At 46.8% G+C, this 224,983-nt stretch overlaps 5 protein-coding genes, 1 non-coding gene and 1 pseudogene across 20 annotated transcripts in view; 3 read left to right on the forward strand and 4 right to left on the reverse strand.

Moving 5' to 3' along the window:
- Positions 1 to 25,165: 25,165 nt before the first annotated feature.
- Positions 25,166 to 59,437, forward strand: PTPN23 (protein tyrosine phosphatase non-receptor type 23). 4 transcript variants are annotated; one of them, XM_042929163.1, is made up of 25 exons: positions 25,166 to 25,319; positions 33,881 to 33,955; positions 50,577 to 50,704; positions 50,957 to 51,033; positions 51,685 to 51,734; positions 51,892 to 52,023; positions 52,290 to 52,370; positions 52,465 to 52,596; positions 52,693 to 52,740; positions 53,095 to 53,151; positions 53,291 to 53,349; positions 53,509 to 53,588; positions 53,703 to 53,817; positions 53,911 to 53,976; positions 54,348 to 54,493; positions 54,785 to 55,105; positions 55,180 to 55,334; positions 55,420 to 55,571; positions 55,665 to 55,844; positions 55,918 to 57,727; positions 57,830 to 58,014; positions 58,101 to 58,205; positions 58,283 to 58,421; positions 58,537 to 58,650; positions 58,729 to 59,437. In XM_042929163.1, the coding sequence occupies exons 1-25, from the start codon at positions 25,236 to 25,238 to the stop codon at positions 59,206 to 59,208; spliced, it is 4,971 nt and encodes a 1,656-aa protein (XP_042785097.1). In that variant the 5' UTR covers positions 25,166 to 25,235; the 3' UTR covers positions 59,209 to 59,437. The 4 variants fall into 4 exon arrangements, with proteins under 4 accessions (XP_042785097.1, XP_042785098.1, XP_042785101.1 ...); XM_042929167.1 differs by lacking the exon at positions 25,166 to 25,319 and adding an exon at positions 25,909 to 25,915; XM_042929166.1 differs by lacking the exon at positions 25,166 to 25,319 and adding an exon at positions 33,683 to 33,698.
- Positions 59,438 to 59,771: 334 nt separating this feature from the next.
- On the reverse strand, positions 59,772 to 133,081 carry LOC122214281 (SREBF chaperone). 6 transcript variants are annotated; one of them, XM_042929169.1, is made up of 23 exons: positions 132,941 to 133,081; positions 96,306 to 96,515; positions 82,814 to 82,943; positions 73,477 to 73,634; positions 72,470 to 72,690; positions 72,185 to 72,290; positions 71,373 to 71,545; positions 70,850 to 70,976; positions 68,983 to 69,095; positions 67,902 to 67,996; positions 66,592 to 66,690; positions 66,225 to 66,443; positions 65,018 to 65,394; positions 64,349 to 64,537; positions 64,077 to 64,278; positions 63,883 to 63,998; positions 63,257 to 63,779; positions 63,076 to 63,161; positions 61,112 to 61,194; positions 60,844 to 61,001; positions 60,605 to 60,685; positions 60,216 to 60,422; positions 59,772 to 60,134 (listed from the first exon to the last, which is right to left on the reverse strand). In XM_042929169.1, the coding sequence occupies exons 2-23, from the start codon at positions 96,425 to 96,427 to the stop codon at positions 59,889 to 59,891; spliced, it is 3,831 nt and encodes a 1,276-aa protein (XP_042785103.1). In that variant the 5' UTR covers positions 96,428 to 96,515; positions 132,941 to 133,081; the 3' UTR covers positions 59,772 to 59,888. The 6 variants fall into 6 exon arrangements, with proteins under 6 accessions (XP_042785103.1, XP_042785102.1, XP_042785107.1 ...); XM_042929168.1 differs by having other exon boundaries at positions 96,306 to 96,525; XM_042929173.1 differs by lacking the exon at positions 132,941 to 133,081 and adding an exon at positions 130,745 to 131,538.
- LOC122214651 lies at positions 124,461 to 124,562 on the forward strand. Its single transcript, XR_006200032.1, has one exon. It is a non-coding gene; the product is annotated as a U6 spliceosomal RNA (small nuclear RNA).
- An 8,604-nt stretch (positions 133,082 to 141,685) lies between the features above and the next one.
- ELP6 (elongator acetyltransferase complex subunit 6) lies at positions 141,686 to 155,405 on the reverse strand. Its single transcript, XM_042927515.1, has 7 exons — positions 155,275 to 155,405; positions 153,108 to 153,186; positions 151,815 to 151,885; positions 148,851 to 148,969; positions 147,240 to 147,441; positions 144,798 to 144,944; positions 141,686 to 142,939 (listed from the first exon to the last, which is right to left on the reverse strand). The coding sequence occupies exons 1-7, from the start codon at positions 155,326 to 155,328 to the stop codon at positions 142,811 to 142,813; spliced, it is 801 nt and encodes a 266-aa protein (XP_042783449.1). The 5' UTR covers positions 155,329 to 155,405; the 3' UTR covers positions 141,686 to 142,810.
- Positions 155,406 to 176,176: 20,771 nt separating this feature from the next.
- Positions 176,177 to 176,866, forward strand: LOC122213379 (annotated as a pseudogene).
- Positions 176,867 to 200,077: 23,211 nt separating this feature from the next.
- On the reverse strand, positions 200,078 to 213,765 carry CSPG5 (chondroitin sulfate proteoglycan 5). 4 transcript variants are annotated; one of them, XM_042929174.1, is made up of 5 exons: positions 213,500 to 213,765; positions 211,784 to 212,897; positions 208,616 to 208,804; positions 206,726 to 206,801; positions 200,078 to 200,428 (listed from the first exon to the last, which is right to left on the reverse strand). In XM_042929174.1, the coding sequence occupies exons 1-5, from the start codon at positions 213,594 to 213,596 to the stop codon at positions 200,267 to 200,269; spliced, it is 1,638 nt and encodes a 545-aa protein (XP_042785108.1). In that variant the 5' UTR covers positions 213,597 to 213,765; the 3' UTR covers positions 200,078 to 200,266. The 4 variants fall into 4 exon arrangements, with proteins under 4 accessions (XP_042785108.1, XP_042785112.1, XP_042785110.1 ...); XM_042929178.1 differs by lacking the exon at positions 213,500 to 213,765 and adding an exon at positions 213,213 to 213,259; XM_042929176.1 differs by lacking the exon at positions 200,078 to 200,428 and adding an exon at positions 209,873 to 210,041 and having other exon boundaries at positions 206,725 to 206,801.
- A 5,936-nt stretch (positions 213,766 to 219,701) lies between these two features.
- The window catches only part of SMARCC1 (SWI/SNF related, matrix associated, actin dependent regulator of chromatin subfamily c member 1), a 202,983-nt gene continuing 197,701 nt past the window's right edge, over positions 219,702 to 224,983 (reverse strand). For 3 of the 4 annotated variants that reach the window (XM_042929205.1, XM_042929204.1, XM_042929203.1), the window contains exons 27-28: positions 224,099 to 224,275; positions 219,702 to 221,869 (exon numbers count right to left, since the gene is read on the reverse strand). In XM_042929205.1, the coding sequence (XP_042785139.1) occupies positions 221,772 to 221,869; positions 224,099 to 224,275 (275 nt within the window). In that variant the 3' untranslated portion in view covers positions 219,702 to 221,771. Of the gene's footprint in view, positions 221,870 to 222,139; positions 222,422 to 224,098; positions 224,276 to 224,983 lie in introns of those variants that run through there. The other variant, XM_042929206.1, reaches the window with a different exon arrangement.

Consider the following 224,983-nt stretch of genomic DNA (forward strand, 5'->3'; position numbering starts at 1 on the left):
GCAATGGCCTGTTTGCTTGCCTTACCTGGTAGATGGGGTCTTTTGTTGTGTACCCAGCACCAGGCACATAGAGGAGGAGCAACAACTGTGTTTCTTGAACTTGAGGACACTCGGGTATATCAGATTCAAAGGTTGCCTAATCATGCTTCTCTCTCTATTCTTCCTCAATCTCCCATCACTAAGTTTTTCATAGTTTTAGTGAGGCATAATCTGCATACCTTAACACTGACCCATTTTAAGCACTCAACGATTTTTATATGGAATTATCCCATTTTAGAATACTTTCATCATTTTGAAAAGTTCCCTCATGCCCACGTGCAGTTAGTCCCCCCTTCACTCTCATCCTCAGGTAACCACTATTTTGCTTTCTATATCTTATAGATTGGCCTATTCTGGACATTTTATTTAAATGGAATCCTATCATATGTGATCTTTTGTGTCTGGCTCTTTTAGAATGTTTTAGGGGTTCATCTATGCTGTAGCATGTATCAGCAGCTTGTTTCTTTTATTGTTCCTGAATAGTATTCCACCGCATGGATACACCCTATTTTTTTTTTTTTTCACTAATTGATGAGTATTTAGATTGTTTCCAGTTTGTGGCTGTTACGAATACTACTAGAATGACGTACAAGTCTTCGTGGACACACATCTTCATTCCTGTTGAGTAGATTCCTAGAAGATTGCTGTCACATGGTAAGTGAATGTTCAACTGTTTAAGAAACTGATGAGCATTTCCAAAGTAGTTGTGCATTCTACATTCATGTCAGCAGTGTATGAGGGTTCGGGTTTCTCCACAGCCTTGCCAATTTTGTAATTGTCTCTCTTTGATTATAACTGTTCTTTTTTTGTTGTTGCTGTTTTCTAATTTTTTTAATGTTTATTTATTTTTGAGAGAGAAGGCACACACGTGAGCAGGGGACGGGCAGAGAAAGCTGGAGACACAATCCCAAGCAGGCTCCAGCCTCTGAGCTGTCAGCACAAGGCCCACTGCAAGGCTCGAGTTCATGAACTGTGAGATCATGACCTGAGCCGAAGTCAGATGCTTAACCGACTGAGCTACCCAGGCGCCCCTGATTATAACTGTTCCAGTGGATGTAAAGTGGCATCTCTGTGTAATTTTAATTTGCATTTTTCGGGGCGCCTGGGTGGCTCAGTCGGTTGAGCGCCGACTTCGGCTCAGGTCACGATCTCGCGGTCCGTGAGTTCGAGCCCTGCATCGGGCCCCTGTGCTGACAGCTCAGAGCCCGGAGCCTGTTTCAGATTCTGTGTCTCCCTCCCTCTGACCCTCCCCCATTCATGCTCTGTCTCTCTCTGTCTCAAAAATAAATAAACGTTAAAAAAAAAATTAAAAAAAAAAATAATAATAATAATTTGCATTTTTCTGACCACTAAAGATTTTGAGCATATTTTCATGAGCTTGTTAGCCATATCTTTGGTGAAATATCTATTCAAATCTGGCCCTTCTAAAAAGATTTTTTTATTTTTATTTTTTAGAGAGAGCGTAAGCAGAGGAGAGAGAGAGAATCTCAAGCAGGCTCCATGCTAAGCTATGGTAAGCTAAGCATGCAAACTGAAGCTAAGCATGCTAACTGATGACCCTGGGATCATGACCCATGCCAAAATCAAGAGTCAGACATTCAACCGACTGAGCCACCCCAGTGCCCCCAAATCTGGGTAAATTGGGTCATGTGTCCTATGAATGAGTTGTAAGAATTCTTTACATATTCTAGATACCAATCTTTCACCAGATATAGGATTTGTAAGTATTTACTCCCAGTATATGGTGTGTCTTTTCATTTTGTCAGTGGTATCTTTTGAATTGTACAAGTTTTTAATTTTGATGAAGTTTGGTTTGCCAATTATTTCTTTTATGGATTATGCTTTTGGAGTCATATCCTAGGAACTTTTTGCATAATAAGCAAAGATCATGAAGAAATTCTTCTAGAGGTCTTATAATTTTAGCTCTTGTGTAGGTATATGATCCATTTTGAATTAACTTTTAAAAATTCATTTTTTGTGTGTGCATAGATATCCATTTATCTCAGTACATTTGTAAAGATTATTCCTCCACTGAATTTCTTTGGCATCTTTGTTGAAATCAGTTAACCGTAAATATAAGGGTTTATTTCTAGCTTTTCAACTCTGTGCCATTGGTCTTATGTGCTTGTCCACAAGCCAATACCACATTGATTGTATGGTATTGATTTCTCCAGCTTTAAAGTAAGTCCTAAAACTGGATAATGTAAGTCCTTAACCTTGTTCCTTTCACAATTCTCTTGACTATTTTAGGTACTTTGCATTCTCATGCCTTTTATGATCAGTTCATCAACTTCTCCAGAAGAGCCTTCTGGGGTTTTAATAGATACTGTGTTGAATTTATAGATCAATTTGGGGAGAATAGCCATCCTGACAATATAAAGTCTTCCAACCCATGAACACAGAATGTTTGTCATTTGTTTAGATATTTGATTTCTCTCAGTAATATTTTGTCATTTTCAGTGTGCAGTCTTGTACTTCTTCTGTTAAAATGCACCTAAGTATTTTTATTTTTTATGCTATTATTGATGAGATTGCTTTCTTAATTGTATTTTCAGATTTTTTTGGTACTAGTTATTTAGAAAAAAAAAATAATGGTTATTTGTTTATTTTGAGAGAGAGTGCATGTGAGCAGGGAAAGGGCAGAGCAAGGAGAGAGAGAATCCCAAGCAGGCTCTGTGCTGTCAGTGCAGAGCCTGACGTGGGGCTCTCAAACCCATGAGACCATGACCTGAGCCAAAACCAAGAGTGAAACACTTAACTGACTGAGCCACCCAGGTGCCCCTAGAAATGTTTTTTTAAGCTTGATCTTGTATCCTGTGACCTTGCTAAACTCATTTACTAGTTTTTATCTTTATTCGTTTCTTTCTTTCTTTATTTTTGAGAAAGAGAGAGAGACAGAGCATGAGCAGGGGAGAGGCAGAGACAGAGGGGAAACAGAGAATCTGAAGCAGGCTCCAGGCTCTGAGCTGTCAGCACAGATCCCAACGTGGGGCTCAAACTCACGAACCGTGAGATCATGACCTGAGCCGAAGTCAGACGCTTAATTGACTGAGCCACCCAGGTGCCCCTTAGTTTTTATCTTTAAAAAAAGACATGTATATTCTTGGGGATTTTCGTCTGTGATATATATAAGATATATACAAGATATATATATTAGATATATATCATCTGTGAATAAAGACAGTTTTACTTTTTCCTTTCCAATCTGGATGCCTTTAATTTTTTCCTCCCTTATTACACTGGCTGGAACCTCCAATACAATGTTGTGTACAAGTGGCAAAAGTAGACATCCTTGCCTTGTTCTCAGTCTTAGGGAGGAAAACGTACAGTCTTTTACCATTAAATATGTTAAGCTGTGGATTTTTCATTAGTGACCTTTTTCAAATTGAGGAAGTTTTATTCTCTTCTTAGTTTGTTGGGAGTTTTTGTCATGAATGGGTATTAGATTTCATCAGAGGTATTTCCTGCATCTATTGAGATGATCATGTGATTTTTGTCCTTTAACCTGTTATTATGGCATATAACAGTGATTTTTTAAGATGTTGATCCAACATTGCATGCCTGGGATAAATCCCACTCAGCCATGGTTTTATAATCCTTTTTATGTTGCTGGATGTGGCTTGCTAATATTTTGTTAAGTATTTTCCTATCTGTGTTCACTAGAGATGTTTTCTATAGTTTTCCTTTTTTGTGATGTCTTTGGCTGGTAATACTGCCCTCGTGGGAGGAGTGAAGTGTTTCTTACTCCTCTGTTTCTGAAAGAGTATGTGAAGGATTGGTGTTATTTTTTAAATATTTGAGGGGTGCCTGGGTGACTCAGTCGGTTAAGCGTCTGACATTAGCTCAGGTCACGATCTTGCCATTCCCGAGTTCAAGCCCTGCGTCAGGCTCTGTGCTGACAGCTCAGAGCCTGGAGCCTGTTTCAGATTCTGTGTCTCCCTCTCTCTCTGCCCCACCCCCACCCCTGCTAGCACTCTGTCTCTGTCTCTGTCTCTCTCTCTCAAAAATAATAAACATTTTTTTTAATTTAAAATATTTGAGGGGCGCCTAGGTGGGTCAGTCAGTTAAGCATCTCACTCTTGGTTTTGGCTCAGGTCATGGTCTCATGGTTTGTGAGTTCGAGCTCCGTGTTTTCTTCACTTGCCTGGTGACCCCCTGAGGGTAGGTATCTGCTTCTCTTAGGGAGTTGGATCCTTATGGTTCAGGAAATTCTTGCCCCTTCAGCAGGGATTGAGATTACCCTCTCTCCCTTCTCTGGTGATGCTCCCATCTCTTTGTCTCAAAGATCATCTCTGTTCTCCACACTTGTACTGCCCACCTCCCCCTTTTCCTTACTTCCAAGTGTAAGAGGCCTCAGAGCTCTGTCCTGGGCTCTGACTTCATCCCATACATTCTCCCCCTAGCTGATCTTGCCCTTTCTCTTGTGTGAAGAAGGCATCTGGAGTCCATCTCTAGACGGGCACAGATTCTCATAGTCACTTGGATGTGTCCCAATGTGACCATGTCCAAGTGGAGCCTCAACTCGTCATCCCCTAGTTTTCTCCACCCTAGGAGTGTATCATTTCTCATCTTCCCAGTTGCTCACTCAGGAACCTAGTGGTGGGTTTCGGATTGGGGAAGGGATGAGAGTCATTTGTCTTTTTCTTCTCCATCAGCTAAGCCATGGCCTAGTTCTGTTGACTCTACCTCCAGTCCAGTTCTGTCCGCTGCCTCCACGCGAGTCCACACCATCAGCACATCCCTTGGAACCTGGATCACTATAATGGTTTCTTAACTGGTCTCCCTGCTTCCACCCTTGTGCTTCCTGCAGTCTATAGGCAGCAGAGCAGCCAGAGTGAAATTGTAAAGCTGTAAATCAGATCTTGTCACTACGCTGCTCAGACCTCTCCAGAGACTCCCCAGGGCCTCAGGCCCTGCTCTGTTGGGATGGTTTAGGGAGCAGTTCAGACACAGCTCTTGTAACAGATAAGATGTGTGGCCCCTGGAGATGGAGGGCATAGGACACTTGGCTCCTCCACCCCAAGCAGAGCTCTCCTTGGTTCTTTATTTTTTTATTATTATTTTTTTTAACGTTTATTTATTTTTGAGACAGAGAGAGACAGGGAGACACAGAATCTGAAACAGGCTCCAGGCTCTGAGCGGTCAGCACAGAGCCTGACGCGGGGCTCGAACTCACGGACCGCGAGATCATGACCTGAGCCAAAATCGGCCGCTTAACCGACTGAGCCACCCAGGCGCCCCTCTCCTTGGTTCTTTGTAGAGTATTTGTCCAACAGGTCTCGTTGGATCCTCCCAAAGAGACAGCAGGGATATCCCCATCTTATAGATGAGCAAACTAAAGGTGAGAGGGGGAGGAGACCTCCCCAAGGTCACTCAACAATAAGTGGTAAACAGAAAATCAACAGGTAGATAACAAATTGTGATACATCTATACTTGGCAATAAAAGGAATGAACTATTGATACAACATGAATGAATCTCAGAATAATAGTGCTCGGTGAAAAGAGCCAGGCATGAAAACAATGTACGCTGTATGATTCGATCTTAGTCCATTCACGTTGCTATAACAGAATACCGTAGACCGGGTAGCTTATTTATTAAACAGAAATTTATTTCTCATGGTTGTGGAGGCTGGGAAGTCCACAATCAAGGGACCAGCAGACTCAGTGTCTAGTGAGGTCCTGCTTCCTGGTTCACAGACAGCTAACTTTTTGTTGTGTGCGGCCTCACAAAGTGGGAGTGAGGGTGGGGGAGAGGGGGCCGGGAGCTCACTGCCACCTCTTTTATAAAGGCACAAATTCCATTCATGGGGACTCCACCCTCATGACCTAACTACCTGCCAAAGGCTCCACCTCCAAATACCATCACTTTAGGGATGAGGATTTCAACATACAAATTTTGAGGGGACTCAATCATCCAATCTATAGGAGCTTCCATTTATATAAAACTCTGGAAATTGGAAGCTAATCTGTAGTGACATCAAGAAAGAAGTGGTTGCCTGAAACAGCAGGGTTGGGGAAGAGGCAGGGATTATAAAGGTGTGTGAGGAAACTTTGTGGGGTGGTGGATGTGTGTACTGTTCTGATTGGTGGTGATGGTTTCACTGGTGTATACTATGTCAAATGTATCTAATGTATCTAAAGTGCATACTTTGAATACATACATGCAAGTTATTGTATGTCAAGTAGAGCTCAATAAAGCTCTTTTTTTTTTTTTTTTTTTTTAAAGCAGCAGAACACTGACTGCAGAGAACCTCACTGCAGCTTCTGAGTCCCCAAGGGCAGCTGTGTCCTCTGGGGCTCCCAGGACTGTACGGGGTCCTGTGGGCTCTCAGGACATTGTAGTCTCCATCACACGGGGACAACCCCAGCTCAGCAGCTCCCAAGGGGTGCCTGGTATGTCCTCTGTGTAGGTAGACTTTGGGGTCCTGCTTTTGCCATTTGACACAAACAATTTCCTCGACATTCCAGCAGTCCTCAAGATTATCACTGTTCAATTTCTTTATGCATACACTCACCTTATACGGACTCCTTCCCCTTTCACATAAAGAAGAAGGGTGCCTCGCTCCAGGGCACCCCCCCCACTTTTGTCCTTTTCTGCTCGACTTCTCCTCACTCTCCTACCGCTTGTATCGGTAGCCCCCAACAAAGACCCCTGCTAACACTCATGTATTTTCTTCTCTGTTGTTCTCTATATTCCTACAAACCATCTGTGTGCATCTGTCCACATGTGCGAGGTTTTGTCTGTTTTACAGAAAATGGATTCTACTGTACATAGTTGTTGAGCCTTCTTTTCCTCGCACCTTCTGCCGAAGCTCTGATCTACCCCACGTATTTGTCCCACCGCTCATTCGGCCATTCTGCCAGCCATTCCTGGTTGCCTCTATGTTTCCACATTTTGGCCACTTGGTTTTCTTGAAAGATGTTTTATTTTTTACACCCGTGTCTCTAATTCAGCTGGAATTATTAATAGATGTTACATATTTTTTTCCTCCAAGTGGCAAACCAATAAGGCCTGCCTCATTTTTTTTTTTTTATTTTTTTTTTTAACGTTTATTTATTTTTGAGACAGAGAGAGACAGAACATGAACAGGGGAGGGTCAGAGAGAGGGAGACACAGAATCTGAAACAGGCTCCAGGCTCTGAGCAGTCAGCACAGAGCCCGATGCGGGGCTCGAACTCACGGACCGCGAAATCATGACCTGAGCCGAAGTCGGCCACTTAACCGACTGAGCCACCCAGGCGCCCCAGGCCTGCCTCATTTGAAAACTACCTTTTCCCACTGAACTGCACTGCTGTCCTCATCATCCACATATGAGAGTCACCCTCTCATTGATATACAGCAACCTGTTTCCAGGTTCCTCCGTGCCCTTTACCCCCCTTCCCAGACCCAACTCACTGTTCTTTTTCAGTTTTCTTGGCTGTTCTTCAACATGTATTCTCACAAATGAAGTGTTTTTAAATGTTTATTTAAAAAAAAATTTTTTTTAACCTTTATTTATTTTTCAGACAGAGAGAGACAGAGCATGAACGGGGAAAGGTCAGAGAGAGGGAGACACAGAATCTGAAACAGGCTCCAGGCTCTGAGCTGTCAGCACAGAGCCTGACACGGGGCTCGAACTCACGGACTGCGAGATCACGACCTGAGCCGAAGTCGGACGCTTAACCGACTGAGCCACCCAGGCGCCCCTAAATGTTTATTTTTGACAGAGCATGAGTGAGGGAGGGGCAGAGAGAGGGAGAGACAATCTCAAGCAGGGTCCCCACTGTCAGTGCAGAGCCTGGCATCCCACGAACTGTGAGATCATGACCTGAGCCGAAATCAAGAGTTGGACGCTTAACCGACTGAGCCCCCTAGGCGCCCCTCTCACAAATGAATTTTAAGATGACTAGGAGCCCCTGGCTGGGTCTGCCAGTAAAGCATGCAACTCTTGATCTCAGGGTTGTGAGTCTGAGCCCTACATTGGGTGTGGAGATCTTAAAGTCTTTAAAAAAATAAATAAATAAAAATAAGATTATTCCCTTCAAAAACACACAAACCCTTTTAGGATCCTAATGGATTCTAATATATTAAATTTATATATTTTGAGAAAATATTTTGGTTCAGAATTCATTTTTATTTTATTTTGAGAGAGAGAGAGAGAAAGAGAGAGAGAGAGAGAGAGAGAGAGAGAGAGAGAGCAGGGGAGGGTCAAGCTGGAGAATCCCAAGCAGGGTCCATGCCCAGCATGGAGCCTGACGCAGGGCTCAATCTCACCACCATGAGATCGTGACCTGAGCCGAAACCAAGAGTCAGATGCTTAACTGACTGAGCCACCCAGACACCCCAGGATTTATTTTTAATTAATAAGTACTGAATTTTTAATTATGGAGATAAAGCAGCAAACAAACCAATCAAGTTCCCTGCCTCTTGGAGCTTAACTTAGAAGGCTTCTCTTTCCATTTTGATTGGGCTCTAATTTGGCTGAATTTAACCTGCAAAAATCTAGAGCTTCCTCTAGAAGCTCCCTAAACTGGGATTTTTCAGATCAGAAAAGATTTGACTTCATGTCTGCTAGTGTAACAGAGTGGGTAAAGGACACGGGATTTCAGATCCCAGGGAAGGCAGTACGAGAGGCCCGATTCCCAACATTACTATTGTTATTAGTTGCCAATAGTCTATAGAGAGTTGCTTCATAAAGTGATTTTTATACCATCTTTAGGTTTCGTGTGAAGTGTATTCTGAGATTAATAAAATTAACTGAAGAGCTTTTCTGTCTTTTTCCTTGATTTTGAATTAAATAACTATTATATATAGATAGATGTGATTTTGTGTATATTTTACAGAAATACAGCTCTTCCTTGACTTACCATGGGGTTATGTCCTGATTAGCCCATAAACTGAAAATACTGTAAAATGATTTAATACACCGCCTAACCCACTGAGAATCTCAGCCTAGCCTGGCCTAGCTTGAACATGCTCAGGATACTTACGGTAGCCTGCAGTTGGGCAAAATCATCTAATATCAAGCGTATTTTATAACAAAGTATTAAATATTTCGTGTAATTTGGGGCACCTGGGTGGCTCAGTCAGTTAAGGACCTGACTTTGGCTCAGGTCATGATCTCTCAGTTTGTGAGTTCAAGCCCCGTGTTGGCCTCTGTGCTGACAGCTTGGAGCCTAGACCCTGCTTCTGATTTTGTGTCTCCCTCTCTGTCTGTCTCTCTCTTTCTCTCTCGGCCCCTTCCCACTTGCACTCTGTCTCTTCTCTCTCTCAAGAATAAACATTAACATTTTTTTAAAAAAATCCATGTAATTTATTGATTGCTGTACTGAAAGTGAAAAGCAGTGTGGCAGTATGGGTGCAGGATGATTGTGAGCATATGAATTGTTCACCCTGTGATCACACGGCTCCTACCACCGCCCAGCATCAGGAGAGAGGATCGTACTGCGTGTCGCCAGCCCAGGAAAAAATCCAAATTCAAAATTTGAAGTACAGTTTGTAGTAATGCGTGTCGCTTTGCATCATTGTCCAGGAAAATCATGAGTCAGACCATCGTTAAGTCAGGGACTGTCTGTATTAACAAAGTTTAAATAACTTTGGAATGATGTCCTTTTTTAAAAAAATATTTATTTATTTTGAGAGAGCACCTGAGCGAGTAGGGGAGGAGCAGAAAGAGAAAGAGAGAGAGAGAAAATCCCAAGCAGGCTCCATGCCCAGTGTGGAGCCTGATGCAGGGCTCAGTCTCATGACCTTGAGATCACAACCTGAGCTGATAATCAAGAGTCGGGTGCTCAATCGACTGAGCCACCCATGCGTCCCTAGAATGATGTCCTTTAAAGCCTTGCTACTCCAAGTGTGGTCCATTGGACCCAGCAGCACCTGAAAGCTACTGGCAAAAGCAGATTCCCGGGGCTCACCCAGGCCTACTGGACTGGAAGCTGTGTTTTAGGACAAGTCCTTGGAGGACCCTTGTGTGCACTGAGCAGCCCCCCTCTACAGCCTAAGTAAATCTCAGCTGTGGGCCATATTGTCCTGAAATTCTCATCACCTTTCCAGGCTCTGTCTGAGAAAACTGACCTTTCCACTTTTTCCCCGTCTGGGTCAAGGTTGATAATTCATATTTAGCTAGGAAATCGTTCACTTCCTCCAGCTTTTCATTCTCTGTGGCAGGGTAGTAAACAGTCATAAAGTAATATTTATTATGTATGTATGTATGTATGTATGTATGTATGTATTTGTGTCTGTATTTATTGCAAATTCTCGAATTCCATCACTCTGGTCTCTGGGTATCTGTGGCTCTTCCCCTTTCATGTCACGTGAACTCACTTTGCCCTCTCTCCTCTTTATCAGGCTTACGAAACGCAAGCATCTTCCTTGGTATAACAGTGTCTTCAAATTCATTTTAACAGCTGCACAATATTCCATCTACTGGATATATGACATAAGTTACTTAACCATTCCCCTCTTGGGCACTCAGGCAATTCCCTATTTCCCAGTAGCATAAATAAACCTGCCTAAAGACCTCTACCCCCACCTTAGATAGTAGTTTAGCAATACATTCAGTTCTTATATGGCCACACGCCTGGATGCCACGTCCATTCTAGGAACTTACTGTCATCTCAGCGTTGTTTACCACAATTTCAGAACAAAACACATGGAAACGGCTTCTGTGTTCAGCAGCAGAAGTGATTTAAATCATATCTGCATTGGGTAGATAAAAAAATACGTTGGATCAGAAGCAACTGAATTGCTGATATGTTTACATGAGAATAAGCTGGTTATAAAATGGAGCATATACCATGAGGTCATTTTGTTTAAAAAATAAAACTCAGGGGGCACCTGGGTGGCTCAGTCGGTTGACCGCCAAACTTCGGTTCAGGTCATGATCTCACTGCTCATGAGTTCGAGCCCCGCGAAGGGCTTTGTGCTGACAGCTCAGAGCCTGGAGCCTGCTTCGGATTCTGTGTCTTCCTCTCTCTCTCTGCCCCACCCCTGCTCATGCTCTGTCTCTCAAGGATTAATAAACGTTAAAAAAATTAAAAAAAAAAAAAAAAGCTTCTCTCTCTCTCTCCCTCTGCCCCTCCTTCCCTCAAATTAAAAAAATAATAAAATCAAAATAAAAATTGAAAACATTTAAATAAATAAATAAATAAATAAATATTAAATAAATAAATAAATAAAACTCAGCACCTGGGTGGCTCAGTCAGTTAAGTGTCTGACTCTTGGTTTCAGCTTGGGTCATGATCTCGTGGTTTGTAGGTTCAAGCCCCATGTCGGGCAGTGCAGAACCTGCTTGGGATTCTGTCTCTCCCTCTCTGCCTCTCCCCTGCTTGTGCACATGCTCGCTCTCTCTGTCTCTCAGTCTCTCTCTCTCTCAAAAATAAACATTAAAAAAAATAAAAAATATAAAACTCACATGTGCGTGTGTATATCTGCACATGTATGGAGTAAAATTTGATTCCTGCAGCCATTTAAATGTTGCCCTAGAGGTCTGTTCACCCATTGTGTTCCCACCCCCAAATCCAGTGAATGCTTCCTTCTTAATCTTGCTTCTGTGGCCCTGAAGGCTTTCAGAAGCTGCCAGGCCAAGAAACTGAGCAGTTTGGAGCCTCTGAGTTATCTCAGGGGCTGTGAGAGTGTAGCAGTGTAGCAGGCCCCCGCAGGGCCTGTGGCTGGTCCTATGGGCCCCCCTCTCCTGCAGGGTATAGCATGATGGGCCAGTTTCCCCAGGCCTTGTGTGATATGCTGTTGACCATCACAGATGGGCCTGGAGCCTCCTGGGAGAAGTTCCTCAGCCCAGTGTCCAGGGCCCAAGGGGCTGGGAGGACTGGGAGTATGCCCTTTCAGGAGCAGGGGGCCAGGCAGGGAAGTGGCATGCGGGTGTGAATGAGGTGCTCGTGCATTCTGTGGGGGCTGCAAGTGTTTGAAGTAGCCTCCAGCTGAACATCGTCTCCCCACTATGGGGAGAGGGTCTGAGGGGCTTATTTATCCTGCTCAGCCCAAACCTACCTATTTCCCAACCCCACCCAAGGCTCACCCCCTGCTCACTCCCTCTCCTCCTCTCACCCACCAGTGGGTGCTATCCAGGATTTAGGTGGCAAGGGGGTTGGAGTGTGGGCTGCTGTTCAGTCAACCAATTTCCTGGACACGTTGTTTCCTCCCCAAGAGCTGTAGATGGTACCTGCAGCTTGCAAGGGAGTCCTGAGAAGACTGTATGGGAAGTGGCATTCATAATGCTAATGGCTAGTATTCTCATTCACAGAGAGGAGTCTTTGGCCTCCCTGGGACTATTCCTAAAAAGTCCATTTCCCCAAGGAGCTGTGCACCATAGCCCCTCAGATGAGAGAGTTTCTCCTGGCTATTTCTGTAGCAATGACTCGAAGAAGCAGGGTAGTGAAAGAAGGAACGAGCCTATGTCCGGTGACCAAGCATTTACTGAGCCTTCGTCATGGTGTGCCAGGCCAGACACTGCTCTTAGGGAAGGATGCCCCAGTGACCAAAGCCAGGGGGTTGCTGGTAGACAAGGAGCAAGTCGTGAGAGACAGTGAGGAGCCAGGGATGACACTCAGGTTTCTGGATGAATGAAGTTGCCATTGGTTGGATTGGGATGGGCTGGAGGAAAGGTAGGTTTGGAAGGAAGATACTGAGTGTGTCGTACCCTGTGGACATCCATGGGAAGGAGGCAGTCTGCTACACAAGTCTGGGGTTCAGGGAGAGAGAAAGGAGGGGTATAAAGGTAGCATGAAGGAACCAATGGCAGTTGAAGAAGCTGGGGCAGATTACTCTGCTTTCCTGAATCTCCAGGCCAGCCCTCGGACAGCCTCCTTCTGCCCTCAGCCCGTTTCTCTCCTCCGTCCCTGACCTGACCTCAAGGAGTCTGGGTTCCCATGATGCACAGTGGAATTGCACCCAGGGCTGCCTCACTGGTCTCCTCCCCTCAAGTCCAGCTCGTCTCTAACACTTCATTCATTCACTCATTCAATCATTTATTTCAGAAACATTTGATTGAGTCTCTCTCCTGTGGTTCTCACCAGAGTGTGGACTGACCCCCTTGGAGGAACCTGGATATGTGAAGGGACATTTAATTGTCACAGTGACTGGGCAGGGTGCAGGGGCGCTCAGGGTCCTGCGTGAAAAGAATTGCCCTCCTGGCATTCCAGGGGCGCCTTGTTAGAAACTCATTCCACAGCCACCTGCAGCTGGCTCCAGAAGGCCTAGCTGTGAGTAGACACAGTGTTATCTGGCTGGCGACACAGGTAACGCCAGCTGGTTTGAGGATCATGAATGAGGAAAGAACACTTCTGCCTGGGGAAGAGCAGAGAGGCTTCCTGGAGGAGGTGACTTTGGAGCTGTGTCTTAAAGGGTGAGTAGGATTTATAGATGGGGTGGTGCAGGAATTCCAGGCAGAGAGAAGTAGGTGTGCAAAGGCAGAGGGATATGGGGAAATACAGGAAAGGGGCATGCTTAGGGCAGCAGTGGAAAGTGGATGGGTGAGAAGAGGTCAAGGTGGGTTGCAGGGCCCCTCTTCCCTTCTCCAGCCCTAGAAATTCTGCAGGATGTTGGCCACAGTGTCATACTTGGCTTCCTGGTACGTGTAGCACAGGTGGCAGCTTGGAGCTCTCAGCTCCTGGAGTGGCTGCCCCAGAGGACCCAGCAGAATGCCTAGGGAGGCAGGTACAGGGAGCTGGAGAGGTGATGCTGGATAGTCAATCCCATCATCCTCACTGACCCCCTTTCCTGCCCTGCCTGTGACTCATCTCTCCCAAGGCAGGGGTAAAGAAACTGAGGCACTAGCAGCAAGCTAGGTGATAGGACTGGAGGAGGTCCCCAGTCAGCCCTTCCCCTGGGAACCCAAAGGGCCTGGCCAGGCCTGGGCTGTGAGACTTGTTTCTCCTCTGGCTGTTCCACTCAGTGGCCAGGAGGCCCCACCTCTGGTTCCCATTTTTCCAAACGTGGGATGCGAAGGAGGGTCAGTTTCCAAGGAGTCTTGGGTCCAGAGCTCAGGGCCAGAGCACAGGCATTGTCCTGAGAACCGGGAAGCCAGGACCACCAGTGTCTCCCCACCTCACCACCTCCCAAACCTTGGGCAGTCATCTCCTCCCCTCACCTTCTCAAGACAACTTGCCTTGAGAAGACTTTGATGAGTCTTTTCATTTCCCAGATGAGGAAACTGAGGCCCCACTGTGCTGAAGTCAATGGCCTCAGTGGTGGCCCCTCAGTGGTCTGACAGTGACCTGGCAGAAAGTCACCAGCGATGGGAACTAATCACAGGGAGGCTGGAGGAGGAAGAGGGGTGGGTGGAGGCGTGGGAAGAGTAGGGGGGGAATGGAGGGAGGTAGGGAAGTTGGAGGGGAGATGGGGGGGCGGTGGGAAGGACTGGGGGAGGAGGCAGGGGAGATGGGGAGTGGGAGCTACTGGGGGAGGAGGCGGGGAGGGGGGTAGAAGGGGGCGGGACGGGTGTAGAGGCGTGGAGGAGGCGGGGCCCATCTCTGCTCCCTCCGCGGAGGCGCCGGCAGCAGGAGGGCGAGGAGGCTGGTTGGTCCCTGCTGCGGGAGCGAGCACACGGACGGGATCCCCGTGGGAGCCCGCCTGCTGCACGACCCTCCGCGGCCCTACTCGAACCCTACTCGAACCCTCCTCGAACCAGGGATGCAGACAGAGGATGACCCCGAGCCGGGCCCACAGTGGAGGCGTGCACTAAATAAAGGACGTTCAGTAAGTGATTAAATGGGAAAAGGCCTCCATAAATTAGCATGCCCGGAGGAGGCCATATTTGTGGAAAATAGAAGTGTGTACAATAGAAAAGATACAGAGGACGATACACTAACGGTTAATGTCGGTCCCTGGGTAGTGGGGTTGCAGGAGATTTAAAATTTTATTCTGGGTCTCCACATTTTGTTCATTCCCTATAATAAAACGTCATTTTCCTAATTCTATAAAAACGATGATCTCTGGGCGGATTTTGGTCCTGATTTGTTCTCTTTTTTATATTTAGTAATTTTTTAAAGCATGCGTTGCTTCTTTAATAAGGATTGATAATCATTTATAAGAAGAAAAAGCAATAAGGGAAAAACAGGTTTTTAAAAAGTCCAACCTCACATGGCCAGGTTGAGGTGGGTGGAGGCAGACACACAGCGAGCGCCCTTGAGGTGGGAGAGTGGACAGGACTCTCTTCCACTGCCTGGGGCTGGGAAATCACCCCACCCTCCCTGAAGGCACACCTTCTCTTTTCTCCTGAAGTTGAAGTGGGTGGTGGTGTTGGGATTCCAAAGAAGCAGGAGGAAACTGGTGATCAGATTTCCCTTTTCAGATGACAGAACAAAAGCACAGTTACACGTCGGAAGGGGCTCAGCCAAGGTGTCTGCACTTCCCACCAAAACCTCTTAAAGGGGCCTCCTAAGTGGCCTCCACGGAGATCTAGTGTGTGGGGGGCTTTCAGGAACTAGCTACAGGATGCCACTGCATAGCTGCATACGACCTTGAGGGGTCACTTCCTGGCTTTGCCCCTCAATTTCCACTTCTGTGACGTAAGAATACCTGCCTTGCACATTCAGCTGCGGGAGAAGGGCGATAGGGCTGGCACCGGACACCGGAAGTCCCCCACCCCCACCCCCGTGTGAGGCTCTAGAGAGACCAGTTCAATTCTCGTCTGTCCTTTGAAAAACAGCTCTGCATATTCCTTTATGCCCAGGGCCTGAGTATAGGCTGAATCCCTAGACCCACATTTCACCCTTGGGCAAACCCCCAAATTTACCAGCTAGCCAGCTGTCAGGCCTTGAGATTACAATCTCTGTCTTACCTTACCATGGAAGAAACATTATCATAATAACAGCAATAGCTAATGTTAACCACTCTGTGCCTGTGACAGGTATTCTTTCCTGTTCTAAGGCAGATGGTACCTGCTTCCCCAGCCTGGGCCCTCAGACACTTACCGAACTAGGCGGCAGGATGGCTTCCAGAAGGCTGAAGAGGGGCTGACCTCATTGCCCCCGCTGAAGAACCAGAAAGCCTGGGTGACAGTCTCCTCATAGCTCGGTTGGTACTGGGCCACACAGGCCACTGCTGCCAAGCCTACCTCTAGCCGTAGAGTCCTCCAGACCCCCGCCATTGTCCTTCCTCTGATCCACTGCCACTTGCAATCCCTTTTAGGTGCTACCCTGGCCATTTTGCCCAAGGGCCTGCTGGTGAAACATGTAGGGCTGGTGCCTTCCTGAAAGGGGCCTCTCCTTTCCTATGCTACAGATCAGGCAACCAGTCCAAACGGGGACTGACAGTCCCCAGTTTAAAATGGAGCCCCCGATGGGGCATCTGGGTGGTTCAGTGGTTAAGCCTCTGACTCTTGGTTTTAGCTCAGGTCACGATCTCGAGGTTTGTGAGTTCAACTCTCTGAGTCTCTCAAAAATAAAGAAATAAACTTATTTTTTAAATGGAGCCTCTGAAAGATTTTTTGGGGGTGGGCTCCCTCTATTCTGGAGGCTGTCCAGGAGTTGGAGGCTGGCCAGAGTCCCAGTGGCCTGAAAGGACCCAGCAGCCAAAGGCCAGCTGACAGTGCAGGCTGTGCACAAGGGGACTGCAAAGGCCAGGGAAACCAGGGACCTGGAACAGGTCAGCTGTGGGGAAGAGGCCTAGTCACAGGAACAGGCTAATTGGAGTGACTGGCATCTGCCTAGTTTTAAGTTTTATCCTATCCAATAAGAGACACCAAGTTTAAAATATAGCCTCAGAAAGATTTCTGAAGTCTGGACTCCACAGCCTGAGGTCATTCTGGTGTTTGGAGTCCAGCCACAGATCCATGGACCTAGAGTGCCCCCTGCAGACGGAGGCCTGCTAATAACGTGCAGCCGGTGCATGCTCAGGCAGTGCACATCAGGGTAGCCAGGACAATGTGTCAGGCAAGGCTGACTCATGGGAGAGGCCTGTTGAGGGGTCCCTGGCATCATCCTAATAGCAAGCCTTCACCTACACAAATACGTATATTTGCCCTGCAGGCAAAGATGGAGGAAACTGCACGCTGGCCAGGATATCGTCCAGTAAGAGACACCTGGGAGTCTTGATTGCTGGAGAAACCAGAGACCCCATTGAGCAGCCAGTCCAAATAGGGACAGTCACTGAAAGTTGCCACTTCAGAAAGATATTTTAGGGGTGGGCTCCCTAGTTCTGGAAGCCATGTGAGTGGCTCTGTACCAATTCCAGCTCCACTTACCTAGAGGACCCTGGGTGACCTCGGTCACCTGAGGTGGCTTTCAGGGCAGTGGTGGTTTGGGGGGGCAGTGATGGCCTAGAGATGCAGCTGAGACTGGGCTCTGACCAGGACCCGATTTTGCAGATGAGGAAACTCGGGCACCGGGAAGTTAAGAACTGGACCCAGGCACAGAGCTGGTAAGTGGAGGTGCTGGGATCCCAACTACTGCGTCTTCAGCATGAGGGCTGCGGGGTGGTCCAGCCTGCTGGGAGCCGAGCTGCACAGGGTGAAGACAGGATTCCAAGCGTCTGCCCAGCAGGAGGTTTCTCCGAGACCCACAGAGCAGGTGACTCGGCCCGGGGGCCTGAGGTTGAGCCAGGGGGTGGGTGAGGTTCTGGGGGACTCTGGAGGGTGGAGCGAGCAGGAAGTGGACACTCCCCAGAAAAGTCATCCACCTTCGGGAGGCAAGATCCTATTCACGTGAGTGGTCTACGCCAGTTTTTTCTTCAGCCAGCACCACAGGCAGCTGAGACCTGCAATTCCTTCTGAATGTCCCCACAGCTTCTTCACCTCCTCGAGAAGATGTTTGGAGCAAGAAATTTTCACACGGGCCAAAGAATTATGAGAAAAGCCCAGTGAACCCTTGGCCAAGCCCCTCCCCTTCTCGGGCCTTAGCTTCCCCCTCGCTCTAATGGGGTGGCCAAGAGAGGGGCACAGATTCCAGGAACAGAGCCCCCGCCCAGTGGCCTGCACGTGTCAAATGGGGTGGAGAAAGCAGCTGTGGCCGTATTGGGCCCACGGGGACACACACTTGTTCCAGAACCAGCAATTTGGCTCTACTACCCACAGACACTGAGACCTCGGCTAGGAAGACCTTGGCATCTGAGAATCCCATGTGTTGACCCCAGCCCTGGCCCATCAGGTTTGGCACCCCTCTCCCCGCCCAGGGGGTGTCACTGCAGGCTGTCACTGCAAAGGCCAGGCTGTCACTGCAAAGGCCAGGATGTCTCAGAGTTCTGCCATGTTTAGCTGTGCTACTGCTTATTTTTGACTGATGTTTACTCATCCATCTGATTAGTATAAAATGGACTTTCATCAGGGTTCGGGTTTGCATTTCCCTGGGTACTGATGAGGCTAGACATCTTTCCATTTGTGTCGGGCTGTTCTTGTAAGTTCCCTTCCAAGTTGTGTGCCTATTTTCCTATCAGGCTGTTTGTCTTTCTTGGGAACTGGTGAGAGTTCTTTATGTACTCTATTATTATTATTATTATTTTTTAAGTAGGCTCCATGCTCAACGTGAGGATCGAACTCACAACCCCGAGATCAAGAGTCACATGTGCTCTACTGACTGAGCCAGCCAGACACTCCGAGTTTTTTACATATTCTAGATGGTAATCCTTTGTTGGTTATGTCTGACAGATACCTTCTCCCAGTTTTGTATTGTCCTTCCATTTTCTTTATGGTGTCCTGTTTTTAATTTTATATATTTACATAATTTCAGACTTACATAGAAAAGTTGCAGAAGTAGTGTAAAGAATTTCTTCATACTCTTTACCCAGATTCCCCAAACGTTAATATTTTATCATATTTGCATCCTCTTCCTCTCTTTCTATAATATTATATATATAATACATACACACACACACACACTTTTTTCTCTTCTCTCCCTGCCCCTTCCTCCCAGACACTTGAGAGTAAGGGACAGGGGCAGAATGATGCCTTTTCCCACCTAAATACTTCGGTGTATATTTTCTAAAAATAAGAGCATTCCCTTATACGTAAATATAACATTGAACAAGTCTCAAATTTAAGAAATTAACACTAGTACACTACCATTATCTAATCTACAGACCCTATTCCGATTTCAGCAGTTTTCCTAGTGATGTCCTTTGGTGCAAAAGAAAATCCCGTATCATGTGTTTCATTCCATTGTTATGTCTCTCTAGTGTCCTTCAGTTTGAAACAGCATTTCTTTGTGTTTCATAACACTGACATTTTTGAAGATTATAAACCAGCCATGTCATCAAACCCTTAATGTAGGTTTGTCTAACTTTGATTCAAGATTAAAGCAATGTATTTTTGAGGCTTTGTCCTCAATGCCTAATACCTAAAAGCACATGACGTCGATTTACCCCATTGCTGGTGATACTAAATTCCATCACTTAGTTAAAGTGGAGTCTATCAAGTTTCTTCATTTGAAAGTTACTATTTTTCCCTTTGTAATTAATAAGTATATCGTGGGGAGATACTATGGGACTATATAATTGCTGTGTTCCTTTATTTCTTAAGTTCACTAGTTTTATGTCCATTGATGATTTTGCCTGAATTATTAATATGGTTGCTGAAGAGTGGTTTTCTAATTTCTTCCTTCCTAATAAATCTAGCAGTTGGCTTTCGGCTGTTTGTCCTGTTATTTACTTATACCTGTATAAGTTCATGTATTCTTTTATTTGATGGGGTATAATCCTTTAGTATCCTTATATTTTGATTCTCAAATTGTCCCAGATTTGGTGGATGAAGCCTCTTAAGCTGGCTCCTGTGTTTTATGATGTCTTGCTCAACAGAATTTCTTAACTCAGATGAAGTTGAATTTATTGACCTTCCTTCATGGCTGGTATTTTCTATACCTTAAGAAATCTTTCCCTGTTTGACTTATAAAGATATTCTCCTATATCTACTTTTAAAAGTTAGAGGTATTTGCCTTTCTCATTTCAGTCCTTAATATCCCTAAAATTAACTACTTTTTCCCCTAAAGTTTATTTATTTTTGAGAGAGAAAGAGTGACACAGAGAGAGTGCATGCATGTGCGAGCAGGAGAGGGGCAGAGAAAGAGGGAGAGAGAGAACCCCTAGCAGGCTCCTTACTGTCAGCGCAGAGCCCAACTCGGGGCTCAATCTCACAAACCAAACAGTGAGATCATGACCTGAGCTTAAATCAAGTTTAACCAACTGGGCCACCTGGGTGCCTCTACCTGGAATTAATTTATGTTAACTTTTCAACTGTAACACGAATACAAAAAATGCTCAGTAGAGAAGTGTACAGCCTGGTTTATTTACCTCTTACAGAAGTAAGGAAACAAATTCCTGTAACCAGCACCCTGATCATTCAAGAGACAGAACATTCACAGAATCCCACGAGCTCCTCGTGTGCCCCCTACTTCCAATCATTTCTCTTCCCCCACTCCCAAAGATGACCATTCTCCTGATTTCATGCATAACTGGAAACATGACGTGAGGTAGACTCCAGGGTTTTCCAGAGAAAACAAAACCAAAAGAAGACAGATAGATAGTTAATAGACATGTAGATAGACGGACTGATCTTAAGGAATTGGCTAACGTGATTGAGGGGTTTGCCACAACCAAAGTATGTAGGTATGTTAAGGACAAAGTATGTTAAGGACACCAGTTGCTGGATTAGGGCCCACCTTAATCCAATATGATGTCATCTTAATTTGATGATGTCTGCAAAGACCTGATTTCTAACTACAGTCAGTCACAGATACCCGGGGGTTAGGATTTCAACATATCTTCATGGGGGATACAATTCACCCCTTAACAGACTCCAATTTAATTGTTTCCACGTGGGTGACTAGTTGACCTGCATCATTTTGTCAGTGGCGCCCCCCCTCCCCTTTCCTCTCTGGCCTGCGGTGCTAACTCTGGAGTCCATTAGATGGACTTGGAAGGGTTCAGGGGGCCCTGGGTGGCTCAGTTGGTTAAGCGGCCAACACTTGATTTCAGCTCAGGTCATGATCTCATGGTTAGTGGGATCAAGCCCCACATCAGGCTCTGTGCTGACAGCATGGAGCCTGCTTGGGATTCTCTCTCTTTGTCTCTCTCTCAAAATGAATAAATTTTTAAAAAATAATAAAAGATGGACATGGGAGGCTTTGGTCTGTTACTGGGTTTTCTACACTGTTCTAATGGTCTAATGTTATGTTCCTGATGAAATACCCACCCTGTTCCAATTACTCATCTTTCTAACAGGATTAGATATCTGGTAGAACAGATCTCATTTTGTTTCTCTTCTTTAAGACTGTATACTTTCTTCTTAGTCCTTTGCTTTTCCATATAAATTTGAGACACATCTTGTCAACTTACACACACACACACACACACACACACACACACACACAGAGACATTGGGAATTTGACAGGAGTTGCACAGAGTGTGAGGATAACCTCTCTTCTTCTAGGAAGACTTCTCTCCTCACCTACCCCATTAGGCTCTCTGTCCATTCCCCACCCCCGAGATTCACACTCTACCCACCCTCTACCCTGTTCTGTGGAGGCGATGTGGCCTAAACACACACCAAATCCCACCCCATTCTTCCCTGTGGTATATTCTTTCCTCAAGTCCACCCCACGTTTCCTGTGTGTGCCCGGGTCCTCTCTGTGAAGACCCTGAGGCAGCAGTTCTGCCCCCACCTCCTCTCTGTAGGGCCCAGAACAGAATCCTGGGAATCCAGAATTCTTGGTATGGGTGTTTCCTCCGAGTCACCATCCTCCTCCCCAGTCCATCAATATTGCAGCCAGTGTAACCTGTAAACCTATGTACGATCATCTCTCCTCTGTGCCAAACCCTCCCGTGGTTCCCCAGACCACCCAAGGAAGAGTCCAAGTCCACACCATGGTTTTAGGGACCGTATACCACATGCAACCCCCGACCTCACCTCCACCCTCTCTGACCCCATCTCTTGCTGTTTTCTACACGTCCTGGACTCAGCACTCTGGCCTCCTTACTGTTCTCCAGGCACGATCTTGGTTCAGGGTCTTTGCATTTTCTTCTCTTCTCTCTTTCTAGGACTGTCTTCCCCTAGCTATGTCCCTGGCTTGCTCCTTTACTTCCTCAGATCTCTGCTCAAATAGTACCTTCTGAGTGAATCTTTCTCCCCACCCCACCCCGTATAGATACAAAATTATAAATGTCCCTTCCTCATACTCCCATCCTCCTTTTTCTGCTGCTTTATATGTTTTGTCTTACCATAACTCTTCTTGCCATCAAACATACCGTATATTCTTTATTCTGTTAATGTCTGTGACCCCTCACTAGATTGTGAGCTCATTATGGCAGAGATCTTTGCTTGTTTTATTAAAAAAAATTTTTTTTAAGTTTATTTATTTTTGAGAGAGAGAGGGAGAGCAAGCGAGCTGGGGAGGGGCAGAGAGAGGGAGAGTCAGAAACCCAAGCAGGCTCTGTGCTCCCACCAACAGAGCCTGATGTGGGGCTCGAACTCACAAACCACGAAATCATGACCTGAGCCGAGATCAAGAATCAGTGGCTCAACTGACTGAGACACCCACGCGCCTCGATCTTTACCTGTTTTATTCAACAGCACCTAGAACGGTGCACAGGGCACAGGGCACAGGGGGTGTTGAGTAAATATTTGTTGAATAACTGAGCTGGGAGGGACGATACCCAGGCCCAGCCTGGACTCTACAATTCGCTTGCTGGGAGACTTGATCGATCCATTCACCAATCCAGGCCTCAATTTCCATTTCCATAAAATGGGGGGTGGATGTCTGTGTCTCTGAGGACCTTCCAGCCCTGCTGAGTGTGATGGGATTGTGTTGAGAAAGGGGTGAACTGATCTGGCTGAATGGGGTGTTTGCTGCCCCCTTGTGATGGGTTCTCCTCTTCCTCAGTCCTATGGAGTCTTAGGCTTCCCCAGACTCCCAACTCTGTCCATTCCTGTGAGGAAATATGTGCATTGGGAGGGCACTTCTTACCCCAGGCACATCCTTTCTGCTGTCTCACCTCCAATGGCCTATCCCTACCCATTGCCTTAACATTCAAGGCCCTCTCACAGAACCTCTTGGTTTTTGATACGTCTCACACCAATTGCCCTTTACATCACTGACCCTGTGTTATAGGCTGAATTGTGTCTCCCCCAAATGCATATGTTGAAGTACTAACCCCCAGGACCCAGAATGTAACCGTATTTGGAGAAAGAGGTTATTAATTTAACATGGGGTCATGAGGGTGGGCCCTAATCCAGTATGACTGGTGTCCTAAGAGATTAGGACACAGACATGCACAGAGGGAAGACCATGCGAAGACACAGGTAGAGGACATTCATCTACAAACCAGAGTGAGGCCTCAGAAGATACCAACCCTGCTAACACCTTCATCTCAGACTTGTGGCCTCCAGAATTGTGAAAAAATTAAATTCTGCTGTTAAAGCCACTCAGTCTGTGATCATATCTGTAATTGTAGTTCAACCCCAGAAGCACCACGTGGGGACAAGGTGGTCCCATTCTAAAGAGAAGGAGAGTGAGGGGCACCTGGGTGGCTCAGTCAGTTAAGCATCTGACTTCAGCTCAGGTCATGATCTCGCAGTTCATGAGTTCGAGCCCTGTGTCAGGCTCTGTGCTGGCAGCTCAGAGCCTGGACCCTGTTTCAGATTCTCTCTCTCCTCTCTCTCTCTCTCTCCCCTCCCCCACTCATGCTCTGTCTCTCTCAAAAATAAAGATAAAAAAAAAAGTTGAAAAAAAGAAAAGAGAGTGAAGCTAGGGGAAGGAAGGACAGTAGGGCCAAAGGTGCTGCTCTAGGAAACTGATTAGGTAGGGACCCATCTGCCTGGCTCCTTTGAATCCTGGAGCCTAGCCAGAGATCTCTTTTGTAGCTGCAGTTCCACCCACCTGGAATGCCTGCCTCTCTGGGTCCTCCCTGTCTTAGGAGGAGGCTTCCTACTCCCAACCTGTCCTGTCCCTTTCTGACTGTTCCAGTCCATACTGACTTCCAACTGCTTAATCCTGACCCTTTGCCGTCTCGTGTTTGGGGCCTAAACTGTCTGTCCTGTGGCCAAATTGCTTCCTGTAGCTGCCTGCTTCATAGTCCCATGTCCTATCTTGCTTCTTTCCTTGCTCAGCGATGCTATGCTATGTCTCCCACCGCCATAGCCTCCTCTGGTCCCAGCTGCTGTGTCCAGGTCTAATGATTCCCTTATGGCTGGCCACTACCACACAATCAGAGGACCCCAAGATGGGCTACTTTATGTTCCTGCATTTCATTTACTATAAATTGTGTTGGGGCAACTTTCTCCTCTTCCTCATGGTTGGGATTTTTCAGGGCATGGGCATTATCTTCAATGCCTTCACCTATGGCCAGGCGACCTCAAGATGGTCTTCCAGAAATAAGCTCTTTTAAGGTACTGGTCAATTTTTCCCTTCCCTTAAAAAAATAATTGCAAGGTCCTGCATTTTCTTTTCAAAAAATTTTATTGTAGTAGAATATACCTAACAAAGTTTGTATTTTAATCGTACAACTTGGCATTAAGTGCATTCACATTGTTTTGCAACTATTACCACCATCCATCTCTAGAACTATTTCATCATCCCATACTGAAACTCTATGCCCATTAAACACTAACTCCCTGCGCAGAGCCCCAAGTGGGGCTTGATATCACAAACTGTTCAGATCATGACTTGAGCCGAAATCAAGGGTTGGTCGCTTAACCGACTAAGCCACCCAGGCACCCATAAGATTTTAAGTTATCTCTGCGTCCTACCTGGGGATCGAACTTACAACGCAGAGATCAAGAGCGGCAGTCTCCACCATCTGAGCCAGCCAGGCTCCCCTTGCCACGTTATCTTTATAGAACGCCTGCCCCTGTCTTCTATGTCCCCGACTCTACTTGGGACTATAAGCTTATGGGCTCCAATGCACTTGCTCCGACACAGGAGCGCCAAGGCCAAGGCCAGGACCCCATGACCTGGCTAGGGAGGAGAAAACCACCCTGCCCCGGCTCCGCAGCTAAATGGAGGAAGACTATCATTCCCAGACACCCTTTCGAAGGGGGCTGGAGATTCGCCTTCCACGCCCTCCCCGCGGAGGAGTGAGCATGCGCAACGGCAGCTGTGCTTGGCGCTGAAGGCTGCGCGGAGGAGGACTGCATTTCCCAACAGGCCCTGCGTGCAATTTTCGGCCCCGCGTGACGAGTGACTTCCGGCGTGGAGGGGCGGGGCGCGAGGCTGAGGCAGCAGCTGGGGCAGCTAGGGGAGCGGCCGGGTGGCCGGCGGGCACAAGCCGCCATGGAGGCTGTGCCCCGCATGCCCATGATCTGGCTGGACCTGAAGGAGGCCGGTGACTTCCTCTTCCAGCCGGCGGTGAAGAAGGTAAGTGCACCCCCCCCCCCCCCCACCTCTCCGGCGTAGCTCCGTCTGCCAGCGCGTGACGCCCCCTGCGCGTCCATCATTTCCCTAGGCCCTGGTCGCAGGGTCGGATGAGGCCAGGAGGGGCCTCCCCTGGCTTTTCTCAGCCTGGTTCCTCACCCCCCCCCCCCCCCCCCCCCGCCCTCCGCAGACATTCCTCTCCCCTCCTCGCCCGCTCGGGGCCAGCATCCGCAGCCTTTTTAAAACCCGCTTCCCTACTTCTTCCCCGGGCCATCCACGGTTCCCACCGAGGCACCAGACTTCCTCCGTGTGACGCTCCGGACCTAGTTCTGCTCCGCCCCTCCTCCACGCCGGGACCGCCCCGCGGGGGAGCGGTGGGCGGCCCTGGCCGTCTAGTTTGAACTGTGCCCTCCGTGCGCTATCAGTCCAGGAGCGGACTGGGATGGACGCCGGTGATGGCTCAGCATGTGTGTTTCAAGATGGGAACCAGAGGAATGCCTGACCTCTCTGCGTTTGGGGTCTCTCTGACAGTGCGATTCTCTCCGGTCTGTTGAGAATAAGAACCATATACAGGAGCCCCCTTGGACCGAAAGATACAGGTCCTTGTCATTTTGGGGGAGGGTTATTGCTTTTCTTAACTGCCCGAAGGGGATAACAGTTGTAGCTCCTGAAGAAACATTTGCAGTCGTTGTGTTGAACCGTCAGTTGGACGGGGAAGGCAGGCGGGTTTGGTGGTGATGGAGGAAGAGACCTCTGTGGCGAGATCAGGTGGGGCTGGTACAGAGAGGGGCCAGGTGTGTTGAATGAGCATCGGGTGCCCTCTGAGACATCTCCCGTGGGGAGGGCCACCTAGTTGCAGTGGGTCAGAGCAGAAGAGAAAAGGAGCCAGGTTGTTGCAGGTTGGCATCCTTGTGTTTTCAGTAGAGCAGCTACCAAAGTAAGTCCCAGGTAATCTAGGCAGTGGACCACCCAGCAGGGTGCTGAAGAAGAGGGATAGAAGAAGGACAGTAGGTTTGGAAGTAGTTACCCCAGTAAACTATCTCCCTCCTCTTTACACTGCCCCTGCCTTAGTTCAGACACTCACAGTTTGTATTCCTTTGATTCTGTCATGAAATCTCTTTGGGTGTCTGTTTCCTCATTTGTGAAGACAGGAAATTAGATTAATCTAAAAGTTAAGAGTTTTGTTACCTTTTCCTCAGACTTTGGCCTTCTATCTGCTCTCTCATACAAGCACAATTAGATGACTTTTTCTAAAACAACAAAACTCCTTTGTTTTCTAGTTCAGTCCCAACCCATTTAGAGGTCAGCCTGACCAACCCCAATTCTTTCAGTATTTTTTGAGGGTCCAGTGTGTGCTTGATCTATGTATTTGTTACAGATCCTGTTCACATTCAGCCATTTGCTGTTCCCTTAACATTCTCTGTATATTTGCTCTTCTCTGCCTTTGGTTGTGGATTTTCTCCCACCCAGAAGAACTCTTGTCTTTGCCTTGTGGGATGGGAATGGGATCCTTCTTTAATGTCTGTATATTCTGTCCATCTTTCAAGGTCCAATTTAAGTTCTGTCTCTTCCAAAAGGCTTCTTGAATCCGTTCATCTGGATTAATCTTCCCCTTCTCTGAATCCCTTTTTCCATTCTTTTCCTGGTGTCAGTATGTGTGCTATGTTTTAATTCCTCTATTCAATTCTAAGTGACCTGGGAGGCATCTGCATGCTGCTCGAAGCCTAGCAGGGCCCCCTCTACATAGTTGGCATTCAGGAAAACATTTCTCAAATGATTGAATGACAGTCTAAAGGGAATTTAGACATGGTGACCATACATTTATGGAAATCCAGTGGATAAAATCCTAGCCCAGAAAATCCTAAGAGACGTTTTGTTTTTAACTTATCCTTTGATATTCTGATCACTCTTGCCTAACCAACAAGGTTTTATGTGAGTAATGACTTCGCTGGAGTAGTTGCTCATTACCATTTAGCCTGAGGTGGTATCAGATGCAGAAGAAACTTCGTTCTGCAGACATCACCTCTTTTTGTTTCCTCTTTGGGATTGGGGAAGATACCACCAGTTTATTTGATAGGTTAAGATTGGGGCTTGTATTGCGTGAACCCACTGAAAAGGAATAGCAGCCTGTGGGTAGGCTGGGCTCGAGAAGGGCCAGCTCCCTCGGGGTACCCTGGATCTCTTCCTGCAGAGAAGACTGCAGAAGCCACTGCAGCCTGGGAACTCTTCCTGACCTGGACTCCTCTCCTCAGCCCTAGAGCCCCTACTCTGCCTCTGCCACTCGTACCCTTGTCTTCTTCTACCCTTTCTCTCAGCTGTGGGAACCTTCACCGATGACTTGGAGCTGAGAGGTAGAATTTAATGTAGAATACTAGGGTAAAAATGGTTCTGTTGAGGTCAACCTGTTGAGCACTATGCTGAGCCTTGGAAATACAGATGAATAAGAGACTGTTCTTTCTTTCTTTTTTTCTTTCTTTTTTAAAGAATTCAGTTTAGTAGAGGAAACTTAAAATTAAATGGTAATATTAGTGGAAGTGTATGTGCACTATACAGAAGTACCAGCCTAAGGAGGGGCCATCAGAGAAGGCTTGGTGGGTTTTGAAAGATGAATAGGAATTTTCTAGATAGCTAAAGGGCTTGTTTCTTTGTGAGGCCTGGGCTGTTGAAAAGACCTTTCATAGTGGTTAGTATTAGTTTTCGCTCCTGATGGACATGCCTTCAATTATGGAATAATGTGAAATAAGAGCCAAGAGAACAGCAAATGGTTTTGAGCTGCAGTGCCAAGCTTTAGGTGGGGATACCTGGACCCACATAATTTTTTAGTGGGAAAATGCTGCTGTCTTTTCACTTTGTTTCCTGTGCTTTGGAGCCCAGAGTGCTGACTCATTGGCAACTGATGAAGGCTGACCTATACTTTTCATCACTGAGTGATTTTGGGGACAGGTGTTGGTGTTTGAAGTTGTTTCCTCTTCTGGTCTCAAATACCTGCCTTTAATCAACTGCATTAGAGCTTAAGTCAAGCTCACTTGGACTTAGGTGTTAACATCCATTTCTGATTCATTCATTGAACAAATAGTTACTGAGTGACTATATGTGCCAGCCCTGGGAATTCAGGGCTATATGTTATGATAAAAAGTCCTGCCTTCATGGAGCTTACCTTCTAGGGTCCACATGGTTGTCTATCCTCAAGGGCAGATGTATCATGTAGTAGCCACCCTGCCAACTCAGTGACTTCTTGGCCTCTCTCCTCCCCACCCTTACTTAGCTGGATTGGTTTCTGAATCTCCACTTTTCCACCAGGTTCCTCCAGAGAATCTGCCTACTATTCAAGGCCTGCCACCACTTGGCTTCAGCCTCCTTCTCTAATTCATTCCCCCAGGCCTCTCCTATAGGAACTTTCAGTCTCTTTTCCTTCCACATCTGGTCATTGTTCTTGCTCTGGTCCTTACTGGAATTCCTTTCTTCCTGTTCATCACTCAGGTTGAACCATACCTCCTCAGGGCCCCTTTAGCTGCCTGGCTGTTATACCACACTCCTAAATTCAGACCAGGCCTACCGCTGTTAACACTCAGTTGACCTGCACCACAGAGTGCACACTCTTATTACCTCTTCTTACTGTTGATCTTATTCACATGTAGGTAAAGCCTCCTTTTCAGGTTTGTGGAATCCTCCCCGCTGCGATTTCTCATGGGATAGTTGACTCCTTTGAAACACTTGCTACATAGAAAAGGAAATCAAATGGCCAGAGGCCTAAAAGGGGGCCCTGCCTTCTCAACAGTGAGGAGCATGGGACATTGCCAATTACCTGTGGTGATGACCTGTCTTTTCTCTTACCACAGATCTGGAGTTACCGAGCCTGTCTGCCCACTGTGTTTTACAGCAGAATGGCTCCAGGAACAGATGACGTGCACTGTCCAGTTCATTCTTCTCTGATTTTTTTTTTTTTTTTTTTTTTTTTTTTTTTGGGGACAGAGAGAGACAGAGCATGAACGGGGGAGGGGCAGAGAGAGAGGGAGACACAGAATTGGAAACAGGCTCCAGGCTCCGAGCCATTAGCCCAGAGCCTGACGCGGGGCTCGAACTCACGGACCGCGAGATCGTGACCTGGTTGAAGTCGGATGCTTAACCGACTGCGCCACCCAGGCGCCCCCCATTCTTCTCTGATTTTAATCTCCTACACCAAAAGCCTGTATCCATTTCACTTGAGATTCTTTCCTTTCCTCGGGAAGTAATAAATACTTATGTGTGGAGAATGCTTCATAAGTGTTGGATGAATGACCTAGTCTAGTTCTGGCACCTGCCACGAGATGTAACTTGAGTTGTCCTTGCTGGTGTTGTTTAGAAGAGATGTGGGAGAGATTCCTTGAGTGTAGAGACAGAGGTTAGACTAGGCGAGGATGAAACTCTGTTCTCATCCTCAGTGCTGTTGGCTTGTTATTTGGCTTTAGGTTTGCTGACACCAAGAGGCAATCCAACTCCTTTCTCTGAATAAAATTAATCTCATGTGAAATTCAGTAGCAAAGCATATATCGTATTGTATTTATTAATAACCCTATATGTGGGACTTAGTTTTGTGTGTATTTCCATGGACCAGCCCAAGGAATCCCCGATTTCCCCATATTTGAGTAAATCCTGCAAGTGGAGAAAAGAGAAATATATGTACAGTGAACGAAGGTAATGTTTACACCTGTGATGCCTTTTATTCTCTTTTCTTCTTGGATTATTGCTTTAATTAGTACCGTGAAATTCCAAGATGTTCTGTCAAATTAAGAGCAAAAGCTAAACACCGCCAGCATCTGGGGGTGGGGGTGGGGGAAGCATGCACAGAAGAATGAGAACATGCTAATTAATACAAGAGAAAGTGACACAAAAGGAATATCCCTGGGTCAGGAGTCAGGAAACCTGGCTTGGAGTTCTAGCACAGCCATTGCTGATCTCTAGTTTCCATTTTTCCAGTCTGCAAAAGAATGGCAGGACCTAGGATGAATGTTTCTCATCTGTGATGAATGTGATCTTATCTGCCTACAAAATTCTGTGCCATTTGTTGCTCAGTAAAAGAGCAGAGTAGTATGGAAATAGCCTAGACATTGGAATCAGACCGACCTTGGTTTAGGTCCCATCCCTTCCACTTAATTGCTAGGTGACCTTCAGCTGCTACAAATGATTATAAAACTAATCTGGTCCTCATTTTTCTCACCTATAAGATGGAAATAATATACCTCTTAAGCCTGTGAGAACAAGAATTAATGCATGTGAGTCCCTATGAGAGGTCTTGGCATACTGTATTGATATTTCTCTGGAAATGGCCTTTGTATGCTTATTGTTTGCACTTGTAACTCCTTCCTCTCTTCTCCACCCCCCCCCCCCCCCCCCCAGTGTCTCTGATCCTTAGACATGCTCTCAATTAACATAGACATGTCCATAGGTCTTATTGTTTCCTCAGAAAAGGATCCCCAACTTCTTCAAAGCCCGGCCGGGCTCTGGAGGTTCTCTGGGTCCTGTTGACCCTAACTACCTGTTGGTTGTGTGGGTGCATTGGGGTCCTGTCATTGCCTTCTATGGTGGCAGTGACCTGCTGCTAGGCCTTCCATCTCAGATTGTCGGGAGCTTCACATCCTGACCAGACTTTGTTCTGAGCTCTGTAGAACACAGACTGCAAGATGGTCTCTGTTTTTTACTCTAGAACCTTCAGCCAGCCTTTTTCCTCTCTTTGGTGGGGGAGTGATCTGCAGTCATAGAGGACTCCATCAGAGTTTAAAAAATAACCTGGCTGCTCTGTTGTGGCTATGAGATTCACTATGTGGCTAGAGATTCATTTTCTCTAACTCTTTCCCCAGAATTATTTATGAGAACTGTATTAAAAATAGAGGGAATGAATTGGTCTAATGTGTGATTAAGAACCTGGACTCTGAAACCCAAATGTTTGGGTTTTAGTTACTGTTCCATCAGTTATTAGTGCTGTGAGCCCGGCAGATGCCCTGACCTCTTTGCCTCAGTTTGTTCATTTCCTCATCTGTAAAGTGGTGATGATAATAGTATCTACTGCTTGGGGTTGTTACAGGGTTTGAGGAACGTTTTAGGTGCTCACCACAGAGCCTGGTCTGTGGCAGGAGCTCAGTCAGTTTTTGCTGCTGCTGATCTTAGAGGAGGAATGAGACAGGTAGAAGGTGACCTCTTAGGGACAGTTTGCTGGGGTTGGGGGCAGCCTTTCTCTCTCCTTCACCATGTGTGAACAGCAAGGACAGGTGTTTTTAGCGACGCCAGGAGAAGCCTTGTTTCTAAGACTCCAGTATTCCTCTATCCCATGGGGCCTCCGGGCTGTGTGTACTGTTACTCTAAAACCTCTTACCAAAAGGGAATTAATCAAGGAATACATGCCCATTTTAGTCAAGTTCTACCTTACAGCCCAGGCCACACTTTATATTTATGGTGTTTGGAGGGCTGGTTGAGAAGAGGTTTGGCTAGATCCAAGCGAGGATTGTAAACCAGGAGCCCACAAACGGGCTTCAGAGTGTCTGCGAACTCCTAACATTGTTTGCACATTTTTGCGTTTGTGCATAGTCGAGCATTTCTAGGAAGATTTCTTTCATGGCTTTTATCATATTGTCAAAGGACTTACAGAAGGCCCTGTTGGGCAGAATGTCCCATCTTCTGAATTTTTCGGAGTGTCTCCTTTTGGTATTTTCAATTTGTTCATCCCTCCTCTGCATTTCCTGTAAAGGCAGCCATTTGCTGAGGATCTAACACATACTAATGAGGCCCCTGCTGTTCCTGACGCACTCATTGTTTGGTGTGGATTGGAGGGGTGTCACTGGCATGACCCTGCCACAAGGCACAGTCTGGTGCAGGCATGTTTGGAATGTAGAGAGAGCAGCAGCTGAAGTTCAAGGAAGTGACATTTCATCTGAGTCTTAATAGAGAAGAGGTGACAACATGGGGACAGGTATCGAGACCTGAGAGCAATTCCATAGGACTGTTGGCTGGGTGTCCCTGGAACATGCTAGCGGACAGTCTCTGAAGGCTGTTGGGAGCAGGTTGTGAAGAGCCCTGAACTCTGTGCCTAGGAGATTAGATTTGGACTTGGAGGCTTTGGGGAGCTACTGTTGCACATTCTTTTTAGATTACAATTTTTGTCTTTAGATTGCAACTCATTTCTCATAATCTCACTATCCTAAGAAAAGCATATTTTGGTTTATTTTTTTCCCCAGGTGCATGTGTGTTTCAGAAGGCTCTGAAGTTAGGAGTGACATTGGAGTTGTGCTAGAAAGATCATTCTGGCCTCTAAGTAAGCGATAGCTTTGAAAGGGTTGCAAGAGGATAGAATGGAGAGCTCATGGACACATGGGACTTTCAGGAGGTAAAGCCAACAGAAGAGTGGTCAGGGTCAGAGGTTTTGGGCGCGTGACTGGGTGATGCTGAAACAAATTCAGCAGTAGCCTCCCTTCTGTCTGTCCCACCTCTCCCTTTCCCTGCCAGGGCAGATAGGAGCTGTTCCACAGCCTTCCAGGTTTCCATGTGACCAATTCCCTAGCCATGTGGCATAGGTCCTGGGAAGGGACCTCACAACAGGTGAGTGGGCCACAGACATCGTGCGAGTGTGCTGCTGGACAGAGAGGCCACCTCTTTTCAGTCTTTGAACCTCAGGGAACCTGTGAGGTGGGCATCAGTGCTCAGTGTTGGTGGAATGGATGCATCTGCCCCCTTCCCCCCACCCAGATTGCTAACTCAGGCAGCGGGAACTGCAATGGCAGTAGTTCAGCTGCCTTAGCCTGTTGATCTTAGGTAAACAAGGGGTCTTTTGGCCCAGGCTCTGCCTCCAGACTGATGAGTGTGCTCATTGTCCTAGAGAGTCAGCTCCTGAGGTGAAGAGTGCTGTTGTGGGCGGGCGTGCCAGTCCCCTCTCTGATGCGGGCAGTGACTTTCCCGTCTCCTGTCTGGATCATTGCCATCACACGCCTGTGGGCCTGTCCTCATGTAAATCCTTTATTCTGTGGTGCTTTTTCCTAGCGAGAAGGGCTGGCTGGTGAAGAAGCCTTTGCACTCCCACTCTTACTTGGTATCTCTTGTCTGTGTTGGTTGTTGGGTTGGGATTATGGTTGTGATCTCAGAACACAGCAGGGTCCAGTCCTTGAAGGAGGCTTGAATTTGTGGCCTGTTTTGGGATGCTCAGTAGGATCCTATTTCAGCCAGCTAAGTTCCCCCATTCCTGACCTGCCAGAGTCCTGGACTTTACAAAGAGGGCAGTAGCATGACAAAGACCAGCCGGGGTGTTCACACAGGGTCATCCAGTGTTACTTTCCATTTTGCTCAAAGGTGGAGGCTCTCATGGTCAGCTTTTAGTGCTGCCCTGTTACTGAGGTAGAGTTCCCGGTGGACCAGGAGGTAAGCTCATGCTTGTGGGTCTGGACCCAATCCTGAGCCCTGACTTGTGACTTCCAAGGACTCTGGGCAGGAGTGGGAGCCGGGGAGTGTTTTGTATTCCTGGCTTACATCTCTCTCTCTCTCTTTCTCTCTCTCTCTCTCTCTCTCTATGTGTGTGTGTGTCTCTATGTGTCTCTCTCTAGTTTGTCCTGAAGAATTATGGGGAGAACCCAGAAGCCTATAATGAGGAACTGAAGAAACTGGAGTTGCTCAGACAGGTAGGAGGATAGTATTTTTATGCACATATGAACAGGATTGGTTTGATAGGGAGGTAAAGAAACCACCTGGAACTGTGTTCTTCTTCTAATTTAGTATTTTTTCCTCTGTAAAAGCAGCAAAATTAATGATAGAAAAGTTTGAAAATGTAAAAAGTAAAAAAAATGTAAAAAGTAAAAGATAAACTTAAAAATCCTTCTCAGAAAGTTTTGCATATATATTTTATAATTTATACATATTTATATATAATTTATATACTTATATTTAAATGTGTATGTATGTTTATATACTATATATAATTATAACATAAATATATATGTTAAATTATATAAATATGTGCATGTGTGTATATATATATATATATATATATATATATATATATATATACACACATATATGATATGATTGACCTTTTAACAACATGGGTTTGAATTGTGTGGGTCCACTTATATGCATTTTTTTAATAGTACAGTACTATAAATGTATTTTCCTTATGATTTTTTTAAAGTTTATTTATTTTGAGAGAGTGCATGCTTGCGTGCAAGGGACTGGCAGAGAGTAAGGGAGAGAAGGGATCACAAGCAGTCTCCATGCTGTCAGCACAGAGCCTGGCTTGGGGTTCGAACTCCCGAACTGTGAGATCATGACCTGAGCTGAAATCAAGAGTCCAGTGCTCAACCAACTAAGTCACCCAGATGCCCCTTCCTTGTGATTTAACACTTCCTTTTCTCTAGTTTCATTGTAAGAGTACAGTGTATAATACATATAACATACAAAATGTGTGTTAATTGACTGTTATCAGTGAGGCTCTGGTCCACAGTAGGCTATTAGTAGTTAAGTTTGGAAAGTCAGAAATTATAGTGGATTTTTGACTGCATGGGAGTCAGTGCCCCTACCCAGTACCCCCCTCACTGTTGTAAGTGTCAACTGTGTGTACTATATACAACCACAGTAGGATCATACACCACCCAGACTGCTCATGTGGTCTGCTTTTTTCACTTCATGTATTGTAGATTTGTTTCTGTATTGATGAAAGTAGAACAGTAGTATTTTTAATGTCCTGTAATCATCACATTGCACTGGAATTTAATTAGTCTTGTCTCAGAGAACATTAGGTTATTTCAGTTTTTGGCATTGTGAATATAATCCCTGTCTGCATTCTTGGGCACGTATGGGATTGTTTCTGTAGGAATTAGTGGGCAGATGGGATGCACTTGTTTTCATGTGCACCCCTAACTCTGATATACATGCCTACTCCTGCTGTTACTTTTCAGTTCTGGCAGTCTGGTAGTTGAAAAGGGTATTTAATTTTAATTTTCAGTTATTTCATTAGTAGTAAGGTTTCACAGTTGTCAGTGTGTTTGTTGTATACCTTCTTTTAGGAATTGTCAATGTCCTTTGCCCATTTTTCTATTTTTTTTCATTTAAAAAATTTTTTAATGTTTATTTATTTTTGAGAGAGAGAGTGTGCGAGCAGGGGAGGGGCAGAGAGAGAGGGAGACACAGAATCCGAAGCAGGCTCCAGGCTCTGAGCTGTCAGCACAGAGCCTGACGTGGGGCTCAAACTCATGAAGTGTGAGATCATGACCTGAGCTGAAGTCGGCCACTTAACCTACTGAGCCATCCAGGTGCCCCTATTTTTCTGTTCTATATAGGCATACCTTGTTTTGTTTTTTCTTTAAGACTTTTTTTTAAAAAAGCTTATGTATTTATTTTGAGAGAGACACAGAGTGAGAATGGGGGAGGGACAGAGAGAGAGTGAGAGAGACAGAATCCCAAGCAGGCTATGCATTGACAGTGCAGAGCCGGATGCAGGGCTTGAACCCACAAACCAAGAGATCACGATCTGAGCCGAAACCAAGAATTGGAAGCCCAACCAACTGAGCCACCCAGGCGCCCCTAGGCATGCCTTGCATTGTGCTTTGCTTTATTGTGTTTTTTTTTAAGATTTTGTTTTTAAGAATCTCGATAACCCAACATGGGGGGCTAGAACCCACCACCCCAAGATCAAGAGTCCCATGCTCCACCAACTGAGTCAGCCAGGCACCCCACTGATCTGTGATCAGTGATTTTTGATGTTACTATTGTAATTGTTTTGCGTACTACAAACTCCATATGAGACTGAACTTAATCAGTAAATGCTGGGTGTGTTCTTATTGCTCTAACTGGCTGTTCCCCTGTCTTTCTTTCCTTGGGTCTCCCTGTTCCTTGGGACACAACAATGTTGATATTAGGCCAGTTAATAACCTTAAAATAACATCTAAGTTTTCAAGTGAAAGGAAGAGCCACATGTCTCTCATTTTTTTTTTTTAATTTTTTTTTTTAACTGTTATTTATTGTTGAGACAGAGAGAGACGGAGCATGAACGGGGGAGGGTCAGAGAGAGAGGGAGACACAGAATGTGAAACAGGCTCCAGGCTCCGAGCTGTCAGCACAGAGCCCGACGCGGGGCTCGAACTCACAGACCGCGAGATCGTGACCTGAGCCGAAGTCGGATGCTCAACCGACTGAGCCACCCAGGCGCCCCATCTCATTTTAAATCAAAAGCTAGAAATGATTAAGCCTAGGGAGGAAGGCATGTTGAAAGCCAAGATGGACTGAAAAGTTGAAAGGTAGGCCCCTTGCTCCAGTTAGCCAGGTAGCCAAGTGGTGAATGGAAAAGACAAGTTCTTGAAGCAAATTAAAAGTGCTCCTCCAGTGAACACGTGATTAATGACAGAACCACATCAGCCATTGCTGATGTGGAGAAAGTTTGAGTGGTCTGGATAGAAGATCAAACCAGCCACAACATTCCCTTCAGCCAAAGCCTCGTCCAGAGCAAAGTCCTTACTCTCTTCAATTCTGTGAAGGCTGAGAGAGGTGAAGAAGTAAAGTTTGAAACTAACACAGGCTGGTTCATGAGGTTTAAAGAAAGAAGCCATGTCCCTAACATAAAAATATAAGGTGAAGCAGCAAGTGCTGATGTAGCATCTGCAGCAAGTGATCCGGAAAGTTTGGTTAAGATAATTCGTGAAAGCAGCCACACTAAACAACGGATTTTCAATGGAGACAAAACTTAGCCTTCTGATGGAAGAAGATGCCATCTAGGACTTTGACAGCTAGAGAGGAGAAGTCAATGTCTGACCTCAAAGCGTCAAAGAACAGGCTGACTCTCTTGTTACAGGCTAATGCAGCAGGTGACTGTAAGTTGAAGCCAGTGCTCATTTACCATTCTGAAAATCCTAGGGCCTTTAAGAATTATGCTAAACATACTCTGCCCGTGCTGCTCAAAAAAAAAAAAAAAAAAAAAAAGATTCCTTTCAAGATATTACTGCTCATTGACAATGCACATGGTCACCCTAGAGCACTGATGGAAATGTACAAGATAAATGTATTCGTGCTAACACAACATCTGTTCTGCAGCCCATGGATCAAGGAGTAATTGTGGCTTTCAAACTTATTCTTTAAGAAATCCATTTCTTTTTTTTTTTTTTTTTTTAATTTTTTTAAGTGTTTACTTATTTTTGAAAGAGAACATGAGCAGGGGAAGGGCAGAGAGAGAGGGAGACACAGAATCTGAAGCAGGCTCCAGGCTCTGAGCTGTCCTCATAGAGCCTGATGTGGGGCTCAAACCCATGAACCTTGAGATCATGACCTGAGCTGAAGTTGGATGCTTAACCGACTGAGCTACCCAGGTGCCCCTCCTGTTTTTATTTTTTAATTTTTTAAATGTTTTTTTTTTTTTTATTTTTGAGAGAGAAAGAGACAAGCATGAGCAGGGGAGGGGTAGAGAGAGAGGGAGACACAGAATCTGAAGCAGGCTCCAGGCTCTGAGCTGTCAGCACAGAGCCCGATGTGGGGCTTGAACTCACGAACTGTGAGATCGTGACCTGAGCTGAAGTCGAACGCTTAACCGACTGAGCCACCCAGGTGCCCCAATAAAGTGCTTTTAAATTAAGGTATGAACTTTTTAAAGATCTAATGCTACTGCACACTTAATAGACTACAGTGTAGTATAAACATAACTTTTATATGCACTGGGAAACCAAAAAATTCATTTTGACCCACTCTATTGTTTTGGTCTGGATCTGAACCTGCAATATCTCTGATGTGTGCCTTTACCTTTCTTCTTACTACTTTATAAGACTTATTCACACATTAATGGTATTGCTCCTTTATCTTCTATGATACAAATTTTTTTCAGTTCATTGTTTTTGTTTATTATGTTTTTAGTGCACACTTCAGATTTTATATATAAATGTGTAAGGTCCATCCCATCCTTCCTTTTACCTGGCTTTGCTATGCACCCAGAAAAGCTTTGTCACCCATGTAAAATTGTGAGCAGTTACATATGTTCTGCTAGTACGTGTACTGGTTGATTTTTACTTAAGTCTTTATATGACATATATTTAAGTATATGATAGGTAAGGGGAAGCTTGTACTTTAACTTTTTCTCCATATGTTTTCTACTTGTTGGAAACACTCTTATACTGAATTCTTATATGTACTTTAGGTCTTTTCAGAATTTCCTGTTCTCTTCCACCATGTATCTGCCTGTGACAGGTCCACAGTATTTTAAGTATTGTATCTATTGTAGTTTTTCTATCTGCTAAGACTAATTCCTGGTGATAACTTTTCTTTTTCAAGTTTTCCAAGGCTATTCTCAAATGAGTATTTCTCAATGAACTTAGAATCTTTTTGTCAAGTTCTGCAGAATAGTGTTGGGAATTTTGTGAGCTCATACACCTTACAGGTTGATGAGATAGAATTAATATCTTTATGAGGTTGCTCTTCTCTGCATTTCTTCATATATATTACATACACACACATACACACACACACACACACACACACACATATGTGTGTGTGTGTGTGTGTGTGTGTATGTGTGTGTATCTTTTTTTTTTTTTTTCCTCCCCAGGCTTCTCAGTAAAATTTCCTTCATGTAGGTTTTTCACATATCTTGTTGAGTTTATTTCCAGATTTTTTTGGTTGTTGTTGCTATTGAGTGTCCTTCCCCATTCTATTATATATATTTTTCACCTGTTAAGAGTTGGTGTAGAGAAAAGCAACTGAGCAATTTAAGTTTAGTTATTTATATATTTGTAAGTAATCTTTACATCCAATGTGTACTCAGACTCAAGACCCTGAGATCGAGAATTGCAGTCTCCTCAGACTGAGCCAGCCAGGTGCCCCTCCATCGCAGATCCTATCCATACATTTTTCTATTTGGTTAACATTTTACCAGTCCTTGCTAGTACTAATTTCTGAATAGCTGATATAGAGAATGTTGGTAGTCTATGGGAATGCAAGCTGGTGCAGCTACTCTGGAAAACAGTATGGAGGTTCCTCAAAAACTAAAAATAGAACCACCCTGTGACCCAGCAGTTGCACTACGAGGCATTTATCCAAGGGATATAGGTGTGCTGTTTCGAAGGGACACCTTCACCCCCATGTTTATAGCAGCACTATCAACAATAGCCAAAGTATGAAAAGAGCCCAAATGTCCATCGATGGATGAGTGGATAAAGAAGATGTGGTATGTATATACAATGGAGTATTACTCGGCAATCAAGAAGAATGAAATCTTGCCATTTGCAACTACGTGGATGGAACTGGAGGGTATTATGCTGAGTGAAATTAGTCAGAGAAAGACAAAAATCATATGACTTCACTCATATGAGGACTTTAAGGGACACAACAGATGAACATAAGGGAAGGGAAACCAAAATAATATAAAAACAGGGAGGGGGACAAAACAGAAGAGACTCATAAATATGGAGAACAAACTGAGGGTTACTGGAGGGGTTGTGGGAGGGTGGATGGGCTAAGTGGGTAAGGGGCACTAAGGAATCTACTCCTGAAATCATTGTTGCACTATATGCTAACTAATTTGGATGTAAATTTAAAAAAATAAAAAATAAAAAAAATGTTGGTAGTCTAATTGAAAATACATCCAAAGTTACCAGGTCACTTGTGTACTAAAAAGTCACGAGTACTATTGGTTTATTGCAAGGATGACTGCTTAGATATGTGGCCGGTGATAGACAAGAAAATACTAACAGCTAATGATTTTTACAGCATGTATGTACATCTCTGAGACCTGAGCTCAGTCAAGCCAGTACAGACTTCAGACCTTCAGACTTCTAACAAAAATCCCAGGGGGAAACATGTCTTAACAACAGTGCATAAAATGATTAGGAAGATAATATATAAAAATATATTATTTGTAATTTGTTAGAAACCTTATTACAAGGAACTTACCTGACTTTTAAAAAATATTAAAAAATTTTTTTCATTGTGGTAAAATACAGGTAATGTAAAATTTAGCATCTTAAACATTGTTTTTTACAGCTTTATTGAGGTATCATTTGTATACCATAAGATTTACTCAATTTAAGTGTACAGTTCAATGAATTTTAGTAAATTTATGGAGTTAATGCAGCTTTCATCACAGTCTAATTTTAGAACATTTGTGATATCCCCAAAAGAAACTTCTTGCCCATTCGTGGTCATTCCCTGTCCCTATTCCCAGTCCAGACAGCCACCAGTCTGCCTCTCCTTTTCCAGAAATTTCTCAGAACTCCTTTAGCCTCAGTTTCTTTGTCCAAAAAATGGGTTTCCCGATGATCCTTACTTCATTTTATCATTGTGTGGATTAGGTGAGATAATCCAGTATCGGTCCATTGTCTGGTATTCAGTAAGCACTCAGTGAGTATTAGCTATCATTATTATTTTACCTAGCTATCTGCAATCCTTAGGGATTAAACCTGCCATGTTTTCTTAGATCTAAAATATTAAATCAGATTTACTCAACTGCCTTTTTTTTTTTAAACTGAACTTTAAACTACTTTTATTTATTTTTTAAGTTTACATCCAAGTTAGTTAGCATATGATTTCAGGAGCAGATTCTTTAATGCCTCTTACCCATTTAGCCCGTCCCCCCTCCCATCACCCCTCCAACAACCCTCTGTTTGTTCTCCATATTTAAGAGTCTTATGTTTTTGTCCTCCTTCCTGTTTTTATATTATTTTTGCTTCCCTTCCCTTATGTTCATCTGTTTTGTATCATAAAGTCCTCACATGAGTGAAGTCATATGATATTTGTCTTTCTCTAATTTCGTTTAGCATAATACTCTCTAGTCCATCCATGTAGTTGCGAATGGCAAGATTTCATTCTTTTTGATTGCCAAGTAATACTCCATTGTATATATATACACCACATCTTCTTTATCTATTGATGGACATTTGGCTCTTTCCATACTTTGGCTATTGTTGATAGTGCTGCTATAAACATGGGGGTGAATGTGTCCTTTCGAAACAGCACACCTGTATCCCTTGGATAAATACCTAGTGCAATTGCTGGGCCGTAGGGTAGTTCTATTTTTAATTTTTTGAGGAACCTCCATACTATGTTCCAGGGTGGCTGCACCAGTTTGCATTCCCATCAGCAGTGCAAAAGAGATCCTCTTTCTCTGCATCCTCGCCAACATCTGTTGTTGCCTGAGTTGTTAATGTTAGCCATTTTGATACGTGTGAGGTGGTATCTCATTGTGGTTTTGATTTGTATTTCCCTGATGATGAGTGATGTTGAGCATCTTTTCATGTGTCAGTTGGCCATCTGGATATCTTCTTTAGAGAAGTGTCTATTCATGTGTTTTGCCCATTTCTTCACTGAATTATTTGTTACTTAGATGTTGAGTTTGATAAGTTCTTTACAGATTTTGGATACTAACCCTTTAGTTCATATGTCGTTTGCAAATATCTTTTCCCATTCCGTCAGGTGCCTTTTACTTTTGCTGATTGTTTCCTTTGCTGTGCAGAAGCTTTTTATTTTGATGAGTCCCACATCTTAAGCATTTTGTGTGTGTGCATCGTAACCATTTTTAAGTGTATAGCGTTGTTAAGTACGTTTACATTGTCATGCAACCAGAACTCTTCATCTTGTAAAACTGACACCTTGCACCCATTAAACAACAAATCCCCATTCCTGCTTCCCACACCCTGGTAACTACTGTTCCACTTTCTGTCTCTGTGAATTTGACTACTTTACTACTTGACATAAGTGGACTTACATAGTATTTATCTTTTTATAACTGGCTTATTTCACTTGGCAAAATATCCTCAAGGTTCCTCTGTGTTTTAGTATGTTTCAGAATTTCCCTTTTTCAGGCTGAGTAATGTTTCATTGTATGTACATACCACATTTTGTTTATTCATTTATCCATTGATGGACACATGGGTTGCCTCCACCTTTAGCCTATTGTGAATAATGCCACCGTGGGTGTGGATGGGTTGTATGTGTAATGCTCATGTACAAATATCTGTTTGAGCCCCTGCCTTCAATTCTTTGAGTATATATCCAGAAATGGAATTGCTGGTTCATATGGTAATTCTATTTGTAATTTTTAGAGGAACCTCCATACTGTTTTCCACGGCAGCTGCACCTTTATATTTCCACCAACAGTGTACAAGGGTTCCAGTTTCTCCACATCCTTGCCAGCATGCATTATTTTCCATCTTTTTTATAGTAGTCATCTTGAGGAATGTGAGATGGTATCTCATTGTAGTTTTGATTTTGCATTTCCCTAATGATCAGTGTTGTTTAGTATCTTTTCATGTATTGTGTATCTGCTTTGGAGAAATGTCTATTCAGGTCCTTTGCCCATTTTTGAACAGAGTTTCTGTTGTTATGTCGTAGTTCTTTATATATTCTGGGTATTAACTCCTTATCAGATACATGACTTGCCAATATTTTCTCCTATTCCATGGATTGCCTTTTCACTCTGTTGATTGTGTCCTTTGATAGTCAGAAGTTTTACATTTTGATGTAGTCCTGTTTATCTGTTTTTTGTTTCCTGTGCTTTTGGAGTTCTACTCAAGAAATCATTGCCAGATCCAATGTCACAAAGATGTCCTTCCTTTGTTTCTTCTCCTTTGTTTCTTCTAAGAGTTTTATAGCTTCAGCTCTTAAATTTAGGTCTTCGATCCATTTTAGGTTTATTTTTGTAAATGGTATAAGGTAAGGGTCCAACTTCATTCTTTTGCATGTGGATTATAGTTTTCCCAGCACCGTTTGCTCAAAAGACTGTCCCCCGTTGAACGGTCTTGGCACCCTTGTCAAAAATCATGTGACCCCATGTATTAGTTTACTATGGCTGGCATAATAAAGTACCACAGACTGTGGCTTAAATAACAAATTTAGTTTCTCACAGTTCTGGATGCTGGAAGTCTGAGATCAAGGTGTTGATAGGGCTGATTTCTTCTGAGGCCTCTCTCTTGAGCTTGTGGATGGCCATTTTCTCGCTGTATCTTCACATAGTTGTCCTTCTGTGCATGTCTGTGTCCTAATCTCTTCCTATAAGGACAACAGTCCTATTGGACTAGTGCCCATTTGTATAATTTCAGTTTACTTTACCTCTTTTAAGGCTTTATCTCTAAATACAGTCACATTCTGAGATAATGAGGGGGGTAGGACTTCAACATATCAATTGGGGGCAGTACAGTTCAGCTCATAACATCATATATGCAAGGGTTTATTTCTGGGTTCTTTCCTCTCTTTCATTGGTGTATATGTCTCTTTATGCCAGTATCACATTGTTTCAATTATTGTAGCTTTGTAATAAGTTTTGAAATTAGCAGTTGTGAGGGGCACCCCCGGGGTGACTCTCAGTTGGTTGATTGTCTGACTTTGGCTCAGGTTGTGATGTCATGGTTTATGAGTTCAAGCCCCGCATCGGGCTCTCTGCTGTCAGCCTGGAAGCCCACTTCAGATCTTCTGTCCCCCTTTCTCTTTGCCCCTCCCCCACTGGCACGCCCACACACACGTGCGCTCTCACACAAAAATAAAACATTTACAAAAATGTTTTTTTTAATTAATTGTGAAATCTTTAGCTTTGTTCTTCTTTTTCAAGATTGTCTTGGCTCTTTGGAGTCCCTTGAGATTCCATATGAATTTTAGAATGGATTTTTCTCTTTCTGCAAAAAATGCCATTGGGATTCGGATAAGGATTTCACGGAATCCCTAAGGATCAAAAATCCAAAAAAGTAGATCATTTTGGGGGAGGTTTGCCACCTTAGTATTAAATTTTTTTAATACATGAATATGGATATCTACCCATTTATTTATGTCTTTAATTTTAAAGTTTCTGGCAAAATTTTGTAGTCTTTTGCGTTCTTGGTTAAGTTTACTTCTGTGTAATTCTTTTTGATGCTATCGTAAATGGAATTTTTTTTAAATTTCATTTTCTAATTGTCCATTGTGGTTATATACAAACAAATGAATTTTGTGTACTGATTTTTTTATTCTGCAATTTTGCTGAATTTATTTCTAACAGGCTTTTTATGAACTCTTTAGGGCTTTCTATATATAAAATCATGTCTGTATACAGAGATAATTTTTGCTTCCTCCTTTTTAATTTAGATGCCTCTTATTTCTTTTTCTTGCCTGATTGCTCTGGCAATCCAGTATGAAATAGAAGTTGTACAAGTGGGAAGCCTGTCTTATTCCTAGTCATAGAGGAAGAGCTTTCAGGCTTTTACCTGTTTGATACGATGTTAGTTAAGAGTTTTTCACATATGGCCTTTATTATGTTGAAATAGAGGAACTTAACTGACTTTTAAAGAAGGTGACACTGTTCTTAGCAAATTTGTCCAAAAGGTGAAATATCTCACTACTCTGTTTCAAAGAAGTTAAAAACCACTTTTCCTATTTGAATAACAAAAAGTTGAAATAAAAATTTTACTTACAATTTCAAAGTGTAGGAGATTGTATCTTTCTCCCAAAGCAGGGATAATTGCTTTTTGTTTTTTTTTCTTGTTTTATTTTAGAGAGAGAGCACACGAGCATGTACCAGTAGGAGGGTGCAGAGAGAAAGAGAATCTTACTCAGGCCCCACAGCCAGTGTGGAGCCAAATGTGCTACTTGATCCCATGACCCTGGGATCATGACCTGAGCCAAATAAAGAGTCAGACACTCAACTGACTAAGCCACCCTGGTGCCCCAATGGCTATGTTTATATATACTAAAGAGGTAAACTACTGTGTATAAATTGAATTTTTTCCTTTTTTTGAAATATATTAGTCTCTTATGTAGAAAACAAAAAGTGGAGTCACACATCTTTGTTAAAATAATTTTAGCTTTTATAATTGCCCACGTATGTACATTTACTGCGATCTTTATTTCTTGGGCTTCAGGTTACTATAAGGTGTCCTTTTGTTTTAGCAGTTCTTGCTGGGTAGATCTGGTGGCAGTGAATTTGCTCAGCTTTTGTTGATCTGGGAATGTCCTAATGTCTCCTGAGTTTTGAAGGACAGTTTTGCTGGATATAGGATTTTTGTTTGCAGGGTTTTTTTCTTTTCTTTGTCTTTTTTTAAAGTAGGGCTCCATGTCCAGTGTGGAGCCCAGTGCAGGGCTTGAACTCAGATCAAGACCTGAGATCAAGACCTGAGCTGAGGTCGAGTTGGACGCTTAACTGACTGAGCCACTCAGGCGCCTTAGCAGGCGTTTTTCTTTCAGTTCTTTGAATGTATGGATCTACTGCCTCTGGTCTCCAGAGTTCCTGGTGAGAGATCTGAGAATCTCTTTGAGGATCCCCTGTATGTGATGAGTCGCTTCTCTCTCGCTGCTTTCCAGATTCTCCGTGTCTTTGGCTTTTGACAGTTGACTACAGTGTGTCTTGTGTGGGTCTTTTGAGTTCATCCTGCTTTGAGTTTTTTAAGTTTCACGTCTTTCACCTAAGGAGTTTTAGGCCATTATTTCTTCAAATGTTTTCTCTGTCCCTTTCTTTCTTCTTTTTCTGGGATTTCTACAGTGCTTTTGTTGGTCTGCTTGAAGATGTCTTCACAGGTCCCTTAGACTGTGTTCACTTTTATTCAGTATTTTTTCTTTCTGTTCCTTAGACTTGGTAATTTCAGTTGTCCTATTGTCAAGTCCACTGATTCTTTTGTCTGCCTGTGCAGATCTGCTTTTCAGTCTAGTGGTGAATTTTTCAGTGTAGTTATAGTACTTTGCAGCTTCAGATTTTTTTTTTTTTTTTTTTTTTTTGGTTTCTTTTTACATTTTCTCTTTGTTGATATTTGCATCTTTCCTTACATTGTTTTCTTGGCCTTCTCTACATCTTCCTTTAGTTCTTTGAGCATCTTCTTTTTAAAATTTATTTCTATTTTTATTAATGTTTATTTTTGAGAGAGTAAGCACACAAACTGGAGAGGGAGGGAGGGAGGGAGAGAGAGAGGGAGAGAGAGAGAGAGAGGATCCGAAGCAGGCTGTGTGCTTTCAGCACAGAGCTCAGTGTGGGGCTCAAACTCACAAAGCATGAAATCATGATCTGAGCCAAAGTCGGATGCTTAACCAGCTGAGCCACCCAGGTGCCCCAGTTCTTTGACCATCTTTAAGATAGTTGTTTTAAAGTATTTGTCTAGTACATCTACCACCAAGTCTTCTTCAGGAGCATTTTTTTTTTTTTTTTTTAAGTTAATGTATTTTGAGAAAGTGCAAGCAGGGGAGGGGCAGAGAAAGAGGGAGAATCTCAAGCAGGCTCCGTGCTGTCAGTACAGAGCCCCAATGGGGGGCTCAAACTCATGAAGCAGTGAGATCTTGAGTTGAAATCAAGAATTGGACACTCAACCAACTGAGCCATCCGGGTGCCATTTTCTGGTTTTTTGTTTTGTTTTGTTTTTCCATTTGAATGGGCCACACTTTCCCTTTTTTTTTTTTTTTTTTTTTTTTTTTGTATGCCTGGTGCTTTTTTGTTGAAAACTGGACATTTGAACCTAATGATGCGGTGACTCTGGAAATCAGAATCTCTCCCTTCCTCGGGGTTTGCTGGGCTTTTTGTTTTTTGTTTTTTGTTGTAGCCTGTGTGTCAAGAATTAGCTGAGGTTTAGGGGTGCCTGGGTGGCTCAGTCACTTAAGCATTCACCTTCAGCTCATGACCTCATGACCTCATGGTTCATGAGTTCAGGTTCTGCGTTAGGCTCTGTGCTGACAGCTCAGATTCTGGAGCCTGCTTCGGATTCTGTGTCTCCCTCTCTGTCTGCAAACCTCCCCCCACCCCCTCCACCCTGGTTTGCACTCTGTCTCTCTCTCTCTCTCTCTCTCTCAAAAATAAATATCAAAAAGAAAAAAAGAAAAAGAATTAGCTGAGGTTTCTGAACTTAAGGTCTTCTCAAGTCTTCTAAGCCTGTGCCTTTCCCTGGATGTGCATGGTGACTTTCTCATTTCCCCTGTGTATATGGTTGCTTTCGAATGTCAGTCTGGCTCCCACATGTCAGTCTGGCTCACAGAAGGGAAAAAAGACAAATGGAGGGGTGAGTGGAAGGAGAAGTACTGTTGCTTTATTTATTAAAAATGTTTGTTTATTTTGAGAGAGAGTGCTTGTGAGCAGGGGAGGGGCAGAGAGAGAAAGAGAGAGAGGGAGGGAGGGAGAGAGAGAATCCCAAGCAGGCTCTGCGCTGCTAGCATAGAGCCTGACATGGGGCTCAGACTCACAGACCGTGAGATCACGACCTGAGCCAAAATCAAGAGTCGGGCACTCAACCGACTGAGCCACCCAGGTCCCCCAGCACTGGAGCTTTAAATCCCCTTTGAAGTCACTTCCACCTGAGGGAAGGTGCAGCAGTGGAGGGAGGTGTTTGTCCACCTTCCCCTTTGCTCCTCTGAGATCGGAAGCAGCAGTCCGTGATCAGAACACAGATGCCCCGTATTTGGAGGACAGAATCCTTGCTGCCTACTCTGGCTCCCACAGACTGTGCAGGCTGCTCCAGAAACACGTGCAGGGCTGGGGGCTGGGTAGCTGCTACTGTGCCAAGAGCTAAAATTCACCAAAATTTACCACCTAAGCCTTCCTCTGTGAGCTACAAGCCTTCAGTAGACTCCAGAGCTCCAAAATAGTCACCTCAGACAGATTCCACCAGTGCCATTGTTGTCTTGGTGGGCACAGGTTTCTGCTGCTTCCTCCTCTTCCACTTCCCAGAATATTCCTCATAAATTTTTTAAAAAGGTTTTACTTGGACAGTTTGCAAACAGTGAGAGAATCTTAACCCCCAGGACTGCCACCATTTTGTGTGCACATGCCACGCCCTGGGAGCAGCACTCCTCCTGGTCTCCGAAACCTCTTCTGCGGCACATTCTTTCAGGTGTGGGGCAGGCGGCCTGCACAGAGCAGTGGGCTGGAGAGCACCGGCCCAGGACCCAAGGCTCTTCCCAGGCCCTGGGAGGACAGAGACTAGGATAGCTACTTCCTCTAGCCGGGACTTGATTTTTTTTATCCAGAAAGTGTGAGAATTGGACTGGATTCATGTTTCTTCAGCAAACAAACTGTTGTGTATAATCCAGACCAAAAAACCTCCCAAGTTCAGCAGTACATGAAGCGAAAATAAGAGTTTAAATTAGGAGGGGAGGGTGGGTGAGGGGTACTGAGGAGGGCACCTGTTGGGATGAGCACTGGGTGTTGTATGGAAATGAATTTGACAATAAATTCCATGTTAAAAAAAATTAAAAAATAACTAAATTATTACAGCAATTTTTTAACAGTGGTCTAGTGAATTACAGAAAATGTGTCAAAGCAGAGAGACATGCAAAGCAGAGTCAGCATAAGTGAAGTTAAGCTTTTACCATGACTCTGTGATTTGCAGTTCAAATGGAGGGTGGATATAATTTGGGAAGCTATAGGCAACCCTCTTTGTGCGATCTGGCCCCAGTTTCCTCACCTGAAAAGCAGGGGTGGAAGAGTCGTCCTCTAAGAAGACCTTCCAGTTGTAACTCCGAAATTCTCAGTTCTGTGACTGCAGGGCATAAAGCTGGCAGGCGTGGTGAGGGGCTCATGAGGGTGATGGGAGTGCTGCGGCTTCAGAGCTTCCTTTCTGACTCCTGTTCTGCTTGGCTCCTCCTTGTGTGTGTAGGCGACAGAGAACATGGCAGGTGGGACACGGAGGGCCGCGTTTCTTGGCTGGATTAAAAGTGCCAGTGGAGTTGTGTGGCTTGGAGGGAGGGTTGCTTCCATTGTCTCCCAAAGATGGTGTTAGGAAGTACAAAGACAAATCTTCTCTATTTTAACCTTTTTGTATGTGCTTTATCGAGTATTTTAAAAAATGTGTAGCTAGCACATCGGATTTGTTGTTTCAAAGAGGTGGCTGCTTAAGATGCGGCTCCCGCTTTGAAAAATGGCGTCAGCCTAAAGGGAAAGGTTATTAAGTCCCCATGGTATTTGATGACAGCAGAGGTTCTGATGGGGAGGGGGTGGTGACTAGATTCCAGACGCCCTGGCCCTGGCCTGAGGGACCGGTCACACCTTACCAGCATGGCCGTGAGCCTTCGCCTTGCTCTGCGCCCTCTGGAGGCTGCTCCACGAGGGAGCTTACATTCCTGCTCCGAGGGGACGATGGGGCCCGGGGGAGAGCTGCTGAGTGGGACGGGCCCCAGCTCTCCCTTCTGAGGCAGGGGTCTTGGAGCCCAGCTCCACAGGGTGGTGTCCTGGAGGGTTTCTTCTAGCAGGTGGTGCTGGCCAGCTGTGCCCTGGAGTCCGGGGGTGGGGGGGCTGGTTCACCCAGCTGGGGGGCGAGGGCATGCGCAGTGCCTCCGGCCCAGCCCTTTTTTGTGTTGGGCACTTGCTTCTTGGAGAGTATGTTGTCTACTCTTCTCTTTGAGCACAGGTTTTGTCTGCTTTGTTTTGTTTCCCCAAAATGGGAAAAGTTTTGTTTTTTATAAAGAGTAAAAGTATTCAATATAAAAAATAGAGTATTAAATACATATCTCTATGTATATAGAGAATAGGATAAATTACTTAGACCCAGTGGTAATCATGTAACATTTTGGTGTATAACCTTCTAGAATCTTTTGTCTTTGTGTATATACCTAGTTGGCTCTCATTATCTACGTAATTTTACATAAATGAAATCATACTGCTCATCTGTTACTTTTTTTTCCCCCAACGATAAATATGTCATAAACATCTAAACATAATAGAGACTCTTGTCTTCAGCCTTTGTGGCTGTAGAGTATTCTCTTTTGTGGGTAGGTGTGACGTAATTTATTTAAACAGTCCTCTTTAATGGAAATTTTGGTGGCATCCAGTATTTGGCCCTGTTAATAATACTGTGATAAATACCCTGTGTGTTCATCCACGCATTTGCTTTACTGGGTATCTTTTACTGTAGGTTTTAGATACAGAACTGTGGGTCAGCATTAAGTACTTTAATGTTTTTTTCCTAGTATTTATTTTTTTTGAGAGCAGCGGGGAGGGGCAGAGAGAGGCTAGGGGTGGCAGGGCTCAGAGGATCTGAAGCAGGCTCCGAGCTGACAGCAGACAGCCTGATGTGGGGCTGGAACTCACAAACCCTGGGATCATGACCCGAGTTGAAGTCAGATGCTTAACTGAGCCACCCAGACACATCGTACATTAACATTTTTAATGTATGTTTTAAAACTGCCTTCCAGAAAGGTGGGACTGAGCCAGCCAGCCAGCCCTGGCTGGTGGGATGGGTGTTGAACAACTACAGGTTTAGCTGTGGGCTTTCTTTGCATCCCTTGGAGTGTGCAGTCTCCTAGCTCAGATGTATGTTTCTTGGGCATCTGTGGGCAGACAGACCTGCCTGTACTCTACCCCAAATGATGGCAGGCCTGCTTCTCCCATCTGCCCCCCAGAATGCGGTCCGTGTCCCACGGGACTTTGAGGGCTGCAGTGTCCTCCGCAAGTACCTAGGCCAGCTCCACTACCTGCAGAGTCGGGTCCCCATGGGCTCGGGCCAAGAGGCCGCTGTTCCTGTCACCTGGTAAGAGCTGGCAGGCAGGGCTGGGGGGAGCCTGGAGGGTGCCTGGGCAGCCCAGGGTGTTTGGATGGTGGGGGTGTCCCTTCCCTTTACTCTCCTTCCCGCCCCCTTCCTTGCTGCCGAGGATGGGGAGTGGCTTGGTGTGGTCTCCCCAGGCCTCCCTCTGACCTGCAGTGGGGTAGCTGGTCCCATCACCTGGCCTCAAGGTCCCGGCCAGCTCCTTCCCTTAAGATGATGGGGGTGGCCTGTCTGCAGGACCGAGATCTTCTCTGGCAAGTCTGTGGCCCATGAGGACATCAAGTATGAGCAGGCCTGCATTCTCTACAACCTCGGTGAGCTGCCTAACCCCTTCTCCATGTCCCTACCTCCCAGGCCCGCCAACCTAGGATCTCAGCTCAGCAGAAAGTCACAAAGGCAGTGTGCTCATGGACAGAAGGTCCCCGGATTCTGACCCCTTCACTGCCTTCCCCATAGCTCTGCCAGCACCTCTTTTCTGGGCCGTGGGCAGCCACCTGCTGGGGAGAAGCTCCATTGGGCTGGCTGCCACATGGTGTTGCTGCTGTGTGCTCTGGCCAGGAGTAGCGACCTGTCTTCATAGACTGGACAGCACTGCCTTGGCTTCTGGTTGGTCTCAGCTAGCCCTGATGACTTGGCCTTAGTGTGGCTCAGGGGAGGTGCCTGGGGAGCCCCAGAGTCCTGTGTAGGCACCCCTGGGGCTTCAAGACTGGACCTGTAGGCTAGGGGCTATGGATGGGAGCTCCTCCTTCCAACACCCACACCTCTGCCTGGTGTAGAGCAGCAGACTGAGGGGCCAGGCTGGACTTCTGAGTGTGTCCTTGGGCCAGCAGCCCCAGTTTTCAGATCCCTGTTTTCCTGACTGTGAGTGACAACACTGCCCCCTCTGCCTTACACTTGACAAAGGTGTGGGCAGCCTGGGGAGCGGCCCCGGGCCAGCCCTGACACCATGTTCTCTGACTCCCCAGGGGCACTGCACTCCATGTTGGGGGCCATGGACAAGCGGGTGTCTGAGGAGGTGAGGAGGGGAGGGGCAGTGGGTGGGACAGAGGACATAACCCAGGAGGGGTGCTGAGCGTCCTTCACCCCCAGAGTTTGCGTCCTGTCCTGCGGGAGTGGACACGGGCAGCTGTCTGGCTCTGCCTCTGGCCATCCTCCGCCTCTTCCCCTCCCAGGGCATGAAGGTCTCCTGCACTCACTTCCAGTGCGCGGCAGGCGCCTTTGCCTACCTGCGCGAGCACTTCCCTCATGCCTACAGCGTTGACATGAGCCGCCAGATCCTCACTCTCAATGTCAACCTCATGCTGGTGAGGAGGTGCCCTTGTTGGGGCCCGGTTGGATCCGGGGATGGGGACGGCTGGTGCCGGCTCCTAGACCAGGCCCTGTGCAGGTGGCAGTGGGGCCTTGGCTTTGAGCTTTTGAGCCCCGGTGGATCAGAGCGGGGCAGCGCTTCTTGGAGTAGGGGAGGTTGGAGGAGCGAGGACAGGGGAGGGGAATCCCTCTGTGGTCCCCCTGATGGGAAGGGTAAGATCTCCGGGTAAACAAGCGAACGCACCTGCATTCGTTGGTCCAGGGCCAGGCTCAGGAGTGCCTTCTGGAGAAGTCAATGTTGGACAACAGGAAGAGCTTTCTGGTGGCCCGCATCAGCGCACAGGTAGGGACGGGGGTGGGTGGTGGCCCTCAAGGGACTGAGAGCAGGCCTTTAGTTCACTCCTGACCCCCACTCACGGCCCCATCCTGGCTCCCAGGTGGTGGATTACTACAAGGAGGCATGCCGGGCCTTGGAGAACCCTGACACCGCCTCGCTGCTGGGCCGGATCCAGAAGGACTGGAAGAAGCTCGTACAGATGAAGATCTACTACTTTGCAGCTGTGGCTCATGTGCGAGCACTGTGACCACTGGGGGAGGGGGGATGGGCCGGGGGTGGGGCTGCCACAGCTGGGAAGTAAGTGGTGGCGTCTCTTCTCTCTCGCCAGCTGCACATGGGGAAGCAGGCTGAGGAGCAGCAGAAGTTCGGGGAGCGGGTGAGTGAGCCACGGCAGGGGGTTAGGACTAAGTCCAGCCTAGGGGGTGCTAGAGGGGAAACTTCCCTTACCGAGTAGGAGAGGTTGTCCTGGCCGTCCCTCACCCCCACATCCTTGGCCACCGCTGGCTGTAGGCCTGGTGTTTCTTTTATGTTGTCCCATCTGTTTTCACCCTGATCCCAAGAGGCCTGAGGAGGTGGGGCAGGGGGTGACACTGAGCTGTTGGCTGGGCTGGTGCCTGGCTGCTTCCTCAGCTTCTGGTCTTCTAATGGGTCACCCGATGGCCAGGCAGGGCTTAATGGGGTGGCAGGAGGAGGGAAGGATGGACCGGGCTCTGCCTGCTGCCCCGTACAGGTCGCATACTTCCAGAGTGCCCTGGACAAGCTTAATGAAGCCATCAAGTTAGCCAAGGTAAAGCTGAGGAAGAGCATGGCTGCCCCTCAGAGCCCTGAGAGTACATGGTGGGGCTGAGGCTTGTCCTGACGCTGGCTTGACTTGGTGCTGAGTGTCCTCCCCACTCCCCGTCCCCCCCACCTTCCCTGTCCTACAGGGCCAGCCTGACACTGTGCAAGATGCGCTTCGCTTCACTATGGATGTCATTGGGGGAAAGTGAGTCTGTGGGGCCGGTGGTGGCCCCGGTTCCTACTTGTTGGGAAGGGTCTTGGCCCTTTGCCCGCATCATGTACCTGAGAATAGTGGGCCCCCTGGGAGGCTAGGTCCTGGATCCCTGCTGATTGCTGGACTCCCCACTTCCCCTTCTGACCCCAGGTACAATTCTGCCAAAAAGGACAATGACTTCATCTACCACGAGGCTGTCCCAGTACTGGACACCCTGCAGCCCGTGAAAGGTCTGGAGCTGAGCCGAGGCTGAGGCTGGGGGTAGGGGGTGAAGACGGGAGGACAAAACAGAGGCAGACTCCGCTTGTGTGGACTTGGTCTCCAGTTGTTCCTCTCCATCCCAGGTGCCCCCTTGGTAAAGCCCTTACCAGTGAACCCCACAGACCCGGCCGTTACGGGTCCTGACATCTTTGCCAAACTGGTACCCATGGCTGCCCACGAAGCGTCGTCACTGTACAGGTGGGCAGGAGGGGCCGGCCCCGTTCTTAGCACACGTGGGGTTGGGATGTCTCAGGACATAGGTTTCCAACAACTGCTCTGTCACTTCTGCAGTGAGGAGAAGGCCAAGCTGCTTCGGGAGATGATGGCCAAGATTGAGGACAAGAATGAAGTCCTGGAGTGAGTGTGGGGCCGGAGGTGACACAGCAGATGTCTGTGGGGTCCCCAGTGCTGCCTGCAGCAGGGAAAGGAATAACGAATGTCCTCTTGCACCAGGTTTCCTAGCACTGCTTTTCCTGCCCGTGGTCTCGGGTGCTGGATTTAGAGGGTGAAAGTCACAGGTCTTGGGAGGACAGTGTCCCTCTGTCGCATTTTCTTCACCAGCGCCCCGGGTCTGTTCTGTGGGGCCAGGTCAAGACCTCCAGTGGTAGAGTCAGGATGCGAACTTGCCCTTTGCTAGGACCTCAGACCCAGTTTCAGTGGTGGGGCTCGCTCTCGGGAGAGGAATGAGAAGTTAGGTCAACACCCACCTGGTCCTCTTGCCCCCACAGCCAGTTCATGGATTCGATGCAGTTGGATCCGGAGACCGTGGACAACCTTGATGCGTACAGCCACATCCCGCCCCAGCTTATGGAAAAGTGTGCCGCTCTCAGTGTCCGGCCCGACACCGTCAGGAACCTTGTCCAGTCCATGCAGGGTGAGCAAGTGGGGAGAAACAGGTGGGTGGTGGAGGTCACCTGTAGTGGCCGCCTCCGTGTCCTCTGTTCCCCGAGGACGGAGGTTAGACTTCTGAGCACTAGGCACGAGCGCCCACCTCCATCCCTCCGTGGATCCCTGCGCCCTGTGTGCCCTGCTCGGCGAGCACTGGGTCACACACGGGCCCTTGACTGAGTGGGCGGTTCTGTCTCCCTGGGGATGGACGCAAACGGGCGCCTAGTGTGCCTACCTCAGGAACTGCGCCCCCCCCGCCTCCCCCGCCACCCCCTAGTGCTGTCAGGTGTGTTCACGGATGTGGAGGCCTCCCTGAAGGACATCAGGGAGCTGCTGGAGGAGGATGAGCTGCTTGAGCAGAAGTTGCAGGAGACCCTGGGCCAGGCCGGGGCCAGCCTGGCGGGAGGGGCCGGCTCCAAGGCGGAGCTGGCCGAGGTGAGGCGAGACTGGGCCAAGTACATGGAGGTCCACGAGAAGGCCTCCTTCACCAACAGCGAGCTGCACCGCGCCATGAATCTGCACGTCGGTAACCTGCGCCTGCTCAGCGGGCCGCTGGACCAGGTCCGGGCTGCCCTGCCCACGCCAGCCCTCACCCCAGGTGAGTCCCTCCCCTCCCCAGGGCAAGGGAGGCAGGGCTGGAGGCTCCGGCCTCACGACCACCGCTGCTCCCAGAGGACAAGGCCGTGCTGCAGAATCTGAAGCGCATCCTGGCCAAGGTGCAGGAGATGCGGGACCAGCGCGTGTCCCTGGAGCAGCAGCTGCGTGAGCTTATCCAGAAGGATGACATCACCGCGTCACTGGTGACCACGGACCACTCGGAGATAAAGGTGGGTGGGTGAGCAGGGGGTGTCCCTGGGCTCCGCCTGTAAGCGGCGAGGCCCTGAGTGTCTGTCCTCCGCCTCCTTCCCGCAGAAGCTGTTCGAGGAGCAGCTGAAGAAGTATGACCAGCTGAGGGTGTACCTGGAGCAGAACCTGGCCGCCCAGGACAACGTGCTGCGGGCGCTGACGGAGGCCAACGTGCAGTACGCGGCCGTGCGGCGGGTGCTCAGTGACCTGGACCAAAAGTCAGTGTCCGGCCCCCTGCTCTTTCTCGCCCAGCCTCCCGCCCGGGGCGCGGCCTAAGCTGCTCACCTCGTGCTGGCCCTTCTGCCCCCCAGGTGGAAGTCCACACTGCAGACCCTGGTGGCCTCCTGTGAAGCCTACGAGGACCTGATGAAAAAGTCCCAGGAGGGCAAGGACTTCTATGCCGACCTGGAGAGCAAGGTGGCTGCCCTCTTGGAACGGGCCCAGTCCACCTGCCAGGCCCGAGAGGCTGCCCGCCAGCAGCTCCTGGACAGGTGGGTGCGGCCCCACACCCCAGGCTAGGCCGACAGGGGTTTGGCTCCATGACTTCCTCACCTCGTTCTGCAGGGAGCTGAAGAAGAAGCCACCCCCACGGCCCACAGCCCCGAAGCCGCTGCTGCCCCGGAGGGAGGAAGGAGAGGCGGTAGAGACCGGAGACCTGCCTGAAGAGCTGCGCAGCCTGCCTCCAGACGTGGTGGCCGGCCCGCGGCCACCCGACACCTACTTGGGAGCCGCCGCCCCTCTCCACTTTCCTCCCGGCCCCTTCCCCAGTGTTGCAGGCCCGGGACCCCACTATCTCTCAGGACCCTTACCTCCTGGTACCTACTCGGGCCACACCCAGGTATTGCCACCCAGGGTCCCCCAGGCCCCGGGACACCCTGCAATGGCCATGGCCCCCGGACCTGCCCTCTACCCGGCCCCTGCCTACACACCGGAGCTGGGCCTCGTGCCCCGATCCTCCCCACAGCACGGCGTGGTGAGCAGCCCCTATGCGGGGGTAGGGCCACCCCCACCGGTGGCAGGCCTACCCTCAGCCCCACCTCCCCAGTTTTCGGGCCCCGAGTTGGCCATGGGGGTTCGGCCAGCCACCACCACGGTAGATAGCATCCAGGCCCCCATCTCCAGCCACACGGCACCACGGCCAAACGCTAGCCCTGCTCCTCCCCAGCCCTGCTTCCCGGTGTCCCCACCGCAGCCACAACTGCTCCCTGCACCCTACACCTACTCTCTGGGGACCAAGCAACCCCTCACAGCTCCCCCTGCCCAGCACCACTTTCCTCCTGGGATTCCCCCAGGTTTTCCAGCCCCGAGGGTGGGGCCCCAGCCCCAGCCTCAGCCTCAGCCTCAGCCCCATCCCACAGGAGTACCATTTGGGCCCCAGCCCCCCCAGCAGCCCCTTCCACTCCAGCATCCGAACCTCTTCCCACCCCAGGCTCCAGGGCGGGTACCCCTCCAGCCCTCCCAGCCCCCCCAGCCTCCCTATCCCTTTACCCCTCAGCCTGGCGTCCTGGGACAGCCAACGCCGCCCCTGCACACACAGCTCTACCCGGGCCCCTCTCAGGACCCTCTGCCCCCCCATTCAGGGGCTCTGCCCTTCCCCAGCCCTGGGCCACCTCAGTCTCCCCATCCCACCTTGGCATATGGTCCTGCCCCTTCCTCCCGGCCTCTGGGCCCTCAGGCAGCCCCTCTCTCCATTCGAGGTCCCTCACCTGCTGGCCAGCCCACGCCCAACCCCCACCTGGTGCCTTCTCCGGCCCCATCACCGGGGCCTGGCCCAGTACCTCCTCAGCCCCCCGCAGCAGAGCCGCCCCCATGTGCGCGCCGGGGCACCGCGACCGCGGACCTGCTCTCCTCCAGCCCTGAGAGTCAGCACGGGGGCACACAGCCTCCCGGGGGTGGGCAGCCCCTGCTGCAGCCTACGAAGGTGGACGCGGCTGAGGGCCGCCGGCCACAGGCCCTGCGGCTGATTGAGCGGGACCCCTACGAGCGCCCCGAGAGGCTGCAGCAGTTGCAGCAGGAGCTGGAGGCCTTCAGGGGCCAGCTGGGCGACGCAGGGGCTCTGGATGCCGTGTGGCGAGAGCTGCAGGAAGCACAGGAACAGGACGCCCGGGGCCGGTCCATCGCCATCGCGCGCTGCTACTCGCTGAAGAACCGGCACCAGGACGTCATGCCCTATGACAGTAACCGCGTGGTGCTGCGCTCGGGCAAGGATGACTACATCAACGCCAGCCGCGTGGAGGGGCTCTCGCCGTACTGCCCGCCCTTGGTGGCCACCCAGGCACCACTGCCCGGCACAGCCGCTGACTTCTGGCTCATGGTGCACGAGCAGAAGGTGTCGGTCATTGTCATGCTGGTGTCCGAGGCTGAGATGGAGAAGGTAAGGGGGGAGGGAGGGGTGCCGGAGAAGGTAAGAGGGGGCAGGGCGTGCCCAAGAAGGACCCTGCAGAGAGCCCTAACTGCCTCATCTGTTTTCTCTCAGCAAAAGGTGGCACGCTATTTCCCCACTGAGAGGGGCCAGCCCATGGTGCACGGTGCCCTGAGCCTGGCGCTGAGCAGCGTCCGCGCCACCGAGACCCACGTGGAGCGCGTGCTGAGCCTGCAGTTCCGCGACCAGAGCCTCAAGCGCTCGCTCGTGCACCTCCACTTCCCCACGTGGCCCGAGTTGTGCGTCTGCTGCCCCGGGGTGGGGACGGTCGGGGCGTCGGATGGGGTCCCCCTCCGGCTCACGGGTCCTGCCCCCACCCCCGCAGAGGCCTGCCTGACAGCCCCAGCAACTTGCTGCGCTTCATCCAGGAGGTGCACGCGCACTACCTGCATCAGCGGCCCCTGCACACGCCGGTCATCGTGCACTGCAGGTAAGGCACGGAGCGGGAGCGGGCACTTGCCCGCGGGGGTCCTCAGGCCCCGGCCTCACGCCCCCTTCCCGCCGCAGCTCCGGGGTGGGCCGGACGGGGGCCTTTGCGCTGCTCTACGCGGCTGTGCAGGAGGTGGAGGCCGGCAACGGGATCCCCGAGCTGCCCCGGCTGGTGCGGCGCATGCGGCAGCAGAGGAAACACATGCTGCAGGAGAAAGTAAGGGGCTGGGCCGGCGGGCGCTGGACGGGGCGGGGGGCCTGCCCCGGGGGGGGGGGGGGGGGGGGGGTGGCGAGGCCCCGCCTAGCTGACCGGGCCCGGGGCACCGCTGCAGCTGCACCTCAGGTTCTGCCACGAGGCGGTGGTGAGACACGTGGAGCAAGTGCTGCAGCGCCACGGTGTGCCCCCTCCGGGCAGGGCTCCGGCCGGCACAGGCAGCAGTCAGAAGGTGAGGAAGGCGCCCCTGGGGGCGGCCGGGCCGGCCGCAGCCCCGTGGACTCGTTTTCACGTGCTTCTGTCTCCACAGAATCACCTTCCTCAGGACTCCCAGGACCTGGTTCTCGGTGGAGACGTGCCCATCAGCTCCATCCAGGCCACCATCGCCAAGCTCAGCATTCGGCCTGCCGGGGGCCTGGATTCTCCGGCTGCCGGCCTCCCTGCCCCTGTAGAGCCCCCAGGCCTGCCGCCAGCCAGCCTCCCGGAGTCTGCCCAGCTCCCCTCCTCCTCCCCACCCCCTCTCTCTTCACCGCTGCCCGAGGTCCCCCAGCCTGAGGAGGAACAGCCAGCACCTGCGCCTCCCAGCCTGGGGCCCCCCTCTTCCTCCCTGGAGCTGTTGGCCTCCCTAACTCCGGAGGCCTTCTCCCTGGACAGCTCCTTGCGAGGAAAGCAGCGGATGAGCAAGCAGAACTTTCTGCAGGCCCATAACGGGCAGGGTCTGCGGGCTGCCAGGCCCACCGATGACCCCCTTAGCCTTCTGGATCCGCTCTGGACGCTCAACAAGACCTGAACAGGCTTTGCCTACCCGGTTTTTCCGCCACATCATCTCCCACGCCGGTCTGCCCATGCCTAGCAGGGCCTCTCAGGTGGGCATGGCCTCTCCCATTCCCACTGCCTTCAGCCCTACCTGGCCCAGCCCGCACCCCTGTGGGGTTGAGATGTATCGCGGCCCTTGGGTCAAGTTCTCCTTTGTGGGACCTGACATTTTTCAGCTCTTTGCTATTAAAGTAATCAACCAACCCGTTCTGCGACCAGTGTCTGCCCACTGCTGCCTTAGGGAGGGAGCCGGAACCTCTTAGCAAGCTTGGATGTGGACAGGTGGGACGACGACAGTGGGGTCTCCCCTGGTGTCCACACCTCGGAAAGGTTAAGAAAGGCGGCCTGCAGCACTGGCTTGCTGGACTGCTCCACCCTGTAACCACCCCTCTACAGTCGTGTACAGCTCCTGCCTGGAGCAGCTCTCAGAAGCATGTGACTAAGTGCTGGGGTTCAGGCACACGGAGGGCACGCAGAAGTGATGGAGCAGCTCGAGGGGAAGATGCAAGTGGTTTGAAAGGCCTGTGACAGATGGGATTTAAAAAAAAAACCAAAAAAACCTTTAATATTATAGTCAACGAGGCAGAACAGTTCTAGAGGCAGCTTCCAGAAGACTCCGCTCTGCACCGCAGCTCCTGCCCCCTCCACCCTGCCTCAGTCCAGCTTCTCCAGCACGGAGGGTACATATACCAGGCTGAGCTCGCTGCCAAAGTTGCAGACGATGGCGGCATTGTCCAGCACCAGGATCTGGCGGGTGGGCTGGGCCTCACTGTTCTTCCCCAGGTAGACAGTCTGTAACAGGTCCCCGTAGTTTAGGTCCCAAAAGGAGACACAGCCCTGGCCGCCAGTCACCAGCAAGTTGTCAGAGATGACACCCAAGCTTGCTCCACAGCCCAGGTCCTAGAGGCAAAGACAGGATAACTCAGTGTCTCGAATCCCTCTCTACAATACCAACAGTCCTGTGGCCCCCAATGTGCCCACCTGCTGAATGGAATAGAGCTTGATGCCTGTGCTACGGTCCCAGATGCTGATGAGGTCATCCAGACCACTACTGATGACGCAGGAGGTGGTGCAGGTGAGGGAGGTGACATCCCCACGGTGAGCGAACATGTGGCTGACCCGGCTGCCAGTCAGTACATCCCACAGGCAGATGGCCCCATCTTGTCCTCCACTGGCCAGCACCATGGTCTAAAGGAATAGGCCCAAGGGAGCCGGGTCACCGGTGGAACACCTTTGGACCCAAGGGTGTCCCGGTGCCCTGGGAGTAGAGATCCTCACTGCCTCCCAGAAGGTTCTGAGGGCCAGCTGCTGAGAGTCAGAAACAAAACCCATGGCTTTGTATCCCTGCACCCCACACACGGCCCCCTCACCTGATCAATGTACACAGTTGTGATGGCCCCCGAGTGGCCCTGCAGGGTGAAGAGGCAACACGAGTCCTCCAGACGGAACACCTGGGGCAGGGACGGGCATCAGGTTCTGACCTCTGGCGTTTTCCCAATTACACGTGGGCCAGGAAGTCCCTCCCGCATCCCCTCCCTGGCTGACCCCCGAATGCCCCCCCATCACCTGTGGCAGGCCACCCGGCACCCAAGAGATGGAGCCGACTCACTCTCAGCGTGTGGTCTTGACTCCCAGTCACGAGGCGCCCAGCTGCTGCCTTCAGGGCCGTGATGGGTTTCTGGTGTGCACAGGGCACGGTGTGGGTCAGGTGACACGTTACCGTGTCACTGCTGCTGTACACCGGGGATGCGGGGGAACTGCTCCGCCCTGAGGACGACAGGCCCAGTAAGGGATCTCCGAGAAGACACCGTGCAGGCAGCCACCACACTCCGCCCGCCAGGTGCACGCACTCAGCCACCCAGCCTGGGCCCTCTGACCTCGGAACTGCAGGGGGCTGAGGGCAGTGCCGGTCTCCAAGGAGAAGAAATCGAGGGAACCGTTGAGCCGGGCAGCCACGATCCTGGAAAAGAGTGGCTGCTGATGGCTCTCCCTCAGAACGCCCAGGTCCGGGGCCGAGCACCGTGGGCACCCGCCAGGTCAACTCCACCAGACGTAGGGACCGTGGCCAAGAGGCAAGTGCAGGGGCTGGGGAACATGCTGAAGCCGAGGGACCCAGGTTACAATTCTGTTCTGTGTCTCAGTCTCTTCATCTGTGAAATGGGGACAACTGCCCACCTTACAGGGTAGTCACGAGGGGTAGTGTGTGAGGTGGTACCTGGAGAACATCATGTGAGACTGGAAGTTAAAAAAACAAGCACGTGCTGGGTGGGGCTCCCCTCCACGGCCTGGAGCTCACGGAGGGGCTTCTGAGGAGGGGAAATCAGCCCCAAGGGGAGGCTGTGTGTCGGAGCCACAGGCGGTACTGTTGGGCGTCCCCTCTTAAAGCAGCTTCAGCCCAAGTACCACCCACTCTACTTCCTTTTTCACAAAGAAAAGATTTTCTTCACAGCCCAGGAATTACTAAGCAGAGGTGGGGCATTTGCCCAGTGGCCCCAAAACCTCAAAGTGAGTGGAGTTTAAAATCTTGGTTGAGCGTCCGACTTCAGCTCAGGTCACAATCTCACAGCTAGTGAGTTCGAGCCCCGCGTCGAGCTCTGTGCTGACAGCTCAGAGCCTGGAGCCCGCTTCCGATTCTGTGTCTCCCCATCTCTCTGCCCCTCCCCTGTCTCAAAAATAAAAACATTAAAAAAAAAAAAAATCTTGCTCAGTTGGTTGAGCATGACTTTGGCTCAGGTCATGATCTCCTGGTTTGTGGGTTGGAGCTCCTTCATCGGGTTCTCTGTCAGCCTCTCCCTCTGCCCCTCCCCTATTTGCTGTCTCTCAAAAATAAGTATTAAAAATTTTTAAAAAACAAAATAGGGGCGGCTCACTTGGTTGAGCGTCTGAGTCCCATGCTGACAGCTCAGAGTCTGCAGCCTCCTTCAGATTCTGTCTCCCTCTCTCTCTGCCCCTCCCCTGCTCGAGCTCTGGGTCTCTGTCGCTCTCAAAAATAAACTTAAAAAAAAAAGTAAAAAAAAACCCTAAAATCTTACTCTAGCAAAAGGCCTACAAGCCCTGACTTTGAAGGGCCTGAGCCAAAGCCTGCAAAAGTATCGTGTCAGAGGGCTCGGCTGAGACCTGGGGGCCTTCCCTAAACCTGATGAAACAAACAGCGGGGAAGAATTTACAAGTGTGAAGGGACCCAAAGAACTTGGCCAGGCTGGAGGGGGGGGTATCAGCCATGGCCTTTGCAAGCACAGCCTAGCGGGGCAAAAATAACAACAGCAGCCACCAGAACCTGAGCGCTAAGGGCAATGGGTGCCCTGGCCCTGAGAAGAAAAAGGCTCCAGCTCTAGCTTAGATGTCAGGGACCCCGGAGGGCAGGGCCAGCACGGACGGACCGGTGAAGTGCTGAGGAGGCATCTGGTCGCAGCGAGACCTGGGTTTATCAGCCCGGAACAGGGAGCAAGAGCTCTGGTGGCCGGGCCCGCAGGCATGTGAGCAGGTGGAGTCCAGGGAGCACCCACAGCCAACAGGCATGCCAAGGAAGGAGGCGAGGCAGGTGTCCAGCACCAACCAGGAAGGGAAGTTTTCACACAAAAATTCTGCTGAAAAAGCGTTTTTCTGCCACTGAAAATGCAGCCAAGACCGGATCAGGTCAGCAGTGATAGGCTAATGGGGGAAAGAAAACTCTGGTTTCCCTCTTGGATGCTGTCACAGTGGTCAAGGGCCTACTCTGAGGGCTTTAGTGGTCACCTCCCGCTGTGTGGTTTACCCCCTGTTCACAGATGTGGGGCTGAGTACCGGGAAGGGACGAGGAAGGGAACATCTAGGGACAGGGCAAGCAGCCCAGTGCTCTCACCTCTTGTCTAGGAAGACGAGGGCAGTGATACCCGAGGACACCTCCTCACTGCTGCAGCGCAGCGTGCCCTCGATGGCGTCCCACACCTGCAGGCCCAGAGGCGGTGAGCACCTGTGGGCCGGGGAGGCCCTCAAAGCCGCGTGGGGACTGCCCTCTGCCCACTCCCGGGGTCCCTGCCCACCTCCAGGCGGCCGCTGCTCCGCCCCACCACGATAAGGCTGCCCTGCAGCTCCAAGCTCCAGATGGAGCCGTCTGCGCTGGGAGCCCAGGCCAGGGACGGGGAGCCCTTCTCGGGAGGACAGACCCCCTCCTCCTCGGGGGTCAGGGGCGGCCCGGGCCCAGGGGAGGGCGGGCGCAGGGCTGGCGCGGGCCCCGGCGCCAAGCCATCCTCCTGGTACACGCGCTGCACCAGGCGGCTGAAGTCATAGCCCGGGCCGTCACGAGCACGGCTGCAGCCGGCCCGGTGCCGGGGTTCGGGCTGCGCGGGTTCCAAGAGCCTAGGCTGCGCCGAGAAGTTGGTGTCGATCAGGCAGGTGAGGTCTGGCTGGTCCCCGAAGAGGGCGGGCGGCGGAGGGCCCCGGGGGCGGTGCCGCAGAGGAGGGCTGTCCCCCGGCTCCTCCGGGCCCCCCTTCCCGCTGTCGGACAGCCGTTCCCAGCTCTCCTGAGCCTCGAACGCGCTGCCAACGCCACTGTCGCGGCGCTGCCTGTCGGGGGTGGGGGGGCCGGGATGACGGAGTGAGGACGGAAGGGGGTGACGGGCAGGGAGTGTGGGAGGAGGGTGGGGCACGGGTGGGGCCGGGCACCTACCCCGGGCGCGGGATGCGCGTGAGGCAGTCCCCGGTCTGCGCGTCCCACACACAGACGTGGCCCGCCAGGCAGCAGCTCACCAGCAGCATGCCGTCGCTGGCCAGACACTCGATGTCCTGAGGGGACGGGGCATGTGGGCATGGGCAGAACCTGGCCCCGCCCCCGGCCCCGCCCCCCCGGCCCGCACCGCTCACCATGAGGTGCCCGCGCAGCACCAGCGGCACGATCTCCGTCTCCGGCGGCGCGTAGCCGTAGTCGTCGCAGGGCAGCTCCCCGCGCCGCCGCCGGCCGGGCCCGCTGCCGGGCTGCCCGTAGTTGCGCGGGCAGAGCACGCGGTAGAGGCAGAGCAGCAACAGCACGAGCACCATGCCGGCCGCCAGGCCGAGCGCCGCCACCCTGCGCGGGCGGGAACGTGGTTAGGCGCGCCGCCAGCCCCCGCCAGCCCCCCCCTCCTCGCGGGCCTTACTTGTACAGGGTGACGTCCCCGTGGGCCTGCGCCGTCCCCGGCGCCCTGGGACCGGCCTCCCAGGGCCCACCCAGCCCGGGCCGCCGCGGGGGCCAGGCGCTGCGGCCGTCCTGAGGGTGCCGCCCCTCCAGGGCCTCCCTGGGGTTGAGGCGCAGCGTGACCGGGATGACGGGCAGCAGGCTGATGTACCTGGGGGAGGGCGGGGGAGGGGGGCGCGGTCGGCGGGGTGCCTTCAGAAGGGCCCTTCCCCGCTTGCCAGGCGGACTGGCTCAACCTGCCGGACTCCAAGCCCACCCTCTGGGGACGGTCTTGGGTGGGTGGGGGCGGTACAGAGTCCTGTCCCTCCCGGCCCAGCTCAGGGCACCCAACCCTGCTCTGGTACAGGCAGCAGTACCCATACGGCCGCCACCGAATGCCGGGCGCCCCCACCGCCCATCGTGGCACAGAGCGGGCGAAGGCCCGCGCGAGTCGATCTCATTCCAGCCCAGGGGCTGGCAGCCGCCTGGGACTCCCTGGAGCGCAGCGCAATGCTGCTGACTCGAGCCCTAGTTCCTACCTCACAACCCTATGCTGTTTTTCTGAAAGGAAACGCAGAATTCAAACTGGTGGGTCTCCCCCTCTGGAGCGGATGAGCTGACACCGAGTGACACCTGGCACAGCCCAGCTCACCTCTTGGCCAGGGTGATGTTGTAGTAGCTGAAGAGCGTAGGCCAGTGGCGGAAGGAGAGTTTCCTCCAAAGTTCCTCATCCTCAGGCCCCCAGGTTACCTCTGGCACTGGGCTGTCCTGGGCGCCCTCTGCTGGACCCCCAGGCTCGGGTGGCTCTCCCAGCAACGTCTGGTTTTCAGACAACTTAGGGGCATCAGCGGGGAAGATGGAGAAGGCAGGGTCCGGGTGGCTGGCAGGCAGCACGCCGCTAGGCACGGGCATGGGAGTCAGGGAGCCCTCGCCCAGCGGGCTCTGTTCTGTCACCTGCGCGGCAAGGTAGGTACGCAGCCCTGCCGGGTCCGTGTACACCAGGATGCCGATCCAGACAACCGTGCCAGCCTACAGGAGGCAGTGGGTGCTTAGTGTGGCCTCTGGGTGGCCCCGAGCCCCGGCAGCGTTGGCCCTCGTGCCAGGAAGCAGCAGCACAGGGACCTCACGTCTGGGGATGGGGAGAGGACACAGGCCCCAATCTGTCTTCCCTTCTGCCTGGTCATGTCCTTCACTACCACCTGGGCCAACTGCCATTAAAGGGACCTAGCTCCCTTTCCATGGTCACGGTTTGGGTTTCCTGGCCTAGAAATACAAAGAGCATCCTAAGAACTTCCCCAACCTCCATATCAAAAAGTGGCCACCATTCCCACGGTCAGCACAGCAAGAAGGGCGGGCTGGCTGACCTGTTCCAGAGACACTTATGGGTGCGCCCATCCTCAGAGGACCTCAGTCCTGCTCCCTCTCACTGTAGCTCCATGGGGGCACCACGGCTGGCCAACGGCCAGCCCTGCTCCTCTGCTCCTCCCCAGTCCAGCCAGTGAATTATTTGGGCCAGAATTTTCTGATGCCCGCGCACTATGTAGCAGGGAAACCCTGCTCAGGGAACCATGGTAGTTCCAACCATGGTGGTTCCGCCCTACCAGGCTCCTGTCCTGGGTCCTTCTTGGGAGATGATGACTCTTCTACCTGATGCCCCCGGGGCTGCTTCTCCCAGAGATAGGCTTCACCTCAGAAGCCACCAGGGTCTGGCCAGGAAGGTATGGTGGGCAGCCTCCCAAAGCCAGGCTTCATGGGGCCATGATGGCCTAAGGAGCACCCCCCACCTCCAAGGCAAAGTGCAAGAGTCTGGAGGGAACTGAGTGCTGGCCCTCGAAGGGCAGGGCAGCGGTGGCAGGTACCATGATAAGGCGCTGTGCCAGGCGAGTGCGGGCCAGGAAGTAGATGACACGCAGCCTCTTCGGGAGCCGCAGGTTTCGGAAGGACGACGGTTGCAGTGTGATGGTGTGGGGTGTGGACGGCCGCACAGCCAGCTGACGCTCAAAGCGTGCAGGCCGCCCCACTGGCTTTGCTGGGGGCAGGCAGGCCTCAGAGGGCAACCGCTTGTTCAGGTCTGCTAGCTGTTGGGGGCACGGTAGTCAGGGCTCAAGGCTGCACGGGAGGCGGGGGACTGCCCCTGACCAAAGCCCGCACTGCTCTCACCCCAAGCCCTGAGCATGGCGAGGGCCAGGGGGGAGGCTGGTGGGGCAGGGCACAGCCCACTCCTACCTCCATTCGGCGAATGTCAATGGACAGGACAGTGGTGAAAAACAGCATCTGAAGGAAGAAGTCTGACACCAGGCCCACAACAGCAAAGAGACAGAACTCCTGGAATCAGAGATGAGGGGACACGACATCATGGCCTAGCACTGGAGAAGCAGCTCCCTGCTTGCAGGCACCTCAGAATCTGCAAGGCAGTGGCAGGCAGAGCACAGCAAAAAAGAGATGCTGGTAAGTTCTGAGTCTGGGAGTGGCCAAGGAGGGACAGTGCCAGCTGCTCCCACTGCCCCACCAGGGGGCAGCAGAGACCCCATGCACCTTTATGCACAGAAGGCTGAAGGGTGTGAGCTCTCCCTACATCTTCCATCCCCCGAGAGAGGAGGGCCTGATCCAATCTTGAAAGCTCTGAGCCCCACCAGCCTGCCCCCCAAAAAGTCCTCCCCCACTAACCCCCTGGCCCTGCTCAAATGCTATGACCAACACCTGCCTGGAGCCCAGGCCTGACCCATCATCAGGACTCTCAGAAAGCTTCCTGGCCAGTGACTGCAAGGGACCAAAGTGGGCGAGAGGACAGGAGGGAATTAATTTCTGCCCTGAAACTGAATAAAGGTAGTCTCTCTGCTCCCCAAACTCTGCTCACATTTCAGCCTTCTTCCCCTGCCCTTCACCACAGCTGCCATTCGAATCTGGGGGGCAGAGGAGGGATCTAGCCCGTGGTGGCACAGTGGCCAAGTCTGCTCCTATGTCACAAGATGGCAATATGTCCTGCAGATGCCCTCTGGGTAAAAGCCTGCAGCCCTCTGTTCTCTGCTCACCCCCACAACTCAGTAGGCCCACCAGCGTTGGGGAAGGACAGGGAGGACATCACTGCCTTCCGTCAACCCCTCAAGCAACGGTCATCGAGTCTGGGTTCTGGCTCAGTGGAGGTCCTCCTCCACCTGCTCACAGCCCCACAGCTGAGTGAGGCACTTGGCCAAGAGCAGGAGCCACTCTGAGCAATGGGTGGTGGCCATGTGTCTGGAGGCCACATATGGGGGTCAGGGCTAAGCCTAGGAAAGAGGAGGGCACAGATTCAGGGACCCCACGATGTTTCTGCCTGAGAAAAGAGAAACAGGTGTGACTGGAACTGGGCTGAGAACCTCTGAACCAGGGCTGCCAGGAGCACTGTGCACAGAACCACCATCCCGGCAGCAGAGAGGTCCCATCTCCCAGGTGAGGGTGCCTGTGTTGAGAAGGGTGCACCCTGCACAGAGCTGCACAGCCGGGGAACTGGTCAACTGCTTCTGCGCTCACCCGAGTGGCGGGCCCTGGGGCCTTACCTGGATGGCGGGCACCAGGGTGAAGTAGCCAATGAGGATGATGCCCAGCTCCGTGGCCATGTTCTTCATGATGGACCAGCTCTCACTGCTTAGGCCTGCAGAGGACAACAACAGGGCCTTGGGGCCAGCACATGTCTGCGCACAACCTTGTGCTCCTCAGAGGGGAGAGGCACGGGGAGGGCACCCAGCCTTCTGAGGCGGCGACTCCACCACGGCGCCCCTGGCTCGGGACGCTGCCGGGGCCCAGGCTCCAGGTGCTGCCGTCACTGCACAGTCACCATGAAGAAGAGGCCGAGGTGGGCACAGAGGCAGGGGGAGGCAGGGTGCCAAGGTGAGCAGTGCCACCCACTCTGGCACAGCCGGCCTCCACGGGCATGGTGTGAGTGTGCCTGCCCACACGTGGCAGAGGCCCGAGCAATGGAAGTGCCAGCTGTTCTTCCTCCAGCCCTTCCCCCATAGCGAGCCCTTGGTGGGAAAGGCGCCATGTCCCCTCACATCCTCAGAGCTCCCCATCTAGTGCAGGGCCTGGCCTCTCACAGGAGCTCACGAAGGTTCCTCGAATGAATAAACAGTCTGCCCTCGGCCTTGTTCCCACAGACCTGGGGTCCGGAGGAGGAAGTACAACACTTCAGACCTTCAGGCCTAGGCTCCCTGCCCACTTTCCTCAGAACCCCGATCCCCAGCTCCTGGCACTGAGTCCACGGGGCCTTTTCTGGCAGTTGTGGAGACAGCGTCTCTGAAGTGAGCAGCCACAGAAGCCTGGACCTAGTGTGGTGGAGTGTGGCGGGGAGAGAAAGCACCGGGTACCAGTCTGGACAAAGGGCCACTGAACACACGAGTCCCGCAGCAGAGTCCAGTTTGTGTTCTTACTGACATGTGAACCAGGACACGGTAAAGTCCAGCGACTCTTTGGTTCCTCAGGGCACACGCTAACAAGCTGCCAAGGCCTGGTGGCCCACACCAGATTACACTAGAGGGCAGAGCAAGGGTGACTTCTGGGGCTCCCCATCTCCCCCGCAGGAGGAAGCCCAGCACAGACCGCCCGCCTGCCCTGGCGCACCCCCACAGCCAGCCGTGTTACCTTGGGCAATGCGCAGTTTCACCTCGAGGTCCACTGGGGTCGAGACCACGGACTTGGTGAGCACCAACACGTTCTCTAACCCAATAACCACCACAAGGTAGGGGAAAATCTCTCTGAGGACGGAGAGGAAGAGGGTGAGGACAGTGCTGAGAAGGGCCCCCAACACAGGCTGGTTCTCAACAGGTTTGGGCCCCAGGAAGGCTGTGGGGTTTGAAGCCTGTAGTGAGAGGCAGCTGAGTCACTTCCAGAAGCACAGAGCAGAAACCCTAGACTCCCCCGCTGTGCTACATAGGGCCTCTGCCTGCCCAGTTCTCGGCTTTCAGGCCGGCAAGCATCCCTGCCTCCGACTATGCAGCACAGTGGAAGGAGGGCCAGAGGAGCCCCCAGCTGTCGGAGCAGCCTTCTCCCACACAGGACTCTGCTGGCCAGAGGAAAGGACCGTGGCCGGGACCCCTCGGCAGCATTGCAGGCCAAGCCATCGGGACTAAGTGGAAGCGGAACGAGAGGAGCTCCAAGCCCTGCTCGGCTCTGGAGAGACTGTTTGGAGAACTGGTCCAAAAGAAAACTACTAAGCTCTCTGGGACCAGAGGCTCACATCACTGGAGATGAACAGGGCGCACCAGTTGAGGTGTGTGCCTCATGGGACCTCTGCTGTGGGGCAGTGGAAATGAGGGCTCTGAGGAGGCTCTGGCACAGCAGCCAGCCACGGGGGAGGGGTGTTAGCATCAGGTTCAGGAAAGGGAGTAAGGGAAGTAACAGAGAACACAACATTGCTGCTCCTGCAACTGGCCTGACAAGCCAGGGAGGGGACAGCCAGTCAGCGACCACTAACAGACAGGTGGGCGGGGCCTAGGAGACAGGGCTTCCAGCCGACTGGGAGATAAAGGACAAAAGAAAGCAAATATCATTGGAAAGGCGGCAAATTCAAGTGTGCTTGTGTCTTTTTTTTTTTTAATGACGTTTATCCATCTATTTAAAAAAAATTTTTTTTTTAACATTTATTTATTTTTGAGACAGAGAGAGACAGAGCATGAACGGGGGAGGGGCAGAGAGAGAGAGACACAGAAGCTGAAACAGGCTCCAGGCTCCGAGCCATCAGCCCAGAGCCCGATGCGGGGCTTGAACTCACGGACCGCGAGATCGTGACCTGAGCTGAAGTCGGACGCTTAACCAACTGAGCCACCCAGGCACCCCTATCCATCTATTTTTGATAGAGACAGAGAAACAGAGAGTGCATGCTGGCGCAAGCAGGGGAACAACCGAGAGAGAGGGAGACAGAGAATCCCAAACAGGCCCCACACTGACAGTGCAGAGCTTATGCAGGGTTCAAACTATGAGATCACGACCTGAGCCAAAATCAAGAGTCGCTCACTCAACTGTCTGAGCCGCCTGGGTGCCCCTGTGCTTATGGTCTTTTAAAAACTTACTCTGAAATGACCTATTCTATTAGTCACTTAAATGTTTTAATAGTAAAAAAAAAAAAAAAAAAAAAGGGAAAACCCATGTGTGCCTTAAGCCATCAAGGAGTAGGATGGAATATATGTAATATGTGAACACACAGACACCTATATACACACACACGCAATACAAGGGTATACATATGCATACACACTTATATACACATACACGAATACACGTTCCACATATACACACATGTATGTACACACACATGCCTATATATGTTATATGTATATATAGATATACTACATCTACACGTATATGAATACAAGCCCAGTAACTCAAAGGTAAAAAGTGTACCTCTTAAATGTCAAAATAACAACGTGAAGATATAGGGTAACGGCAAGCCCAGGGGCTCTCCAGCCTGAGGGTACTCCCTGAAGCTCAGCGGAGCCTAGTGGGGACCTACCCGCCGTTGAGGGTGGGTGTCAGGCCGAAGAGTGTGCAGAGCCCCACAGACATGAGCAGCGAGCTGAGCACTGTGACCACGGCAGCCAGAGCCAGCCCCCACTTGGACTTGACCATGTCGATCTTGCCTGGAGGGCAAAGAGGGCACATCAGGGCTGCATCTCTCCCAGAACCTGACTCACAGGGCCCTTCTGTGCAGAGCTCCTAGGAGTAGAGTGTGCCCTGACAGCTGAGGAAGGGACGCCCCCTGGTTTAACCTAAGAAAAGGATGACCATGTATACTTCATACTTCCCAGTCTCAGAGGAAGAGTGTGTCTTTTGGGAACCCTAACCCAGGAAAGATCTTTTCCCGAGAAGCCAGAAAAGCCATGGACCCACCCGAGCCCCTGAGACTCTGCTGGGGGATGAAGCCCTGGGCGTGTCTGACATCTCTCCCCAAGCCACCTCCAGAGGCAGGGAAGCAGGCGGTCTGGAATGCCCGTTTAGCTTGGAGGAAGCCCCTAGCCTCTGTGCTCTGGACCTACGCGTAGAGAAGTAGATGTAAGCAAACAAGATGATGTAGGTGGTCACAAGCGGGATGAGTTCCGCGATGCCAATCTCCTCCTTGAAGTGCACGTGGACCAGGCTCTCCGCCCGAAGGGTGCAGTTGGGGCTAGGGTGCAGGAGCATCAGACGGGCCCGCAGGCTGCCCAGGAACCTGGTCATGGAGCAGGTGGGATAGATGGACCGGCCCTCTTGGGCCAGGGGCAAAGGCAATCCCTGAAAGGAAGGCCCATCAGGGCTTCCTTCCTCCCCATGTTGGAGGGGGCTTTTCTGTGGTGTCTGAACTTCCTTGCAGTCTCTAAGGGGTCTTGGAAGAATTCTAAAGTTGTCTCAGGAGCCCCCCACCCCACCCTGCCCTGCTCCTTCCTCAATGTCCCTTTCCCAACCTATCAATGCCAAACGCCCACCAGGACAGCCAACCGGAGGCATCTCAAGCACTCTCTCCCTTGCTAGGGAGCTGCCTACAGCACTTTGCTGGGAAGGCCTGAGGCCACATGAGGCTCAGTAGTCTCCAGCTGGGGACCCCTGCCACAGGCTCAAGAAAGCCCAGTGGAGGCATCAAGACACTAAATTTGCCAGCCCTGCCTTAGTCCCTATTCTTAACCAGGAGTCAGGTCACCCCGCTCAAATGTGAAAAGACAGCATCCCTCGATCTAAGAGAGAGAAACATTTCAACGGGAGGCCTGAAAACCCTAAGTTCCCAGGGGGGCATTCTGGATACCCTAGACCAGAACAGGGACTAGTCAAAGCTTCATACCATTCCCAGCCAGGAGCCCCGAGCCGACAGCCTTACTTGGCATGGTAGCGCTGGAAGACCAGGGTAATGGTGTAGGAGACCATCCTCTTCCTGGTGTAGAGGCTCACCCCGCTGTACTTCCCAGGAACACCAAACAGCAAGTCTGCAGATGGAAACCAGGAGGTACTGACAGAAAAAGGCAGCTGCCGTAGAGCCGCCAAGGACCCCTCCCACACCCTAAAAAACATAGGGTAACCCCTGATCTGTCAGAGCACCCATCAAAAAGGACATAGTGACCAACAGGCACCCTTGCGGGCCCCTAGGGAATCTGCCCTGGGGTACCTTTGAGCGTGGCTGAGGTCTGTAGGGTTTTGGGCTCATGCTGGTGGATGGTCCCGATGATGTCAGGATCAGCATGGAAGCGTTCCCGGTCATTCTGCCAAAAGTTCCCAGGGGATAGCAGCAGGCACCCATGCTCAGGAAGTAAGTTCCGGAGCTTCCTGAGGCCAGGCAGTAGGTCGGTCACCTGCAGGCATACCTCCTCCAGGCCCCTGGTCCCGGAACTGTGCAGGACATAGGACAAGGCATCTGTCATGTCTGCGAGCACAGGGCAGGCCCACTGCACTTACAGAGGGACCCTCTGTCATCAGGTTCCCAGATGCCTGGTATCTCTAAGAGCCTAAGGATTAGGGCAGCAGGAGAAAGTTCTTTTAGGTGGCCAACAACCAAACCATGTCGTTGACTGACCTCCAAAGTACATTTGGAGCCCAAGCCTCTCTAAGTAAGTTCTGGGAACATGCACAACCTCCCACCGATGAAGACACCTCAGCCAATTAAGTGGGCAAAGAGGCGAGGGTGAAAATTAGGGGCTTCATTTCATTCACCAGAATGCATGTCAAAGCCCTCAGCTAACTAAAACCCAGTGGAGCGGGTGAAGCAGCCTGTGAAGCCAGCACAGGCTGGGGAGTGCCACCCGGGCTGGGGCTTCAGAAGCGATCCCCAGGGGAAGTGTGCTTCTCCTCAGCTTGGCTACCACCACCATATCCACATCTCATAACTGTTGGGCAATAAGCCATCTGAGGCGCGAGGCAGGCAGTTCCCCGTCAGCTCATCACAGAGTCAGCCCCGTGGACACCTACTCTGTCTGAGACCTGCGGATGAAACTATGTGTGCCATCCGTGTAGGTCGAGGGGTAGTGGGGCCACAATGTGAAAGTGGCTCACCCGCCATTCTCACTTGTGCAATTTCTGCAGCACTGGCTGGCGCAGTGGAATCACACCGAGGACCGTACGCCCTCCACCTTCAGTAGGGAACAGATTCAGGGAGGCTGGGGGCACTGACAGGGATACCTGTCTCTCAGCACGTGGTTCCGGATCTCTTCCACCAGCTGGAATGCCCGGGACAGAGGTGAACGAAACACATCTACTGCCAGGAGGTTCTTGTGCCAGGGAGACACTGAAGACTTCACAAATATCTGCTGGATATAAGCCACCGGGGCACCCACGTACTGCAGAAGAAACAGGGCAGGGGTGAAAATGTCAGCTCGGCACATGAGGGAGAAACGGGCCCACACTCAATAAGGATTTACTGAGCATCTACTATGGGTAAAGCACTGTGGGGCCCAAAGGATGGGCCTTCAAAAGTGAAGACATCTCCAAGGGGTTCTTTGCAATTTATGAACCACATTCCTACACACTTCCCCATAGATCAGGGGTCGGCAGACTATGGCTACAGGCTAAATCAAGCCCAGCGCCTGCTTTTCTAAATCAAGTTTTCCTGGAACACAACCAGGCCCACTCTATTCTGTCCTGTCCACGACTGCTTTCCCACAATAATGGCAGAGGTGAGTGTTCACAACAGAGACCGTGTAACCTACAAAGCCTCAAACATTCATCATCTAGCCCTCTATGGAAAACGTCTGCCGACTTCACAGTAGACCATCAGCTCCCAGCAGGGTGCAGCCTGTCTTACTGATCCTGCCATCTGCAGGTCAGCGGTTTTTAAAGACCGAAAGACCCAACTTTAAATCCCAGCTCTCCAAGTGTATGGCCCTGGAAACATTTTTGACTTCTCTGGATTTCAGTTTCCTCACTGTGAAAGGGGGGTGACTGACATTCACCCTGCAGCATCAAGATGCACACACATCTCACACCACACAGACACACGTGTGTATACAAATAGCACGTGCAGAGACAGGTATTAATGGAAATGTTAGCAATAGACAGTGTGGCACATCATTTCATCAACCCCCCACAATAGTCCTCTGAGACGCAAGGTGACTAGCTGGGGCTTCATAACTCCCGCAGGGTGCTGCAAGGTCTCAAACCCATGTCTCCTCAATGGACATCACACACTTTTTCACTAGAACCTGCCATCTGCCCTGAAAGAGCTAACAACAAGCACCTAAGTAACCAAAGTGTTCAGACACGTCTCAGGCAAGCCAGGAACTCCCAGTGATGGAGTGGTCATGGAGCACCCCCATAATGAGGTACTGGATTAGCCGTGGCAGGATTACAGCCAAGGGAGAAGGTGAGTGGAGCCACGAGGTGGGCAAGGACTGGCAGGAGAGAGACAGTGAGGGCCTCAGGGGTGCCAGGGACACCAAGAGCACAGACGGTCTAGATAGCACTAAGGAGTCCTGTCAGGTAGTAACACAAATCACAGCTAAAATGAGGGGTGGCTATGATGACGCCTGACTGAGCTGCCTGGATTCTAACCAGTTGCCAAAGAAAAGCCCCTGAGTGTCTCTGAGACGGTGACCAGATGAACACAGTGCTCTGGAAGGCTGCCCTGGAGTTACACTGTCATCCAACTGGAGGCAGGGAACACCGTCCACGGCCGTGACGTACTGTGGTGCCGGCTGGAGGGAGCTGAGAGGGCGATCCCCACACCTGTGCCGCCATCAGGGACTCCACAGGGTGGGGGAGTAGATGAAAGGCCACTTAGCCCCTCGATAATGCCTGACTACAGGTTATCGCACAGGCGAAGGTCAGGATGCTGAACACGAATGGCAAGTTAAGGTCTCCTGGGCCCCTGGACACAAAGGAACAACTCAAGGCAACCACCTACGCCTTTGTGAAGTTTACACTTATGAAGCCATGTCTTACAAAGGCTCTGGGGACAGAAGGCTGCACCTGCTTTGTCATTTGCACGGGACTCAGGCTGCTAGAAGCTGGAGCTCGCTGCCGCAGGCGCTGACCTGAATAGCAGCTCATCGACTCAAGTCCTCACACAGGCCTGAATGGGGAGGAGCTGTCTGGAGACGAACAGCTCTACGAGGAGAGCCATCCCCAGGGCAATCATCCTCAAGCCCTGTGAAGGACACAGCGTATCATCCAGGGACAGCATGACACCAGGAAGCCTCCAGACCTGGGTTTGTTCCCACCGGGCACAAGGCTGTGACTGCACATACCACCTCTTCTGCCTTCCACTTCCACCTCCACCCTCAGGCCCACTGAGCCTGTGCAACTGAGCCCTTCGTTTCTGGGTGCAAAACTCCTTCTAGCTCCTGGGCCCTCCACTTCTTCTCCAGCCTCCTCCCCACCCAGGCACCTTCTCCCCAGCCAGGACCATTCGGACCACCATTTCAATGAAGTACTAACGAACATCTCAGAAACTAGAGCCCTCTCCCTGGGCTCTAGGGATGGCTCTAGGAGTTCTAGGAGCACACTGCTTCCCAAATATTTTTAAGTTTCTGCCTGGAAGTGTACATATTACTACTACCATCATCAGTTTTAGGGGAGAGGATCCAGGCTTTCATCAGATTTTCACAGGAACATGTAACTCCTTCACCCCAGACCTCTCTCTCCTTTGTCCTTCCACCAGCGCTGGGTAAATCCACAGCTCCTCTGTTTGCACGCCTCGGGCGGCCAGCCTCAACAAACAAGAACCATGGACCAGTGATTCTTACTGCACATCCCTGCTTCCCGGCCTTGGCCTCCTTCTGCTGGCAGCCTCTTGATACACCCGGACTTCCAAATGAACTTCTCAAGCAGCTATTCCAAGTTTTTCCAACTCTTCCAAGATCTTGAGTCCCCTCATTTATCACGATCGTAGCAAACTCGTCACCCAACATATGTGCCCGCGACCCCCTCTTATGGGCATCAAAATTCTCTTAAAGTGGTTTATTCAATAGGCATGCGCCTGACTCTTGTCATTCACTACCTCAGTTTGGGATCCCCAGTAGCAGACCCTAAGCTGGGTGGCTTATTCGGAAGGTACAGAAAATACAGGAAGGGGAGTAAAGGCAGGAACAAGGGAGGGAAAGCAGCCAACAAAGGGTGTTACTGGACAAGTGACCTCTGTCAGTAATGGGGTTTAGCTGAGTCATCCCATCTGAAAGATCAGAGAGCTGAGGTATTACATACCAACCCCTGCAGCTACTGCTCGAGTGCTGCTCCCGGGGCATGAATCCTCCAGCACCTCAGGCCTTCACCAGAGATGCTCTGATGTATGAGATGCAGAAACTGGTGGCTGGAAAGCAGGCAGGCAGGCACTAAAATAAAAGGGTAGCCGGGATGTGGGCAGGGCCCACCACTCACTGCACTAGGCCTGATCATAATCACTACTGGACATTCAAGGGAGAAACAGACATGGAAACAGACACAACACGTGGTATCCAAAGTGAGCGATGGAGGAAGCACAAGGGCCAGTGGATCCAGATGCCTGTGGGCAAAGAGGGAGGACTCCTCACTAGATGGAGGCTGGGGCAGGTAGTCTTCTAACTAACACGGCTCCAGTAACCCCCACCTCCTGATGCTCCTGCCCACAGGCAATCCCCCTGGAGAGAGGGCTACACCCAGCGACCTGCTTCTGGCAAACAGACTACAACAAAAGTAATGACATGTCACTTCTGAGACTTGGTTACACAAGACTATGATTCTTGAGGACGTTATGCTGGGTGAAATTAGCCAGTCAGTACTGTACAATTCTACTTATATGAGGTACCTAAAGTCGTGAAATTTATACAGACAGAAAGAATGGCAGGTGGCAGGGGTATTAATGGGTACAAAGTTTCTGTTTTACAAGATGAAAAGTTATAGAGATGGATGGTTGCACAACATGAATGTATTTAATACCAGTGCACTATACACTTAAAAAGGGTTTAGATGATAAATTTTATGTTGTATTTTGCCACACACAAAAATAAAAATTGGAAGGATAAAAGGACTATGATTCTTCCTCTGCCCCCCTCTTTTGGAACCACCACTCTGATGAAGTCAGCCATATGTCAGCTGCTCTGGAAGGTCCACAAAACAAGGAATTAAAGGGGCCCTCGGCCAACACCCGGTGAGGAATGAAGACCCTCAGCTCAACAGCCTGCAAGGAGCCCGTTGCCAGGTGGGTGCTGAGAGAGCCTGAAAGTCAGGTGTCCCCACACCGGGCTTGGAGAAGAGTACAGCCTTGGCTGCCACCTTGAGTTCAGCCTTGGGAGACCGGGAGCTATGGGACCCAGATAAGAAAACCAAGGCCCAGAGAGACAACAGGATATGTCCAAGGACACAGCTGACAGACAGTCCAGCCAGGATTAAAGCCAGGGCTGCCCAATTCTCAATCCTGTTGTTTCTCAACAGCCAGCATGCCTGGGTGGTTGGGAACCATGAGAGTTCCTGCAGGAAACAGATGGGAAGGCCCAACATGAGCAGTGTAGGAGGGGAGCTGAGGTCCTAGGGATCCCTGGGGTCTCTGGCCACCAGCACTGACAGTATGAGGCCCCTGATCAGGGCTCCTTGGAATTCCTGTGTCCAGGCTCAGCCAGCCACCACAAACATTGCAATGCTGCCCCTGGTAGCCTAACCAGCTCTGCGGCCTGCCAGGTAGGGCTTAGTGTGAAGTTCAGGTTTCATGATGACCTGGTCTGGGAGAGCCAGGCCAGTGCAAGGGACCTCAGGCTTGTTTTGTTTAAAACACAGTCCTTCCTTTACATGCAGACAGAGCAAACTCCAGGGAGTTTACCTTCACACTGACACACCCAGAAGCTCTTTTCAGAACATGACAGAGGACTCCTGTTAACTCAGCTCTTCTGGAAAACATGGCTGCTGGTCTGTCCCCCAGCCCTGGGCAGGTAAGTGGGTGTGGTGTGGTGGGAATGGCGGTCTCAGGGGACCCACCTGGGTTCAACTTCCAGTGCCAGCCCTGGCTGTGCACCTTGGACAATGGTGTCCACATTCTCTAAGCCCCAGTCTCTTACTAGGGAACAGGGATGGAGTCCCAGACCTCACCTCATCACTGAGAAGACCAAACAAAACAACACACATAACCATCTGGCAAAGTGGCCAAAAACAGGTCACTTATATGTAGTCACATTATCATGGCTTAAAACTATTATAATTGGATTTGGCATCTCCTGAGGATCTATCTCTCCATCCCTTGCACACCCCGACCCTTTCCCTAAGCATGGTCACCTCTGTCTCTAAGTTTCTCCAAGTTCAATACAACTGATCTTCTTACCGCCACTTTCCTCAAGCTGATGCTTCTCGGGGACTGGCTTCCCACTGCCCAATTAAAGTTGAAACCCCACAACTTGGGGTTCAACTTGGTCCCACCTTATCAACTATCATGCTCCAAGAAAAATGCCTCACTTTATACTCTTGGTCTCCTAAATAAGCCGTGCTGTTTCTCTATTCAACAAGAAGCCTTTCTTGAGCATCTACTATGTTAAAATGTTGGACTATATACGTTTGAATGGAAAATGATCTCTAGTGGGTGGAAACAGAGCACAGAGGGGAGGCAGGTCACGAATCTGCAAGAGAGCTGCGGAAGGCTTTCTGGAGACCGTGGCATCTGAGCTCAGGCTAAAGGATAAGGAGTGCAGGCCTGGTGCGCCCCAAAGGGCAGTCCAAGCATGTGAACTTTGGTCACCCTCCAGAACTTTGGCCAGATCTGAGCAATGACGATGACAACAGTGATAGCCACAAACATGTGTCAAGTGCAAGTGATGGGCCAGGCACTGCACTAAGCCTTTGCATGCCTTCATGTAATCCTCTGACAATGTCTAACGTAGGTATGATTATCATCCCCATTTTCTGAATGCAGAAACGAGGGAAAAAAAGGTATTAAGTAACTTGCCCAAGGTCACACGCGTGTGCAAAATGGAAAGTCTCTACCATTTCTACTTTGCTCTTCCCTTCCTTTGGTAGAAACATCCCTCTTTCAGAAAGAAGTGTCCCTCTGAACCCAACAAAGCTACTGGTTAGTGATTCCAACAGAGGATGGGCCTAAGAGCACCAGGACCTGGCAGGGTGGATCAGAGTCCCCTCTGCAGGACACACAAAAGCAAAAATGCACACTGCAGCTGTCATCACACTATGGGGCCACTACAGCTAAAGGGGAGAAAGACGACTGTACAGAAAGCCACCTCCAGCATATGGAAAGACTTACAATTCAATAAAAAGAAATCCAAACAACTTCATTCAAAATGGGCAACACCTAAAAACATCAAAGAAAGATATGCAAATACAATAAACACGACATTAGTCATCTGGGAAACGCAAATTAAAACCACAGGGAGATTACTCTATACATCCATTAGAAAGCTTTTTAAAAATTTTGTGCCAAGAGTTTTATGGCCTGAAGACTGAACTTTAATGTTTGGGAATGTAAAAAATAACTTAAGAGGCTGACGGATGTGGAAAGAATGGCATTTCTCCTCCGCGGTCTTCCCCAAACCCATACCCCAGTCTAATCTAGAAAAAAACAGACAAATCCCACTGGAGGAGCACTCTACAAAATACCTGGCCGCCACTCCAAACTGTCAAGGTCATCAAAGATAAGGGACGTCTGCAAAATTGTTGTAGCCAAGGGAGGCCACAGGGAAAGTAACCACTAAATTTAATGTGGTACCCTAAATGGAATCTTGGGACAGAAAAAGGACATTAGGTAAAAACTAAGAAAATTTGGTTTCCTTAGTTTTCCTTAGTGACAGTTTCTCAGAATTTCTTCGTTTTTGATAACCTTGACAATTTTAAGGAGTAGTGGTCAGGTACTGTATAAAAAGTCCCTCAACTGGGATTCATCCAACTTCCCATAATTAGGCTGGGGTTATGGGTTTCTGGGAGAAAGACCAGAGGTAGAGTGCCTCACCTGTCACACATCAAGGGTATGTACTATCAGCCTGATCTATCACTGCTGACATTGACCCTAACCTCCTTGCTGGGGAGGTAACTGTCTGGTTCTCCACTGTAAAGTGATTCTTTGCTCCCTCTCTCCATATAGTATTCTTTGGAAGGAAGTCACTACGCACAGTCCACGCTTAAGGAAGAGAAGTTATATTCTAATCCCTTGAGGGAGAGTATTTACAAAAATTATTTAGAATTTTTGCCTGGATTTATCTATTTTCCCCCATTTACTTAATCACATGAACTCAAGATATTTTATACTCTGGGTTATAATCCAATACTACTTTATTTTATTGCAAAATATCTTTTGTTTTCCAGCACTGGCCATTGGGAACTCTTTCAGTTGGCTCCTGTGACCCTTTGACATATATTTATTTTGAACTGACATCTTTGTCTTCTCTTTCTAACCAGACAGATCTCCCCAGAAGCTGTGAGGCTCTACGTGTCCCCTAGATCATCCTGCTGGGTACACTGCAGAATGTAAACATATGCTGAATACAGGAATGAATGGAGGAATGAAGGATGTTCTGGTTCCTTAGTGGGCAGCAGGTGCTTGCATTGTTGTGCCCAGTGCCCGAGCCTCCTGATTTTCCTTTGGAAATGGTCCTCTCTTGTTCTAAGCCTAGTGATGGTGACAACTAGCTGATGAAGCCAGTCAACAAAGCACCACCTTCATCACAGGATTTGGGTTGGGGACAGGCAAGCTACCTCACTTAGATACAACCTGGCACCTTCTCGTCCTGCACTGGATTAGATATTGCAAGAACATAAGGCTCAAGCTGCTGGAGCTTTTAAGCAGATCAAGAGTGGAGCCAAAAGAGCTGAGAGGTGAACTCCTTTTGAGGCCCAAACCATAGTGTTCTTGAGTTCTAGGACTCTAAAAATTCCTTTTGATTACTCTGGTTTGAGCTGAGTTTTCTCTTCCTTATAACTAAATCAGTCCTTACTGCTCCTATATTGCTGGCCTGAATTTTTATCATGGATGGTCAGTGGAGGTAAGAGAACTGACCCCTGACCTGCAAGACACTAGGTGACTGCACTGAGGCCTGGGTCCTTCTCAATCCTTCAAGGGGTGGGGGCTCCAAAGAGAGAGAAAACAGCCAATCTTCTGACTGCTGAGCCCTGAAGTTATTTGTACACCTACTTACTATCATCATCCCAGACCAATGAAGGGCATTAAGGGAGTTTAAAGAGCTCACAAACAAGTCACCTCCCCAACAGCCGTACCATTAAATACCTACCATGTATTATCAGGCCAACCGAACTCTTCTAGTCATGAAACATCCACAAACACAGACTCCCCTGTTGTGACCACATACCATCAGTTCCATAATGTGGTACAACTGCTTCAAGAGATTAATGAAGGTAAAAGGTCTGAACCAAGAAGGTCCCATAGTGAGCCAATGGTCAAGCTGGTACATGAAGTTACAGAACCAGTTTCTGCCAGCACCACACCATGCTCCCTCTGACCTTCATGGACAGAGTCCCATTAAGCCAGATTAATATATGGCTTAACACACACCTATCTTACCAGCTATGTCTCTATTTCAGCAACAGTAGGGGCAAGTTTACAACAAGTTACCTGACTGCTATATTACCTATAAAGGACAGAGAGGAATGTATCATCACTGTCAGAGACAGGGTGGAAAAGGAAGAGCTCTGTTCCCCAGGCTTTGGTTTTCCTCCTCAAAAATACACTCAGTCCAGCACAAATCCATGGGACCAAAGCACAATGTATGAAGGAAGGACACTTCATCTACTACCTGGCAGGTAAAAGCTTTCGAAATGGGCTAATCGAGCTTGTAAGATTTCCAAATAACGAGTCCAGCGTCACAGCGGGTTAAGTCCTCTACCTGAGACCCTCAGCTAGAGCAACCGTTACGTCCTCGGCTACATCAGTGCTCAGCTCAGAGGCAATCAACTGAGAATACTATGGCCCAGAACAATCAGGGACCTGGGGTCAGGAGTCCTGGAGTTCTGATCCAGTGCTGACCCCATCTATAACTAGGTAACTGAGGCACTTCATCACCCTGGGCCCCCTTTCCTAACTATAAAAGAGATTTAAAAAACCCAAAACACAAAAACTCAACACTTTTTACCAAACTTCATTGTGAGGAGAAAATCAGACGTGACATCTGAAAACATGAGGTGCACACTGATATATGAGACCCTGATCACAGATCATTCTCTAAGGATGCTCCATGGCTCTCGTGACCACTTGGGACAAGGAGGAGATGGCCTGCTTGCCAGAGCACTGCTTGGGCCCGGGCATGGTATGTGAACAGTCCAGGTAGGACTCTAGACCCATCTGGCCATAGCTACAACCACCACAGATCCCACCTGGCTGTTGAGGACAGTCACATTTTTGTGTCACTTGGCGTTTCCTTTCAAAAAAGGTTATTCATTAACTGTGTAATGAAATATTTGTGGTGTCTTTGTAAAAGCTGTTCAAGTACATGTACCCACCAATCCGAAGCTGGCCACCCTCACTCTCACTCCCAGAACCCCTGCCTTGGCCAATTTCCACCCAACCCTCGGGGCTCTCCCCAGACACACACTGAGCACCTACCCACTCTGGCCGCTCACTGGGCTCCCCTGGTTTGTGGTCAGAGGCCACAGGTGGGGGCGAGTAGTCCTTCACAGGAGTGGTGAACTCCACCGGTCCTGTCCCTGGCAGGGGCAGTTTCAGCAGTGGGCAGCTGGGACGAACAAGAAGGAGAGAAGGGTTAGGACATGGCAGGAGCACAATCTGCGCCGAAATGAGTGACACAGGGGCCAGCACAGCCACACTGCATTCTCCCTGCTGGGACTGTATGTGTGTGCACAATATCGGAGTCATAAAACTTTGGAACTAGAAAGACACTCAGAAGACACCCAGATCAGAATATCAGAATTTTTCAAGCTCAGAGCACCTGGATGGCTCAGCCAGTTAAGTGTCCGACTCTTGGTTTCAGCTCAGGTCATGATCTTATGGTTTGTGAGATCGAGCCACATGTTGGGCTCAGAGCTGACAGGATGGAGCCTGCTCGGGATTCATTCATTTATTTATTCATTCATTCATTCTCTCTCTCCTCTCTCTGCCCCTCCCCACGTGCACACATGTGCCCATTCTCTCTCTCAAACTTAAAAAAAAAAAAAGAACTTTTCCAAAAAAAAACAGGATGCGTGGATGGCTCAGTTAGGCATCCAACTTCGGCTCAGGTCATGATCTTAGAGTTCATGGGTTTGAGCACCATGCTGGGCTCTGTGCTGACAGCTTGGAGCCTGCTTCGGATTCTGTGTCTCCCTCTCTCTCTGCCCCTCCCCTGCTCGCAACTGTCTCTCTCTCTCTCTCAAAAATAAACATTAAAAAAAAAAACTTTCAAGCTTATTTTTAGCCACAGAAAGCTTACAAGGAAGTCCAATTGATAAAACAGACTGGATGAATATTTTTAGAGACATTAAATAAAGATGCTAAAAAAAAAAAAAAAACCTTGTCAAATTAAAAGACAACAATAAGAAACTGGGGGGGGGGGAGGGGGATGTATAAAAATCCAGAAGGAGGGGCGCCTGGGTGGCTCAGTCGGTTAGGCGTCTGACTTCAGCTCAGGTCATGATCTACCAGTTTGTGAGTTTGAGCCCCGTGACAGGCTCTGTGCTGACAGCTCAGAGCCTGAAGCCTGCTTCGGATTCTGTGTCTCCTTCTCTCTCTGACCCTCCCCCACTCACACTCTGTCTCTCTCTCAAGAATAAACAAACATTAAATAAATAAATAAATAAATAAATAAAAATAAAAATAAAAATCCAGAAGGATCCTGATGTACATTGCTGGGCAACTGCTCCAATTTAAAAAGACCACAAAAATTGTATATAACACACTGAGGGTGTATTTTACACTAGATTTTACACTAGACCCACCACTCACACAGGAAAAGCCCTGGCCTTACAACAAAAAGCTGGCAAACCCATGTACATTTTCATTTTGTGCCATGTCTCACTTTTTAACAAAACTTTTGTTTTTAATTTACAACTTTGATACAATACATGTACAAACCTTAACTATCTGGTGCAATGAACTTTTACATAGGCACACACCTGGGTAACCGCTGCCTAGATCAAGCTATAGAACATTTCCAGGACCTCAGAAGGCAGCTTTGTGCCCTTGCCCAGTGAAGAGCACCCCAAACTACTATCAGAACTTCCATCACCATAAACTCGTTTTGCCTTTGTAATGACTTATACATAAAATCACCCATGCTACGGGTGTTCTCTTTTGTGACTGGCTGCTTTCACCTAAATTTTATCTGCTAGATTCATCCATACATATCAGATCATTCTTTCCCGTAGGTATGTGCTATTCCACTGAATTATACACTACCCTGCATTTATCCATTCCACTGTCGAGGAACCTGCAGCTGTTTCCAGTTTCAGTTATGAAGAATAGAGTTATTACGGTCATTTTCATAGATGGCTTTTGGTGGCCATCAGCACTCATTTCTGTTGGGTGTGTTCCCAGAAGGAAGTGTTATTTTATAGTGTATGTGTTTGGCTTTGTAGAGAATACCAATTCTCCAAAGTAGTTGTACAAACGTATGTTCCCACCAGCAGTGTGACAAGAGTTCCAACTGCTCCAAATCCTTGCCACCTCTTGACACTGTCAGGCCAATTAAATGTAACCACGTGGAAGAGGACGTAGTGGTATCTCCCTGCGGTTTCAATGTGCAGCAATGTGGAAAATTCTTTCATGTGTTTGCTGGCCATTCAGACATAACCTCTTGTGAAGTCCCTCTTCTGTTTAATTGGGTTGGCTGTCTTTTCCTCATTGATTTTTAGTTCTTTATATATTCTAGACAGGAGTACTGAGTCGTCCTCACAGCTACACATTCCCCTCGTAGTACGACTATCACAGCATCCCATTAGATTTGGTATTTCGTGGGGCGCCTGGGTGGCTCAGTCGGTTAAGTGTCCGACTTCAACTCAGGTCACGATTTCGCGGTCTGTGAGTTCGAGCCCCGCGTCGGGCTCTGGGCTGACGGCTCGGAGCCTGGAGCCTGCTTCCGATTCTGTGTCTCCCTCTCTCTCTGACCCTCCCCCGTTCATGCTCTGTCTCTCTCTGTCTCAAAAATAAATAAACGTTAACAATAAAAAAAAAAAGATTTGGTATTTTGTGTCTTTGTTTTTGTCCTCACCTCAAGGTATTTTCTGAATTTCCCTTCTGACTTCTTGACTCATTGGTTGTTTTAGAATATCCTGTTTAACTTTCACCTACTTGTGAATTTTCCAGTTTTCCTTCTAGTATGTTTAGTTTCATTCCCTTGCGATTGGAAAAGATACTCTATCTGATTTCAGTCTTCTTTAATTCATCAAGACTTGTCTGTGGCCTAACGGATGGTCTATCCTGGAGACTGCTCCGCGAGCACTTGAGAACATGTCTTCTGCTGTTGCTGGGTGTTCTCTGCATGTCTGTTAGGTCTGGCTGGTTGACACTGTTGCTCAAGTCCTCCGTTTCCTTATCTTGCTGTCTCTTCTTGTATCTAGTACTGACAGCACAGAACTGAAATATCCAACTATAACTGGATTTCTCAATTTCTCATTTCAATTCTGTCCGTTTTTGCTTCATTTATTTTGTAGCCTTGTTATTAGGTGTGTGAATGTTTATAACTGTGATGCACTCTTGCTGTACTAAAGCATTTATCAATATGTAATGTCCTTTATTTTGTTACCTTTTAGATGTTGTCTGACAATCATAGAGCCACTCTAGGTCTCTCTCTGTTACTGTTTGGCATGGAATATATTTTTCCATCCTTACTTTCAACTTCTTTGTGTTCTTATATCTCAAGTGTACTATGTATCTGAAATGTCTTGTTGACAGTATATAGATTCGTTGTAAATTTAATCTGCCAATGTCTCTCTTATTTTTTTAAAATTTTTTATGTTTATTTACTTTTGAGAGAAAGAGAGACAGAGCATGAACGGGGAAGGGGCAGAGAGAGAGGGAGACACAGAATCCGAAGCAGGCTCCAGGCTGAGCTGTCAGCACAAAGCCCAATGCAGGGCTCGAACCCACAAACCGTGAGATCATGACCTGAGCCGAAGTCGGACGCTTAACCAACTGAGCCACCGAGGTGCCTCTCTCTTATTTTGTTTTTTTAAAGTTACTCATTTTTTTTTTTAACATTTATTTTTGAGACAGAGACAGACAGAGCATGAACGGGGGAGGGGCAGAGAGAGAGGGAGACACAGAATCCGAAGCAGGCCCCGGGCTCTGAGCCATCAGCCCAGAGTCCGATGCGGGGCTCGAACTCACAGACCGTGAGATCATGACCTGGGCTGAAGTCAGACGCTTAACGGATTGAGCCACCCAGGCGCCCCTCTTATTTTTTTTAATGTTTATTTTTTGAAAGACGGCGCATGTACAAGCGTGCCAGTGGGGGAGGGGCAGAGAGAGAGAAGGAGCGGAATCCCAAAGAGGCTCTGCAGACAGCACTGTCAGCACAGAACCCAGTGCGAGGCTCGATCGCACCAACCGTAAGTTCATGACTTGAGCTGAAATCAAGAGCCAGACACTTAACCAAACCACCCAAGCAACCCCAATGTCTCTCTTAATAGAAGAGTTAAATCCACTCCCATTTTATGTGATTACTAACAAGGAAGGGTTTACTTGTGCCATTTTATGTCTTGTATGACTTTTGTTCCTCAATTCCTCCAATTGCTGCCCTTTTTTGTATTTGGCTAATTTTTTTATGTGCCACTTTGACTCCCTTCTTTCATTTTCTGTATTTTCAAGTTACTGTTTGGTTACCATAGGGATTACAATTATTATTTACAACTTACAACAACCCAGATTGAATAGCGTTGTTAAAGAGGGGTTCTGCAGATGTGAGCAGGCAGGAGAAAGATCAGTGACCTTGAAAATAAGACAGCTGAAATTATCCAGTCTGAGAAGCTTAGTTTCCATAGTGTCTAAACACTTTGCTATGTATCTGTTTCTTCCCTTCTATATTGTTATTGCCACAGATTACGATTTATACATTGTATGCCCATCACTACAGATCTAAAATTACTATTCAGTGCCCCTGCCTTTTAAATCATAAAAGACAGATGTTACAAACCAAACCAAAAATATAAAAGTCTGGTTATATTTACTAGTGTTACTTTTATTTATGGTTTCAAATTATTGTCTAGTATCCCTTCACTTCAGCCTGAAGGACTTGCTTTAGTGTTTCCTGTAGTGCAGGCCCGCTCAGCTTTTGTTTATATGGATATCTCTATTTCTCCTTCATTACTGAAGTCTAGTTTTGTAGAATATAGGATACTTGATTTTTTTCATTCAAAATTTAAAACGTTTTCTCATTGCCTTCTGGCCTCCATGGTTTCTGAGGAGAAATCAGCTGTCAATCACATGGAGACTCCCTTGTACATGAACACTTGCTCCTCTCTCGATGCTTCCAAAAGCCAAGGTTCAGCTGTTTGGAGACAGGCGTCAAAGGCTGTTTCTGGAGATTCAGCTAAGGTTCTGCTTTGGAAAGCCCTGCACAACACAGACTAACCTCTGGGCTCTGAATGTGGAGAGGAGTCTCGGGGCCCAGAGCTAAGAATGATGGAGCTTTAGCTTCACTACAAGATGAAAGCAGGCAGTACACTCTACATCTACATTCACTTTCCATACCACAGCTGCCCAAAACACACTGACTGAACCAAAGGCAGCCTGCTTCTCAAACTGTGAATTAAAAAATATCTGTGAATTCCAGGAGTCTAAACATGGCAGCAGGAAGAAAAAGAAGGGCAGCACACTCCAGAGCATCCAGCTTTCTCAGGATGAAGTCTACAGGCCTTGAAGTTCTTCAAAAGGCTCCCAGCCATTCCCCAACCTTGCCTCGGAGTCACACAACTGCTCTCTTGCTTCTGAGGCTCTGCCCCTGCTGGAACACACTTGCCTATTCTTCTCCTAGATAACTCACCTTGGCGGCCTCACTTGCAGTACCACTTGCTGTAGGAAATCTTTCCCCAAATCTGGGTTGGGGCCCCTCCTTCTGTGAGCTACCAAAGGACCCTATACTCACCCCAACATGGTTCTTACCGTTGGCAACGGACCTGCCTGTCTCTGTCTCTATACTAGTCATGGTTCCTCTCACTGAGCACCTACTATGTGTCAGGCACCGATCCAAGTGCCTTCCATCTATCTGCTCATTTAAGCCTCAGCACAACCCAGTGTGACATGCAGAAGCTATATCCTCACCAGAAGGTGACAAAACCAGGATGTCAGCACAGGCATCAGAGTCTGTGCTCTTACCATCACACTCTAATACTGTGTATTGCATTTCTGTCTTATTAAAAAACTGAAACATCCACACATTCCTTTTAACATAGGCAAAAGAAAAACACGCAAGAAAAAGAGTCTACAAAATTGCAAAATGCAAGGGAATAATCATCATCCACAGCTACCAAATTCTAGCCAAAAGGAAAACTTGGAAGAAAACTGTCAGGCAATTTTCAAAAGTAAAAACACTCACTTTTCCAAGGTTGGAAAACAGACATTTAAAGAAAGACATTTAAAGAAAGAAACTGTCTGGAGATTTCTACAACCACCCCCATGTTGCTTCCGCAAAACTCGTTTCTAAGACCAGATTATATCTTGGCTTGGCCTGATCTTACAGGGGCAAAGGAAATGAACCAGGTCTCCAAAACCTCCCCTGCTTTTCCTGTCTCAGCTCCACCCATGCAGCTGCTCAGGCCAAGCACTTTGATCTTGATCCTCTTTTTCTCATATTCCACATCTGGTCTTCAGACAATCCTGAAGGCTCCACCTTCAAAATATATCCAGACACCACCACATCTCACCACCTCCAGACCTTCAGCTTAGACTAAGCAACAATCAACTCTCACCTAGAACAATGAATGCACTAGCCCAGCTAGACTCTCCGCTTCTACCCCTGAAATCACTTATCTCTTAATCAAATATGGAACTAAAATCTCCAATCTCCCCCCCACCCAGCCCACACACCACCTGCTACCACGCCTGTATGGCCTGCTCCCCACATCTGGCCGCCCAACACATCCCCAGAGGCTGCTGCCCTCCCCTTCTCCCTTCTAGTCTTACTTCTGGGCATGCTGGCTCAACTTCCAACTGTTAGCATCTGCATCTCTCTCGCTTGAGACTGTTCTGTTGTCGCTGGAGGCCTCTCTGCCTAAGCGGTGGGAACTGATGCTGGCTGGAGGCAGCCCTCAACCAGTGGCTGATGTTGTGTAGATCAGGGGTTGGGAAACTACAGCCCCTGGCCTGTTTCTGTGTGACCTGTGAGCTAAGAATGGTTTTTACACATTTACAGGGTTACTAAAAAAACAAAACAAAACTACGTGACAGAGACCGTATGTGGCCTTACCAACTGGCCCTGTAGGGAAAGAGTCTGCTGACCCTGGCACAGTCTGGCTCCCCCACACCCAGGTGACGAGCTCTGAGGTGGACGTCCTGCACCATTTCTCAGCGTTCCCCAGTGAGATTACACAGCTTCCTGTGGTGGTAAGTTGCTGGATGATGCTCCTTCCTATTTCACTTTTCCACCTTCCTACCAGTGCTCACTTCATTTTACACATTAGCTACATGTATGTACTCAAATCCTTGTCTCAGGGGAGCCCAAAACGAAATGCTCCCCTTGCTCTCCCCAAGGCCAGCCAAATTCCTGCTTGTCCTTCAGGGCAACACAGCCTTTGTATTCCTCCCATCCCAGGCAGGTAGGCACATGTCTTCTGTTCTCCATGGCACCCTGCAAACACTGATCCTAGAGACTTCTCATCTGCATGATTAATATAAGAAATGTACAGGGAGGGTCCACGCCATTTTAATTTCTGCATCCCCAATATCAGTCACATAAAAGATGTTCAGGAAATGTTCAGGATTATTTATCTACCAGATGTTCCACGCTCGAGGCTGGCTTCATAACCCATATGGCTGCACAGGACCCCGCGCTCAGAAGGTCTCAGCGCTTGGGGTTTAATGCTCTGCAGTAGCTCTATGGAAATTCTTATTTATTTACTTACTTACTTATTTATTTTATTCTCAAGTTAGTTAACATACAGTGTAGTCTTGGCTTCAGGAGTAGAATCCAGTGATTCATCTCTTACACGTAAGACCCAGTGTTCATCCCAACAAGTGCCCTCCTTAATGCCCATCACCCATTTTCCCCACCCACCATGCCCATCAACCCTCACTTTGTTCTCTGTATTTAAGAGTCTCTTATGGTTTGCCTTCCTCTGTTTTTATCTTATTTTTCCTTACCTTCCCCTATGATCCTGTTAAATTTCTCAAATTCCACATATGAGTAAAATCATGTGATATCTGTCTTTCTCTTATTTCGCTTAGCATACTACCCTCCAGTTCCATCCACGTTGTTGCAAATGGCAAGATTTCATTCTTTTTCATCTCTGAGTAGTATTCCATTATATATACATAATTTGGCTATTGTTGATAGTGCTGCTATAAACATTGGGGTGCATGTGCCCTTTCAAATCAGCATTTTTGTATCCTTCAGATAAATTCCTAGTAGTGCAATTGCTGGGTCACAGGGTAATTCTATTTTTAATTTTTCGAGAAATCTCCTGTTTTCCAGAGTGGCTGTACCAGTTTGCATTCCCACCAACAGTGCAAGAGGGTTCCCCTGTCTCCACATCCTGGTCAACATCTGTTGTTTCCAGAGTTGTTCATTTTAGCCACTCTGACCAGTATGAGGTGGTATCTCATTGTGGTTTTGATTTTTATTTCCCTGATGATGAGCGATGTTGAACATCTTTTCATGTGTTTGTTTGCCATCTGGATGTCTTCATCGGTATGGAAATTCTTAATAAATTTATCTTTAAACTTGCTTTTGAAGTGAAGTCCATCACAGCACAGCATGTGCTGAGGGTATGGACTGTAGGCTCACCCATGGTCCCTCCTCCCTGGGACAGGTTCTTGACCACCAGCTCCTCTGCCCTCTCACATCCCAGGACCTGGCCCTGCCCTTCTTGTCCATATATCCCTTTTGTTGCCACCCTGGCAGGGGCCTGAATATAAAAACAAGGGGGCTTGGGGTCAGATGTACACATCCCGTTGTGTCTTGGGGCAGGGTGAGGCGATGGCCATCCCCTGGGCCAGGGTGGGCTTTTGGATGGGGAGGAGGGACCTTTCAACCACTCCCATGCAAGTATATTTAGGACCTTTAATGGTCCTTTCCCCTGCTTCTTGACCAAGCTGCCGTGCGCTGTCCTGTTGCCCTGCATCCCACAATTACACGGATGCTACTGGCTCTAGTCTCAACTCTTCCTCACTCCCAGTCATCTAGGATGGAGGTTCAGGAGATGCCGAAGACAGATGGAAACATCAGCCTCAGAAATGACACTCAGAGATGTTGCATAAGGCACTTATCTGGAGGCATCAGGGTGGGAGATGTTTTCTCTCTTCCCCTCTCAGGGGAGAACAGTACAGGGCTAGAGGTGGGGTAGCAAAAGACTAGAAGGCGGTATTTCTGAGACCTCCTGCCCTTTCCTGCTTGAGGAAATTTGGGGTGGTAAAGGAGTCTTTGATCTCCCACAGGCATTTCAGAACTTTTCCAGAGCTTGTTTGTGAGGCCAGGAGTTAACCTCTGCTGGGGGGAGGCTCTGGCTCTGGCATGCTGAACAGGTCAGCATCCTGGAGCAGCTGCAGGAGCTGGTCCCTTGGGCTCTCAAGTGCAGGCTTCAGGGCAGAGACGAGGGGTGCTCTGGGACTCATTCTCAGCTACCCAGCTGGCTCTCCAAAGCATAACTGCACATAAGGCTTCAGTTACTTAGATTTCTTTCTTGATCACAAAGAGAATATAAACGTGTCTACAGTGACCACATGGGCGTAGAAAGAAGGAACCTTTAATACAGGCCCCTGTATGCACACTTCCCAAGGACTCATGGTGATCTGGGGAAACTTGAGATGTGGGGAGATGGGGGGAGAGGTGGACAGAGACCATGCAACAGATGTGCAGCCCCAGCTCAAAGGTACTGCATTCTGCCAGAGAAAATGGACGAGGAAAGGGGCCAAGCCTGCTCTGGAATACCCACATAGTTTGCAAGATTACCGTCCTTCATGAGGTTTAGAATGGCCTCACTATGATTTAACTTGCTCTCCAAATGAAAATCACCATCTCTAGCCATGAGCAGCAGGCTGTAGGATCAACAAGTGACCCAATGACCCTCACGTTGACCTCTGCTCTGCATGCACACAGGCAGTCCGCTAGCCTGGCGCTCGAGCACTCTCTCTTCACCCAACAGTGCACCCACCACATCCCAGGGCGCAATGGGAGCAACGGCGCCCTCTGCCTTGCTGGGCTGCTGCTGGGCCACACCCTCAGGTCCTGATGGCCTAACCTCTAGGAAATGTGAAGACACCTCTTGCCAGTGTCTACATGCTGCAAGTTTCATCAGATTTTCCTGGAGGAAAAAGCATTCACTGTTCCCAGGGTGGTCCAGTGCTGAAGAATGGGGTCTACAGCTCAGGTGGCTGCCAGATCTGAACAAGGACATCAAGTGCAGGGGCCCTTTGAGTTCAAGCTGCACAAGGGTCTCATTCCAGGAACAATACAAGATGAGCAACTAAACAGAATCTAGGTATCTAATGAAATTACTAAATGCTATTACTCACACTCTGTTTTCTGCAGGCAACCCGAGACTCTGAACAGAAGCAGGAACCTGCTCTGCAGAGGGAAGGTTCCCGGGTCAGAAGAGGACACGGAGGCTTGTGCCCTGAGTCCACAACATCTCATCTCCTGCCCCAAAAGACCCACAACCCGTGGATTCTCTGATACAAACTTTATCATTTTTGGAGGCTAACAGACTTCATCTAGCCTTGGAAAATGTTTCCTAAGCCAATCAGATTTTAAGAAAAGTTGTTAAAAAACTCTTTTGCGATAACTCGACAAAGATGTTGGTTTGAGAAAGTAAGTACACAGCACTAAGAATGGGATAGTACAAGGCTGATTTTTCTCTTCAAAGAAAAACTTTGGACTGCAAAGACATGAGGAAACTGTGGTGCCGTCAGAGGGCGGGACCAGAGGAGGTAGCAGGTTCTTGGAGGGGCTTGCCGGGATACTCCCTTCCCTGCCCATTTGCTGAACGAGCTGACTGTTGACCTTAAATGATGAAGACGAAGACACCACTTACTCTTCCTGCAGGGTTCAGCTCAGAGGCTCTCCTCCAAAGAAGCCTCCCTGACATTGTCTCCCTTTGCCCCAAGGCCAGGTCACATCTGCTGGGCACAATATCCAATGTCTTGGACCCACAACTGTGCACTTCTGAGAGGAATGATGTGTGCATCATTGGTCTGGCATAGTGCTTGGCATTTATTATGGCCATCTTTTGTTTTTTTAAGCCATCTTTATTGAGAAAACCCAACTTTGTGCTCTCTCCCCAACTTCTGTTATATAGGGCTACTGCCTCAAAAAGACTGTTCTCTGTCTAGGCAGATCCTGCCAGGCCCTAATCCTGGCCCACTGCAACTGAGACCATCTCTCTCAGGCTTCTTGTTCAGAGAGCAAACATCTTGCAATGAAAGCTATCAGCACCAAATAGTATTCTTCAAAACGTTCATATCACGTTTTGATATGATATCAAACGTGATATCAAACTTCACGGGTGAAGTAGAGAAAGCACAGGGCTTTCCACAGGGACCTGCCAGTCATAATATTTACCACTTACCAGCTCTCCACACTAGTTTAATCACCCTTAAAAAAAAATCTAGGACACAACCACCCCCTCCAAGGATGTCAGGCACCAAATGGAACAGTGTGTGTGTGAAAGGAAAAGCATCAAAGGACCTACAAAGCCGGAGGTCAACGAAGATCAGTCTTCCTTTCCTTCCCATCAGCCTAGTCCTACCCTGAGCCTCACCACCCACCTCTTCCTCTAGACTGATGTTCAGCCAGAAGCACCTGTGAAATATAAGGCAGGCTTGGCTGCATCTGGGCTGTACTGGTTGTTAAATATTGTTTTCATCACATCTGCCTCTTCCCCAACTTTCCATCCTATTCTAATTCACCATGAGTCAAGAGGGAGTTCTCCAAACTTGACATGTCAGCTGTCTCCTAAGGTTTTCATACCAGAGGCCCTCATATCATAAATCCAAGGACTGTCTGTTTCTGAAACATTTGTGTAATATCAAATTATTCATTCAAAGGTAAGGCCCAACTGCACCCAAGCAGCTGCTACACATATCCTACATTCCCTGTCCAGGAAGCTGACTGGTCTCAGCTGGCTACACCCAATACCCAGAAGATGAACAGCAAAGAGGAAACATACTTTCCGTTTCCCGTAGCCAGAGTTGTGTTTGTGGAAGGGGAATCACAACTACCACCTCCTCAACTCAAACTGCTCACCGAGCAGACAAGTTTAATCCAATGTACTCATCCATCAAGTATTTCTTACCATGTTCCCATGTGCTGAGGCATGTGTAAAGAGGCCATCGAGGAGCTGAGAACTTAGTGGAGGAGAAGCTAAGTTCTACCACCCTCAACAGAAGGCAACATCAGTGATAATAACCATGAGTGTCCCCACACACTGCTGCTCCAAGAATCAGAATAAAAGAGAAAACTCTTTTCACTGAAAGGTGATAGAACTTCAGAGAAATTTTCAAGAAAGACACAGTCTAGTGGTTCTCAGCACATGGTCCCCAGGCCTGGGAACTTGTTAGAGATGTAAATTCTTGGGCTCATCCCAGACCTGATGAATGGAAATTCTAGGGTGGTGCTCAGCAATCTGTGTTTAGCATGCCGTCCAGGTGATTCTGTTGCTAGCTCAGGTTTAAGAGCCATGGATTTATCACATAGGCCAAGCCTGGGAAAGTATGATTTTGAAGGAGAGAGACGATTTTTGAAAAGTATGATCTTGAAAGAGATTCTAAAAGAAATAATTAACCTAGAGGAAAAAACAAGAGCTATGTTCTACTAATTTATCTCCTATAGGATGTAGGAGTATCCTCTACAACACAATCTAACAAAATTTAAACATCAGTATAAATACACATCCCCAGCGAGGACAGTCAGGGTGAGAGAGTGTCATAGTGCTGGCACCAGAATCCCTAGGCCTAGATTTAAATCCCAGCGTCCCTGCTTATTAACTGTGCACACCATCCAAGTCTTCAATCCTCGACCTCACTTTGGTTAAATGGAAATATAACTGGACCGCTTCCCAAGGTTATTATGAAGCACCCAGCAGGAAATTCTCAATGAAAGATGCTCATCTTTCTTAGTCCTAATTAGAAAAGAGCTTGGGATCATTAACAAACTGAACAGTGAGCTCAGTCCTGAGCCACCCTCCTTCCAGCACAGCAATGACTACATCTAACAAATGTCAGATGTACAATGAATATGGAAACCAGAATTCTTTCCAGAGGCAAGGATCATACAGTTGGCTCTTTTCATGGCTGTCAGTGTTTTGGAGCCAAAAAGGCCATCAGATATCTTCTTACACCGAGCCTATCCTTTTATAAGCCACAGCCTTCAGCTTCTGTGAGGCCCCGTGATAGAAAGACAGATGTGGATGGAAGGCAGCTACCACAACAGTCCTTGGTGACCACAGCTGGCCCTGAGAATCAGCAAGAGATCAGAAAGAGGCTCCTCGTGGCCACAAGAAAATGACTGGAGAGCACAGAACCAAGTCTCTGGGTGAGCCTGAACAAGGGTGTCCAAGAAATTGTTCAAATGGACTTGGTTTTGCAACACACTCAAATGCTCCTGCTCTCAACCAGGTACCAAAATGTACCAAAATGAAACTGTCACTGTTGAGAAGGAAAATTAAAAAATCATGCCTTTCAATCATCTTGTGGTTTCTTAAAAGCATTTAAACATTATTCTGAAATAATTTTGAACAAATCTGGAGAATCCCTACGTCAGGGCCAGACTGGACTGTTTCAGTCTAGTGGCTAAATACCCCAGGACTAGAGCTCTCCACCCAGCAGCTTCAACCAGCCGCCAGTCAGTGTATAAAAAGTATACACAGTCCAAGGGCTACCGAGCAGTCAGAATTAGGAAACCTACTGTCCCAACACACTGGCCCAACATATCCAGGACAACTCAGAAACATACCAGCAGGCTAAGATGCAGAGCCCCGTGAAGAGGATGATAGGGATGGGGTAGGATGCACAGAGCAGCCCATGGTTGTAGAAGGCCTGAGATATCTTCTCACGCAGCCTTTCAGTCAGGGTCATCCTCAGCTGAAGTCACCTTGTTGCCATCCCGGAAAGTGACCATGGATCAGCCTGGTGCACGCTGGACAGCACTGACAATGGACACCATCTGCAGATACCTGGCAAGGGAGAAAAGTCAACATTAACAGCTAGTACTGGTTCTGCACACTAGGGCTGCTGGGGGAGGCAGCTGTGACGTGGGTGGAGACATGTTTCAGGATGCCCACATGCAAAATCTGGAGACATCAATCCCAACACACACGTGCACGCGCGCACACACACACACACACACACACACACACACACACCCACCCCCCCACCCACCCCTGGTCAGCTCTTAGTGACTGTGGGCAGTTTCTAAGTCAGTCTAACTAAAGAGGCCAAAAGACTGCCCCTCTAGTTCTGATAACAAACTCTCAACCCTCTTCCATAGAAGGAATTTCTAAAAGACCACTCCCCAGGGGCTCCTGGGTGGGTGGCTCAGTCAAGTTGAGTGTCTGACTCTTGATTTCGGCTAAGGTCATGATCCCAGGGTTGTGGGATCAAGCCCCCGAGTTAAGTGTAGAGCCCATTTGGGATTCTCTCTCCCTCTACCCCTCCCCTGTTCACATGCGCACACACGCATGTGTGCCCCCTCTCTCTTGAAAAAAAAAAAAAAAAAAGACCACTCCCCAGACAGGGCATTGTTCTCACAGGGGGCATAAGAAAGCACAGCTGAGTAACAGATATCACCTTTAGCTGCCCTCTGACAGAGGGGTGTTCTGGACACCCTCCCCACCTTTCTTTAGGCACAGGCAGATCGACAGAAATCCTTGGGGGAAAACTTCACACAGGGGTGGCCCCTCAGAAAACACATTCTTGCACAGTGTTCCACTGGTAAAGAATGTTCAGTGGAGGGGCACCTTGGTGGCTCAGTCAGTTAAGCGTCCCACTCTTGGTTTTGCCTCAGGTCATGATCTCACGGTTTGTTTGAGCCCTGCATCAGGCTCTGCGCTGAATGTGCAGAGCCTGCTTGGGATTCTCTTTCTCCCTCTCTCTCTACCCCTCCCCACTTGTGCACTCGCTCTCTAAAAAAAAAAAAAAAAAAAAAAAAAATGTTCAGTGGAGTCAGCCTTTAACATAAAAACACCAAAAAACCCAGGCTCCCGACAGAAAACAAATTCACTGTGGCTGCATCATTAGGTGGAAGCTGCTGCTCTTGGTGAGGCAGTTGTTCCTGGGACACAATCCTGTTGCTGCCTGCCCAGCAGCTGTCTTCTTTCTGGCACAAGGGAACCACCTCCCTCCACAGGATTGGGCCTGGACAGACTGTCAGTCAAGGTGCCACTCCCTGACCCACACCAGGTCGGCTGGGCCTTTGTCCCTGGACTTTGACTTCTGAACAGACAGCAGCAGGAACTGGATGTGGTGGTGCTTATTCAACCCCAAGAGGTTCCCGCTCCTAGGATCACGGCTCCTCTGACACCAGCACTTTCTGAAGATGAGGCTCCACAGCTTTTCTTCCCAGTCTGTGAGCCATCCCATATCCTTCCAATAAATCCTTTCTGCTCGTACGAGTCAAAATTAAGTTCTGTTGCTTCCAACCAGAAAACCTTAAACCAGTAAATTCAGAATAGAAAACTCCAGCAGAAGCCAGGGATCTAGAATTCCCTCCTTACTGAGCTCTCCAATGTTACCCTAGAATAAACCTACTTCTCCTGTTCCCCGTTGCTGTTTTCTTTGGTCGGTGCTACAGGGAACCTGCTGGGACTTGTGTCTTGGCTTGATCAGGCTCATTGATGGAAACCTAGGCCAAAGAGGTGACTCTTCAGCAGTGTCAAGACCAGAAACGAGAAGCAAAAGGAGTCACACGACAGCCAATTCACAAGAAGACAAATGGCTGCCAATCTTTCCACCTTCCTGGAAACACAAGCCTTCAGTGCATATGCAATTTTCCAGTCCAGCAACCCTCTAAGGAAATACAAAGAATCCTCTGTGGGTCAATTCAATAGGAAATGGATAGAGGAGCCAGCAGGTAGCAGCTGCTGGCCCAAGTAGCAGAGGTGTTCACAGCAGCTCAACAATTCACAAGGCTCACCTGGAGCGTGACAGGTCAAAGAAGTCTCTAGCAGTGCACCCACAGCAGGCGACCCACAATAGTGCTCACCACCCAGCGTAAACAAGGATTCTGGGAAGCATTTGTTACTGCTCCTGCGCCACCGGCCTTCCATCCTGCCCCTGGGGTGGGGGTGGGGAAACAAACCTTGATGAGACGCACACCTGTGGAGAGACACTATCAAGAGGATCCCTGAAGACCGAAGGCCATAAACTAGCTTTTCCAACCTCTGTCCTCTGACAAGTCTCTCGTCACTTCCCTGAAGTGTCGCAAAACCAAGCCCTCCAGGAAATTCTGATTTTGTAATCCCAATCTCCTTCTTGGCCTCCTCTGCACACACATCGGCAATACAGGAGGGGTCAGGTCGCACCCCTGCAGTCCAGCTCTTACAAGCGGAACTACAGACAAGAGAAAAAACTATCCAATTCACTTCCGGTTTGCAGCAAATGCAACTCTTTCTGACATGATCTTAGTTAATTTCACCTCCCACTGACCTTTAGTAGTTATACTAATAGTTAATTTTCACAGCACCTGGAAAACAAGGCAAAAAAAAAAAAAAAATTCTAGTTCATGGCACAGCCAACCTACCTGAACCTACCAAGAGGAGACATTATTCATCTCTACTCCACTGTACACATTTTAATGCAAAGCTACTCCAAAGCAAAATTTACCCAACCTGATCCAAAAACCTGTTTTTCTTACATTGCCCCATACTCATAGGTTTCTTCAGATCAAAATCTATGGCTCTCCTTGAATTTAAAGAGAGAGACACAACATGCACAAAGGATGGAGGCCAGGAGGCCAGAGTGGACCACATTACATAAAAATGTAAACAACCCTGCCGCCTGCCTTTGTGGGAGACCCCACTATAAGCAAAAACAAAGGAGTTTGTTATTAGACACCTAAATTACAGAGTTGTGCACACGAAGGAAAAAACTCCTAGAACCAGTCAGAACAGCCCTCAGGAATTTTACAGAGGAACAAGCATAGATCAAGTCAGTCACTCTGGCTCAGAAAATAAAGGGCACTAGGAATGGAATGAGTCCATGAGGACAGACTGGGGAGGCAGGCGCATCCCACTTTGCTGTGAGCTCACTTGAGGTGCCCACAGTTCTGAACCAGCGCCAAATTATGAAAATACATGTGAAAGTTTCAGAAAAATCCACACATACACGGTATGTTAACATAAGACAATTTTTTTAAGATGATGGTCTTTTTGTGCCTATATTCACCACTCAACATTTAAAATTCTCTTCAACCAACTCACACATTAAGAATCAACCAAGAAAAGGGCACCTGGGTGGCTCAGTCAGTTAAACTCCTGACAGTGGCTCAGGTCATGATCTTGCAGTTCGTGGGTTCAAGCCCTGCATCGGGTTCTGTGCTGACAGCTCAGAGCCTGGAATCTGCTTCGGATTCTTTGTCTCCCTCTCTCTGCCCCTCTCCCACTCCTCTCTCAAAAATAAAAAAAATGTTAAAAAAAGATTAAAAAAAAAAAAAGAATCAACCAAGAAAAATAAATGTGCCAAAGGAAGGTGGAGGAACAGGGAAAAAAGATGTAAAAAACTATACAGACTACAGGCTCTGTCCCACAGCTTTCCAGGACTGTTTGTTGAAAATACTCACCATCTCCCCCAATCTTTGGCTACACTGGAACTGTCACACTTGTTCTTACCACAAAGGTTTACGGACTATCCCACTTTTCTGGAATAAACGCCTAGAAGTGAAACACCTAGGGTAGTATGGTATGTTTACATTTTCTAAGAAACTGCCAAAATATTTCCCAGGGTGCCTGTACCACTTTACATTCCCCCCAGCGACATATGAAACTATTTCTTCTCATCCACCATCATTCAGTATTTCCACTATTTTTTTTTAGCTGTGCCAACAGGTGTGTACTGATAGCTAATTGGGTCCTAAGTTATCCTTTCCTACTTACCAGTGACACTGAACACACACGTGTGCCACATGTCTGTGTGTATATGCCTCAGGATGTTATATATGCAAGATCATGTCATTTGCAAATACAGTTAGTTTAATTTCTTTTCTAATTTCGGTGTTTTTTATGTGTTTTTCTTGGCTAGAAACTGTCTTGGCTAGACCTTCTAGTACAATGTTGAATTGCACTGGTGAGAATGAATCCTCATCTTATTCCTGAGCTCAGGAAGAGAACATTCAGTCTTTCACCATTAAATATGACATTACATGGAAGTTTTTCATAAATGCCTTTATCAGGCCTCTATTCCTAGTTCGAGATGTTTTTTAAAAAAATCATTAAAGAGTATTGTTTTTTGTGTCTTTTGAGATAATCTTGTGTTTATTTATCCTAATAAGGTTTATAAAGACTGAGTTTTCTTCATATTTTGAACCAACTTTGCATTACTTCTAAATGTTAGTAGACCAGGTTTGCTAATATTTTGTTGAGGGCTACTGTATCTGTATTCATGAGGGATACTGCCCTGCAGTTTTCTTTTTTTATGACATCTTTGTCCAGCATTTGGTATTAGGGTAATGCTGGCCTCACAGGATGATTTGGAAGTGCTCCCTTCTTATTTTTTGGAAGAGTTCATGATAAATCTTTAAACATCTGGCAGAATTCACTAGTAAAGCCATCAGATAATGGGCTTTTATTAGTGGCAAGTTTTTTGTTTTGTTTTTAGTGGGACATTTTAAAATTATTAACTCAAACTCTTTCCTTGTTTCCTGCTATTCAGATTTTCTATTTCTTCTTTTTTTTGTGATTTCATTTTATTTTATTTTTTATTTTTTTAAATTTACATCCAAATTAGCATATATTGCAACAATGATTTCAGGAGTCGATTCCTTAGTGCCCTTTACCCATTTAGCCCATCTCGCCTCCCACAACCCCTCCCATAACCCTTTGTTCTCCATGAATCTTTTCTGTTTTTGTCCCCCTCCCTGTTTTTATATTATTTTTGTTTCCCTTCCCTTATGTTCATCTGTTTTGTCTCTTAAAGTCCTCATATGAGTAAGGTCATATGATTTTTGTCTTTCTCTAATTTCACTCAGCATAATACCCTCCACTTCCATCCACATAGTTGCAAATGGCAAGATTTCATTCTTTTTGATTGCCGAGTAATACTCCATTGTATATGTATACCACATCTTCTTTATCCACTCATCCATCGAGGGACATTTGGGCTCTTTTCATGCTTTGGCTATTGTTGATAGTGCTGCTATAAACATGGGGGTGCGTGTGTCCCTTCGAAACAGCACACCTGTATCCCGTGGATAAATGCCTAGTCGTGCCATTGCTGGGTCATAAGGTAGTTCTATTTTTAGTTTTTTGAGGAACCTCCATACTGTTTTCCAGAGTGGCTGCACCAGCTTGCATTCCCATCTATTTCTTCTTTAAGTCAGTTTTCTTAGTTTGTTTCAGGATCTGCCCATTCTATCTAAGTTAACTAATTTACTGGCATAGTATTTACTATTCATAGTATATCCTTGCAATCATTTTTATTTCTGGAAGGTGGGTGGTACTGTCCCCACTTTCATTAATAATTCTAGTAATCTGAATCTTATTTGCTTGGTCATTCTAGCTAAAGGCTTGCCAAGTTTGTTGATCTTTTAAAAGAATCAACTTTTGGTTTTACTTACTCTGTTGTTTTCCTATTCTCTATTCATTTGTTTCCACTCTAGTTTCATAATTTTCTTCCTTCTGTTTGCCTTGGGTTTATTTCACTCTTCTTGTTCTAGTTTCTTAAAGTTGAAGAATAGTTACCTCCTTAATAGTTGAGGTTATTGACTTGATATCTTCCTCTTCTTTTTGTTATTTATTTGCTTTTGAGGGCGAGAGAGAGAGAGAGAGCACAGACGGAGGAGGGACAGAGAGAGAGGGGGGGAGACACAGAATCTGAAGCAGGCTCCAGGCTCTGAGCTGTCAGTGCAAAGCCTAATGTGGGGCTCGAACTCATGAACTATGAGATCATGACCTGAGCCACCAACTAAGCCACCCAGGTGCCCCTCTTCCTCTTTTCTTAATATAAGCATTGACAGCTATAAATTTCCCTCCAAAAACTACTTTAGCTGCATCCTGTAAGTTTTCATATTTGTGATTTTGTTTTCATTCACCTCAAAGTATTTTCTCATTTCTCTTATGCTTTCTTCTTCGATAACTGGGTTTTTAGGGGTTGTTATTGAGGTTTCCTTATATTCTTTCAATAGGAGTCTTTGTCTGATATGCTCTTTGGAAAGATTTTCTCCCACTCTGTAGCTTGTCTCCTTTTTTATTCTTTCTACAAACTTTTTGACATAGCCAAAGTTTCTAATTTAGATGAAGTCTAATTTATCCATTTTTCTTCTTTTATGGATCATGCTTTATTTGCCACGTATAAGAATTCTTTACCCTGCTGTGCTTCTGAAACTTTTCTCTGATGTTTTCTTCTAGCATTTTTTATAGTTTTACATTTAAATCTATGATCCATTTGAGTTATTTTTTTATATGCTGTGAAGCTTAGGCCTAGGTTGTTCTCTCCCGACCACCCCATAGATATCCAATTGTTCCCACAGCAACTGTCGCAAAGACTACCCTTCTTCCACTGAACTGTCCTGACACATTTCAGTCTGTTCGAACTACTACAACAAAAATATCATGCACTGGGTGGCTTAAACAACATATATATATTTATTTCTCACAGTTCCGGAGGCTGGGAAATCGAAGATCAAGGCACTAGCAGACTACATTTCTGGGGAAGGCCCACTTCCTGGTTCACAGATGGCTATCTTCTGCGTCCCTACATGACAGAGAGTAAGAGGTAAGAGCTCTCTGGGGTCTCCTTTAGATGAGGGCACTGATCCCATTTTTTTTTTTTTTAATTTTAAACGTTTATTTATTTATTTTTGAGAGGGAGATAGAGTGGGAGCAGGAGGGAGGCAGAGAGAGAGGGAGACACAAAATCGGAAGCAGGCTCCAGGCTCTAAGCTGTCAGCACAGAGTTGGACGCAGAGCTCGAAACCACAAACCGCGAGATCATGACCTGAGTTGAAGTCAGATGCTTAACCGACAGAGCCACCCAGGCGCCCCGGCACTGATTCCATTCTTGAGGGCTTCACCCTATAACCTAATCACCTCCCAAAGTCCCCCACCTTCCTAGTATCATCACACCGGGGTTAGGATTTTAAAATGTAAATTTGGGGGAGTCACAAACATTCAAAAAGCAGTTGGCTGTACTTGTGTGGGTGTATTTCTAGGTTTCCTAGGTCCAGTGATCTATGTGTCTATCCCTCTACCAATACTACTCACGATTACCGAAACTATAAAAAAGTTTTGAAATGGGTATTCTGATTCCTCCCATTCAAAACTGTTTGATCTAGAGTCCTTTTTGTAGATTCCTTGGGATTTTCTAAGTGGATTATCATCTCATCTGCAAATAGGGTTGCATTTATTTCTTCCTTTCCATAATTTCTTCAAACAGGTTTCTGTACTACTCCATCGCCTCTCCTTTTGGGACTTCAATAACATGAAAAGCTAAACCTTTTGTTATCGTCCCATAATTCCCTGAAGCTCTGTTCACTTGTCTTCAGTTTAATAATTCCTATTGGGTCAGACCAGATAATTTTCACTGTTCTATCTTCAAGTTAACTCACTCTTCTTTTATCTCCACCCTGTTACTGAGTCCCTTTAAGGAATTTTTAATTTAGTTTTAGTTACAAATTTTACAATTTTATTTTTAAATTTTTTTTCAACATTTATTTTTGAGACAGAGAGAGAGAGAGAGAGAGAGAGAGACAGAGAGAGAGCATGAACAGGGGAGGATCAGAGAAAAGAGGGAGACACAGAATCTGAAACAGGCTCCAGGCTTTGAGCTGTCAGCACAGAGCCCGACGCGGGGCTCAAACCCACGGACTGCGAGATCATGACCTGAGCTGAAGTCGGACGCTTAACCAACTGAGCCACCCAGGCGCCCCTACAATTTTAAATTTAAATGTCTAATTTCCCATTTGTTTCCAGGGTGTTCACCCCTACTTCTTGAAGTTTTAATTATATTTTAATTATGCTTTTTGCCTTAAATTCTTTGATAATCCCAACATCTATAACATGTCATAGTTACCATCTGCTGACTGTCCCTTCTCCTTAGGAGACAGTAAGATTTTCCCAACTCTTCATATATGGGACAATTTTGAATTTCTGGATATTATGCTATGTTACTCTGGATCTTGTTTAGGTGCAATGGAAAACAGTGGATTTTTGTTTGTTTGAACAGTAACTACATTGATTAGGTCCAACCCACAAGTTCCTATCCATCTTTTGTGGGCTGTGTTGTGATGTCAGTTTAGTTTTCACAGCCCCTGTGGTACTACTGTGATCTGTCCCAGGTATACCATGCAGTGGCCAGCACACTTCACCGCTGAATCCTCAAAGCTCTTGGTATGCTGTTCAGGGGTCAGATACATGCATGCTATTTCAAAGGAGAGCCCAGGAGTTCATACACAATACTATGGGTTCACTTTGTTGAGTTCCTTCCTCTCTGCAATCTTCCTAACACTTTTCAGCTCTCAGGGGCCCCTTTCCTGGTCTTCTGGCTAAAAAGGAAAGGCTTTAGCTTCTCTGCTGAGTACCTCCCACTACTGTGATTGCCCCTAGGGTAAAGTGGTGAGAGGACAGAGAAAACAAAACCAGTGAATGTCACCATGCTCTTGGGACCATAATCCCTAAAAATAAAAGGACTCCTTTCCCATCTGGCTGCCAATGTCACTGCTGCCTCCACTGCTATGGACTTTCATGGGGGCCAGGGCAGGAGAAAATGGGGGAGGGGGGAATGTGAACAACAACAAAAAGATCTTCATCCATCTCTACTCTCTGACCCATAGGAATCCCCTTTCCTGCTCTTGAGACTAGAAAGAGAGGGATTCTCTTGGACCTTACTCTGTATGCACCTAGTTCCAGATTTTCCTCTACCTTTGAGTCCAGGCTGGAAGGTATGCTAAGTGTTTATTTATTTTTTGACAGAGGGAGAGAGCATGCACACGGGAGAGGGGCATAGAGAGAGGAGGACAGAGGATCCCAAGCAGGCTCTGCACTGACAGCAGAGAGCCGGATGCGGGGCTCAAACCCATAAATGGTGAGATCACAACCTGAACCTGAGCTTAAGTCAGATGCTTAACCAACTGAGCCACTCAAGTGCCCCAAGACTGAAAGGTATTCTTTAGAGACAAAAAATAAAAAGTTTCCTTCCTCAAACCACCTGCTACCATTATCTTCCAGGATACTCAACTGATGCATGCAATCTGTCCAGAGATTTTAATTGTATTCAATCAGAGAGAAAGGATAGAATGTGCTTACTACATCTTGACAAGAATCAGAAACCTTTCTTTTTCTTTTTTTTTTTAAGTAGGCTCTACACCCAGCGTAGAGCCCAACATGGGGCTTGAACGCACTACCCTAAGATCAAGACCTGAGCTGAGATCAAGAGTCAGACCCTTAACTGACTGAGCTACCCAGGCACCCCTGAACCCTTTCATTTTTTAATGTAAATATCTTCATAAATTCCTATATTCTTTGCCATTAAAGAAACTTGACACTATACTTGTTGGCATCTTTCTGTCAATCATATTCCATTGTGAGAAGTATGTAGTGTCTTACTGTGTTTAATAAGTTTTCTATACAGGGCATGCATTCTTTTTACAATTGAAATAATGAAATAAAGGTTATAGGCAAAAAATACACATCAGAAGAATGGAAGAAAATGTTAGTACTGGTTGCTGGTCTTCATGTGATATGAGTATGTGGAGAGACATTTTAAGTCAACTTTCTATACTTTTACATTTTTTATGATGAGTACTGCCTTTTTATCTTAAACTTTTTAAATTTAGCATAAATATTACAGAAAAGTATACAAATTATAAGCATACAGCTCCATGAAAGTAAACATAGTCATTTAACCTAAATACCACTCACATCAAGGAGTGATGTAATACCCACAAGTTCCCCCATTACCAGCCACAATTGTGACTGCTTTTCTTTTTTTTTTTATTTTCTTTTTGTAACGTTTATTGATTTTTGAGAGAGAGAGAAAGAGAGAGAGTGCGCACACGAACAGGGGAGGGGCAGAGAGAGAATGAGACACAGAATCTGAATCAGGCTCCAGGCTCTGAGATGTCAGCACAGAGCTCGATGCGGGGTTTGGATTCACAAACTGTGAGATCATGACCTGAGCCAAAGTCGGACACCTAACCGACTGAGCCACCCAGGTGCCCCAATAGTGATTGCTTTTCAGTTACAAAAGTAGTACATATACATTTATACAAATAGTACTGGAACACACATATATTTTTAATGTTTATTTATTTTTGAGAGAAACAGAGTGCAAGCGGGGAGGTGGGGGTGGGGTGGGGCGGGGAGAGACAGAATCCAAAGCAGGCTCCAGGTTCTGAGTTGTCAGCACAGAGCTTGACACGGGGCTCAAACCCATGAACCATGATGATCATGACCTGAGCCAAAGTCGGACACTTAACTGACTGAGCCACCCAGGTGCCCTTACTGGAACATATTTCTGATTTTAGCTATTGTGATGCTTATCTCTTCATATGTTGTAAACGTTTATATTTACTTCTTAAACAGTTACAAAAATCTCTAGTACATTTTGTATAGGTTGATTCTAGAACTTGACAACCATTTAAAAAGCATTTGGAATATCATGCACTGGGAAAGCCTCAGAATCCCCAGCAGACTGACAGAAGAAAGTATTTCTCTCCCAAGGCCAGTCAGTAAAGACTGGAGAAGGTGACTGCTTCTTCAAATGCGAAGACAGCAACACAAGACACCTAAGAACAGTTTCCCAGTAACTGACCCCAAAGAAATAGAGATTTGCAATCTGCCTAATAAAGAATTCAGCTTAGTAAGCTACAGGGAAACACAGACAATTCAGTGAAATCAGGAAACAATGCACAGACAAAACCAGAAGCTTAACAGAGAGACAGAAATTATAAAAAAGATCCAAACAGAAATCCTGGAAGTGAAGAATGCAATGAATGAAATGAAACATGCAGTAAAGAATACCACCAGCAGATGTGATCAAAGCAAAGAAAGAATCTGTGAATTTATAGGTCACTTGAAATTATCTAGAGTAGAGCAAAAAGAGAGAGAGAGAGAGAGAGAGAGAGAGAGAGAGAGAGAGAAGAAAGCCCATGTGAATTATAAGACACCATCAAGAGAAACTATCTGAGCCCTGGTGGTATCCTAGAAGGAAAACAGAAGGAGAAAGGGACAAAAAGCTTATTTAAAAAAATAATGGCGGGGGGTGGGGGGGGGCACCTGGGTGGCTCAGTTGGTTAAGCATCTGACTTCAGCTCAGGTCATGATCTTGCAGTTCATGGGTTTGAGCCCTGCATTAGGCTCTGTACTGACAGCTCAGAACCTGGAGCCTGCTTCAGATTCTGTCTCTGCCTCTCTTCTCTGCCCCTTCCCCACTTGCATTCTGTCTCTTCTTCTCTCAAAAATAAACAAAAACATCTTTTAAAAATATTTTTTTTAAAAAACACCTACAGTAAAAAAAAAAAAAAAAACAACCCTACAGTAATCTACAGTAATAATCATAAAGATACTCACTGGACTTGAAAAAAATGGAGGACATCAGTGAAACCATTAACATAGAGATAAGGAATAACACAGCAAAGATTAAAAGGCTCAATAACCAAAATGAGAAACACACTTGATAGAATGAACAGCAGGCTGGAAGAAGCAGAGAAATGAATTCATGACCTAGAAGACAGAGCAATGGAAAGTAATCAAGCTGAACAAAAGAGAAAAGAATTATGCAAAATGAGAATAGACTTAGGGAACTCTGTGACTCCCTCAAACATAACAGTATTATAGAAGTACCACAAGAAGAAGAAAGAGAAAGGGGGCAAAGAATCTATATGAAGAAATAATAGCTGAAAACTTCCCTAAACTGGGCAAGGAAACAAACATCCAGATCCAGGAAGCACAGAACCCCCAACAAAATCAGAAAAGCAGATCCACCCCAAGACATTTAATTTGTATTTAAATTTATTAAAATTTAATTGTAATTAAAATGGCAAAATATAGTGGTAAATAAGCGTCCGACTCCAGCTCAGGTCATGATCTTGTGGTCCGTGAGTTTGAGCCCTGCATTGGGCTCTGTGCTGACAGCTCAGAGCCTGGAGACTGTTTCAGATTCTGTGTCTCCCTCTCTCTCTGACCCTCCCCCGTTCATGCTCTGTCTCTCTCGGTCTCAAAAATAAATAAACGTTAAAAAAAAAAAAATTAAAAAAAAAAGTATTAAAAGCAACAATACAAAAGAAGACAGTTACATACAAAGGAAATCCCATAAGGCTATCAGTAAATTTTTCAGCAGAAACTTTCTAAGCCAGAAAGGAGTGGCATGAATCAATATTCAAAGTGCTAATTGGTAAAAAACCTTCAGCCAAGAATACTCTGTCCAGCAAGGCTATCATTCGGAATATGAGAGAGAAAGAATTTCCCAGACAAACAAAAACTAAAGGAGTTCATGACCATTAACCAGCCCTGCAAGAAATACTAAGGGGGACTTTTGGAGGAGGCACCTGGAGCTCAGTTGGTTGAGTTCTGACTCTTGATCCTAGCTCAGGTCTTGATCTCAGGGTTGTGAGTTCAAGCTCCATGTTGGGCTCCATGCCCAGAGTGGAACCTACTTAAAGGGGACTTTTCTGAGTGAAAGGAAAGATGAAAAATGACAGTATGAAGATAGGAAACACAAAAGCATTAAAAATAAGTATTTCCAGGGGTGCCTGGGTGGCTCAGTTGGTTAAGTGTCTGACCTCAGCTCAGGTCATGATCTCACAGTCTGTGAGTTTGAGCCCTGCGTCAGGGTCTGTGCTGACAGCTCAGAGCCTGGAGCCTGCTTCGGAATCTGTGTCTCCCTCTCTCTCTGCCCCTCCCCTGCTCATGCTCTGTCTCTGTCTCAAAAATAAATAAAATCATTTAAAAAAATTTTTAAATAAATGAATAAATAAATATTTCCAGGGGCACCTGGGTGGTTCAGTCAGTTGGGCTTCTGACTTTGGCTCAAGTCATGACCTTGCAGTTCATGGGTACGAGCCCCACATTGGGCTCTGCGCTGACAGCTCAGAACTGGAGCCTGCTTCAGATTCTGTGTCTCCTTCTCTCTCTGCTCCTCCCCCACTCACTCTCACTCTCTCTCTCACTCTCAAAAATAAACATGAAAAAAAATGTTAAATAAATATTTCTGAGCATGTCTGGGTAGCTCAGTCAGTTAAGCATTCAACTCTTGGTTTCAGCTCTTGATCTTGCAGTTTGTGAGTTCAAGGCCTGCGTCAGGCTTCAGGCTGACAGTGCAGAGCCTGCTTGGGCTTCTCTCTCCCTCTCTGCCCTTCCCGTTTGTGTGCATGTTCTCTCTCTCAAAATAAATAAACTTTAAGAAATAAATAATATTTCTGTAAAAAATCAGTCAAGGAACACAAAAAGATGTAAAATATGACATCTTACACCTAAGACATGGGGAAAAGTAAAGAATGGACTCAAATTTAAACAACCATCAACTTAATATAAGCTGCTATATGCAGAATATATTAATAGAAACTTAATGGTAACCACAAATCAAAAACCACTAATAAATATGGAAAGAATACAAAGAAAGAAATCCAAATATAGCACTAAAGAAAACCAGCATAAAGAAGATCCACCTGAAAGACAGAAAGGATCGGGAAAAATCTTCACAAACAACCACAAAACAAGTAATAAAATGGCAAAAATATGTGTCTATCAATAATTACTTTAAATGCAAATGGACTAAACACTCCACTAAAAAGACATGGTGACAGAACAGATTAAAAAAAAAAGACCCATCTATATGCTGCCTAAAAGAGACTCATTTTAGACCTAAAGACACCTGCAGACTGGAAAGTGAGGAGATGGAGAAACATTTGTCACACAACGGCTGTCAAAAGAAAGCCGGAGTAGCAATACTTACATCAGACAAAATAGACATAAAAACAAAGACTGTAATAAGAGACAAGAAAACTACATAACGATAAAGAGGAAAATCCAACAAGAAAATATAACAATTATAAATACTTATGCACCCAACATGGCAACATCCAAATACGTGAAACAGTTAACAAACATAAAAGAACAAACCAATAATAATATAGTAATAGTAGGAGACTTTAGCACCCCTCTTCCATAATGGACAGATCATCTAAACAGAAAATCAACAAGCAAACAATGGCTTTGAATGACACACTGGGCCAGGTAGATCTAACATATCTATTCAGAACATTCCATCCTAAAGCAGCAGACTACACATTCTTTTCAAGTGCATATGGAACATTCTCCAGAGAAGATCACATATTAGGCCACAAAACAAGCCTCAACAGATTCAAAAATACGAGGGGCGCCTGGGTGGCTCAGTCGGTTGAGAGACTGACTTCGGCTCAGGTCACGATCTCATGGTTTGTGAGTTCGAGCCCCGCATCGGGCTCTGTGCTGGCAGCTCAGAGCCTGGAGCCTGCTTCTGATTCTGTGTCTCCCTCTCTCTCTGCCCCTGCCTCACTCATGCTCTGTCTCTCTCTGTCTCAGAAATAAATAAACATTAAAAAAAAAATTCAAAAATACGGAAGTTATACCATGCACCTTTTCTGATCACAACACTATGAAACAAGAAGTCAACCACAAGAAAAAATCTGGAAAGACCACAAATATATAGAGTTTAAATAACATGCAACTTAGGGGTGCCTGGGTGGCTCAGTCAGTTAAGCAACCGACCCTTGATCTCAGTTCAGGTCTTAAATTCAGGATCATGAGTTCATGCCCCACACTGGACTCCATGCTGGGCATGAAGTCTACTTAAAAAAAAAAAATGCAACTAAACAATGAATGAGGGGTGTCTGGCTGGCTCAGCCAATGGAGCATGTGACTCTTGATCTCTGGGTTGTAAGTTTGAGCCCCATGTTCAATATAGAGATTATCTAAAAATTAAAAAATCTTTAAAAAAAATCAATGAGTCAACCAGAAAACAAAAGAAGAAATTATAAAGTACATGGAGAGGCACCTGGGTGGCTCGGCTGAGGGTCCAACTTTGGCTCAGGTCATGATCTCACAGTTGGTGAGTTTGAGTCCCATGTCAGGCTCACTGTTGTCAGTACAGAGCCTACTTTAAGATCCTCTGTCCCCCTCTCTCTGCCGCTCCCCTGCCCATGCTCTCACTCTCAAAAAATAAAAAAGTAAAGATTAAAAGTACATGGAAACAAATGAAAATGAAAACACAATGGTTCAAAACCTTTGGGATGTATCAAAAGCTGTTGTAAGAGGGAAGTTTACAGCAATACAGGTCTACCTCAGGAAGCAAGAAAAATCTCAAATAACCTAACTTTACAGCTAATGGAGCTAGAAAAAGAACAACAAAACCTAAAACCAGCAGAAGAAAGGAAATGATAAAGATTAGAGCAGAAATAAATGATACAAGGGCGCCTGGATGACTTAGTTGGTTAAGTGGCCAACTTTAGCTCAGGTCATGATCTTGCAGTTCATGAGTTTAAGCCCTGCATTGGGCTCTGTGTTACAGCTCAGAGCTTATAGCCTGCTTTGGATTCTGTGTCGCCCTCTCTTTCTGCCCCTTCCCCGCTCACACTCTGTTTCTCTCTCAAAAATAAACAAACATTAAAAAAAACTTTTTTAATTTAAAAAAAGAGGAATAAATGATACAGAAATTTAAAAAACAATAGATCAATGAAACCAGGAACTGGTTCTCTAGGGGGGAAAAAAAATCAATAAAACTGATAAACTTCTAGCCAGACTTATCAAGGGAAAAAAAAGGACCCAAATACATAAAATCACAAATGAGACAGGAGAATAACAAATACCACAGAAAAGAGAATATTATGAAAAATTACATAACAACGAATCAGACAAGCTAGAAAAAATGGGTAAATTATTAGAAACATAGAACCTACCAAAACTGAAACGGGAAGAAAAAGAATATTTGAACTAATTACCAGCAAAGAAATTGAATTAGTAATCCAAAAACTCATAAAAAAAAAATCTAGGCCCAGACTGCCTCACAGGTGAATTCTACCAAACACTGAAAGAAGAGTTAATACCTATTCTTCTCAAACTATTCCAAAAAACAGAAGAGGGAAGAAAAACTTGCAAACTTATTCCACGAGGCCAGCATTACCCTGATATCAAAACCAGATAAAGACACCACAAAAAAAAAAGTAGAACTACAGGCCAATATCCCTGACGAACACTGATGCAAAAATCTTCAACAAAATAATAGCAAACCAAATCCAAAAATACATTTAAAAAATCATTCAAGGGCATCTGGGTGGCTCAGTTGGTTAAGTGTCCAACTCTTGGTTTCGGCTCAGGTCACAATCTTGTGGTTTCGTGAGTCCAAGCCCCGCACCAGGCTCTGCACTGGCAGCGTGGAGTCTACTTGGGATTCTCTCTCCCTCCCTCTCTCTGCTCCTTCCCAACTAGCACTCTCTCTCAAAATAAATAAACAAACTTAAAAGAAAAAAAATCATTCACCACGATCAAGTGGAATTTATTCCTGAGTTGCAAGGGTGGTCCAATATTCCCAAATCAATCAATGTAATATATCACATCAATAACAGAAAGATATAAGAACCATATGATCACTTCAATCGATGCAGGAAAAGCATCTGACAAGGTACAACATCCATTCAAGATAAAATCCCTCAACAAAGTAGGTTTAGAGGGAACATACCTCAACATAAAAACATGTTGTTTTTATGAAGCCATGTGTGAAAAACTCACAGCTAATATCATTCTCAATGGGGAAAAACTGACAGCCTTTCCCCTAAGGTCAGGAACAACACAAGGATGTCCACTCTCACCATTTTTATTAAACATAGTACTGAAATTCCTAGTCACAGCAATCAGACAGCAAAAAGAAATAAAAAGCATCCAAATCAGCAAGGAAGAAGTCAAACTTTTACTAGTTGCAGATAACATGATACTATATGTAGAAAACCCAAAAGACTCCACCCCAAAACTGTTAGAACTCATAAAAGAATTCAGTAGAACTGCAGAATACAAATTCAATATACAGAAATCTGTCGCATTTCTATACATCAGTAATGAAGTAGCAGAAAAAGAAATTAAGAAAATCCCATTTATCAGACTTCCAGCTGTATTACAAAGCTATAATCATCAAGACAGTATGGCACTGGCACACAAACAGACACTCAGATCAATGGAACAGACTAGAGAACCCAGAGATGGACCCACAAATATATGGCCAACTAATCTTTGACAAAGCAGGAAAGCATATCCAATGGAATAAAGACAGTCTCTTCAGCAAATGGTGCTGGGAAAACTCGACAGCGACATGCAGAAAAATGAACTTGGACCACTTTCTTACACCATGAGAAATATAAACTCAAAATGGATGAAAGACCTAAATGTAAGACAGGAAGCCATCAAAATCCTCGAGGAGAAAGCAGGCAAAAACCTCTTTGACCTTGGCCACAGCAACTTCTTATTCAACACGTCTCCAGAGGCAAGGAAAACAAAAGCAAGATGAACTATTGGGACCTCATCAAAATAAAAAGCTTCTCCACAGCTTAGGAAACAATCAGCAAAACTAAAAGGCAACTGAGAGAATGGGAGAAGATATTTGCAAAGGACATATCAGATAAAAGGTTAGTATCCAAAATCTATAAAGAACTTACCAACTCAACACCCAAAAAACAGAATAAAGAAATGGGCAAAAGACATGAATAGACACTTCTCCAAAGAAGACATCCAGATGGCCAACTGACACATGAAAAAATGCTCCACATCACTCATCATCAGGGAAATACAGATCAAAAGCACAATGAGATACCGCCTCACACCTGTCAGAATGGCTAACATTAACAACTCAGGGAACAACAGATGTTGGCAAGGATGTGGAGAGAAAGGATCTCTTTTGCACTGCTGGTGGGAATGCAAACTGGTGCAGCCACCCTAGAAAACAGGATGGAGGTTCCTCAAAAAACCAAAAATAGAACTACCCTATGACCCAGCAATTGCACTACTAGGCATTTATCCAAGGGATACAAGTGTGCTATTTCAAAGGGGCACATGCACCCCCATGTTTATAGCAGCACTATCAACAATTAGCCAAAGTATGGAAAGAGCCCAAATGCCCACTGATGGATAAGTGCGTAAAGAAGATGTGGTATATATATATACAATGGAGTATTGCTTAGCAATCAAAAAGAATGAAATCTTGCCATTTACAACTATGTGGATAGAACTAGAGGGTATTATGCTAAGTGAATCAGAGAAAGACAAATAGCATATGACTTCACTCATGAGGACTTTAAGATACAAAACAGATAAACATAAGGGAAGGGAAGCAAAAAATAATATAAAAACAGGGAGGGGACAAAAACATAAGAGACTCTTAAATATGGAGAACAAACAGAGGGTTACTGGAGGGGTTGTGGGAGGGGGGATGGGCTAAATGGGTAAGGGGCATTAAGAAATCTACTCCTGAAATCATTGTTGCACTATATGCTAACTAATTTGGATGTAGTTTAAAAAATAAATTAAATTTAAAAAATAATCCCATTTACAACTGCACCCCAAATAAGAAGATACCTAGGAATAAACCTAATCAAAGAGGTGAAAAACCTATCACTCTGAAAACTGTAACCACCGATGAAGGAAATCCAAAATGACACAAAGAAATGAAAAAAAATTCCATGCTCATAGACTGGAAGAACAAATATTGTTAAAATGTCTATACTACCCAAAGCAATCTACACATTTAATGTACTCTCTATCAAAATACCAACAGAAATTTTCACAAAACTAGAACAAACAATCCTAAAATTTGTATGGAACCACAAAAGACCCTGAATAGCCAAAGCAATCTTGAAAAAGAAAAGCAAAGCTAGAGGCATCATAATTCCAGACTTAAAGTTACATTACCAAGCTGTAGTAATCACAAAGTACTGGCACAAAAATAGGCACATAGATCAATGGAACAAAATAAAAAATCTAGAAATAAACCCGTAAGTATATTGTCAATTAATCTTTGACAAAGCAGGAAAGAACATGCAATGGGAAAAAGGTCTCTTCAACAAATGGTGTTGGGAAAACTGGATAGCAACATGTGGAAGAATGAAACTGGACCATTTTCTTCCACCACACACAAAAATAAATTCAAAATGGATGAAAAACCTACATGTGAGGTCTGAAACCATAAAAATCATACAGAAGAGGGGTGCCTGGGTGGCTCAGTTGGTTAAGCATCTGACTTTGGCTCAGGTCATGATCTTGCAGTCTGTGAGTTTGAGTCCCACATCAGGCTCTGGGCTGACAGCTCAGAGCCTGGAAGCCTGCTTCAGATTCTGTGCCTCCCTCTCTTTCTGCCCCTCCCCCACTCATGCTGTCTCAAAAATAAATTAACATTAATTTTTTTTTAATCCTACAAAAGAGCACAGGCAGTAATTAATCTGATATCAGCTTTAGCAGCTTTTTTTTTTTTTTTTTTTTTTTTTTTTTTTTTAAGATATGTCCCCTGGGGCAAGGGAAGCAAAAGCAAAACTAAACTATTGGGACATCAAAATAAAAAGCTTCTGCACAGCAAAGGAAACAATCAACAAAACTAAAAGGCAACCTACAGGATGGGAGAAGACATTTGCAAATGACCTATCTGCTAAAGGGTTAGTATCCAAAATATATTAAGAACTTATAAAACCCAACACCCAAAAAACTAATCCAATTTAAAAATGGGCAGAAGACATGAAGCGACACTTCTCCAAAGAAGACATTCAGATGGCCAACAGACCAACAGACCAACAGGCCAACATAAAAAAAATGCTCATTGTCACTTATCAGGGAAATGCAAATCAAAACTACAATGAGATATCATCTCACACCTGTCAGAATGGCTAAAATCAAAAACACAAGAAACAACAGATTTTGGCAAGGATATGGAGAAAAAGAAACCCTCTTGCAGTGTTGGTGGGAATGCAAGCTGGTGCAGCCACTGTGGAAAAGAGTACGGAGGTTCCTCAAAAAATTAAAAATAGAACTACCCTACAATCCAGCAATTTCACGACTGTGTATTTACTCAACAAATACAAAAACACGAATTCAAAGAGATATATGCACCCCTATGTTTACAGCAGCATTATTTAGAATAACCAAGATATGGAAGTAGCTAAGTGCCCATCGACAGATGAACACATAAAGATATGGTATATATACACAATGGAATATTCAGCCATAAAAAAAAAAAAAAAAAAAGAATGAAATCTTACCATTTGCAATAACATGGACAGAGCCAGAGAGTATAATGCTAAGTGAAATAAGTCAGAGAACCATATGATTTCACTCATATGTGGAATTTAAGAAACAAAACAAACTAGCAAAAGGGAAAAAGAGACAAACCAAGAAACAGACTCTTAACTATAGAGCGGAGGGATGAGGAGAAGAGTGAAATAAGTAATGGGGATTAAGAAGTGCACTTGTGATGAGTACTGGGTGATTCAGATAAAGATTTAGGACAAACAAACAAAAAACCACAAAGTATCGTAAGGAAAAACTGCCAACCAAGAATATCCAACAAAGGTGTCTTTCAGAAATGAAGGAAAGGGGTACCTGGGTGGCTCAGTCGGTTAAGCGTCTGACTTCAGCTCACGTCACGGATCTCACTGTCCGTGAATTCGAGTCCTACATCCAGCTCTGTGCTGACAGCTCAGAGGCAGGAGCCTGCTTCAGATTCTGTGCCTCCCTCTCTCTCTGCCCCTCCCCAACTCTCACTCTGTCTCTATCACAAAAGTAAATAAAAATTTAAAAATTTAAAAAAAAAAAGCAATGAAGGAGAGATAAAGATTTTCATGGATAAACAAAAGTTCAGAGAATTCATCACCATTAGACCTGACTTACAAGCAATGCTCAAAGCAGTTCTTCAGCCAATATGAAAGGATACTAACCAGGAAAAGGAAAACATACCCCGGGTAAAGGCAAGTATACCATCAAATTCAGAATATGGTGGTTTGCTAATCACTTAACTCTAATATAAAAGTTAAGGGGCGCCTGGGTGGCTCAGTCGGTTAGTCTTCCAACTTCAGCTCAGGTCATGATCTCACAGCTCTTGAGTTCGAGCCTCCTGTCGGGCTCTGTGCTGACAGCCTGCTTCAGATTCTGTCTCCCTCTCTTTCTGCCCCTCCCCCATCTGCACTCTCTCTCTCAAAAATAAACATTAAAAAAATTGTTTTAAGTTAAAAGACAAAACTATTAGTAACTGTAGCTCTAATAATTTGCGAACAGATTTTTAAAAAACATACAAATGGCCAACAGGTACATGGAAAGGTGCTCAACATCCCTAATCATCAGGGAAATGCAAATCAAAACCACAAGTTATAACCTCACACCTGTTAGGATGGCTTTTATTTAAAAAGACAATAGATAACATGTTGGGAAAGATGTGGAGAAAAGGGAATCCTTGTACACTGTTGGTGGAAATGTAAACTGGTATAGTCATTAAGCAAAACAGTATGAAAGTCCCACAAAAATTAAAAAAAAAAAACTATCTTATAATCTAACAATCCTACTTCTGGGTATATCCAAAGGAAACAAAATCATTATCTTAAAGAGCTATCTGCATCTCCATGTTCAGTACAACAGTATTCACAAGAGTCAAGATATGGAAACAACCTAAATGTGAACAGAGAAGTAGATAAAGATGATGTTGTACATATATACAATGAAATATTATCCAGCCATAAGAAACAAATCCTGTCATTCACATTGTACACACACACACACACACACACAAAGATACAAACTTCAGCTACATATTTATATCCTTTTCAACCCCAAAGCTAAAATCAAGTCCAATGAGAACACATTAGAATAATTTCCATCAAAGTCAAAGGCCAAACAAGCCTATCCCTTTTACTACTGTTGTAGAGGTACGAGCTGTCACAATTAGGTGATTGAAAGAAAACACAGGAATGTAAATGTAAAAGAAAAAGTAAAATGACCATTATTTGCAGATGATATTATTATATACCTAGAGAGTCAACTAAAAACCTTTATAGTCTTGTAATCAGGTAAGGTGGTGAAAATTAATACATAGAAAATAATGCCTTCACATACACCATCAACAAGAAGGTAGAAGATAAAATGCTTCAATACCACCAAAAACAAAGAAAAAGACCTGATAATAAACTTAACAAGAAATGCCAAGAAATCTCTCAAACTCTGAGGGACACAGAATAAGGCTTGAGCAAAGAGAAAGGCATACAATCTTCTCAGTGGGAAAGACTCATCACCTAAATGTCATTCTTCCTACATTAACCTAAAAATGTAACACCGTACCAATAAAAACAAAAAGGATTTTTTTGAAACAGGCAAATTTCCCTTAAAGTTCATATAGTAAAACATAGCCAAGAAAATTCTGAAAATTAAAGGTAATGAATGAGAATTCACTTTACCAAATATCAAAACATGCTCTAAAGCTAAAATTAAAATGTGTACTAAAACATAAATACACAGATTGACGTACAGAATTGAAAGTCCAGAAATACACCCAAATGTATATGATATGTGACAAAGTATATCACATATAGTAAAGGATATTTGAACAAGTGCAAGAAAGATGACCTGTTTAATACAAGGCATTGCAACAAATGGGTGGCCATTTGGGAAAAAATTAAGTTGGACCCACACTTTTCACCAAAATAAATTCCAAATGGATAAGAGATTTAAAGGTAAATAATGAAATTCTAAAAGTACTTTAAGGAACCACAGGATAATTTTTCATACTCTTCTACTAGGGAAGATCTTTCTAGGTATGATAGAGAACCAAGAAGCCTTAAAAGTTCAATGAGTAGGACCTAATTAAGAACTAGAGGGTATTCATGCCATGTGAAATAAGTCAGTCATAGAAAGACAGATATCATATGATTTCACTCATATGTGGAATTTGAGAAACTCGACAGATAACATAGGGGAAGGGAAGAAAAAAAATAAGATCAAAATAGAGGAGGCGGCAAACCATAAAAGACTCTTAAATACAGAGAACAGAGTTGCTGGAGGAGAGGTGGGTCGTGGGATGGGTTAAATGGGTGATGGGCATTAAGAAGGGCACTTTTCAGGATGAGCACTAGATGTCATATGTAAGAGATGAATTGCTGGGTTCTACTCCTGAAGCCAAGACTACACTGTATGTTAACTAACGTGAATTTAAATTAAAATTTTTTTCATGACAAAATCATTCTAAATAAAAAGATAAATAACAATCTGGAAAAATATAACTGCAAGTTATATCATTAGCAAGGTGCTAAGTTCCTTCATATACAAAAAATTTTTACAAAATCAATTTTAAAAACACCAAAGCCCAGGGGCGCCTGGGTGGCTCAGTCGGTTGAGCGTCCGACTTCAGCTCGGGTCATGATCTCACAGTCTGTGAGTTCGAGCCCCGCGTCGGGCTCTGTGCTGACAGCTCAGAGCCTGGGGCCTGTTTCAGATTCTGTGTCTCCCTCTCTCTCTGACCCTCCCCCATTCATGCTCTGTCTCTCTGTCTCAAAAATAAATAAAAAACGTTAAAAAAAAAAAAACAAAAAAAAAACACCAAAGCCCAGGGTGCCTGGGTGGCTCAGTCAGTTAAGTGTCTGACTCAGTTTTGGCTCAGGTCACCATCTCACGGTTTGTGAGTTCAAGCCCCACATCAGGCTCCGCACTGACAGTATGAAGCCTGCTTGGGATTCTCTCTCCCTCTCTCTCTGCCCTTCCCCCACTCATGTTCTCTCTCTAAATAAATTTTAAAAAATAATAAATGCACCAAAGCCCAATAGAAATATGGGCAAAGGATATGAACAACTTATTCACAGAAAAGAAAATGGAAAACAGTCCTTCAACCTTATAGCAACAGGAGAGATACAAATTAAAACTACACCTGATAGGAGTGTTCACTCTACTACTCTTTTAACTTTTCTATAGGTTGAACTAAGCTTGGAAGAAAAAACATACAGAGGAATAATTTTTTCACCTATCAAACTGGCAAAGATCAAACTGTGCTATCACAGTGCCGGTGAGGCCACCGCCACACACAGCTGAGGAGCATACTGGACACAGCCACTATGGAGGTTTATCTGCGAAGAGCTATTAAAATTGCAAAAGCACAGGGGCGCCTGGATGGCGCAGTCGGTTAAGCGTCCGACTTCAGCCAGGTCACGATCTCGCGGTCCGTGGGTTCGAGCCCCGCGTCAGGCTCTGGGCTGATGGCTCAGAGCCTGGAGCCTGTTTCCGATTCTGTGTCTCCCTCTCTCTCTGCCCCTCCCCCGTTCATGCTCTGTCTCTCTCTGTCCCAAAAATAAAAAAAAAAAAAAAAAAAAAAAAGTTGAAAAAAAAAAAAAAAAAATTGCAAAAGCACATACTCATCAACCCAGCAATCCTGCCTCTGCTAAGTGACCAGACAGATGCACTTGGCCACGCATCAAATGATGCCTACAGAAGTGTTTCTGCACTAGCAAAATTGACAACACCTTATATGTCCATCAACAGAGCTCTGGCTAAATAAAGGTATATCCTGACAATGGAAAATTATCCAGTTGTGAAAGACAATGAGAAAGTTCTTATGTATCGATAATGAACTATCACAAACAGAGAGAGAAAAAAGCAAGGGATATAGTGGGCTACTTTCATGTAAAAGCAAAGAACTCTCTGTGTATCTGCCTGTATTATGCAAAGAACACCCCTGCACAGATACTGGAGAACTGGTAACACTGGCTGCCTCTAGGGAGAGGATGCGGTGGCCAGTGCAAGATGGAAGGGAAACTTCCCTGTGTATACTCTGTTGTTCCTTTTGTTTATTTTTTTTTTTTTTTCAACGTTTATTTATTTTTGGGACAGAGAGAGACAGAGCATGAACGGGGGAGGGACAGAGAGAGAGGGAGACACAGAATCGGAAACAGGCTCCAGGCTCTGAGCCATCAGCCCAGAGCCTGACGCGGGGCTCGAACTCACGGACCGTGAGATCGTGACCTGGCCGAAGTCGGACGCTTAACCGACTGCGCCACCCAGGCGCCCCTCTGTTGTTCCTTTTGAATTTTGTGCCATGTGAATGTATTACTGCACTGAAAAGCTAAAATTAAAAATAATGAACAATGCTTCCCTGTGGAAGTAGCAGTCTTCCCTGAATTTCTGTCACTGTGTATTTCCCCCATGCCTGTGTTCGTTCTGACTCTCTGAGCCTCCTCTGATTGATTATGGTCCCTTTGGGAAGAAGGTCACAGCTGAATCGCCTTTGTGTTCCCTAGAGTACCCAGCATCTCATTTGGTGCCGAGCGGAAAGTCACTGCAAGTCTGTTCACTGTGCTAAACTAGTCCACTGGTGCAAACAATTCATCCTTGGGGGAAAGAAGATTTTTCTGAAAGTTGTTTTGCAAGGCGGCCCAATGATAAGGACAGGAAATTCTGCTTCTGAAAGCATCAAAATTAGCCAAACAATCCAGAGAATTCTCAGCAGACCAAGTTAAAAGTAAATGAACAGAGAGAGGAGTTTCACTTCATGAATGAAAGCTGATTTCAGAGAACTTGAAGCCTGAAAATACATATATATTCAAGAGGATGATTACTGCCACATTTAGAGTAATTGTTAGGATGGCACAGCAATACCCAGATCGAAGGGAAGACCAAATTATATTAACTGGTTGTGATGGTCATCACAAGTAACCACGTACATGATGCCGACTCTCTTCACAACTGGACAACAAATATATTACAGATTTTCTTCCACAGTGCCAGCTACCACATTCTTATTCCCTTCTGACCTGGTCAGGAAGGACTAACAAAGGGACTGAACTGACCCCTGCTAAGAATGTGGGCAAAGAATTTGTTTTAAACCTAGAAGCAACCCAGGAACCCAATGGGACAGCCCAGTCATTTCATAAGACTTCTGGCTGAGGGGGAGGGTGCCCTCAGTCTCAGTCCCAGCAGGTGCTGGCAGGAGCATGGCGAGGACCAGCCGCCTGCTCCCAGCTAACCGTGGGCAAGCACAGCCATATATATCCACACAGGACAGAGGCCCCTTGCCTGGTTTCCTGACAGAAGTGTGGCCTGATGGAGGGCACCACGGTTCTTGATAGCTTACCCTAAAGTGAGAGTGTGAAGAGACTCTTTTTCATTACTGTCACAAAAGCTTTTAATATAAACGCTACACAGAAAATGGTTTCATTCCCAACATAAATCTGCAAAAGCACTGTGAGAGAGAGCTTGAGATGAAGTTCACCTGGAGCTCTTCTCCTTGACACAGCCATTTTCAAAAAATGGTGCTGGGAAAACTGGACAGCCACTATGCAAAATAGTTAGATGGGACCATTACATCACATATAAAAATTCAAAATTCATCAAAGACCTAAACAAAGAGCTAAAACTATAAAACTCTTAAAAGAAAGTAGAGTAAAAGCTTCAGAATACTGGATTTGACAAAAATTTCTTGAATATGACACCAAAAGCACAGGCAGAAAAAAAAACTGGACCTCAAAAACTGAATTTTTGTGCATCAAAGGAAGCTATTGAGTGAAAAGACAACCCACAGAGTGGGAAAAAGTAATCATACCTGATAGGGACTTAATATCTAGAACACATAAAAAAACTTTTATAACTTGGCAACAAAAAACCAAAAAAGCCTATTCAAAAATGGGAAAAGGACTTGAATAGACATTTCTCTAGGGAAGATATACTAATGGCCAAGAGGCACATGAAAAGATGCCCAACACCACTAATCATTAGGGAATGCAAATTAAAACCATAATGACAGTGGGGTGCCTGAGTGGCTCAGTCACTTAAGTGTCCAACTTCAGTTCAGGTCATGATCTCGCGGTTCATGGGTTCAAGCCCCACGTCGGGCTCTGTGTTGCTAGCTCGGAGCCTGGAGCCTGCTTCAGATTCTGTGTCTTCCTCTCTCTGCCCCTCCCCCACTCGCACTCTGTCTCTGTCTCCAAAAAAATGAGAAAAAAAAAATTAAAAACAAAAACCATAATGAGATATCACTTCACATCCACAAGCATAGCTATTATTAAAAAATAAAAACAGGGGCACCTGGGTGGCTCAGTCAGTTAAATGTCCGACTCCTGATCTCGGCTCAGGTCATGATCTGGCGGTTCATGGGTTCAAGTCCCATGTCAGGCTCTGTGCTGACAGTGCAGAGCTTGCTTGGGATTCTTTCTCCCCCTGTCTATCTGCCCCCGCTCTGCACGCATGCCCTCTCCCTCTGTCTCTCCCTCTCTCTCAAAAATAAGTCAACATTTAAACATCTTTAAAAATAATAAAAAACAAATAAAAATGGAAAGTAACGTTGCCAAGGATGTGGAGCAACTGGGAACCCTTGTAAGTTACTGGTACAAAGTAAAATGGGGCAGCCACTGTGGAAAACAATCTAGCAGTTCCTCAAAAAGTTAAATACAGAATTACCATATGTTCCAGCAATTCCTCCCCTGGGTATATATCCACAAAGAACTGAAAGTAGGGATTTGAACAGATATCTGTACAGTCACGTTTATAGCAGCATTATTCACAATAGGCAAAGGGACAAACAGCCCAAATGTCTGCCGACAGATAAAGAGATAAATAAAATGTGGATATACATACAAGAGAATATTTGGAAAATATTCCAAAAGGAATGAAAAGAAAATGAAATTCTGACACATGATACAACATGGATGAACAATGTTCACTATGTTAAGTGAAATAAGCCACATATAAAAGGACAAACACAGTATGATTCCACTTATACGAGGAACTTAGAATAGGCAAATTCATAGAAACAGAAAGGAGAATAGTGGTTGCCAGGGGTAGGAGGAGGGAAGAATGGGAAGTTGTTTAATGAGTACAGAGTTTGTGTTTGGAATGATGAAAAAGTTCTGGAAATGGACAGTGGTGATGGTTGTACAATACTGTGAATATATCTGATGCCACTGAAAGGTACACTTAAAAATGGTTAAAATGGTGCTTCAGCAGTAACATATGGTAATACTGAAATGACAGAGAAGATCAGCATAGCCCTGTGCAAGGATGACACACAAATTTATGAAGCATTCCATGTATTAAAACAAACAAAAAAAATGGTTAGGGGTGCCTGAGTGGCTCAGTCTGTTAAGTGTCCAACTTTGGCTCAGGTCACGATCTCGTGGTTCACGAGTTCAAGCCCCATGTCAGGCTCTGTGCTGACAGCTCAGAGCCTGGAGCCTGCTTCGGATTCTGTCTCTCCCTCTCTCTCTGCCCCTTCCCTGTTCACAGTCTGTCTTTCTCTCTCAAAAATAAACATTAAAAAAAATTTAATGGTTAAAATGATAAATTTTATGTTATGTATATTTTATCACAATAAAAAAAAAAAACTCATCAAATAATTTAGAAAAGGGGTGCCTGGGTGGTTCAGTTGGTTAAGCATCCAACTCTTGATTTTTGACTCAGGTCATGATCTCATGGTTATGAGATCAAGCCCCATGTTGGGTTCCGTGCTGAGTGTGGAGCTTGCTTGGGATTCTCTCTCTGCTCCCTTGCTTGCACGCATGTATGCTCTCTCTCAAAGTAAAAAAAAAAATAAACATTTTTTTTAATGTAAAAAAAATTAAAATTAAAAAGTTAAAAATAAAACAATTTAGAAAGAAAAAATGAAAATATAAAAAGAGGAAGACTGAAAGATACAGATGAAGCAAGACTGCCCTGAGTTAATTAGTAAATAACAGATATAACTGAATAATAGGCACACAAAAGCTCACTGCTCTCTGCTTTTGTATATATTTGAATTTTACCATAATAAACATTAATAAACAAGGAAGTCTTTGTAATGTGCGAAACCTTTTTAGAATTTATCCCCTTACAAAATTTAGCAAGAATGAATATGCAAGGTTCAAAGACCTTCCAACTGGCTAGCTTAGTTGGAAGAGCATGCGACTCTTGATCTGGGGGTTGTGAGTTTGAGCTCCACATTGGGTAGAGATTACTAAAAAAAAATAAACTTAAAAAAAAGGGTTAAAAGACTTAAGCTTAAGGCCTAAAACTATAAAATTCTTTTCTTTATGCTTTATTTATTATTTAGAGAGAGAGAGAGAGAGAGAGAGAGAAAACCCCACGCACACAATCCCACAACCGTGAGATCATGACCTGAGCCAAAATCAAGAGTTGGACACTCAACCAACTGAGCCACCCAGGCATCCTTATAAAATTCTTATAAGAAAACCTAGGGCAAGGGGCACCTGGCTGGCTCAGTTAACCTTACAGTCATGAGTTTAAGCCCCATGTTGGGTGTAAGATAACTTAAAAAAAAAAAAAAAAAATGGCAAAAGCTTCACAACATTGGACTTGGCAATGATTTCTTGGATATGACACTAAGGACACAGGCAAAAGAAAAAAACAGATTGGACTTCTTAACAATGTTAAAATTGTGTGCATCAAAATACACCAGCAACAGAGTGAAAAGGCAGCACAAAGAATGGGAGAAAATATTCACAAATCAAGTACCTGGTAAGGGATTACTATCCAGCATACACAGAGAACTCCTAAAACAACAAAAAAACAAACAATCTGATATAAAACTGGGCAAAGGACTTGAATAAACATTTCTCTACAGAAGATACACCAATGGCTAATAAGCACATAAAAAGATGCTCAACATCACTAACCATTAAGGAAATGCAAATCAAAACTACAATGAGATATCATCTCACGTCCACTAGGATGGCTACCATCAAAACAAAACAAAACCCCAGAAAATAACAAGTGCTGGCAAGGATGTGGAGAAACTGGAAACCTTGTTCATTGCTAGTGATAATGTAAAATGGTACAGCCACTGTGGAAAACTGTATGATGGTTCCTTAAAAAATTAATCAAAGAATTACTGTATGATCCAGCAATTCCATTTATGTATATACCCAAAACAGAAAACAGGAACTTGAATATTTGTACACCCATATCCATAACAGCATTATTCACAATATACAAAAGGTACAAACAACCCAAATATCCATCACTGGATATATGGGTAAATAAAATGTGATATATAAATTCCATTTTAACACATGCTACAACATGGATGAATCACGAGGACATCATAATAAATGAAATAGGCCAGTCACAAAAAGACAAATACTGTATGATTCCATTTATATGATGTACTTAGAGTAGACAAAATCAGAAAGTAGAATGGTGGTTGCCAGGGGCCTGGGGAAGAAGGGAATGGGAAGCTGTTCAATGGTATAGAGTCTTGGTTTTCCAAGATAAAGAGAAATGGGAGATGAACGGTATTAATGGTTGCACATTATGAATTTATTCAAACCACTGAACTGTACACTTAAAATGATTAAGATGACAAGTTTTATATTATATATATTTACCACAATAAAAAAAATTAAACAACAAAAAAGAAGGAGCACACAGGAGGGGGTGGAGGGGGGAAGACAGGGCTAGGAGGGATTAAGTGTATTAGAAGGAAAGGAAATAGGAGGGGAACAGAGATTTGGTTACAATATAGTTACAGTAATGTTTAGAACAGGGATGAAATGTGTTTTATATATATGTATGTGTGTGTGTGTGTCTATATATATACATATATATATTTTTTTAATGCAGGGAGACTTTTTGTTTTAACGTTTATTTTCAAGAGACAGACAAAGACAGAGCATGAGCAAGGGAGAGGCAGGGAGAGAGAGGGAGACACAGAATCCGAAGCAGGCTCCAGGCTCCCAGCCGTCAGCACAGAGCCCGACGCGGGGCTAGAACTCACAAACTGTGAGATCATGGCCTGAGCCAAATTTGGACACTCAACTGATTGAGCCACCCAGGTGCCCCAAATGTGTTATATATGTTATGGTATAATCTAAAAGAGCAAAATAACTAGACATTAAAAAGAACATCATAAGCCAAAAGTAACCTTAATATAGAAAATACAAACCATAGAACTCTGAGTACAAATCAGACTCTGAACTCCCAAATAGCCAATGCAAAGAGGGAACCATTACTGACTTAGTTCACACTATACTTTAGACAAAATCAAAACAGTGGCTTCGAAGAGGCACAGTCACTCCAAGCATTAAACCTCAAGGAAATTCCAGTAGGCCTCAGAGATTTTCTTAGGGACTTCTCACACAGATCTCCATGCAAGCTGATGGGACCATGCAAAGTCAGTTTACTAAAAAACAATTGGAGGAGGGGCCAAAATTATGTTGCCTCCTAATGATCTGGCTTCACTCAAAGACAAAACACTGCCCAGAACATGTGCATTGAAACACCTTCCAGCACAGTCTCACGAATGTTTTCTCACAGTTGTGCTTGGGATGGCATTTGGGAAGTGAAAAATTCAAGATTATCCTCCCTGACAGGAATATGAGATGCAACATTCTCTGTTGTTTGCTAAAGGCAGGTCTTGATGTTTCCAACAGTTACTGGTGCAGGGATGACAAATCAAAATGGACGTCCACATCCAACCAGAGGTCAGGCCTGAAAGAAAGGACCTAATCACCCCATGGAGATGAGGCGGCATCTACATGAGCTGGTAGAGAGAAGAAGAGTGGGGTACGTCATTTTGGGGAAGATCATGAGAGCAGGGAGCTACTAAAGATTGTTGAAGAGGACCATGATTGGAGACTTTGAGTGATAGTGCAGTCTTCTGAAAGGTGCAATCCCAACCCACAGCCAAACACAGCAAGCTGCTCAAAGTTGAAAGTTACTGGGAAACATAAAAATAAATGAAATTTTAACTTTAAAAAAACAAAAATGGGGGTCCCTGGGTGGCTCAGTCGGTTACGTGTGTGACCTAAGCTCAGGTCATGATCTCGCATTCTATAGTTGGAGCCCTACGTTGAGCTCTGTGCTGACAGCTTGGAGCCTGGAGCCTGCTTCGGATTGTGTGTCTCCCTTGCTCTCTGCCCTTCCCCTGCTCATGCACGCACTCTCTCTCAAAAATAAACATTAAAAAAATGTTTTAAATGCTGTAGAATAGGGGCGTCTGGGTGGCTCAGTCAGTTGAGCGGCCGACTTCGGCTCAGGTCATGATCTCGCGGTCCGTGAGTTCGAGCCCCGCATCGGGCTCTGTGCCGACAGCTCAGAGCCTGGAGCCTGTTTCAGATTCTGTGTCTCCCTCTCTGACCCTCCCCTGTTCATGCTCTGTCTCTCCCTGTCTCAAAAATAAAAAAAATTTTTTAAATAAATGCTGTAGAATAGTGTTTTACATAAAATCATGTTTACGCAATAACAAAAAATGGATACAAGACAGTATGATCTCATTATAGAGAAAGAACACGCGAGAACAAGAAAATGAGCAAGAATAAAGCCTGCCACTGGAATTATAGGAAAAAAAAACCTGTGCACATGCACACCTGCCTATTAACTGTTCAACAGACAACTTGTATTTTTTAAACATCTCTAACCCCTCAACAAATTTAGAAATATAGGATTGCAGTAAAAAATAAAAATAGCAATATAATGAGAATGAAATTCTCAACTGAGAATTGAGAATTATGACATCATCTAAAAATAATGAGAAAACTGGCTAAGAACAAGAGCCAGTTATGTACTTGGCAAAACTATAGTATACGACTAACGCTGATGGGATTCAGTGTGAAACACGTAAGTACTGGCATCATGCTCTGGTTTTAGGTGCACTGATGGAGCCATAGCTCTCAAAGTATAGTTCCCTAGACCAGCAGCAACACCTGGTAACTTGTTTGAAATTCAAATTCCAAGGCCTAGCTGTAAACTACAGAGTCAGGGACTGTAGTGAAGTGAGGGTAAAACCAGCCCTCCAGGTGATTCTGATTCACACTAAAGTAAGAACTGCTGGTATGAATCATGTCCCACCTGGATTTAAAAATAAATAAATAAAAAGCTTGTCTAGCCAAAGAAATACAGTTTTTGCTCAAACCCCTTTCTGTTATTTTAACCTGAACTCCTAAACATGCACTAATCTATTCAACTGTGAAATAAGCTGGAAGTAACTTAAATATATTTTTTAAATTAGAATTCTGGAATTTCTTGTTTTAATATAATGCACCAATCACTGCAGAGGAGTGACCTGAAGAAAATCAAATCTAGTTTGTAAAAAGCGGTAAGGAATCAACGTATCTGGAATTTCAATATATCTAACTATCATCTAAAATTTGCAAATACTCTGAAGTTGCTTAACAGCTACGACTATTACAACTGCCACATTTACGTTAACTGATTGTTTTAGTGTCTCACTTCTGACATTAACAGGTTTAAAATAGAAGAGATTCAACAAAATTTTAATTTCTAAAGGGCTAGCTCAGTCACTATAGCTTCAAACTTAAAACTGCTGCTATATTTGAGACAAAGACCATTAAAATAACCATATCCTCTTTCACAAAATTGTAACTGCAACTTTTAAAATAATTTATAATTGGTTATTAATATGAAATACCATTCTCCCTCTTTATGTGGAATCACACTGAACTTCATTAAACTTCCAACTCAGGAACAAATGATTAGCACACCTTACATATTTGATACAAATGCTAAATATCAAATCAGAGGTTTCCAAATGTTTTTGATTATGAAACCCCAACAAGAATTTGAGTAAACATCCCAATATATATATACTAGTACATGTTATATGTATATACTACTATATAGTGTACATTATAAAATAACCTAATAAAAATTAACTAAAGCTAAAATAAACACGAAAGTCAGTTTTTTTTTTTTTCCCTGAGACCCATGTGCACCTTTGAGGCATGCACTCCCCATCTTTGGACTCCACTGCAAAACTCATGTATGGGCCAGCAACCCTGCAAGCGTTCTCTGGCAGTGCCCCTGACCACTCAAGTGGAAGCTGTCAAATGCAGGGCCGTCAAATGCAGTCTACTTCCTGCTGAGTTCCACATCTGAGACTTGGGTCTGTGATGCTGGCTTCTACCCTTCACCCCATCACCTTCTTCTGCTACCTCTCACCTGCCAACGGGCAACGGAGGAGACTGTGAAGCCAGCAGGCGCAAGAAGAACATAAAAGTACAGACTGTCATCAAGCAAGCCTAGGTTTGCAGAGCCTGGGCTCTGCCTCTAACTCAGCAGGTGACCCGGGGCCAGGCAGATAACATCTGTAAAACTCATCATTAAAGGGGGTGATAACAGTATCATCTCCCCCAGTTACTACGATGATTAAGTGAGATAAGCTATTATTAGAGCACCTAACACAGTATCTAGACAGTACACACGTTCAATAAATATTTCACTCAAAATTACTACTTCAGGCAGGGGGAAAAAAAAAACACGTCACCTGGACTTTGTTTCATCAGCCAACTCAGGAAGGCAGCAAGTTAAGTTACAGTGGAAGTAGCTCAAGTAGCAGGGTCTGGCAGATCTGAAGGCCTGATCCACCACTTACAAGCTGGGTGACCCTGGAAATCCACTTTCTCTACGAGACGCAACCTTCTCATCGGCTCAAATGGAAGTGATGACATAAACCGTATACAAAGTACCCGTCAGAGCCAATATAACTAACCCTGGAGACAGCAAATGGCTACCAATGGTGAGGTTAAACAAACAGCACAGAAACCTAAGTGTCATTCCACGGTCCTTAAGACACATCCATGTGCATGGCTAGATACTAAGAGAGTAAGCATCTCTAAAGTCTGCCGCCAAACATTAATAAATGCACGAGTACTGAACCCCACAGGCATGGTTTGCTTCCCAACTGGACAGTTTACTTGCTCAGGCAACTCATAATGACCCCAGGCAACTCATAGTCTTTCTGCCCACTAGGAGTAGACTTTTTATCCACCCCACAACCGTAAACTAGTCTAGACTGCTGGGATGGTGAGGGGGAGGGGGGGATACGAATGATTATAAAGCACACGGGGACCTCAGGAGACATGCTGCTTTTGCACAACAGCAAAAAAAGAGAGAGACAGAGAGAGAGAGAGAGAGAGAGCTCTCAAACACCCAATTAGTTCATAATAAATGAGAAGTAATGCTTTCAATCTATGACCAAAAGAATATTAAGATACATTTATATTTTGTTTTTTATATCTTGTGCCTAGTGGGAATGCTCCAAATGTGTAAAAACACCTTAAAACCAAAACTATATTAACATTCACTTAGAAATATACAGGTCAGGGGCACCTGGGTGGCAGTTAAGCGTCTGACTTCTGCTCAGGTCATGATCTGGCAGTTGGTGAGTTCGAGCCCTACGTTGGGCTCTGTGCTGACAGCTCAGAGCCTGGAGCCTGCTTTAGATTCTGTGTCTCCCTCCCTCTCCCCCCCGCCCCCCCCTCACGTTCTCTCTCTCTCTCTCTCTCTCTCTCTCTCTCGCTGTCTCAAAAATGAATAAATGTTCAAAAACAATATACAGATCAGATGGCAACTACTCTTGTGGTGAGCAAAACATAGGAAGTTCAATCACTGTTGTACATCTGAAAATAATGTAACATTGCAAGTCAACCATACTCCAAAAAATTTTTATCTTAAAATGTGGCACTGTAAAAAAAAAAAGGAAAGAAATAGTTCATCATTTAAGCAGCATTCAGGAACACTAGGGTGTGTTCGGCACTAACCAGACATCCTTGACCCTAGCCTTCAATCTTAGCACGATATCCTGAGACAGCAGCACACCAATAAGCCACCATATAACCAAACTCCGCAAAACGTCTGGTCGGATAAAAGAAACACAAACCTAACATCATTAAGTAAACCTTTCGTAGGTCTTTTTCACAAATATTATTACAAAATCCCCAAAGAGTGTAATCACGCAGCTCTGATTGTCACCCTAAGAGGTGGGATAGCCAGAAGCCAGACCGAGGAGAACTCCTCCCAGAACCCCCACAGGGACCCGCCGCCCCCTCCGGCCAACAGCATTTCCACCTGTACAACTTTCCGCGATTCAAACGGTCCAGGCTCCCTGCAACCGTGACATTATAAATAATCCTGTATGATATACTAAGGTAATAATAAACACGAAGCAACACGGTAAACACAGGCAACGTGATTGAGCAAAGTTTGGGCTTCGGCAAAACATAAAACTAGAAGCCAGGCAAAACCCAGCAAAGAAGCTACGTGTTGCCTCAAAACCAGAGAGCCCAAAAGAGACAGGAGTAGACAGCATGCTCTCCCCCGCACTCTAGAAAACCCAGACAGCCCCAAAGCAGGTTCTAGAAGCGGCGGCTTCCCGGGACCGCGGGCCAGGGGCTGGCCGCAACGGCGAGACCCCCTCCCCCGGCAGTGGTCACGCGGGACCAGGGGCTGGGTGGGGGCACGGGCGCGCGGGCGGGGGCGCGGCCCGGGTGGGGGTGGGGACGCGGCGGCCCGGCCCCCCTCTCCGGGCTGCGGTCTCCCGGCCCGCACGGCTGCTGGACAGCGCCCACGCCCGCGCACCAGTGCCCCCGGCGGTCCGCACCCCCGACTTCCCGGGACCGCGCGGCCGGAGGCCCGAGCCCGAGCCCGTGGACAGGCGCCGTGGGGACACGCGCGGCGGTACCTGTGGCGGCAGCAGCTCCCAGGCGGCGGTGGCGGCGGCGGCGGGGGCGGGGCGCGGCGTGCGCGCTCCCGGCCCGTGGTCCGGTGCGTGGTGCCCGCCCTCTCTATGCCGGCCGCCTGGCGCCCGCGCAGCTCTCCGCCCCTTCACCTCTCACCTCCTACCTTTCCCCTCCCGCCCTCACCGCCCTCCGCACGTGCTCCAGAGGCGCGCACATGCGTAGTCGAGCCCCGCCCTCGGCTCCCGCTTGCCCCCTGGCGGACGCCCGCCACAACACACAGAGGGAGGGAGAAGCGGCGGTCCTGGGCTGGGCGGGGCGGGGCGGGGCGTGAAGATGGGGCAGGGCCCTGAGGACTGCACCAGGGCTTTTGACAGACAGCACCTTCCAGAGAATTTATCAAGAACGTGCACCAGATGCCTATGGCCCCGTTTGGAACAGCGATAAATTAAAAACAACCATGCAGATGCACAACAAATACATATGGCTGGAATAACTTCTGTCCATAAAACAGATTTCCCTACAGCCTTTTTAAAGGATAAGTTTTATGAATATTTACTGATGTTGAAACCTGTTCTTGAAAGATGGTTCAAAATGAGCTGTGCAGTACGATCTCATTTTTGTGAAAAGTCATCCACAGAGAAGGAAGGCTCTGGGTGCTGCTGATGTGTGGTGGGCAGATATGATTGAGTGGCGGGCGGGTTTAGGGTGCTGGGCTTTCCTATCCGCCGAGGGGCATTTAACCATTCATTTTACACATACTGTGTGTCTTTGTTGGAACCGCACATCTGCGTCCACTGAGTTTTTTACTATGTGCCGGGTGCTGAGCTGAGCATTCATCTGAGCGTCCCGAAAGCCCTTACGTAGGGCTCCTTACTGGGTCTCACACAAGCGGAACAGGAGGGGCCTTCGCCCGCGCTGGGGACACAGCCCAGCGCTGACCATGCTGGGATGCTGCGCGCTGCGACTGCCCGGGGCCCACGCGCAGGGACCTGGATCGCACCCCCTTCGCCCTCGAGTGCCAGGGGTCGGCCCCGCCCCCACCCTGCCGCCCTAGGCATGCTCAGCTCAGCCGCACCCACCCCGGGGCAGATCCTGATCCAGCCCTCAGGAGCGGATGGGACAATGCAAGATGGGACTCCAGCCCCCAGCGCCTCCTAAGCCTTCTTCAAAGAGTCATACTCCTCCCTCACGCCCATTCATTTCCACTGGACTCTGGACCGCCTCTCCAAGGCCGCCTAAGGCTTGCCTCCCTCCCTGCCCCACCACACTATTGTCACAGGGAAATTAAACAATAGTGAGGACAAGTGGCCTAGGCCCAAAGTGACCTTGAAGATTTTGCCCTGTATTCAGGATTAGTTTCTGGCTTTAGATGGGAATTTTTATTCTATGAAGAATTTGTTTTTGGTTTTATTTTTATGTGTTTTTTTTATTACGTGATGGTCCCTTACTGGTACTGTTTCCATGAGTGCCCGAGACCAGGGGGAAAGGGGTAGGGAAACACACGTCTTGCTTGTTTTTAAATTAGAGAGAGAGGAGGGCACCTGGGTAGCTCAGTTGGTTGAGCACCTGACTTTGGCTCAGGGCATGATCTCACACTTCGTGAATTCAAACCCCACATGGGCTCACTGCTATCACTGCAGAGCTGGCTTCAGATCATCTGTCCCTCTCTCTCTCTGCCCCTCCCCCCTCATGCTCTCAAAAATAAATGATAAAAAACAATTTAAAAACAAATAAATTAGAGGCCACAATGGGCAGCAGCGTGGAGAGCCTTACCTACATCCCTCATCCATTCTCACATCACTCTCTACACATCTGGCCCTTGAAATGCCATCCTCTGGCCCCCCAAAAACCTTGAGCAAGAGGGATCCCACTTATCCTTCAGCTGTTCCTTCTCTCTCTCCACTGTCTCATTCCTTTTGGCAAAAATAAAGTCTATCCAGTTTATTTTTAGTTTTCTTGGTGAAGCTACTGTGACCCTGCATGACTCAGTCCCAATCCTTTCCTTTTACTGCCAAGTTTCTACAAAGAATGTGGTTCCAAACTTGCCTTACAGCAGAATCACCTGGGGAATATTTAAAGTTAAATCTGTCTTCCTGAGCCCTATCCTAGGCACACTGGATCAGAGTCCACTCCAGAGAGGGGGAGGAGCCTGCCTTTTCACAACCCCCATTATGGAGACTTAGACTGTCTTTTGGGAAGTGCTGTCACCCCCCCACCCTTCTTCACCAACTCCTCCCCACCCAAACACTCCACCAAACCTGTGTCTGCAGGGGACTGACTCTCAGCAAGGTCTGGACACTGCCTCCAAAAACAAGAGCCTCCAAAACGGACGAGCACTTAGCTAAGCGTCTATGTACCTTGCAGCACCCACTGCCGAGAGTCCTTCATGGCTGGGAGCTGAGGTTCTTGGGCCCCTGGTGAAGCTGCTCCCTAGGAGTGGAATGCAGTGGCCGTGATTTTTGGGTTCCTCCAACATTTTATTATGAAAACAGAGAAAAGTTGAAAGGACCACACAGTTAACAACTATATACCCTAGAGCTGTTAATGTTTTGCTTAGTATCTTATACCTATCAAACACACACACACACACACACACACACACACACACACACGAAATAAAACTTCTCTTCCTTTATCCACCCAACAATCCATTCAATTTGTTATGCATTCCCAGGTAAGTTGCAGATACAACTTCAGCTTTTTTCTTTTTTAATGTTTATTTATTTTTGAGAGCGGGAGTGAGGGAGACAGAGGAGCCAAAGCAGGTTCTGCACTGACAGCAGAGACCCTAATGTGGGGCTCGAACCCACGAACTACGAGATCATGACCTGAAGTCAGACGCTTAACCAAGTGAGCCACCCCGGCACCCCATGACACATTCAGGTGAAACATCTTCATTTAGCCCTAACTAGCCAAAGCTCAAAGCTCAACTTTACTTCAGATTGCTCCCCACGGGAATGATAAATCCAAAAGCTTTAAAAACTCAGTGGAGCAGAGAGATCATCAAGAAGTGATAACAGTCCCCCATACCGGAGCTTCCACACTGGGCCAATCCTTATGACAATCTTAAAAATAGCAGCTTGGTCTATTTTACCAATGAAGAAAATGTCTAAAGAGAGGAGGAGGTTTGCCTAAGGTCACTCTGGTAACTGACCAGGTGGCCACAGGCTAAGACCCAGGGCTCTGGGTTCTCAGCCCTCTGTCTAGCTACCTCCACCTGTCATGGACACAGAGAAGGGTGTTTTATAACGACACAGGTCTGTCTCTGCAATCATTTGCACTCACGACCATGCCCACCATGAATTAAGCATTAGTGATAGCAGCTGGCAGCATGGTAAAATGGAAAAGACTGTTTCAGGACCAGACTCCTTGGATTTGTTATTATTATTTTTTTAATGTTTATTTATTTTTGAGAGAAAGAGTGCAAGTGGGGGAGGGGCAGAAGAGAGAGGGAGACACAGAATCCAAAGCAGGCTCCAGGCTCTGAGCTGTCAGCACAGAGTCCGATGCAGGACTCAAACCCATGAACCATGAGATCATGACCGGAGCCGAAGTCGGATGCCTAACCATCTGAGCCACCCAGGCGCCCCAGACTCCTTGGATTTGAATCCTGGTCCTTACATGGAGCAGCAGTGACTGTCCTGTGGCTGGGAAAATTAACCTCAGGAAACCTTGACTCACAAGTCCAGTTCTAAGATGCAACCAAGAATAACAAAAATACCAACCTCTGTGGCCTGCAAAAACATTGAATCAATGTGAACCCATGTAAAATACCAAGACTCCAATAAACAGTAGCCATTCTATTTCTGATACATTCATGGTATCTGTAACCATGATACAGTCATTAAAAATACTTAAAATCTCCAAGTTGTGTTGATACTCATTCAGTGCCTTCATTACCTAGCAAGTTCCTGCCATGTTATCAGAAGCCAGGAATAGAAGATGTTAATTCCCTGCACTAGAGAAGTTGTCTTTGTGCATACCTTCAAGCAGAACCTTATAGGAAATATGGTAGTGGTCACTACAAAGGCCATGATAGTGCCAATGATAATGACAAACTTTTTTTTTTAGTTTATTTATTTATTTTGAGAGAAAGAGACAGAGAGAGACCACAAATGGGGGAAGGGCAGAGAGAGAGAGAGAGAGACAGAATCCCAAGCAGGCTCCAAGCTCCCCTCTGAGCCCGATGCAGGGCTTCATCTCAGGATGGTGAGATCATGACCTGAGCCTAAACCAAGAGTCGGACACTTAACTGACTGAGTGAGCTCGAGTTGGGGAGGGGCAGAGAGAGGGAGAGACAGAATCCCAACCTTTGGGGGGCACAGATAGAGATCTCTGTGCTAAGCAGTGCAGAGCCTGACAAGAGGCTTGAACTCACAAACCATGAGATCGTGATCTGAGCTGAGATCAAGAGTCAGACACTTAACTGACTGAACCACTGAGGTGCCCCACCTCACACCACTCTTAACAAATTTCCCAAATATTGGAGCAACGTTGAACTAAAAAAAAACTTTTGCACAGCAAAGAAAGCCATTAACAAAATTAAAAAGCAACTGATTGAATGGGAGAAGAGATTTGCAAATGATATATATGATAAGGGGTTAGTATCTAAAATACATAAAAAGGAGCGTCCGGGTGGCTCAGTCAGCTAAGTATCTGACTCTTGCTCTCAGCTCAGGTCTTAATCTCAGGGTCAGGAGTTCAAGTCCAGTGTTGGGCTCCAAGCTGGGCATGAAGCCCACTTAAAAAAAAATCAAATTGGGGCGCCTGGGTAACTCAGTCAGTTAAGCATCTGCTTTTGGTTCAGGTCATGATTTCATGGTTCACGAGTTCAAGCCCCACATCGGGCTCTCTAACTGTGCACACAGAGCCTGCTCAGATCCTCTGTCCCCCTCTCTCTCTGCCTCTCCCCACTTGTGCATGTGCCCTCACTCTCTCTCTCTCAAAAATAAATTAGAACTTTAAAAAACTTAAAAAAATAATTTAAAAAAATAAAATACATAAAAAATTCATATAATTCTGTACCAAAAAAAAAAGGTCCAATTAAAAAATGGGCAGAAGACATGAACAAGTATTTTTTTCTAAGTGTATTTATTTTGAGAGAGAGAGCGCACACACGAGTGGGGGGATGGGGAGAGAGAATCCCAAGCAGGCTCCACACTCTCAGTGCAGAGCCTGACATGGGGCTTGAACCCACTAACTGTGAGATCGTGACCTGAGCCAAAGTCAAGAGCTGGATGCTTACCTGATTGAGCCACCCAGGTGCCCGAATAGGCATTTTTCAAAGAAGATATCCACATAGCCAATAGACACATGAAAAGATGCTCAACATCATTAATCATCAGGGAAATGCAAATCAAAACTACAATGAGCTATCAGTTCACGCTGGTCAGAATGACTAGAATCAAAAACACAAGAAATAACAAGTGCTGGAGAGGATGTGGAGAAAAAGGAAACCCCATGCACTGTAGGTGGGAATATAAATTGGTGCAGCCACTGTAGAAAACAGTATGGAGATGCCTCAAAAAATTAAAAATAGAAATTCTATATGACCCTGTAATTCTATATGTGAGTACTCACCCAAAGAAAAGCACTAATTCAAAAAGATAAGGCACCCCTATGTTTACAGCAGCATTATTTACAACAGCCAAGATCTAAAAGCAACTCAAGTGTCCATTGCCAGATGGATAAAGATGTCTTACACTCTCTCACTTTCCTTCTCTCTCACACACACAGTGGATTACTCAGCTATAAAAAAGAATGAACTGTTGCCATTGGTGACAACACGATGGACTCAGGGTATTACGCTAAGTGAAATAAGTCAGGCAGAGAAAGACAAATACCATATGATTTCACTTATATGTGGAACTTAAAAACAACAGCAACAAAAGATTTATAAATACACAGAACTGATGGTTGTCAGACGGGACGGGGGTAGGAGAATGGGCCAAACAGATGAAGAAGATTAAGAGATACAAACTTCCAGTTATAAAACAAATAAGTCACAGGGATGCAAAGTATGGCATAGGGAATATAGTCAATAATATAATTAATAACTTTGTATGGTGACAGACGCTAATTACCAATACTTGAATCCTGGTATTTCATTATGTATGTAACTGTCAAATCACTATGTTGTACACCTGAAACTAATATTGTATGTCAACTTCAACAAAAAATTTTTTCCCTATTTAAAGAAAAAATAAGCAAGGGTGGCATTATTTGCAGATGTTAATATCTGGAAAAAGGAAAACAAGAAAAAATATCAAAAAATTCGGGAATCTCAATCAGAAAATTATTAGAATAGTTGAGAAAAACTGTAGGATAAGTTATAAATTTTAAGAAGTCAACTACATCCCTATGTCAAAGACACCAAAGAAATAGCCACAAAATGGGATCATTTCTTGTCGAGTAATAAAAAAAAAATTTAATAAGAGGGTATTAATTTCTTCACTATTTTTTTTAAATAAAATTATACGATGACAATTTTAAAAACAAGAGAAAAAGTCACTGAAGGATACTGTCTAGAGCTTGAATGAAGTGCTGGTAAAATTCATCTGGACAAACAAGAGGGCACGATATCCTTTTAATAAAGGCTCTTGAGAGCAGACATATACTAAACTTTCAGTATCAATTAAAGACAAATTTCAGGGCCATCTGGGTGGCTCAGTTGGTTAAGCGCCAACTTGGCTCAGGTCATGATTTCACAGTCCGTGAATATGAGCCCCACATCAGGCTCTGTACTTCAGATCCTCTTTGCCCCTCCCCCCCTTCACGTGCGTGCCTGTGCATGCACATGCACTCTCTCTCAAAAATAAGCAAACATTAAAAAACAAGATAAATTTCGGGGCGCCTGGGTGCCTCAGTCAGTTAAGCATCAGAATTTGTCTCGGGTCATGATCTCGCGGTTCATGGGTTTGAGCCCCACGCTGGGCTCAGAGACTGGAACCTGCTTCAGATTCTGTGTCTCCCTCTATCGTTGTCCCTCCCCAACTCACTCTCTCTCTCTCTCAAAAATAAAGAAACATTAAAAAATTTTTAAGTAAAAAATAAAAAAAGGATAAATTTCAGAAAAGCTCAGTTTTAAGAACTTTACGTATAAATAAAGCCAAACTACATAAAGAGGATCACTACTTTTCAGTAAATACTATAAATACTGTCGGGCTATTTAGTTATCAGCAGGTAGACAAATTGCAGTACTGTAGCAAATTCTAAAGAAGTTAATTTTCTTAAATTATTTTAAACCAGAAACAACAACAAAGAACAGCACCTTCATTCCATTCAGGAAGAAAAATATATTCCTGAATCCTGAAGAATAAAGGTAACATCAGTGACAAAATAGGAACATTCCAACGTCTTGTTCAAATAGTACTGCCTCCATAAATTCTTCCCCAGTTTTCTGCTCCCTTAACAACAAAACAAAAACAAAAACGTGATGGGGAAATAATTACTCCTTCCTGTGACCACCAATCTGTCCCCACTCACTACTTGAGTTGCTTCTGTGGCCCGCATCATCTTCTCCACAGCTGCACGTTATTTATGTCAATGCCTGTTCCCTAGCCCCCATCACAGCACAGCAGGTGACTTGAGGACCGTCTTTATCTTGAGTCCCTCATATAAAACAGGAACTCCACAAAAACTTCATGAATTAATGCATATCTGCATAGAAAACAAAACTTTTTAAATTTTTTTAATGTTTATTTATTTTTGAAACAATGCAAGAGACAGAGTGCAAGCAGTGGAGGGGCAGACAGAGGGAGACACAGAATCCGAAGTGGGCTCCAGGCTCCGAGCTGTCAGCCCAGAGCCCAAACTCACGAACTGTGAGATCATGACCTGAGCTGAAGTCGGACACCTAACCGACTGAGCCACTCAGGCGCCCCAAAACTTTTTTTTTAACGTTTATTTTTGAAATGGGAGAGAGAGAGAGAGAGAAAGAGAGAGAGAGAGAGAATAGAAGAGGGGCAGAGAGAGAGGGAGACAATCCGAAGCAGGCTCCAGACTCTCAGCTGTCAGCACAGAGCCTGATGCGGAGCTCAAACTCACAAACCGAGAGATCATGACCTGAGCAGAAGTCGGATGCTTAGCCAACTGAGCCACCCAGGTGCCCCAAGATAAAGTATTTTTAAAAACCCAAATATAGAAAAAAATATACATGAACACAGGCAATGATAAAATCCTTTCCAAAATATTACAAAGAACTGAGAACACAAAGTTGACACCACATTCTAATTGATAAGTCATTAAAAGTGAGGAATACATTCTCAACACATGGGAAAATACAAAGAAAATTATATCCTAGCCATTCAAGAGATATTCATTTTTACAAACTTTACACAACTATTAAGTTAGTAAAAATTAAGTTAAATCCAACATTGGTGGAGGAAAACGTAGAGGTCACTGTTAACTGGCTCCATCATTCCAAAGAACAATCTTGATACCACGTGAGGGCCAATCCAGGCTTTAATTCAGAAATTCCTCTACAGGGAAAAAACTAAAATTTCATTATCCCTCACTTTCCTAGGCCCCTTCCCTGCTTTATTTTTTGTTTGTTTGTTTGTTTATTTATTTATTTATTTTGAGAGAGAGAGAGAGAGAGAGAGAGAGAAAGTGCAAGTGGGGAAGGAGCAGAGAGAGAGGGAAAGAGAGAATCCCAAGCAGGCACTGCACTGTCAGCAAGGAGCCTTGTTGCAGGGCTTGAACTCCCAAACCATGAGATTATGACTGAGCTGCAGTCGGACGCTTAACTGACTGAGCCACCCAGGCGTTCCTGTTTTAGTTTTTTAAGTTTTCTTTTTCTATGATTTGAGGGGAGGAGTGATAAATTGTTTCCTCTTATGAAGACTACAAAATGTGGAAAAGTTACAATTAAACAACAGGTATGAAATTTCCTTAGTCCCTGCAGTGTTATTTTTTTCATTTTATTTACTTTTAATTTTAAAAATAATTCATTGTGGTACAACAAAATGTACCCAGTTTAAGGGAATACCCCCGGTGTCTACTGAGGTGATCTTGACCGACGGGCAGAGTGTGGTAAGTTGGCATCTATGGGACGCTGGGGCAAGTGCTCACCTCTTCAGTCTTTACAGGTAAGGGAGGCAGCAACTTGCCAAGGCCCTATCCCACCTGGTGGCAAGAACGCTCCTTATGCCTGTCACCAAGGCCATGAAGCCTCATGTGACCAAGGCCGCGGTTTCATGACACCTGGGTCAGGGACCACACAACCAGGAGGCTGTGAACCGGGTAGGGAGCCTGCCCCTGGTTTCCTTGAGGGTCAGTCAGCAAGTGTGGACTTCAGAGTTAGGCTCCACTATCTACAGCCTGCTCTACAACCGTGAGCGTGTTTCCAAACCTCTTTAAGCCGGTTTTCTTACTGGACTGAAGGAAAAATACCTTTGCTGGATGAAGGTGAAAATTAAATGAGACAATCCATCGTGAGGAAGCCATGATGTAGGACTCGCCTTACCACAGCCTTAATTACCCAAGTTGTCACCTCGTATGCCTGACACCCAGGACTGTCCTCTGGCTGGCACAGTTATACCTTCTCTGGCTCTGAAAGGCTCAAAAGCCAAAAATGGGCAGTTGAGGCTAAAGTGTATTTAATGAAAGGCTCCTGGGATGACTTTCACCTGGTTTCAATATGTGGCATCTCTCTCAGCAGAGGCCGGGTTGCAATTCCTTATGTGTTTTCGGAATAGGGCCCTGGGCAACAAAGGCATACTGTCACAGAGCCATTCCATGGCGCCGGGTCACAGTGGTGGCAATCCAGGCTGAAATACCACTTCAAAGGTGTGCAGATCCATTCCCACTCGTTGTTTCATCTTTCACATCTGAAAACAGTCCAAGGTAGCTACATTTGCCCCTCAATCAGGTCACAGAACAGCAGGAGACATTCCTTTGGCAAAAAAGGACACGCTCTTGTCCTGTATCTTGTACTGGTAAGTGAGGCTCCGATCCCGCTGGGTTGTGGGCTGTGATGGCGTCCTCCAGAGGATCCTCAGCTACAGTGACAAGAAGCAGGATGAGAGAGAAGCAGCCCCCAAGTTACCTGCTCCATTATGAACCCTACCTGCCTCCCCTGTAACCTGCAACTAAGACCCCTAAGTTGAGATCACAGTCATGTGCCATGCAGCCAGGGGCTGGCTTCTAAAACAAAGCTTATGACCAGCTAACTAAAACTAAAGGTTTCCCCTTCATTACAGTAGTGATATTTGCTCACTACAGAAAGTGTGAAACAGAAAGAAAAAGAAAAAAAGCTCCCCAGATACAAACCCTTAAAGTATTTTTATGTGTTCTCTTTTGCTCTTTTCCCTAGGCATGGTTTTATATCTGTTGGCTACAATAATTGGGAAAATCGACTCATTAAAATCAGTACATCCAATTCAGAGGCTCAGGAAGGCTAGACGTTTATTCTTATTCTGATGATATCTCAATGCCAGACATGCTAGAATGCTCAGGGGGACTGGCCTCAGAGCCAGGACACAAGCTTCCTGGCAGGACCCTCTCCTCATGCCATGCTCATGAACACGACCAACACAGCATTTCTGAGCTTGCTCCTTTGTTTCATTTTCTATAGCTACCCCTGAATGACTCTGAGCCAAAACTCCCACCCACCTCTAATGTGCCAAGAGTGGTCAACATCAAGTTAACCTGGAAGCCATGACAGCTTTGGGGGATGATTCCAAAAGAGAAGTTCCAGGGGCACATGGGTGGCTCATTCAGTTAAGCGTCAAACTCTGGGTTTCGGCTCAGGTTATGATCTTGCAGTTCATGGGATCCAGCCCCACACTGGGGTCTGCACTGATAGCACAGAGCCTATTTGGGATTCTCTCTCTCCCTCTGTCTCTGCCCCTCCCCTACTTGCACTTCTCTCTCTCTCTCAAAATAAATACACATTTAAAAAAAAAAAAAAGTTCCAGAAGGCACAGAAGCATGGTAGCCCCTTGGGAGGGGTAGAACCTGACCTTCCTCTAAGGCAGGGCTCTCAGCTTCTGCCTGAGTTCTCAAATATTTCGGTCAGAGGCAAGAGTGGGGCAGCAACAACCCCAGCCATGGGCATGGTCCCCCCACATTTGTATTTTATTTATTATTATTACTTTTTAAAATTTTTAATGTTTATTTATTTTTTAGAGAAAGACAGAGTGTGAGCAGGGGAGGGGCAGAATCTGAAGCAGGCTGGAGGCTCTGAGCTGTCAGCACAGAGCCTGACACGGGGCTCGAACTCACGAACTGAGAGATCATGACCTGAACTGATGTCGGAAGTTTAACTGACTCCTCCACATTTGTATTTTAAAAGGAGCAGCACTGGGGTGCCTGGGTGGCTCAGTTGGTTAAGTGTCTGACTTCGGCTCAGGTCATGATTTGTGGCTCGTGAGTTTGAGCCCCACATTGGGCTCCATGCTAACAGTGAGGAGCCTACTTGGGAATTTGCTCTCTCTCCCTCTCTCTCTCTGCCCCTCACCTGCATAGACACTCTCTCTCAAAATAAACAAACTTAAAAAAAATAAATTAATTAAAATAAAATTAAAAAATAAAAGCAGCAGCACTGACCTGAGTATACAAAGCCTGCTGTGGTCCTGCAGAGGCATTCTGCTATTTGATAGCAGGGCCCCTGCATTCTGTTCCAGAAGGCAATCTGGTCTCCTTTTTAGGAGCTCCACTTTGGTCACAAACGGGACCACCATGGAACACCTGAACAGGTACATGAGGCTAGCACCATCTGGAACAGACTCTAATTTGGGTTCTCACAACTTCCGAGGTTTTCCTTCCGTCCGAAGAAACACCCCAACCAGACAACCCCCAGGGCCTGACACTATCCCACACACAGTCTAGGCTCAGGCCTAGTGAGGCCCTGCGCACCTGCCCATGCACGTCCCTGCAGAAGCCAGTGGGCAGCCCCTCAGCCCGCAGGATCAGGTGGCTCTGGTGGCTAAGGCCGTTCAAAAGGATGTTGTTCTCCTCGTCCTCGGTGTCTCCACTGTCGTGCACCAGGGCTACTATGTTTCCCTGCAACAGAGATGGAAGATGAAAATCGTTCCTCCAGACAGGGTCACCAGGGAGTACTGGGCTTTCAGTGCCTCCACTCCCCTGCATGTCCTCGCCCAGAGCAGCCTCTGGCTGCCACTGCAACCACCCCCTCCGTGGAAGGACCCTTGCTGTGCTCTAGGGTCCTAATTCCAATCACCTGCTGGACAGTCTCACCAGCACATCCAACCTATACTGCCAGCTCAATCCCTCTTAAACCAAGCTCAGCTCAGTCTGTGGTCCTCATTGTTAGCAAAAAGTGCCACCTTTCTGCTAGGCACCAATTCATCCAGTCAGCAGCTCCTGAGTGCACAGCACGTGTCAGACACCACAGTGGGGATAAGAGGGGACCGGTATGGACCCTGGAGACAGAAAGATACTAACAACACAGGACACAAAGCCAGGAGAAAGGGGAGCATGGGGGGCTAGGGGAGCCCAGGGAAGAGGCGTCACGTCTGGCCCGGAGGGGAGGGTGACGTGGTGTGCACACCTGAGCCGAGTCAGAAGAGCAAGTAGGAGTTACCCAACCAGAACCAGAGGGGAAGGCTGACCCACTGAAGGGGATACCTTGAAGAGTAAGTCCTATCAAAGGGATACCATCCAGTTAAAAAGGATGAAGCAGATCTGTCTATTCTGGTTTTGGGCAATGGACATCAAAAGACACCGTGCATTATGAAATGAGAAAAAAGGCAGGCTACCAGTAATGTGAAAAAAAATGCAGAAACACATACACATAAAACATGTTCATAATTGAACACACTCTCCAGAATACACACGTTAGGAAAAAGATCATTACTTTTTATTAAAGTACTCTTTATGCTATTTACTTATTTTTAAAAAAATCTTAACATTTTTATTCACTTTAGAGAGACAGAGAGAGACAGAGTGCAAGCAGGAGAGGGGCAGAGAGACAGGGAGGACACAGAATCCGAAGCAGGCTCCAGGCTCTGAGCTGTCAGCACAGCGCCTGATGCGGGGCTCAAACCCAAGAACTGTGAGATCATGACCCGAGCCGAAGTCGGCTGCCCAACCAACTGAACCACCCAGGTGCCCCTATTTTTTCTTTTTTAAACCATTCCCAAGTTTTGCTTTTTCAGCTAAAAGAGGTTTGTTTTGTTTGTTTGTTTGTTTGTTTGTTTTAATGTTTATTTATTTTTGAGACAGAGAGAGACAGAGCATGAACGGGGGAGGGTCAGAGAGAAGGAGACACAGAATCCAAAACAGGCTCCAGGCTCCGAGCTGTCAGCACAGAGCCCGACGCGGGGCCTGAACTCACGGACCGCGAGATCGTGACCCGAGCCGAAGTTGGCCGCTCAACCGACTGAGCCACCCAGGCGCCCCTAAAAGAGGTTTTTTTAACCAAATGAGGGAGGTAGTGGGCACTTGCACTTAGTAAAGCAGGCTAAGCTGCAGGAGCTGTGCCCGCTTCACTGTCACCGAGCCGTGCCCTCCACGCCCCTTCCACTCTCTCCTCCTTCCATTCTTTCCCCATCACCTGGTTCCCACCCCGTGCCTGTAGCCACACAGTCCCAGGAGCTCCCCTAGACACAGCTGCCAGGTAAGCTCTTGCACATGGGAGGTGCTCAGCGTGCAGTGCTGGGTATATGCACCCTGGTTGACTCCATTGGCTCATCCCAACCGCCCAGCACCCTCGGCTTGACCACACCGTGCTAAGGGCCGCAGGTCCCTCCCAGGGGCGCCATCGCACGCTGAAGAGCTGCCACTGGGGGCCAGACGCTGCATGGGAGTGTTGTAAGCTTCATGTCACTTAACTCTTGCAGCTTGGTTCCTGCGAGGTGGGCACCACAGCCATTCCTATTTTATAGGTGGGTCTACTATCACTATTTAACTATTATGGTAAAATCCCCATTTTTGCCTCATAATTTGACAATAAAAGTTACATCCTGTACTTGTACTGCATCTCACAATTTTTAATGCAGTTTATATCTCAACTGATCTTCAAAACACACCCAGAGTGATAATGACTTGTCCCAGGACACAAGGCAATGGGTGGCAGAGTTGGGATGGCCGTGGTACCACACACAACTGGTCCCATTTGAGACAGTACTGGTCTATCTTTTAATTTTGAGGGCTTTATTTTTTTAGCAGTGGCAAGTAGGGGAGGGAAGGATGGCAGACCAAAAGATTTCTGGGCCTCCCAGGGTAAAGCCAAACCCCCAAATAAGCAAAAAAGATCACTGCAAGCAAGGGAGGTATGGGCCTGTCTGGGCCTATGGAGATCACAGGCAGGAGCACGGAGAGCAGACGGGTCGGTACCTTTCGTTCCCAGCACACGGTGGCCCTGCAGTAGTGGATGAAGTCCAATACAGCCACCGCACCCATGCCCAGGCTCAGCAGCACACTGAGGTCGTCCACCAGCAGCACTGGGCACCTCCACGCAGCCTCTCCATCATCCACGGGCTTCAGAGCCTCCCGCACAAACTCGTACAGTGGCTGCAGGTTCTCAGCATTGGCCTCCCTGGAACATCAAGCGAGAGTCACCAAAGAGTTCCCTCTGTCTACAAATGTTTATCTGGGACCAAGCAGCACCACGGGAAAGGGCTGGGGGAGGCAGAGAACTGGATCACAGTCCTTGGCACTAAGGGGTTCATGATCTGGTTGGAAAGAAAAGGCATGCGTGCATATACAAGCAAGCTGTACTTCAAATATTCCTTGAGGCCTAGTAGGTACAAAGCACTGTGCTAGAAACTGGGGTACACAAAAATAAACAGCCTCCTGGGTCCTTAAGAGACACCATGCAGCCAGCCCCTCAACCCAAGAGCTTAAGGCATTAGAAGATTAATCTGGATTCGGCAGGCAGAAGAGGTCTTTCCAGGAGGTCATAATGGGTGCAAAAAGCTAAATAGCCATTCAGGTGACCTGGTGGTGAGAACCAAGGTCTAAGGGCAGTTTGTGTACCTACTGGATTCCACCTATTTCTAAAGAAGCTGGCCCAGCTACCTCCATCTCTCCAATGACTACCTTGGCAGTCACTTCCCAGCAAGAGAGGCTCAAAAAGCAGCAGAGCACAGGGCCCAGGCACCTGCTCACACTCCAGGTCTGCGGCCCACTAACAGCAAGGACAACAACTTCCCACAACCTGGGGTCAGGTGTCACCAGGCCCATCACTCAGACGAAGGCACCCAGGTTCAGAGATGCTAAAAGCTATGTGAGAGATCACACACACAGGGTCAGGGCACAGGGCCTTCTGACTCCACACTGCCTTCCAGCCACTGCAAAAGGTGGCATCTGAGAGAGGGGGCAGCAGGGAGAGTTCCCATACGGACTCCTCTGTGGTGAAGGAAGAACAGGTGGGGAGTCTGCACAGAGCTATGTTTGTGGCTGACACTCATAAAAGACAAAAAGCAGGAAAACCAATCTCAAAATAGCAAACCGGGGTCACCAAACTTTTCTTAAAAGGCCAACAGTAATATTTCAGGCTTGTGGGTCAAATGATCTCTGTCTCAACTACTCAACTGTGCTATGGGAGAGAACAGCCAGGGACAATATGCAAACAAATGAATGCAGCTATTCCAATAAAACTTTATTTACAAAAACAGGTAGCTAGCCATGGCCCATAGTGTGCCGATCCCTGTATCAACCCCAAAACAGAATAAAGGTGTGTGCTAGGGCTCTGAGCAAGGTTAGAAAAACATACCGTTCTGCCATACTCCCAGCAAATAATGCTTTCCGTAGCTTTGGGGTCAGCCATATACCCTCTGGCCCATGGTAAGAGCCAAGAGCTTTCCAATAATGCTGTAACACCAGGGAAATGGCTACCTCTGAAAGCCAGCGCTGTCCCCCAACCCATGCACAGGAGGAATCACCCAGCAAAGCTGGTCTGGGTCCACCTACCAGCCTTCTGGGCTGGGCTGCAGGCTGACTGACCTGAGGAACTGCAAGGGGTGTGGCTCAGCCTGAGCCCGGAAGAAAACATCCACCGAAGACTTAAGACCTTCTAGGAACACAAGCTGCCCGCACTCCCGTGCCACAGTCAGGCTGACACCCTAAACACAACACAGAGGAGAGTGAATTACTGTGCCTTGCAGAGGAACCCCTCACAAAGGCTGGACTCCAGCTCACAAAAAGGTACAGGACACATTCTAAGCCCTGCAAATGTGTACCTGTACACCTTTGTATGGGGCCCACGCCTTCTTTCCACTGCGTGGTCCCAACCCACGATCCCCAAGGTTTTGAGGTGAGCCTCTACATTTACCACTTTTTAAAAAACTGACATTTTTGTTTATATGCTCATTTTTGTGATTACTCAATACTTGGTTCTGATTTGTAGTAGTATTACAAATACACATATTTATAAAATTAAGTATATTTAGAAACAATAATAATGACAATAAAATGGTGGGAGAATGACCAAGGTCTGAAAAATGCTGGTGAAGGAGACAGGGACAGATTTTAACTTTGAATTTCACAAACCCTCTTGTTTACACATCAGTGGCACAGGACCTCAGAGTTGCTCTGAGGCTTTCAAATAACATAACTCAGAGATTGGAGTTGCCAGGCTGCCTAGAATACAGGAAGACCGCGTTACCAGCAAGTTCTCCTTCTCTTCCCTCTACCTCTGAGGAAGCACTCCCATGAGAGTTAGGACAATACGAGCTCTTGATGCACTAGTTCAGAGCTCAGCAAACTTTTTTTGCAAAGGGCGAGACAATCTATGTTGCAATACTCTGTGGAGTCGCACACGATTCATAAACAAATGGCAGTGGCTGCACTCTGTCTAGCCCTCCTCTAGACCAGAGCTTTTTTAAAACTTATTTTCTAGAAAATTTTTAAAGTTTTAAATTTTTATTTTGAGAGAGAGCATGAACAGGGGAGGGGCAGAAAGAGATGGAGAGAGAGAGAGAATCCCAAGCAGGCTCCACACTGTCAGCGCAGGCCTGGTGCGGGGCTCAACATCACAAATCATCAGATCATGACCTGAGATGAAACCAAGACTCTGACACTTAACCGACTGAGCCACCAGGCACCTCTAGACCAGAACTTCTTAATATGGCTCTTTATAAACTACCCAATTAAGAATCTTTTTCTTATGAAACACCCAGTTAAAATGAAGATCCCTGAGCACCATTCCAAACCTCCAGAATCAGAAGCTTTGCAGGCAAGGCCCAAGAATCTGCATTTCAACAAACACCCAAGAACAGACACAATCTAAATCTGCAACTCACTGCTCTCTCTGTGCAGAAATAGGTCACGTGGAACTCTTAAAGATTCCTCATGCCCCTAGACCAGGTCTCAACTGTTCATTTATACCCCAGTGTCCTCCGCTATGCAGCACCATGAGCTCCACAGCCACCCCTGGCAGAGAGAAAGACTCCTGTTCACCTTTGCTCTTGCTCATGACAATTCTACTAATGGCAGTTCAATAATACGCCAAGAGTATGGAGGCTCACACTCATGGACTTCACGTGCCCTGTACCATGTCTGTCATTCCTGCTGTGCTGATGATTCAAAGGCAACAGAAGAAGTAGCCAATCTGGACATGAGAGTACACAGCTTTCTCACCCAGAGACACTGATGCGAGGGCCATAGAAACATGCTTCACAGACCTGGAATGCACGTGTGTTCTTGACATGACTGCTCTCCCTGAGCTCATGCTCTGACCTCTACCACAGGAGGTCTTCCTAATCTGCAAAGGATGGGAAAGAGTCTACCCTCCTCCCATTCTCTCATTTGTTTCTCCCCATCAGAGTGACATCAGGCAGTGTAATGGCCCAATAGGAAGACTGGCATTTCAGTAGTCACTGCTAATGGGTGGTCTGGTTCTTTCCCTCTCTGAGGCTAGCCTATTAAAAACAAAACAAGGGGCACCTGGGTGGCTCAGTCAGTTAAGCGTCCAACTGTTGGTTTCAGCTCAGGTCATGATCTCACAGTCTGTGGGTTCAAGCCCTACATTGGGCTCTGTGCTGACGTGCAGAGCCTGCTTGGGATTCTCTCTCTGTCCCTCTCTCTCTGACCCCCCCATGCTCTCTCTTTCTGTCTCTCTCTCAAAGATAAATTAATTAAATAAATTTTTTTTTTTAAATAATAATAGGGGTGCCTGGGTGGCTCAGTCGGTTGAGCGTCCAACTTCGGCTCAGGTCATGATCTCACAGCTTGTGAGTTCGAGCCCTGTGTCAGGCTCTGTGCTGACAGCTCAGAGCCTGGAGCCTGCTTCAGATTCTGTGTCTCCCTCTCTTTCTGCCCCAACCCACTTGCATTCTGTCTCTGTCTCTCTCAAGAATAAATAAACATTAAAAAAAATTTTTTTTTAATTTTTAAATAATAAATAAATAAAAACAAAACTAACAAACAAAAACTACTAAGCCCACCTGGTCACTGGTCACAGGTGATGGCCTAGACTAGGCCAGAAGGTTCACCAGACTCTTGGCCATCTTATTCGTGCCTGCCTACATCTGACAACATGAAAGGCAGGCCGAGATGAGGTAAGGAGCAGGTCACAAAAGCACCTCTCTCCACCTTTGAGTACTAAGCCGTAGACTTAGGGAGAAACAGTAGGAGGCACTCAACTTGGTGGTAGACCAAGCTGTGGGTCTCCAACCCAGCAGAACTAAGATTAAAGCCCACAGTGAGAAGGAGAAAATCTTAACTGGTCCAGAGTCAGTAGAGCTAGGTTTGATTAATTAACAACTGATTTGGTTCTATAAATTCTAAATGAGTAAAACAGGTAGAGATGCTGCCTTAGCTTTTCAGATAAGGGTTTCAGAACTCCATGATTTCCTCAGTCCCTCCCTTGCTAAGTTCTCTACAACCCAACCAGGGGAGCCCAGCCTTGGCCCCACTCACACCTGCATGACCCACATACTCTGCACCACAGAGGTCTACAATATTTACCAACTTCTGTCCCACGATATTGTAGTGACTGAAGGACTGGATCAGTGCCACAAAGCAGACTTTACAATTAGCTAGAAAACAAAATAAACAGATTTTTAATAAAGTCTCTATGTATAATCAGTCTCATATACTTTGTACCTCTAGAAAATAAAGCTCTGACTTTATTGGGTCTATAGACCCAAGAGGGCTTGCAACCAGACATCCCCAATTTGATTCTAAGCTGCACTTTTTTTCATATATAATAATTATACCTATTTCATTGATCCTGAAATGTACTTCTTCAGTTATGTGTATCAATAGGTACCTTGTTTTGTTCTATTGTAAATAAACTGTGGTTTTTAAAAAGTAATACTTTTCTGTTTGTACAGAAATACAACTTTTTTTTTAACAACTCACTTTTTTAAAAACTGGTCTTATATCCAAGAAATTATAAGTGGAACACAAAGAAACTCTAGCTACCTTAATGAACATAATTAGTTCTAATATTTTATCTATAGATTCTCTTCCTCTTTCAATCCTGACAATAATATCATCTGGAAAAGAAAACAACTTTCAAAGCTGTAAACGATTACAACTAAGAGTGCCAAAGGTGTACCCTCTATTCTGGCCTGGCTCAGTAGGGGCTCACGGAGAATCAGCTAATAAATGAGTCTTTTTTTTCATTTGGCTGTTTTCTTCTTCTAATCCATTTTCATATGTAAACCGCAGTGGCCCCACAGTTTTCCTATGTTCTTTAGGAAGCATCTACTTCCAGGGCAACATGTCAATGGGTCCAGAGCCCAAAGACTTCAAGATACACAAGGACTGGGGGGCGCCTGGGTGGCTCAGTCGGTTGAGCATCTGACTTCTGCTCAGGTCATGATCTCACAGCTCATGGGTTCGAACCCTGCTTCGGGCTCTGTGCTGACAGCTCGGAGCCTGGAGCCTGCTTTGGATTCTGTGTCTCCCTCTCTCTCTGCCCCTCCCCTGCTCATGCTCTGTTTCTCTCTCTCAAAAATAAATCAAAATGTTTAAAAAAAAAAGAGAGAGATACATAAAGACTGAGGAGCAACTAAATCAGGAGGCCACACGAGGATCTCAGTGAGACCATGCCTGCACACTGGGTGGAGAAGGGAAGATAGGAGCACATACCACCCTTTGGCAGGGATGAGCAGGGAACAAGATGGTCAAGTAACCTGTTACCTAATAAACAGCCATCTGGCTACCCAAACACCTAAGACCTAGTTAGTTAATACCATTCCCATTGCTTTTAGCCTTAGGTTTCTTTTTCTATAGCACCAATGAGTCGTATACCTTTGAGGTAGAAGGAGAGAAAGTGATGCACAAGGAAGCTGCCATCTGTGTTGGCATCACAGAGTAGAGTCAGTTTCCCCTACGAGTTAAGAGGAACACAAAAAGGTGAATTAGACTCCCTGGAAAGAGGTCAGTACATACACACACACACACACACACACACACACACACACACACTACCAGAAAGAAGAAAGTAAGTCAAAACTATGAAAAAAACAAAAGTTAGAGTGATTGTTATTAAAGTCACTCATTACGGACAATCGTATCTCAGCTTCCACTTTCCCAAGGCAAAGAGAGAATAAAAACCCTTCTCTTCCTCATTCACCTTGGTAACTGAGGGACCGGTCTTGGAAGAACTAGAGAAGGTTTTACCATTAGAATCCAACAAAAATCACAGCCTGCTAAGACTGGAATGGAGCTCCAAAAAAGTAGTATGATCCAACTTCCTTCCTATTTTTTTTTAAGTTTATTTATTTTTGAGAGAGAAAAAGGGAGCATGAGCCAGGGAGGGGCAGAGAGAGAGAAAGAATCCCAAGCAGGCTTTGAGTTATCAGCACTGAGCCCAACGAGGGGCTTGAACTCACTACTGGTAAGATGGTGACCTGACCCAAAATCAAGAGTGGGAGGCTTACCCAAATGAGCCACCTAGGCGCCTCCCTATTTTTAATTCCGATACCAAATCTGTACAATAGGGTGGGAGAGAGGGAAGAGTAGTTGTTGACAGAGAATTCCAATAACAAAATTCTCATCCCAATGGCCCTAGACACTGCTTCAGGAAAAGCTCTGATCATGGAGAGTTCTGGAAAGACCTCTAAAGATGGTCTCCACAGTGGCTGACTGCCTTGCTGCAGCCACCTCTAGTTCCTTTTCAGTGATAGGGAAGGTCGCAATCAAATGGTATCAGACACGACACTTCTGTACTGTTGTGACTTTTTTTTCACTTATAAAATATGAAAGATCGCACCATCAGACCTTGAGGGTTACCTCCAGGGCTGTCATTTCCTGGTGCCCACTTTGATCTTCCATTCCTTCACTCTGGCCTTGGGCTGAGCACTTTGGAGGTGCCAGCAGTAATTAGCAAGGTCACCAGAAACATCTTCAGGCTTGAGCAACTGAAATCCACAAGGGTCTACTTAAAACTATAATTTGCCTGACACGCCGGGGGGGGGGGGGGGGGGGGGGGGGAGGGGGGGGGGGAGTCATAAAAAGGCCTGATTGAGGGGCGCCTGAGTGGTTCAGTCGGTTAAGCATCCAACTTCAGCTCAGATCATGATCTCGCGATCTGTGAGTTGGAGCCCTGAATCGGCTTTATTCTGACAGCTCAGAGCCTGGAGCCTGCTTGGAATTCTTTGTCTGTCTGTCTGTCTCTCTCTCTCTGCCCATCCCCTGCTCGCACTCTGGCTCTCTCTCTAAAATAAATAACATTTAAAATTTTTTCATAAATAAGCAAGCAAGCAAGCCTGATCGATACACACGATGTCTTGGCCGCCTGGAGTTTACCATTTCCTTAGGAAATGGTATTTTATACCATTGTCTAATGGTTATAAAATGAACCAGGTAAATTCCTGAAAGAAATAACCCCTGGGTTAAAATAAAAAATTTCGGGATGCCCCAAAGTACGGAAAGAAGGAAAGAGTGGCGAGGCTGCTATGCCTCAGGCAGACTTGATACAAGCCAACGCTGGCTGAAGGCAGTTTGGAACAGCACTATTAAAGACCAAGAGGAGGAAGAGGAAAAGCAGGAGGAGCAGCATTCACTGCGGAGTACTGAGGGGCCAGAGAGAGACCGAGGACGATTAAGAAGCTGGTCTCAAGTGAAGGGTGGAGAATCAAACTCTCAGGCAACCTCCTCTAGACGCCGGGCCCCCCACCCCAGTGAGAACGCACAGGGCCCCCCCGTACCCGTCTGTGTACGTAAGCCGATGCATAGTCGGCCAACCTTCCTGGGCACTTTCAAGGATACACAAGCCTTTGAGAAGACGCCCACCTCCCGCAGGCTCCAGGGCGGAGCCCAGTCCCCGGGGCGGCCATCCCTGGACTACAACTCCCAGGCGCTTCATGCCCGCGGAGGTCGTGCCTCTCCCACGAGTCCGCGTGCGCTTCATCCGGGTATACGGTCTTCCGCCACGCTCCGGGATCCGCCCCCTTCCCACCGCGCGACGCCTTACCTGCTCCGCCCTGTCAGGAGTGGTGTTGAGAAGGTTATTGAGTTCAGGGAACATTCCGAGCTCTGAGGATGAGACTTCCCGGACCGGGAGCTGGGGCTGCGGCGGCGGGGAATACGAAGAGCTACACACCAGTCGAGCCCGCGCGAGGAAAGCGCGCACGCGCAACGCCGCTTCGAGGAGCCGTCGCAGCCAATCAGCCAAACGCCTGGATCTGGGCTGCTGCCGGCGCACGCGCGAGGGCGGGCATCCGGCTGGGGTGGTGGATGGTACGGGTCTTGTGGCGCTTTTTCTGAGGGTCCTAGGTGCTGGTGCTTTGCTCCTTCACTTGGCCTCGCTCTCTCCCCAACGCTGGGATTTGGGGCAATGCAGTTCGCCCCTCCACACGTGCCTGTCGAGCACCTGCTGTGTGTCCCCCACTGCTCAAAGCTAGGGCTACATAGGGAACGAGATGCGTGAGGATGCCTGCCCTTTCTCGCAAACACAATGAACACAGAATTGTACTTTGAAAAGTTTTTGGAAAAAGAACACAAAACATGAACATTGTCCAAGCCACAAGTTACTAGACATCCTCTCCCCAACCTGAGGACTATGGCTTCTTTACCAGTCCCAGGTTTAGCCTCACTCTAGTTGGCCTCCCTGTAGATGAAATCTATTCAGATTATAGAATTATCCCCACTTTCTGACAGCATCCTTTCCCAAACCCTCCTCCCAGTCATCTAACAAGTCCAAATCCTGTAATTATGTTCTAACACTCTTAATGATATATCCCACGATTTCCCATGATATGCATTCTCTTTTACAGCAATGAATAACAAACCAAACTTTTCAACAATAGATCAATTTCTGGTGGTTGTTGCCTGGAAAGAATTGACATGATTTCTAGCAGCCAAATTTCAACTTTAGAAAACAGTTTCTCAGTAAGAAAGCAGGAGTCACTCAGAGAAATAGGATACTATCAGACTAGCAGCTGCCGTATTGAGAGAAACACTGTTTCTGGTTACAGCTGGTTTTATCTGTGTTGATGATGAACAGCTGGACAGGTTAATGTCCTTATTTGAATCTCCACACCAGATGGCAGAAGGGCTGGGATTTTTGTCTCTCATTTTAAGTCTCATTTCCTCAGTGCCTAAAAGATTGCCAGGCACATGGCAGGTGCTCATTTTGAAGTAATGAGTGTATTTTTCTGTAACCATGGGCTGTCTTTTCACTTTCTTGGTGGTTCCTTTGAAGCAAAAAAGTTTTTAGCTTAAAAAAATTTTTTTTAATGTTTATTTGTATTAGAGAGAGAGAGAGAGAGAGACACTGTGTGAGCAGGGAAAGGGCAGAGAAACACAGAGACTGAATCTGAAGCTGACTCCAGGATCTGAGCTGTAAGCACAGAGCCCAACACAGGGCTCAAACTCACCAGCCATGAGATCATGACCTGAGTCCAACACTTAACCGACTGAGCCATCCAGGTGCCCCATTTTTAGCTTTGATAATATCTAATTTATCTTCTTTTTTCTTTGTTTCCATGGGCTTTTGGTGTCATCTAAGAATCCATTGCAGAATCCAAGGTCACGAAAATTTACCCTTGTGTTGTCTTCTAAGTATTTTCTAGGTTTATCTCTCACACTTAGGTCATTGATCTGTTTTTTTTTTATTTTTTTTTTTAACATTTATTTATTTTTGAGACAGAGAGAGACAGAGCATGAACGGGGGAGGGGCAGAGAGAGAGGGAGACACAGAATCGGAAGCAGGCTCCAGGCTCTGAGCCATCAGCCCAGAGCCTGACGCGGGGCTCGAACTCACGGACCGCAAGATCGTGACCTGAGCCGAAGTCGGATGCTCAACCGACTGAGCCACCCAGGCGCCCCGCTCTGTTTTGAGTTCATTTTTGTACATCGTGTAAGGTAAGGATCCCTTTAGCTGGGATTGTATAGGGACCGTGTTAAATCTGTAGATGGATTTGAAGAATATTGTCATCTTAACAATGTTAGGTTTTCCAATTCATGAGCATTGGAAATTTTTATATCTACTTAGATCTTTAATTTCCTTCAACGATGTTTTGTAGCTTTCAGAATATAAAGTTTGTACTTTTGTTAAATTTACTCCTTTTTTCTTTGTTATGCTATCGTGAATGGAATTTTTTCTTCATTTTTCATGTCGTTTATTGCAAATGTGTAAAAATACAATTGATTATGTATATTTAGCTGGTATCCTGCAACCTTGCTGATCTTGTTTATTCTAGTTTTTTTAAGTGGGTTCTTTAGGATTTTCTATGTATAAGATCCTGTCATCTACAAATAGAGATAGTTTTACTTCCTCTTTTCCAATCTGGATGCCTCTTATTTAATTTTCTTGCCTAAATGACCTAGCCAGAACCTCCAGTATGCTGTGGAATAGGAGAGGTGAGGTAAGACATCCTTGTTTTGTTACTGCTGTTAGTGCGAAAGCATCCAATCTTTCACTTCTGAGTATGATGTTAACTGTGGGTTTTTCATGGATTCCCTGAATCAGGTTGAGGAAATTCCCTTCTATTTCTAGCGTATTTAGTCTTCTTATTCTTTATGATGTTTCTTTCCCCAGCCATGGGCATTCCCTCACTTGCTGAGTACTTGAGGGTGACCCCTGCAGGTCTCAAGGATCTTTCTCTGTGCAACTCTCTCTTTGCTGGTACTCTGTCCTATCTACGAACTCAGGCAGCCTTGGTCTCCCCAGGCTCTTGGCTTCAACTTTTCAACTCAGGGAGTATTACACTTTAGTTCCTCCTCCCTGTCTGGAAATAAGACAGCTTGGACAATCACAGGGCTCACCTTGTTCTTTGCCCATTTCTGCAGGGTCACTGTCCTTTGTTGCCTGATGTCCAGTGTCTTTCAACTTGTTGTTGCATATATTTATATATGCCATCTTTTCTTTTTCTTTCTTCTTCCTCCCTTCTGTCCCTCCCTCTTCCTTCCTTCCTTCCTTCCTTCCTTCCTTCCTTCCTTCCTCCCTGTGTCAGCCTCAGTGTGGGTGACTGTGGGCTGTAGCAGTGGTGGGGACTTTTAGGAGCAGTGGGGGTGCAGGTGCCTGGGTTCTGTCCAGCAGCAGCCAAGTCCACAGCAACGCTTCCAGTGGCTCCATGGCTCCCATTGCTCCCCCTTTGTCTGTAGTCTTCTCACACTCTCTCTCCACCAGATATCCAGCTCTGTTTTGACCTACAGGCCTTCAGGTGTCCCATTTTCTTTCTGTGAGTTGGGACTTGCCCCCGCCCCCCATTCCCTTCCCTTCCCAGCATGATCCCATGACTGCCCTGGAACTCAGAGCCCTCTGGCAAGCACCCTCAGTGTTTTCACCTTGTTCTCCTCCTGAGAACAAGTGCCTGCTCTACAGCCTCCAGCCCTAGATACATTCTTCAGCCCCACTTCTCTGCTTCTAATCATCACTGGTAGAAAACATCACATGGCCCTTCCCCAGCCCCACTTCAAATACTGTTGCATCCACACCACAGTTTCCCTTTGCCCTCCTTTGTCTAAGTTGATGAAATGTTTCCACCAAGTGCTGCCTGACACCTCCACAATCAGATCCATGACAAAAGAGTTCTTATAACTGCAAGTTGAAGGTGAACCCACAGGCCCCATAGACTGCTGGCAAAAGCAAAGCAAAGCGGGAAGTGGGTGTGGGTAATCTCTAGCACATCCACCAGAGGGCAGCAGATACTGCCTAAAGATGCAGGGTAAACAAGGCCTGGGTGATCCTGAAACTTGCATTCCGGAGCATTTCCAGGGTGGGGGCGCTGACCGTCTTTAGCTCCCCTCTCTGGAAGCTCGGCAGTGGACTCTTCACGGGCTCTCCTGCTCCAGAATCGCCCTCCCTCGGTAATGTCCTTACTACCCTTACCAACCTCCACCTATCCATGGCGCCCTTCTTGCTCAGAGTAAAGGTGGGACTCTTCACGTGGCTTTGGAGCTGGCCCACTACTGCTCTGACTTCCTCTCCTGCTGCTCACTCACTTCAGCCTCGCGTTGCTTCAGTGGCCTCAGTGGCAAGCACACCCGGGATGTGTGCTTCTCTGTTTCCTGTCTGTAGGACTCTTCCTCTACATGTCTCAGCTTCTGCTTCCCTGATCTCCTTCAAATCTTTGCTCCACGAGGCCTTCCCTGAGCTCGGTCCATGTGGTAGACACGGAGCTTGCACTAGCCAGACTCCCTTTCCAGAAAGATCTTCAGGAAGAGCCATCACCAGATAACCTCCAGCTCTCAGATCCTCCAGGGTCCACCTGAGCTGCACAGAGCCTTCCCCGAGGTCACAGTCTTCCAGGGCAGCATCTGGTGACTGAGTGAGGCAGGGGCTATGGAACCTTGACCTTTCCAGCCTAGATGGGACACTCTGACAGACCAAACTTGCTCCAGAACTCCCCACTGAGGCTTTGTTGCCTTTGTACCAACCAAGCTCTCCTTCTCCCCTATCAGGCTGCCTCCCCCATCTTTTCATTGGCTTACCCAGGGCCCCTCCTCGCTAGGCTGGGTGGGGGCAGGGATTTTGTCTCTTTATTCATAGAATAAAGAAGAGTGCCTAGAAGAGTGCCTGCCTACAGCAGGTGCTACATAAATGTGATGGGGGAATGAATGGGACAAGGACCTGTGGTTTGTTTGCATAGCTGGAAGATGTGCTTTTGAGAAAGGTTGTAAAAGATGGAGGAGGAGAATTCTTAGCCTGGCTTCCCTAAAAGCTGAGCCGAGATGGCGTCACTTACAGGGAAGGGAAACCCGGAGCAGGGAGAGACAGAAGTGGGGGGACTGGGGCAGGGTTGTGTTGTCAAAATGCAGGGTCTGCTGGGAAAAGCATGCAGAGTGCACCTGCAGGACAGGTGACTGGAACCTTTTTCTATTGGTTTCCATCCCCACTGGTGGAGGGTCGCCCGGGAGTGCACACTGCCTGTACCCTTGAGCCCTCTGCAGAGCCTATTTGGGGTGAGGGGTGAACAGACAGAGGGAATCAAAGCTGACATGGAGGAATGTCTGTGAGGTGCTGTGTGACCGCTGAGGTGAAGGCAGGGGACTCAGAGGCCATGCTGGCCAGGAGGTGGGAGTGATGTCATCAGAATGTGACTAAGGAGGGCACAGAAGCCACAACACAGCTGCTGTAGAGGGGGTGAGACAGGAAGCCCACAGGGGCTGAGCTGGGCTTGGCAGTGAGGACCAGGAGAGGAGGAATCTGAAAATGCCATGCAGGCTGGAGAGGTGACAAGACTGAGGCAGGGGGAAAGGGATAAGGTGAGGGGGGAGGCATGGGTTTAAAATGAACATGTCTGAGGCCCCAGACATGGAGGTGGGCGTGTCCGGCAGCCTACATGGGAACCTGTGGCCCAGTTAGTGGTCTGGGTCAGAAACTAGGTGGGGGATCACCGCTGTTCTGGCTGGAGTGAGGAAGGGCCGTCTCTCTGGGCCTCCCCTTGGTCTTGTCTAAAATCCCAGTCTCTAAGGCTCCCTTTAGCTCCAGATGGCTGGCTGAGCTCTGGCTGATATGACTCCCCAGATGAGCCATACTTCCTGCCACCTCGGTGGTTCTCCTTGTTACCTCCAGGAGCGAATAGATACCCAGACCCCCTGCCCTGGCCTGCCCAGTTTGCTGCCCTGCCCAGCTTTGGAGTAGAGGGAGAACAGAAGCCCTTGCGAGGCTCCTCATTACCAATCAGAGATAGAGGGGGGTGTCTGGTCTGGGCTGCCCCTTTGGAGTTTCATGAGACCAAGAGAAAGATAAATCATTCTTTAAAATCTCAACAGCCACCTGGGTCCCTGAGAATTGTGTGGATAGGCAAGGCAGGGTTGGAATGCATACCTCCTAATAGAGGGCGGTGAATGGGCCCTGTGGGAGCCGGGCTGTGAGAAGTCTGGGCCTACAGCTGCCATGGAATGTGAAGAATATGGTGTCTAGTAAGTATATACTTCTTCAGCCCTAATGTGAGGTAACCATGCCACGGCTCCAAGCTCAATATGGCTGGCTCTACCTGCAGAGTCCTGAAGGAGTTTGGGAAATTTAGAGGCTGTGGCTCCAACCTGAGGGTACCTGCCCCTTCCAGGAAGATGGTTCTCTGACCGGGAGCTGGCAGGAAAGAGAGCTCGGTCCTCTGGCCCGCATCGGTCTGGAGTGGAATTTTCATCCCGCCGAACTAGGAGGAGAGAGAGTGGGAATGGCACTGATTCAAATATCATAGCTTTCCTTTTTTTTTTTTTTTTTAAGTTTACTTAAGTTGCTTTTTTTTTTTTTTAAGTTTATTTTGAAAGAGAGCAAGAGTACAAGCGAGGGAGGAGCAGAGAGAATCCCAAGGAAGCTCCATGTTGTCAATACAGCTCCCGATGCAGGGCTGGAACCCACGAGCCGTAAGATCATGACCTGAGTCGAAATCGCGTTGGACACTTAACTGACTCAGCCACCCAGGCGCCCCTGGCTTTCCTTCTTTTATCGAGTGTTAGTAGGTGTTTTGAATACGTTTCTTTTTTTGTTGTATGCCCTTAGGTCAATTTTCAGAGACTTAACATTTTTTTTTTTAATGTTTATTTATTTTTGAGAGAGAGAGAGACAGAATGCAAACAGGGGGAGGGGCAGAGAGAGAGAGGGAGACACAGAATCTGAAGCAGACTCCAGGCTCTGAACTGTCAGCACAGAGCCCGACTCGGGGCTGGAACTCACCAACTACAAGATCATTACCTGAGCTGAAGTCAGACACATAACCGGCTGAATCACCCAGGTGCCCCTCCAGAGACTTTATAATTGTCACCAGCTGGACTGGGGAAGGGGACTGCAGAGCTCCTCATACTGTCAAGCCAGAAGTGGACCTCTAGGGGACTGTTGAAGGTATCATTACTATTTTGCTTGGATGTTACAAGATATCAAATCACTAGGTGACCATCATCAGCATTGAAGTAACATTTCTACTTTCTACAGCTCTTTCCTATAAAAAGAGCAGAAATTGTGAGGGGCAGCATGGGGTATTCCCTCCACACACCCCCCCCCCCCACTCCGTTCCCCCGTTGCTGAGGCTAAGTTCTGGGTGGGTGCACCTGAGGTGGTAGCTCCCTTAGTCAGCTCAGGTCCCTCTTACATGAGAGGCTGTAGATGGCTTCAGTGCCACTGAGAACACTGGGGCCCTCGCGTCCTCACCCGGGCTCATAAAGTGGAGACGAGCTGGGAAGAGTTGAAGCTTCTTCCCTCCAGTTCCTGGAGCAGGGGGTCATTCAGAGACGGAGGGGCCCTGTCCCTAAGATTGTCCTGAGCTGGAGCTCAGAGATTTTGCCTGGGGCGAGGAGAAGGCAAAGGGAACTCCAAGTTTCTTCTCAAAGGAACTGACTTCATTTGCAGCAGAGTGTGGAGAAGTTCCAGCCTAAGGGCGCTCTCAAAACAAGGCATGTTGTGCTGAAAAGCAATTATGGGAGATTCATTAGAGATAGAAGTTAAATGGTAGGTTGGCTAGTTTACCAGACAGAACTGGGGAAAGATATCGCCAAGAAGAGCTATCCTGGGGTCAGAACAAATCTCAAACATGGCCCTTAAGAGATGTTCCTTCAGGGGTGCCTGGGTGGCTCAGTCAGTTGAGAGTCTGACTCTTGGTTTCAGCTTGGGTCATGATTTCACGGTTCATGAGTTTAAGCCCGGCGTTGGGCTCTGTGCTGGGGGTGCAGAGCCTGCTTGGGATTCTTTCTCTCCCCTCACCCCACTCTGACCCTCCTGTGCTCATTCTCTCTCTAAATAAATAAATAGACTTAAAAAAAAGAGGGGGCATGTGTCTGGGTGGCTCAGTTGGCTGAGTGACTGACTTCAGCTCAGGTCATGATCTCATGGTTTATGAGTTCGAGCCCTGCATTTGGGCTCTGTGCTGACAGCTCAGAGCCTGGAGCCTGCTTCAGATTCTGTGTCTCCCTTTCTCCCTGCCCTTCCCGCACTCACGCTCTGTCTCTGTCTTTCTCTCTCAAAAATAAACATTTTATAAAAAAAAAAAAGAGAGAGAGAGAGAGATTCCTTCAAAGGAGCCCCATCTTAACTAGATCAGTCTGTGGATCAGTTTATGCCCCAAGGCATACTGTTGAAAACGTTGATATGGGGGGGGGGGGTGTGTGAAACAGGTGATGGGGATTAAGGAGTGCACTTGTGATGAGCACTGGGTGACGTATGAAATCGCGTGTGTGTGTTTTTTTAAGTAAACTCTGCACTCAACATGGGGCTCAAACTGACAGCCCCAAGATTAAGAGTCACATGCTCCACCAACGGAGCCAGCCCAGGAGCCCCAGATGGCTCACTTTTTAACAACACTGAATAATATTCCATTACCGGATGTACCACAATTCATTTATCCTTCACCTGCTGAAGGACATCTTGGTCGCTTTCAAGTTTTGGCAATTATAAATAAAGCTGCTATAAACATCCCATGCAGGTTTTTGTGTGAACATGTTTTCAATTCCTCTGGGTAAATACCAAGGAGGGAGACTGCTGGACTATATAGTAAGAGTACGGTTAGCTTTGTCAGAAAGTGCCAAACTGTCTTCCAAAGTGCCTATACCATTTTGCGTTCCCACCAACAAAGGATGAGAATTTATGGCATTATTTTAAATTTCATTGACAGTTCGTTGTACTGAAATACAACTAATTTTTGCATATTGATCTTGTATCTTTCAACCTTACTAAACTCATTTATTAGCTCTAATAGTTGTGTGTGTATGTTCCTTAGGATTTTCTACATACAAGTTCATGCCATCTATAAATATAATTTTGCTTCTTCCTTTTCCAATCTGGATGCTTTTTATATTACTCCCTTACCAATTACCCTGGCTTGAACTTCCAGTACAAGGCAACATGGAGACTCACATTTCCAGCCCACACCTCTCTCCAGGCGTCTCACTGACATCTGTACATGGACACCGAATAGGCACCTCCTACCAACTCATGATCACCTCCTCAAACCTGCTTCTCCCCCAGTCTTCCCCAGTTCTGACCTTCTGGTGTTGAAGTCAAGTTCCCCTCCATTCCTCACTTTCTCTCATCCCCACATTGGATCCATCAACAATACCTGGTGCCTCGGCCTCCAAAATATGCCCAGCTCTACAACCACCAGCCCACTCTGAACCTCCAGAACCACGTGCTTGGATCAGTGCAGTAGGCTCCTAACCAGTCCTCCTGCTCCTGCCCTTGCCTCAGCCTCAGCCTAAGTGCAGTGACCCTTTTAAAACTGAGTTAGACCATAGCACCCCTCTGCTATAAATCCCTCTATGGATCCCATCACATTCTGAGAAGAGCTGGGGCCCTTGCAGTGACCTCATTGCCTAGGTTACATTTCTGACCTCACCTCTTCTACCAGCCTCCCCATCACTCACCCCTCAGTGCCCCATTGGACTTCTTGCTGGTTCTTGAACACCCCAGGTAGTTACCTCCAACTGTTGTTGGTTCCCTTTGCCTGGAATGCTCTTCCCTCAGTTATAAGATCTGCACTTGGTTGCCCCTCGCCTCCTTCAGGCTTCCATGCAAATGCTATCTTCTCGGGCAGATGGTATCTCTCCCATATCAGTATAAATCCCATTCCACATGATCTTCTTACAACATGATAATGACACTCCTTTAGGGGTAGGGTGGATGATGTCTGTGTTTCCTTCCCTTGGACCCCGACAGAGTTCTGTAATTGCCTTGACCAAGGTGATGGCAGAAGTGACCCTGATTTCCAAAGCTGGAAATCTCTCCCACTCACATGCTTCTAGAGCCCTGACTGCAACATGAGATGCTCTGGGGGAGAGAGCAAGTGGAGAGAGCACAGAGAGACAGAGAGAGATGTGGCTCTCTGGGTCTCACCCAGACCAGGCACCAGACATGTGAGTGAAGGAGCCCTCAAGGTGATGGTCCTGGCTCACACACCCTCTGACTGCAACCTCATGAGACACCCCGAGTCAGAACTACCCGGCTCTCAAATTCCTGACCCATAGAACCCTAGAGGGATGGTAAGTGACTCTGGTGCATAAGCCACTTGTTTGGGATGATTTCTTACACAGCCATAGAAACTTGATTTTTCTACCTGGCGCTTACCACTACCTGACATATCATATATTTTAATTACAGTGTCTCCCAAGGGCAGGGATTTTCGCCTGTCAGCTTCATTGCTGTACCACCAGTGCCTAGATCCAGGCTTTGTACATAGTAGGTGGTCAATATTTGTTGAATAGAATGAATGACTATACCTAGTAAAATGACCAACAATGTACACAGGAATCATGATGCTAGTTTAGATGGTGGTTACCTCCAGGAAGCAAATATCAGGGGCCTTCATCATATGTGTATTTTCTTCTCGAAAGAAAACAAGCAAATATGGCAAGATGCTTACACTTGATTAAAAAGTGAACTTGCCACATTATTTTCTATCCTTTCCATGACAAAACATTTTTTATAAAACTAAGACTTGTACATAAATGTTCATAACAGCTTCTTTTGTAGCAGAAAGTGGGGACAGACCAAATGCCCATCAGGTGGTGAACAGATAAACTGTGCCATATTCTCAGCAATAAGAACAAAATACTGATACAGTCAACACCCATAACCATTATGCTGAGAGAAAGAAATCCTATCCAACAGAGTATATACTGAATGATTCCATTTATAAGCAATTTGAGAGCAGGCAAGACTGACCAGTGCTGGGAAGACATCACCTCAGTGCCTTTCTGGAGGGCAAGGCCCGACTTCCAGACAAGGCCAGGCAGCCTCTTTGTCTCACATTCCTTCTTCTAGTCCCAGCTCGGGCCTTCCCTCACCAGGTGACCCTGAGCAAGTCATGGCCTCTCTCTGGGCCACAGTTTCCCCCATGTACATTTCAGTGGAGGCTGGAATGGGTGTCTGATGCTTCCTCCCATCCTGACATTCCAGGATTCTCTGATTCCCTTGCAAGCCATGGCCACCTCGGGAAATCCCTTGAGCCAGCCTGCAGGTGGCTTGGGCCTCCCAGGCAGAGTGAGGAGCTCTCCCTCGGGGTCTGGAGCCCTAGCCTCAGGCAGACCTGGATGGGGCTGGATGCCAGGCACCGACCTTGATTGGGCTGGGGCTTCCCTCACTCCTGCAAAGCACAGGGCTCGGAGGGTGAGAGATCTGGCAATGCCCCCTCAGCTTTTGTTCCTGTCTTTAGGGCTGTGCAAGCCAATGAAAATGCAGCCCTGAGAATAAAAGCCCCTTGTCCAGAGTTCTGAGCCCTAATCCTCTTACACGTCAGCAGCGGAAAGCCGGAGCCGGTGGCAGAAGGGCCGCTCTGATTTCCCTGCCAGCCGTCCCTCGTCCCACACTCTGGTGCCAGCCCCGTCCCATCACACAGTCTGGCATCCCGGGCCAAGGAACTGCACAGCTGAATGTAATCACCACTCAGGTCTCTGATGATGGAGCCATTAGACTGTGAGCTCTGGCCGGGACTGGCCAGCCCAAGAGAGTCTGAGCATCCACTGGCCCTAGGATCTACAGAGCCCCAACTTTGCCCAGTGTGGCCTGTCCCAAGGGTCTGCCTCCCTCCCCTGGGGGCCCAGAATGTTCCTCAAGCGATAAAGTCGGGGGGACTTGATTGGATAGTCACAGGGTCTATCTGAGCTCACCCACCCCTTAAGGAAGCACAATCGGAGCCCCTGTCATAGGAGTGGAGGGACAGACACCTCCAACCAGCCAAGAAGTGCCACAGCAACAGTGTGGCCACGGGCAGGTGCGTCCAACCTGCCCAACCCCAAGGAGGCTGGGCAAGATTTTGCGAACTTTGAAGAGAGAAGAGGGGGTGGACAGGGCACTGGGACCAGGCTGGGAGAAGAGGGGACAGGCCCATTCTCAGGATGTGGGGAGAGTAGCTGGCAATGGCCACACAGACACTGTAAAATGTAACCTGTGCTGGAGGCCTGGGCACCTGCAATGGGAGACACTTACCCCAGGGAGGCAGGGCTTCAGGAAGCCAGGGGACAACCTGGGCATCGGCTTTACTTGAATATTTAGTTGGGGGAGAAGTGAAGAATTTTTTTTTAATTTTTAATGTTTATTTATTTTTGAGAGAGAGAGAGAGAGAGACAGAGCATGAGTGGGGAAGGGGCAGAGAGAGAGGGAGACACAGAATCCGAAGCAGGCTGCAGGTTCTGAGCTGTCTGCACAGAGCCCAATGAGGGGATTGAACTCACAGACTACGAGTTCATGATCTGAGCCAAAGTTGGAAGCTTAACCAACTGAGCCACCTAGGCGCCCCGAGAAGTTAAGAATTCAATGTATAAGTGCTACAATAGTTGATCCTTTAAAATTAAAATAAACAGGGGCGCCTGGGTGGCTTAGTCGGTTGAGCGTCTGACTTTGGCTCAGGTCATGATCTCACAGTTCGTGAGTTCGAGCCCCATGTTGGGCTCTGTGCTGACAGCTCAGAGCCTGGAGCCTACTTCGGATTCTGTGTCTGCCTCTCACTCTGCCCCTACCCCACTCACTCTGTCTCTCTCTCTCTCAAAAATAAATAAACATTAAAAACAAAAATTAAAATTAAAATAAACAGAACCATGAAGTCAAACGCAAATTTCATGTGAATTTTAAAGATGAAATAAAGAGACTTAAAAAAAAAAAAAATGTGTGTTTGTAGAGATACTTCAGACTCTGCTAGCAGACCCAGGGCCCTGAGCAGAGGGCCCTGCTTCCACCTTCCACCCGTAAGGTGCAGCTGAGAGAGATGCATGTCCATGGGCAGGTATTGTAATGTGTCCTGGTAAGGGTAGGATCAGAACGCTGTGTGTCCCGGGAACCTGGTTGGAAGGAAGGCCCCTCAACGTACTTCAGGCCCGTGGGCGGGAAGAACTGGCAACTGAGTCCATGGCAGGGAGGAGACTGTGCAGCAACCCAGGAGAAGGGCCGAGACAGGAATGGTGATGTCCTGGGATAGAAGCCAGAGCGGAAGTAGGGGGCAGGCAAGGTCACACACCCCGACGTGCAGAGGTGCGGGTTGGAGACCCCGGCCTGCTGCTGCGCCTATGTTCCTCTGCGGCAGACAGGGGAGAGGGGGGCAGCCCGGGACAGGATTGCAGTGGGGCCCGCAGGTTCAGCCTTGCCCAGTCCCAGAGCTGATGCATGCCAGAGGTGGGGTTCTCTGGCACTTGGGAGCCAGGCATGGGTCCAACAACATGGGTGCCCCCAGCCTCCACAGGAAAGGCCCCAGGCAACGGGGCCCCCAGCACACTGTGGACTGCCTCTCCTCCATTCTTTTTTTTTTTTTTTTCAATGTTTATTCATTTTTGAGAAAGAGAGAGGGAGAGCATGAGCAGAGGAGGGGCAGATTGAGAGGAAGACGCAGAATCCGAAGCAGGCAGGCTCCAGGCTCTGAGCTGTCAGCACAGAGCCCAACACGGGGCTCAAACCCACGAACTGTGAGATCATGACCTGAGCCGAAGTCGGATGCCCAACAAACTGAGCCACCCAGGTGCCCCTGCCTCTCCTCCATTCTAATCACGCTTCCACCCGCACCACTCCCTGGACCTGTTCAAGTCGAGGTCATCCGGGATACCTACGTGGCTCACCCACAGCCAGGTCTCACTGCTCCCCACCTCATGGAGCTTCAGCAGCCCTTCACATGGCCCATCACGCCCTGACACGGGTTCTTCAGCTCATTTGCCTGCCTGTCCAGCTACTCCCCCCACTGTTCCTTCTCAATTTCCTTTGCAGCTCCCTCCTCTTTCCCCAGGGCTCTGAGCCCACAGCTGCTTACATTTTTGGTTTTAGAACAATTGCTGCAGGTGTTGAGGGCTCTCTGCTGGGTGTGGACAAAAGAACAGCCCCTTCCTTTCTACCACATCTCACAGCCCTGATCCCCTGCTGGGAACCCCTCCTGCTTGCCCCCCCCCATTGCAAAGGATCTTAGTGTGGTCCCCAAATCTGCAGCTGAGAGCTGAAAGGTTCCGATAGCTCTCTGAAGATTTCTCACTGTACTTCACACTTGTCATACACTTGTCACCCCTGCTGCTCCATTCAGTAATTCCTTCGTGACTCCTTTAACCCCCAAGGATTCACCTCTCCTGGGCCCTCGGGAAACACAATGAGGAAGACAGCTGTTTCACTGAGAAACCAGAAAATAAGTACCATGCCTATAGATTTTTTTAATGCAAATTTCAAAATAACTTTCCCTAGGGGCGCCTGGGTGGCTCAGTCGGTTAAGCGTCCGACTTCAGCTCAGGTCATGATCTCGCGGTCTGTGAGTTCGAGCCCCGCGTCGGGCTCTGGGCTGATGGCTCAGAGTCTGGAGCCTGCTTCGGATCCTGTGTCTCCCTCTCTCTCTGACCCTCCCCCATTCATACTCTGTCTCTCTCTGTCCCAAAAATAAAATAAACGTTAAAAAATTAAAAAAAAAAATAACTTTCCCTAGAGGATTAATAAGAACATAAAGATATTTGAATGAATAAATAAGAAGGTTAAGGGATTAAAAAATGCTGGTCTGAAAAAAAAAAAAACTGTAGAAATATACTACTAAATTTTTATGTCCCTCTTTCTATATACTTGGTTAAAAAAGTAAAATACATTAAGCAATCATCTTGGGATGAGTGACATTATTCTAATTGTGTACTTGAGAATAATGTGCCTTCGGTAAGGTTTTTTTCCTTTTTCGTTCTTTTTTAAGTAGGCTCTGGGCCCAACGTGGGGCTCAAACTCATGACCCTGAGATCAAGAGTTGCATGCTCTACTGACTAAGCCAGCCAGGCATCCCAGTTGAGGTTTCTTAAGAAAAAATGCACAGTTGAAAGAAAGAGAAAGCACATTTGGTAAACCTAATAAACATTGAAAGAAGTGGAGCGGGGGAGAAGAAAGAAAGATCAGTCTGGTGTGATGTCTCTCTCGTTGGCCGTGTGTCCCCATCCTCTATTAACTTCACTGAGCCTCACATTCCTTCTTTTGAAGAACAGAGAAAGTGATGCCTACAACATGTCTGAGGGCTGTCGTGAGAATCAGATGAAGTAATGCTCTTGAGCGCCTCGTCTGGTACCTGGCTGCAGAGCAGCTCTTAGTAAGCATACTAGTCACAATTCAGTAAAGCCCAAGGAATTGAGGGTTACGGTGAAGGAATATCATGGTCATTCAAGGGCTGAGCGGCAACCTTCTAAATTTCCCCCATCAAGCCTGCTGTCACCTACATGCTCCTGTCTGTATCACGCCAGAGGAGCCCAGATGTGATGCAGGCCCAATGGCAGCCTCCGCTGACCCCACGGGGAGGCCTGGAGCTAAAATGGGTCATCAGGATTGTCTGGCATTAGGCCAAGGTGGCCAGGGGTTTTGCCCCCAGCTGGATCAGTTGTTGGATGTGGGGGGCCACCGTGAGAAGGGGGTGACCTCGAGCAGCTGACCAAGGTCCTTCCTGGGGGAGCGTCTGGGTGGTGGCGCTGACACAGGACGTGGGTGGGCACAGAGGTGGAGGTGCTGGAAGGACCATCAGGGCGAGGTTATGTGGAGGGAGGGCTGAAATGACAGAAACGGGGAAGATGACCTGGAAGCTTGGCCTGTGGGTGGACCCTGAGCCAGCTGGAGCTCTGGGAGTTGGGGGCTGTGAGCCCTGTTACATCCTGAAGCTCGGAACCGTGCAACCTGCTGCCTACAGCTCCGCTGATGGGCTTGCAAAGTCCGCCAGGAAGGAGAGCTTGAGTGGGAGCTTCACAGTTCACGAAGCGCCGTTCACACTCCCCATTCGCCATCCCCACCGCCGTCATTAGCTGGCTTTCAACGCCACTAACCCTACACCCCGGAACTGACGTAGCCAGAGAGGAGTTGATAGCAGGGGAAAAGCCAGGCCCCAGGCTGAACGATGACTTATGAAGGGCTTGGTTGGGGGTGTCCTGGTGGCACATTCAGCAAACACAAGGGTGGCGAAGATATGGGCAGTTAGAGCTTACATGTTTCTAGAGGACACAACTAACTGTAGGGCTCAGAATAAGCTTACCAGGTTAGAAATACGAAACTTGGTTTTGACAAAGGCCAAGTCCAGCTCACAGGTCCCCAAACCCAACTGAAGAGTTAGAGCAGTCACGTTCCTCAGGAAAATGACCTCAGGGACTGCATGAGTATCAGTTCAGGACGACCCAACAGAGGCATGCACGGTGCGGGCGTGGGTATAAGGCAAGTTGCCAAGGTCCTCAGACCCAAGCAAGAAGAGTCCTCAGGGTCAAGGGACATGCCTGCTCAGAATCCATACTCTCCTCTTCTAGGCCGTACTCAGTACCCAGAACCCCAGAATCTCTTGCCCAAATGGCCCTGAGCCTGCTTCCTTAGCCCTCTCCCTGAGGGATGGGGTCAGAGAGGCTGAGGGGTATAGACAAAGCTGGAACAGGGGGATTCAGGTGTCCCTATGTATGTTCCTGGTGTGTCTTGCATTGAAGGTGGAGACAGGCCTAGGAGGGAAGGGGACCAGGCCGCAGGACTGCTGTCCCAGCTCCATCACACTCTGGGGCAGAACTCCAAGTTCAAGAATCCTACATGCAAGCTTAGCCTTCCAAGACATTAGGAGGGTACGAAGATCAAGTAGCAGAGCTTATTGAATGGTTAGTGTGAATCGTAACTTGTAAACTTTCAGACATGGATCTGCATTTGTACTTCAGGCCTGGCCCTGTGAGTGCTGGGGTGAACCTGGGCAAGTGTCCCCTCTGGGTTCACACCTAGAGTACAGAGACCCCCGGACCCACCCAGGATTTCCTGAAAAGAGCACCCAGGAAACCAGGGGGCCAGGAGAGCCATCATATGAGGGATGTCTGAAGGGATTAAGACATTCACCTGGAAGAAGAGAAGGCTCAGGAACAGCATTCTGGCTGTCCTTGAGTCCTGAAAAGACCATCAAAGCAACAAAAGAGACTTCCTGATTCATTCCAAGTGAATAGAGAATGAAATGAGAACGAGGAGGTGACATGGACAGAGGGGCCAGAGGGCTCAATAGAAAATGACCCATTTAGGGATGCCTGGCTGGCTTAGTTGGTAGAGCATCCAACTCTTGATCTCAGGGTTGTAAGTTCAAGCCCTACATTGGGCATGGAGCCTACTTAAAAAAAAAAATGACTCTTGTAACAAGAAGGTGTGGAAGGTGGCAGAAGAGGAAAAATGGACTGTGGAGGGAGGTCATGAGAGCCTTCTTGCTGATCTTGAAGGATTTTTCTAGAGGTGATTTAGGCTACAGAGAGGTGACCAGGACCAGCTGATAATTAAGCTCTTCCCTGACCTGAGTCTGACTGATGAGTGGCACCTTGCAAGTCGCTCACAGACGAGGCCTCCCCTGGTCCCACCATCAAACATCTGAAAACTCTTTCCATGTTCCAGGAAGTACAAATTTTGAGGTATAGAGCAGAGACGTCACAGCAGTACCTGGCAAGCCAGCTTGGCCCACCACACTTCAGAGGGGACCTGCCATCTACTTTTGTTGGCCATGATCTCATCTGGTTTTGGGGGGCTTGGCAGGGTCTCTGGGGAGTGTGACAATTCTCACATGAACACATCTGCACGGATGCCAGAGCAGAGTCCTGTGCCTGGTGCTTGGCAGGGCCTGGGTGGCCACAGGAGCCGAAGGGAGGTCTTTTTTCTTGTGGGAACTCATTCCAGTTGCCAGCAGAGTGAGGAACAGAGCTGTGTCACTTGGCTTTCTGGTGGTTATTCCTGGCAACCTTCCTTGGCCTTGTCATGGCCTTGGGCAGGGACCCAGTCTACCCCAGGGTTTCCATTTCTCCGTTTGTAGAACAAGGGTGAACTTCTGCCCTGGCTGGCCGCAGAGCCGGCCAGACCAGGAAGCATGCTGTCCTCCTTGAGACGCTGAAGTGGCAGCCAGGGTAAAGACAAGTGAGAAGCGGGACCTGCCGCCTCCCAAGAGAGGCCCAATTAGGGCAGTGAGCAGTTCCCACCGGAGTCTCTGGCCAACCCTCAAAGCAGGCCGCGTGGGCAGGCAGCAGCGGGCTGTGTGATTAATGATGGCAGCTTGGGCCGCCCACTGGGCCTGGCCTCAGGAACTTCAAATGAGCACATGTAGTGCCAAGGGGGAAGCAGGCCAGCTCCGTTCCTTCTGCAGGGAAGGGATGAGAAGGAGCCAGCACAAGAGCACCCAGCAACAACAAGGCAATGCCAAACAAAGGGCCATGCTTTTGAGGCCTCCTGGGACCTCTGCACAAGCCTCCCCTGGGGACCCCAGAGATGGGGCGTCCTCAGGGATCCAGCGATGGGTTCACTCTACAGGCCCCAATGAATACACCCTGAGGAAGGCTCAGTCCTATTCCTGGCTCCAGGCTGTGGATGTAAATAAGAAACTGCCCTGTTCTCAGGGAACTAGAGTCTACAGCTCATTCATTCATCCATCCATCCATTCATCCATCCAATCATTCATACATCCATCCAATCATTCATTCATCCATGCAGTAAAGACTTCCACCTCCCTGCAGTGCCCTGGAACCACGGTTGTGAACAAGACAGGATCTCTGCTCTCAAGAAACTACTGCTATTCCATGTAAGTCAGACAGAAAACAAGTACCCAATAATGAAAACCCAGGGAGGCAACGGTGGGTATGAGCATTGACTCTAGGGTCAGAAATCCTAGGTTCAAGTCCCAGTTCTAGCTCCACCTTCTGACCAAGAGGAAGCTATTTAAAACTTCTTTGCCTCAGCTTTCTTCTCTGGAAAGTGGGGATAATAAAAGCATCTATCGTATGGCATAGTTACAAGGATTAAAAGAGTTAATATTTGTAAAGTACTTCAAACTGTAAATGGCATATAGTAAATACTGTACAAATATTTGTTAAAAAATAAAAATAGTGCCCAATAGTGAAAAGTATTATGAGGACCTTAATGGGGAGGGTGTGTGTGGAGGGAAGCATATTAGAAAAGGGAAAAGTTGAAATGCTTTTGGCTTCCAGAAACCTGAAGACAGAACAGCTCCAGAACTGGCCAGTTCTTATGTTCAGTGATATCTCTGAAGAACCAGGCACTCTCCATTTCTCTGTGTTGCTATCTTTAGCCTTGCCCTCAGGCTAGTGCCCTCACAGTCTGAAGGTGGCTGTTGCAGTGCCAGGCGTTACAGGCAGGCATGACATTTACTAAAGAGATCATCATTTCCTGGCAGTAGGAAATTTTTCACAGAATTCCTCCAGCAAGCTTCTCTCATTTACCAGGGCAGCATCTCATGCTCAAGCTCAAAACCAATCAATGGCATGGTGACAGAGATCACCCTGATTGGCTTGCCAATCAGGACCTACCCTGAAACATGGGGTCTCTCAGAAGAGGCATAATGATGAAGGCTGTTAGGAATGTGATACCTTATGGATAGACAGTCAACAAAGTATGCAATAGACTGTAAGGCAAGGCTTCATTGAGAATATCCACCCATGGGATGCCAGTTGGCTCAGTTGTTGAGCATCTGACTTTTGGTTTCGGCTCAGGTCTTGACCTCAGGGTCATGCGTTCAAGCCTTGCATTGGGCTCCATGCTGGGCATGAAGCTTACTTGAAACAAACAAACAAACAAACAAACAAACAAACAAGCAAAGCAAAGAAAAAAAAATCCACCTGAGTGGGGATCTGAATAATGAGGAAGAGTCAACCTTACATCTACATAAGGGGAAGATAGCCTGGGCAGACAGGCACTTGTACTTTGTATCAAGTACAAAAAGACTCTGAGGTGAAAATGAGCTTGCAACTCAGGGAAAGAAAGACCAGAGTGACTCAGGAATGGATTGAACAAAGGGACACAGTGTAAAATCATAACGATAGTAGCTTTAGAAATTGCAAATATATGGAGAGAATTTTAAAATATTAACTGTAGCACATATGTCGAGGGAGGAACAAGTGAGTTAGCCTCCTAAGGTTTTTGCATTGTCTGGGAGAAGGGTAATAACAATACTAGTATCAGACACTAATACTAGTATCAGATAATACTAGTATCAGATTAGTATCAGTAAAAGAAAGTAATGTGTACTGCAATTTCGAGAGCTGTGCTATCCAATATGATAGCCACTAGCCACATATGGGTGTTGAAAATCAAGCAAGGTAAAACTAAAAAACAATTTCAAATTCAGTTCCTCCGTTCTGTTAGCCACATTTCAAATGTTCAACAGCCACTTGTAGCTAGTAGGCTACTACATTGGACAGCATAAATCTGGAACATTTCCAGTGATCACAGGATGGAAAATTGGTCAGAACTGTTCTAGAGAAACCACTAAATAAACAGAAAAAGAGTTAATAGGGGCGCCTGGATGGCTCAGTCGATTGAGTGTCCGACTTCGGCGCAGATCACGATCTCACAGTTGGTGAATTCAAACCCCGTATTGGTCTCTCTGCTGTCAGTGCAGAGCCTGCTTCAGATCCCTTTCTCTCTACCTCTCCCCCGCTCATGCGTGCGCTCTCTCTCTATCTCTCTCTCTCTCAAAAATAAACATTTACAAAGAAAAGGAGTTACTAACTTTCAAATTGATAGTGGCAAAACATGCAATGATAAAAATAATCATTTCATTTTGTAAACTAGGCAAATGGTAAACAAGACGACTTTGAAGCTCCAACTCAACACATGAATTTTCAAAGGAGATTGTTTAAAAAGATCTTGCTAGGGGCACCTGGCTGGCTTAGCCAGAGGCGCATGTGACTCTTGACCTCCGGGTTGTGAGTTCAACCCCACGTTGGGCACAGAATTTATTAAAAAAAAGAAAGAAAGAAAAATATTTTGTCAGGTAGTAGATAAAAGTGTAGAGTGTTTTGATGCAAAAAATTAAAAAGTAAGAAAATCTAAAAGATGAAAAAGAGGAACAGAGAATAAAGATAAAGTTCAGAGTAAGGTGGGAGACTTAAATCTAAGTTTATCAGAAATTGTAATATAAATGGACTAAATCTTTCAGTTAAAATTTTTCCAGCAAGCGTGCGGGAGGGGGCGGGTGGGGAACGATCGCCAGTGAGATCCCGAGGCGAGGCTTGCGCGCCCGTCCCTGCCCTGGCCCCCAGCGCCCACCCAGTGGGCCCGGCTCAGCCATGATCAAGGCGACCCTCATCTTCAACAACCACGGGAAGCCGCGGCTCTCCAAGTTCTACCAGCCCCTACAGTGAAGATACACAACAGCAAATCATCAGGGAGACATTCCATTTGGTATCTAAGAGAGATGAAGATGTTTGTAATTTCCCAGAAGGAGGATTGTTAATTGGAGGATCTGACAGCAAACTGATCGATAGACACGAAGCAACATTATATTTTGTCTTCTGTGTGGATTCTTCAGAAAGTGAAGTTGGCATTTTAGATCTAATTCAAGTATTTGTGGAAACGTTAGACAAGTGTTTTGAAGATGTCTGAACCGGATTTAATTTTCCATGTGGACAAGGTTCACGATATTCTTGCAGAAATGGTGATGGGGGGAATGGTGTTGGAGGTCAACATGAATGAGATTGTGACACAAATTGACGTGTAAACTGGAGAAATCTGAGGCTGGCTTAGCGGGAGCTCCAGCCTGTGCTGTATCAGCTGTAAAGAATACGAATCTTCTTGAGATCCCAAGAAATATTAACATTGGTGACATCAGTATAAAAGTGCCAAACCTGCCCTCTTTTAAATAAAAAAAAATTAAAAAGGCCACTCCCAGGGAAAATCCAGGGGGGAAAGTCATCTAAGTTTACCATGCAGTTGTTTCCAAAACTAGAGGAGGAGAGTATTAACCTTTGCTCTTGGATTGAAGTCAAGGTACTACAGAGAAGTTGTGTAAAATTGGTATGGAAGTTCAATGTTGCTCTTCCTGTTCGGTGATTTTGAGGAAATGGAGTAGTTCCAGTGTGACATTTTGTTTTCTTTTCTAAGCTGCATTCCGGTGCCCACCTAAGGCATGCCTCTATGTATTGGCCACTACAGTATTTCAAAAAGTGTGTGAGACATTTCTTTCAACTATATACCATCCAAAATGTTGGTGTTTTGTATGGATCACAAGTGCAGCATTCCAGAGTTCTTTCTGTTATTTGTCACAGTTGTTATTTAAAGAACCAAGTGTGGGGGCGCCTGGGTGGCTCAGTCAGTTGAGCTACCGACTTCGGCTCAGGCCATGATCTCGCAGTTTGTGAGTTCGAGCCCCGCGTCAGGCTCTGTGCTGACAGCTCACAGCCTGGAGCCTGCTTCGGATTCTGTGTCTCCCTCTCTCTCTGCCCCTCCCCCGCTCAAGCTCTGTCTCAGAAATAAATAAACATTAAAAAAAAAAAAGAACCAAGTATGTATTGCATGAAAACATTGTGACCTTTTTCTCTTAGTTTAAATAAACTCCAAGATAACTGAACTTCTAAAGCAAAAAAAAAAAAAAAAAAAAAAAAAAAAAAAAAAAAATCCAGACTGGTAAAACCATCCATATCCTGTTTGTAAGATAAATATCTAAAACAAAAGGATTTCAATTATATAGAATATGTTCTTTAATTACAACACAGTTTTGTTAGAATTCAGTAACAACTACAAAATCAGACAACTCCTACAGGTTTAGAAAGAAGGAAACATAATTCTAAGAAGCAAAGGGTCAATGGAAGAAACTGGATAACAAAAATACTACATATCAAAACTAATGGAGCCACAATGGGATTCCGCCTCACACTTACTAAAATGACCACACTCCACAAGACAGATGATAACAAGTATTGTTTCGTGTGTGAAGAGATTGGAACCCATAGAAACTGCTAGTAGAAATGTAAAATGGTGCAGTCACCTTGGAAAACAGTCTGGCAGTTCTTCAAAAGGTTAAGCATGGAATTACTATATGACTCAACAATTTTACTCCTTTGTATCTACTTAAGAGACGTGAAAACATATGTCCACACAAAAAACTTAGACACAAGTGTTCATAATAGCACATACATACGAGCCAAAAAGTGGAAAAAACTCAAACACCTGTCAACCAATTAATGGATAAATAAAATGTGATATATCCCTACGATGGAATAGTATGTGGTCATAAAAAGAGTGAAAAACTGAAACATGCCACAACATGGGTGGAGCTTGAAGACATTACGCTAAACGAAAGAAGTCACTCACAAGAAGAACGTATACTGTATGATTCCATTTATATGAAATATCTAGAAAAGCAAATCCATAGAGACAGAAAATCAATGCATGGTTGCAAGGGACTATGGGGGGGTGATTAGAAAAGGGAAATAGGTATGGGTTGTCTTTTTGGGGTAATAGATATGTTCTAAAATTGAGGTGATGGTTCACAACTCTGAATACACTAAACATATTGCATTGTATACTCTGGGTGGGTAAATTGTATGGCATAGGAATTATATCTCAGTGAAGCTGTTACAAAGAAAAATTGAGAAAAGGAAAGAAAGTGGAATAATATAAAATGTTTAATTAAACAAAAGGCAGGAAAAGATGGGAAGAGAAAAATTGGAACCAAAAACAAAGGCAACTGATAGAAAACAATAACGAAGTGGTAACTATTAATCCAAGTCTATCAATAGTCACTTTGAATGACAATGCCCAAAATACACCAATTAAAATAGAATATCAGAACGGATCAAAAAACAAGACTCAAGTATAGGTTGCCTGTAAGAAACCTACTTTATTTTTTTATTTTTTAGAGAGAGAGAGAGAAAGAGAGAACGTGCACGCAAGTGGGGTGGTGGGGAGAATGCAGGCTCCATGCCCAGAGCAGAGCCCCACGCTGGGCTCGATCTCATGACCGTGAGATCATGCGTGACCTGAGCTGAAATCGAGAGTTGGACACTTAATTGACTGAGCCATCCAGGCGCCCCCAACCAATACACTTCTAAATAATGCATGAGTTGAAGAAGAAATCTCAACAGAAATTTAAACACATTTTAAACTAAGTGAAAATTAAAACGTAACATTAAAATTTATGGATGCAGTAGAAGTAGTGCTTACAGGGAGATTTACACCATTAAATGCATACATATTAGAGAAGAAGAAAAATCTCAATCATCTAAGTATCTACCTTAGGAAACTAGAAAAAGAAGAGCAAATTAAATTCAAAGTGAGCAGAAGAAAATACATAAGAATTAGAACAGAAATCAGTGAAATGGAAAACAGGAAAGCAACAGAAAAAAATTAATTAAACCAAAAGCTGGAACTTTTAGAATACCAATAAAATCATAAGCCTCTAGTGAGGTTAACTAAGAAAAAAAAGAAGAAACAAGTTACTGATATCAGAAATGAAAGAGAGAACATCACTGCAGATCCCTTGGAAATGAAAAGAATAATAAAGGAATACTATGCACAACTCTGTGCTCACAAATCTGATAATCTGAAACAATCTTTTTATGTTTATTTATTTCTGAGACAGAGAGAGAGCATGAATAGGGGAGGGATATAGAGAGAAGGAGACACAGAATCCGAAGCAGGCTCCAGGCTCTGAGCTGTCAGCACAGAGCCGGACACAGGGTCCGAACTCACAAACCGTGAGAGCATGACCTGAGCCGAAGTCGGTCGCTCAACCAACTGAGCCACCCAGGGGTCCCACAAATCTGATAATCTGGATGAAATGGACCAGTTCCTTGAAAGACAGAATCTGCCAAAATTCACGTGAGAAGAAATAGATGACCTGAATTGACCAATATCTATCAAAGAAATTGAGTGAATAATTGATAACCTTCCAAAACAGAAAGCATCAGGCCCAGATGCAATCACTGATGAATACTACCAAACATTTAAGGAAGAAATGGTACCAATTCTCTACAATTTTTTTTTATTTAATTTATTTTTAGAGAGAGAGAGAGCATGAGCAGGACAGAGAGAGGGGGAGTGAATCTCAAGCAGGCTCCGTACTGTCAGAGCAGAGCCTGATGTGGGGCTCAATCCCATGAACCGCTAGATTATGACCTGACCCAAAATCAAGAGTTGGATGCTTAACTGACTGAGCCACCCAGGCGCTCCTCTCCACAATTTCTTTCAGAGGATAGAAACAGAGGGAATACTTCCTAACTCATTCTATGAGGCCAGCATCGTCCCAATACCAAACCCAGATACAGATATTACAAGAAAAGAAAACTACAGACCAAGATCTCTCAGGAACATACGTGCAAATATCTTTAACAAAAATTTGCAAATCGAATCCAACAATGTATAAGAATTATATGCACCATGACCAAGTAGGATTCATTCCAGGTATGCAAGGCTGGTTCCACATTTGAAAATCAATTAACATGCATCACATCACAGACTAAGAAAGAAAAACCATATGATCATATCAATAGATAGAGAGAGAGGGAGACGGAGGACCTGAAGTGGGCTCTGAGCTGACAGCACAGAGCCTGAAGTGGGGCTCGAACTCACAAATTTTGAGATCCTGACCCAATATGTTAAGTCAGACACTTAAACAACTGAGCCACCCAGGCACCCCTCCTATTTTTTTAAAAAAAGTTTATTTATTTTGAGAGGGGTGGGGCTAGGGGCAGAGAGAGAGAGAGAAAGAGAGAAAGAGAGAATCCCAAGCAGGCTTTGCAGTGTTCAGTGCAGAGCCCAATGCCGGGCTTGATCTCATGAACCATGAGATCATGACCTAAGCAGAAATCAAGAGTTGGCCACTTAACCAACTGAGCTGCCCCGGCACCCGTGTACCACCCTATCTTAATGCCTAGTTTGCCACTTTGTATTAACTTTTGTTTGTTTGTTTCAAGTTTTTATTTAAATTCCAGTTAGTTAACATATAGTGTAATATTAGTTTTAGGAGTAGAATTTAGTGATTCATCACTTACATATAACACCCAGTACTTATCACAAGTGCTCTCCTTAATACCCATCACCCATTTAACCTATCCCTCTGCCCACCTCTCCTCTGGCAACCCTCAGTTTGTTCTTATAGTTAAGAGTCTCTTTATGGTTTGCCTCTCTCTCTTTTTTTTAAATTAAAAAAATTTTCCTCTATGTTCATCTGTCTTGTTTCTTAAATTCCACATGAGTGAAATCAAATGGTGTTTGTCTTTCTCTGACTGACTTATTTTCCAATGATTGTTTTTTAAATTCTTTTTTAATGTTTATTTATTTGTTTTGAGAGAGAGAGAGCGAGCAAGTGCAAAGCATGAGAGGGAGAGGGGCGGAGAGAAAGGGAGAGAGATAATCCCAAGCAGGCTCAATGCTCAGCACGGAGCCCAACTCAGGGCTCAATCTTACAAATATGAGATCATGCCCTGAGACAAAATCAAGAGTCAGATGCTTAACTGCTCGAGCAACCCAGGCACCCCTCCAATTACTATTCTTGATAAAAACTCTCAGAAAACTACAAAGAACTTTCTTGACTGGATAAAAGTTATCTACAAAAATCCTACAGCTAACTTTTTACTTAAATCTAAGACATTTGAAGCTTTTCCACTAAGATCAGGAACAAGGCAAGGCTATCCCCTCTCACCACTCCTTTTCAACGTCATACTGGAAGCCCTTGCTAATGCAATAAGGCAAGAAAAGTTAATAAAAGGTATACAGATTGAGAAGGAAGATATAAAACTGACTTTGTTTGCAGATGATGTGATTGTCTATGTAGAAAATCTGAAGGAATCAACAAAAATATTTTAAAACTAATAAACTATTTTAGCAAGGTTGCAGAATAAAAGGTTAATGTACAAAAGTCAATTGCTTTCCTATATACTAACAATGAACAAGTGGAATTTGAAATTAAAAACATCATACTATTGGGGTGCCTAGTTTGTCAGTTGGTTAAGCATCCAACTCAATTTTGGCTCAAGTCATGATCTCATGGTTTGTGAGATGAGTCCCTCACTGGGCCCTGTGTTGATGGCACAGAGCCTACTTGGGATTCTCTCTCTTCCTCTCTCTCTCTGCCTCTCCCCCACTCGCATGCAGTCTCTCTCAAAAATAAATAAATAAAAATTAAAACAAAAAACAAAACAAAAAACCATAATACTATTTATATTAGCACCCCCAAAAATGATATACTTAGGTATATAAATATAACAAAATATATACAATATCTATATGAGAAAAACTATAAAACTCTGATGAATAAAATCAAAGAAAAACTAAATAAATATGGAGATAGTCCATGCTCATGGATAGGAAGACTCCATATTGTCAAGATGTCAGTTTTTCTCAGCTTGATTTACAGATTCAGTGTAATCCCACCGAGTTATTTTATGGACCAACATTCATGATTCCAAAGTTTGTATGGGTAGGCAAAAGTCCCAGGATAGTTGACACTATATTGCTGGAGAATTACAAAGTTAAAGAATAGATGCTACTCAACTTCAAGAATTACTGTAAAGCTACAGTAATAAGACAGTGAGATAATGGCAAAATAACAGATAAATAGATCTATGGAACAGAAAAGAGAACCCAGAAATAGACCCACACAAATATAATCAACTGATCTTTGAAAAAGGAGCAAAGGCAATACAAGAGAGAAAAGATAATCTCTTCAACAAGTGGTACTGGAAAAACTGGACATCCACATTCAGGAAAAATAAAGAATCTAGACATAGATCTTATATGCTTCATAAAAATTAACTCAAAATGGGCCATAAACTAAAATGTAAAGCAAAACTATAAAGCTCCAAGAAGACAACATAAGTGAAAACCTTGATTACCTTGGGTATGGTGATGCCTTTTTAGATACCACACTAAAGACATGATCTCCTAAAGAAATAACTGATAAGCTGGATTTCACCAAAATGAAAAACTTGTGGTCTGCAGTAGACAAGACCAAGAGAATTAGAAAACAAGCCACAGACTGGGAGAAATTATTTGCAAAAGACACATATGATAGGGGCGCCTGGGTGGCTCAGTTGGTAAAACGTCCAACTTTGGCTCAGGTCATGATCTCACAGTTTGTGGGTTGGAGCCCCGCATCAGACTCTGCTGACAGCTCAGAGCTTGGAGTCTACTTCAGAGTCTGTGTCTCCCTCTCTCTCTGCCCTTCCCCTGCTTGTCCTCTCTCTCTCAAAAATAAATAAACATTTTTTAAAAAGACACATATGATAAAAGACTGTTACCCAAAATATATAAAGAACTCTTAAAACTCAAAAATATGGGTTGGGAGTTGGGGGAGTTAAAAAAAAAAAAAACTCAACAATAATTTTTAAATACCCGATTAAATGGGGCACCTGGCTGACTCAGAGAGTGGAGTGTGTGACTCTTGATATCAGGGTCGTGAGTTTGAGCCCCACCTTGGGTGTAGAGATTACTTAAAAATGAAATCTTTTATAAGGAAGATGTGGTATATATACAATGGAGTATTACTTGGCAATCAAAAAGAATGAAATCTTGGCATTTGCAACAAGGTGGATGGAGCTAGAGGGTATTATGCTAAGTGAACTTAGTCAGAGAAAGACAAATATCATATGACTTCACTCATGTGGAATTTAAGATACAAAACAGATGAACATAAGGGAAGAAAGCAAAAATAATATAAAAACAGGGAGAGAACAAAACATAAGAGACTCTTAAACATAGAGAACAAACTAAGGGTTGCTGGAGAGGTTCTGGGTGGGAGCATGGGCCAAATGGGCAAGGGGCAGTAAGGAGGACACTTGTTGGGATGAGCACTGTGTGTTATATGTAGGGGATGAATCATTGGATTCTACTCCTGAAATCATTATTGCACTATATGCTAATCAACTGGGATGTAAATTAAAAATAAATAAAATCTTTATTTTTTTTTAATTTTTTTAACGTTTATTTATTTTTGAGACAGAGGGAGACACAGCATGAATGGGGGAGGGGCAGAGAGAGAGGGAAACACAGAATCAGAAGCAGGCTCCAGGCTCTGAGCCATCAGCCCAGAGCCCGATGCGGGGCTCGAACTCGCGGACCGCGAGATCGTGACCTGAGCCGAAGTCGGACGCTTAACCGACTGAGTCACCCAGGCGCCCCAATAAAATCTTTAAACAAATAAAAAAATAAAAATCTGATTTAAAAATGAACCAAGGGGCCCCTGGGTGGCTCAGTCAGTTGGGTGTCTGATTTCGGCTTAGGTCATGATCTCATGCTTTGTGGGTTCAAGCCCCACATCCGGCTCTGTGCTGACAGCTCAGAGCCTGGAGCCTGCTTCTGATTCTGTGTCTCCCTGTCTTCTCTGCCCCTCCCTCAGTAGCACTCTGTCTCTCAAGAATAAATTTAAAAATGTTAATTTTTTTTTAAATGGACCAAAAATCTTAACAGACACCTCACTAAAGATGTACAGATGGCAAATAAGCATGTGGCCCATATCACGTGCCATCAGGGAAATGTGAATTAAAACAATGAGATGCCAGTACACACCTATTAGAATGGCCAAAAGCCAAAGCAGTGATAATGCCAAATATTGACAAAGATGCGGAACAACAGGAACTGCTTATATGTTGCTGGTAGGAATGCAAAATGGTATAGTCACTTTGAAGACAGCTTGGCAGTTTCTTTCTTTCTCTCTCTCTCTCTTTTTTTTTTTATGGAAGTTTCTTACAAAACTAAACATACTCTTACCAGCAATCGAGCAATAACACTCAGCAATAACACTTCTGGATATTTACCAAAGGAGTTGAAAACTTATGTCCACATAAAGCCCTATACAAAGTTGTTTATAGCAGCAGGAGGGGAGAGGAGAGGAGCTGGAGGTTGAATCAGCCAATAATCAATGACTTAGTCAATCAGGACTCTGTAATAAAGTCTCCATAAAAACCCAAGAGAACAGCTTTTTGGTATTTTTCTGGAGAGCTTCCATACTTGGGGAACCAGGACACTTCCACATATCACCACACTGGGCTCCAAGCTCTACTGAGGACAGAAGCTCCTTTGTGTGGGACTTTGTCCAATGTATCTCTTCATCTGGCTATTGATTCATATCCCTTATCATAGCCTTTAATAAACTGGTAAATGTAAGTGTTTGCCTGAGTTCTGTGAGCCCTCTAGCAAACCAAACAAACCTAAGAAGGTCATTGGAACCTCCAATCTGTAGTGAATTGTCCGAAGCACAGGTAACAGTCTGAGGCTTGTGACTGGCATCTGAAGAGGAGGGTTGTGGGGCAGCCTTGTAGGACTAAACCCTTAACCTGTTGGATCTGATGTTATCCCCAGGTAGATACTATCAGAATTGAGTTGAATTCTTGGACACCCTGCTGGTGTCTGAGAATTGCTTAGTGTTCTATGTGAAGGCCCACCCCCATCCCCCCATTAGAATTGGGTCTTGGAACCCTAAAAGGCGACTCGATACAGTTTACAAAGCTGAAATAACCTTGATAACAAACACCTAACAAAGACTGTGCAAGAAAGGAAAGTTACAAGCCAATCTAACTCAGGAATGTGTATGTGAAATTTCTAAAAATATATGTTAGAACATATAGTCTAGCAACAAATTGAAAGGTTAATGCTTCCAACCAAGTTATAGTTACTCCAAACTTGCAAAATTAGGTTGGCCTTTGAAAAAAATCAATGTAGTTTTATGTATTCAGAGGATAAAAGATGAAAATTACATGATTATCTCAATAGATACAGAAAAGCTTTTGATAAAATTTAACATCCATTCAAAGTAAAAACTCTTAGCAAAATATGAATAGAAGGAAATGTCTTTAATTTTATAAACTATGTCTGCAAAAAGTCTACAGAAAACATTATTTTTAATGATGAAAGGTTGAAGGCTTTCCCTTTGAGACTGGCAATGACACAAAGATGTTTACTTTTACCACATCTATTCACAACACACTGAAAGGTCCTGGATAATGCAATAAGCCAAGAAAGAGAATTAAAATGTATAAGGATTATATGGGGCACACGGGTGACTCAGCTTGTTGAGTGCCTGACTCTTGATTTCAGCTCAGGTTATGATCTCACATTTCGTGGGATCGAGCCCCACATCAGGATCTGCACTGACAGTGCTGAGCCTACTTGGAATTCTCTCTCCCTCTCTCTGTCCCTCCCCTGCTCACTCTCTCTCAAAATAAATAAACAGTTTTTTAAAAAGAGGGTTAGGTAAATGTCCATCAACTGATGAATGGATAAAGAAATTGTGGTTTATATACACAATGGAGTACTACATGGCAATGAGAAAGAATGAAATATGGCCCTTTGTAGCAACATGGATGGAACTGGAGAGTGTTATGCTAAGTGAAATAAGCCATACAGAGAAAGACAGACACCATATGTTTTCACTCTTAGGTGGATCCTGAGAAACTTAACAGAAACCCATGGGGGAGGGGAAGGGAAAAGAAAAAAAAAAAAGGAGGTTATAGTGGGAGAGAGCCAAACCATAAGAGACTCTTAAAAACTGAGAACAAACTGAGGGTTGATATGGGGGGTGGGAGGGAGGGGAGGGTGGGTGATGGGTATTGAGGGCACCTTTTGGGATGAACACTGGGTGTTGTATGGAAACCAATTTGACAATAAACTTCATATATTGAAAAAAAAAAGAGGGTTAGGGGCGCCTGGGTGACTCAGTGGGTTGAGTGTCCGACTTCGGCTCAGGTCATGATCTCACAGTTCGTAGGTTCCAGCCCCGCGTCGGGCTTTGCTTATAATACTAATACTATAAACAAATCAAATACCTGTTAAGAAATCTAACAAATACACTTCATGTAGAAATCTATAGAACAATATTTAGAGAAATTCTAGAAGATGCAAATAAATGGAGAGATAGACTATGTTCATTGATTGGACAACTCAATGTTGTAAAGATGAATTCTCTCCAGATTGACCTAAGATTGTACCCAGTTCCAATCAAAATCTCAAGGGTTTTTGTTTATGCTTTTGTTTTGGTGGAACCCGACAAGCCGTTACTAAAGTGTATGTAGAAATGGAAAGCACTCAGAATTGCTAGGATGCTTTTGGGAAACAAACTGAGAGGGCTTGGTATACTGGATATCAAGGTTTAAATGAATCTGGGGACACAGTGTGATAGTGGTGCTGAGGTAGACAAGTAGATCAAAGGAAGAGTGAAGATCTCAGATACAGACCCATTCATACAGATACCTTTGAATAATGCAAAAACGATAGAGCAATGGCAAAATGAGAAATGGGGAGGGAAATGAGAAATGAGCCTTTTCAGTAAATGATGCTGGACCAACTGGATACCCCTCCAAATGAAATTAGATCCCTACCTAATGTCATTTACAAAAATCAATCCCAGCAGTGTGCTTGATGAATATTCAACAACCTGCTGCTCCCCAAAGGGCAAAATCCCTGACTTCCAACGTTTAGTGAGTTCTGTGGTGTAAATACTCCTACCCTGGCTGATTCTAAGCAACCAACGTAAGGTCACTGAAGGCAGAGTAGGAGGAAAAGAACGCGTGTTAGCAGTACGTAGATGGTATTTCCATACAGATTCAACTGACATCAATAACCTCAAGAACAGAGATAAAAGTAAAATGAGTAGGAAGTGATGAATTTGGGCTATTTTTTTATTGCTTTTGTTTTTTACATAATCTATTTAATTGTTCAGTTTATACAGGTTAATTTTTAGTAATCGCTGTATTTAACAATTGGCTCACAAAATACGTGAACATTTAACAAACTTTCTCTTAAGCCTGTGTAAGCCAGCTCTAGCCCACCCTGATTGCACACCTAAATATGAAAGGCAAAACATAGTTTTTGTGAAAAAATATGGAATTATTCTACAATTCTAAAAAGTTGTTTTTTAAGATTTAAGTAATCTCTACTCTCAAGGTAGGGGCTCAAACTCAAACCCCGAGATCAAGAGTCGCATCCTCTACCAACTGAGCCATACAGGAGCCCCAGGAAAGTACTTTCATCATATTAACATAGGGAACTGTTTCTTTTTCTCTTTCTTTTTTTGGGTTAGGTTCGCTGAGATAGGTGTAGAAAAGAGTTAATATAGCCCACCTGGGGAAAGGACTGCTTACAAGGTTGATCCATGGCTGGTGTCTGGGAACTCAGATATCAGAAGGGTTCTCACACTCCCTCTTACCAGTGCCTCACTGTGCCTGAACTGTTTCTGCAAACAATGAGGTTTATTTACACTGAACACCTGCCTTGCCTTCTGGGAGACCAGAATTTTGGTACATGCTAAGCAGTGGGGGCCTACATAACCAGCTCTCCATTAACAACTCTGGGCACTGAATCTCTTTGAGCTTCCCCGATAGACCACATTTCAAATCTGTTTGCACAATTCATTGCTAGAGGAATTAAGTGTGTCCTGTGTTGACTCCACTGGGAGAGAGTTCTTGGAAGCTCACCCCTTGTTCTCTCTGGACTTGCCTCTCCGAGCCTTTTCTCCTTGCTGATTTTGCTTTGTATTGCTTTCAGTGTAATAAATCTTAGCTGTGAATAGGACTGTGTGCTGACTCTTGTAAATCCTGCTAGTGAATCGTTATACCTGGGGATGATCTTGGAGACTCCTGACACAAGGTGCAAAATTCACCTTTTTAAAATATACAGTTTGATGGGCCTGTGTAGCCACCAGCACAAGGAAGTTATAGAACATTTCCTTATACATTTGTGCAATTCTCTCTTTCTATCCTCAGCCACTTGACAGCCACTGATTTATTTTCTGTCCCTATAGTGTTGCCTTTTCCAGAATGTAAAATAGTATGCAACCTTTAAATAAACCCTACACCCAACGTGGGGCTTGAACTCACAACCCTGAGATGTTGAGTCACATGCTTTACTGACTGAGCCAGCCAGGCACCTTGGTATATAGCCCCTTGATTCTGACTCCTTTACCTCAACCTGTTACTTTTGAGATTCATCCATGTTCACATGCATATAAATACCTCATTCCTTTCTGTTGCTAAACAGTTTCCCATTGTAAGGCTGTACCACAGTTTATGTGTTCACAGTTGTTGCACATTTGGGTTGTTCTCTGTTTCTGGTGATTATGAATAAAATTGCTGTACACACACACACACACACACACACACACACACACACACAGGTCTTTGTATGGACGTATATTTTATTTCTGTTAAGTATCTAGAGATGCAATTAATGGGGTGTATGTGTGTTTGCCTTTATAAGAAACTGCCAGGCTATTTTCCAGAGTGCTTTCCCAGAAGCAATGTTTGAGAGTTCCAGTGGCTCCACATCCTTACCAGCACTTGGTATTGTCAGTCTTTTTAATTCTAGCAATTCTACCAGCTATCGAATGATATCTTATTGTAGTTCTAATTTGCATTTCCCTAAACACTGACAATGTTGAGTATCTTCTCATGTGCTTATTTGTTACCAAATATCTTTTTAAATTTTTTTTTAACATTTATTTATTTTTAAGACAGAGAGAGACAGAGCATGAACGGGGGAGGGACAGAGAGGGAGGGAGACACAGAATCGGAAGCAGGCTCCAGGCTCTGAGCCATCAGCCCAGAGCCTGACACGGGGCTCGAACTCACGGACTGCGAGATCATGACCTGAGCCGAAGTCGGACGCTCAACCGACTGAGCCACCCAGGCGCCCCCCAAATATCTTTTTTAAAAAAAGTAATTTCTATATCCAATGTGGGGCTTGAACTCATGACCCAAGATCAAGAGTTGAGCACTCTTCCCACTGAGCCAGCCAGGAACCCCCAAAATATATTTTATATTGATATGTCTGTTCAAATAGTTTGCTTGTTTAAATACTGAGTTGTCTTCAGGGGCACCTGCGTGGTTCAGTTGGTTAAGCATCTGACTTCAGCTCAGGTCATGATCTCACGGTTCCTGGATTCCAGCCCCACCTCAGGCTCTGTGCTGACAGGTCAGAGCCTGCAGCTTGCTTCGGATTCTGTGTCTCCCTCTCTCTCTGCCCCTCCCCTGCTTGTACTCTGCTCTCTCTCTCTCTCAAAAATAAATAAAACATTTAAAAATAAAATAAAATATTGGGTTGTCTTCATATATTGAATTGTAATAGTTCTTTATCCTGAATACAAGTACTTTATCAGATATGTGTTTTGCAAATATTTTCTCCTCCCTCTGTCTTATCTTTTCCCTTTCCTAACAGTGTTTTTCAAAGAGCAGAAATTCTCAATTTTTTTCAAAATAAAACATTTTATCAATACAATTTAACTATGAATTCAATTACTTTAATAAATATAGGGCTCTTACAGTTATCTATTTCTTCTTGATTGAGTTTTAGTACTAGTTGTCTTTGAAGGAATTTGTCCTTTTCGTTGAGACTAATAAAGTTATTGGCATCAAATCATTCACAACATTCTTCATTATTATTTCAATGTCTGTAGGACTTGTAGTGCTGCGTGACCCAGTCTCTCATTGTTTGTTTGTTTGTTTGTTTGTTTGTTGAGAGAGAGAGAGAGAGAGAGAGAGAGAATGCATGAGCAGGGGAGAGAGTCAGAGGGAGAGAGAGAATCTTAAACTCCCCCTGATGCAGGGCTGTGGGATCGTGACCTGAGTTGACTCAAGAGATGCTCAACCAACTGAGCCACACAGGTGTCCTCTGAAATCTTTTTAAATAAGAGCATGTAATGCTAAATCTCCCTTTAAGCACTGCTTTAACTCTGTTCCCCAAATTTTGATCTGCTGTGTTTTCATTTTCATTCAATAAAAAATATTTTATTTCTCTTGTGATTTAGTTTTTGAACTGTGGGTCAAAATGTGTGGTTTAATTTCCAAATATTTGGAGGTGGGGGTTTCCAGATATCTTTATTATTGATTACTAGTTTAATTCTATTTTAGTCAGGACACACTTTGTATGATTTCAATATATTTACATTTTGAGATTTATTTTATGGCCCAGACTATCATCTTAAAAGCTTTTCCTTTTTTTTTTTTTAGGATTTTTTTTTTTTTAATTTTTAAGTAATCTCTATACCCAACATGGGGCTCTTACAACCCATCAAGAATTGCATGCTATACTGACTGAGCCAACGAGGTGTCCCTATGGCTCAGAATATCATCTATCTTGACTAATGTTCTATGCACACTTGAAAATACTGTGTATTCTGCTGTTGTAGGGGGCAGTATTCTGGAAAGATCAATTAGATCAAGTTGGTTGATAGTGTTATTCATGTATTTTGTATCTTTAATGACTTTTTGGTTTCCATATCCTGAGAAGGAGCATTGAAAATTCCAACTATAGGGAACCCTGGGTGGCTCAGTCAGTTAAGCATCCCACCTTTTGATTTTGGCTCAGGTCATGATCTCATGGTCATGTGATCGACCCCTGGGTGTTGACAGCATGGATCCTGCTGAGGATTCTCTGTCTCTTTCTCTCTCTGTCCCTCTCCCCACTGGCAAGCTCTCTTTCTCAAAATAAATTTTCTCTTAAAAAAGAAAGAGAAACAAAACTCCAACTATAAGTGTAGTTTAGCTATTTCTTCTTTGATTTCAATCAGGTTTTGCTTTTTTTTTTTCAATCAGGTTTTGCTTTGTATACTTTGAAGTTGTCATTAGGTTTATGCACTTTTAGAATTGTCTTCTTTCAAAAAAAAATTTTTTTTAATGTTTATTCATTTTTGAGAGACAGAGACAGAGCATGAGTGGGGAAGGGGCAGAGAGAGGGAGACACAGAATCCGAAGCAGGCTCCAGGCTCTGAGCTGTCTCAGAGCCTGACGCAGGGGTCAAACCCACAAACTGTGAGATCATGACCTGAGCCGGAGTTGGATGCTTAACCAACTAAGCCACCAGGCACCTCTGTCCTGTCTTCTTGATAAACTATCTTTCTCATTATGTAATGCCCCTCTTTATCCTTGTAAAATTGTTCTGAATTCTATTTTCCACGTTGTTAATATAGTTGAAGGGATTCCTCACTTCTGGTTTTGTGGTGATCTTTTTGCTGTTTATTTCTACCATTTTCATGACTCCTTTTTTGTAGTTTCTGTGTTTCTGCTCATATTCTCCATCTGTTTATGCATGTTGTTTGTCTTTTCCACTGGATCCTTTAACAGATTAGTCTCTGGTAGTTTCATTACCTGGGTCATCCTTTGGTCTGGTTGTTTTGACCCGTTTATCATTTGACAGTGGTTTTTCTTTTCTCTTTCATTTCTGGGTGTGGAATAAATGCTAGATATTGTGTGTAAAAGAAGGGTAGAGCGTTAGGTAAATAGTCTTGATGCCCAAAGATGGGCATGTCTCTTTCCTGTTAGGTTGTTCAGAACAGGGATCGAATCAGTCCAGTCAATAGTAGAGCTGAGCTTGGGTTTTGCTGTTGCTAGAACTTCTCCAATGGGCAAAGCTGCTGCCACCTTTTGATTCATGTGAGGCCTGAGATGCCAGAGTGTTTTCCTCAGTGTTTCTGCGTTCCACTGTCAGCAGGCCCTGTGTGTCTGAACCTCAGAGGAGGGTCTCTTGCTCTTCCCACTCCCTCAGGTGTAAACTGCTGTTGCTTGTTAACCAGGGCAGGACCCGTGATGGGGGCAGTTTTTGTCATTTTTTTCCTGTTTCAGCTTCACACTTAGATAGACCTTGCACACTTGAGTCTCAGGGTGGGCCTTTCTTCCCGTTCTTGCCCTTCCCTTCCTTGCCAGCCAAACTCTGGGACTTGTATGTGAGGGGAGTCCGGGGTGGGAGCCAGTCTTTAGACAGTCTTTAGCCTCCAAGAGGCTGCACGCCTTTGCACGCAGGGTCTGGGTCCCCCTCCCCTCCTCCCCAGGGGCATTGTGTTTGCATTCACCCCCTAAATCATACCTTTGCTTGGAACTGATGGCAAAAGGATTCTGTTCTTCCCTCACGGTTATTGCAAATGAGGCTTGTAGCGGGGAGAGGAGCTTCCCGCCCCTGCAGAGACAGGTGGCTGTGCTCTTACCCTCAGAGGCAGTTCATTTTTCCTGCTTGTGGGAACAGGAAGGTTTCCAGAAGCTTAAGGCTTTGCTTTGATTGACAGAAGAGTCTGGAAAGTGGGTGTTGTCTTGTTCTTTCGCAGCACTAACTGGATGCTCTCAGGTCTCATGCTCCCCACCCGATTTTTCTCGTGAGCACCCAGTTTTTCTCGTGAGCACCCAATTGAGGCTTATGGAAAAGAGCGCGTGAAAGACTGCAGACAACCCTTGTGTCTGGAGCTTCCAGAGATTCTGACCTGTCAAGCTAAACTCTGCCTTTATGAATTCATTACCACATGGCTGTCTCCCTTCCCATTTTTAGGGTGCTGTCCCTTCCTTCCAGGTTCTGCCATGGACAAAATCCATGTGTTCTCTCTTTGAAGGGGCTTGCTGCCCTCTGGATTTCAATTTATCTGGCTGCCTTGTGACCCGAACTCTTTGAAGAGCCCAAGAAGTCATGATTGTGCAGGTTATCTGACTTCTTTCTTGCTATTAGGATGTAAGTGATGTCCTCATGTGACTTTGAGCACCCTAGGTGGAAGCAAGTTTCCAGGAATGATTTTGGAACCGCAAAGGAAAATTGATAAGTCTGACTACATAAAAATTAAGGTTAATATTAATTAAACATCAGGAGTATGAAATTGCAAGCCACAGAGTGGGAGAAGATATTTGCAATACATATTGACCAATAAAACAGACCATAAATGGGGTATAAGATAGTCTAAGAGAAAAACGGGCTAAAGAGTTAAGAAGATGCTTCACAAAAGCAGAAATGGGGGGGCACCTGGGGGGGCTCAGTCAGTTGAGCGTCCAACTTCGGCTCAGGTCGTGATCTCACTGTTTGTGATTTTGAGCCCCACATCGGGCTCTCTGCTGTCAGCACACGGCTTGCTTCTGATCTCTCTGCCCCTCCCCTACTCATTTTCTCTCTCTCTCTCTCTCTCTCAAAAAAAAGTAAATAAATAAACATTAAGAAAATAAAAATAATGGGGCACCTGGGTGGCTCAGTCGGCTAGGCGTCCGACTTTGGCTCAGGTCATGATCTCACGGTTTGTGGGTTCAAGCCCAGCGTCGTGCTCTGCGCTGACGGCTCAGAGCCTGGAGCCTGCTTCGGATTCTGTGTCTCCCTCTCTCTCTCTCTCTCTGCCCCTCTCCGCTCACGCTCTCTCTCTCCCTCAAAAATAAATAAATATTAAAAAAAATAAAAACAAAGCAGAAATGTAGATGACGAATAAACATATGGAGAGAATGCAAATGCCACAACATGCCTAAAGAGTGGCTAAAATTTAAAAAGTGTGAGAATATCACGTGCTGGTGAGGGTGTGCAGCAAAGGCAACTCTTATCCACTGCTGGTGGGAGCTGCTGATTGATAGAGCCACCTTCACATGATCTCGTCAAGGTAAAGGTCAGCTAAATTCCATCCTAGCAGTTCTGCTCCTACATATATACCTCAGAATTGCATGCACTATACCTCCCGAAGCCGACCCTTGTGATCGACACATCCTTCTTTTAGCTTTGATGAACTTCTGGCTAAGGTACTGCGTAGTCTGACTGGCCACCAGATCCCTCAGGGTAACTGTGCATTTCTTCGTCACTCCCACTTTGTATACTCTCATGGTTGCACGCCCAGGAGACATCACCTCCATGTTCGGTTGAGTAGAGACTCTCCCCTCCCCGAAGCTTCTCATATGCCTGTGAGGGGCTCCAGGGCTGAGGGAGGAGCCTCTGCTACCGTTCTCAGGGGTGGCGGTGCTCACACACCTCACTGCTTGTTTGACCAATAAAGTTGCCTTTACGTCCCTTTCCCTTGGGCTTGGAGGGTGGGTTTGTACAGCCCCCTCTACTTTTCAGAATACATTCACATACCTTACCTTGTATGCACATCATGACCCTGGGAAGTAAGCTCCATCGGGCAGGGCTTTGGTCCATTTTGTTCCTTGCTGTAATCCCTGATGCCTAGGTGGTCCTGTGAAGAGGTGAGGACTTTACAGATGGAGAACCTTAGGTTCAGAGAGGTCATCTGACTCCACTTAGGAGCCTTCTAGCTCTGAGTCTGGTGTTAGTGCTGCTTTTCAGAGCACAGGCTAACCTTTCATTTCTATAAATTATATGAGAAAGGACAAAGAACTGTGTCTGTGGTGTGATGTCACACAGAGGAAAGGACACTGAAATAGAAGTTTAAAGCCTGGGTTCCAAAAAGAAAAAAAAAAATAAAGCCTGGGTTCCAATATTGTCACTGATGCTTTCCGGTCCTAAGACTCCAACGCCAGACTCCGGTAGGGATGTGAGAAGACCATGGCTATGAAGTGTATTGTAAATAGTAGGGTAAGGGGCTCAGTTGGTTGAGCATCTGACTTCGGCTCAGGTCATGATCTCATGGTTCGTGAGTTCAAGCTCCGTGTCGGGCTCTTTACTGACAGCTCAGAGCTGGAGGCTGCTTCAGATTCTGTGTCTCCCTCTCTCTCTCTCTCTCTCTCTGCCCCTCCCCTGCTCATGCTCTCTCTCTCTCTCCAAAATAAATAAACATTAAAAAAATGTTAAAAATGGTAATGTATGCTTGTGGGTTGAACTGTGTCTCACCAAAAAGATATAGTGAAGTCTAACTTCCATTACCTGTGAGTACAATCTTATTTGGAAATAGGGTTTTTGCAGCTGTAATCAAGTTGAGAGGAGGTTATAATGGATTAGAGGGGACCTTAAATCCAATGACTGGTGTCCTTATAAGAAGGCCTGGTAAAGAGACAGAGACATGCAAAGGGAAGATGGCCATATGAAGTCAGAGGCAGAAATTGGAGTGATGTGATTACAAGCCGAAGAATGCCAGGGTTTATCGGCCAACCACCAGAAGCTAGGAAGAGGTGAGGAAGGATTCTTCCCTGGAACAGTCGGAGGGAGCACAGCCCCACTGACACTTTGACTCTAGAACTCTGGCCTTCATGGAGAGAGAATACATTTCTGTTGTGTTAGCTGTTCCGTTTGTGCTCATCTGTTACGGCAGCCCCAGGAAGCTGACACAGGTGAGGCGTATGTGGCGGGGATGTGCCCTGTAGAGACAGATGGCTCAGCACTGCGTGCGCACTCCTCCTAAGTGAAGCGATCCATCAGTGCTGAAAGGCGCCTAGACAAATGAACTTTCTTCTGTGATGCCTAATTTTCCTACATTTTTGGTTTGTCCTTTCTTTAGAGAGGAGGACACAAAGCAGGCTATGGAGTGGGGTGGAAGAAACAGAGAGGAGGGATCTAGGGCCCATCGCCTGACAGCACGAGGGAGCCGAAGGGGGATGTCTCAAGCACTAGATAATCACGGAGGGGCGGGTGAGTGAGCTGACAGCAGAGCTGAGGTCCCCAGAGAGGATGCTGGCTGGCCTCCTGGAGCACAATCATTGAGAGGCACAAACACTCTGGCAGGAAAGAGGGCCAGCACAGATAGACATCAGTATATCCTATTGCAACACAGCAGCCTCTTCATTGGGTCAAAGACTCTTGGCGACACCTGGTAACTCTATTCATTAGGCCTGCTTTGTCTCCTGCTCCCCTTCAGATCTGGGTTTTTCTATCCCTCCTGCGTATGCTGTGAAGGTGGGACAGAGCCAAGGGCAGTGATCTGCATCCCATAATACTCTTGTGAGAAAAACAAAACATGATACTAACAAACCCTCATGTCTGGATGGGATTTAGAACTTACAAAGTACTTTCACAAACAATCCCTCTTGACTGGGCCTCCTCGTGAAAGGAGCCAGAGGTGCCTAACCATGAAAGACAGGTCTGTCCCCTAATTCAGAGAGTACAGGAAATCCTAAGTAAAACCATGCCAAACCCCCTAAAGTGGATAAGCATCAGGTTAGGAAGCCATAATACACACAGACCATAACCCAACATCCTAATTTGCAGCCCTATCCAATAGCAAAGAGCAGACTGAGCTCATGGCACCAGCTGAATGCCATCTGGGCAAGAGTCCCAAGATGAAAACAGAGGACTTCTGTTGTTAGTAAATGGGAGACTAGGTAAATTTGGACCAACCCTTCCACTAAGGACACCAAAAGCTGTGCAAACATCTGAAAAGCATCAGAGAGCTAACAAGATACTAAAGAATTACAAGGCTGACGTCCCAGAGAGGATAGGAAATCAGACGGATGAGCCCAGCATTTAGGGCCACTTCTTCCCTGGAGGCACTTACCCATTTGGAAGAGGGGGTGAGGACAGTAGTGTTTCCAAACATTTGGGGGCATGGGGGGCAAGTTGGAGCACAGGGCCCACCAAAGGTGGAAAGATGCTGGTAAACCACTGCCTTTTTGGGGCTGTGGCCCCAGAAGATTGTGCCCTAGAGGTAAAGATGAACCCAAACCAAACCAGCCCTTGCAGTCTGATAGGACTGGTTTCAGTGGCCTGGAAAATCTCCAACCTTGATCTGGAATAATGTGATCCCAGAATTCTAGGGCCCCTGGGCACCTGATAGAAGCAAGAAAGCAAACAAGCAAGCAAGCAAGCAAGAAAGCAAGCAAGCAAGCAAGCAAACAAACAAACAAACAAAACCTTTTCTAAAGGAAGAAATCATCCTAGGCCTTAAAATATTTCAATAAACTATTTCCAAATACAATGTCCATCACAAAATAAAGAATAACGAGGCATTTGGGAAGACAGATCAGGAGAAGTAGCAGAAATTAGGCAACAGAAACACACACACAGCAATTCCAGTTATTGGAATTATCACAGATTGAACATAGGCAAAATTCTAGAAAACTCTCCCAGTAGTAATTCTGGCTATTTGAACTCCTAATTGTCTCTCGAATCCACCCTTGTTTGTTGCCTGCACTGATACAATCTCCATTCTGTTTGCCGTCACCACTCTCTCCAGAGCTGTCTTCTTAGAAAACAAATCTGATGAGGTACGAAGAAAACAATCAACAAAACAAAAAGGCAACCGATGGAATGGGAGAAGATATTTGTAAATGACATATTAGATAACGGGTCAGTATCCAAAAATATATAAAGAACTTATCAAACTCAACACCCAAAAAACAAATAATCCAGTGAAGAAATGGGCAGAAGACATGAATAGACACTTTCCCAAAGAAGACATCCAGATAGCCAACTGACACATGAAAAGATGCTCAATATTATTCATCATCAGAGAAATACACATCAAAACCACAATGAGATACCACTTCACACCTGTCAGAATGGCTAAAATTAACAATTCAGCAAACAACAGATGTTGGCAAGGATGCAGAGAAAAGGGAACACTTTTTCATTATTGGTGGGAATGCAAACTGGTGCAGCCACTCTGGAAAACAGTATGAAGGTTCCTCAAAAATTAAAAATAGAACTTCCCTATGACCCAGCAAATGCACTACTAGGTATTTATCCAAAGAATAAATACAAAAATGTTGATTCAAAGGGGCACATGCACCTCGATATTTATAGCAGCACTATCGACAATAGCCAAATTATGGATAGAGCCCAAATGTCCAACTGATGAATGGATAAAGATGTGATACACACACACACACACACACACACACACACAGGAATATTACTCAGCGATAAAAAATAATGAAATCTTGCCATTTGCAAGATGGAACTGGAGGGTATTATGCTAAGCAAAATGAGTCAGTCAGGGAAAGATATCATATGATTTCACTCATATGTGAAGAAACAAAACAGATCAACATAGGGGAAGGGAAGGAAACATAAGATAAAAACAGAGAGGGAGGCAAACCACAAGAGAGTCTTAAATACAGAGAACAAACTGAGGGTTGATGGAGGGGAGGTGGGGGGGGATGGGCTAGATGGGTGATGGGCATTAAGGAGGGCACTTGTTGGGATGAGCACTGGGTGCTGTATTTAAGTGATGAATCACTAAATTCTACACCTGAAACCATAAAAAGAAAAGAAAAGAAAAGAAAAGAAAAGAAAAGAAAAGAAAAGAAAAGAAAAGAAAAGAAATCTGACATTGTTTCAGCATATTTAATGGCATTCAAGGCCCTTCACAATCTGTCCTAAGTTGCCCTTTCCAGCCTCATTACCTAGGACACCTCCCTCTCACAATCTTTGGTCATATGGCAAGACTTTCCTATGGGTATCCTCGTGCTGCCTTGAATGTCCTCTCTTCCCACATGATTCTGAAAAATGCCTCCTCATCCTTCAAAGTCCAACTTAAAGCTCTCTCCTTGAAGCCTTTCTAAACTAGTAATTCCAACTCTTACAGATTTGTATATACCTCTATTATGACATTGGCACAGTGTATTATAATTATTTATTTAGAATTCTGTTTCTCAAGTATACTGTTAATTTCCTTAGGTTAGGGTATGTCTTATTCACCCAGGGTTCCTGGCATCTAGCGTAATGCCTGGCTAAGTGCTCAGTAAATATTTATGAAAGAAGGAATGTTGTTGTTGTGGGTTTTTTTTGTTTTTTTTTTTTTAGTAAACTCTACAACCAACATGGGGCTGGGGACTCATGACTCTGAGATCAAGAGTAGCACGCACTACTGACTGAGCCAGCCAGGAACCCCTAGGAAAGGGTATTCTTAATAATAGGCGCTACAGACTCATGGACTGAATTGTGTCATCCCAAATGTTGCATGTTGAAGCCCTAACCCCTAATGTGACTGTATTTGGAGATGGGCTTATAAAGAGGTAATTAAGGTTAAATGGGCCCTAATCCATAGGACTGGCATCCTTATCAGAAGAGGAAGTAACACCAGAGACCTCCCTCTCCACGTGTGCATAGAGAAAAGGCCATTGGTGGATAGAGCAAGAAGGTGGCTGTTTGCGAGCCAGAAAGAGAGGCCCTGCCAGAAACCGACTCTGGTGGTACCTTCATCTGGGACACCCAGCCTCCAGACATATCTATTGTTTAAGCCACCCAGTCTGTGGTATTTTGTTATGGCCATCTAAGCTAATATATAGACCATTTCTGGGATTTCAAACATGTACAAATATACGCTTTTAGTGAAGGTAAGAATTCCAACTCAAACTGACAAGAATGGGTGGTGAGTGGACACAATGACATTAGGAAAATGGCTTTTTAAAAAGTTTTATTTCAAGAACTTTGTTTTTTACTCTTATTTCAAAAAAAGGTGGGTCAAAGTACAAAAAAAAAGTAGTTGAATAACAGCGTAGGTTTAGAAATCACAGCAGCAGAAGCAATGTACAGACAGCACAGACAAAACAACCCAACGTATGCAATTTTGTTTGGGTTCTTTGCTTAGTGTGTGTGTGTGTGTGTGTGTGTGTGTGTGTGTGTGTGTGTTTCCCCTCCTGTACAAAATACATCAAAGCATGCCATGAGATCAGAAAAAGAAAAGAGTTTAACAAATGGTTACAAGAAATAGACTCTGTACAAGAGGAGGTCATGTTTCTCCCCGCACCCCCCCCCCCCCCATTTCCTCTCTTCTTGTTCTGCTTTAGGTTAGGTTATTCTGAAGACAGTTCACCTCCAAGTCAGCCTGGTCACCTTTGCCACCCTCAAGTTTGGGTGACATGGAGTTCTGGATGTTAAATGACTCCTCCTCTTTCAGGCAGGACTTGAGAGCTTCCTGGATTTTGTGGGGAGCACTAGGGTCATCCTGGAAGAGGAGAAAAGATGAGGAGGGGCATGAAGGAGACAGTGGGTAGAGGGATCAAATAACACTCTAGGCTTTTGAAAGAAGAAAGAAAGAGGCTCTAAGACTCTTAGCAGCTACTTTCTAGGAATGTCTTCCTAAAAAAATACTAGCCAGACAGGGATGAAACCTGGCAGGTAACCGGATTACAAATCCCTTTAATGGAGGCCAGTCTGAGGTTTTCAGAGGGGAGGGGGAGGGGGTGGGGGAAGGGGGAGAGAAATAGTCCCTTTAACACTTGATCTGGCCCCTCAAGAGTCTCAGAGCTCCCCTTGGGCAGGGCCTTCCATCCTGCTGAGGCTCTGCTTTCCCAGAAAGGTACTGGTCAGGGAGCTCCCCTAGTCAGGGGCACGAATAGGCCCATGGTCAGGTGCAGAGCTGCTCCCAGCAAAACTAGGGCCCCTCTCCCCATGGCAAGTATACCTCCTTTGACAAGAGGCCAGAGATGTGCGTGCCCCTTTACCAGGAGAAGTTGATCTACCAAAAGATGCTAGGGGCGCCTGGGTGGCTCAGTCGGTTAAGCATCCGACTTCAGCTCAGGTCACGATCTCGCGGTCCGTGAGTTCGAGCGCCGCGTCGGGCTCTGGGCTGATGGCTCAGAGCCTGGAGCTGCTTTCGATTCTGTGTCTCCCTCTCTCTCTCTGCCCCTCCCCCGTTCATGCTCTGTCTCTCTCTCTGTCTCAAAAATAAATAAACGTTAAAAAAAAAAAAAAAAAAAAAGATGCTAACTTACAATCCATGCCCGGGTGAGTCTGGCCGCCTCCATGGTACTCGTGCGGCTTCGCGTCAGACAATACTCACAATACTCATGCGGCTAGCTTCCCACCCATTTCTGACGTGAACCCGCCCCATGTATGCATGTCTCTCCATGTACATTGCCTGCAGCCCTGTGACAACCTCCTGGCCCTGAACTGAATTTGCTTGTCAGAGGTTTTCTGGAAACCCCACACCAGTACATAGTCCTCCAGGTCTGTGTTCTGGGCATTCAGAGAACTCCCACAGTGGCACCGGCCTTCCTGCCGTGCTTTTCCTGCAGGGCCATCTGGGGGTTACAGGCACACCTCATTTTTATTATGCTTTGCAGACACTGCCGTTTCTTTTCATTGAAAATTTAAATTTTTTAAATTTAAATGTATTTTTTTTAATGTTGGTTTATTTTTGAGAGAGAGAGACAGACTGCGAGCAGGGGAGGGGCAGAGAGAGAGGGAGAGACAGAATCTGAAGCAGGCTCCAGGCTCTGAGCTGAGCACAGAGCCCGATGAGGGGCTCGAGCTCACGAAGGGTGAGATCATGACCTGAGCCGAAGTGGGAAGCTTAACTGACTGAGCCACCCAGGCGCCCCAAAATGTTATTACACTGAAGGTCCGTGGTAACCCTGCAGCAGGCAAGTCTGTGGGTGCCATTTTTCCAGCAGCAACTGCTCACCTCGTGTCTCTGTGTCACATTTTGGTGATTCTCGCAATATTTCAAACTTTTTCATTATTATTATTTTTGTTATGTGATCTGTCATCAGTGATTATGACTCAGTGAAAGCTCAGATAGTGATTAGCATTTTTTGCAATAATGTATTTTTTAATTAATACGTACATCTTTTTAGACAAAGTGCTATCGCACACCTGCTAGATTACACGCTGTAACATCACTTCTATGTGCCCTGAGAAACCACAGAATTTGTCTGATTCGCTTTATCTTGACATTCACTTACTGCAGTGGTCTGGAATTGAACCCACAATACCTTGGAGATATGCCTATATACCCAGTGTGATTCAGCTGGCCTCAGTTCCTTCTTAGGCACTCCAAATAGCTATTGTAAGTGCTTGGAACTCTGCTGATCAAAGAGGTTGGGTGAACACCCAGGCAGGCTCACCGGTAGCCAGAAGGGTAGAGAATGTTGCTATCTGACCAGCTAGCTCAGACCTTTCTTGGTTTAACCACTTCCAAAATTGAAGGTCATCATCATGCTGAAGGAACATGACAGTCTCCACACAACTGTGGCGAGTCCTTGCCCATGCTGACTGCTACTGAGTTTGACCCATAACAGCACTAGGTCAGGGTAGTGACTAGTTGGACAGAAGGTAGGGAAAGGCTTCAGGCTTATACAGGACACTACGGGTGTTCAAAAGTCCTGTGCCTAAACAAACCACTGTCACCTCCCCCTGCTCCCAGCCTCACTTAGCACTTTTTCAGAAGACTGGCTTGAATACAGCATTATAATACAGTTTCAAAGACCTCAGGAATGATTTATGGACAACAGGAGAACACACGTTCCCCATTCACAACTCCACAAGAATAAGAAGAAATGAACTTCATATAGTGTTGAGGCAGATTTCAGGTACTTGGTATTTTCTATTACTGCTGGGAGAGATTTAGAAAAAAACCTTTTCAAGAGCATAAATTTAGATGTGGTGAGATGGAAAGATCTCCATGATATATTAAGTATATGTATACACGTACACACACGTACACACACAGGCTTTAGGGAGAGGGAAGCGGGAGGGGGTAGAACTGCAATTTTCATTCCATGTACTTCTGCGTGGTTTGGGGAAAGACACTGGGCACGGAAGCTTGAGAGGTGGGCCTTTAAAGATCCTGGGTCGGGGCACCTGGGTGACTCAGTCGGTTAAGCGTCCGACTCTTGGTTTGGCTCAGGTCATGATCTCACGGTTCGTGGGTTTGAGCCTCCTGTTGGGCTCTGTGCTGACAGGACGGAGCCTGCTTGGGATTCTCTATCTCCCTCTCTCTCTGCCCTCCCCAACTCATGCCCAAGTACACTCAAAATAAATAAATAAACTTAAAAAAAAAAAAAAAAAAGTAAAGATCCTGGATAGAACAGACTTTGGATCACAGCAAGCATGGAACAAGAGAGGATAGCCTGTGTTCACCCACCCTCTCATGAGGACAGTTCTCACTTCCGTGCTGTTCCACATCCTGCTCCCCCCACCCCATCCTTGACATCAGACAGGCTTTGAGGGCAAACAGGGGCATCATGTGAGGAAAAGTAGATTTAGGGGTGTTTACAGATCTGGACATCTAAGCTGTGATGCCATGAAGGTGAGGGCCCAAATGAAACCTGGCCCCTTGAGGGCTCATGGGATTTAGACAGATGAGAAAACCGACTTCTGGGCCGATAGGTGGGATACGGATATTCTAAAAATAAGGAACATATGTATCCCACGATGCTATTAGACAAGCTAAGTACTTCCAACAAACAGCACAGGTGAGGCAGTGTCTAAACCAAGATGGAGCTATCCTAATCCACATGTCTCCTCCAGAACTAGATCCTATTAAGCTTAGGGCTGCTGAAACCCTCTGCAGAAGGCCCGTCTGCCTTTGGTTTGCGGAAGTCACTCGTGGAGACGGAGCTGGCCCTCCATCTGGCCTAAGTCCTGGCAACTGCTCTGCGTCCCCCTTCCCGGCATTCCACCCCAGCCAAATGGACATCCTTCAGCCCAGGGGTAGTGTGGGTTCAGGCCCGCACCCCCACTTGTCCAGACACAAATCTCTCTCAGAAGGGGATGGGCAGTCAGTATTTTACCAAATACATGAAAGAAATCGAGCCTAGGAGTAAGAAAGATTTAAACTGGGGATGGGGAGGTCAGGGGAGGACTAAAGGACCCCATGGACAAGTCTAGTAATTACTAGACTGAAATCCTGGAAGGTCTGTCAAATCTCAGGAAGACCAAGTTATATCCACGACCTTCGCTGACGGTGCAGCGTTTGCCGTGGGACTCGGGTGACTTCCCACACGCTGTGCCGCCCACACGCTAGCCATTCCTCCCCTTTCCCCGATGCTCCTTTCGGGGGCTGGCTGCTCAGCTCCAGGGCCCACGCACTCTCGGCCACTGGCTCCCTGGCCGTGGAACCCAGGCGAGGAGCCGCACGAGGCCACTGGAGCCGTGGTGGGGAGGGGAAGTGTCGCCGGCACGGACACCAGCAGCGGCTCCTTCCCAGATGTTGTCTGAAATCATTCAGAGTGTGGCCTGTAGAGATTGCTGGAGATGGGTGGGGAAGATGACCCACTCAGTCCACTTCACTTATGTAAAAGAAATGACCCCTAAGATAAGTAGGACTCTCCAAAATTTTCAGAGCCTTCAATCCCAAGGGCATTTGAGGGGTGAGGGGAAGGAGGTGGCAGAGACTACATGGGCGGGTGTGACTTGGAGGCTCCCGGTTCCCCCTCCCAGCCCGCCTGGAGATCTCCCGGCTTTCATCCTGCTGCTAGCATCACTGGTAAGCAGCCAATGTGGCGGCTGAAGCAACAGATAGGGCTTCACGTCACAATAAAGTGGCAACGGTCTTAACTGCCAGTGCCTGCAAGACCTTCAGTATGACCAAGTCCGACTTTTGGGCTAGGTGGAGAGCGTTAAGAGATGAAGGTAGAAAATCCACAAGTACACACCCTGCTGGACGGGACAGGCATCCCCTCTCATGCTCAGGGCTTTGGCAGAGAGGACATGATGTCCCCTGGGACACAAGTTGAGGGAAAGATGCCAGGCGGGAATGACCTTCGAGATCCAAGAGGTGACAGAGACCTCCAGAACTCATCTTGCCGCCACTTCACTGAGAGATGTCCTGAGCACGGCCCAGAAAACCCCACGGCCCTTCTCAGCAGAGTCCGCCATAGCTGCCCAGTCCCTGCTCCACTCCGTTTTTAAGGCTTGCCATGTTCTGAGTCCAAGGTCAGTGGGAACGTTCATGGACAAATGCTGTCCCTTCCACAAAGTTGGGTCAGCCAAGAAGAACCGGAAACCTCTGTATTGGCTCAAGCAACCAAGACCTCCGAGAAAAGCTAATTCCTTCCTCTCCCTCTTTGGGAAGAGGGAAGGAGTCTTTCTACACTTGGGGTGACAGAAAATGTATGTGTCAGAAACTTTCTTAAGACATTTGCACTCTGCGGACAATGAATACCCTGACTGGAGGAACCATCGTACAGGTCTGACCTGCTGCCCCACATGCATGAGATGGCAGATCAGACAACAGAACCAGAAGACCTTGCAGTAGGCCATCAGTCACCAGTATTCCACAGATGACTGAATGCATACTACCTCGAGGCGCTGGGCTAGGTGGGAAGGGGGTATACGCACAGGCCTACATCCTGTGGGCTGATGAATGTGTTTATCAAGATTAAAGTTTATAAGACATCTTGTTTCCTCGGTTATTATGTCCATCTTGAACTTATTAATATCTTGATGCATACCAAGTAAAATAATATCTGTTGTTTCTCTACCCTTTATATCAAAGACTTCAAAAAATTATCCTAAACTAACCTCTTTCATTTCTTATTTAAAGGACCTCTTTGCTCCTCCTCCACCAGGCCAAGTTCTTCTTTCCTGGGGTTTGGTGAACAAGGTCCCATTTACTATTCTTCTCTCTTTTCCTTCTGGGGGCTACACTTTACCCATCTATAAAAGGAAAACAACGATCTAGATCTGTGCTGTCCCATACGGTAGCACGAGCCATGTGCCGAATTCCTGGACTTGGCCATGACACGATCTGGAGCTTGGATGGTTTCCGCTTTATTTATGAAATTCTCTCTGACAGTATCCAGTACTTAACTGGTTGTCTGGTCCAGATAACACACTAAGCCCGGATCTTTAGAAACTGGTCTATTGGGACCTTCTATTGGGTTTCAACTGACATTTACAAGCCCATCTTCCTAAGAAGAGAACTTACCCCCAGACTCATGCTTCCACCAGTGTTCTGTGCTTACCTTACCCTCACCAGTGGATATATGCCTGCCAGTTTTAGGGTGCTTAAACAATACAAAGGACACTGTTTTCCTAGCCATCCAGAGGTTTCTGCTCTCATCCCAAAGAGCAACTACCATTCACTTCAGTGCCTGCCAGGAAATTCTCTCTCAATGAAAGCAGAGTGTTTCTTCTTGATACAGAAAATAGAGAGAAAAGGAGAAAGACAAATCGGACTTCTAAAGTCTAGACGAAGCTAAAAATCAGGAGTCCTCCTAGACAAAGAGCTTCCATACTACCTGTAACTCTGCGCATCAAGGAAATGACACGCCATCCTGCCCTCAGTTCCACAATCCCCGTCCCAGCAGGTCACCCTGAGCTGACCTCCAGAGCTGTGGGGAGGGGTTCCACACTCACTTGGAAATAGATCAAAGACAGGGTAGGGGCCGGGTGTGCATTAGCCTGAGGGGAGTTGTGGGGGGAAGACGAGTTACCTGACAGACAAGTTACCACAGAGAGCCAAGGTGAGGGCAGGGGGGAAGGAGGTACGGGGAGTGTCTCCAAGCTTCCTTACGTTTGGGTGAGAGCCTTCGGCAATGGTGGAGAGGGAGAAGTTATCGTTGTGGAGCTCAGACGGGGTCCGGAATTTGCTGGTTAGGACAGAAGAGAGCAGGGAAAATGTGAGTGAAGTGATCACGGCCAAACCTGACGAGAGCTTCCTGGGTCAAATACTGTATTTCATCAAATGCCATGGGCCGTAATAAGATGTGCCATTACTTGCTGGACCGCTGAGAAAAAAACTTCTACCATTTAAACTGTGATCCAATACTTTCTTATCACCTAGAGCGTTTATTATATACTGGAAGTAGCTCATTGTGACATTAGATAAAGAACTGATGGTGATATGAACAGCTCTGGCCAGGATCGCGAACGCCAGGCACTCACATCTACATCATGACTGCATCTGGCCAACAGTGGTTATAAGATACGAGCGACCAATTTCAGGCATGTGAATATGGGGGCAGGGGCGATGTGTATCTTAGAGTCAGTACAGCACAGCAGTATCTGTCGTGCTACGTGTGGTGTTATCAGAGCGGTAACCGGCCCTGGGAAATGAGGGTGACAGCGTTTGAGCTGAAGGGGCACGGGGGCCATGCTCTGTACAAAATGTGTAGCCTGCTAGGGGAGGAAGGCCGAGAACGGGCCCTGTCTCTGGCTGCTGCCCCCCTAGCAGTTGCCCCTTCTCTCCCCCACCCTCCTCAGCAGCTATCCTGATAGGTGGTCGCACCCTCTCCCTCTGCTCCCCTCTGCTGCAGCCGCCCTGGGTGCAGGCGTGGGGAAACAAGGGTCCTGGCTTGTGATCACACGCACAGATACGGCCCCGCCTCAGTGCACAGGCACAATGGAGAGACCCCTTCTGCCCCAGGATGGTGAGCTGAAAGGCCAGCGAGTGCACGTTGCATGAGTTTACCCAGCAAAGGAGCAACAACAGATGGTGTTTGTCCTTTTCCCAGGACCCAGGGAAAGTCCTTCAGTCACATTCTCTGGAGGGGGTCTCAGGTCAGGGGGAGGGGATAAGGGGGCAACAGGGTAAAAGGGAGGTTGGGGGCAGTTCTGCATAAATTTTCTCACGGGCCCCCAGGCGGCTGAACTGCCACCTCCTCCTTTTCTGACTCCAGTGACACTTTAGGACATTCTTTGGCTCAGTGCTAAGAGTGATTCTCTCAGCATATAAGGTCACGTCCAAGTGTTGAAGGCACAGATGTAAAGGCAAATGCGTGCTGACTGACACAAGCACACAGCAGCCACTCCTCTGCTGAGAGAGAAGCTGACACGAGACTCTATTCCCATCTGGCCCTTAAAATCCACAGCAGAAGTTAAGCCTAGCCCCTCCCACGCCCAATATTCTACTTAGGAGAGGTAAAGTGGATTTCCCGAAATTCCTTGCACTTTTGTCCCGACCAAGGGTTGACAAGTTTTCTACAGCAATGCACTGCCAAGCCCCTTCTCTTCCGTGTTCGCGGAGGAAGAGCCCGTACTGACAGCAGGTCTGAGGGAGCTGGGGTTCCTTCCTGTAGATGTGTGAGTGGGATCCTCACACCGGCCATGACGGACAAAGCCCTGGGAAACAGGTGCAGTCAGCCAGTGGTGGGGTGAGCATAGTGACCTACACGGGGGACCACAGCCAGGTGCACTGGTGGCCTTTTCTTTAAGCACCATCTATCCCCGGGGTGGGGGGTGTCGGGAATAGTGCCAGACAGTGGCAGAGGGGCCACGGGGTCTTGGGTTCTACGGCAATGCCAGCACATCCCGCATAGGAATGGATACACTTGGATGAGTGTTTGGTGTGAAAAACACAACTAGGGATGTAGAGCAGGTGCCCGGGCCCCTCGTGACGATGTCCCTGGAGCAGGTGGAGGGGTGCGGACGTAGGGTCAGGTGGGGCGGGCCCACACAGACTCACTTGGTCCTACGCAGCTTGGTATTCTCTGTCTTGAGCAGATATAGCTTCTTGGCGAAGAACACTGTCATCATGAAGAGCAGGAGCAGTACAAGGGCGGCCGAGCCGACGGCCACGCACATCACCTGGAAGTCGGTGATGATGGACTCGCAGCGCATCCCCTTGTGCCAGATGTAGTCCTGTGTGTTGCACCTGTGGTGGCGACAGAGAGAGACTGAGATGACAGGCAGACAGCCGTGGCCACAGCGAGGGCCTGGTCCCTGAGCCCCATACTCACCTCAACAGCCCATTCCTGGGACTGTGTTGAGGAAGTGAGATGTCCCCGATCTGTGCAGGCCTCATAGCTGAGACTCTGTACAACCACACCATGAAGTGACGGGCACTGAGGAGGGCACTTGTTGGGATGAGCGCTGGGTGTTGTATGTTAGAGATGAATCACTGGCTTCTACTCCTAAAACCAGTACTACACTGTATGTTAACTAACTTGAATTTAAGTAAATCTTAGACGTCCCATGAAGTGGGCAGAGCAGCGCTAAGGTCCATGATATAAACAAGGCAACCAGGGCACTGAGAAACTGAGTGAACTGGTCATTCCCATGAGTATGAAGTGACTGCGGAGGGTGAGAACCCTGGCTTTCCCCCTCGCAGCCTCAATGACAATCACAGGATTCTCTCAGCTCCCCCTGCCCTTGGCTCTGGGTGAAAGACAAGATAATAGGACCTCTGGCTCCAAAAGCAGTCAATTCACTCTGCACGTGAGAACCTATCTTGCTGTTCTGCAGTCCCATCTAGTTCACCAGGCTATCCAGACGCCAAAATGTAAGGAAGTGACAGACAAGGACGAACACAAAGATGGATGTACATTCCCCTCCTATCGCAGCCCCCCAAATTCTGCCCCTAAAACTTCGTGTCCTATTACCATGAGAAATGTCAGGAAAGCACAGTGAGAATCAACCCTCTGGGTGGGTTTTAGTCCTTTTGTTGAGTGACTTTCTCTTGCCCTTGGGGACATTCCCAGGCTCCAACTCTTCCAATGACATTGCTGTTTCCATGGGAACCAGGCTGCTTCAAAGAGGAAAGATGTGGAAGGATACAGAAGCAGGCAAATGAGGGAGGACATGAACCTCAGGGTGAATGACAGACAAGAGAAAAGGGGTCCAGGAATGGGGAAATTAAGCATTGGAGAACTGGGCTCCTCCACCTCCGGAATAGGGTGGGGAGATGTGACTTAACAGGAAATTTCTTTCTTTTCCAACTGACCCTCTGCAGTCCAGGGAGGCTATGTGTCTGGGGAGGGCGGGGAAAGAAGATCCTGCTAACTTGCTGCTCTGGAGAAGTTCTGCTGTAGCTCCGATCATTTCCCTGCAGTGGGCCAGGGCGGCGGAGACAAAGGCATGCTGCAGTCTGCAACTGAGGGCTTGGCAGTCTCCTGTGAGTGGAATGCAAAACAGTTTCCGGGCCACAGCCAAGCCTGGTTGTGCACAGCGGGAGGAGGAGGCTGTGGGGGAGGAGGGGGGAGGCCGGAGAGTGACCCCGGGATGGAAGGTGAGCAAGGGGGGGGGCTGAGGGGGTGGGGAAGGTGGGCGGGGGGGAGACTTATGGAAAAGCCCTTCTGAGGCAGGACCCACTGGAGGGTCCCTGGTCAGCACACCCACACAGCTTACTAAGGACAAGCTTAATTTCTCACTGGGGCGTCCCAAGAGCTCCAGGAGGTTCTGGGACCTTTTCTAGCTCTCCAGAAGCAGCAAGGACCCTACATTTCATACTGTGATAGGAGAAGACTACTTTGAAGGTGAAAATGCGGGCCTCCGATAGGGTGGAAGATAATGATTTCACTGCTCCCAGGCTAAAATCATCACTGTAGTTCCCCTAACGAAAGCTTGAGGAGCAAAATCACAGGGTTTCCACATATTTCTGGTAGCCCTTAACCAACAGGCAAGGTCTTGTTGCCATAATTTCTTGATCATGGTTCCTTTTAGCAATGACTGGACTACTCCAATCAGAACAGTGTGGGCACATCCTATATGACTGACCCTAATCATCTCACGATCATTTATATGAAAGAAGGAACTAGAAGTCAAGCTTTAATGCCAAAGGCACAACATTCACGCCTTCTACATGTTATTCTTCTATCAGAACATCAAGACCTACAGAATTTGAATTCTTTACACACCTCCAAAAAAAAAAAAAAAACCAAGAAAGAGAAACATCAGGAATGACATTTAAAGAGACCCCCCAGATTACAGAAATTCTCCTCCTAGGACCAATGGAAACAGGTACCAGAGGAATCTGGGGGTTCTACTCTACTTCTAGGGCCTGTAGAGGATGGAGACAAGGAAACTATCCACATCACCCCTGACTTGTGATTCTTCCACAAAAAGCCAGTGAGCTCTCACGCCATGATGGCAGGTGTATGAGGTATTCCTGAGGTGGCATGGGATGGTGGCTACAGTCAATGTCCTTAGAGACACTAACCTCTCTGGGTCTTCAAAACATTCTGCACTGGGTATCCCAAGGAAGACAAAAATCAAGGTAGAAGGGAAAAATCCACTACCCCAAATTAAGAGACCCTACCACATCTGATATGCCAGGAAAGATACTTTGTTTGACTTGACCTTTTTGAATGGCTGCTTTTGGGGTCTGCTCCCAATAAGAAGGTCCTCACTCTGACTTTACATGCCCACCTCCCTACACATGCCCTGCAGGGAGATAGGGTTTTCCTATAGCCGCACACATGGCTCAGAGGGAGTGCTCCGCAGCCATCTTTCTTCCAGAGTCGGCTTATAGGCCTACTTTTTCTGCTAGCATAGCCGGAACTCTCCAACGAAACACCTGAAGCCAGTAAAGACCTCTTTCCAAAACCCTTAGAGAAGTCCCCTCCCTTTGCCTTTATAAAGCTTAGTGGTTTGATAAAGAAAACACGCTTGGAGGAAATACAAAATCTTATTTCTGAGGAATCTCTCCTTGTGATGAGATCACAGGAAGTACATTTAAGAAGTAGTTCCCCATAGAAGATATCTGAGTGAATGTCTCTTGATCCTCTTGGCCTGGGAACACACAACCTCTTGGAAGTTGTGCCTATCACATCCCCCTCTTTGCTGAGTCTGCCTCACATACGCTCTTCAGGAGTTCTTTTACAAGCCCCTGTGCACCTGCCTGCCACACCCTTACCTGCAGAAGGCCCCTATGTTCTCCACCAGGTAGCACTGGCCGCCATTGTGACAGTAACTTGGAAAGAGGTCGCACACTGACCGGCAGGAGCCGTTATGTCGCACAAAGCCGCTGCGGCACTCAGTGCCATTCTCGCTTGGGGTCAGGTCCCTGCCTGGCTCTCCAGGGCGGGGCCTGAGGGCGATGCTGCTGCCAGGGACCATCCCCAGAGTGTGCTGTGGGGGGACAGCATGCCACCGACTGGTAGGCTGGCCAGTCCCGGGCCCCAGACCAGGCTTCTCGGTAGGCACCAGAAGGTCACTTTCATCTTCCAGGTCTCCACCTCCCGCTGCCTCCTTGTCATCCTCCTCTTCCTCCTCCTCTTCATCAAGGTCATCATAGAAGGATGTGGTGGGGTAGAAGTCAGATTCATCAAAGGGGGTGAAGTCATCGTATAAGTCAAGCAGGCTCCAGGAAGGGGTCTCTCCCCCAGTATCAGGGTGGTGCTCTGAGGTTCCTGGCGACCCTGGGAAGCTCTCCAGGTCGGCACCACGGCCCTCACCATCCAATCCTTCGAAGTAGTCGATGTCAATTATATCTGACGCTGGCTGGGGCTCCATTGTGCCCTGAAAGGGGAATGTGGGCTCTGGCCCATGAGGGTCATGTGTGCTGCCTCCCAGGTTCAACCAAACCTCCAAGGGACTCTCCTTGGGGTGTTCTGGGCCGGGGCTCAGCATGTCGCCAGGTGTGGGGGAGGGTGGTCTGCTGGCCTCTGTAGCCTTGGGGATGGAGGGGGCCATCGATGACTGTCCCAGGGCCTCCTTGGGAGCCGGGAGCGTGGCTGGAAGGGCCTGGGTGTCGCCGCTGCCGGCCTCTGCGGTCACTCCACCCAGGCCAGGGCTGTCAGCCTCCAGCCAGGGTGCGCCGGTCACCGCTGCCGACGCCTCCAGCACCTCCTCTGGCCCGACACTAGGCCCCATCATGGCCTGCTCACCGCCAGGTGCGGTCCACGAGGTCTTATCTTCCTCAGCTGCTGGTGGGCCGGCCTTCTCCCTCGTTTCGTTGGCAGTCGGCTCCCTCGCCAGGATGCTCTTCACCTGCTCGTGGGCCTCGACGGCGCTGCCAGCCTCACGGGCTGTGGACGGGAGGTAGGGGGCGCGGCGTCAGGGCCCCGCCCCCCGCCCACCCGAGGAGACCAATTCAAGGTTTCCCAAGGCCCCGCCCCCACCCCGCCCGGGCCCTTTTCTCGCTCAGGCCCCGCCCCTCGGCCATCATACCCCGCCCCCGACAAGCCCGCAGTGTACCCGCGGCTGCTCCCACCTCCCACCCAAGGCGGAGGTTTTATCCTCAGGGCTCCACCTCACCTCCAGACCCCGCCCTAAAGTCGCACTCTCAGGGTCCCGCCCCACGCCAGGCCCCGCCCCAACTCTCATCCTCATGGCCCCATCACCTCAAGGTCCCGCCCCGAAGTCTCACCCTCAGGCCCCTCCCACCCAGGCCCCTCCCCCAACCGGCACCTCTGTCCGAACACCCGGGCCGGGGCCGCCCCCAACCCCTCGGCCTCCCCCAAGTATCCCACCTCTTCGCGCGCCCCTTCCCCCGCCCCGGTCGCGGGCAAGGAGCTGCCCCGCCCCCTTGCCACAGCTCGCTAACTCCGCCTGTACCCGAGGCCAGCGGGACCCTGGCCCAGGGTGGGGCGCGAGGGCCGCGGGGGTCCTGGTCGCAGTCGGTACCTACCCGGCGCGGCCCGGGTGGCGAGGACCAGCGCGGCCCCCAGAAGCAGCAGCAGAGGCGGCGGCCCCCGGCCCGGGCCCCCGCCCCCGGCTCGGCCCATGGCGCGGCGCCCCGACCGCTGTCCGCGGTCTGCCCGGCTGGCTGCGCCCTCGGCTCACCGGCCGCCGCGCCTCCCGCCCGCGCTGCGGCCGTCTCAGCCCACGATGGGCAGCGCGAGAAGCCGCATGCCGCCGCCGCCGCCGTCCGCCGCTGTCCCCGGAGCGCCGCGCCTCCCCGCCTCCCCGCGCCGCCGCTGCCGCGCTCAGCGCCGCCCCCACCCCGCCCGCCGCGCCCGCCCCGCCGCACGTAGCTCTGACGCCGGCCCCGCTCGATCCGCCTGCCGGGGACAGACAGACCCCCGGCTCGGGACGCCAAGACAAACGGACGTGGAGTAGCGCGGGTGCGGAGCACAGCGCCGTGCGTGGCGTTAGCCGACAGGTGCACGGGCGGGAGACCTGTGGGGCGGGGCCCGCCCTCCCCGTGGAGGGCTGGCACGGGCCCCCCACCTGCGAGGAACCCACCCGCCACGCGGCGAGCACGGAGGCGGGGGCCCAGACACCCGCAAGCTTGGGGCGGGGCTCGGAAGGGCCGCAGGGGGCGGAAGCCCGAGCTGGAGCTGTGGAAATGAGCCGAGCCCGGGGTGCACGGAGCCTCTCAGATTTCTGCGCCAATGCCGTGTTCGGGGAGGGGAAGGGTCTCGGGGAGGTCTGCGGGTGTCCACGAGGGCGGGGCGGGCGCTGGCAGCGCCAGGCAAGGGGGCGAAGCCGACGGCCCGGGCTCTAATCGGATCAGACCTAATCCGTCCATAGCCAAAGCCCATACCTTGCACAGCCAGGCCCGCCGCAATGCATCCCAGGGGCAGGGGGCAAGACCTTCCTCTGACTGCGACTACCCCACCTTCCTTCTTGCCTCTTCGGGGCAGCCTGGACAGCGGCCTTTAATCCTGGTCCCTTCCTCGCAGGATACATCACCGCCCATGTGCTCCAGGTCACCAAAGTTAAAGCTCCTGGACAGACCCAAATGGCCTAGATCACAGCCTATGGACGCGCGGGCACCAGGCCCAGCGTTAGAGTAGTCTGCGGGCCGTCCAAAGCTCAGTTCGGCCAGGGACCCCTCATCCCCAGAGCCCTGCTTGGCTGGAGAGTTGTGGCCTAGTTACCTAGTTTATTGCCCAAAGCAACCGTCTACCTCCTGATGTGTTAATGACCCGAATGATGACATTCAGGGTCAACACTTTAGACTTGACACCCCTGGTATTTGAGACACTCCCATTTCTGCAACTAGGCAGCCACATAGATGACTAAATTGGAGAATCTATCCCTTAATGTCCTAGCGTGTGGCTCTGGATGGGATTTCCTTGGTTCAAAGTGTGTTTCTCTCACTGAAACTACTGCTGCAGCGGTCTGTTAAGCAGGCCTGGTGTTCCCTTCCTTCCAGGTCTGCCTGGCAAACTCCTTACCCCAGAAAGCTCAGTTCCTGTCACCTTTTGCCTCTGCGAACCTGTCACTGAATTGTCTACGATAATTCCCCACTGGATTGCAAGGCACTTTGCACAGGGTCAGGCACAGGGAGGCTCCCTGAGGTGGTGTAGAAGCATAAACAAATGAATGGCAACCAGGTACTCCCACCCCAGAACCACAGGTCTGGAGCTTTCCGCAAAGGGGCTGACTTCCTGAGGCTCTTTCCACATGGCTTCTTGCTGCCTCTGGGGACAGTAAATACCAGTTTGGAACAACCACCTTCTCTGAGCAGAGGGTCAGGCTGGGCTTTGTACTTGTTGGTTGGCCGCAGAGGCACTAATACAGCCTCCAACCCCATCTCGCTTCCCTTGTCTGTAGCTTATCCCTGTATCTTCTTTTTTGGCCTATGTACATGTTTTTAGGTGTTCCTCTGCTTCTCTGTGTCTCCTGGACTCTTGAGTGGTGGTTTGTCAGAGTGGAGGATATTGGTGGACACGTCTATCTCCTCCTTCTTGAGGCCAGTCTGTGTGGGAAGGATGCCTCAAGGATGGGTCCCTTTGAGGTCTGGGGTATGACAACTACTCGCGTGTTTTTCATAAGGTCTGAACGGGGCCATTCTTCCACTTCTTTGTTAAGACTCTAGCTACTTGTTTTTCGTTTTAAAATATTTCATTAAATATTTAAATATATTTTTATTTTCAATTAAAATTTTTTTTCAGTAGGCTCCACGCCCAGCCTGGGGTCTGAACTCACAACCCCAAGATCAAGAGTTGCATGCTCCACCAACTGAGCCAGCCAGACACCCCTTAAGTTCAATTTTTGAATTATAACGAGCATATGGTATAAAATGAAATATGGAAAGTCTCCTTCCTCAACGACCTTCTTCCCTTCCTGGGAGACAAATTTTAACCTTCTTCATTTTGGGATTTTATATCAATGGTTGCCACTCACTTTCATTCTGATCCTCCCTAGCAGACCTCACCAGCAGTTTCAGAACTCAGCACAGCATACCTGGTTTGGTGACACCTCTGAGATGGATGGAAGCTCATCGTGCAATGGGGTGTGACACAGCAGGATTCGGCATCAGATCTGTGTGACCTTGGGAGAGTAACTCAACTCACATATGTTGAAAGTGGTAAACATAGTGTCCAGTGAATGCAATACTTTTTCTGGGCACAGTGGTTAAGACGTAGGAGTGAAAGAAAAGGAAAATTAGATCTAGAGCTTGTGCCCATGTCCATTCAAGTTTTTTGCATTTGGGCATCAGGGATGCTTTATGAAGATTCCATATGCCTCGGAGGTTCCTATTGGGTTTGGCAACCTGCCTCCAGTACCAAAGCAGGAATAAGGCCCATTGCCATGGCTACAGCCTGCCTCCATGTGCACAGAAAGCCTCTAGCTTAACTAGGGGGCTGTCCAGGGCAGGAGCTGCTCTGGTTGCCATGGCTGGGACATACTTTCATTGGGACAGGATGCAGCATGGTTCCTCAGTAGTAACTACTGTCATTTTAGTTTTCCTAGTACTGTACTCTAATTTGTCTCGTTCTTCACCATCATGCTACAAATACCTTACCATTTTGCACATTTGCACACTGACACAGATTGGTAAGGCCAGGACTTATGCTAAGATCTTGATTTCAAACCTTTTCATTCTTGCTTCATTTCATAAGAGTGATCAGGATGCAGAGGTCAGGCCTCACTTGGCAGAATGGAAGCCCTGCCTCTCTTCCCAACCCCAACACCCACACCTGGGCATTGAAACATTAATGCTATGATTTCTTAACAGGGTAGAGTGTGACAATAATCCAGACTCATGTCCTAAGTCAGAGTCAGAAAGGGCCATCTAGCATGGCCTCTCCCCTGCCAGCAGAGTTCTGGGCTGCAGGGCAGTCAGCTCTGACCATTTTGGGGGATGAGCTGCTGGTAGTGGACCTTCTTGCACTATTACCAGGAAGAAGAGAAGAACCAAGGGCCAGGGACTTGAGTTATTAGCGCTGACAACCACCTCCTCACGCAGGAACTGGGTTCTTCTCAATTGTACAAGTATTGATCCTAGAAAAGCATGTGACAATTTAGAGGTGGGCATCTTGTCCAGGCAGGCAGTGGGTTTGCTGCAAGACTGCTGCAAAAGCCCCTGAATTTCATTACCCTAAAGCCAAGTCATTTGGGAGAAAGCCACACAGCACAGCCAACACAGCATCAGATATGGAGCAACTAGGCCTCTCCCAGCTGGCGACCTCTCCAAGTGCTTCTCAGGAACCCCACAGCTACTGTACCATAAGCAGACCGGAAAAAGGAATGCCAGTCAATCTGGATGGCCATGGGAAATCCGTAAGTGGCAGGGCCAAATCAGCCATGGAAATCAGCTTGTGCAACGGGGTTATTACCATCCAATGTCACTGCTGCTTCCTAACTCCCTCAGGGACCATCTGGTGGTAGTGAGAGCACCTTAGGTGGGAGGTTGCCGTAGAAGAGAGTGGGGAGTATTTTCTTTCCTCAGTTGTCTAAAGGTGGTGGTCACAGTGCTGTATTAAGGCATGGCTATTTTGCTGAAGTTTGCAAAGGCTATACCCTAAAGGTCTGTAGTGGAAGGGCCTCGAGAGGCCTCTGGGGACACAAGAGAATAAAGATGGATCTAGTTCTTCAAGGCAGGTGAGGAACAGGAAGAGGGGATCAGAAAAGGCTCTCCCTCCTTGGGGTCTCACGAGTTGGGAGAGGGCTGGGGGATCCGCGGGGAGAGCTAGCTCCGGCCGTTTTTGGAACCTCTGATTAAGCTGATTCACAGGACTCTCCCCCTTTAGTCACTACTGTCTCAGCTCTGGTTTCAAGTTCAGGGTCAAAGGTGCTTCCTAATAGGAGAGGTGGCAGGCCTAAAAACAAGCCACAGGGAAATGAAGTCCAGGGGGGCCATTCACAAGGAGACCCAACATCAGGGCTCCTGGACTTCCATCCCATTCTGCAAGGTGACTTTCTTGGATGGACATAACCCATTAACAGGGGATCAAAGTACTTTGACCTTGTCCCCAAGAAGTCCTCCGTCAACAGGAGCAACTGAAGTGCCATCATGTTCCAGGAACGGTTGAACAGAAAGCAGCGGGGTTTCCATAAAGACTCAGGGCTGGCACTGCATATCCAGATAAAAGGGTGCTCTATTAGGATGAGGTCTTCCTGGAAAGATGAACCCTCCTCGGGTTAGCACATCCAGTGGGACAGGACAGGCCAGAAATTGTGAAAGCACATCCAATTCACAGACTATTTACCTTACCCCCCAGAAAGCTCAATTACACCGTTTCTTTTTCTTCAGGAACACTTGGCACTCTCTAAAAAAATCCTATTTCTTACTAGCTACTTTGGGTCTGGTATTCCTCCACCTCATAAGAGCATAAGCGGCCTGCGGTGCAGTGGCCTTGCCTACCTTATTCATAGTTATTATTTCATGGCATGCAAGGTCCAATGCCTGGCACATACGCCTGCAAATGTTAACTGGGCTAATGGAGCTCATAGGATGGACTGTCAGGAACCGTAGAGATCTTGCTCTACCATACAGCCTTCCTGAGTAGTGGTTCTCAAAGGGTGGTCCTTTGACCAGGTGCATCAGGATCCCCTGGGAATACGTTAAAAACACAAAATTTCAGAACTCACTCCAGACTTACTGAATCAGTTCTGAGGGCAGGGCTCAGCTGCTTGCATGCGAAAAATCCTATCGGTGACCCTGATCCATACTGAGGTTGGAAAACTGCTGTCCTTAATCACATTTGGGGGAACCACACCACAGTAAGGATCTGAGGAGACTGTGAGAGATTGATTGTACATGTCCTGTTATGCTTTAAATAGAACTCACACTCAAATTTATAAACCAGTCTTTAACTTGGATCAAGGATTAACCTCCTTCATCACCCTAGGGTAGCAATGGAACTCTGGGGGACCCCGCTGGCCTGAACACCCCTTACTGGAGGGAAGAGTTGGAACAGGTCTGAAAGCAAAGCACAACTGGCCCGGCACACTTCTGGAAGAAGCCGAACGTTCACCTCTCTGCAGACCCAGATTCCACTTTTTTTTTGCCTCACTGGGTTCATACGCATCTTGAAGGCAATGGCTTCTGTCTTCTGCACAGGGTTTGCATCTGTGGGTGCTCAAAGGCTGTCCTTAAAAGTGTATCAAGGTTCACAGAATTAACTGCCCTTAAGGCCTGCCTCCAACTTGAGGCTGTCTACACTGCATCCTGACATTCTCTAGCTTGCCAAAGCAAAACTACTCATTCTTCTCTTGGCAGGGTCAGGATGTTGGCCATACCCCTTTCTTCATTTTTACCATGGAAACAAACAGTGGGCAAGGCACATTTAACTGTATACTCCTTAAGTGTCATGAAATGGTCAGTCAGGAGGCCCCGAATCACTGAACTTTAATTGCTGACCAGGACTGGGTGGGGCTGAATATTTAGGTTCTTCATAGGACACATGAAGAGACTGATGTGTGAATGCAGAGAATGGGACTAGAATCCAGAAACGTTCTATTTATTCACTGAAAAAGGGAGATTAGGCCTTCTTGATCAATTTCCTCCAATCTTCCAAAACTCCCCCTTCTCCAAAATAACACCACACTGAGACACGTTTGTACAAAAAAAACCCCACGTATTATTCCCATCCCCCCCCCCCCCCCCCCAAATTGGGTGGCTGTATTACAGGAACGAAACCAGATCAAAGACATGAAAAGAAAAAGTCACCACTTATATTGAAACATAACAGTGTTAAGAATTCAGGTATTCTGTAGAATTGTTACCAGCATAGTAAAAATATTTCCACCTGGATCTTTTAAATTTGAAAGCGATCACATTAAAGACCTGAGGTTACAAGGGACCACAGTATGAACCAGAATTCCATTTTCCTTCTAAGAACCCAGTGGAAAAGGTAAGTATTTGGAATGAGTTTCCTTTGGGAAAGACTGGCAGGAAATAGGGAAAAAAAACCCTGGCCACTGTCAAAAGGCACTGGGATCTTTCTGGAGGCAAATGCATTGGAATCAAACTCCAGCAGGAACGAGCTCATTTTCACTCCGAGAGTCTAGAACACACACACAAAAGGAACAAGGTCTCCTTGGTACCAGTACTCTGATGGTAACCGGGGCTACCTGGTTAGAGGCAACACCTGAGGGTTTGAAAGGCAAATTTTAATTGTGGTTTTATTTATTTTTTTGCTTTCTGATACTAAGAGAAAAAGTTGAGGTGTTTTACAAATACCTCCCTACATCCTCTCATATGTAAAGCTTTACAGAATATATAGAAAAAGATACCCAAAAGGTGTTCCACTTTGCATTCTAAATAATGAAACTGCCACTTGAGAGGGTGACATGAAGAGGCCAGGTGCTTTGGAAATCAAGCTCCACCAAACACACCCTTCCCCCATCCACAGAAGAACAGAAGGCAGGAAGGACAAGAGAAAACCAAGAACTCTCAAGTCATTCATCAGCAGGGGTTGAAATGGGCTCAAGTTAAGGCATTTTTGTGGCTCTTCCTCTGGAATGGCATTCCAATCTCCCACTCCGAGTACCCCAGCCCTCAAAAGCATGATGCTCTGATTGCCAACTGGGTTCCTTGGTACCCCCAGCATCTCCTTGGCAACCCTGACAGATGGAATGTGAGATCTCAGAAAGGGAAGGGAGAAGGTATGAGAGGCCATTGATCCTGCCCCACTTCTCCAATCCCATCCCAAACCTAAAGTACCGCTTCACTAAACCCCACTCACCCTGGACTGCAAGAGGTAGTTTGGGGACTTGAACCCCCAGCCATCCTAACCAAGTTCCATGAGCTAGAATATTTAGCACTATCTACTTACTTTTTTTTTTTTTTCCTTTTTAAAGGTTTTTTGAAAGAGGGAAAAAAAGAATGAGTACAAAGCAGTGAATAGTGGACTAGACTCATTCGATAGTCATTGCCCTAGACTCCTACAGCTTTCCTGGCTAGTCTAGGGAACTAAGGAATGCCTCCCCAAATCCCTCCCCCAAACCAACAAACCATCTGCATAGAAAGCCAAACCGGTGGGCCAGGGATGGAGTGGGTCTGCTCTAATGCTTGTGCGCTACCCTACCAGGGACTGAAGGGGCGTGTTCCGCTACTCAGGGTGGAGGTCCCTCATGGTCCTCGCTGGGAATAAAATCAGTGGGGTCCCTTCCCCATCTCTTCGAATTTTGGTGCGTCTGTGTGGGGCAAAAGTCTCATGAAACTTCATCATCAGCACCAATCTCAGCTCAGGTTAGCAGAAATAAGGTCACTTATAATGCCTTTAGGTATGTTCCTTTTGGCTATTCCCTCTGCCCATCACCATTTTTTTGGTTCCTATTAACTTAGGATGCTCTCGTTTAAAGCAACAATGACAAAGGAAAAAAAAAAGATAATGATTATAAAGCATTATCCACATAAGACAAAGCAAAAAACTGTGGGGGAGCCAAAATGACAGACATCAAAATCTAATGCTGACAGGACCTGCAGAGAAACTGTATGCATACCCCACACCAGGCTGTGGGGGATGCGGGCTACTGTCAGGATGACCAGGGCACACTGTCACCATAAGCCTCTCCTTGTGTACTGGCTGAGGAACTAACACAAGAGGTGTCAGAGCATGGAGAGGGCTGGCAAGAGGAATGGGGAAATATGGGATGCGTGCTTGGGGCTGTGAGGAGAAAAATCCTAAAAGAAACCCAAGGAAGCTGAGGAACACAAGTCTCGTCATCCGCACTCCAGCTGGTGGCGCCGGGCGTGGACACGGCCTGCATCTTCCAGGCTAGGGGGCGGCCGAGGCTGGTGGGCCTGGAGCAGGAGGCGGAGGGACTCCATCCGTGGGCGGCGGAGGCGGTGGCGGCTGCTGCGGCGGAGGGGCATCTGCAAACACAGCCAAGAGGGACTCGTCATTGCTGGAAACGCAAGGGCTTGGGGAAGAGCCCGTTCAGAGAGAGATGCCACGGGAAGTAATCTTCCTCGCAGCAGGCAATCAGCACAGACTTTGTGGCACTGCTGCCACTGTGGTCTTCGCAGTTCAGGTCCACTGGCCCTCCAGGTCCCCGCTCAGGTGCTGGGGTGTCTGAATCTGTCCCAACCTCCTCCAAGGCGAGGCCCACCCCTTCCAAGAATCACTCCAGACCTTGTCAGAACTTAAGTGTATTTTGAGTTTATTGCATTTTGATGGTTCTAATTGTTATTTCTTCAGTTAAATGATAAGCTCCTTCCTGGGCAAGTTCTGGGTCTTCTTTCTCTCACAGTGCCTGGCCTAGGTGGGCACAAAATAGATTATCAATAACTTCTTGTTGATTAAGTGTCTCCACCAGGGCCAGAGAGCTTCACTCGAGGCGGCTGCTCACAAGGTGGACAGTCCTGGGATGCCCCACAGCTCCTGAACTGCAGTCCTTGGATTTTTGGCCAAAACTAGGTCAGGTCCTGAAGGGAACAATTAGTATCAGTGTCTGGGGCTCTTTCCTATTTCAACTTTAGCTGCTTAGCGTACAAAGGAACCCTAGAGATTATTTAATCCAGGGCTTTTAAAACCTTTTGATTTTGTCAGAAATAAAAACATATGAAACAAATAAATAATTCAAGCACAGCCTTGCTCACTGGTCAGTTCATCCAACTTCCCCCCAAGAGATTGCCACCAAACTGCCAAAGCTCTTCAAAGCTCTGAGAGAGAGCCCACTGGTCAAATCTCTTGAGTCCTCTTTTCAGAGGGGGAAACTAAGGCCTGAAGGGAGGAAGCACCCTGGCCGAGGAGGCCTGCCTGGTACCCAACAGCCAAGTCAGTGGCTCAGAATCCCTGAAACACTCACTTGTGGCAGGTAGTGGGGACCCGAAACCCCCCATATTCTCAAGGTGCTCCCCTGACGGCCCTTCAGGATGAAATCCTGGACAGTGTAAAGACCAGCGATCTCAGCTCTTGCAACTGGGATGGCAAATCGGGCAAGTCTCCCGGCAGGCTGACACATTTGCCTACCATCTGTAAGTTAACGACGTGAAGGTTCTCTTGCCAAGGAAAAGAAGTATCCCTATACTACAACCTCTGACTGGGACTCAAAGGAGATCATTTTTTCTATTGTCATGATCCTATACCCAGCTACACGGCTTTCTTCCATGCTCCCACACTATCTTAGTCCCTAGGGGCCCAGAGAGAAAGGAGATGAGCTTTTATACAGCCTGCCTCCTGGCCCTGTGAAGCCTCCCTGAGCGCTGCAGCGCACTCCAGGCACTTTGTGGTAAATCCTGTATACTACTATCCACTTGTTCGTTTCTTGTTTTCCCAACTACAGCTCCTGGAGACTAGGAATTCTCGAGACCTAGCTCTCGGTACCGTCAATAGGAGTTGACTCCTTGGCACGTATGTGAACATCTAAATGAACCAGGACTAAAGACGTGGCTGGGTTATCTGGCCACTACTGACTGCATTTTGGGACCATTCTGAGAAGATCTACAGGAGTAAAGGACAGGTCAGAGCTTCTGAAGCAGTCTTCTGGAGGCCAGGACTGAGGGAGAGCAAGGAACTGGCTTCATACACCTGCCAGACACACACTGTGTCCTCTCCATGGAGTCTGCTGGGACCTCCTGTTCCTTCTCAACATAGCCCCTCAATACTCCCTCCTTAGTCTAAGTTGCTACTACCGACATCCCGGAGTAGATATGAGAAACTTGTTATTTCTGCTCTAAACTGTTTTTTTCTTTCTTTGACCCTCCAATTTTGAAACCTGTGTCCATAGAGGCTCCTGTAGGAAAACAACTAGCAGCTCAGTATGTCTAATAAGATTCAAGCTAGACCGGCTTAAATAGGAGCAGGCGAGGAATGACCTTTTGGCCTCCCCACAGACCTCAGTGTCGAGAGTGCAGGCCACAAAGGTTATGGCACATGCAGCCAAACGCTGCAAGCATTTGCACTCGTCACCTGTGCACCTGCTCATCAGGGGCGGTGAAGAGCATGGACCACAGATCGATCTTCTGGAATCCCTGTCACAGGCTGCACTGTCCACGGACCTGCCACACTATAGATAATCTAGAGAACAAAGCCTTTGTCCCTTGTCTCCAGCCCTCCCAGAGAGACCCTAGGGTGATGCTTCCCCCCACCACGCTACTTACACATGCCGTTAGGTGCCGTGAGGGGTACCCGGGGTCCTAAGATGTTTCCTGGCATTGGAGGCATACCGGGAGGAGCTGGGCCACTCCCAGGCGGGTGGATGTTGGCTGCAACGGTGGGAATCATGCGGCCTGGCATGGGCTGCCCAGGGATCATGGAACCTGGGCCTGGTATCTGACCTGTGGAAAGAGATTTAAAGTATTAAGGTAAGTGTACTAGGAAGAAAGGGATCAATTCAATGCCCAAGAATGCTAAATACAAATACCTAACCCTCCAAAGGATTTAAAATACCAAAAGAACAATAATCTGTAATAATCTCTATGCCCAGATTTTCATTTTTTGGAGGAGAAGGAAGGATAATGGGGCATCTATGGAGTGAATGACTACCCTAAACACTGGTATAGGCAGGCAGCTGAAGAATCATTACAAGAAAAACACCCTAAAAAAAAGCTGTCATTTTGGTTACTTTGGGTGGACAGTGGTCATACATCTTCCTGAGGACACAAAATGCCAAGCACAGACCACAGGGGATGGAGAGGACTTTAACAGCACACGAGTGCACAGTCTGAGGATAGCAGCTCAGTTAAGAATGAGCTTTACACATGGGCTTTGTGGGAGGAAATATCTGAAAAGGTACTGGTCACAACTGAAATCAACATTATAAAGCGATTCTGACCAGAATCTCCAAGTCCTGTCCACAAAAAAGTCTCTCCTTCAAAACCCCACCATGAAACACTGGCCCCAGAGAACCACAGTGGTGGTGGTTGTGGGGGATTAGCAAGAAAAATGGATAATACCTTCATCTCTTTCTACCGGTTTGAAATTGACAAACGGAGACACTATACACAAGAACAGTAAAATACCTCCTTGTCTGCAGTTTCACACTG

Source organism: Panthera leo, chromosome A2, assembly GCF_018350215.1.
Source record: "Panthera leo isolate Ple1 chromosome A2, P.leo_Ple1_pat1.1, whole genome shotgun sequence".
Taxonomy (NCBI): Eukaryota; Metazoa; Chordata; class Mammalia; order Carnivora; family Felidae; genus Panthera; species Panthera leo.

Excerpts from the sequence above, each read along its gene's own strand:
- PTPN23 (XM_042929163.1), top strand. The coding sequence starts at position 25,236 with ATGGAGGCTGTGCCCCGCATGCCCATGATCTGGCTGGACCTGAAGGAG. Across the intron at positions 25,320-33,880 it reads TCCAGCCGGCGGTGAAGAAG|TTTGTCCTGAAGAATTATGG; the intron begins GTAAGTGCACCC and ends GTCTCTCTCTAG. Across the intron at positions 53,589-53,702 it reads CACCCTGCAGCCCGTGAAAG|GTGCCCCCTTGGTAAAGCCC; the intron begins GTCTGGAGCTGA and ends TCTCCATCCCAG.
- LOC122214281 (XM_042929169.1), bottom strand. The coding sequence starts at position 96,427 with ATGACCCTGACTGAAAGGCTGCGTGAGAAGATATCTCAGGCCTTCTAC. Across the intron at positions 82,944-96,305 it reads CTCTGCATCTTAGCCTGCTG|CTGCCCACTGCTGAAACTGC; the intron begins GTATGTTTCTGA and ends TGTTCGTCCCAG. Across the intron at positions 63,162-63,256 it reads GGAGCAGCGGCCGCCTGGAG|GTGTGGGACGCCATCGAGGG; the intron begins GTGGGCAGGGAC and ends CTGGGCCTGCAG.
- ELP6 (XM_042927515.1), bottom strand. The coding sequence starts at position 155,328 with ATGTTCCCTGAACTCAATAACCTTCTCAACACCACTCCTGACAGGGCG. Across the intron at positions 147,442-148,850 it reads CACCCCTTGCAGTTCCTCAG|GGAGGCCAATGCTGAGAACC; the intron begins GTCAGTCAGCCT and ends TTGATGTTCCAG. Across the intron at positions 142,940-144,797 it reads GCAGGGACGTGCATGGGCAG|CTGAGGATCCTCTGGAGGAC; the intron begins GTGCGCAGGGCC and ends TTGTCACTGTAG.
- CSPG5 (XM_042929174.1), bottom strand. The coding sequence starts at position 213,596 with ATGGGCCGAGCCGGGGGCGGGGGCCCGGGCCGGGGGCCGCCGCCTCTG. Across the intron at positions 212,898-213,499 it reads CGCCACCCGGGCCGCGCCGG|CCCGTGAGGCTGGCAGCGCC; the intron begins GTAGGTACCGAC and ends TCCCGTCCACAG. Across the intron at positions 200,429-206,725 it reads CCGAAGGCTCTCACCCAAAC|GATGACCCTAGTGCTCCCCA; the intron begins GTAAGGAAGCTT and ends CTCCTCTTCCAG.